A 288,358-nucleotide genomic window follows, 5' to 3' on the forward strand; every position below is an offset into this window, starting at 1 on the left:
AAACAGGCACGTTTTAATCTAGTTTTTTATTGTTAGAAAATTTCTAATTTTTTATCCTTATGTGTTGTCAAAGATAATGATAATAATTTCGTTAGATAATGAAATAGGTTATGTGCCCTAGCACAAACAAGGTTAATTCTTGAATATTTTTTTGGGTAAATTTGATTTGTTAAATACATAGTAACGACGATCTGGTTAGTGCTTTTAAAAGTTCATATTGTGCTGATTTAATTGATTATAGAGAGCTTTCGATTATCTGCAAAATAATATTATTATTGCGTCGAAAATGGATTGTCGATGCGGGGCAAGACCGGACACATAACTTTTTACTTGAAATTCCAAACGGATTCTTGAAATATACCTGAATATTGGTATCGGTATTTCTATTAGTTTTTTTATCACTTATTAAAATTAGATTTCCTACTATTTTCATTATGTGTAACGAAACAATCAAATAGTCTTCAATAAAAACTCCAAAATCAGTATCTGCAAAAAATTTTTGGTACAGTTAGGAATCAAGCTTTGAGACAATACCTATAGTTTCGGCAAGCAGGATTATGTCTCACGAAAGGTGCAAAGCAACAAACAATCGGTTTCTTCGCGCTCATCAAGGTATCTTGACATTTGGACATCTTATCACAAATTGCGAATTGTAGCTGAAGCTTGAAGCGCTTACAAATAGTTTAGAACCGGTCTCCCCTAACCTTTATTCTGTACGTAGCCGTTATCGAAACATTCACTATACAATTCAATGAACCCAGGTTTTCTTTGAATAATGCCGTTACTCTTTAAATCGCTGTATAACAAAAACTGTTATGGTGAAAAAAATGGTGTCCAATTCCAAGTCCAAGAAGTAGTTACAAAAAATCAATGCGTAACCCTAATATATATATCGAGAATATTCTGTAAAATTTTTGAATCGATTGGTCAAGATTTACTTGACTTATATGCCGCCAAGTCGTTATTTTGTTTTTCAATTTTTAAAACTGATCATTTTTTTGTACTTAAATATACATGTTAAAAAGTGCTTTATACAAAATTTGGATTACTCCATTTTTTGGATCCCAAAATGATTCCCCAAAAAAGTCCTTCTCTTTTTTTCTACAGTGTTGTAACCCCTTGAGAGCAATAATTTTACTCATAAGGATCTTTTTTTGGAAGTGATCGTCCTCAAGATTCTTAGACCTGAAATCGTTTAGCTAAGGTTTTTGTTAGATGGCGACCTGAGTTTTTTTTAATTTCATGTCTAAATATCTCAAGATACTACTGGCAACATCTAAAATCAAATTCTATTGCTCAAACGATTCTAACAGTTTTAGCTATAGCACAAATCAACATCGAATGTTGGTTTTAATGACTAGTTTAAAACAAAAATAATGCGAAAAACAAAAATAATATGTTTTCGTCAATCTTGATATTTTTCAATTTTATTTTTCAAAAAGTTTTCAAATTTTTAGCAGAACTAAACTCTTATTAGTGTGTATTCATTTTCTGTAACTTTTTCTTGAGAATTTTTGCACAAATAACAGTTTCTGAGTGGGTTGGAAAAATGGAAGGTCTTACGGTCTCATAAATTAATGTTCAATTTCATCCGGATCCGACTGTTGGTTCCGGAACTACAGAGTGTGAAGTGTATGAGGTGTAAAACCGCCATTTCGAACGACGATGCAAAATACGGAAAAAATCTGAATTTAACTCAAAACTTTTACAAATTATAATTTGTTTCAGTAGCTGGTCAAACGTACCATTATAAACTCTATCGATTTCTAGTTCTCGGATTTGAAAGTATCGAAAATAGTGATCAAAAACTATCTATGCCTTCAATTAGTCGGTCTAACTGTGAACCGGAGTTTTGAGCTCCACAAGGGTGAAGCCCACAAATATTCCGTTTACGACTACATTTTTAGACTCCAGCTGTCATTCAGTCTTCGGCGTGGAAATACACCTTCACTTGTGAGCTCCCGTTTTAGTGGCCTTTTTCGAGATGGGACTGGAAACCATACCACCATGGCCACTCGCAATAATTCGAACACCAAATGTCACATCCCTCCGGCTAAGCCAATCATACGGGGGCCCGAGTATTAGCTACAATTTGTTTATCAAATGTTTGGGGTTTGGCCTTTCATCATATGATTCATAGAATGCTCATCTTGCCACTCAGAAAAAATGCTGAAATTAAGGAGAAAAAAATCATCTTCGAAATTGGAAAGCTCAATGGTTATGCCGATCGCTCTTCGATAAAAAATAGGACTGTTGATAAAACTATCATTTACGGCATTAATTGATTAACCAATCCAGCAAAAAAAATTCAATTTCAATCCAGATGTTGCACATTCGCTCAAAAACAAACTGAAAAAGTTTGGCTTGAATTTGGTATTCAGTAGTCCTATCAATTAAAAAATGGACTAGGATCTATAGAAGATCATACAGATAATTTGAGAAAATCCGGAATATATCAAATCTCGTATTTTCATTGCGAGAGAAAAAATATTGGACAAACGAAGAGAACATTGTAAATTCGGTTTAAAAAGCACAAAACAGAAATAGCGAAAGCCTCTCAAGAATTTTAAAAGGGTTTACCATACCATTTTAAATCAAAGATAGCAAAACATGTATTTATCGATTATCATGAACTGTCTACAAATGACATGAAAAATTTAAGACAAACTTTAGTACATGGTAATTAGACGTAGCTGAAAGTTTAGAAATACATAAAAACAATTATGACAATTTATCTTTATTAAATCATACCATAAACAGTTACTAGCTGTCAGTAACTAAGTTACCTGAATTAATCTACTACTGTAAAAGAAACAGCACAGAAAATTTTCTTTGAACAGACTTCTAAACTGATACACTGAGGATGAATGCTAATAGCATTCGAAATATTAGTATCTGTCTGTCACTATTACGTTAGTATTATAACGAAATAGTTAAAATTCTTCAGAGTGGAATTTAAGGGAATTAAACACCGTTTAATTGGTTTATGTTTGTCCACCAACCCCCCGTATTCTCCGGACCTGGCCCCCAGCGACTATTATCTATTTCCAAATCTGAAAAGGGTTTCCCAGGGAAAGAAATTTTTGTCGAATGCTGGTGGTTCAAAAGGTGCGGAAGGTGCAAAAATTTAAAAGGAAAGTCAAGTTATTTGCACTTTTATACAAAAGTTATTCTATTGTTCATGGAACTTACAGTTGAAAAATCTTCCATGCACGGAACGACCGAAATTAGCTCTGCGCCTAATTCGTATTACGTATTAGTTAATTTAAACAACAAAATTTCCATAATAACTATAAAATTAGGTAAAATTGAGAATTTACTTTGCTGAAAAAACTTTTATTTTTAGAGAATGTGTTTAGTTGGCGAATATTCTGGACACAAACCAGCAATACTTCAATCCAACACGAAATTCTCACTGACAATTAATTTTGTTATTAAAATCAGAAAATTTGTTTCTATTTACCTATCACTATCATTGCTGAAGTACAGCGCAAAGAAAACAAAAATGAAATTGGTTTAATTAACAAGTTCATTAACCAAAAACTCATGAGAAGTGTTAAAGCAAAACAATCCATTAAAAAGCTTAAAAGGACAGTCTTATTGAAACTGCTTGCAAATTGTTTTGATGTTTTTCGCATGTGTTACGATATATCCATATATAAATCTTTAAACCGATATGTAAAAATGCCGTAAACTCTTAGTGGAAAGTGTATTTATTCAGAATTGGTGAGCATTTGAAGCGATTGTGAGTAATAATGTTTTTGCGTGGAACAGTTAAGTGAGTTTCGAATGTTTCACTCTTATTGTATATATCAAATAATGTTTTTGTATCTTCTAACCTTTTCGGGCTACGCCGTCCGGTTTACTTCTTGTATTCGGCTTTTGTTTTCCGAGGGCTCAAAGTTTTCAGTGAATGAGTCGATTTCGCGAAGTCGAATGAAGAAAACAGCGATTTAGAAGGAAAATTTTCAAAAAGAAGTTTATGTTTCGCTTATGTCTTTTTCTCCAATACAACACGTATTTATACCTGCTAATATAGAAAAGACAAACGCGACTGAATTTTTTTTCGGTAGTATTGTGCCATCTAGTAGCTAGTAGTCATTACGGCGTAAACGTTTTTTCGGTGACAGTGCGCCATATAGCTGCAAATTGCAGATGCCAATTCAACCATTTATGTTGGTTGAAAATAACGTTTTATTTCTCTAACTCAACTAAAAAAATAGTTGAATGGAAATGAAGTGTGCCTTAACTAAGAAATGACAGCACGTTTAATTGGTGAATTCAACTAAAAAATACCCATTTCAACAAATATTTTATTATTATTAAGGGAATGAGAATTAGAAAATCTAAATTAGCAAAAGTAAGACTTTTTTAGTTGTCTCAAAGAATGACTAACTAAAATCAGAAAATCAACTAATTTTTTCGTCAAAATGCTGATTTTGGTCTTTCCGTGTGGGGGGAAGGAGGTTAAAACCCCTAAACAATATGAATGTTATGAATAGTGCTGAAAAGACGAAACCTATAGGCTGTGAAGGCAATTTTTGGCAGATCACTTCTGATATATAGAACAAAATTAAAATTAAATTAACGGTGTATTACAAGTTACCTTAATAGCGATAATTTTTCATTGCGTTCATGACATTCAATCTTTTCTCTCAGGGAAAGTTAGAATGTAAAAGAAAATGGTAATTTCTATAAATTGTCTATAATCAAAAGTGTATGTACAAAGCGATCTGCCCCTTGCTGTGAACTGTTTTGCAAATAGTTTAACCTTTTAGTCATAATTTTAAATTTCGATATTCATTTTCTAAACAGTAATTGAATTTCTTTCAACAGACAAAACACATTGCCGTTTCAACCTTCCGAGCGAACGGACGTGATTTGGATTTACTGCGAAAGCATTGAAAACCAGTTATGTGTGTGTGATAAAGTGGTCGGACGTTCGAAACGATATTGTGTTATAGACAATAGTGCTTTTTCCTCTGAGAGGTTTTTTTCGCATTATATAATAGAACAGTGCCTTATTGTGAGCGGTGGATCGAAACGGTACCGTTAGCCGGTTATTGTTTCGCCGATCAAGGCCAAGTGTGCGGATTGTAAACAAGCGGCCATTGTGTGAGGATAATAAATAAGTGTGCTTTTTCCTCTCGGAGGTTTTTTGCACATCATCAAAGCGGCGATACGCCGACCGACGAAGACCAGCTTGGTGTCCCCCGTTGGATCTTAAGTTAAGTACCGTTACTTCGATTATTCGTTTTTGACCATTATATTTCCCCCCGAATTACTTGTTTCTGCGCGGAAGTAGTTCCGCGACATGTCTAATTTAAGTCCTGGCCCCCCCGCTCCCGATGTTCAAATGGAGACTTCCCTTGTCTGTAAAATGTCCCGCATAAAGAGCTATCCTGATGGGCTCGCACTACCGGCCGGGCCTTACGCGGTCTATTTCCGGACCAAATCAAGAGAAAAAAATTTAAATATTTTAAAAATATCGCGAGACCTGTTTTCGCGATATAATACTATAAAAAGTATTGATAGAATACGGCCAGACAAGCTCAGGGTCCTGTTTACCAGCTCTAAACAGGCTAATGAGCTTGTTCAAAAGGATCCCTTTACGCAGGAGTACCGCGTCTACGTACCCGCTCGCGAAGTAGAAATCGACGGTGTGGTCACCGATTCGAGTTTGACTTGCGAGGATATTCTTAAGTACGGGGCGGGTTGTTTTAAAGACCCCTCACTTAAGAATGTCAAGATACTGGATTGCAAGCGATTGCATTCAGTATCGATCGCAGGGGATGGAACAAAGTCTTATCCCCAATCAGACTCTTATCGTGTGACCTTCGCCGGCACTGCTTTGCCCAACTACATCCTCTTGGACCGGGTTCGTTTGCCTGTTCGTTTATTTGTACCCCGGATAATGAATTGTACCAATTGCAAACAACTGGGGCATACAGCTACCCATTGCAGCAATAAGCCACGTTGTGCTAACTGTGGGGAAGCTCATGCGGACGGCTCTTGCGGTAAGGATGCTGAAAAGTGTCTCTACTGTAAGGAGGGTCCACATGACCTCTCTGATTGTCCCGCTTACAAACTGCGAGGTGATCGAATGAAGCGTTCCCTAAAGGAGCACTCCAAGCGTTCCTTCGCAGAGATGCTTAAAAGTGCCACCCCTCCTAAACAGACAACGAATCCATATGCCTGCTTGTCGACTGACGAGAGCGATTCTGACGACCCTTTGGAAGGTCCATCTTCAGCGGTCCCTCATAGCTGTAGGAAAAGAATGAATAAATCTTCTCATAAGCTACCTAGCAAGGGTTCGAAGGTGTCTTCCGAAGGGCTTCGAAAAGTTACAGCTAACGGGAATCGGGAAAAATCACCGAAGCAAAAAGCTCCTGGTCTCGGAAAGCTCAATTCCGAGATGGAATTCCCACCACTTCCAGGGACTACAAAATCCCCAAGCGTCCCTAAAAATCCACCAGAGAACCAACTAGGTGCTGGACTTATCAAGTTTTCTGATGTTGTGGACTGGATTTTTACAACTTTCAATATTTCAGACCCTCTTAGAAGCATTTTAATTGCTTTCATGCCTACAGTAAAAACATATTTGAAGCAGTTGACTGCAAATTGGCCCCTTCTTTCAGCGATTGTATCTTTCGATGGCTAAATCATCCACCGAGGTCACGGATCTAATCACTGTTTTACAGTGGAATTGTAGAAGTATTATCCCAAAAATAGATTCATTTAAATTTCTAGTAAATAATCTGAAATGTGACGCATTTGCATTGTGCGAAACTTGGTTAACTTCTGAAATACCCTTAAACTCCCACGATTTTAACATTATTCGCCTGGATCGAGATGATCCCTACGGAGGAGTACTTTTAGGGATCAAAAAGTGCTATTCTTTTTATCGAATTAACCTCCCCTCGATACCAGGTATTGAAGTTGTCGCATGTCATGTTACAATCAAAGGTAAGGACCTTTGTATTGCTTCCATCTACATTCCCCCAAGAGCCTCAGTTGGGCATCGGCGACTCAGTGATATCATTGAGCTCCTTCCCGCACCGACGTTGGTTTTGGGAGACTTTAACTCACACGGTACGGGATGGGGCTGCCTTCACGATGATAACAGATCAGCTATGATCCATGATATCTGCGATAACTTCAATATGACAATATTGAATACGGGAGAAATGACACGGATTCCTGCACCACCAGCAAGACCAAGTGCGCTGGATTTATCCCTTTGCTCGACATCGCTACGGTTGGATTGCACGTGGGAGGTAATTCCTGATCCCCACGGTAGCGATCACCTACCGATCGTAATATCAATCACCAGCGGCTCAAAACCATCGAAGACAATCAATGTTTCGTACGACCTCACACGAAATATTGATTGGAATAGCTATGCGACCTCGATATCTGAGAAACTTGAAAGAACTCAACAACTTCCTCCGGAGGAAGAGTACACGTTTTTGGCTGGCTTGATTCTCGACACCGCGACTCAAGCTCAGACGAAACGTGTACCCGGCGCGAAAACTAACATCCGTCCTCCCAACCCGTGGTGGGACAAAGAGTGCACAAATTTAAACGCGGAGAGAGCCTCCGCGTATAAAATATTCAGAAAAAATGGAACACCTGATAATTACCGGAATTACGCGGCGTTAGACGTTAAAACTAAGAACTTGATTAGAGCCAAGAAACGCGGTTACTGGCGTCGGTTTATAGACGGCTTAACGAAAGAAACATCTATGAGCACTCTTTGGAACACAGCCCGACGAATGCGCAATCATAACACCACGAATGAAAGCGAGGAATATTCCAACCGCTGGATATTCGATTTCGCTAAAAAAGTATGCCCAGACTCTGTACCGGAACAGAAGATCACCCGCGCCGCGACACCAAACACAAACGAAACACCGTTTTCGATGGTAGAGCTCTCACTTGCACTCTTGTCATGTAACAATAAAGCCCCGGGATTAGACAGAATAAAATTCAACTTGTTGAAAAATCTGCCTGACCCCGCCAAAAGGCGCTTGTTGAGTTTATTCAATAAGTTCCTTGAAGGCAACATTGTTCCACATGACTGGAGACAAGTGAAAGTGATCGCCATTCAAAAACCAGGAAAATCAGCCACCGATCACAATTCGTATCGGCCGATTGCTATGCTTTCCTGTATCCGGAAATTGTTCGAAAAAATGATTCTCTTCCGTCTAGACAATTGGGTCGAAACTAATGGCTTACTTTCAGATACACAATTTGGTTTCCGCAGAGGCAAAGGAACGAACGATTGTTTGGCGTTGCTCTCAACCGAAATTCAAATGGCATTTGCTCGTAAGGAACAAATGGCGTCAGTTTTCCTAGACATCAAGGGGGCTTTTGACTCAGTTTCCATAAACATCCTATCTGAGAAGCTGCATCAGCATGGTCTTTCGCCAGTTTTGAACAACTTTTTACATAATCTATTGTCTGAGAAACACATGTATTTCGCGCATGGTGATTTGTCGACAATACGATTCAGTTACATGGGTCTTCCTCAGGGCTCATGCTTAAGCCCCCTTTTATACAATTTTTACGTAAACGACATCGATAAATGTATCAACACATCTTGCACGCTAAGACAACTTGCCGATGACAGCGTTGTGTCTATTATAGGACCCAAAGCTGCCGATCTGCAAGGGCCGTTACAAGATACTCTTGCCAACTTATCCACATGGGCTCTTCAAATGGGTATCGAGTTCTCTACGGAGAAAACTGAGCTGGTTGTATTTTCAAGGAAGCGAGAACCAGCACAACTACAGCTTCAACTAGGGGGTGAAAACATAGCTCAGGTCTTCACATTTAAATATCTCGGGGTCTGGTTCGACTCCAAAGGCACATGGGGATGTCACATTAGGTATATGAAACGAAAATACCAACAAAGAATCAACTTTCTTCGTACAATAACCGGATCGTGGTGGGGTGCCCATCCAGGAGACCTGATCAGGCTGTACCAAACAACGATATTGTCCGTGATGGAATACGGATGCTTTTGCTTCCGATCCGCGGCGAACACTCATTTCATCAAGCTGGAAAGAATTCAGTATCGTTGTTTGCGTATTGCCTTGGGTTGCATGCAATCGACTCATACGATGAGCCTCGAAGTGCTGGCGGGCGTTCTCCCATTGAAAAACCGGTTCTGGGATCTCTCATATCGTTTACTCATTCGATGCGACATTTTGAATCCTCTGGTGATTGAAAATTTCGAAAGGTTAGTTGAGCTCAATTCTCAAACCCGTTTTATGTCCTTGTATTTTGATTACATGGCTCAGAATATTAATCCTTCTTCGTTTGTTTCCAACCGTGCTCATTTCTTGGATACTTCTGATTCTACTGTGTTTTTCGATACTTCCATGAGAGAAGAGATTCGTGGAATTCCGGATCACGTGCGCCCTCAAGTGGCCCCAAATATTTTTTATAATAAATTTAGAACAGTCAACTGTGAAAAGGTGTTTTACACTGACGGATCAAACATCAACGAGTCCACAGGCTTCGGTATCTTCAATCAAAACATCACCGCTTCGTAAAAACTCAGTGATCCGGCTTCAGTTTACGTCGCAGAATTAGCTGCTATTCAGTACACCCTCGAGATCATTGAAACCTCGCCCAAAGACCATTACTTCATTGTCACGGACAGTCTAAGCTCAATAGAAGCTCTCCGGGCAATGAAGCCAGGAAAGTACCCCCCTTATTTTCTGGGGAAAATACGGGAACACTTGAGAACTTTATCTGAACGGTCTTATTCAATATCGTTAGTCTGGGTCCCTTCGCATTGTTCCATTCCGGGAAATGAAAAGGCAGACTCATTGGCTAAGGTGGGCGCATTAGAAGGTGATATTTATGAAAGACCAATCTGCTTCAATGAATTTTTCAGTATTTCTCGTCAGAAAACTCTCGAAAGTTGGCAAACTTCATGGACGAATGACGAACTGGGACGATGGCTACACTCCATTATTCCTAAGGTATCAACGAAACCGTGGTTCAAGGGGATGAACGTGAGTCGTGATTTCATTCGCGTTATGTCACGGCTCATGTCAAATCACTATACATTCAACGCACATCTCCGGCGTATCGGGATCGTGGAGAACGGGCTCTGCACCTGTGGCGACGGTTATCAGGACATCGAGCATGTCGTGTGGTCGTGCGTAGAGTATCGCGACGCCAGGTCGAAGCTACTGGAATCCCTCAGGGCCCGAGGTAGACCGCCTGAAGTTCCGGTTCGGGATGTGTTGGCGAGTCGGGATAGCTCATATATGCTTCTGATATACGAGTTTCTCAAACACATTAATATACAAGTGTAATCTGTTACATCTGGCTTAGAAAGTTCCTCCTATTTATCGACGTTGTTTCAACTGTGGCTAGGAATAATCTTCATCTGCAGGTTCGACACTAACTTCCGCCGATTATCCCGATTCCTCATCTGTCCACCATCTTCATCGGAACTAACAAGATCTTTGTGCTGTCACTAACCTTTTCGCTTCCCCGCTCCCCGTCTCTTCACCATCTCGATGTCAACTAATTAGATCTCTGTCGTTTTAGTCATTTCATTCCCATATCCCCTTTTTACTCCGTTTTCCGCAATATTTACTTCGCTATTTTTTTTTTTTTTTCATTTTCTTCTGTAACAACACCATCATCGCCCACGGAAACTTACCAACAGCATGCGGGCCACCCGCCGGGTATTCGTAACCTGGGGGTGTTTCCCGCGGACCCACACGGACCGAAGAATGCGGCCAACATGAACATTCACCAACGCCATATGGAAGACTCTCATGAAATATTCAATTCACCGGCCACTGCCGATCACCAGCTGAAGGCTGGATCTGCCAAAGTCAACCATTGCGACCCAAATATGACATTACTCAATGATACAACCCTAGTTTTAAGTTAGTCGTAAATTAGAATTAGTAGAAGCCCTTGGCATCTTAGAGCTTAAGCAGTGTGCCTTAAACATTATATTCTTGAATAAAAAAAAAAAAAAAAAAAAACAGACAAAACATTCCAAAATTCGACAAAATTTAGATTTTAAATAGTATGATAAGTGCAATACAGTAAGCAAAAGAACAAGTTATACTTATTACTTTTACTTCAATTGATAGCTATCAGTTGAGGCGAATTACGGTTTATTCATATACTAGATTGTTTTGTTTTGAAGCATTTCTTTATTTATTTTTCAAATCAAGAAATTGTAGTACATAATTCGAAAATGTTGGTAAAATTCTGGAACTAACATTAAGATTAATTTGTTTAGTTCCGCGTGCACATTTCACACATATTTAAATAAACAGGGATTTTTATAAAAACAAAATGTTCTCATCCGAATTAGTATCAGATTGCGATTCTAAACCGTATTTACAGCTTATTTTTTCGTGCAGTGTATATCGAGATATATTCCGTATATTTAGAGTTGTTCGGTTCAGTGTACTGATTGGGAAAAATATCATATGTGCATTAAAAAATTTGTAGTGTATTAGTAACCTTTTTTTGCCACCACACTTTACTGTGATGTCCCTCGTTAATCGCAAGAGTGATCCATATTGATATATAGTATATTTGGTTCCGGTCTCCCCTATGTTATTTATAGGAGTATGAATTAATTTTACATTGTTAAGTTTTTTTGCGGTGTTCCATTATAAGCTATTAATTATATGATTTTAGTGTTACCATAAATACTACTCTGGGATTTGCGGAAATAGTTAGTTTCTTCTTTTTCGAAATTCGGTTTAAATTCAACCCGTTCGAATCTAGCGAATTTTACCGGCCTAATAAATATCTATGCGCTCAAATATCTGACCAAAAAAAACCAACACACGTGAAATGAAACCTTTACGATCCGAACCGTATCGAACATGACACACCCACACTGAAAGTACAGTAACGTTGCTTCGCGGTGTTCTTATCAATAATAAACCACTACCCCACACCCCTTCTACAGGAATGGCAGTTCCAGCAGATAGCCAGCCGAATAACAGTAGGCACTGACAGGAGCTTTCGATGTATAGGTACTGTCGTATCACAGAACACCCATCACAGCAATCGCTGGAAAGATTCCTCCAGTGCAGTGACGTACTTTACTTCCTTGCGTTCACCATAACGTCACACACTCACATGGATAGCGCGCCTGGCAGCACGCCCGGTCGATGGAACTCCTTCAGCCCGGCATAAAATGGGAGGCAGAGCATGTAGCGTGGGGGTGGATGGGTGGAGGCGCATCGTCCTGGAGTCAACTTTCCGAATCGAATGCATGCGTGAAAATGGTTGACGATTTACCGGAGAATATTTATGGTGAAGATATAGAGAGAGCGTGCGAATGCGAATGAGAGAGCGACCATCAAGGATGTGCTTAGCCCTGCTAGCTGGAAAGGCGAAAACGGAAACTGTTGTTGTTGTATGCATGTACAACAAATTGGTGGGAGCGGAAAATCTAGCACTCTCCTCGACGCACGGCCAGGACTCTTGTGTAGGGAAATGCGAGAGCGAGAGCAGCATTGCTCCGTGGTCCGTAGTAGGAAAAGTGAAAAAATAGCATTAAAGATGAAAAGATTCATCTTGACAAGTTTTACGCCGTTTTAAAGTTGCAATTTTTGCTGGGAAAAGTTTTACTTTAATGATTGAAAAGTTTTGCAAAACAGAATGTGTTTTGGGGCGGACTGAAAATGGTTAAATTCGAACGGAAACCTGTGTCGGAAATGGTGCAAATATTGCGGTGAAAATTGATTCGTAGCTGAAGTTGGAATTTTTCCTCCCAAAAATCTAGGAGTGGGCTCCATCGTTTGTTGAATCGACGTCGCGGGGCTGGTATTCAGCCTCCCGTTATTCTTTTTTTCTTTTTCATTTGCGCTGCATGCGCTACCCGGAATGGTGATAAAAGTTAGACATTTTATTTGATTGCCATGTGAAAGTAAGTGAGAGTGAAATGATGAAACTCCGTGGCCGTGGGATACTCTGCACGGTTTGAGAAGATGAAAAACAAGCGCCATCACAGGCGTGGAAAATAGTAGTGGATGGATTAGTTTGTTGGTTAAGTTGTCGTCTAGTTAAACAAAAAAACCTGGGGGAATGCGCGATACTATGTCAAAAGTGTTGGACAGTGACACAGAATCGGAGATACCAGCCAGTGTGCATAGCAATAACAATAGCGAACCAAACACGGATAATGAGGAGAAACCGGAAGTGGACACCCTGTCGGCAATGGGATCGAAAGGTCCCACTACCAATGGGAATGCTAGTGACACGGATAGCACCGCCAGCACCCCGAGTAGTGCCCGGGTAGCAGTCAATGGAATTGACCCAAATGCGACAGTATCCAGTCTTCCAACAGCAATAGCAACGATACCAGCTCCTCCCCTCGTCCTCAACAGTGCCAGTTCACTTAACGGCACAGCCACCAATGCTTCAGCTGCTGCTGTTGCTGCTGCAACTCCTGCTAGATCACCATCGGCCTTATCCGGGTCCTCATCATCTGCGCCAACGATTGCCAACGAACGTGTGAAGAAGTACCGCCATCAGCATTTCAGTAAAAACATTTACATCGGTACGAAAAATGCGGAAAAATGGGACACTCTGAGGAATCTGCTGCAATTCAAGAACGACGTAGAATTTGTATCGTTCCTGCTTCGTCTGGCCGAGGTGGACGATCGGAAAAGGAAGAATCGAGCTTCGAATGGGTGAGTCAATCTCGGCACGATGAGTAATGAGATGATAGCACAGAAGGCATATTTGCGAAACGAATCGATAGAATCACAGCCCCGTGAAACCTTTCCTTTTTTTCCATCCGACTGGTCAGAGAGGCTTTAAACGACGTTCGAATGTGTGCGAGTGGGCGAGTGTCGTAGGACGTTCAAAACCCAGCGGAAAAATGCGCTCCGACATGCCAGGAATCGGAAGGCGGTGAAGCGAAATTGATGATTTGCCTTTTTTTCTCTGCACGATTCGTCTATGTGTTGTATGTGTTTGTCCCGACCAACCTTCCGCCCTTTTTATTTTCGACCATCCCCACCCACCGAGATGAAACTGTCCTTGTGGTCACGGGCTGTTGATATTCCGAGAGAAAACGTAAACAGACTTTAACGATGATTGGGAAACTTTATCGAGTTGTGTTGAATGCGAACCGCCTCGAAACGTGGCGGCTTGAATTTGTGTAGAAAAAGGCGTTGTAATGATGTTTCGTAATATTTGAATGTGTCACTTTCTGGTTTGTCTACAAAAAGAGGATGGGCTCCAAAGCTTTTATTCTTTTATTCTTTTTCTTTAAATTCCTTTCAGCTCAGCTGATGGACTAAGCAAACGAAATTTAATTTTTGTGAGTTCGCTTCGCTATTAGCCTATTATTTGCAGTACTTAAAGTTATTCGCATTGAGCTGCTTGATAAGCGAATCAGATAATTGTATGAATCTATAAAAAGTAGAGTCCACTTTAACATTCACTAGTTTTATTACACAATCAAATAACAAATGATTTTTTGATATAATATTCTTGCTTTTTTATATAAGGAGTGTATCGAAAAGTAGTTAGCAACATTGATTATTGAATAAAAAAGCGAAAAAAAAACATATTTTGACATCAGTTTTCGATATATTGTAGAAAAATTACATTTTTATGCATTTTACTGATTATATTGAAGAAAATCCTAGTTTCTGTGAAACGCTCGCACTTTGGACTTGAAATTCTTCATTAAATTCTGCACAGTTACTTTTGTGACTTTCCTGGTGGCAGCTGTCCAGTTTTTTTTTTGAACTCCTGCATGTTTTAGGACACTGTACCTTCCCTCCGAAAGTGCCGCTTGACAATTGCCCAATACCTTTCAATTGGCCGAAGATCCGGGCAGTTCGGTGGGTTGATGTCCTTTTCAACGAATTGTATATTATTTTTGACAACCACTGTAGAACGGAGTTGGCGTAGTGGGCTGAAGCCAAATCCGGCCAGGAGAGAGGAGAAGCCGTATGCTTTCTGTACAATGGCAGCATTCTCTTCTTCAAACATTTTTCCTCGTACACCTTGGCGTTAATTGTGCCCTTCGAGAAGATAATTGACAACCACAGGTACAAATTGCTTGCCAGATCAACACCTTCTGCCCAAACTTTTCCATCGCCACCGTGGTGTCAGCGTCCTCCAGATCCTGGTACACCGATTTCGTAAAATATTGCGGTCCGGGCAGCGCTCGAGAGTCTTCCTTGGCGTAGGTTTCGTCGTCGATCAGGATGCATCCGTCTTTATTCTGTAGAATCCGGTTATACTGTTTTCGCGCTCTTGTTTTGGCCTGAAGTTGCTGTACCAGGGACTTTTTCGGCACCTTCTGTTTCTTGGACGTTTTCAGGGAGTTCCGAACTTTGATCCGTTGAATCATCCTGATGCTGGTGTTGAACTGCTTGGCCAAATCCCGCGTCGAGTCGGTGGGTTTTTCCTGATGTATTCAACCACTTTTAAGTCCCGGCCCCTGCTGGGGACCCGTTTCCTACCGGATCTGGGCAAATCCTTCATGGGAAGGGTCTTAGCGAACTTCTCGATAATATTTTTGACACTGGTGTGGTGCTCTTTCACCCGTTTTGCAATTTCGTTGTACGTGACACCACTTTTTGCACACCAAGTGTGCAGAATTTTCTTTCGCGTTTCCGGATCAATTCGACTCATCATTGAAACGATAAACCGTATCGAAACCAATCGATTGCGCAGCTGTTATTGACATGTAAACAAATATGTCACCGCAAAACACGCTGCAAAAAATTAAGCCATTTCAGAGTAATAACTGTTTGAATGTTTCCAACTACTTATCGATACACTCCTTAATATTGCATGCTTTTTTTTGCTGTATACTTCTATAGAATTAGTAGATTTATGATACATTTTTCGGATATAAATATGTTTATCGCAGCATACAAACATCGACCAAACTTTACAAGGAGTCTAACTAAAATAATCAACATTTGAAATTACAGCCTGCACAATATTTTCCGTCTCTGTTGTCGTGTTTATTTCATTTCCTCATAACTTCCATATCGTCCTTAGTTCTTTATCTAGAAGCAACGTGTTTTGATCGGCAGGAGTTCCGGAAAGTTTGATAGATTCATGTGTTTCAAAACAAAAACCATAAACAGATTTGATCGTTTACCTCTTCATGATGGTTTTGGAGTAGTGGTATGAAGCCAATTCCGCCCCAAAACAAAGGTTTTTCATCGTGCTGTTTAATTAATGGCAGGTACCGTTTTTAATTCCTCAAATTCCATTCGGAAATATTTAGTCTTTATTATGATACGATGATATAGTTTAGTCAAAAATAGTTTTTTTCAGATTTCAGAGGCTCGCGCAATTCAATTCGCTTATGCATGAAATGTCAATGCTGTTCATAGTCGTCGAGCTACATACTGCTTATTTGTCTATGTCGATTTGTTTCAGAATTATTTTCAGTCATCCAAGAACTTCAGTGAAAACAGGTGTTAAGACCTGCACGAGCAATCCGCAGCTTATGTATAAATTTTCAATGCTGCTCATAGTCATGGAGCTACATATTGCTTACTTGTCTATTCTGATCTGTTTCAGAAATATGTTCAGTCATTCAAGGACTTCAGTTAATCACGAGTATGGAGGTGAAGATTAAGTGCGTTTGTGTATTTTGTTATTCTGGTAGATCTTATGGCCTGAACTGCAGGTAGTTTTTGGATGGTGTAGATCATTCACATTAAGCCTATTAATTGCAAGTGGTATCACGAGTACGAGTCGAGGACAATAAGTTCGTTAATGCAGTTTGTTATGCTGGTAGATCGACTAGTGCAAGACTAGTGCCCTATGCATTGAACCGCCAACCCGGGCATTGTAGGCAAGAGACCACCAATTTCGACGGCAGATCGGCGATTAATTCAGTCTGCGTTGCAGTTATGTGTCTGCGCCACATATATTGTCTGCAAGACATCCGAATAAGTAAATAATTTCGATGAAATGCCAAAATCTGTATAGTGAGAATTGTCTTATAAATAAGAACAGCGCTTTATATTGCCCGACTTTTCGACCAAAAGTTTAGGTCTTTATCAAAAGAATGATCGTATGCTTCCAAGGAATCATCTAGAAATAATCAACTGCACACGGTGCAAAATTAATCAGTACTGACGCTCATGCTGACCCATATAATGATATTTTAAACTATTTTCACTCATCACGTGACGCTAGCTGAATGAAAATACTTGCGTCGAACACGTTTACATGTGACAAGGCGGGACTAATGAGAGCAAATTATCCGGCCACAGTGCAATTACAAGCGGTGCGAATTGCATTAATACTGAAGAATGCTTGAAGAGTAGTTCTCTGAAATTGATTCTAGGGTAATAAAAGAACCGATTTTTTTAGTTTCTTCGATTTTTAACAAGGTCAAATACAGTTTTGTAAAGTGCGAAGCTTCAACCGCTGAATATCCTTGAAAATAATTGCTACAGATTGACCGATGAGCCACAATCGATACGGAATAGATTTGAGCGCGTTTTGCTCCAATGAGGGAGAATACTGGATGTAGGTTTCTGTCACTTGATATACATAACGGTTCTTAGTTACGTTCTATATCAGTTTCGTCGGCTCTATCAGTTTTTCTGAAAGGTTCAATTGATTATTCCTGAGTTTCAACAATTAGGAATATTATCGATTTAACTGTTAACTATCGTAGTTAATTCCTATCAAACATTTTACCGAAACAAATTATTTTCTAATAGTTTACTATGTCTGAGAATTTGGATCAATTCCGGTAATTTAACGTTCGCATAAGACCATGCGATTTCACAAATACTAATTGTCTGTCAGGACGAAAATACCAAGCTTCTTCAATACCTCCAAAATCTACCGAGATAATTACCGAGCACTCAGATGTTTGAAACTTAGGAAAGCCATGGTTCGGTAAATGATACGAGTGTTCTACCTCCAGCAGTGTCAACTAAGAAGAAAATATTTTCTTTGTTTTCGTAGTTAGCTCGTCATACACTCGACATAATTCCAAGTATGCCGAATTTTCCTGGGTAATGACAGAATATTAGATATTGAATTTTGTGACTATTTCGATGTAAATTCCAGTTAAATTTGTTGTGAAGTTTAAGGAATCATTCGTTTTCACATACTTCGGATTGTAAATTTAAGTGAATTGTGAATCCTTTCATGTGCATCTAACGAGAAGCAAATCTGAAATATTATTTTTACTGAACGATACGTAAAATTTATCAAACTTACAGTCATCTGTCAAAGAACTACTGAATATCGGTAAATCCTATTTAAAAACTACTCCTACATCTGCTGACATGATCTGTAAACTTTGAAATGTCATTTATTTTGCCAGACTCAATTAAAGATTTACCAATTTTCAAAAAATTTAATAAAAATAACGTCTTTTTTCGTCTCTTGTTTTACAGTTCATCATGTTTCCGAATATTTACTAATTATTTCGTCTCAAAACATGATCACTATTTCACATAACTACACCACTATTCAATGTTAGATGACTTCATAATTAATAATGTATACTTTTCATTTGTTTAATCAACGATTGAAAACTTCTAAAATTATCCGCTAAGCAATGAAAATCTTCAAAAATATGGCTTGTTTTCATCTCATTTCGTATCGCAAGGTTGCAAAGTTTTCTCATAGTGTTATAAAAAAAAAGATTTTTTTTCTTTAAATTACCATCGACAAGTATTTTTTGTATCCGTGATGTTAGTTTAATTATATTTCAATAAAACTGTTCCGGCTTCGAATGTTACTAGAAAGTTCATGTTAAATACTAATGGAATAACCATTCTGGCGAATCTAGTAGCACTGGTTTCATGCCGATGTATGTCAACATAACGCCTACAAGTGTGTTTGTTTCATTGGCGCTGCATCTGATATTTTCATTATTTTAACAGGACCTATCGAGATTAACCTTACAGTAAACTTTGAAATGTAAAACGAAAACGACCCAATAATTTTTAAAAGTCGAATTGATTCCAAACTGGTTTCAAAAAATACCGTGTCCCACAGTAGGCATTAGGTCCTTTTAAGATGAATTTTGACATTTTGAACCTGAGAGTGTAGTAGTGCTATATTTAATTTTTAATTGTTTTTATCGGCATAACTATTTCGGGAAGTGATCAATGACAAATTCAAATCAATTATTGCTACCACTTTGGTTTTAGGGAATGTTGTCGAATGTGTGACGTAACGCTTTTGTGAACCACCCGAATCAATCTGAATGGATTTGTGTCGAAAACATTTGATGTTAGAATGTCCACGAAGAAAGGCACTTTCGCATTTAATTTGTTATAAAGGGTGATTTTTCAAGTGGTATAGGATTTGATTTAAAAAAATTTGGAATCAATAGAATGATCAATATAATATTTGTAGATGATTTCACGCAAATGTTGACCGCGGCTCCGCTTTAAATGGCCCAGCCGCAAGGTCCAATTTTATTTGTTGACATATTTATTCAACCAGAAAAAAGCTTCGTCGCTAAACACAATTTTTCGATAAAAAAGTGGATCTTCCTCGAACTTTGCCAGCGCCCATTCCTGATTAAGTTATAGACCAAACGACGAGTCATGATTAAATTATAAACCAAAATGAACAAGTTTGACAATAACACAAGACGGGATTCACGCGTGATCTGTCAAAAACAGTGTTGCCAAAAAGATACCAGCAAAAAATCACCCTTTATATTGTAAGCAACGCCTCAGGGTGCATACATGTAGATCTTTCAATAACATGTTTTTTTTTATTTACTTAATTACAGAATAACCACTGAAGAATTACATCCGCCAGACAGTGAAACGCAACGCGATGCCCTGCCCGGTGTGCTGACCAACTCGAAACAAACCGGGAAATCTAGCACTAAGAAAACCAAGCGAGTACAATTTCAGGACAGTGTAAATATTATCAACAACAATACGACGAGCACTCTGCGAACCGCTGGCGGGGGTGGAATTTTCGACTTTCACGAAGATGAAGACAACAACGAAATGGAGTTCCGGCGCCGTCGACCTCGGTCTCAACAACCGATGCGATCACCCGCTCCGCCATGTGACGAAGATCATAGAGATGAGGAGGCAGCGGCAGACGGTGGTGACGAGGATGATGAACAGTATATAGTGCAGAACATAATCAAGAAGCTACCGGGAAGGGTTGGTCAAGCAAATGAGGTACAACAGGATTCTATCAGCAGTACGATGGGTTCCGTCTCCGAGGACTCGTTACACACTGAAACGGAAGTGTTGGACTACCGCATTGCCGAAAAGATCAAGACCGAAATGGAGGAAAAACAAAAACTGGAAAGGAAGTCATTCGGTGAGGAATTACCGTCTACCTCCAATTACTCGGAACATTCGGATCGTCCATCAGACGATGAGACGTTCGACAGCAAACTGGATATCAAAAAGATTGATATACGAAAGGCACCCTTCGATCCGAAACTGGGGACAAGTCGAAAGCTGAAACGAGAGACAGGATCGGTGGATCTTCGTATCGAATACGAAGAACAAGAATACGGACGCTTGACTCCGGACGAACGCAAACCTTTACTACCGCCGCCTAAGAAACCTAGGAAAGCACCGACAACGAAAAATAAAGCCTGTACCGGATGTGGAATAAAACACGGTACCGATCCGTGCCCGTTGGATACCCCATTGACCGTGATCAATAACAAAATCGAGCTTACAGAATGGTTAGAGCAGAATGAGGATCTAATCAAGAAGCATAAAATTGTGCTAAAACCTGAGAATCCGGAAGAAATGGATGACGAGAATGATGACAATTTTGACGATGAAGATGATGACGATGAAGGAGACGAAAACGAGGAGAATCAGCTTGACGAAAAGCTGGATATTCTACCGTCGTTCTCGGAAACATCACTTCCTCCAGAATTCGAGCTGCGTATAGCTCCTCTAGCGACTCTGATTAGTACGGCACCCGCTGGCAGTAGTAGCGCTAGTAGCCAACCGCCAACAATGGATCTCAATGAATCATCAGCATCGGGAGTAGCTCCGCAAGGTGATTTACAACCTGCGGCCACCATCACCAACACAATCAACCACGGACTTAGCATCTACACAAAAATATTCATTCCAAAGTATACCCAACTGGGACCGGTTATTGGACAAGTGGCGAAAGAAACGGAGATTCAGGATGACTGCACCATGCGCTACATTTACGAAACGTTCGACGGAACCAAATCTACCTACACAAACATGGAAAACAAGAACCAGTCCAATTGGTTACGATACTTGCGCCCGGCTAGGCATCGTGATCAGAAGAACTGCGTGCTGAAGGTTCGCGATTCGCAGATAGTGTTTGTAACCTGTGCGGATCTTGATGCGGGCAGTGAACTTCTTTATTGGAGTGATGATTCGAACTCCGCCTGGGGGAAAAAGAAGATGGAGAAAACTAGTAAGTTTTAAAAATTGGTTCCTATGGTAACCAAGCAACGTAAACGATTGTATTCCTTTTTAGATTGCGGTGGGTGTAATTTACGATTTGATCATCCGCTGTACTATCGAACGCATTGCTCCGTTTTCCACGATCCGTCATTTAGTTTGACGATCCGTAAGTACCACTGTAAAGTGTGTGGAATCGCCGTGCTCGGCAAGGAGAACATCATGAAACATGCTGAGAAAATGCACGACGGCAAGGGAGCGTATCAGTGTCAGTTCTGTCAAAAGGTAAGCTATTTGTTTTGTCTTATTCGGCACCGTCTAGGTGTAGCATAGGTATGCATAAAGTGTTTTGTAATCAAATAAGAACCGATATAGGCCAACAGAACGAATGGTCTGAACAAAAAGAAACCATAATTTGTATTTTGAGCCATGACTTCATCGTGTTTTAATTCTTCACGGTATATTTCCTCGTTAACCCTTTCACGACCATAAGTTGTGCAGGACGAAATATGTCAGTACAAGACAATATTTTTGCTATTGGGGGTGTAAATTAAGAGAAGAAAAACATAGCAGGGTCCATAAGTTTCGTATAATTTTATGGGAAATATTTTTCCCTATGATTCTTAGAAATGAATAAAAGAAGTGTTGGGTTTATTACATCGTAATTTACAATATTTTAATTAATTTACTTATCAGAATAGTAAAATCAATAGTTAGTTATGGCATTCTAAGAAACGATTTCATGTACTTGTGGACGTTGCACATAACACATTTATTATGTGTTTATTTTCTATACGTCATTTTGCACAAACTTTTTTAGTGCAATAAAGATTGATAGTTCTTTTTACTTATTCGTTCAGAAACACATTTGTCGCCTTGGAAATAAGTCTTCTTTAACATTCAGTAAAAACATCGCAAACATCGATTTAATAGTAATTGAAGAATCTATAACGATTTTTATAGAAGGGAAATATATTTTTCTTGAGCGTTAAGGGGTTTACCGTTCCGATAGTGATGAAGCTTTGGCTTGCTTGACCACAGCTACATACCAAATCAAATATTTGTGGGTGCCTTAGCCATTTCCATCGTCCTGAACAGTTCCTCTATGCCGTGCTGTTGCATCTTTTGTTCCGCTTCCAACCTTCCTGGATGTAGTTAAACATGTTTTGAAATATTTAAGAACGTTATAGATGTGCTTGCAGGAAAACCAAGCTTTTTTAAAGTTGTCTTACTGACAAATCCGGACACTATTGCTTTTCATACCCAGTAAATCCGAACATCGGACGCATCGTGCAAGAAAGCTTTTGATTGCGTTTCGAGCTTGCATAGTGTATCGGTAGAACAAAAGTGTGAAGATATACCAAAGCAGAGAGCGGATGTTCGATTACTCAGGTGATGAGATATATCGGGATTGGATTTCCAACCTCGAACATAGGGTCAGAGTTTTTCTGGCCCTAAGAGGCGAATGACCTAAAGGTTAAAGCCTCTATGATCGAAACAAAAGAATGTTTAACACTCTTTCACACCCTATCGGAAAGATGTCGGCTCGAAAATGCCTTGTTTGATATTCCTTCGCTCTGTTTCTCTAGCGATGCATAATGTAAACATAAAGCTTTTTTTATGTCGACGCGGTTGATGCAAATGGTGCAGAATTGTCCGATGACGGGACGATTGAAGCGCTACGATCGGCCCTATATCGTGCTCAATCGGTCCGATAATCGGACCGATGATCGGACTTATGCGGGTCTACAAATTTCACTGGGTACTCGCTCTTCTTTCGACGCCATCTTCGATCTAAAAGCTTGTAGTATCACCGAAAATTGATTCTACAAACAGACTAATATACAGGGTCCGCCATGCAACTTTTTTTAAACATGCAATAAATCACAATTTTTTTCATATTAAAGTACAATCCTTCCGGTTAATTGTGGAATATAATCTCGTTCAAATGGCTGCCTCGGCTGGCCTTGCAGTACGCCATACGGCCGGTCCAGTTTTTTTAGTACATTTTCGATTGTATGCAGCTTTATTTCAGCTATGGCTGCACGAATGTTGTCCTTCAAGGCTTAAAATGTCTCTGGCTTGTCCACATAACACTTATCTTTGACAGCCCCCCAAAAATAATAGTCTAACGGTATCAAATCACAGCTCCGAGGCGGCCAAACGACATCCGAATTTCGACTGATAATTCGATCTTCGAAGACTGTGCGCAGAAGATCGATCGTAGCGTTGGCTGTGTGGCACGGAGCGCCTTCTTGTTGGAACCAAATGGTGTCCAAGTCTTTCTCTTCAAGTAACGGGAAGAACCAATCGCTAATCATGGCGCGGTAGCGCTCGCCATTGACCGTGGCGGCGGCTTTTACCTCATTTTCGAAGAAAAATGGCCCAATGATGCCGCCAGACCATAATCCGCACCAAACCGTCACTCTCTGAGCATGCATCGGCTTCTCCATTATAACGTGCGGGTTTTCCGTCCCCTAGATGCGACAATTTTGCTTATTAACATACCCGCTGAGATGAAAATGTGCCTCATCCGAGAAGATGATTTTTTGGCAAAAATCGGCGTCTTCTTCAAGCTGATTTTCAAAGTAAAACTGCACTATTTTCACGCGTTCCTCAAGCGTATCAACAACCATTTTCGTTCAGCGGAAGGATAAAATTAAGTTTCTGTCATCAGTCGGTGTTGAACAATCGTTCGCACCGCACGCGTATAGCTCTTGGCTCCTGGAATTTTTTTCTGGCTACCTAGAGTTTCATTGATTCAAGGCTTCAGTCTTTTTCAAGACTACCTGAATCACTAACTAAGTGATACAAAGAGTGATATTAGAGTAACTAAGTGATACAAAGAGTGACTAAGAAATTAATCAGCCTTTTTTAAGGCTAGCTAGGAGTCTAATCGAAGACTAATTTAGCCTAGTTAATTTAATTTAAAATTTCAAAAATGCCTGCGTCCAACCGGAAAGGCAACAAGCCTAAGGCTAAAAATAATTCAATACGGAATAAATCACAATCCGTTATTCAACATTTTTCTAATAACATTCACGATATTATAGAATCTGAATGTAAAAATAAAAGACAACGGACGGATTTCCCTTCCGCTGATCCTATGCCGTCTAACAATATTTACGAGATTCTTCCTGAATCCGATTGTAGCGACATGGAAGAAAATTCTTCAAAAATTCCCAAAATGGACGCTTGTCGTTCTGGGAAGAAACATCAATCTATGCCACCAGTGACGGTGATGATTTCCGACTTCAAAGCATTCCGTACTGAGCTTTCTACTTTTCTCCCGAAAGTAAAAGTCTCATTTCAAATCGGACGAAGAGGAGAATGTCGAGTCTTGGTGGATGGATTGGAAGATTACGAACGTCTTATTAGATATTTGACCGAGAAACTTCATAAATTTTATTCATATGATATAAAATCAGACAGACCCTTCAAGGCTGTCTTGAAAGGATTATCAAATGATCAAAGTATTGATGAAATTAAAAATGAACTAAAAGAATTGCTTGGTTTTGCCCCTTCCCAAGTAATACTTATGAAAAAAAGAGCGAATGGTACTTCTAAACCACGCTCTGGAATTTCCCATGAACTTTACCTAATACACTTCAATCGAAGTGATGTAAACAATTTGAAAACTTTAGAAAAAGTACGTTTCATTTCCCACATTAAAATTAATTGGGAACATTATAAACGGCATAATCGTATTGCAAACTTAACGCAATGTCGTCGTTGCCAAGGCTTCGGTCATGGAACCAAAAATTGTCATATGGATATACGGTGTTTGAATTGTGGTAAATCGCATTCGAAAGACGTTTGTCCAGTGAATGAAACCACTGATAAATTTTCATGTTCAAATTGCAATGGAAATCATAAATCCAATTATTTGAAATGTCCTGTCAGGGAAAAAATTTTAAACGCTCGTTCGCTTAGACAACAAGTCAAATCAACGACCTTAAATTTACAGAACATACCTGAAAATCAAAAGGCCGTTACAAATGCCACGCCTAATTCTTCTAAGGCACCTATTTCTTCGAATTTAAAACAAAAAACAGGTACGCCTGCCAATTCGTCTTCTAACGAAAACAATTTATTGACAGGTAGATCGACCTCGTCATCATCTTCTTCTAATGTCAGTTATGCTGGTATATTAGGTAGAAAACTACCACCTATTTCTTCTAATGTAAATAATTCTAACGAAAACAATTTATTAATAGGTAGACCGGCCAAATCACCTTCTTCTAATGGCAGTCTACCTACCAATATTCCTTCAATGCCATTCGCTTCTTTAAAATTTAAAAGTCGATTTAGGCGATATAACTGAAAATAAAATGATCTACCTACAAGATCAACTTTTTCAAATGATCATCCAAATGAATTCGACTTCATCACTTTTTGAAGCATTTCAAATCGGATGGCAATTCGCAAATAATATTATAATGAATTGAAAATTTACCAGTGATGTTAAATAAATATTTGAATATTTTAAATTGGAATGCTCGATCTTTGAAATCGAGTGAAGATGAATTTTATAATTTTCTCGAAGTTCACAAAATCCATATTGCCATTGTGACAGAAACTTTTCTTAAACCAAATGTCAAATTGAAAAGTAATCCACATTATGTGGTTCATCGATTTGACAGGTTTACTGGAATGGGTGGTGGAGTTGCCATTTTTGTCCAACGGCAAATTAAACATCGAATTTTACCTTCTTTCAATACTAAAGTTATTGAAAGCTTGGGAATCGAAGTTGAAACCATTCATGGAATTTATTTCATCGCTGGAGCATATTTGCCATTCCAATGCACCGGCGAACAATTAAATTTCTTTAAAGGCGATTTGCAAAAATTTACAAGATATCGATCGAAATTTTTCGTAATAGGGGATTTAAATGCTAAGCATGTCCAGTGGAATTGTAGGCAAAATAACAGTAATGGTAAAATACTTCATAATCAACTCTCAGCTGGTTACTTCACAGTTCTTCATCCCAGTAATCCGACTTGTTTCTCTTCAGTAAAAACCCGTCTACAATTGATCTGGTTCTAACAGATCAAAGTCACATTTGTAGTGAACCGATTACACATGCTGACTTTGACTCAGATCATCTTCCAGTAACATTCAGACTATTTCAACTATCATAGAGCTAATTGGTTGGATTACAGATCTCACATTGAAAATCATGTGGATCATGAAACTATTTTAGAAAATTCTGCGGACATCGACACAGCAATTGATAATTTGAATTATTACATTATCTAAGCTAGAAATCTTTCAGTTCCCAAAGCTCAAACTAAATTGAATTCTCCTATCATCGATGACAATCTTCAACTGCTCATTCGGTTGAAGAATGTTCGTCGACGACAATATCAACGTTCTCGTGATCCTGCTATGAAAAACATAATTAAGGATTTACAAAAAGAAATTAAACATAGATTTACTCTTTTGCGAAATGAAAATTTCGCTAAAGAAGTTGAACAAATTAAACCATATTCTAAACCTTTCTGGAAACTTTCTAAGGTTCTTAAGAAACCTCAGAAACCAATTCCTGCTCTCAGGGAAGGAAATCAAATACTTCTTACAAATGGCGAAAAAGCTCAAAAACTTGCTCAGCAGTTCGAGAGTGTCCACAATTTTAATTTGAACGTTATGAGTCCTATTGAAAATGAAGTCTCACTGAAATATGATCATATTTCAACCCAAGTGTTATCACACGATGACATTATTGAGACGAATTTTGATGAAATTAAATCAATTATTAGGAAACTCAAAAACATGAAGGCTCCTGGTAATGATGGAATTTTTAATATTCTTATTTAAAATCTTCCCGATGTTGCCTTGAGACTCCTGGTTAAAATTTTCAACAAGTGTTTTTCATTAGCTTACTTCCCAAAAAGATGGAAAAACGCTAAAGTAATTCCTATCCTGAAACCTGATAAAAACCCAGCAGAAACATCAAGTTATCGCCCAATTAGCTTACTTTCTTCTATCAGTAAACTTTTTGAAAAAATTATCTTGTTGAAAATGATGACTCATATAAATGAGAATTCAATTTTTTTACCAGAGCAGTTTGGATTTCGTCATGAACATTCAACTACTCATCAACTTGTCAGAGTAACGAACATGATAAAATCAAATAAATCTTCTGGGTTATCCACTGGAGTTGCTCTTCTAGACATAGAAAAAGCATTCGACAGTGTTTGGCACAAAGGTTTAATAGCAAAAATGTCTGATTTCCAGTTTCCTATTTATTTGATCAAAATAATTCAAAATTATTTAACTGATCGTACTCTTCAGGTTAGCTATCAGAATTGTAAATCTGAATCTTGAACCCGCACGAGCCGGTGTTCCGCAGGGTTCGAGCGTAGCTCCAATCTTGTATAATATTTTCACTTCTGATCTTCCAAATCTACCCGTTGGTTGTCAGAAATCGCTATTCTGTGACGACACAAGTCTGTTAGCCACAGGTAGAAATCTAAGAGTGATCTGCAGTCGCCTACAAAGAAGTTTAAATATTTTCAGTGATTATCTGTCAAAATGGAAAATTAAACCAAATGCAGCAAAAACGCAATTAATTATCTTTCCTCATAAGCCAAGAGCTTCTTTTCTTAAACCAAACAATAATCACATTCTAAAATTGAATGGCTTGAAATTGACATGGTCTGATCAAGCTAAATACTTAGGTTTAACGTATGACAAAAAACTCACTTTCAAGGATCACATTGAAGGAAGCCCGGCAAAGTGTAATAAATATATAAAATGTTTATATCCTCTTATAAACAGAAATTCTAAGCTCTGTCTAAAAAACAAATTGTTAATTTATAAACAAATTTTCAGACCAGCCTTGCTTTATGCAGTACCAATTTGGTCAAGCTGTTGTTCCACCAGGAAGAAAACGCTTCAAAGGATTCAGAATAAAATTCTGAAAATGATTTTGAAGCGTCCTCCCTGGTTTAGCACAAATGAGTTACACAGACTCACAAATATAGAACCATTAGATGTAATGTCACATAATATTATAAGCAAATTCCGACAAAAATCGATGCAATCTTCAATTGAATCGATTCGCTCTCTGTATTAGTTAGTAAGTTAGTATATAAGTTCCTTTTCCCCATTACACAATACAAGTAGGTTTAGAATTTTCCCTACACAAAAATCTCAGAATTGCGGAAGCAAATAATGTCCTCATGGTAATAACCAAATCATATATATAATAGGGCTGAAAAGTCACCACTTGTGGCTGAACACCCAATTTGAATCTTAATAATATTCCACTCATATACTCATATTCCAATAAACAATAATTAAAAAAAAAAAAAAAAAGTTTCTGTCAACTCAGAAGTGACATTAAGGTTACCAATGTCGAAATAACTGCTAGTTAAAAAAAAGTTAGATGGCGGACCCTGTACAAACAGACAGAATATATCTGCCAGTCTGCGGAATATTTCACGCGTTGATGAAGTGTTTCCAGAGATATACGTATTTAGGGGTGTCCCGATTTTATCATGAACAAGCCTCACCGAACTCGTGGAAGCCATTTCGAAATCCAAGAAAGCGACTTTTATGCTATTAAAATTCTTTTAAAACTCTTACAAAACCTCCTTGATGCATAAAATAATTCAAGAATCAACTATAGAAGCTTCTGGAATCATGTGAACGAATAGAGGAACGAATCAGTACTACCCAATCAGGTGCCGTAGAATCATCGACTATACCTGGTATTTACAACTTATACCAACGGAATTTCAGTAGCGCATTCTTCGACGAAACCTTATCGTACGATGTTTCTTGCCGTTCTCCGATTGGCTCTCACCCCACCTTAACAGCATTTCTGAATATTAAAAAAAACATTTATTTTCCCAGTGTTCAAGAAAGGAAATAAAGTGAAAGCATCTAATAATCAGCGGGTCAATGGTTCAGACGCTTGTCTACAAACCAGTAGTCTAATGTTCGAATCCCGAGTTGGAAGGATTCTTAGTGTCAGTTGGGTCATAGCACTGGTCATGCAATAGCTTTGTATACTTACAAGTCGGCTGCAAAGTCGTTTGAAACAGAACGTCAAGTTCTACTTCGGAATGTAGTACCCTGACTTTACCTTTTATCGAATTATCTCGGGACAACCACACTGTGCGTCGTGACTAAGTTAAAATCGAAGACTTGACCAAAATGCCTTTCGCCGTCAACTCTGCAGTCCCTCAAGTTAATCATTTAGGACCATTCTCATTTTTATTCCACCTCAACGATCAAAACTTTTTTTTTTATTGAAATGACGCAAACTACGTTTCGTGAATAATTTTCAGAATTGCAACGGTGCATTTATACAAAAGATTGATTTATTGGTGACAAATATTTTCTATCACACAATTAAATAACGCGGAACAAATGAGAGTAAAAAATATAGCAACATACAGAATTTTTATGTCGATTATTTCATTTCGGATTTGTATATTTCAATGAAAGATACTATCGAAATGCAGTACGGGCCTCATTTCTGGCATTCAGAAGGGCCTAACTAGGAAATTCTCTACCGATATTAAACACGGTTTGGAGCATTTTTCTCGAACGCGAAGCCGGCTTTATTCGCACTCGTTTGGTGCAAATTTTACACTGCGAAAAGTTATTATTCTAGATTTGCACTAAATTGATGATTTTGATCTCCGATTTGCAAAGAAGCAAGCTTGGTATCCTTTTAGATAACATTTGGAGCTAATAGAAGGGGTTATTTTGCATAATATTGATCATCGTTGTCCACTTTTCGTTGTATTCTTCTCCAACCAGCAGCAGGATGACCCAATCAATCTTATTGTTTCTGCGTATGTCCTGCAATTGATTCAATGCTGAACTGAAATCTTGATACTGGAACTGAGCTCTGGACCTGAACCAACCGGAACGATGCACTTGTTTTACTTTCTGCTCAGTCTACTGCGCAGGTTACAATTAACGAAATATATCAAGTGTTAACTTTTCATACCTACCCAGGTACGAGAAAGACTAATATTTCAGAAATCTTTAATTTCGAATTATTTGTGACTATGTCATACAACTGAAAATGTTATCATAAATTGATGTTCACATTTCCGAAGGCATGTAGTAAAAATCATGTTGATACTTTAGATACAAGAGATATTCACGATAAAAAACTTATCACTCTCGCAGAGGGTAAATTTTGACAAGGCGCCCCATAGTAAAGTAAGTCATATTCACGACAAAACAACGCTATAACATAAAATCTTGACGTTTCATGTATTTCAAAGACATTTGAAATAAAAAAATGTTTTCCATTTCGATTTTAGAAATCTCAAAACTTTAACCGCACCCTTTACCCATATCCGATTTAGCAAAAAAAATTTCATAGGGTCTTTTTTTGAAACTTAAACTTACTGGCACTCAAAAACATATTTATACATAAACTACTTTTTTGAACATTACTCATTTTCACTAATACAAACATATTCACAAAACAATTACAAAAAACGTGTTTAGTCCACCTAGCAGTGAGATGATACCTATTTTTATCAATCCGCATGTGTTTTTTGCATGAATATTCTTCGGTGTTTAAGTTTTCATGACATTATTTTAATGACCCTCGTTTTAAGCGACAATTTGAGATTTTAATCACTCATTACTCTGTAATGTCGAAACTGCAAATCGGATCGAATTTGAATCTAGAAGTGTGATAATTGATTAAACATGCCATGATATGTAAGTTCCACTCTTGAGTTTACGGTAATTTAAGGTACTTCCAGAGCCGGTATTCAGGAACCAGTTCAACTTTGAAGCTTTTCGGGATTGTCATCTTCTATATCGGTTTGAATTTTAAAAATTCATCATCATGTAATTCGAGAACCGGAAGTCATAATTGGATAAAATAATTAATTTTTGTATATAAGTTTTTTTAATTAAAATTTTTGTTTCTGAAATTTGATTAGGCTTTTTTTGAGAAAACGATTGAGCTTTGAGAAACGATTTTATACTGAAACCGGAATTCTAAAAGCGGTATGGCCGAAGTCAGATAAATTCACCTGAGTAGCTGTACAGTTTACATTTGTTTCAAAATATTTGAAAATCAGTTAAGACATCTTTGAGAGATCATAGCACGAATTAAATTTTTAGGTGCCTTCTGATCGACAACTGAATACCACTAAAACTGAAAAAAGTTAATTTTTTTATCGACTATCCAAATCTGCTAACCCGATAAACCTGATTAAATTATGTGGAATAGACATTTTTATACAATCCCCGAAACCGGAAGTTGGATCTGACTGAAAAGCAAGATGTTTTATAGAACTTTGAAACTTTTCATTTGAATCTTAGATGATTCTTAGATTTCATTTGAATCTTAGATCGGTTCAGCCGTCTACGAGAAGAATGAGTTACACAATTTTGATTTCGTTTCACATATCATCCTGTAGTTCCGAAACCAGAGGTCGGAACCAAACATAATGCAGGAACTTTGTTTGGGAGCATACGAATTTTCGTATGAATCTGAATTTGTAGAAAAGAAATTTTCAGAGAAAATTGAGTGAAATTATTTGTCACACACGCATTTGCTGATCTCGACGAACTGATTCGAATGGTATATGGATGTTATGTTGTTCCAGCATTTATTGCTGTAAGTAGTTTAAAACAAAATAATTAAAAAAAATTCTGCCATCATCTGGTTTATATATGTCATATTCGAACGATTATGTTGCCAAAAACGAGCCGTGCCAAAATCGGTCCGAGGCTAAATGTCATGAAAAAGAATGCTGTGCACAATCCTTTTGGTTCTTAGAAACAATTGTATGTAACAGTATAAAAAATCGTGTTTTCCGTTGCTCCCAAGCATTTCTTTGTCATGCAGCGCTCAAAACTCCTACTGCTGGAATAGGGGGAAAAGTCGCTTACAGAAAAATTTCGATATCTCCGTTAAAAATGGACGGATTTTAACAATCTATGGCTTGTTGGATAGGTATTACCGTGCGGAATCTAAGTCTGAAAACATATTCTGCTTTCAAGGTCAATTGTGACAGATACTGTCAAAAAACTGAAAATTTTGACATAAAACTTTGTATAACTCAAAAAGTAAACATCCTATCTCAAAACCATTCAATAGCGTTTTGGGTGACGGGGAGACCTTTCATTTGCGACTAGTTTGATGAAAATCGGTCCAGCCATCTCTGAGATCTCGACCTCTTAGTTGACAACACACATACGGACACACACACATACACACACACAGACATTTGCTCAGTTCGTCGAGCTGAATCGATTGGTATATGTCATTCGGCCCTCCGGGCCTCGGAAAAATTTTCGAAAGTTTGAGCGAATTCTATACCTATTTTTTATATATATAAAAATAGGTAAAAAATGGAATAAATTTAGGAATCTGGCTGCACTTTACCGTGCTTTTGACAGCTTCATTACACTGATCAGCTTTGTCAGATCTACGGAAATCTCCGTAGATTTAAGGATTCGGTGAAATCCGAAAAATGATAATCAACCTTAAGGTCTGAGGACAGAGGATCACGTGATGAGTTTTAAATCGACCACGTGGCTCGCTCAATTCTCTTTGCGCATCGCATTTCTCTTGCACTCTCTCGTATATGAGCAAACTGTACCGGGTTGCCAGCATACATTTTATTATTTTGATGAGAAGTTTTATCACATTAATCTATCGTATGGGTTGGACATTACATGGATTCCAATGAACAATGAAAAAATATTCAACTTTCACAAAGATTGAATGTCTGTGTGTTTGGCAGCCTTGTCGAGCCAATTCTATTTCTCTCTCCTTTTTCAGAATCCTATCAGGAAACCAAAGCGAGAAAAAAATGGCGGATGCGTTGCAACTGACTTTGTTTCACAGAAAAATACAAGACTTTATTTTTATCGCGATAACATATATGTTTTTATGTACTAATCGCATCTAAACTAAATTATCTAGACTTTGTCACGGTAGATTTATGATACAAGCCTTCAAAGCCGAGATATTCGATGAACAAGTAGAGGTATTTCCGAGCGTTCCAATTTTCAGCAGTTCATTTCACAGAATATTCTCAACTAAATTTCGAAGACATTGTCAGGTTTTTCTATATTCTGCACCGTTTCCAAGAAAATTTAATTTGAAACGGGAAAATAGCAAAAAACCTACCACTTTACGGTACTGTCCTCAGCCCTTAACCGAACGACAGAAAACTGATGCGAAAAATAATGAAACGAAAACTGATGCTCACGCCTACTGCGGTTCCACCTCAGCAATGTCCGATTGAAAATTGTCGATAAAGTAGGCATTTATGAAATTTTCTGTTTTCAAAAGCTGCATGTCAGATCAGACGGTACTCGAAGACTTTGGGAAAATATTGACAAAAGTTGTTCATTTTAAAAAATTAATTGAATCGTTCTTAAACCCATTTCATCCAGTAGTCGTCATGCAAGATTTTGAAACGACTGGTACGGATACAATGTCATCGACCGCGTTTGTTTTACCACCATGTTTACTTGTCGACAACTTCGCACGATTTTTGTGAGAACACTGGATCACGTAATTACTAAACTCTCATTGATTCATGTCTGAACTATTAACATTAAATTAGTCGTTGGATTAGAACAAAGATCCTTTAAACTTGCCTGAATATCGCCCCCTCATCTCAATCTCATTCTTCCAGTTCTTCCTGCGTCTAAATTACTTGGAGATGCACCGAACGTACGGCTGCAGTATGAACCCGCAGCGAGCTCGGCCACTGTGTGATTTTTGCGGACGCAAATTCTGTCAGCCCCAGAAATTGAAGGTTCACATCAAACGGATGCACAGTGACATGGCGGAAGTGTTACGTGATTTCCAGTGCAAGCTGTGCTCTAAACTACTAGGTTCTCGAGCAGCACTTCAACGTCACTCCAAGGAGGTGCACAGCCGAAACTCCGCCGTGGTAAGCTGCCCTCGCTGTCAGAAGCTGTTCCAAAACAGGAGCAACCTGAAAATCCATATGTTAACCCATTCCGGTGTACGGCCTTTCAAGTGAGTACTTAATTGTAATACAGTTTCGGTGGAACATAGTAATAACTAAGTAACAACTTCGACTAGATGCGCGGAAGGTGAATGTACGGCAGCGTTTACGACCAAACAATGTCTGCAGTTCCACTACAAGAAGGTTCACGGATACACTCAGGAACAGATGCCGAAAATTGAGCGCAGTGTTGCGTACACATTTGATGCTTATTCTGGGGGTATGAATGATGGATTGGTTGGTAAGTAGCCTCTCCTCAGTCACTCATACGGGTATTCCTAAACATCGTTGACGTAGACTTCCTTTTAGATGGCATTCAACGCCGCCAGCGACGAAAGGTGGAACCAGGAGAAGAAGGACCCGCCCTGACTGGTGCTGAGAAACGAAAACGTCAAACCAAGGAACTCTCCGGAAACATCCTGAAAACGAAAAACATTCTGGAATCGTTCAACGAAATATGCAAAAACGACAGCAATCTTTCCTTACTATCCACGAAAATATCTTCCATTCTGAATGGGAACTTGAAGGATTTCACCAAAGTACCAGGAGGAGTTTCCGGTTTAGATAGTGATGTGAGAAAAGAAGAATTGGACGATGATTTGGATTCCAACGAATGTGCCGAACGGGATGAACGTTTAGAAGCAATCCAGCGACATCTGAATCAACCGATGCAGGACGACAAACACGACGAATTCAGTCAGCTGCAATCCCGTTTGTCCAACATATCAGGTCAAAACGATCCAAATGCGCTACACTATAAGCTAAATAACAGTGAAGAAGAAAAGCCCCTTACTGATGGCGACAGTTTCGGTGATCTGAATTCACTGTCAGCCAATTCAAAGTACAAAGAGTTCCTTAACGGTGGCAACACTGGTTTGGTTATTAGCAAAGGTAGTAAAAAATGGATCAGTGACAACGATCATCTGCAGGACGATAACAATTCGGAGAACATGTTGACTGCAGCAGCCAACCGAGATTTTCTCACGAAGTTGATAATGAACGGAAATGTTGGTCACCCGTCTTCGCAGAACACCGCACCGGATGACGACGAAGATGATGATGACAACTCAACGATACTGGATGTGGTCGATTCCAACAACCAGAATCAACAGAACTCGAATGTACATAATCATTTGCAACAGCAACATCAACAGCAACATCAGCATCAACAACAGCAGCAACAATATACGTCTAGTTTTGCGGGTCTAAACAGTTCACTGCCGGATTTGCCGACCTTCCAAGGCCATAGCTTTTCGACGCACTTCAATCATCAGTCACTATTGGGAAGTTTCTACAACAACAATAACGGAATGGCCGGTCGCAATGCCATCAACACTATTCCGACTTCGGCTAGTATGCTGGTAGAAGCCGCTCTCAATTCCGTCAGTAACATCATCAACGAAGCGGAAATGAATAGCAGCAACAACGAAAATCAAGATCTGCATATGGGCGATATAGACGGAACCAGTGGAGCGGGAGCTGAAAATAACCTAGCAACGGATTCGTTTGCCACAAACGAAGTCAATAACACAACGGATGAAATGAAAATGTTGAAACCACACAGCTTCCCACTGCAGATGAATTCAATGTCACAGTTTTCATCCCAATCCCCGGACGACGCAAGCCTCATCCAAGAACGTAACGAGATGGAGGTTACCCGACCTAAGTCACGCAACAAGCTTCCCGGTTATGGTGACAGTGAAATGCTTGGATATGACAGTCAACAACAGCAGCAATCGACGCCACACAAACACAATCCTAGCGTAGAATCGGTTCGTAGTGCGTTGTCCCCAGAGCAGAATGACTTCAACTACTCCAATTCGAACGGTGCTCAACGACAGCATCAACAGATTGCAACGGATTCGCCGGTACGATCAAACTCCCGCCAAATTTACGGAGAACACGATCTTATTTCACCGGCTTCTACGCCGTCTCTACCGCGGTATGATTTTGGTGCCGATAACAATAACTACGCTCGTAGACAGGAGAAAACGATAAGCTCGCTGGCTTTGGAGAACTTTGAGGCCAATCTGAAAGCGAACAGCCATCACATGCAGCACTTGTCTAGCGATGAGGACAGTAGTATCGTGATTGCTGAGAACCTCTCGGTCAATGCGAATAATACGGACACGAAGATTAAAATGAACAATCATCCATCAACTGCCGACTTCATGGCGTCAAATTCTGGCGGCCCCGTCAGCAAATATGATACCGGAAGAAACAGCTTGGGGTCCGAACTGTCGGCCGACCTGCGGCTCAAGTACAACACAGAATCCAATGTTGATCTTCCAGATTTCCGGTCCAACGGTAGCATGAATGAAACTTCCGACTTCCAAGGGCTGGATATGAGCTCCCGAGCAGGACTCGCATCTAGTTACTCCCACAGTAATTTCCAAGTTTCGTCGTCCGGAGCAAATTTGAATTTCAACCGTTATCACCATCACATCTACGACATCCTGAACGAACGAGAACAGCATCAACAGCAACAGCAGCAGCAACAGCAACAACAGCAACATCAGCATCAACAACAGGAATTCCATCTGCAACAGCAACAACAGCAGCAGCAACAACAAATGCAACACATGATTCAAGATCACATTGGTCCTGAAACCGACCCTGACCAGCCGGCTTCGGTTGATTTAAGTCGTACATCGAGCTATCTAGTCCCATCGCCTCCTTCTCCGGCTCTGCCCTATTCCCATCCTCACCCGGATATGATACGCATGGTTTCCTTGGATCTAAGTTCGAACAGTGGTGGCAACATGATAGTGGGAAACACTCCGCATCACGTCCGTCATCCGTCGTTCCTTTCGTCCCAAATTCAGCATTCCAACCGAGACTCCTTGCCCGATCACCATCGATTACTAGCTAGTGAGCAGCTGGCTGCCACGAACCATAGACTACTGGTAGATCCAACGGCCCATCTAATCTTCGAACAGAACAACCGACTGCTGGCGGAAACGCCAGGTCCTGCACCACCACCTCCCAGGCATGTTGTTTCACCGCAACGTGGCTTCGGAGCGTACCATCATCACCATCACCATCAGATGGGATCAGCACCGAGTTACCATCACCACTCGGTTAAACAGAACCTAACCTCTCCACCGTTGAATCAGCATGCGTCGGCTGCAGCCGCAAACTACCACCCTTTTCCCAGTTACTACTGAAACCGATGTATGATGATTTAAAAAGTACCAAGTAACGAGTACGCGTTACTGAGTACGATCGATCCGACAGGTCCCGATGTTTGGCAGCTTGCGAAACAGATTACAACTTGGCAGATAGGCGAGAATTTATTCTTTCAATCTTTCGAGGTACTCAAAGTACGCATACGAATCACACAAATTAAACTAGGATTACAAAAAAAGATAAACAAGATATTTAGTTACCAGAAACAAATAAGTAGCACAAACAAGGAAAACTAATGCTGATCTAGCTCAACAAGTATTATCTTAAAACACACAAAATACCCACCAGAAGAGGATATTGTAGAGAAAATAAAAGTACACAAAGTAGAGATACCAGTAGCCTCAAATGCGTTTACAACTCATAAAACGATCATTCTGTTAAATGTCATCGCTATTTATCGAGTTAATACAGACTAGAGTTCAGCTAAAACCAATCATCAATCATCAGACTTGTATTTTTAAGTAACTAAACTACACGATTCCATGGTTTTCTCATATAATTGTATTTGGTGGGCGTGATGATCAATTTTGAGCTCTACATTTGAACTATTCGTTGTATTTATATCATTAACAATCAAAACATCCCAAGCAGTAAGTGGCACAAGCATGTTTTACAAATTAAGAAGAACATTATAAATGTTTTTTGCATGATAACTTTAGTTTCGGGAATAATCAGCACGAACTCAGAAACCAACGCAAGACGGAAAACAAAAAATATATCGTAGTTTGTAATATTTATTCCAGATTAAGGTAACAGTGAACGTAGAAAGGAAACTATGATTATACAAGGACAAACCAAGATCGAAAAAAAAACGAAAACAAATGATGTGCCAAATCCAACAACAAAAAAACGTCACAGATACCACGAGAAAAAATAACACTTTTTTTGTTAGTTACTCTTATCTACCCAACTAGCAGTCTTGTCAGTCAGCTCGTTTTACTATAAATAGCTGTAGAATCGATATTTACAAAACCCAATTCCATGTATTTGTGTAATATTGGCAAATCTTGAGACGCAGTGTTCTATGTAAACAATGACACAAAACGAATGCAACGTGGACTATCCTGAAACTGATAGCTTAAGCAGAACCCAAGGAAAATGTTTCTTCCCTGAATAAAACGAATCACAAACAAAAACACACGTACATTATCTCACCCACTGAAAAGCACCAAACAGGCAAATTTCATGAAACAAACAACACAACCATAAAAACATCGCACGCGCATACAAAAGAACAATAAAAACAATGTCTGTTCATAGATGGGAAAAAAAGAACTTACCGACAAATGAAAAACGAAACATTGACAAAAAACGGACAAACATATTCAGCAGATACTTCGCAAATACTAATAGAAACAAGTCTATACTTTAATAATGGCACTGGAAAAAAACCACTAAATCAGGCAAGTGTATTATACGAAAAATTAATAAAGAAAATAAAACCAATCCTTTGGGGCACTCCGTTATCCGAAAGTTCTAGTAAGTATTTACGCTTTTTTGTATGCTTTGTTTTTCGTTTTCTCACTATTTGTAATGAATTTCATCATAGCAGAGACGATTAATGATTAATGGGAGAAAATGAGCCTCATGAGTGAGTTTTTGCCTCCCTTGAATGTTTGGTAGCGCTGGTTATGTATTCTTACTTTGAGGTCTCCAGGGCTACATGCTTTATTACCGAATAACAAACTCCGCTTGCTAGGATCCTAATTGACAGTTAATTTGCTAATGAACAATACACAGCGATACTTCAATTTCTAGAAAGAAAAGGCGAAACTATTTTTTCTCGTTATTTTAGATGGTTCTAGATCTTTTTACTACAAGAATTAGTAAATGAGACGATTTGTATTAGTCGCAGAAACTAGCCCATTTCACGAAAGATTCGCGAGGGCGCAGCTTCATAACTCACACAGGGAGCATAGCAGTAAACCAATCGAAAAAAACGAAATTCTTTTTATGTTGATTTTTTCAGTAGATATAGAGGGGAAGTGGGAAAAATTGCACACCTTTTAAAGATAAACCAATAGTTCATCGATTTATCAAAAAATGATCTGAGAATATACGATAATTTCTAAATATGAATTGAAACCAAACTCGAAACATTCATCGATGTTTTTCTCCATTTGCTGTTAATGTTAGATTCGCCCTTCTTTGAAAAATATCTGATATAGTAATATAATTCAGAACTTATTTCATGTACAAACTATTAACAAACATTTTGAAGATATTTTCAATATAAATCAAACCTTAATTAAAACATTTCAAAATGGCCTAAAAGCAATTGACCAATTCTCTTTGTTTACTTTTTCTTTCGATTATATCTGGGTTTTTATACAAATGTTCAATACATATCTATTACCTTAAAAAAGGAAATATTGGCTTTCATTCTACATGAATATTTCGCAAGTAAACGTGAAAATTCAGGAGTTATTAACAGCGGAGAGAGCAAACAAAGAGATACTCTCATTGGTTTATGTGACCTTATGGAGTGTTCACGTCGATATAATAGCGATTGTAACAACTCGTGGCTGCTATGTTCAAAATTAGTATAAATTTTCACCCAAATCAAAATAAAATTAATTACCCTTTTGTTATGATTGGTCTCAAGGCTGAAATATTAAAATTTACTAAGACTGTTTGTGAACACCTCTACTTCTTAATGAAATCGATTTTTTGCTAGGTTCCTAAGAGCAAGTTCAGCAGCTGCAAGATTCATATGGGTGGTCTATAATGTAATGGCGTTTTCGTTTTTAATTTGCACTACACCGGTGCAGTGCTACACTGAGGCATGAATAAACGAACAAAAATGACGAAAACATAAACAGTAACCATTGACTACAATACACGATTCCATTGCACAGAGCTACACCAAACTTTTGATGAGTGCTACACCAGTGGTATCGGTGCAGAAAAAGTGTAGCACTGGTGTAGTGCAATTGGTAAAAACGAACGGTTTCAGTGCAGCTTTCGCTACACCAGTGTAGTGCAATTTAAAAACGAAAACGACATAAATGAAACTGAGACAAACGTATCCCCAGCAATCCGTTTTAGTTTTATTTATTCGACCAGTTCTACTGTCAAATTTAAAACTGGTATACATTGCCGTTCTATTTTTTCTATATTTGAAACACAGATAAAACGCTGTTGGGGCTGCCTGTTTATTTTGTTATAATTTCTAGATTTAAATTATAAAACTGACATAAATTATGCATCTAGAACTAGAACACTCCTGAATATGCCCTAAGCCTTAGTCTTATGAAACTCTTAGGGCATATTCAGTAGTGTTCTAGTTCTAGATGCATAATTTATTTCAGTTACAAAATATAAATCTAATTTTATAACAAGATAAACTGGCAGCCCCAGCGGTGTTTGACTTGTGTTCAGAGATACCATTTATACAGATTTATCTGTATTACACAGATTTTTACATGCTCATACAGATTTAATACAGAATACACATTTTATACGGATTTCTTCAATTTAATACAGATTTATACAGATCTTACAAAAAGTAAGAAAGAAAAAAATTAACTTTTCTGTCTTAGCTATCTTTTAGTATTTGATTCCAGTGACGATATAAAAGTCTATCAATCAACGGACAAATCAATATGGAAATCTGTGAAATTTATATCATAATTTGAAACCAATTTGAACTGATATTCAATTTTTTTGCAATGACTTAGTGGAAACCTATATTGGAGAAGAAAATTAAAAGAAAAAAAACAGAAAAGATGATTTATTGGAAAAATATACACTCGGAGACAGTACTTTATTCAAGGAAGTAATGGCATCATGAAACTTTACTGTCAAACTGAGAGTTGTATGAACCGACTTGACGTTGCATATTGGGCGTTGAATTTCCATGTCAAATTATAAAGTCACCAATTTCTAACTAGATAAATAAATGGAATTACAATTCAATTGTTGTGGATAAAAAAATGAAACTTTCGTTGAATATTCTTGTGAGCGCGGATTGACTGACTGATGACTGATTGAATCTACCATCCTACAACCACAATCTATTGGAATAACATATCTAAGCATCATTTTGTTGTTAGAATTTCATTTTATTAGTGAATACAGACAGATTTTTTATACAAAGAATACAGATTTTCTATGAAAACATCTGGCATCTCCGCTCGTGTTTCGAATATACGAAAAATCCCAGTAAATTCGAACATCGGACGCATCGTGCACGAAAGCTTTTGATTGCGTTTCGAGCTTACATAGTGTATCGGTAGAACAAAAGAGTGAAGATATACCAAAGCAGAGAGCGGATATCCAATACTCAGGTGATGAGATATATCGGGGTTGGATTTCCAACCCCGAACATAGGGCCAGAGTCTTTCTGGCCCTAAGAGGCGAATGACCTTAAGGTTAAAGCCTCTATGATGGAATCAAAAGAATTTTAACACTCTTTCACACCCTATCGGGGAGACGTCGGCTCGAAAATGCCTTGTTTGATATTCCTTCGCTCTGTTTCTCTAGCGATACATAATGTAAACATAAAGCTTTTTTAGGTCGACGCGATTGATGCAAATGGTGCAGAATCGTCCGATGACGGGCCGATCGAAGCGCTACAATCGGCCCTATATCGTGCTCAATCGGTCCGATAATCGGCCCGATGATCGGGCCGATGCGGGTCGACAACATCCACCGGGATAGAACGACATCGTAGACCAGTTTTAAATTTGACAGAAGAACTGGTCGAATAAATAAAACTAGAACGGCTCGCTGTGGATACATTTGTTCTAGATGTGTACAAAACAGCTCACTTTGGTGAACAGCTCCGAACCGATCAGCTCACCAAAGTGAATCGATTTGATGAATCAGCCAATCAGCTCTTTTAGTTTAAACTGAAGGTTCATTTTGGGCGTCATTTTGCTTATGTACCGGTGTTCCCTTCGCCATAATGCAGTGAAGTAAGTAGCAAATGAGTGAGCTGCGGTTCTTTTGAAAAGAGCTGTGAGCTGTCAGCTCACTTCAATGATTCGATTCACTGGAACAGCTCAGGAGCGAATAGCCCATATCTAATTTGTTCCAGTTTCTGCTCTATTATGGATCTTCTATAGAACTTCTAGCTGCTGAATTTGCTCTTGGAGAGACGTATTAAAGTAAATTTATAAGCTTCATCTTATCTAAAGATTTAAATAAGCAACAACATGATTCCACTTGCAAATTTACTCGAAAGTTTTGTTCGCCATTGTTGCAAAACGCAAAAACTGTTTTCATCGTTATCGTTGAGCGGGAATTCGAAACGGAAACATCAGTTTATATGGTACATTTTCCTTAATATACTGATGTTTTTTTTCTTGAAGATTCATCTGTTTTTTCATACAATCAACACATTCCTTTGACAATCAATTTTTCACGTCGAAAATCAGGCCTACTTGGTTGAAATATTTTATGATATCGATCTAACTATTTCAAAAGGACCTAGAAGCAAATGACAGATTCTCTTTTCTTATTTTCTCTTTCGATAGTTTTCGTTTTTATACAAATGCTCGATACTTATCTAATACTAGCAGTAATATGAAAATGTCGAAAGCGGAACTTTTATATGTTGATGTGGCTTTATGAAATATTCACTTCGATTAATTCCACGTAGGTTGTTTTTCGATCAATTCAAATGTTTATAATATCTTCAAAATGTTTGTTAATAGTCATGAAAAAAAAACAACCTCAAACAGAAATTATGTTGGGAACTCAACATTAAAATCGGCAAATATCACAATTTTATTCTGATTGAAGGCAACAATTTTATACGAAGTTAACCCAATATAACCCGTTCTCCTGGTCTTGAATTAAACGATGTAATATCTATAAAATGTCGAAAATGTGCAGATGTGTTGACACACAAATAAAATGAACGTTAATTTTTATGCTGAAGTGTTAGCTAACACAATGGATTAGTTATGATTCTCAAATGGATTCTAAAACAAACACGATAACCGATTTCGGTTCAATTTTGCTAGGTTTCTGCTACTGCACAAATCTGGTTACAGTGCCAGCCGATGTTTGATTTTAACCGGTTTTCTGATAAGTTACCCAATCGAAATACAAGGTCAAAACACTTGCCACTATTTTGTCAACTGTTAATTGAAACAAACAACTCGTGATATCCCAAATGAGTTTATTTAGTAGACTTGGGTAGAAGTAGACCGATGAAACCAATTAAATTTTATTATCTGCTGGTACCGAAGTCTATCTGTTAGTGACTAGAGATGCATAGCTGGAAACCGATAACAATTAAGGAAGAGAAATATTTTCTGACGTCCTACACGATTTGAAATTGAAAACAATTTTTTTCATTTATAATGTTTGACACAATCCTTTGAAAACATTGCGATAATTTTTTTTATAGCCATTCTTTCAAATTGTGTTTGCCCGATTGCAATTTGGAAAATCAACATTAGCGACCCTTTTATACGCCTATTTGCTTATTTGCTTATTAGCTGCTTCGACATTCGCATGTATTTCGTAGCAATTTCTTGTGTTAATTTAAATGCTTTCCCAAGTAACAATTCGAATGCCTAATGGTTTTGATTGTAAGTTATAGGAGTTTTGTAATTGATTTTTCAATCACTACCTGTTTTATTACGACTATAATAAATATCTCTTTTGACAAGTAATATCATAGTTTTTAAAGCTTCTATAGAACTTTTTACTCAGACTAACAACTGGACTAAAAATAAAACAATGTGTACTAGAATAAAACCATGCAAACACTCTTAATATTGCTTTCAAACATTTTCTTTAAAACATTATTGTTAGTTAAATTCTTTCATAAATCTAGTTTTGTGTGTGTGTACGTGTTCATTGGATGACAGTTTCACTCAAAGCAAATTTGAGGGTTCTAAAGTACATTTATGACACATTTGTTGTGGACTGTTTGATTCATTGCTTCTTGGGTTAAGCGTAATTTGCATTAGAGAAAATTTCATGGCCCCCATTATGATGTCCTATACCGTAGCATTTATTGACATCAAATATACTTCGAAATGCAAAAACGAATAAAAATGATGGGCTCTAATGATTCTTTTTTAGAACGTATACACAAGTTATAATGCCACGAAATAGTTTTATACAAAAATGACGAAGAATCACAAAAAATAATATTCAAAAATCATGGAGATTTTCGCAAAAACTGCATTTATTTTAAGGCGATTAGTTATAATTCTTATTTTTATCCAAACATTCACGATAAAAATAAAAGCGCATGAATTTTTTACGTTCGGAAAAAACCTCAAACTTGTAAATAAAATCTAATATATTCTTACTAATTGCATTCAAAGCAGACATGACACACACATAGCCATGCAAAATATTATCAAAACGACAATTTATTCATAGCGGAATTCATTCCTTCCGAATAAATTAAATGTTGATCGTAAAGCTGGTTTCAAAATTTTCTTGAATTTGGAGTTTTAACGCAGGCTTATGCTAATTCTTCACTTTGCTTTATAAACCTTATGAAGAATGGTCCACTTGGCAGGAACATGCTCTTATAGAGGTTTTCAGTAGGCTTTCGTGGAGTTTAAAGTTTTAATGCAAGATTTATTATGTAGCATTGAAGACAGCTACAAGTATTTATTAATATTAAAATTGTTACTTGGGTTTTTTGCTATGGTTTGATTTTTTTGAATAATTATAATCGGTAGTAAAGCTTGATTCAGATAGAACAAAGACAATTGCCTGTATTTCTGTTATTTATTGTTGAATTCAAGATCTTTTTTATACAAATGTAGCGTTTTCTTCATACTTTTAAGAAAAAATAGGGATAACATTATTCGTCACGTTTCCTGTAACACGGCTCATTAGGCGGCGCACACCTTCTTCATCCATCGTTTTAGCTATCTTATTCCACCAGGTCGTCATCTGATTGATGTCTTTGACAACCTTGAGTCTCCTCTTCATGATTACCCAGTATTTCTTAATAAGGTGGAACTGGGGGCAGTCGGGTGGGTTAAGGTTTTTCGGAACACACTGCATACCATTCTTGAACGACTTTGCTGTAATGACAGCTTGCCAAATCTGACCAAAACATTACGGGATGGTCGTGGGATCGAATGAACGGCAAAATTCGTTTTCGTAGACACTCTTTTTGGCATAGTTCCGACGACGACACGACCTGCCACTCGTCTATTAAAACTGTATCGCAAATCTGACTACCCCCCAGTAACTCGAAATGTCAAAACAAAATATCTTGAAAATTTGTTAAAACTGGCAACTCGATTTGATAAATTATTGATTTCGAATAACAGAAACCTTGGATACTGTTGTTCAAAGGTATGTTTGTGTAGATAAACAAAAACTAACTCCGAGTCGATATACCAGTCGCGCATTTTACCACTGTACCTAAGAACAAGAATCGGCCCTTAAAAGTTAATTGAAGCGCTATGTTTTTGCGATACCGATAAGTTATATCATTTTATTTGCACCACCAGTAATTGTATTCACCGAAAATTTGATAGCATAGCAGTTACCAATCAACTACATCAGCATCTCACACCATCTCTATTAGAAAAATTCAATAATGAATTGAAACTATTGCATAGTTTTCATAAAATATTCGAATTATGCGACTAAGAATTTCTTCTAAGTAGATCGTATCAGCAGCATTACTATTTTTTAACGCCATTGAGACTGACATTTGTTTTATGACTTTTGCCAACCATAGAATAGTTTTAGTATGACATCTGGATAATTCTTGGAAAATTCTCTTGAGAAGACTTCAAACGCATCTCCAATAATGATCTTCATTCAATCAAGCTTTTTAGCATGATTTAGCAGAGAAATAACATAAATAAATGCATTTTTTGTTAATGATTCAATGTATAAAGGATCTTTGAAAATAGCTTAAATTTAATAATGGTGTTTCAAATCGACATCACAGAACGCAGCAATTTCATTATCGTTCTTTTCCCATTGATTTAAACTTCTGTGAGGGTTCTTATAGTGTTACGAAATAATGTTTTTGGTCTTAATTGAATACATAATAGACAAAATTAACATCCTGCTCCACGTTTTTTCGAGTTCTAGAGACAGTAATTTTACTTGATTATTAGCAAATACACATGATTGTAAATTCAGTTTCCTCTTGTGTTGCAACCGATTTTGAAATACATGACTGCACACAAGAGAATATATCGCTTTATTTCGAATTTGATCCTTTTTCGCTTGCATTTTCGTGGCTACTGACAATGGATCGGGATACTTTTCCTATTTGTTTGTTTATTCCTACAATTGCGGTTCCTTGACAAATAACGCATAGCAACGAGAACAGTGTTGCCTAAAAAGATTAATTTTATCATTATCAAGGGGTCGTTAAATTTGTGGTAACTGACGGAAAATCACTCACAGACACTTTCTACTCCGATTTTTCTTCGGAGTGTCTGGTCGTGTCGTCGGTTCCGATGTCATTGTCTTATTTGTAACGAAAACTTCCGTTTTTTGCCACAGCTGCAAATGCCCTGCCAAATCATAATTTTTTTAGCAAATTTGTCGGCAAAAACAAATTAAAATTTGGCTGGAACATTCCCCCGAGCCGTTGCCAAGTAAAATTTTTGACTTGGGATTTGCCCGAAGTCAGCCTTGACATCGTCCATCAGAAGACACCCGTCGAACTTGGTCAGCACCTGGTCATATAGTTTCCGAGCACGAATTTCAGCCACACTAGTCTGTTTTATGGCCCGATTTGGCTGTTTGCTAGCTCGATACGATTTGATTCCTTCCTGGAGTCGAGGTCTCCTCACGGTACTATGGCAGCACCGAACTTTCTGGCCAAATCACGATCCGACAGATTAGGATTCCTCTTAGTCGTCTTAAAAATCTTACCATGCAGTCGACAGTTCCACTCCGACGATTCGCTTGAGGCTTCCGAATCGTTGTCAATGTTTCCTTATACCGTTTGATAACGCGCCATACGGTATTTCTGGGCAATTTCAGCTGTTTAGCTAGCCTAGATGCAGACCACAATGGATTTTTCAAATAACTTTGCACAATTTTTTCCCTTCTTTCGGCTTCCATGTTGATTGTTTACAAAGTACAGTCGAATGTTAAAAACCATACGTGAAGCTGACAAAGTTCCCGACACGTGGGCGCCAAGAACTTCTGAATTCGTCCACCGGGAGCGCCACAATATGAGCAAAAGTTTGCTCCAATTCTAAATGAAACAAGCTTTATACTGTTAGTGCCGTTGCAATGATCAAAATATTTATTTCGGGCCGCGTAAAAGATGGTATGTCATTCGAAATCCATTTGAAATAATGGCATAACTCATTTTCGTGACAGATAGAACGTTGTGGAAGAAATTTTTTCATTCACAAGCAAAGGTTTTTTTTCATCGTTATTCGAAACTAAGCGGTGTTTATACCTGAAAATCGGTAGAAACGCCGCACAAAAACTATGGGAGAGAAATGCGTGATGTAACATGCGCCTATTCTTGATCGAAGAATGTTTTGTTTTTTATTTACAGAAAACATATATACAGGCTTCCATATGAACTATGCGTAAAATTTGCTCATGCAACGTGGCGAACACTTGCAGATCGACACTATTTGGGTGCAGCATTCACATCGCGGCATTCTTTAGGTATTACATTCACTTATGCCCCGTTTACACTTCTGCTGGCTGCCAGCATGCTGGTGTCAGTGTACTGCCCTCTTAGGAAAAAACGTTCAACTGTGGTCCAATGATCCAAAGTATTAGACCAACGAAGGACCACTGTTGAACGTTTTTTTCCTCAGAGGGCAGTACACTGACACCAGCATGCTGGCAGTCAGCAGAAGTGTAAACGGGGCATTAACGCTAAACGTTTGTTTTGCTAAAATGACAAGCTTATTTTTGTTTTATTCCGATCGGATTCGCGAGGAATTTATACGAAATGGAAATAAAGTTGTCTTTAAAAAAAGGAAAGAAATCGTGTGAGAAGTGTTCAAATTCTTGTAGTTGGAATATTTCTATAACAAGCAGGATGGTTTTGTTATCGTTCCAGAACGTCAGGAATCAGAACAAATTAGCTCAAATGGCACGTATATCTGTTATCTGTGATAAAACTATTTGTAATTAAAATCAATTATTTTTTTACATGAAAAGCAAGCATCTTTCAAATTGACAATTTTATTCAATACGACTTTGATTTCTCTTATACTTCGCAACACTACCCATAAACCAAGTATATAGTAACTTGTATGTTCCTTATCTTGTGGAGTTATCAAAATCAGCCAATTAGAAACTGGAACATTCTGACATAAAATTGAAACAAAATTAGCTCCCAGTTGTCAAGTCTTGTCCTAAGCGGCTTTTACAATCGTAGTGGAAAATTATTCGGATTAACGAAAATATTATCAATAAATCAAAACCACTCATCCATCCGACAATACTTTCTCTGCAAAGAGAACTGTTGAATATGTGCAACGAACACTTCTCTCATTCCCTTACAATATTTAAAACAATAAACACTAGATTTTTAGAGAACACACAAGACAATAAAATTGTCATGTGTAAGTGTCGTTTCAGTGGTGTAGGCACACCTCCCCTATACAACCGAAATGTCAAAAGGCCAGCATAACTACAGGTAACGGGCTAATGCATATGCCTACAGGCTAATCAAATTTCCCTTGATGTAGGCTAGTTGCTGATAAAATCTTTATCATGGTGACACCAAAGATAATGTCATATTTATTTTGCAGCAAGATGTACAACAAAAGACGTGATAAATTGTGGAGCTTCCAGTTGTCAGTCACTTTGCCACTGAAGCGCCATAAAAATATTCGAAAACGAACAACACAGAAGTGCGCAAAAAATGCCTCTAGAAATCGACCATGCCATCGCTCAGATGACGTGATGTGGTCGTCAGTCAGCCGGTAGATTTGAGCGAGTGAAGGTCATTGTAGCAATTGTTCGGTCGAAAAATTCTCAAAAAAAGTGCAAATATTACCATTCGGCAACGAAAGCGATAAGGCGCCGCCCCCCTGCAGAGCAATCAGTTTGTTAGATGTGGAAAATGATAGGCCGCAGCATGCGTAGCTAAACATTTGACGTAATTTCACGTCAGCCTGCTGTAATCAGTCTTCGCCTACTATATTGTAGCTGTTAAAAACGTGCTCGGTTCGGAACACTCGTGACAGTCAATGCGTCCGTCATTTGCGGATTAGTAATCTTCCGGAAGGCAACAACACCTCAAAAGCTGTCATATGTTGTTGGAGAAGCTGATAACAGGAATCCTACTTCGAAACAAATCACAGTCGGTACTAGGCATGAACGAATGCTAAATACGTTGCGTTGGCTGAGCTGTATTTCATTAACTTCTACTCGCTGTCATTGTGAAATCCTTATCGGAGTGTTTTTTTACGCTACCAGAGTTGAAGATTCACGCACAACAGAAAACAGCATTCGGCGTAGTTCCATCAACATGCACGGACAAAGTGAAGGAAGCGGTTTTAAAACGGGGGCCATCGATTTCACCGCTGGTTCCTTGGGTACGTATTTTGGTGTAATTCTGCCAATTAATTTTGCTTGATTTCATTTATTTTTGACTGACGACATTCAGATCCCAAAACGAATGTTAATTGAAATTTATCGTTAGTTTTTAGGCGCATTTCACGTACTGGTTTAATTCAGATCAAACTGACTTTTTTTTCCATCACAGAGAAAGTAAACTGAAACTAACTGCTTCTTGTGCTATTCTCTCCAAACTAGGCGGTGTTGCCCTGGTCTACGTGAGTCAACCGATGGACACGGTAAAGGTGAAAATGCAAACTTTTCCAAGCCTGTACAAGAATATGGTTGAGTGTACTGTGCGCACATTCCAACGGGACGGCGTGGTTCGGGGGCTCTACGCGGGGACTCTTCCAGCCATTATTGCAAACGTAGCGGAAAACTCAGTGCTTTTTGCAGCCTATGGAGCCTGTCAAAAATTGGTCGCTTTCGTCGAACGTAAGCCAACGGTAGGAGAACTGACCAGCCTGGACAATGCGACGGCCGGTTTTTTGGCAGCATTTTTCTCATCGTTCACTCTTTGTCCTACGGAACTGATCAAATGTAAACTGCAAGCCATGCGAGAGGTACAGCAAAATAATTTAAAACCGAACGAAGCACTTCCACGAATTTCACCGTATCAACTAACCAGGCAAATCCTTCGCACGGAAGGCATACCAGGAATGTTTCGGGGTCTGACGTCGACCTTTGCCCGAGAAATGCCCGGATATTTCTTTTTCTTCGGCGGATATGAAGCATCTCGGGAATTTTTAGCGAAACCAGGCCAATCAAAGGACGACATCGGTGTGTTTAAAACGATGGTAGCCGGTTCAGTCGGAGGAGTAGCGCTGTGGACAGCAATCTTTCCGGCCGATGTCATCAAAAGCCGAATACAGGTTCAAAGCTTAACGCTAAGCATGACTCAGGTTGGCATCGATATCTTCCGGAAAGAAGGTGCCCTAGCACTGTACAATGGACTGCAGCCGACAATCGTACGAACCATTCCGGCAACGGCAGTTCTTTTTGTTGTCTATGAATACAGCAAACGATTTATGGGGTCCCTGTTTCTTTAGACGTAGCCCCTTCCATGTGCCTTACAAGTACTTCACTTTTTTGTAATTATTGTATTTATAAGCTCCAAGAGTTAACTACGAAAACTAGAGAATATAATTTACTTACGAACGTCTAACCGGTATTTTTTTTCATCGTTGTATCACCGAATTGATCTTTCCGAAAAGATACTCCTCCTGTGCGTGTGACGAATTTATCGGCCATTCATGCCAAGGTATCTGTAAAGATTGATACCGAAATTTCATCGTCGAAAAAAAAACGCTTTTTCATTAATAAAACTTACCACAACCGTTTCAAACCCAATCAAGTTGAGTTGCTTCAACTTCACGGCGAACCCGCCCGTGATACGGTTGTGATCCCGAACGTAGCAATTCCATGACCCCGGAACGACTGCAATAAGCCTTAGGTGGGCATTATCCGCTTCGCTTCCCAACAGAAATTTCCGGGTCAAAATTTCTCCACAGTATTGCTGTGGACACCTCGCGCCCACATTCAAAAATTGTTTCTTTTGACTGTCCCACAGCATTACCACATCCGGACGTTGATAGTGCGGCAGCAGATGGATGATGTGAGAAAATTCGTGTTGTTTTCGGAACGTCTCCTGTATCTCCAGTAACATTCGGTCCGATTTGGTTAGCCGATACTCTTTACTAGGTACGTAGTCTTGCTTTAGTTTGGCGATAATTTTGAACGGTTTCTCCGGGAAGTAATGACCCCGATAACTGTCACACAAATTGATACGCAGATATGCGTCCAGTGCTATAACTTCTCTGCCTGCCGTGGTGATGTTGCGACCGTAGGTTAATGTCAGGAATCGCGGTTCAAATGCTGCCTTCAGTAACTCCTCACTGTAGATATCTTTCATCGAAAGAAAATTCAACAGTCCCAGATAACATTTTGGATAGGTTATTATCTCCTGTATTCGATTCGGTAGTTCATCTAAAATCGCTGCAAGCAGCTTTAGATCATCTTGTCCCGGAATCGTCATATTATAATGGGCAATAACGAACGCAATCCGTTCCATATCCTTCAGTCGTAGTTGTTTAATTTCTGCAAGGTAACGTTTGAAAATTATCTCCAGACTGGGCTGATGGCAGAGATGAACATCGGTTCCAAGCAATGCAAGATGGAGACAACCGAAAAGAGACAGCCGTGGTATTTCCGGAACCATCGCAGACAGCAGTCTTTCCATCGAGTGGACATTCGAAAGCCTTGACGAATACCGCAAAAGTTTCAGAATAGCCGTCAAACTAATGTCTCTCACTTCATGAGCATGCTGAATAGTTAGCTGGTATATCCGTTCGATCAGTTCCACGCTCCGAATTGGTGTTTCGGTTTTAAAAAATCCCATACAAAGCACCGCTACATCATCGATTTCGAATAGAAAAAAGTTCTGCTTTAAATTGATTTCAATATCAATCATATTCTCCACCGGTGTGCGAACCAAATTTATGTAAAACACTGTACGGACAAGTTGGTCTTTACTCAAATTCCGCAACCGGGAGCTAGTCTTCCAAACTGCCTTGTTAACGAATTTTCCGATCTTGGCCAGCCGCAACGGATACCACTGGTCTGCCATGTGAAGCAGCTCATCCGTTTTCCAGTTGGACACTCGATCGAGGCACGCTTTGTCCAGAGCTTTCCAAATGTCTAGAAAGTTTCTCGTATTAACGGTTGATGTCGGACCAAGTTCGTGTAACAGGCGAAGAGATTCTTTCAGTTCATCATCACTGAACTCTGGAATGCGACTAACCAACGCTTCGACAAATTTATCAAAACGACTATCAGAAATGCAAATATCGTCTCGTCGACAAATCTCTACCACCTGGCCGAATTGATTCAACAAAGCATGTCCATTCAGCCGATGCCAATCAGATGTTCTTTCGAAGTCTGTCTGCGAACCAATATCTACGACTGAAGGTTGCATTGTCTTGAAAACATTACCGGTTGCATGTTGCTGCAAAACTTCATGTGCAAAATCATTCTCACGGTCTGTGAATTTCTTCACGGTTAATCTGCAGGAACTGTGGAAACCGGTAGCAGCACCAAACACTCTAGTTTTAGCGAGAACACCGCTTTTGACGACATTCACGCCTTGTACACCGAAGGCGTGAAACCTAGGCGATACAAAACGCCTAACAAAATTGGACAACAGCATTCCGTATCACTCCTGCAGTCGTGAAACGCTATTGACTTGAGAAAATACTGTAATCAAACTCAGCTGTTCGAAACAAACACACACTCAAATAAAAATTCACGTTCGATTCACTTGAAAAATCACGTAGAATGGTTTCAAATGTCAAATTGAATATTTTACGTGACGAAAATGAATGTTATTAGGTTTTGCACGAACATGACATAACCTCACAAAAATGAAAAAAATGAATTAATTTTGACAGTTATTAGTGGTTTGTTTACAGTGGATAAGTTCATCGGAAGTTCATCGTTTGATTTCGAATTTTGCACGCTGCCTTACATGAAACGAAAGATCATCAAATTTAGCGATATGAATGCAGTTGAAAGCAAGCAAAATCACAAACTATCCGCATACGCACACGGATTGTCCCCCGCTGACAGAGCGAACGGAAACCTGCACTCACTCTGAGTGCTTCAATCCACTTCTCTCTCCTTTTTTTTTCATTTAACCTATTCATAAAGAAATTTCTGCTTGGTAGTGGAAACGCAAACAGAGCAATTTTTTTAGTCCCTTTTACCGAGGAACACGATTTCAACAAACACTTTTTGGTCATTTCCGAACTTTGAATCTTCATCTGAAAATCAAAACAAACCACTGATAGCTGTCAAAAGGTGAACTTGATTCATCGGCAGTTCATTGGTACTTCATTCGAGTGGTCATCGTGCAAAACCTAATACGAACATCCTCTAAAATGAATAGAGTCATCACATAAGATTTACGTGAATTGACCAAACGTCAAACAATCTACGTGAATTTTCAGTGTGAAAAACTCGATTTTGAAAATGGCGAGCAGTGGCCCTCGAAGTGTAAGTAGTGTAAATATTTGCGAGAAAAGTTATTTAATTGAAATTTTTTACTCCATCGACCGGACCATTCCAGTATGAAAGTTTCCATGTGTTCAACTGGACCGAGTGCCTGCGTGAGTCCGGAAGTTTACCCGCTCCTGCCGAATGCTTCAAACAGGCCGTCGGTATGAAGCTAGAGACACTGGAACCATGTAATGCGACTTCAACCTGCATCGATAGTGTTGTGGGAGTTCTTGAATCTCGACTTCAGCTTCGGTTGGATGGCAGTGACAACAAAAACGATTTCTGGAGGCTTGTCGATTTGAGATACCACGACGTTATTAGTTGCTTTTTAAGCCATTGGAATTATATGACAATTTTATGAAATAAATGTTTTATATTTCATGGCATTTTTCATTTCACAGATATATATATATATGAAAATCTGAAATCTTCCTTTTGACTGCAACCAATATATAAAATAGTAATTTCTGGTATCTAAATTTGATATGAACTGATAGATAAATGTGATATGAACAGTACATTACATTTTACCTATGGAACACGTAACTTTTACTGGATTATGCATTAAACAGCTTTTAAATGCCAGTCCATTAAAACCTACGTGAAAAGTAGGGTGGAAAATATTCACATAACTTTTCACGTAACTATAATATGATTATTATTTTGAGTGCATGCTTCCCCATGCGTGCGGCTTTTATTCGTGACCGCGGTGACCGCAGTTATGTCGTTTTCGCTTGATGCCAAACCTAACCCAGTTTCCACTCTAACTGCTGTCAAACCGTTTGTTTGAAACCAGTTATGAACCTAGTTTCAACGTTGTTGAACTGAAAATCGAGTCAGTTTCGAACCTGGTTTTTATATCAGGTTTGCTCAAACCCCCGGTGCTAAGTGCGAAATAAACACAGTTTCGTGAAAAGTGTTTGTTTGATGAAACTACCCTGGGTCAATTTCAGTTATCTCAAGCGAAAACGACATTAGTAAATAAACCCAATGAAAAAGGAATTTCAATTACCCGCAACCTCAACAATTTACGCTGGCACACGGAAAAAAATTAAACAACCTGACTGATAATCTAACGAAAAACTAATTCTGCATGAAATGTTCAAAACGACGAATGTAACATTTCAGCTGAACTGAATGAAGCGATGTTGAAAAATAATCGCACAATTTTAAATCCTTTTTAAAAATGAGTAATTGAAACAACTTCATCTCTTCACTAAATCGTCCAATTTGTATGCATGCAACGTATCATAGTGACTAATTCACAATTTTCAACTACAAAGATAACTTTTAGGCAAAAACGACAATTTTGTATTTGATCATACAATTTGTAATTTGATTCTGTACATAGAACAGTATGACAGGTCGTTTTTTCCTAGTTGACTTGACACATAAGTCGTTTTGCTTCTGTTAGTTACGTCGTTTTGCGAAAGTCACAGTGTTCTTTCGTCGTTTTGTTACTCGCACTTGTGTGAAACCCAGTTTTGCTCGAAAACATTAATAAGAGCTAGTTTTGCATGTCAAATGGAAAATAAAGACAGTCGACTCGTTTTTAGAGTGTTTGGATAATTTTCGCTTTTGTTTGACGAAGGATTCATAACGGTTTCTACGATTGGAAACAAATCAGTTTCTTTCCAAATTAATCAGCGTATTTTTCAACAAGCTTAATAGCAACTCGATCCCATTAAATATATCCAATTCTACAGCATGTTTCACTTTCATAATATCACACTAGATCTGCTTTTCCTTGGAAAACTATTTTGTCGTAAGTCCGCGCATACACTTTTGTTTATGCTTTGGTACATTGGTCAAAACATTGCCAATTGACGAAAATAGCATTAATGATTATTTTTTATTGATTTCGACCAGCCCGGTGGCAAGGATAGGGTGCTTCAGCAAGTGCTATCATAGCCAACATCTGGGGCATTTTTTGGGCAATCAGAGCGCTCAGAGTATGGTAAACAAACATTCGAGCATTTCAAATCGAGTAAAATCTTAATTTCCTTATCGTAGTTATGATATTCTGATCGATAATTTGCGGTAAAGAGTACTGAATAAACAAGTTGTTCGTAATATCCAATTTTTTGATAGCAATTTTCCTTCATTGTTTTGGTTTTTGCAGAATGATGCTGGCCACAGTGTCATGACGTCATAGCAGGAGGCTGATTTCGACATACGTCAAATTTGCTGACAGATTTTTTAGAGAATCTATAGTGAATCGAGAAACGGTATTCGGGTAGTGCGTGTATTAGGACATTCCTAACAAAATGCAATAAAAATCTCGGTTTGTTTACGTTTGTGACTTAGGTCGTAATGAACATTTTATACAGAACCTGACGCGTCATCTAAGTTTCATTAAAAGAACCTTTCTTAGGATGCCGATTGAATTTTACACGGCCTCTCATGGGGAACTCATATAATATCAATTATGTTGTACAACTTTAGGATCTGTTACAAGAACTGTTCATTTGAAAATGTACACACTTACAACTTAATTTTGATCTCGACGAAAAGAGATATTGAAAGCGAACGGCAAAGCGATATTTTACTGAAAACAATTTCGGCTAAGATAGCATTTTTCCAAAATTCTCGGTTCATTATTTCCGATTTCTCGGCAATTCAAAATGTTATACTTGATATTTGGTTTTGTAAATTACTGTGCTTACCAGCAATTGATCGTATTGCCGAAACAGCAAATTAATCTCGATAAACAACTTTTGGACAACCGAAAATCGGTGATTCGTCTAAGTAGTCATTCCTCTTCAGTGCAAAACTGAGTGATGTAAATAAGTGCATGTGTTCATATGTGGAATTAGTTGCAAATAAAAATTGAATCCGAACATAGCGATTGTTTCGTGATATTAGGAATAAATTTGTTCAACGTCCGACGATTATTCGTGACAAGAAATCCCCCAGAGCATTCTTACGGGATAAAGATCCTCGCAACGCTAATCTACTGCATGAAATTGATAAATATTTCTTTAAATATTCAATGTTTTATTGAGCTATTACTTTCGTTGTAGCTGGAATCTCATATTCTGCGGAAAATCGAATTGTGTTCTGTACTGTAAATAACATGGAAGTGCATCCATTCTACGGCGTATATGTTTGGCAATATTTTCTTCGCGGGACATTTGTTTCTTATTTTACATTTTCTATAGCCTATTAGTTCAACATCCAACATAATGTTGAAATAAATAAAACAATAATAACAAGGTTTAACTGGAACGTTTATCTTATATTTAAAATTTTATTTTAATTAATTGATTAATATCACATTCTTGAACATAATTTGTTTGGAAAAGTGACGAAGATCTCGGTAATTTATAGTTTTTTTAACCCCGAACTCTCGGTAAAAAGTTATTAAAGTTTCGTTGCTCCAAAATAAAGCATTGAATGTCGATGTATAGCACAGCGGAAGGTTGTTGTAAAATAATAAGTTACGTTTTGAATGCAAATTTAATGCACATGGCTATAAAGTCATTCAGTAAAAACCATTCAAGCGAAGAGGTTGTGTTTCGATTGTACTGGCTCGTGAGTTAACGGCTGCTACCGAGACAATTCTAAGCTTCAGGTAGTTAAACTGCCCATAGCAAACGCAATATTCGGGGCGTTTCCCGACTGGAAAGCTAGCAACGAAGGCCATCCCGTTCATACGCACAGAGGTGTAGAGACACAGAGGTGCGAGAGCATAGAAGTGACGAGTCACAGAGGTGCCATCGCATAAAGGTGCGAAGACGAAGGGGTGCAAAGGCACAGAGGTGCTAAAGCAACCCAGTGCTGATCTACCAGGTACCAGAATTTGTACGCTGCGTAGGATCAAAAGAGACGGCATATATCGCGAGGTGCTACACTGCAAGCATCGCATTTGATCGCCACCAAGAGCAAAAGCACTGTACCTGGGGTCAGGTACAGCAAGTGCAGTGGTGTTCACAACGACGGCAGAGCAACTGAGATAGCAGTAAACGACAGAAGACTGCCAATTGGAAACAGCAAAAGACTGCCAATTGGAAATCGTTGGAAGAGCTTCACGTCGTTCTTCACGATAAAGGAACAGAGACATCAGCTACAAGGTAGATTTAATTTAATTTATTTTTTATTTCTTATATCTGAAATTTTACTAAACATAAGTTTTTATTTTGGTATTATTAATTTACAAAAAAAATTTAATGTAATGGATGATCTCATGGAAGATCATCCGAATCCGATTCCGGATACTAGTAAAAGTTTAAATACTCCGAGGGCTAAACATTATCCACAGGGTACCACTGGGCCATGGATAGTCTATCTTCGAAAAAAAGAAAAGATTTTAAACTTGATGCAAATTACAAAGGATTTGACATCACATTTCTCTGAAGTTAAAGAAATCTGTAAGGTTAATAGAGATAAAATTCGAGTTGTAGTTAACGACTTGAAACAGGCAAACGATATTGTAACCTGTAAATTATTTGCTATTGAATATCGAGTTTACATTCCATCGAAGGAGGTAGAAATTGACGGTGTTGTGACTGAAGCAAGTCTGACAGCAGATGATTTACTTAAAAATGGAGTTGGCCGTTTTAAAAACTCCATGCTTGAGGGAGTTAAGATACTCGAGTGCAAACAATTGTACTCAGCATCTATTGTCGATGGAAAAAAGTCTTATCGTCCCTCAGATTCGTTTCGCGTAACATTTGCCGGATCTGCATTGCCTAGCCATGTCTATATCGATAAAATTCGTCTTCCTGTTCGGCTTTTCGTACCGCATGTTATGAATTGCACGAACTGTAAAAAATTCGGACATACAGCTACTTACTGTAGTAATAAGTCCAAATGTATCAAATGTCAAGGGCCTCATAAGGATAATCTTTGCGATAAAGATGTTGAAAAATGTGTTTATTGTGGGGAAAGCCCTCATGATGATCTTTCAGTGTGCGCTGCATTTAAGCTGCGTAAAGACAAAATGAAGCTTTCTTTAAAAGCACGGTCTAAGCGCACATATGCAGAAATGCTCAAAACGGTCATACATGTCTCCCCTTTGGAAACCGAAAACGGTTTTTCAAATCTTGCGGAGCCAGAGGAATCTGACTCTGACGGAAATAGTGAAGATACCTCGTTTGTCACTCCTCAAGGGTCTGTTAAGAGGAGATTAACAAACCACAAAATACCAAAAAAGACACCTAAAATTATACCTTCAAAAAAAGATCCCCGTGTTAAAGCTAAAAAGCCAAATTTAAAACCAAAAACTGTGCCTCCTGGTTTGTCAAATTCACAAACCAATCCAGGAACTAGCTTAAGAAAAGACAATAATCCAGTGGGCTCCATTTCACATTCACCAACAGGATTACTGAAATTTTCGGAAATTGTAGAATGGATTTTCGCTGCATTCAATATTTCTGAACCTCTAAAGACCATCATAACAGCATTCCTTCCAATAGCTAGAACTTTTTTGAAACAGTTATCAGCTCAATGGCCAGCTCTTACAGGTTTTGTATCATTTGATGGATAATTTATCATCCGCCGCAAATGATTCAATCACTGTTCTGCAGTGGAATTGTCGAAGCATCATGCCAAAACTTGATTCATTTAAAGTTTTGTTGCATAGTCAAAAATGTGATGTATTTGCTTTGTGCGAAACATGGCTTACATCAAACACAGCCTTAAATTTTAATGACTTTAACATTATACGTCTCGACAGAGACTCCCCGTATGGTGGAGTGCTTTTAGGAATTAAGAAATGTTATTCCTTTTATAGATTAAACATTCCTTCGACTTCTAGTATAGAAGTTGTTGCTTGTCAAATAAACATTAAAGGAAAGGACATTTGCATTGCTTCGGTATATATTCCTCCAAGAGCTCAAGTTGGACAACGACAGCTTAATGAAATTGTCGAAGCCCTTCCTGCTCCACGTTTGATTTTAGGAGATTTCAATTCGCACGGAATGATGTGGGGTTCCGTTTACAATGATAGCAGATCATCTCTAATATATAATATTTGCGACAATTTTAGCATGACGGTACTAAATATGGGTAGCATGACACGGATCCCAAGACCTCCTGCACGTCCAAGTGCATTAGATTTATCTCTTTGTTCGACTTCAATTCGACTAGATTGCACCTGGAAAGTATTTCCTGATTTACATGGTAGCGATCATTTACCAATCATCATCTCAATTAGCAGTAACAAAGGCATTGCTAATTCAGTTAATATTCCATATGATTTGACAAAAAATATTGACTGGATTAAATACCAAAGTAATATTTCAAGTGTCTTAACTTCAATGGAAGAGCTTCCCCCACTTGAAGAATATGACTTCCTCGTTTGTTCGATTCTGGAGGCCGCAGAACAAGCCCAAACCAAACGATTTCTTGGTCCATCGTCTAACAGAAGACCTCCAAATCCTTGGTGGGACAAAGAGTGCTCAGATGCTAAACACGCGAAACAAAATGCTTTCAAGACGTTTTTAAAACGAGGAGGAGGAACTCCTCAGAATTTTGAAAAATTCTTGGTTTTAGAAACCAAGTACAAGAACATACTTCGGGTTAAGAAATGCAGCTATTGGAGACATTTTGTGGAAGGTTTGTCAAGAGAAACCTCAATGAGCACTCTTTGGAATACGGCCAGACGAATGAGGAATCGTAACGTAGGAAATGAGAGTGAGGAGTACTCGAATCGATGGATATTTGATTTTGCGAGGAAAGTTTGTCCAGATTCCGTTCCTACGCATAGCATTGTTAGGGAGTCTTCTTCAAATGATGATTCCATTGATAGCCCCTTTTCAATGATGGAATTTTCCATAGCACTCATGTCTTGTAACAATAACGCTCCTGGATTGGACAGAATTAAATTCAACTTGGTGAAGAATCTGCCCGACCTCGCAAAAAGACGTTTGTTGGAATTGTTCAACAAGTTTCTTGAGCAAAATATTGTTCCACCTGACTGGAGACAAGTGAAAGTTATCGCCATTCAAAAGCCGGGGAAACCAGCTTCCAATCACAACTCATATAGACCCATTGCGATGTTGTCCTGCATCAGAAAATTGTTCGAAAAAATTATTCTACGACGTCTCGACACTTGGGTCGAGACGAACGGTTTGTTGTCAGATACTCAGTTTGGCTTCCGTAGAAATAAAGGGACGAATGATTGCCTTGCATTACTTTCGTCTGACATCCAAATTGCCTTCGCTCAAAAGCAACAAATGGCATCTGTATTTTTAGACATTAAAGGAGCATTTGATTCAGTTTCCATTGATGTTCTTTCAGACAAGCTCCACCAACATGGACTCCCAGCGGTTATAAATAATTATTTGCACAACCTTTTGTCAGAGAAACGCATGCATTTTTCACATGGCGATTTGGCAACAATCAGAATTAGCTACATGGGTCTCCCGCAAGGCTCATGCCTCAGTCCGCTCCTCTATAATTTTTACGTGAATGACATTGACAGCTGTCTAGTAACCCCATGTACACTAAGACAATTGGCAGATGATGGCGTGGTTTCAGTTACTGGATCCAAAGCTATTGATCTGCAAAAACCATTGCAAGATACCTTAGATAAATTGTCCGTTTGGGCTGTTCATCTTGGTATCGAATTCTCTGCGGAGAAAACAGAGCTGGTCGTCTTTTCAAAAAAGCATGATCCCGCGCAACTTCAGCTTCATATGATGGGAAGAATAATCGAACAGGTTTTGACTTTCAAATACCTCGGGGTGTGGTTTGATTCCAAATGCACGTGGGGAGGACACATTAGGTATCTGATAACGAAATGCCAACAAAGAGTAAATTTTCTTCGAACAATAACAGGGTCTTGGTGGGGTGCTCATCCGCAAGATCTAATAAAATTGTATCAGACAACGATACTTTCAGTGATGGAATATGGATGCGTTTGTTTTCGTTCCGCTGCAAATTCTCATATTATCAAACTTGAGCGAATTCAGTACCGTTGTTTGCGAATTGCTTTAGGCTGCATGCATTCGACACATACAATGAGTCTTGAAGTTCTGGCGGGAGTTCTTCCATTAAAAGATCGATTTTGGGAGCTTTCATCACGCCTGCTAATAAGATGTGATGTGCTGAATCCCATGGTAATTAATAATTTCGAACGACTAGTCGAGCTTCGTTCTCAAACAAAATTCATGACAGTATATTTTAACCATATGTCACAGGAAATCAACCCTTCAAGATATATTCCTATCCGTGTCAGCCTCCTAAATGTACCTGACTCAACTTTATTTTTCGACACATCCATGCAGCGCGAAGTGCGTGGAATCCCGGACCACCTACGCTCTATGGAAATCCCAAAAATATTTTCAAGTAAGTTCAGGCATATTAACTCTGAGAAAATGTTTTACACGGACGGATCGCGAATGGAAGAAGCGACAGGGTTTGGTATGTTCAACAATAATGTTTCGGCCTCATTCAAGCTTCAAGAACCTGCATCTGTTTATATAGCAGAGTTAGCAGCAGTTCATTATAGCTTGAATGTAATCGTCACATTATCTCCAAACCATTATTTCCTCTTCACAGATAGTCTGAGTGCAATTGAAGCCATTCGCTCAAACGCTGCTGGCAAAAATGAACCGTTTTTCTTGGGTAAAATAAAACAGTGTCTGAACGACATATTGAATAATAATTATCTAATCACAATAGTTTGGGTTCCGGCTCATTGCTCCATTCCAGGCAATGAAAGAGCCGATATTTTAGCCAAACGTGGTGCTATTGAGGGTGAAATTTATGAGAGACCGATTGCTTTCAACGAATTCTATAGCGCGTCTCGCCAAAGAACACTTGCCAGCTGGCAAGCTTCTTGGGATAGAGATGATCTGGGTCGGTGGATGCACTCAATTATTCCTTAAATATCGACAAAGGCATGGTTCAGGGGACTGGATGTGAGTAGAGATTTCATTCGTGTGATGTCCAGACTCATGTCCAATCACTACACGTTAGGTGCACATCTCCTTCGAATTGGACTTTCCGAGACTAATCATTGTGCTTGCGGCGAAGGTTACCGCGATATTGACCATGTTGTTTGGACATGCGTGGAGTTTCGTGATGTCAGATCTCAACTAATAAATTCCTTGCGTACCCAAGGTAGACTATCCAATGTCCCAGTTCGCGACATTCTTGCTTGTCGTGACCTTCCATACATGAAACTTCTTTATCATTTCATTAAATCCATTGGAGTTCCAATTTAAATTTTATTTTATGTTAAACTGTTTTCTCTTCCATGAGTTCAACCAATAGCCAACTATAGGATATTGAATATAAGTGGTGAACTGATACAAACAATCCTGAAATAGTTATAAGATCATGTACAAAATAAATGTATTTTATTTAATGTAATTTAAAATAGCAACTCGCTTGATAAAAACAGTGTTTAGATTAACTAATGAGTACCAACATACTAATATGATATTCGAAATGTATTAGGTTTAAACTACTATGTATTGTGGATGCCACGGCGAAGAAAAACTTATGTATATTGCCTATGAAATAAACGTATTTATGAAAAAAAAAAAAAAATGGCTATAAAGTATGTAGGATTAGAGGATTACGAATAAAATTGGTACGTTGATCGCTTTACTAATAGAATTTAAAACGATGCACCTACAATAAGGTATGGATAAGTTACTTCAAACATTCTGACACACAATTAAATATTACCTGTGTGTGTATGTGTGTGCATGTGCGTATGTGTGTATGTAACGTTTTTTTGCACTAACTTTTCTCGGAGATGGCTGAACCGATTTTCACAAACTTAGATTCAAATGAAAGGTCTTGTAGTCCCATACAAAATTCCTGAATATTCTCTGGATCCGAGACGGCAGACCCGGCATCCACCATGGCTGACTGCGGAAGCGAGACATCTGAAAACGACCAAAAGAGCCGCTCTAAAGAGGTATTCTAAACATGGAGGATTTTCCCTGCGTAATCACTACGTGCAGATAAATCAGTTGTACAAGAAAACCGTTAAGCGCTGCCATGCCAACTACTTGAACAACGTACAACGAAAACTGAAATCAAATCCAAGGTATTTCTGGAAACATGTGAATGAGCAAAGGAAAGAATTTGGGTTGCCCTCGTCAATGAGCTTTGGAGATCGTACTGGTTCGTGCACACAGGAAATCTGCCAGATGTTTGCGGAAAAGTTTTCTAGGGTTTTTTCAAATGAAATCCTGACTCAGCAGCAAATTGCTGCCGCAGCACTTAACGTTCCCCTGTCTAATAACTCATTGAACTGCATCAATATTGACGAAGACTCAATACGGACGGCAATTGTAGGAATGAAAGCCTCAAATTCTCCAGGCCCCGATGGAATACCGGCAGTTATTCTTAAAAAGTGCTCGCGTGGAGTAATCGCTCCCCTCTGCAAACTGTTTCGAATGTCTCTCACTACAGAAGTTTTCCCCAATTTATGGAAAGCTTCCTTTATGTTCCCAGTCCACAAGAAAGGCGATAAAAAGGATATAAACAACTACCGCGGTATCACTTCCCTTAGCGCTATACCAAAGCTGTTCGAAAAGGTTATACTGACACCAATTTTCAATCACTGCAAGCAATATATCGTCGATACTCAACACGGTTTCATGCCTAACCGCTCAACAACCACAAACTTACTATCGTTTTTGTCTTATGTGTTTGATGCAATGTCTAACGGTTTACAAACGGACGTTATCTACACAGATCTTTCCTCCGCTTTCGATATAATCAACCACGACATCACGGTTGCTAAGTTGGACAGACTTGGATTCAGTTCGAACATTCTTCGTTGGTTGCAGTCGTATCTTAGGAATCGTCGTTTAGCAGTTAAAATTGACGATCATACTTCCGGAGAGTTCCTCGCATCATCCGGAATACCACAGGGTAGTCATCTAGGACCGTTAATATTTTTACTGTACTTCAATGATGTCAATTTTGCCTTGGAAGGTCCTCGCTTATCGTTTGCTGATGATGTCAAGATCTATCACATCATCCGCAACTTAGAAGACGTAGCCTTTCTCCAGCGGCAATTGGTAATCTTCGCAGATTGGTGTAAAGTTAACCGTATGATTGTAAATCCAGACAAATGCTCGGCCATTACGTTCACGAGGAGAAAAATGCCATTGCATGTCGAATACTTTCTGGATGGGTCCTCGATTGGAAGATCTACTAGCGTTAAGGATCTTGGCGTCCATCTCGATGAGCAACTTACATTCAAGCATCACATCAGTTACATTGTAGCTAAAGCTTCCCGTAGCTTAGGATTCTTAATGAGAATAACTAAGCACTTCACAGACATACACTGTCTAAAATCGCTTTACTGCTCGCTTGTTCGTTCAACTCTCGAATATTGCTCGGCAGTTTGGAACCCATGCTACCTGAACGGTGCTCATAGAATTGAGGGAATACAGCGTAGATTCGTTCGCTTCGCTCTTCGTCGATTGCCGTGGACCGATCCTCATCAACTACCTAGTTATGAAAGTCGCGGGTTATTAATGGGTCTCGACACATTACAAGTGCGACGAGAATTATCACGCGCTTTGATAATAGCAGATATATTCAACGGTAGGATCGACTGTCCCGTTTTGCTCAACGAAATTAATATTAATGTGCGACCCAGAGCTCTCCGCAACAGTGCTTTTCTTCGACTTCCTATACGACGTACCAACTATGGCGCAAACGGTTCTATTATTGGTTTACAGAGATCGTTCAACCGCGTTTCATCTGGGTATGATTTTAATGTGTCACGAAGCAGAATACGTACAAATTTTCTGAATATTATTAGGAATTATCATTAGGACCAAATTGTGTCTGTTGATTGTAAATAAATAAATAAATCCGACTTCCGGTTCCGGAATTATGGGGTAAAATGTGCAAAAAATTGTGAAAAAGAGTGCACTAACTTTTCTCAGAGATGGCTGAACCGATTTTCACAAACTTAGATTAAAATTAAAGGTCCTAAGATCCCATAAAAAATTCCTGAATATTATTTGGATTCGACTTCCGGTTCGGGAATTATGGGGTAAAATGCACAAAAAAAAGAAAATATGTGTTCTAACTTTTCTCATAGATGGCGCGACCGGTTTTCACAAACTTATATTCAAATGAAAGGTCTTGAGTTCCCATACAAAATTCCTGAATATTATTTGGATCCGATTTCCGGTTCGGGAGTTATGGGGTTAAATGTGCAAAAAAAAGAAAATATGTGTTCTAACTTTTCTCATAGATGGTGATTTTCACAAACTTAAGTTCAAATGAAAGGTCCTGTGGTCGTAATTCCTGAATTTCATGCGGATCCGACTTCCGGATCCGGAAATATAGGGTAAAGTGGGTTAAAAATTGTATACCATCACTGAAAATGGGGAAAAACCTGAAAAAAGTTTCTAAATCGAACTCAAATCTTTTCCAATTGATAGTTTGTATCAGTAGACCACAGACAGACAGACGCCACGTTACCCTATCAAAAACATCCTGTCTGTCATCTAGACTGTGTTTATTTTTTTCATTTACCAACAGAGTTGCCATTCATACAGAATTACCTGTAATGTTTTGATTTGTATATGTCCATGCGAATTTCATGCAGGATACAGATTTAACACATATTGCCAAAACTATATACATAATTTTGCCTACTTCTCATCCTCCAACGCAATACAAAATCGAACCCGCTTTGTTACAATATTCACTTGCTTCTGGTCTGCCGCCACTTAATTTCGGGTGAAAATTACCAACACAATAAAAATAGTCTAGATGAACAACGTTGAGTCAAATAAATGGTTACCTACCAACATCGCGAAAAAGTTAAATATATTATCAACATAATCCGATAATTTGTTGTGACGATTTATTTTCAAATATTTTGATGAAATCAGGCATCCCTGCAAGCAGCTGATCGGTGTTGACAAACGAGGGAAAACCAACTAGTAAAAAAAACTTTTACATAACACAAGGGGTGTACAGATAGTAAATAGTTCGCGCAGTACAATATAGGTGGAACTAGTGCATCACGAAAAATTATTTTTATAAGAAATTACCCCTTACTGTCATGTCTGTTAGTCTGTGAGTAGACGGTCAGACAAACCAATTTCGGTTATTTTTTTTAAGAATCGAAGAAAATTATTTGAAGAATACCACAGTATTATATACGATAGTATGATTGATATGAGAGAGGCATCATTACACCACTAGGTGGATTGAAACAGGTTTTTTACAAAAATTTCACTTATTGTTTAAACAATATTTCAAAATTATACTTTTTACCAATAACAGTACAATATTAAACAACAAGAAATTCTTTCAATTTTTACAATATGGCGGCTCTGAAAACTACTGCTAAAGCTCATTTGATTTGTTGGTGAGTGACGTTAATTCATGGAAACCAATGATCGCAAAGCAAGAAGAAAAACATTTTCATATTCGAATATGAAAAAAATTGGCTACGGTTGAAACTAGAATGAAAAATTTCCACTAAGAAAAGACAAAATGGTGGTCAATTTTTCGTTTTTCGACCCGTTTTGCACAATTCGCGACTAATCGTTCTTGTGTGCGCACCTGATTTCTACCAACTTCTCGATCTCGTGTACCCTCGGGACTAATTCTATACCATTTCTAAGAGTATTTTCTAACAATTTGCGGAAAAAAACGTGTTTACGTTTTTTTTATAAATTGTTTGCAGGTCTTAATATGGGACGTTCAGCAGTGTAAAAATTGATAAAAATAGTTCTGAATCAGGTTAATCCAACTAAGTGTGTAATCACTTTCCAGTATAACAGAAAACCGTTTCTACAATGGGCAATCGAATCAAGTAATGAGCATTTTTCTTCCTACCATCCGACAAAGTCTATTTTTTTGCATGCATCTTTTTTCAGTTTTATCGTTGTTATCACGAAATACATAAGCTTTTTGAAGTATTATTTGTTTGATAGGATAGAAGTATCATTTCCGCAGTGTTGTGATAAGTGAATCTGCAGATCTTTGCTTATATATTTATAACGAATACATAACATGCCACTCTACGGGTTACAATACATTTTATTGTATCTTGACAAGATTTTTTTCATTTCCAACGATTCAATATATTGTTTCTACGATTCACAATTGAATTTATTGTACATGTGGTGTTTCAAACAATATACAAACTGTACATTTGATTGTTTTCCAAGAAAACATGAATGAGAGAATTTTATGATTTGAATTGTTACGATACTTAACAACCTATACATTCTATTGTAAAAAGCATGTTCACAATTAATTGAATAGTGTATTACAATACATTAAAATATTTTTCAATGATCAAAGCAAAATTGTTGAAGGTTTTGTAACAACAAATCGTATTGTGTTTCTACAATATTTTTATCCGGGGAGGAACTGCAGGCGAACCATCAAAAATACAGTTTAAGTGTTAACAAACTTTTATTTTTCATTCACTGTTAAGAAAACTTTTATTTTTCATTCACTCTCAACGAGTAGTGAATTCTTCTTCAAAGCGAATGTTGATATGAAGCTTCTTGACCGTCATCGAAAAAAAACCTGACAAATGTGAGAACGAACTTTGACATCCCTAGATTTTTGTAGTCGCAACAACTATTTCGCACTGGGTTAACATTAAACAAACAGCTGTCAGAAGAAGCTGTTGCTTCACCATTGTCAAACGCGCCGGCCAGGTAGCGTAGATTCCGATAGTTTGGTCATTTCGAAGCAGAAAAAAAAATCACTTTCCTTACAGAACACTATTCAAAGGTTACAAACATCAAATAACATGGATTCTGCCGGGGTGAGTATGAACGATATAGTATTCAATCATTTGCAATAAAGTATGTTTTTCCTTTTGCAGGCAAGAATCTTAGAAATTCTCAACCTACCGCCGATGATGCGCTGTCCTGAACTGGGCCTTCTCATCGACCGCGCAAGGTAATTATTGTTTACAATTTAACCGAAAACGATTAACGGTAATATGATTGCTTTTTAGTCTGAAAGAGCTTCAGGACATCTATCCTCTGTTGATCAACTCAATATTTGGCATTAACACTGGAACCGGTTGGGGTTTCCGAACAATGACACGAGATACTCACCCGCATGATTTTGATGTACTCTACAACTTCTTCATTCCCATCGGGGGCCCAATGTTTCGGCTGTGCTATCGTTTGCTAAACGACTCCCTGAAATATGAGCTTCCCATTTCATATCTTCCGGTAAATTCGCAATGGTTTCAATCCTGTACCTTATTTCATAAAAAAAAAATATCTGCGTTTTAGCCTAAAATGCAACAGATGCTAGAAAGTGGTCGTTATTCTGCGTTTTATAGTGATATTATCAATGTCGATCCTTTCAGAAGACAGATTGTATCACTTGCCTTGAGTAAGTTGGTGATGACTTAGTAGAAAGGATACGCTAATGAAATATTCTCGTTTATTCCCAAGATGCATTCGACTACTTTATGTTTTTCTTCGTGCTGCATGGCATAGTTTCTCCGCAACAACTTTGCCCAGCTGCCTTAACGCTCGGCAATGAGAAAGCCAAAACGCTGTACCTTATTCTGACTGCAGAATATCTGTGCACATTTTTACCAAGCCACCCGGATTCGATCGTGTTGCCTCAAATCGTATGTGGTAGCATAAAAGTATCTTCGCCTACCACTATTCCAGTGATGCAGTAAGTATCCCGACGGGTTTTGGCAACTGTTGATAGCGAATAACGCCTCACATTTTCACAGACCGACCAAATCACCAAAATACCTTCTGATGTCGGCGATTCATCATCATGCTCCTGCTACGGCTCCATCCCACCAGCGAACAGTGGCAAACAACAGCATAGAATCTTCCCGCGCGTACTGTTGGCGATCGGAAACCGTGCTTTACGTTTTCATAGACTGTTGGCTCCGGCTCGACGTAGATGATTCTCGTGAACTTCCTGGTAACGAGTTTATCCGGTGTGTTCGGATTCTCATTAAACAACTGCACGCCTTTGGCAATAGTTCAGAGCTAGACAACACCTCGATGGCTCTACTTCGGCAGTCAGCGCAGCCACTTATGAATGCCAGAATTTACGGATTCCTTAAATCATTGATTGCTCGTTGGCCCTTGGACAGCTCGTTTTCCGATGTGCTTGAGCTGTGGCTTAGCTACATTCAACCGTGGCGATATACTTTCAATCGAGATTTGAGTATCAACTCGGAGATACCCATTACACCCAGGCATGAGAGTTTCATCGTCGACAATTTGATTGTGTACACGCAAATATTCGTTCAATTGATTCCGCGTTTCGAGCGGATGGATTTGACTACGCTCAGGAATGTCTTGATGCTGTTCCGGTTGCTGAAAGTGTTTAGCCAATGCAATTTGATCGATTTGCTGAATCAAAATGAAATCGTAATGTCATCGAATAACAATGCCAATTCTACGTTCAACATTTCCGGCAACTCGAATCGAAGTGTGTGTAATATGAGCCCGAGTGGCGGCCTGAACCGGTCCAGCGGCGAATGGAAATCGTTCAATTCGAGCGGCGGTCGACCGGGCACACCGGGAAATCGTTCGACCGGCGAGGTAAACGAAGACAGTTATGTGTTCCTGTTTGGGGATCATTTTACCACAGAAATCGAGGAACTGTTGAAGAAGATTTACGTTTCGTCCCTAATCGCAAGGGAGAATTTACGGATTGTTCAGCAGGAGAAAAGTAACCGCTACCAGGGGATACTCAAGTATGTGCATAAAATCGTAGGATATTTCGATTACGATCCCGTTTATGCGGCTATGCTGAACGATCGACAGAAGATTCCGGAAATTTTGGATGTGGCACTGCATTCACTCGCAAGGATGTTTCAGGTAAGCGATACGTTTATTATTATAGAAAGAACTTGGTCCTTTTTTTTGCAATTTTGTTTACAAAAGAAGACTCACATGAAAAAACAGCACACGGTCGGTTCAAATACTTGAGTTTCGCATACTGTAAGACCTGACATCGCAAGTTAGACTCACACTCATCGATGCATCGCTTTCCACTGTTCCTTGGGATAGTGATACACTGGGGTCTTTTTTACGCGTTTTTTATCCTGTTTTTTAGATGACACCAGATCTCGACTTTTCATGCATTTCTAAGACATTTAGCATCAAACTTTTTTTTTCAATTTTGCGATTTTTTCTATGCGGATTTCTGAAGTAACGCGGTTTCAAATTAAGTCTCAGAGGTGATTTAAAAAAATTGTTTTGGGGATGTATCAGATCCGGATTTTTTTTAGATTGCAACAGATCTGGACGTTTCAAGCGGACGTTTAAATGATAGTACGGAAAAGTTTCGTCTTCGATTCGTCAGTGCCTAATTCAGGGTGGGCCATTTAAATTGGAAGCATTTATTTCTGGACCAAATATATGAAAACACCATTTTTATTTATTCTCATTTCGAATATAATTTATTTTGGTTCAAGGATATATGTTACAGCTATTTTATAAAAAATGATATCGCATAAATGGTTACCTTTGGCCTTGAGTACAAAATGTGCCCTTTTTCGGTATTTTCCATCATTTTGGTTAATGTATCGGTCGAAACAAATCAATTGTTAGTCAAGCTGTATGGCATGTTGCACTGTCCTATTGAAACCAGTAGCCATACAAATCACTTTTAACGAAAAATGGGCATCACAAAATCATTTATCATGGCTCGATAACAAATCACCATTACCAGTTTTTGTAATTCAATCATCGTCTTGGAAAAAATAGGGACCAATCACCTTATCCGCACAAACACCGCACTAAACTGTAACTTTTGAGTCGTATAGCGGTTGTTTCTCAATTAATTTAAGGTTTTCAGTGGCATAGAACCGACAATTTTGCTTATTAACGCATCCATTGAACGTGAAATATGATTCGTCTGGTTTTGACAATTGAGAAGTTATTTTGAATGTAAAGCGTGTTATTTTGAAGTGTACTGCTCTATGGTAAATTTGTCTAGCATATGCTTCTAACGCGGTATGTCATTAGTCGATCTGTCAATTCTGTCAAATGTTCTTGGGTTGCCCGATGCTTCCACTTTAAATGGCTCACACTGTAGTTTGAGTTGAACTTTAATGCCATTCAGCAGTTCAACATATACCTCTAAGGAGACGTAAAGTCTTTGCTACTTACAAAATCGATTTCTAATTTTTGCACCGTACTAAAAAGTGTACTGCAAGGAGCAGAAAAATTTACGTTCACTTAGAGGTTTATGTTGAACTGCTGAGTGACATAACAGTTCAACATAAACTGTTCTGTATTGACGAGTCGAAGACGAAATATAAAGTAAACACGTTTCAAGTCTCTGTATCAAGTACTTTCAACTGAGCAATTCCAGAAATGCTTAGCAGATCATCAGACTCGACCTTCTCCGATTTGGATGAAACTTTGCACATGGCTTCAGTATGGCAAACCATAAGTGTTGAACCGATGGAAAGGTCAATCCGACTCACGACTGATTTTTAATACGGAACGCCACATCCAAGGTACGGTGAAGAGTAAAAGAGGAAACGTTATACTCTGAAGGTGTTTTTCGAGGTGTGGCTTGAAAAAATCAACGATTTAATGAAATTCTTACCCTCAATCCCGTAGGGAATTTGATGGCGATTCTGGATTCCTGCGGGAAGAGTAAGATCCACATCACCTAATTTTGAATTAAATATATCAGTGTATTTTTTCACAAATTTCTAGCCGGTTAGTAAAACTGATTGATATTTGCATTTTCAGATTCCTCTCACCGAAGAACTATTCCGAGGAGAATCGATGCAGGTCGATGCCCCATCACTGGCGGAGCAAACAGCAACCAGCACCATCTGGGATGTCACGATGGATTCAACACACTCGTCCCAATCGTTCTCCATATCGCCACAGGTGATGAAACATCGCAAAAACTTACTGCGCTATACAGGCGATCCGGCATTGCTGCCCATAGGCGGAACCGAGTTTACCTTCTTGGTTCGATTCCTGCACCAGTTGTCGTGCAAGTTGAATCTGATGTTTGGCGGTGAAATGGACGAACTGTGGCATCGCAACGATATTTGGGGCAAACTGAGCCGCCAAGTGCTGAGCCCTCCGATGCTTACGCAAACATTCGATAAATCGCAAGGAGTGTGCGTGCTGAAACAGGATACGTTGGGCCCTAGAATATGCCTTCGCCTGCTGGCTTCCTACAAGTCCTCGCTGGTGATCCTGTGCTCTTTCCTGTTCGGTTATTTGGTATTCAATGCTCCGAGCTACGGGTTTATGTTGCTTGTGACAATCACGTTTATGTATTTGCTAATCAAATCACTTTTCGGTGACGTAAGATCGGTTCGAATAGACCCAAGGATATCGGATCGAACAGGTTAGTTGAAATTGTTTCTTATCTTTTAAAAATAGCATTTATTTGAATAATTTTTTATTAGAATAAAAATATTCAGAGAGAAATTTTGCTATGATCATGGAAACTTTAATATTCTTTCATTACACTGGGGGGATTACATTTGACTAAACTGCAGAAATGCGACTTAAATGGCGAAACTAATAACGTGATGACGACCTTTGATTGAGATTCATCTTCCACAGAGAGTCAATGGTAAAGTCTTTACTCCTTGCTTCTTGAGCGCAACCACAAACAAAACAGTGCTCCGAGACGAAACACCACCAGCAGGACAAACAGACAGACGATGTCGAAGGTTAGATCTTCTACTCTGAAGTTAAATGTTTCGAGAATGATTTGGCCTGAGGTTGGGCAAGTCACGTTCATGCGAGTGCACGCGATTTCCCCTTCCTGTACCATACTCCACTGATTGATCAGCAATGCTTCATTGGCATAACGGAACCACGAGAAATAGGACAAGTACTCGAAATAGATCGGAACTGAAGCTGAATTCAGGAAGAATCCACCAAAAATAAGAAACGGTATGATGACCGGAGGTCCTACAGAGAGGGCCATAGATATTGAAGAGCTGGCACAGGAAATTAAATAGCCTTAAAAAGAAACGAATACGTTAACATTATTATCATATATAGTGTCAAGTGTCTTACCGAAAGATGTCGCCACATTTGCAACCAACGTTACAATGAAGAGAGTCATAAAGTAGTGATCCACACCGGCTCTCAGTCCGATCATGGGATATGCTATCGATGTGAACACAAATGGAATTACTATGAACAGCGGGACCTCGGCAATGGTTTTCCCCAGGAAGTAGGTATCCACTCGGAACAAACGAGATCGTTTCTCTCGCAAGAATACCGGCAGTTCGGCAGAAAACACATTGATTACTGCAAACACATTTTGAAAGGTCATATTCGTTAAAAAGAGAAACAACGAGCCGTTAATGTTCATCACTCCGTCCTGATCCAGTTTCTGACCGAAGTAGATTGAACCGATCAGTGTTGCGACCATCTGTAAAATTGAAATGAATTCGACATAAGTCCCATCATTGTGCAAACTCAAAGCAGTGAAAAACTTACGGCAGTTTGAAGTAACCGAACTTTGACCAGCATGGGATCCTTGAGCACCGTCAGCCAGGAACGCCACAACACGTAGTAAAACTGAGTCCACCAGCCCGACCGATATCCGGATTTACTGGCACCGTTCACCGGTTGTAGCAGGCAGTGTTCGTCGACATTCTTTCCGGCACTGGCCACATCCATCACGTCCCGGGCCGCCGGACTGGTTGCATAACAATCGCAAATCTTCTTGATCGTATCGCGGCATTCCAGTTCCTTGTTCGGTGCGATCGCCAGCATTTGTACGTAGAAATCGGCCGGGTTGTAATTCGGCGGGCAGGGAATTCCAAGTCTGAAAGTTGATTTTTCAAAAAAAAAAGTTATCAACTGTTTGCACCAAATTGAACAAAATATGATTACCGGGTATCTTGAAAAAAATATTCAAATAATAGCTTCGCGATTGAACTCGCTGTTGGTTTGTGGCATTGGCAACCATACCATCTGTATTTCTGTATAAGAATTTCTAAATTGAAAGGGTGTCGTTTCTAGTATATTTTCTGCAAAAATTGCGCCATGGTCATCACCGTAAGTTATCTAATAATAAGTAAGGTGAGCCAGTAAAATTGCTAATGCACTGATGAGTCTAAGACGAGACGTAAAAAAGTAACTAAGTAATTTAATAACAATTCATAATTGAAACAAATTCTCGATCAGTTGAGAAACTCGTTTTTAAAACGTCACGATTATGCAACTCTGGAATAAAGAGTTATTCAATCAATAACGACACTAAAAGAATATCGCTTGTAACAAAAATAAACTAAATTTTGTTTACGTTTCGTCTTCGACTCATCAGTGCATAGCAATTCAAATTGAACTGCTTAATGGAAAACTCGGCAGTTCAATTTGAACCATGGCACTTCGGTGTTAAACAAGTGTTCTGCAAATAGCAGAAACTTTACGTCTGCTTAACGACTCAAATTGAACTGCCGAGTTTTACATTGAGCAGGTCGATTTGAACTGCTATACACTGATGAGTCGAAGACGAAACGTAAACAAAATACAAAACGATTATGTGCCCTAAGCATAAAATTAGGCTAACCATCGAATGAAAAATAAACTGTTCATTGTATAATAATTGTGAGACAGAAAAAGGTGGGTGAGTAATATCAGATATATAACCGGATCACGTGAATACGAATAAAAGAATCTAGAGCTGTATCCGTAATTAGTAATAAGTAAGGTAGAAGTCCTCGACCTGGATCAGTAATATGGTAAGTCTAGGTTTAGTTCTAGATTCAAATACAAGTTTAAGTCCATATTCATACACGGAATTGGCGCCAGACTCTGAATCCAGAATTCGCAATGAACTCTGGAAAGACAAATTTCAACTGAGTTTCAGTACTAGATTCTGGAACTAAATACCGAATCTGCATTCTGAAACCGGCACCTGGATATGAAATTAGGAGCTGGGTTCTGAGACTGAATTCTATAAGTGAAATTTGGAACTGAATTAAGTGAAATTTGGAACTGAATTATGGATCTAAATTCAGAACATAAATTTTAGAAATGAACCCTAGTCCTGGAATCTGGAATTGAATTTTAGAGCTGAATTCTGAAATAGAACCTGAGTTTTGGAGCTGTATTCTCTAGTTGAGTACCTAAATTCTGGAACAGAATCCTGGATTTTGAAACGCGGGAATGGTCCAACCCGATTTTCGATTAAGAAAAAGACAAATTTTGGAACTGAATTTTGAAACTGAATTCTTTAGATTAGGTTTTAGATTCGATTTTCACATTTAGGCACTAAGTTTGATAACTGTAGCTGAATGATGTGTAAGAATTCTGGAACTGAGCCCTGGATTCTGGATCGTCATTGTCCGAGCACTAGGAAGCCTATCTTGCCACGTGCTTCTCGTTTTTATGGTTATTGATTCCATAAATGATAGAAGTTTGAGTTATTTATGGTTATCTCATACTACTAATTGTTTTATCATTGAATTGCTGATCATATTTCCGATGGCATCAAAAAAAATGATGCGGTATCGTTAAGTACAATGAGAAATATTCGCGATCAAAAACTTATCACTCTTCCACAACATTAATCTCGGAAAGGAACGTAAAACGTAAAAAAACATACCTTGTCAAATGCTGATTGGCTCACTGAGATATCTCTAATGAACATTGGATCTATTAACGATTTATTTATTTTAGTTTGACGTAAAGCCGCCATGACTAAGTTCAGTTTTTGCAATGACTGAGCGGAAATATATATTGGAGAAGCCAAGTGAAAGGAAAAACTAACAGAAAAGATGAATTTTTGGAAAAAGATACGCTCAGAAACAGGACTCGAACCTGCGTTCTTATGCATTCCGTGCATACGCGCTACCATTTCGCCACTCTGATCTTGCTTTAGCCATACTAAAACTCACAGACATAGTAGCAACGTACATCGAACATGGTCTACATCCTGGCCGTCACCCGACCGATACCTTATATCCAAACATCTTATCTGTCCATCAAACACTAGTCCTCTCGCTTTATACCTATTTCTCCGATCAAGCATTGAGTAGGAGAGTGTATTTATAATCGCTTGTCACCTTCTTTAATGGTGCCGGTGGTATCGGTCGGGTGACGGCCAGGATGTAGACCATGTTCGATGTACGTTGCTACTATGTCTGTGAGTTTTAGTGTGGCTAAAGCAAGATCAGAGTGGCGAAATGGTAGCGCGTATGCACGGAATGCATAAGAACGCAGGTTCGAGTCCTGTCTCTGAGCGTATCTTTTTCCAAAAATTCATCTTTTCTGTTAGTTTTTCCTTTCACTTGGCTTCTCCAATATATATTTCCGCTCAGTCATTGCAAAAACTGATTGGATCTATTGAAAACCATAATGAAATTTTTATTTCATTGTTCAGTTCTCTCTAATTTTTCGATTTTCGAAACATTTTGCATTATTTCATTAATGCACTGATGCTAAATCGGACCAAAAAAAGTACTGAATTATGATGGAGTAGACGCCAGTACATGAATTTCCGAACGTAAACATCCGCTATCATCGTATCTGTTGTCACAAATGGATTTGAAAGCATTTCGCATTCACAAATTGCTTGTCAAACCATTTCTGATTTTTTCCGTAAAAATTTTGCGAAGAGTAAAGGCGTCAAATATAAAGCAATCAGGTAAATCGTGAAAAAAAAAGTAAATAAAAAGAAACTGTCATTTGCAGCTATGCCCTTTTGTCCCACGACAAAAATGATGTCCCCTTTCCTGGCGGGCGACGACTCATCATTCTCTTCTATAGGAGTTGAAGATTCGGGTAGCACGGTTTGCTTCGATGAGTTGCCCAAATCTGTCTTCCACTGGTTTCTAACTAATGTAAATGTACCTTACTAGAGTAAAGGTACCTTCTTTGGGAATACCCGAAAAAACAAAGCGGTTACATATTTGTAGATTCACACGCAAAATAAACTAAAATTCTACTTAGCATAGAATCACTATCATAAGGACTTTATCATACATTTCCTATGAAAACGAACGAAAGCTTAATTCGCAAAATTTTGCTGGGAGGGAAAATTTGTCACGCAAGACGCGCACGTCTGCTGCGATCGTTTTCCATTCACTAGAGTAACAACATCTTTATGTCGTTTTCGTCTGATGCCAAACCTAACCCAGTTTCCACTCTAACTGCTGTCAAACCGTTTGTTTGAAGCTAGTTTCGAACCTAGTTTCAACGTTGTTGAACTGAAAATCGGGTCAGTTTCGAACCTGGTTTTTTTATCAGGTTTACTCAAACCCCCGTTGCTAAGTGCGAAATCAACACAGTTTCGTGAAAAGTGTTTGTTTGATGAAACTACCCTGGGTCAGTTTCAGTTTTCTCCAACGAAAACGACATTAGAAAAAGTATCAATTCTATAGTCCCACGACAAAAGGGCCTAACTGCAAATGACAGTTTATCTTTGTTTACTTTTTTCCACGATTTATCGGATTGATTTTATATTTGAAGCCTCACTCTTCGCAAAACTTTAAAGTTAAAACCACAAGCTTTCGAGAAATTACAGTAATGACTCCGTAATATTCAAAATAGAAAGCAAACAAAGAGAGGCTCTCATTTACAGCTAGGCCCTTTTGTCTTTATGGAGGGGTCAACTTTTGTTCCAATTTTATGTAAGTATGGATCAGTTTCTGATTGGCTGATTTTGATGTTTCTACCCACACCCTTTTGAAAAGTTCACACGAGTAAAAGGCCGAGAAATGAGGTCAAGTATAGAGAAAATAACACTAAGCATTTCTATCCAAGCTTAACTTTTTTCTGGTTTCCAAAAGATCCGGTAATACGTCAACAATGGGTTCGATTTTGCGATCAACATGAAAGAGATATTTCGTGTTTTGTCATCAAAGCAGGAATGACAATTTGTGGTGTAAGTCAAACTGTAGGAATGTTAATTAAATATAATAACTAGATTTTTTAAAGTTATATTTTATAAACCAAAAAAAAGTCACAGGTTTTACCAAATACGATTTATCAGTATTTCCTATGTCTGAGACTTGCGAATAACGAATCTTCCTTTGAAAACCAAATTTATGATTTGTGGCTTATCGTTTGAAGGCAGGAGAGGATAAAAAAACAACACAAAAGAATTCAACAGCAGAAGTATGCTCAATGAATTGCTTTTAAAAGTTATCAATTAATAAACAAAAATGAATTCATTAAAACATTTTTCACGTTTATTTCAAATCAACGATAGAATAAAAAAGTATAAAAAATCTGTAAACATAGCAACACTGTAGCCGATACGTGAACAGGCAGTTGGTATTTATTTAACAGGGTGAAGAAGACTAGAATGATGATTCGAAAGGTAGAATAAGAAGCCAGTTGTCAGGTCTTGTCTTAGGAAGCTAGATTAAGCCTCATTTAGCGTATATTCTTGTTTTGTCTTTCTCATATAGACATCTGAACCGAGGACCGAGTGTCATATATCATTCGACTCAGCTCGTCGAGAAAATCGCTAAATGTCTGTGTGTAGTATGTAAAAGAAATGTGCACTTGATTTTCTCGGAGAGGGCTCTAACATGGTAATTAGTAGAACAATATTCGTTTTAAGAGCGTATTTCTATACATAACAAGGTAAAACGAAAAGTATGCTCTGAACTAGCCATATAAAACTTATTTTATGTACAACTTGTTAGTTATTAGCCATGTAAATTGATTAGGGAATCGACAGCAGACTTTTGAAACAGAAGGTGACTAATTACGTTCCTTGTAAGAATCTCATTAGCAGATGTCTAGCTGAGCACTCAAACACTTGAATTAGGCCACAGAGATAATAAAACAGCAACCTATTTTAAAAATATCTTTTCATGCATCAAGAAATACCTACTGTGAGAAAAATTCCGCCGCCTGGTAGGGCGATCCGAGGAACGCCACTCGTCCTTCCGCCATCAGTAGAATCTTGTCGAACATGCAGTACAGCTCGGAGGAAGGTTGGTGTATGGTCAATATTATCGTTTTGCCCTTCATCGCCATTCCCTTCAGCACCTGCAGTACGCTGTGGGCCATGAAGGAGTCTAAGCCGGAGGTAGGTTCGTCACAGAGTAGAAGATGAGGGTCTGTGAGAGATTCTGATGCGAAGGCCAATCGCTTCCGCTCTCCACCAGAGAGGCCTTTCATACGTCCGGGAGACCCAATAAGCGTATTTGCGCATTTTGTCAGCGATAGTTCCTGCAGCACTTCATCTACTCGGTTCAGTTTGACGCTCTTGGGAACATGTTTACCCATTCGCAACATCGCTTGGAATATAAGATGTTCCTTTGTGGTGAGAGCTGCGATGAACAGATCATCCTGCTGGACGTATGCGCATCGTGCCCGCAACTGCTCCGCATTCACCGGAATTCCGTTCAAAGCACGAAGTGATGTCGGAGACACTTTCACTCCTGGCGGGGATCTGAACGCCAACGCATTCAGTAAAGTCGTTTTACCCGCACCGGAACTTCCCAATACTGCCAGTAGCTCACCACTTTTCGCAACGCCGGTAACATTTTTCAGCAAATGTTTGCGAGGATTAAAGTCTTTTTTCTGTCGCGAAAAACACGAACACAGTCGACTGCACAGTGGTTCTTTCCTTGAATCACCCGGAGTCTCTCCGAAAACATCGATCTCTTTCCATGTGTACGTAAGCCGCTCATGCTGGGGTATCTGACCCTTGACTGCACCGTAGCTTTTAGGTTTCCACACCTGGATGAGAGTAGCCTTGTCACTAGTTTGTATAACGTCGTCTGCCTCCTGATAACTACTGGTACTGTAGCGCTGAAAGGATAGAAAAAAGTACCTGTTACTGATCTATTCACTTGAGAAAGTTCGAATATGGGAAAGGGGAATCTAACCCGTACGAATAAAAAAACTACTAGTTGGAGCACAGAATAAGCACGTTTAAAGGAATACTTGTTCATTCAGTTTACATATGAAGTAGCCGGAAAATCGTAATTCCACGACTCGAAGTATAAACGCCAGGTGCATTCGTAAGTGGGTCGCTGATTTTGAGAGCGTGAGCAAAAACGAGAAAAAAGGAAACAGTCATCAAAATAAATCATCTTTTCCAATCGAGAATAAAACACTACACTTAGGGTGCACACAGTATATAGATACATTATTTCTTTGATGGTAAGAAATTTATGAAATGTGACCACTATAGATCAAAATAACGTTAGATTTTAACAAATATTTGCGTTCTTTGCAGTACTTAAGCGGGAAAATAGGTGAAAAAGCGAATTCAAACTGACAAAAATATGTGTTAGATAAAAATCGTCCAGAAGCTGCGCTCGAACCTGCGGTCTTATTTCCATTATCCTGGGGTGGCATTATGTATCTCGATTCGACTGAAATTTTATCGAATCGACCACGTTTCGTATTATGGTTCTCGATTCGAAGTCGATCATCGAGCTTCGTTCGACTTCACTCGAAGAAGTATTAGATTATCGAGAAGTTTTGGCATTATGAAACCAAAACAATCGAGCTCGTAAACGACTGAACTCGATAAGAAATGGTCGAAAGCCTTATTACTATCGACTATGAGTTTTCGAATACGTTTCTTTTTTATTTAGGTAGTTATCGATAACATCTTAGATTTTCGTAAACATATTAGTATTGATAATCTTCATTTTAATGCATTGTTTTGTATATCGTTATATATATATATATATATATATATATATATATATATATATATATATATATATATATATATATATATATATATATATATATATATATATATATATATATATATATATATATATATATATATATATATATATATATATATATATATATATATATATATTGTGTGTTTGGCATATTAAGTACAAGTCGAACTGTTTAGAAAGCATATTAATTGAAAGCTGCGTGGTGTTTACTTAAAATAATAAAAGTAAGTCGAAACTAACCTATGCCCAGTAACTGTAGTTTGTAATAAAATTTCGGAATCCTGTGGACAGAAAACGTCGCTCAAACGGATTGTAGGAAAAAGCTTATTCGCTCGATAACAATGAGCAAATAATGTTTTTACCCATATATCTAACTCTAGTAAATTGAAAAGTATTTAGAATATGCCAAAAGCATCACAATCTCGTGCTATTAGCGTGTATTTGACTTTTCAATAGTACCTAAATGGATTATGAAGACTATAAAGAATGGGTTGCTCCTGGTATATTAGCTAAAGCAATATCTCCTAATAAATATGATAAAATACTACAAAGAAAGCTGCAAAACCTGAAAGCCTTTGATTAAAACTACACATATGGATGACGTAAATTGTATTAGACTTGAAACAATACATGAAAAATACAGAATTTTTTTTATTATAATTTCAAAAGTTCATCGATAAATTGTGTACAAGAACACGCTTGAAAAAATTCTTTACGTTTTCAAATGGAGTGGAAACGAATCTGCTTCTTGATTTAAATTTCAGAAATGTGTTCATGTTAATTTCGTGCGGCAACTTTAAACCGCAGTATTACAAGCAGTTTGCTTCTTTTCAGTACTTGAACTGAATAAATGTAATCGAAAATACCCAAACAATAATTCAGTTTAATTTTTTTCATGATTGCCATGTATATTTGTTTACCTATGTATGTTATGACCAGAGATGCCAGATATTTTAATAGAAAATCTGTATTGATTCGTATAAAATATCTGTATTTATCTGTATTCGCTAATAAAATAAAATTTCTACAATACAATTATGTTTAAAGGTGTTATTCTAATAGATTATGGTTATAGAGTGGTAGATTAAATTTCATATCTTATATTATATTCATCGACGAAATTTTATAGTTTTTTCCTATCAACAAAAATTGTACAGGGTGATTTTTTAAGAGCTTGAGAACTTTTTTAAACAATAAAACGCATAAAATTTGCAAAATCTCATCGGTTCTTTATTTTAAACGTTAGATTGGTACATGACATTTACTTTTTGAAGATAATTTCATTTAAATGTTGACCGCGGCTGCGTCTTAGGTGGTCCATTCGGAAAGTCCGCATTTTTATCGACAAATTTTGTTCAGCGATGAGGCTCATTTCTGGTTGAATGGCTACGTAAATAAGCAAAATTGCCGCATTTGGAGTGAAGAGCAACCAGAAGCCGTTCAAGAACTGCCCATGCATCCCGAAAAATGCACTGTTTGGTGTGGTTTGTACGCTGGTGGAATCATTGGACCGTATTTTTTCAAAGATGCTGTTGGACGCAACGTTACAGTGAATGGCGATCGCTATCGTTCGATGCTAACAAACTTTTTGTTGCCAAAAATGGAAGAACTGAACTTGGTTGACATGTGGTTTCAACAAGATGGCGCTACATGCCACACAGCTCGCGATTCTATGGCCATTTTGAGGGAAAACTTCGGAGAACAATTCATCTCAAGAAATGGACCGGTAAGTTGGCCACCAAGATCATGCGATTTGACGCCTTTAGACTATTTTTTGTGGGGCTACGTCAAGTCTAAAGTCTACAGAAATAAGCCAGTAACTATTCCAGCTTTGGAAGACAACATTTCCGAAGAAATTCGGGCTATTCCGGCCGAAATGCTCGAAAAAGCTGCCCAAAATTGGACTTTCCGAATGGACCACCTAAGACGCAGCCGCGGTCAACATTTAAATGAAATTATCTTCAAAAAGTAAATGTCATGTACCAATCTAACGTTTAAAATAAAGAACCGATGAGATTTTGCAAATTTTATGCGTTTTATTGTTTAAAAAAGTTCTCAAGCTCTTAAAAAATCACCTGTTATTATGGTGCCATAAACTTGTCTAATTTGAAAATGTTCACTTCATAAGTTAAGATGGATTTCCAAAATCCAATATGCAACGTCGAGTCAGGTAATACAACTGTCAGTCTGGCAATAATGTTTCATGATGCCAAGACTTGTCTAACTTTTAAGTCCAATTTAGTTACAAATTTTAATATAAATGGATTTCAGTTTTCTTCATTAAATATCTGCACAAAAAATATATATTTTAAAAAGTGATTTGTACGTTGATTCCTAAACGTTTATCTCGTCATTGCAATCAAATACTAATAGATAGCTCAAATACTAATAGATAGTTTAATTTTTTCCTTAATACTTTTGGTGAAATCTGTATAAATCTGTATTAAATTTAAGCAATCTGTAATAAATCTGTACTCTGTGTTAAATCTGTATGCGCATGTAAAAATCTGTATAATACAGATAAATCTGAATAAATGGCATCTCTGATTATGACAGTTCGAGCAGCGTCAGTCGAAATCTAGTACCACATTGTTAGGATCTCGATCACGAGGTCGAAAGCGATACGTAATGCCTCAGTTCAGTCGAATCGACTTCAAAAATAATCGTTTCGAGCAACTCGATTCGAGATGCATAATGTCAGCCCTGGTCTGTAGTGGACACAGTTTTAGTTTCCAAATCTGTTTAATAATGTTTGATAATTGCGTCGCGTGAACTTTCAAGTGTAGATAATTACTTGAAAAAAGGACTGCTTAAGAGACTATTTATAAACTTGTAAATTACTTGAACCGAATCGTCACTTTTCATCCAAACTGTTGAATACTTGGACAAGCTCCAAAGTTGAGTGAGTTGATCAAATATGGATCATTGGAGAAGGCACCCATTCTAAGATTTGTGAGATGTATTGCAGTGAAAGGAGTGGCATTTCAAGTTTGAAAACGAAGAAGCGGTTAACTTGACTCTTTAAACTACCGCACATTTACTCAGTTTAATACCACCTTCAAGTCGTTTTCCGAATTAAGTTAATATCGTCTAGTTCCAAAACCTAACGAACTGGTAGGGCCGCATCAGACGCATCAGGTAAACATAGGTAATTATCACGATTTGTACTAGTCAATGGGTCCATTAACTTAGGGTAATAACAAAGATAAACTCAAGATGGAATACTCTATGATTTTTCATATACCATTCAAATAGGACCTCTCGATGAAATCGGTTCACCATCAGTTGCAGTACATTTCTTTTTCAAAACAAAACAACAAGCGTCGAATCGCTATATGCGTCGTAACTAAGATGTTTGTTTATGTAGAATTAATCTTAAATTGCAAATTGATAGAAATCGTGGTATTTTTCTACATATCGAGTGGATTTTGAAACAGGAAAACAAAAATCAATAAGAATTATTGCTAAGAATCTGTTCAATTTGCAATATTCTTATCTTACGAAGCATTAAAACGAATGAACTTTTTTGCGGCATCCCTTTGACTCAGTGAATCCTTGTTGTTGAAGGCACGAGAAAGTGAACGAAGTCCTTTTGCGTCCATAATTTTGGCTGGTCCGGGTCACTACCTTCCTTACGAGCAGTTGTTCGGCATTTTAGGATTTGTAAACTGTCGAAGCCGCAACATTTTTGCTTTTAAAATGTTGTACCGTATACTATTTGCCGAGATTTCTGTGCAGTTCGTAGAACTGTGCAATGCGCTCGTGAAATACTTCTTGTTTCGACGGCATTTTGAGCAAAACTGAGCAAGCATGAACAAAACAGAAAATACTAGCAGAAAGAGAAGAAAAAGAGCTAACACATACACACTCCTAGTTCACGATTACTGATCCGATATTTTTCGATGGATCGTAATAATAACAAAGATAAACTCAAGATGGAGTAGTCTGCGATTTCTTATGTATCATTAGAATAGGACCCCTCGATGAGCTCGGTTCACTGTCGATTACAGTCTTTTGAAGCAAAACAACAAGCGTATGATCGCTAGATGCGTCGTAACTATGACAATGATTGTTTATGTTTGAAAAAATATCAAGTTACGGTATGAACGATATCAAGCAATTTTGCATCATATCTTGTGATTCTTACAATAAGAGAGTAAAAATTACTTATAAACATTACCTAGACTTTATTTAGTTTGTTATTTCCTCATTTCATGAAGCATTAGAGCAAATTCAGCAGCTGCAAGATTCATATGGGTGGTCTATAATGTAAATGAAACTGAAACAAACGTATCCCCAGCAATCCGTTTTATGTCGTTTTCGTTTTTAAATTGCACTACACCGGTGTAGCGAAAGCTGCACCTAAACCGTTCGTTTTTACCAATTGCACTACACCAGTGCTACACTTTTTCTGCACCGATACCACTGGTGTAGCACTCATCAAAAGTTTGGTGTAGCTCTGTGCAATGGAATCGTTAATTGTAGTCAATGGTTACTGTTTATGTTTTCGTCATTTTTGTTCGTTTATTCATGCCTCAGTGTAGCACTGCACCGGTGTAGTGCAAATTAAAAACGAAAACGCCATTAGTTTTATTTATTCGACCAGTTCTACTGTCAAATTTAAAACTGGTATACATTGCCGTTCTATTTTTTCTATATTTGAAACACAGATAAAACGCTGCTGAGGCTGCCAGTTTATTTTGTTATAATTTTTAGATTTAAATTTTAAAACTGACATAAATTATGCATCTAGAACTACAACACTCCTGAATATGCCCTTAAAGTCAGTTGAGGCAGGAAATCATCATGTGCTGAATGTAAATATCTGTTTGATTCTTCCTTAACTTCTATGGCATTTTGTCGGAACTAGTCGGGGCTTATTAATGGAAGGTCAATAAAATTACATTATTACTGATTCATTTTTGATAATGAATCGTATTCATTTTTGATAATAATACGAAGCAAAACGCACTCTCTAAATGCCCACCAAATAAATAAATCCAAATTTCTATACTTCTTTGTTTTCACACGTAAATTTTTTGGATTAGATTCTACCAATGTATTGGCATGTTTGCTTCTCATGTACTTGTACATATGTGAACAAGGTCTAAAATAGACCACGTAATCTCAGATATCTGTACAATACTTTTACTCATTCATTTCTCTTGCAGTGACCTTCTCATTATCTGAAATATGGCAAAAAAGCCACTATAGTATCGTGCTGGAAGAAATAAACACAATCTCCAAAAACATGTTGAAAAATCATGTAGAAAACAGTTCATTGTGAAGATTGCGTTCGAAGCAGCAATAAACCAGGCCCAAGATCAAAGTCTCGATTAAGCAGACATTTACCTACCAAATCCAATATTTTCACACGGACAATTATATATAGATTTCTCGAGGGTTAAATCCTTTGCAAATGAGAAAATTGCTGTAGAAGAAACTTTCGAGCCTATGAATTCGTTGTTATGACGAATATTGTCTACAAATAGGTTCTGTGATACGGACAAAATACAGTTCAACGTAATTCTTTGTGTTTTTCTTATGTATATATAATATAAACACATCTCTTCAACCCCTCGGGGATGTTTTTCTGCGGCCCATCACATCAGTCAACCTTGCGTGGCCTGCCAAACCTCGGCAGAAAACGGGGAAACCATCAATCGAGGGCCATCCGCCGGCGGATTCACCGGGAATGTTTCCCGTAGTCCCGACTCATCCAAACCGAACGGCCAAAACGGGCCGACCGACCTAGGACAGGGTCGGGCACCAGCCATCGTTTCATCGATTCCGTCGGTTTCCCGGGGCCCAGTGAACACAGTTCAGCAGCATCCGATCCACTCATGCGGACCTCTCATCCCACCAAAAGTATCGTGCAATGATTCCCCGTTCCAATAAGAATTCAACCAGCAAAGCTCCAGAAAAAAAACTGTGAAATATGTTCGTTCTACCACATTCTTCCGTACTACCACAAACAAATACACAGACTAGACAGTAACAAAGTTTTTCTGGTGCACTTCACGGTCCTCCGTTAAATTGGGAACATTGATGTCAAACTTGCAGCCTTTCTGAGCTCCTACCACCATATTGGCAATAGAAATGTCAAAGTTGTCTCCTGTCTATTCGGTTGCTATAGAAAAGTAACGAATGTGTTTTTGTTTAGATAAAAAAAACCTCTTGAATGCAACTCCGCGTTTCCCTGCCAAATAATATTAATATTGAAGCCATAGCTGGATCAATCACATCTAGTACGCCGGCCAGTTGGGGAAATGGATTTACTAATCAGAATCCTCATTTCGTTTCTCGATGTCTACTCTTACGAAATGATACACCGGTACTCGATATTAATGTTTGAACGTTTTTAGATTCAAATTTATCAAATCGAAAACAAGTAATTACATTTGAATTCCCTTGTTTTATACACGGCTTATATCAAAAGCGAACGTACGATCTTTTCAAGTTGCATTTGAGAATTGCATATTTATACCATAAATCCATACCATTGCAGGTTTATACCATTAATCCAATATGATGAGGTCTTGATAATTTAGTTTCGATACGATTAGTACATGAACACATATAAGTTGTTGCGATAAAAATTAAGTCTTATGTTTTTTTGTGACGCAAAATTTAGCTTCAATTCGTTCGTCATTTCATTCGTTTTAGTTTCCTGGTAGAGTTCAGAAAAAGAAGAGAGAAATAAAATCGAATAAACAAGGTTGCCAAACACACATATGCAAAGGTAATTAAGGGAGTCACGTGATCGATTCTAAATTTATAATCGACCCACTGTCTTCAAGCCTTGAAGTTAGATATTTGGTCGCTCATGTGGCTCGTTTTTAAATCGAGAGCTATTAGCTTGAAGATCCGTAATAGGCAACATTCTCTTCTTCAGTCACGTTAAAAACATTGAAATCATCTCTATAATTAGGTTTTACACGAACATTACATAACCTCACCAAATTCACTGAAAGAATTCTAGTTGACAGCCGACGGTGGTTTGTTAAAAAAGAACAAAATAAACTAACTTTGACAACTATCAGTGGTTTATTTATGTGTTCATTCTATTTGAATACGTGTTAATAGATATGTAAACAAACCACTGATAGCAGTCAAAAGATGAACTTGATTCAATACAAGGACAGAGTGGATCTATGGAAAGTGACATCTCATCCTTGTTAGCAGAAACTCACTAAATTTCATCCGAAATTATGATAATTTATTATGCTTTATATTACATTTGACTGACACAGACAGAAAATCTTTGCTCCAAACTGACAGTAGTCATCTCATTCTCTACATCCACTCTTATCAATGGGGTCACATTTGGATGGTACATGTACAGTTCTACATCACTCTTTCTGTTCTATTTACCAATTGCAAACTCCGATGATCAATTAATTGTTACAAATTTGTGTGGTACATCTAATGTACATCCCGTTTCCCTTGAATCGGATCTGTGCAATTAGCTTCAACGTCATCTCGCATGCAAATTGACATCAACCGCGAATGATTCAATACAGAAATAAATGTTCCAAATGTGGTCTGCAAGTATGCACATTGCGCTTACATACCTGGCATACCAACCATAGGGTGGCTCAAAATCTTTTCCCGAATCTATTCTAGCCACCACATTAGACTGAGTATTTTACTTTTTAGACCACCTTAATGAACACTTATAACTTATGCTTCGGTGTAAATAAAGCATGCCGATGTGAATTGAAACTGGTGACGATAATGTCAATTTGATACCCTCTTATTTACCCCGTGTGTATGACTTTTAATTTACTCCAGCGTGTAGCACTTTGGTCTCATTTTACACGTGTTCCTTGTCATATTCTTCTGTGCGACGACTGACTTGATTGAAAGTATTTATTTGCACATCATTGCAACTATATGCCGTTCAACCGCGCCAGTACGTTTTAAATTACCTTACGAGAAAACAGAATGCCCCGGCTATGTACAATGTTTCCACCGAGGAGGGAAACCCGGATAAATGGACACCGGCCGGACCGGGTTTGCACTGGTGACATCAATGTAACTTGACAGACCAAATGGGGTATTGAAATTGTGAGGCGGTAGTTTTTTTTAGCATTATTTCATATTACTTCTACTAATTTATTATTATAATATTGTTGATTTCCCTCCGGTTTTGACCTAATTGTGGTCGTTCCCAGCGGACAGTCTAATTAGATTTTAACTGTGAATTTCTGGGGACAACTCACTGCAATGACTCAATTACAAAGTTTTGCAGAAATTTCTTATTAAAACTACTTCTGTTACAATGCACGATTATGATGAACAGAGTAGGCCTGCTCTCAGTCCTTAGTGGTTTTCTCCCGAAATCAACATGTGCATAATTGGGCGTCTATAGAAACTGATAATCGTTGCCATAGTTTTTAATATGTAAACGAACAACATTTTTGCATCTAACCTAAACTTAATAGTAGTTTTCAAAAAGAAAAATGAAACTTCCCCTAATTAAGGGAACTATCATTTTTCTTTTCTAAAACGGTTTAGTTTCTTTTCACCAACCGCTTTCTTTAAATTTGTTTTTTTTTTCAGCATTATTACTCGAATCAGAATGATTGTGCCTAAAAGTAATGTTTGGAAATCAAATCACACAGTTCCATGTATGTACTCCAAAGCTGCACGACTGTTAAATAGTGATAAATAACAGCTTTCAGTTTACCTTCCAAAGAATCCAAACTGCTCGATCTGCCAAACCAGAACCATTTCAAAGCACCCTAATTTCTTGGTAACCTGGGTTCCAGTTAATCTGTCTAAGAAATGGCAGAACTAGAAGAGAAGTTGTAGCTTAACCTAATCCCATGTTGAACAAGACAGGTAAATGAGCCCAACGGAAGAATGTGCACAGAAGCTTGTACATCGACTTTAAATGCACCAGAATTGCACAAGACTAAACGTAGACTTTCACTGCAACCACAGAAATTACCGTGTTCGAGTGCTTACAAAAAAAGCGCCCAGTCTAATACATCTCATGCCAAGGATTAACCAAACGATAGCACTGTAAGGTTGTAATGTTTAACGATGCCGCCTATAAAATCCAAGAAAATACATTTGTATAAATATGATACCATCAAAAATATCACTTATCGGCTTATGCTGTGCTACGTTCACTAATGACCTGAAAACTATCGGAACGCAAAGAAAGCGGATCTCGCGCTCAGTACCACCCTCGCGTACGGTAGACTGGCACTGCGGGCAAAGGAAAATCCGGAAGATATGTCCCGCGCGCGCGACATGAAAACCGACGCGTATTCCTGCAATAACCGTGACGGTGACAAAGACGTCAATAAGACTCGCCTCCGTCAGGTTTTGTGTGCATAGGACTTTGAAGTGCCCGGTAATCCGATCCTTCATTATCGGTGTGTCCGGCCTCTTCTCCGGCTCCGCGGGATCATTATACTCCAGAACTCCGGTGTTCCTTGCACACATACACAACGCACAACCTAACAGGCCGCGGGTTGCAACCAATGTCGTAACAGTTCCGCTTGCGCGGGTGGCACTGATTCGAAACGGATGGAATTAGTTTCACTGGAATTGGTCGATTTTGAAAACTCATTTATTGAAACTGAGAAGTCCTACATTTGCAGCGTCATCGCTGGTAGGTCAGTACTTCGAAGCACACATTTTCCATGATAAGCGGAAGAAAAACGATTCGATGAGGCCATTCAATCCAGAAGCATAATTACATATCAGCTATAATGTCAGTCTGATAAGAATGCATGCTTCTTTCAATTCTCATTCACATTCACTTCACTCATATGTAACTTCACTTTTTTTTTCATAAAATATATTTATTAAGGCACAATGCGTTAGCTCTATGATGCCAAAGGCATTTTGTAATAATAAGGATTATGTAGGTGCTGGCCTCTCATGTTTTACTGGTGACGTTGCTACTCAATGGTAGTGGCCGTATGCTTGTCCGTATGGGTGCACGGAAGACACCTCCGAATCAAAGACCCGGCCGGTGGCCCGCGTGCTAGTTATCGACAGGAGTGGTCCTCCGTTCTTGGAATCAGCCAGGTGACGTGAAAATGTATCAAAAATTGCTGCATCTTTCAGTGGGTCCGCGGTTGTAACTTCACTTGATTTTACCTATTACCAGTATCACGCCTAGTGAAATGATCACTGTAGTCATTTTTTCAACAAAATGTTTATGGCGTGATGTTCATAATGGCATCAAGTTCATCCAAGTAATTACTTTTGCCTCTGAAGCGACTTCCTTAGTAAGGACCTAAATTCACTTCACTCGATTTTCACCATGAAGTGATATCGGTAATAAGAGCCATTAGGTTGTGTAGTTGCGTTCAGAAATGCGCAAAAATATGTGTTTTAAGCACCAAGTTCCGTTTATTTATCCAAATGGCTATCAAGTTTCGGGCACCGTTTTATTTTTCCCATCCTAATTGGGTAACATTGGGGTGTGTATCTTGTTGCATTATTGCTCCTGTTATTTATTCACATTCGTTGAAACGGCACTGTCGAAAAACAACTCAGCAACCTGTTTGTGGAACACTTTTCGAGGCTAAATTGAAAAAAAAAAACTATTTAAAGTCGTATCGTGAGTGGATAAGCCCATGATGAAAACATAAACAGTAACCATTGACTACAATAAACGATGTCGTAGGACGGAGCTACACTGAACTTTCGATGAGTGCAAATAAGTGTAGCACTAGTGTAGCGCAATTGGCAAAACCGAACGGTTTCAAGACAACCAAAAATTCGTTCCTGAATACGGCTTCTTTCCTATTTTTATAAAACTGAAACGTTGAGTGATCTTCCTTCAATGTGGTATAATTTTTATACACCAAAACCTCCAATAGTTCGTAAAAAAAGTTTACGTTATTTGGAATTTGGTTCGTAAAAAGTGTTTACGTTATTTGCAAAAAAATGTTTTTTTTACAATGAATGTGGAAACCCCCAATCATATAGCCATTTTCGGAAAGGATTTGATAAGTAGATGTCGGCAGAACTAAAAAAAAGTCATTTTCATTGGCTCAAAATATACGAAAATTACGAAAAATAAATGTCACTCTCAGCTACCCTTGCAAATTATGAGAACGAGATCCATGTCTAGTCAACGACATAAGCGGAACTGTAGTTCTTTCTTTCATTTGCCCTTTCAGTCATTTTCGGTTTTAAATGAAAATCTCATAGTTTGTAGTGTCGATGTTCAACCGAAGCTTTGAGAATCGATAATGACAGAAAACGATTCATAATGGCCTTTATTACCGTTCACACTTCCACTTTCACATTCACCTTACTTACATGTCACTTCACTTGGTTTTCCTTATTACCAGTATCACGCACAGTGAAGTAATCATTGTAGTGAAAAAAAACATTATTCCAACAAAATTTTGGTTATGTGATGTTCGTAATAACCACAAACTCATCTAAGTAATTACTTTTTCTTCTCAATCGACTTTCGTGATAATGACTTCCATTCACTTTACTTAATTTTCACCGTGTAGTGACACCGGTAATAAGGGCCTGGTAATAGGTAAAATCAAGTGGAGTGACATGTAAGTGAAGTGAAAGTAGAAGTGGAAGTGAGAACGGTAATAAGGACCAATATATCGATGAAAGAATGAGAATTGAAATTAATTGATTCTTCCTGCAGCCGTTAGTTTGGTTTCGTCTTGTTATAGAGGAATGAGTGATTGAATAGTGATACTCTCTTTTTTCGCAATGAGAGATGAAAATGCTTCGTCTCTCTTCGTTTGTTTTGGATGCGGTCATTTACGAATGAGACAGCAAAAAACGAATGCGATGTTGTTGGATTGGACCGACGACACGACCTGCCACTCGTCTATTAAAACTGTATCGCAAATCTGACTACCCCTCAGTAACTCGAAATGTCAAAACAAAATACCTTGAAAATTTGTTAAAACTGGCAACTCGATTTGATAAATTATTGATTTCGAATAACAGAAACCTTGGATACTGTTGTTCAAAGGTATGTTTGTGTAGATAAACAAAAACTAACTCCGAGTCGATATACCAGTCGCGCATTTTACCACTGTACCTAAGAACAAGAATCGGCCCTTAAAAGTTAATTGAAGCGCTATGTTTTTGCGATACCGATAAGTTATATCATTTTATTTGCACCACCAGTAATTGTATTCACCGAAAATTTGATAGCATAGCAGTTACCAATCAACTACATCAGCATCTCACACCATCTCTATTAGAAAAATTCAATAATGAATTGAAACTATTGCATAGTTTTCATAAAATATTCGAATTATGCGACTAAGAATTTCTTCTAAGTAGATCGTATCATCAGCATTACTATTTTTTAACGCCATTGAGACTGACATTTGACATGACTTTTGCCAACCATAGAATAGTTTTAGTATGACATCTGGATAATTCTTGGAAAATTCTCTTGAGAAGACTTCAAACGCATCTCCAATAATGATCCTCATTCAATCAAGCTTTTTAGCATGATTTAGCAGAGAAATAACATAAATAAATGCATTTTTTTGTTACTGATTCAATGTATAAAGGATCTTTGAAAATAGCTTAAATTTAATAATGGTGTTTCAAATCGACATCACAGAACGCAGCAATTTCATTATCGTTCTTTTCCCATTGATTTAAACTTCTGTGAGGGTTCTTATAGTGTTACGAAATAATGTTTTTGGTCTTAATTGAATACACAATAGACAAAATTAACATCCTGCTCCACGTTTTTTCGAGTTCTAGAGACAGTAATTTTACTTGATTATTAGCAAATACACATGATTGTAAATTCAGTTTCCTCTTGTGTTGCAACCGATTTTGAAATACATGACTGCACACAAGAGAATATATCGCTTTATTTCGAATTTGATCCTTTTTCGCTTGCATTTTCGTGGCTACTGACAATGGATCGGGATACTTTTCCTATTTGTTTGTTTATTTCTACAATTGCGGTTCCTTGACAAATAACGCATAGCAACGAGAACAGTGTTGCCTAAAAAGATTAATTTTATCATTATCAAGGGGTCGTTAAATTTGTGGTAACTGACGGAAAATCACTCACAGACACTTTCTACTCCGATTTTTCTTCGGAGTGTCTGGTCGTGTCGTCGATTGGACTCTTTCATCGAGAATGCGTGACAATTTTAAGCTCTGGATGTCCGGAATGTGGTGATGGTGGTGATGAATTCTACGATGGCGACTTCCGGATTATTGATATTGCTTAAACACCAATACAATTTGGGTATTTTCAGAACGAATTTGATGAATAGATGCTGAAAATCTGGAAGCGATAACAGATATGACGTGATGAGAGTAACAATACTTTTTTTTGGATTTTATCACGTACGCTAAAAAAATGTGATTTGTGTAACACTCAAAATAAAAATATTTTAAGAAAATTTGACACACATTGACTTGAAGCAAAAGATTTATGTTTGTGGTCGCTTTTGAATATTACATTATGACTTTCAGTTGTTCAATGAAATATTGAAATCATACAACATGACTATAACAATATAAAATTGTAATTCAAGGCACTCGAATAAGCTTTTCCGACGTCTACTTGTTATGGTTATTTCGAAATTATTCAACAATATCGACCAGTGGTCGCCACCTAGAGTAAAAAAAAAACGATTGCAAGAATCGTTTCCTGAAATACATCTATTTTTCAAAAGGCATATAAAGACTGTCCCAGAAAGTATGGACGCACTTTGATTTCGCTGTAAATAATTCACAAGTGTTAGATATTCAAATTTTATTCGATATACTGGCCCTTATTACCGTTCTCACATCCACTTTCACATTCACTTCAGTTACATGTCACTTCACTTGATTTTACCTATTACCAGTATCACGCATAGTGAAGTGATCGCTGTGGTGGAAAAAACTAATTTTTTCAAGAAAAATTTGGTAGCGTGATGTTCATAATGACATCAAGTTCATCCAAGTAATTACTTTTGTCTGTGAAGCGACTTCCGTAATAAGGACCTAAATTCACTTCTTTTGATTTCCACCGTGAAGTGATACCCGTAATAAGGGTCACAGTCACTTCACTTGGCTTTCACCGTGTAGTGACACCGGTAATAAGGGCCACTGATAATATTAGACTACAACAACAGAATATTATTCTCAACATTTGCTACTTAGCCATTGTAGACTAGCTGGCGCAAGGCAAGAAGGTCTTGCGAACGTTCCTCATTAAATTCCGTACAGACTTCTTGGAGACAAATTTTGACACTTTTTTCCAATCTTTTTCGAACTGTTGAATGGTTTCGGCTGCCGAGACATGTTTCCTAAGATGTGCCTTCGTTAATGCCCAAAATTCCTCAATTGGTCGAAGTTGTGGGCAATTTGGTGGATTCATGTCTTTTGGGCACGAAAGTGACATTTTTGGTAGTATACCATTCTACCGTTGATTTGGAGTAGTGGCGAGAAGCAAGATCTTGCCAGAAGACAACAGGATCCTTGTGGCTTCGAATCATGGGTAGAAGTCGTTTTTGTAAAAATTCCTTGATGTATATTTCGCTGTTCATTGAAGCAGTGGTGATGAAGGGTTTCGAAATCTTACCGCAGCTACAAATTGCTTGCCAGGCCATAGCTTTCTCACCAAATTTTTCGACTTCAATCGATGTCTCGGACTGGTTTAACACTTGCCTTTCTCGCACTGTATAATATTGTGCTCCCGGCAAGGATTTGTAATCGAGTTTCACGTAGGTTTCGTCGTCCATGGTTATGCAGTTCAAATTTCCAGCAAGAATCGTATTGTACAGCTTTCGAACCCTCGGCCTGATCGATGCTTCTTGTTTCGGACTACGTTTTGGTTGTTTCTGTTGCTTATAGGTTCGAAGATTCAAACGTTCTTTAGCACGAAGAACATTTGACTTTGAAGTGCCCACTTTTTCTCGAACGCCTTCAGTATACGTTTATCCAACTGAGGGTTAGCAGGACCTTTTATTCGACCCGTTTTCGGTTTATCCTCAAAGGTGTGATCCTCACCGAACTTCCTGATTGCATTTCGCACGGCTTTTTCACTTACTCCTTCGATTTTTGCTATCTTTCTCAGTCCGCGTTCTGTGCACCATTTGTACACAATTTTCCGACGTTGTTCTGCTGAAAGTCCACGCATTTCGAAACAAATTAATGAAAACGAATAAACAACTGCACAAGTGGTTAGAGAAGAGTGTAAACAACAGGACGCAGCCATAAAAATTGACAGATTCTGAACCATTGCGAAATGGTAGCGGTTTTTGGTTGCGTCCATACTTTCTGGAACAGTCTTTAATCATATCGTAATGGTACATCGAGGAACCTAAACTTATAATATTGATTTTTGAAACTTGCCTAAACATGACTTCTCGGTATCTAGTTATCAAATATAGTCCGAAAATACCCATATTATAATAGCATTCCAGGATAATAAATAAACCGAAGGTCGCCATCTTGGATTTTAGAACCACCTCAAACATCGTTTCCCGACATCCACTCATCAAACCCGTTCCAAAAATCCATATTATTAAGGTTCTCAAAAAATATCAATAAACAGGAATCGCCATCTTGGATTTACAAAATACCTCAAACATCATTTTCCGGCATGCACTCTTTAAACCCGTTTCAAAAATACTCATATTATAGTAGTTTCCAAGGAATGTAAATGAGCTGGAAATCTGTTTTCATTGTATTATCTGTTACGAAGTATGTTCGTAAAAATAGTTTACGTTATTTGGAACTTACCCGGTTACCAATAAGCACATACTGATGCCGCATTATGACAGCAAATAATCTCTAAATGGCATTTCAATTGCACTTGAAACTGAATTTAGGCCGACTTTGGCAAAATATACGGCTATTCATAGATAATGCTTATTTATGGCTGGTGTGCATTTTGAAAGCTGAATTCTGATTGATTTACAACAGATGAGCTTTCAGATTGCAGATATAGAGCTATAAGCATTTTTGGTGCTCATAAAAGGCCATACTAATGCCATTATTAGTGCTTACTGGTTACCTGGGTAGTTCGTAAGAAGAATTAGGTCTTGGGATTTGGTTCGTAAAAAGAGTGCCACATTACAAAGTTGACAATTTTTCTTAGAAAAAAAACAACAGAATTGCGAGAGCAAATATATTCTAATGGTAACAACCAAATAATGCAAAGAATACAGCTAAAATTAATTAATTAGCATTTGTGAATAAATACCAAAATTTAATCTTAAGAGTACCAATCTTACCAGCCGCTACCTAATTTTGGGTCAAAACCTACACCCAAAATCAACTAAAGTGTATCTCCCCAATTTTAGGTAACGTGTTATAACCTCAATATTTAGGTAAATGTAAGTTTACCAAAAGTGTTATGCCATGGCAAAGCACGCATTTTCTTACGATCTAGTCAAAGTTTGAATATATGACGACCTAATTTTGAGTAGCTTATAGAAGAGCTCGACAATGAGTGATTTCTCCTCAAAAAATAGGTAATCTTGATTTCCAGTTTATATTCCAATGAACAGTTGTGAAACAGCATCTACCATGATATGAAAAAGTGTAATAGATTCAATTGAACAAAGTTAACAGTTCAATATAAAGGGTGATTTTTTAAGAGCTTGAGAACTTTTTTAAACAATAAAACGCATAAAATTTGCAAAATCTCATCGGTTCTTTATTTTAAACGTTAGATTGGTACATGACATTTACTTTTTGAAGATAATTTCATTTAAATGTTGACAGCGGCTGCGTCTTAGGTGGTCCATTCGGAAAATCCGCTTTTTTATCGACAAATTTTGTTCAGCGATGAGGCTCATTTCTGGTTGAATGGCTACGTAAATAAGCAAAATTGCCGCATTTGGAGTGAAGAGCAACCAGAAGCCGTTCAAGAACTGCCCATGCATCCCGAAAAATGCACTGTTTGGTGTGGTTTGTACGCTGGTGGAATCATTGGACCGTATTTTTTCAAAGATGCTGTTGGACGCAACGTTACAGTGAATGGCGATCGCTATCGTTCGATGCTAACAAACTTTTTGTTGCCAAAAATGGAAGAACTGAACTTGGTTGACATGTGGTTTCAACAAGATGGCGCTACATGCCACACAGCTCGCGATTCTATGGCCATTTTGAGGGAAAACTTCGGAGAACAATTCATCTCAAGAAATGGACCGGTAAGTTGGCCACCAAGATCATGCGATTTGACGCCTTTAGACTATTTTTTGTGGGGCTACGTCAAGTCTAAAGTCTACAGAAATAAGCCAGTAACTATTCCAGCTTTGGAAGACAACATTTCCGAAGAAATTCGGGCTATTCCGGCCGAAATGCTCGAAAAAGTTGCCCAAAATTGGACTTTCCGAATGGACCACCTAAGACGCAGCCGCGGTCAACATTTAAATGAAATTATCTTCAAAAAGTAAATGTCATGTACCAATCTAACGTTTAAAATAAAGAACCGATGAGATTTTGCAAATTTTATGCGTTTTATTGTTTAAAAAAGTTCTCAAGCTCTTAAAAAATCACCCTTTACATACAGTTTCTTGCTCATCGCATACACATTAGGAAAATTGTAAATTTACGCCTTCTTAGTCGGAAAAAATGTGCATAAAAAATTGAGTATTTTTACGTTAAGTTCAACGCATGACTTCGATAGTTCTAAATACTGAACAATATAATTTTACATGTTATTCACATGTAAAATTAATTTTTTGTTGTTGTATCGGCTTCTAGATTTGCTGCAGAAAATAATAATGTCTGTAGTGTCGAACTCGTAAACATTATATATGAAAATCTAGGTATTCGTCGAGCATTTTGTATCCTATTGATTCCATCAATTCAGCAACTCACTATAAATGGTCTGATTGGTTCAAATGGATTAAAAAATTCAGAGACCCAGATTTAAACAAAAGTTTTACGTTAATTGATATACCTACCCTTGTCGTGTTGTAATTTTTGTTGTCACCATCAGCATACTGGTCGTCTGTGTTGATTGTCATGATGTTCCAGTAGTGCTCTCAGTTTTCCTATTTGCGAAGCCCAAGTCTGTAAATAGAGATGCGTAATTTATCAAAATTTAAGTATTGTATTTGAGTAAAACAATTATTTTTTTCTTGAATGCGTTTTACACGTGTGAAAAGTTTTTGACCGCGAATATCACAATCAGAATTTCTCATCAGAGAAAAACACGTTCGAATTACCAGTGATACCTATTTTCAGTCGCAGAAGCTTCGAATTTGAAGAAAAATAACTCGAACTTGTTTAACAATGTACGGACTCAATTCTCCCGATACATTCAACCGATCATCTCCAAACTATCAAGAAATCAAATAAAAAATATTCTTAAACGTTTCCCATGCTTGTTTTATTCAATTTTAATACCCTATCCAAATACACGAACCTTCCTCTTTACACTGCTCATAAGGTGTGTGAACCAACCTTTTTTGCAAGGAAATACATTTTTTCCTCCTTCCTTCAGTACTTTTAAATTGGCCGCAGTTCCAGGGTACTGAAGTCTTTCAGCGCTAATTTGACCTCATTCTACCACTTCAGAACATGTTTCGAGTAATGACACGAGACTAAATCCGGCCAGCAAAGCGTAGGACCATTGTGTGACCTTAGATGTGGGAGTAGACGCCTTTGGAGGCATTCCTTTATCGTAAAAAAAATTATGATATTTGATGTCATTCTGTGCAGCTCTATACCCAGGTAATTTTTTGCTCTCGGCATCCCCGACTGTTAACGTGCACAGACACAGTATTTAAACATAGCCCTTTCCAACCGGAGTTCAATTTTTCACGTTCAAAATTGAATCGTTCTCATTGTTCGCAAAGTACAGCTTGAATGAAAAGTCCTACGGTCTATGAGATTGTTGTTGCATTCCTTCCGGATCTGATTACCGAAATTATAGGGTGAAAAGTGTTTGAATTCTCATATCATCATTTGAACTACTGAATGCAAAAGTCGGATAAATGTTTTTGAATTTGTCGGATAAGTGTTTTTGAATGCGAAAACCAGATGAAAACAATAAGAGCAAAACTGGGACACAGATTTTGCAATGGAAGAATAGCTTAGAAACATCTTTTTAGCAAGAGCCGGACAAGAAAAAAATTTGACCTATGCATTTTTTTTGGCAGAATAAAAACATTTGTTTCGGAAGAACCGATTAGGTTTGTGTTCAATTTTGATGTGGAACACATCTTTATTTTCTATATAGGAGTGCAAATCAGAAACTCAAGGAAAAATACACGTAGAAATGTGATCAGGTTTTAAACACTTACAGCTCAGTATATTTTGTATCAATTATTAATATTATTTTGTTATTTGATTGGAAATATTTAGATACGATTTGAATGTATCAAGCCACGTATTTTCAATTATAAATGATTGAAATTTTGATTAGTAGCGAGCAGTGTCCTATTTTGTCTGCTAAAAATCTCTGGCATATCGGATTTCCCTGACATAAAAGACGGTTTTGAAGGAGTAAGCGATTTATCAAAGGGAAAGCATCGGTCTGATTGGTAAATCGATGCGAAGGCGAAGCTGTTGGAAGCACGCGGATCTATAAATAGAAGTGAAATTATAGCTAAGGTTTTAGTCCTACAAGTAGCATGCTGGAGGTAGGTTTTTGTTAGACAGCAAGACAAAGAGTGCCATAAAACGATTTGAGGGTTTAATTGGTATGCTCTGTTCTTGTGTAATGCAAGCTCGGATGAAATTCCATGTTATGTCGTTTCGCCTGAGAAATTGACAACTACCCAGGGTAAATTTTGAGTGCTTAGGATTAATTTCTAATTTATATAAGTTGAACTCGATTGATAATGAGAATAAGTTTATCGCTTCAACCGAAATCGCAGAATGGTAGAGAAACTCAACGCTATAAAAATAACTGCTTGCATACAAAACTTGAACAAGCTTGGCGAAGAGAAGCTTAAATATTAAAATCGTATCGCAAGTATGTACTGCATACATTTGGGATATTGGTGTGTTTTCGTCGGCTATAAAACAAACAATGTTCGGTGTTGGTTCCTAATCAAGATCAATCTAAGGCTGTGAACCATTTCGTGGTTAATTTTAACTTTTGGTTGAAATCTGACACTCGAGTGGTTATTTTGATGTTGTCAAAAATAACCCTGCTCGAAAGCATGTTTATTTTTGACAGATCGATGGTTATTTTCCGACACTGAAAAAAATCTTGTAAAGAAAATTCTAATATTAATTCTTTAGTCGAAATTATTTCCAGTGCAAAATAAACCCAAATAACTTTCCATCCGTCAAACTTTGAACTGGGCCGCAGTTTTAGCGGAACTCGATGGAACTTTTGTTTTTAGGCCTTTTCAAAGTTAGTGTTAGTTATTGAATTATGACAACCTCCTTAAAACTAGTTTTCTAATCATAACTTGTTTCAAGTTTTTTTTAATTCTTACTTTGTTTGGAATAGTTGTAGAAAATATAAAACCCCATAATTTTGTAGAAGGTAATGCCTAGGTTTATTCTTTTCTGGAAAAGTTAAACATCATTTTACCTATTTTTACCTAGGAAGCCTTGTACTGAAGCGAAATATGCAACTTAATGCAGCAAACTTTTACAATACTTATAGGAAAATATATTCCTAATCTAATTTATTTTCCAATGAGAATATTCTGAGTACTATTGATTCATTTTCACTATGGCCATGCTGAAATCATGAATGGTTAAGAAGTGTAGGGCGTCACGCGTCTGCTATTTCTGTAACTCACTTTTGCAGTGAGCGTAGAGATGGCAATTGGATCCTGAGCTATTCCAGTGAATCGAATCTTTAAAGTGAGCTGATAGCTCACAGCTCTTTTTAAAAGAACCGCAGCTCACCAGTTCACCGCACTGGTAAACAGGGATACCAGGTTCAGTGATAAATCTGTGTATCGCAGATTTTCAACCTTTTGCACAGATTTAAAAAATGGGACAGATTTTCACAGATTTCTGAAAATGGTCACAGATTTACACAAATTCTGAAATCGATCACAGATTTTTAAAATTGATCACAGTTTAGCATCAAAAATTACAGAGCGGTAGAAAATAGTGAGACCTTTTTTTTTTTGGTTACCAAAATTATTCCGATCAACTATTATGAAAATGGGGAAACGTGCACAGATTTTTCACAGACAAGTTTTTGGCTTGATCACAGATTTTTGAAAAAATGACCTGGCATCCCTGCTGGTAAGGTGGAAACAAGCTACGAGCTGAACGGATATTCGGCTCTTGAAGAGAGAGTTATTAGGTTTTTTATCGTGACGACACAAATGAACAAGTATTCATCCTTGACAGTTCAGTGGTACTGTTTACAAACAAGCTTAAACAAAAATCGAAGAGCACATCTAAAACAATCATCTTTACACTTTGCAACTAGTCTTTTTTATTTAATAAATATCAAAAACGAAACGTATTCAATCGTGAACAAATGTTTTAAAACTTTATTTAGGTGATACGGACCGTAAATGGTCTGATCCAATTTGTCAATAAACAAACAAAAGAAATTTCAACAGTACTGCTGGACTGTCAAAAAGTGTTCATCCGATTGAGGTTAGCAGTGACGGTAAAAAACCTAATAAATGAGAAGAAATGTGTGCATGAGCTCGCGTCAGTTCTTCAAAATGTGCATCTATCTTTCTTTAACAGATTGAATAAGCCATTGTAAATAAGAAATCTTACTTCTCACTCAGTAGGCTAAGGTACATTCAGGGATGCCACTTTTGCAGATATTCTCAAATGTGACATAATAATAATTCGCAGACCAGTTAGTTCGCAAAGCATTGTTCTTTGTGTATAAATGATTTCGATCATGCGTATGAAAGAAAAACGGAGTAAGAAAAACGGCGCTCAAAACAAACCTTCAGTTCAATCTAAATGAGTTGATGAGCTGATACATTGAATCGATTCCCTTTAGTGAGCTGATCGGTTCGGAGCTGCTCACCGGTATGAGCTGTTTCGCACATCTCTAAGTGAGCGTTGCACGATCAACATATCGTCTTAAAAAACGTGTTGCTTTGCAATAACTCAATTTAAAGGTTTGTTTGGAAAACATTTTTCCATTTTTTTAATGTGTTGAACTTTTGATAATATTTCGGATTTTCAATACAGGGTCCGGCACTCGAAGTGTAACCAATTAAAAAGGCCATAAATTCAGTTTGGAAAATTACTTTTACTTAATTCAAAGTACAAAATGTGTAAAAATAATACAAAATTCTGAATCAATTCACTTTTGCTCGATATGACCACCTTTTGCCTTGACTTGATGACTTGAGAGAGCGAAGCAGTTGCTTCGTTTAGCCGAAAGCGGTCAATTTCCGAACATTGTATTTTCTGACGAAAAAATTTTTCCAATTGAGCAATTCGTAAACTCTCAAAACGATAGGGTTTACTTGACTGACCGTTCATACGAGAATTTGAGTCATCGATTGGCCACCAGGAGGCAGCACCCGCAATAGATAATGGTTTGGGCCGCTGTAACCGCAGATGGGCGCTCTCCAATCGTTTTCATCGAGCCTGGCGTCAAGGTAAATGCGACATATTATCGGGAAAGTATTCTGGAGGTTGCTTTGAAGCCGTGGGCAGACAAACATTTCGGTGGCAGACCATGGACGTTTCAGCAGGACTCGGCACCGTCTCACAAAGCTCGAGTGAACCAAGAATGGCTGAAAAACAACGTTCCGAACTTCATCACGTCCACACAATGGCTCTCGAATTCACCAGATGCGAATCCAATGAATTATTCTCTTTGGGCCATTTTGGAGAGCAAAGTCCGAACTGAAAGATACACCAGTCTCGAGGCGCTGAAAAAAGTTATTGTCCGCGAGTGGGCCAAAATACCTGCAAGTCACATTCGGCCAAACGAAGCAACTCCTTCGCTCTCTCAAGTCATCAAGTCAAGGCAAAAGGTGGTCATATCGAGCAAAAGTGAATTGATTCTAAATTTTGTATTATTTTTACACATTTTGTACTTTGAATTAAGTAAAAGTAATTTTCCAAACTGAATTTATGGCCTTTTTAATTGGTTACACTTCGAGTGCCGGACCCTGTATTTAAAACTAATTTTGAAAAAGCCTAAAAATTTGCATCGAGTTCCACTTAGATTTTTTCTAATATTGTTAATTGTCAAAAAGTAAACAAAACAAAAATTACAACAATTTGCTTAAGTTGCGCGTGCAAGCATGAGCTTAGGTAATAGAGGTAGATTCTAAGTAGATAAATTTAAAAAACTGTTTTTACAATAAAACGAATATATCTCAAAAAATAAATTTTTTACATTATTTATATCTTTAGCAAAAATACTTCAAATGTTTTTTTCTACAAAATGAGATAGAAAACAAAAACTTTTATGTGAAAAAAAAATTATTGTTATTCGAAATTGGTACTACTTCCTTAACAAAAATTAAGGTGCCACTTTCAAAAGAAGCGTAATATAATCTTGTAAAACTTCTTCAAAGACACGTTAGGTCTTAAAAATCAGAGAAAGTCAGTACAGACTTTTGACCGTCTTTTTCCAGTTTTGGGCCACTGTGAGTGGGTACGAACTAGAGATGGTCGGGTATAGAAATTCTTATACCCGAACCCGACCCGTACCCGAGTGATCAGCAAAAAATTTACCCGTACCCGATCAAAAATTTAAAAAATTACCCGTACCCGATCCGTACCCGATCAATAATTTAAAAAAATTACCCGTACCCGACCCGTACCCGAAAAAAAATAAAAAATTTTACCCGTACCCGATTAAAAATTACCTGTACCCGTACCCGACCCGAATGAGTAGTAAAAATTTTACCAATATTCAGTATGGAAAAATAAAAGTGTTTTAGATATCGAGCCGTATCAGGCTCTAGTTGGTAAGTAAAATACATTAAAATGCTTGTTTACATTTAAAAATATAAATACACTGTGAAGCATGAAGACAGGGTCCGCCATGTAACTTTTTTTTAAACATGCAATAAATCACAAACGGTTCATTCGATTTCAAAATTTATTTTTTTCATATTAAAGTACAATCCTTCCGGTTAATTGTGGAATATAATTTCATTCAAATGGCTGCCTCGGCTGGCCGTCACTCTCTGAGGATGCATGAAAATGCGCCTCATCCGAGAAGATGATTTTTTTTGCACACATTCCGCAACATTACCATGATTTTGAAAGTAAAACTGCACTATTTTCACGCGGTCCTCAAGCGTATACACAACCACTTTCGTTCAGCGGAAGGATACAACTAAGTTTCTGTCAAATCAGAAGTGACATTTAGGTTACCAATGTCGAAATAACCGCTAGTTCAACAATAAATGTTAGATGGCGGAACCTGTAGATTTCCAATGTCTTTGGTACTTTATACTCATTTACAAATGTCAACAAAAGGGAGTAATATCTACTCAAATTTTTCGTAATACCCGTTGTATTCAATTTTGGGTAGGTATGGTTTTTACGAAACAGTGTGATTTTTGATTCGATTCTTTAGAGCCACAAGTAAGCGTGCTCATTATCTTGACACACAAATAAAAATTCACATTCAAATCACTTGAAAAATCACGTAAAATCGTTCCAAATGTCTAATTGAATATTATATCAAAGACAAATAATAAAGACATGTTTGTGCTTACAAATAATAAAAAAAATCTGGTCAGTTCCCGGTACCTTCTGAAATGACCGCACTCACCGCTTGGTGGAGCGCGAGATTAATTGCATTGTTATCATTTCGACCAAAGTGTGCCATGAAATCTCAATATATACAAATGAGCTAACGTATCGAAAGGGTTCTCACGGTTTGACATTTGCATTATGAATGCGATGATGGGAACTCAGCAGTGCAACCAATTTATCACCATTGGTGCCAGTTTCACGGAGGACCGTAGATGTGCGCCAAAAAAAGATCGTGACTGTCATGTCTGGAAATTCGTTTGTGATTATACGTGACGAAAATGAATGTTATGCGAGCATCCCCTAAAATGAATATCATCAGTTCGTTTACGTGTATTGACAAAACATCAAACATGTACGTGTATTCCCGGTGTGAAAAAATCAATTTTGAAAATGGTGAACAGTGAGTCCTTCAAGTGTAAGTAGTTTGAACATTCGCAGGATTTTTTTTTTGGTTACAATTTTTTACTACAAAGCAAAATGAATTATGATTTTGACTTAAATTTATCTGTCAACTGTGCCCGTTTTGAATGCCTCACAAACCCACACCCACTATGTTAACGGTAGCTGGTGGTTTTTACAGCAATTGAACTTCTTTGCCACCTCCGGTGGAACCCTCAACGAGTAAACACGGTGAAAATTTGAGTATTTCGCGAGAAAAGATTTTCACCCGTACTTTTGCGACTCCACGTTGTCACGTATCGAGATTTTCACTTGTAGTTCAGTGAAAAGAAACGAAAAATAGCTGGCAATATAGCCCAACTTGAACTGAAACTGAATTTATGGCCTTTTTAATTGGTTACACTTCGAGTGCCGGACCCTGTATTTAAAACTAATTTTGAAAAAGCCTAAAAATTTGCATCGAGTTCCACTTAGATTTTTTCTAATATTGTTAATTGTCAAAAAGTAAACAAAACAAAAATTACAACAATTTGCTTAAGTTGCGCGTGCAAGCATGAGCTTAGGTAATAGAGGTAGATTCTAAGTAGATAAATTTAAAAAACTGTTTTTACAATAAAACGAATATATCTCAAAAAATAAATTTTTTACATTATTTATATCTTTAGCAAAAATACTTCAAATGTTTTTTTCTACAAAATGAGATAGAAAACAAAAACTTTTATGTGAAAAAAAAATTATTGTTATTCGAAATTGGTACTACTTCCTTAACAAAAATTAAGGTGCCACTTTCAAAAGAAGCGTAATATAATCTTGTAAAACTTCTTCAAAGACACGTTAGGTCTTAAAAATCAGAGAAAGTCAGTACAGACTTTTGACCGTCTTTTTCCAGTTTTGGGCCACTGTGAGTGGGTACGAACTAGAGATGGTCGGGTATAGAAATTCTTATACCCGAACCCGACCCGTACCCGAGTGATCAGCAAAAAATTTACCCGTACCCGATCAAAAATTTAAAAAATTACCCGTACCCGATCCGTACCCGATCAATAATTTAAAAAAATTACCCGTACCCGACCCGTACCCGAAAAAAAATAAAAAATTTTACCCGTACCCGATTAAAAATTACCTGTACCCGTACCCGACCCGAATGAGTAGTAAAAATTTTACCAATATTCAGTATGGAAAAATAAAAGTGTTTTAGATATCGAGCCGTATCAGGCTCTAGTTGGTAAGTAAAATACATTAAAATGCTTGTTTACATTTAAAAATATAAATACACTGTGAAGCATGAAGACAGGGTCCGCCATGTAACTTTTTTTTAAACATGCAATAAATCACAAACGGTTCATTCGATTTCAAAATTTATTTTTTTCATATTAAAGTACAATCCTTCCGGTTAATTGTGGAATATAATTTCATTCAAATGGCTGCCTCGGCTGGCCGTCACTCTCTGAGGATGCATGAAAATGCGCCTCATCCGAGAAGATGATTTTTTTTGCACACATTCCGCAACATTACCATGATTTTGAAAGTAAAACTGCACTATTTTCACGCGGTCCTCAAGCGTATACACAACCACTTTCGTTCAGCGGAAGGATACAACTAAGTTTCTGTCAAATCAGAAGTGACATTTAGGTTACCAATGTCGAAATAACCGCTAGTTCAACAATAAATGTTAGATGGCGGAACCTGTAGATTTCCAATGTCTTTGGTACTTTATACTCATTTACAAATGTCAACAAAAGGGAGTAATATCTACTCAAATTTTTCGTAATACCCGTTGTATTCAATTTTGGGTAGGTATGGTTTTTACGAAACAGTGTGATTTTTGATTCGATTCTTTAGAGCCACAAGTAAGCGTGCTCATTATCTTGACACACAAATAAAAATTCACATTCAAATCACTTGAAAAATCACGTAAAATCGTTCCAAATGTCTAATTGAATATTATATCAAAGACAAATAATAAAGACATGTTTGTGCTTACAAATAATAAAAAAAATCTGGTCAGTTCCCGGTACCTTCTGAAATGACCGCACTCACCGCTTGGTGGAGCGCGAGATTAATTGCATTGTTATCATTTCGACCAAAGTGTGCCATGAAATCTCAATATATACAAATGAGCTAACGTATCGAAAGGGTTCTCACGGTTTGACATTTGCATTATGAATGCGATGATGGGAACTCAGCAGTGCAACCAATTTATCACCATTGGTGCCAGTTTCACGGAGGACCGTAGATGTGCGCCAAAAAAAGATCGTGACTGTCATGTCTGGAAATTCGTTTGTGATTATACGTGACGAAAATGAATGTTATGCGAGCATCCCCTAAAATGAATATCATCAGTTCGTTTACGTGTATTGACAAAACATCAAACATGTACGTGTATTCCCGGTGTGAAAAAATCAATTTTGAAAATGGTGAACAGTGAGTCCTTCAAGTGTAAGTAGTTTGAACATTCGCAGGATTTTTTTTTTGGTTACAATTTTTTACTACAAAGCAAAATGAATTATGATTTTGACTTAAATTTATCTGTCAACTGTGCCCGTTTTGAATGCCTCACAAACCCACACCCACTATGTTAACGGTAGCTGGTGGTTTTTACAGCAATTGAACTTCTTTGCCACCTCCGGTGGAACCCTCAACGAGTAAACACGGTGAAAATTTGAGTATTTCGCGAGAAAAGATTTTCACCCGTACTTTTGCGACTCCACGTTGTCACGTATCGAGATTTTCACTTGTAGTTCAGTGAAAAGAAACGAAAAATAGCTGGCAATATAGCCCAACTTGCTGTGCCATCAATCGGAGTCATTTCAAGTGAGGTGACACCACCCAGAAGTGAAGAATAAGAAGAACTTCTATGCAGATTTTCTGAAATAAATGTTCATGTTTTTATGGTAAAAATCCTAATGATTTATATGAAAATTTTGAAAATCTCCAACCATTATTTAAAATAACAGTTTTCTGGTATCTGAACGTGATATGAGTACTACACTACATTTTATATATAAATCAAAATTTTTTTACTGGATTGTGCATCAAACAGCTTTAAAATGGCAGTCCATTAAAACCTACGTGAAAAGTAGATTCCGACCGCAACATCTTAGAGCTAAGGCAGTGTGTCTTATTAAATATGTTATAAACAAAGTAGGGCGGGAAATATTCAATTATTTAATTAAATTTAACTACTCGACACAAAATAACCACTCATGTGTCAGATTTTAACCAAAAGCTAAAATTAATCGCGAAATGGTTCACAGCCTAAGCAAACTCTCGTGCAATTGCGAATTCAAAAGTGTGACGATTGATTGAACTGTTTGATTGTAGATCATTAGAAATTTTGGTTGCCTTGTTCCACATCAATGGCACGAACAAAACCCTATGGGGCTGATCCTTGTAGTTTTTGTATTCAAAATTTTGTTGTCCGGCTCTTGCTAAAATGCTCTCAACGTTTTTATCCGGTTTTTGCATTCAAAAATACTTAAACGGGTCTTCTAAACTAAGATGCACTTATCCGAGTTTTGCTTTCAGCCGACAATGCGACAATGGAAAAAACGGAAAATTTTGAACGATTTAGAGAGCCGCCTTGAGCTAGTTTTAATTTTAATCGCTATCTAACGAGATTAAAAAAAACATCCGAACACAACTATGAAATGAAAACTGCGAAAAAGTTACCTCAGAAGCAGGATTCGAACCCATAGCTTTCTCGTAACCGGCAAAATCGTTTTGCCAATTAAACTACACTCTGTGAAGTGTGAAGTGCGTTTAAAATTTACTAACTTATTTTGAGCGACGATGCAAAAAACGGATAATATTTGACTCAAAACTAATTCCAAATTGAAAAAGTTATGCTAGTGCACGTCCAAGTATACTCATTTCCATTTTATTAAATTTTCAATAAAAAGTTTTATGACAATTTCTTTGTTATATTCATGAATATATAAGTAGTATCAGAAGAATATCATAACAGCACTAGGAGGATTAAAACAATTTCTTTCCGAAAAAAAACAATACTCGAATATCAATTTTTTCTTTAGAAAATCCTTCATTTACAAACTACCTATAGCAATTGAGAATCTCCTCTGTGGAATTAATCGAATTATTATTTTTTGTGATATCCCCGTCACCGTATTACCGCTTTGCGTACTAGAAAAATGCACTCCAACTCGTTTAACATGGAAGATATTCAATGGTTCGGTTCTTTTGAGAACCTATCCATTGAAATGCTAAAATCTGTGTTATTGTAATTCGAATCGTGTGTTTTGGATCCGCGGTTGTGTGTTGGACTATGTTTGAACGAAAGTAAACAAATATGATTTTTCCAATTAAATTTTAATTTTCGAACAATCTCGGTAGAGCGCAGTAACGGGTGTTTTTTGAGGGTTTATATTTTCAATATGGATTACTCTATTCTCTTGACAGTGTAAAGTAATGTCTCTACGCAGTATTGTTTGGCAAATCATCATGAATAGGTTAACTACAGAACAACGCTTCCAAATCGTGGAATTTTATTTTCAAAATCAGTATTCAATTAAACCTGTTTATAGCGCAAAATTATTTTCAGTGATGAGGTGCATTTTTGGTTGAAAGGATACGTAAACAAGCAAAATTGCCGTAGTTGAAGCAATGAGAAACCACACACCGTTCAAGAATTACCAAGTGTTTGTTTCGGTCCATGGGCTGATGGAATCATCGATCTTTATTTGTTTAAAAATGAGGAAGGACGACGCGTTACTATGAATGGAAATCGTTATAGAACCATGATCAATGAATTTTTGTAGCCATGAAACCGCGCTTACGAAGTCAATCTATGGATCTAAATAATAATTACTGGTTTGGAATGTGGAAGATGTGGAAACCGTCCGGTTCAGCCCGGGTGTCCTAGTGTCATGAAACAAAATCTCGCCAAAATAGTAGTTTTTCAGTGTGCCTTTCACTGGGCGATACTTTTTTGCAAATGTTCATGCATTGAAAAACAGTATTTAATCTATTTTAAAATTGCAGGAACAAATGACGAATGACAACACCTGTACTGTACTGTACTGTACCTACTCTTTCTGGTTGTTCGTATGAGACCAACATTTGGTCATCCATAAAACGACGAAAGATTACAACAGGTTATAAAAACCATTCAATATATGCTGAACTCGCTATCATGAACAAAACCGCCTCGATTTTGCGCTTCGTATTCCTGACAATCACATGGCTCTGGAGCACGGGAATAAATTGCACAATGAAACCGCCTGTTAACTTTTTGACCTCTCGATTCGTAAAGATTGATCACATTTTGATGTTTCATGGTTTTTGTGCATTATATACCAGCAAGGATTACGAAATCAGAAAGTTTCAATACAAATTGAGAATGGGGTACTTCCAAAAAGGCTTTCGTTTGAAGGTTTCGCGTCATATTGTATGTGTTCATTCCTTTCGTGACCGTCGTATCGATCGGATGGTAGTTTGCATTAGAGCAGCTGTGCGTTAATCCATTCTAATCCGTTTCAAGGTCATTTAATATCAGATCTTTTGTTCGTGAGCTTGTGCAGTAGATCAATACAGTATAAACAATAAATACCGTTAGACAGTGCCGGGTGCTATTGTGTTAAAACAATAAGAACAGTGAACCGACGTTTAGTGTGGTGCCGTGAACCGGTGCTGTGTGCATATTTATTCTCGGAGGTCGTTGTAACTAACGCTTGGCCTCAGCGGCCGAGTTGCTACGGATCATTAGCTAAGTATAATATTTTTTCCCTTCGTGTCCCTTTATCGTCTTATATTTTGACTCCCCCTATAATTTGCGCGGAACCTCAACCGCGCTATGGCAAGTCCATTAAATTCTCCCCTGCCCCCCGAAGATAAAATGGAAACAGATTTTAAATCTGCCCCAAATAGTAAGACTCACCGGGTTAAACAGTATCCCGAAGAGCCTTCACCCTCGGCCGGCCTTTATGTGGTTTATTTTCGGACCAAAGAGAAGAATAAACCGCTTAATATTTTGAAAATATCTAAAGACTTGGAGTCGAAATATACAACATTGAAATTTATTTCAAAAATTCGTCCCGATAAGCTCAGGGTCTCGTTGACCAGTCTGAAACATGCTAATGAGATCGCTCGAAACGATCACTTTACGCGGGACTACCGCGTTTATATACCAGCTCGCGAAGTCGAGATAGACGGAGTGATCACGGATCCAAGTCTGACATGCGAGGACATTCTCAAACATGGGGTCGGATGTTTTAAAGATCCCTTGCTTAAGAATGTCAAGATACTGGACTGCAAACGTTTGCATTCAGTATCGATCGCCGCGGATGGGACAAAGTCTTATCCCCGCTCGGACTCGTATCGGGTGACCTTCTCCGGCTCGGCTTTGCCGAAATTCGTTCTCCTGGCCAGGGTTCGTCTACCTGTACGACTTTTCGTACCACGGGTAATGAATTGCACTAGTTGTCAACAACTAGGACACACAGCTTCCCATTGTGGAAATCGGCCCCGCTGCTCGAAGTGTGGAGAGAGTCATGCGGATGGCGTTTGCGACAGAGACATTGAAAAGTGTCTTTACTGTGGGGCGGCCCCGCATGACCTCACAGCATGTTCTGCGTATAAATTGCGTGGAGATCATTTGAAACGATCTCTCAAGCAACGATCAAACCGCTCGTTCGCAGAAATGCTGAAAATCGCCACACCACCTGAACAGAACCCCTACACCTGTTTGTCTGCGGACGATTGCGACTCTGACGATCCTCAAGAAGGTACATCTTCAACTGTCCCTCGTAGTTTTAGGAAGAGGAAAAATATATCATCTCCTAAACTCCCTAGAAAGGGTTCGAAGATATCTCTTGAAGGCCCTCCAAAAGTAACAGCAGAAGGAAGTGTTGGTAAAAAAAACGAAAAGAAGAAGCCAAAAGCTCCTAGTTCCGGAGACTTGAAATCGGAGAAAGAATATCCAACACTTCCGGGGACACCCAAAACCCCGAAAGTCCCCAAGGAACCAGAAAACACATCAAGTGCTGGACTTGTAAAATTCAGTGACATTGTGGACTTTATATTTTCCGTCTTCAACATTTCTGACCCCCTAAAAGGTATTTTGATGACTTTCCTGCCAAAAGTTAAAATGTTTTTGATGCAGCTGACTGCAAAATGGCCCCTCCTCTCAGCAATCGTTTCCTTCGATGGCTAATTTTTCGAACGAGGTCAAGGATTCGATCACTGTTTTACAGTGGAACTGTAGAAGTATCATCCCGAAAATAGATCCTTTTAAATACTTAGTAAATAATCTGAAATGTGACGCATTTGCATTGTGCGAAACTTGGTTAACTTCTGATGTATCACTAAACTTCCACGATTTTAACATTATTCGCCTGGATCGAGATAATCCCTACGGAGGAGTACTTTTGGGGATCAAAAAGTGCTATTCCTTCTTTCGAATTAACCTCCCCTCGATATCAGGTATTGAAGTTGCCGCATGTCATGTCACAATTAAAGGCAAGGACCTTTGTATTGCTTCCATCTATATTCCCCCTAGAGCCTCAGTTGGGTACCACTGGCTCAGCAGTATCATGCAACTTCTTCCCGCACCGACGTTAGTTTTAGGAGACTTTAACTCTCACGGTACGGGATGGGGTTGTCTTCATGATGATAACAGATCAGCTATGATCCATGATATTTGCGACAACTTCAATATGACAATCTTGAATACGGGAGAAATGACACGAATTCCCGCACCACCAGCAAGACCAAGTGCGCTGGACTTATCCCTCTGCTCGACATCGCTACGGTTGGATTGCACGTGGAAGGTAATCCCTGATCCCCACGGTAGCGATCATCTGCCTATCGTAATTTCAATCGCCAGCGGATTAAGACCATCGGAAACAATCAATGTTTTGTATGACCTCACACGAAATATTGATTGGAAATGCTACGCAATATCGATATCTGAGAAACTAGAAACAACACAAGAACTTCCTCCGGAGGAAGAGTATACGTTTATGGCTGGCTTGATTCTCGACACTGCGATTCAAGCTCAGACGAAACGTATACCCGGCGCGAATACTAACATTCGTCCTCCCAACCCGTGGTGGGACAAAGAGTGCTCATCACTGAACGCGGAAAGATCTTTAGCATTCAAAAAGTTCAGAAAATATGGAACACCTGATAATTATAGAAATTACGCAGCGCTAGATAAGCAAATGAAGAACTTAGTTAAAGCAAAGAAACTAGGTTACTGGCGACGGTTTGTTGACGGATTAACAAAAGAAACATCGATGAGCACTCTTTGGAACACAGCCCGACGAATGCGCAACCAAAACACAACGAACGAAAGCGAGGAATATTCTAACCGCTGGATATTCGATTTCGCTAAAAAAGTATGTCCTGATTCTATTCCGGAACAGAAGATATCCCGCGCCGCGACTTCGAATACAAACGAAACACCGTTTTCGATGGTAGAGTTCTCACTTGCGCTCTTGTCGTGTAACAATAAGGCCCCGGGGTTAGACAGAATTAAATTCAACTTGTTGAAAAAGCTTCCTGACTCTGCCAAAAGGCGCTTGCTGAATTTGTTTAACAAGTTCCTCGAGGGTAATATTGTTCCACACGACTGGAGACAAGTGAGAGTTATCGCCATTCAAAAACCTGGGAAACCAGCCTCCGATCACAATTCGTATCGGCCGATTGCTATGCTTTCCTGTATCCGGAAGTTGTTCGAAAAAATGATTCTCTTCCGTCTAGACAATTGGGTCGAGACTAATGGTTTACTTTCAGATACACAATTCGGCTTCCGCAGGGATAAAGGAACGAACGATTGTCTTGCGTTGCTCTCAACCGAAATTCAAATGGCATTTGCTCGTAAAGAACAAATGGCATCAGTATTCCTAGATATCAAGGGGGCTTTTAATTCAGTTTCTATAAATATCCTATCTAAGAAGCTGCACCAGCATGGTCTTTCGCCGGTTTTGAATACCTTTTTACATAATCTATTGTCCGAGAAACACATGTATTTTGCACATGGTGATTTGTCGACAATACGATTCAGTTACATGGGTCTTCCTCAGGGCTCATGCTTAAGCCCCCTTTTATATAACTTTTACGTAAACAACATTGATGAATGTATCAACACATCTTGCACGCTAAGACAACTTGCCGACGACAGCGTTGTGTCCATTATAGGACCCAAAGCTGCCGATCTCCAAGGACCATTACAAGATACCCTCGACAACTTGTCGACATGGGCTCTTCAAATGGGTATCGAGTTCTCTACGGAGAAAACTGAGCTGGTCGTATTTTCAAGAAAGCGAGAACCAGCACAACTACAGCTTCAACTAGGGGGTGGAACCATAGCTCAGGTCTTCACATTTAAATATCTCGGGGTCTGGTTCGACTCCAAAGGCACCTGGGGATGTCACATTAGATATCTGAAACAAAAATGCCAGCAGAGAATCAATTTTCTTCGCACAATAACCGGAACTTGGTGGGGTGCAAACCCAGGAGACCTGATCAGGCTGTACCAAACAACGATATTGTCCGTAATGGAATATGGATGCTTCTGCTTCCGATCTGCCGCGAACACCCATTTCATTAAACTGGAAAGAATTCAGTATCGTTGTTTGCGTATTGCCTTAGGTTGCATGCAGTCGACTCATACGATGAGTCTCGAAGTGCTCGCGGGCGTCTTACCGTTGAAAACCCGATTCTGGGATCTCTCATATCGATTGCTAATCCGATGCGATATCTTAAATCCGATGGTGATTGAAAACTTCGAAAGGCTTGTCGAGCTCAATTCTCAGACCCGTTTTATGTCCTTGTATTTTGATTACATGGCTCAGAATATTAATCCTTCTTCGTTTGTTTCCAACCGTGCTCATTTCTTGGATACTACAAATTCTACTGCGTTTTTCGACACATCCATGAGAGAAGAAATTCGTGGAATTCCGGACCACGTGCGCCCTCAAGTGGCCCCAAATATTTTTTATAATAAATTTAGAACAGTCAACTGTGAAAAGATGTTTTACACTGACGGATCAAACATCAACAGGTCCACAGGCTTCGGAATCTTCAATCAGAACATCACCGCTTCGTACAAACTCAGTGATCCGGCTTCAGTCTACGTCGCAGAATTAGCTGCTATTCAGTACACCCTCGAGATCATTGAAACCTTGCCCAAAGACCATTACTTCATTGTCACGGACAGTCTAAGCTCAATAGAAGCTCTCCGGGCAATGAAGTCAGGAAAGTATCCCCCATATTTCCTGGGGAAAATACGGGAACATTTGAGAACTTCATCTGAACGGTCTTATTTAATATCGTTAGTCTGGGTCCCTTCGCATTGTTCCATTCCGGGCAATGAAAAGGCAGACTCATTGGCTAAGGTGGGCGCATTAGAAGGTGATATTTATGAAAGACCAATCTGCTTCAATGAATTTTTCAGTATCTCTCGTCAGAAAACTCTCGAAAGTTGGCAAACTTCATGGAGCAATGGCGAACTGGGACGATGGCTGCATTCCATTATCCCTAGGGTATCGACGAAACCTTGGTTCAGGGGGATGAACGTGAGTCGTGACTTCATTCGTGTGATGTCTCGGCTCATGTCAAACCATTACACCTTCAACGCGCACCTCCGGCGTATTGGAGTCGTGGAGAGCGGTCTCTGCGCTTGTGGTGACGGTTATCAGGACATCGAGCATGTCGTATGGACGTGTACGGAGTATCGTGACGCCAGGTCTTTATTAAAGGACTCCCTAAGGGCCCGAGGTAGACCACCTGAAGTTCCGGTCCGAGATGTGTTGGCTAGTCGGGATATCTCTTATATGCTTCTTATATACCAGTACCTCAAACACATTAATATCCAAGTGTAATCTGTTATACCTCGCTCAGAAAGTATAATCTCCACCTACAGGTTCGACACTAACATCCGCCCGATTCTCTCGATCACCGTCCCTGTCCACCATCTTCATTGGAACTAACAAGATCTTTTTTTGTCACTAACTTTTCGTTCCCCCTTCCCCCGTCTCTTCACCATCTCGATGGCAACTAATTAGATCTCTGTAGTTTTCAGACATTTTGTTTCCATACCCCCTATTTACCTCGGTTTCCACAATATTTACTTTTTTTATTTTTTCATCTCTTCGTAACATCACCATCACCGCCTACGGTCCTACGCTCCAGTCGATGACCAGCATGCGGGCCACCCGCCGGGCCTTCGTAGCCTGGGGGTGTTTCCCGCGGACCCACACGAACTGAAAGGAAGCGGCCATAGATAGCACCAACTGGAAGTCATGCAATATTCAATTCACCGACCACTGCCGAACGCCAGCTAAAAGCTTTTTCCAAAAATTCTAGACGACATAATCTAATGATACTATTCTAGTTTTAAGTTAGTCGTTAATTAAGATTAGGAAATACCCTTGGCATCTTAGAGCTTAAGCAGTGTGCCTGAAAATATATATTATACTATTGAAAAAAAAAAAAATATTGTATGTGTTGAAAACCATCGGAGTAACAATCACCAAACAGTTGCGCCGCCAAATGGTTGTAAAATAGAGCATAGCATGATCTAACAAATAGCCTATTGCATCCCATATTTCAGGTACTTCGGGTACTTTTTGATGTCTTTTTTTATTCCAAGCGTGATACAATTAATTGCTTCCTGCGGACGTATCATGTAGCAGGGTGGTGGTGGTCTGACCTTTAACTCCAATCAGAGCTAGAATCCCGACGCAATACGTTCAAATCCGTCGATTAGTTCTATCGTTATCAGTTTGTTCGAAGATGTGTAATATAATTCGGTGCATTAGAAGCCAAACCCGACGAAGTAACGTGATGGGGTTGCGTTCTATTTGAATAAACACGTTTGACGATAACGTTTGTTTGTATGTGTTCAATTAGTTCAAGTTTCATTCTACGCATTCAAAATTCTATTCAATTCATTCAAAATGCTTTGTGATAACCCGAAATAATTTAAAGGTATTCTAAAAATAGCACTGCAAATTTTCTGCGTATCACCCAATAATTGCACGCCGTTTCAAAATTAAAGCAAAATCGACATCTCTATTATTTTTCTTTCTTTTACATGATCTGAACTGGATCGGTTCCAAGAGTGGGTGCCGAGGTTCATCTAGTTCACTTGCCCTATGGTTACATTATCAGCAATGCTGTGCTTGTTTCTGTTATCATCTTCTTGGAGGCTGGTGATCGCTTTCCACGATTTGTTTAGGTCAATCTACGACTCATAAAACTTTGGTGATTGTAGCGAACACATTATTTTAAAGATTACTCAGCTTACAGCGGTTTGCAAGGACCTTGTAGTCAATAGTTTCGTTTCGGATCTAAGAACTAATATCAAATAATTCTGTGAATAGCAATCAGGCAAACAAATTATTACAGAGACGGAAACAACTATAGCTGCAGGTAGAAAACCTGGTGCTAATTGCAAACGCAGCAAAGGCAAAAATGCAGAAGTACATTTTTTGCTGCTTAGAAAAATTATGCTTCTTTTATGTACATCAAAAAAAAATATAGCACTAACTTACGGCATTCGAAAAACAAACAAAGTTGCATACATTTAAAAATGATCTTATTGTCCAAGTTCAATTTAATCACTACTTCTATTCATTGTGTTCTCCATTTGGCCTTCTTCTCCGATTACCATTGCCCGACGAAAGCATAATTGCCAACAGCCAGCGAAAAATGTCCACAACACAAAAGAATAGTTTCAGGGCATGGGTAACGTAATCTTCGCTTCCTTGTCGAATATCCTCCACAATCAGTTGGGTGTCGAACAGCACGAATCCACACATAACCGCTAGTCCGGCATACAAACTCCACTTGTGAATTAACCACGACCGAAAGAACACGTTCGCCAGTCCAACAATGATTAGTCCTGTCATCGCACTGGACAAGATTCCGCCCAGTACGAGATGGCTTCCGCGCTGAGCACTCAGGGCGGCTATGCTTAGCCAGGTGAAGCTAAGTGTGGTTCCTAGCAGTGCAGTGATCACGAAAGCCGGATTCACGACCATCGCCTGTTCGATAAGCAGTCCCAGCAGATGGCCCGATAGAGCACCCACAATCAACAGCAATCCAAACCGGAAGTGAACATTACTGGACCGATTTGGAATTAGAGCCAGTGTCACGATCGCAATCAATTGAAGCAAAATGGACAGCAATCCTGCCTCCCAAAATCCTGTCAGGTGTACAATTGAACCGGCAGTTGCAGCGGCACAGGTCAGTGCCATACAGGTGTACACTTTAAACAAATGTGAACGTACGCCGGCATCCAAATTTTGACATAACTTCTCCTGGAATATTTGCCGCGACCGTGACAATAGAGACATTTTCAAAAGCTACCGAAATGAGTGCTGTATCAATGACTACTGCGATGAAGGTAGATATCCATTAAATGATTTTTTGAAATTCCTTGTTTTGTTCTAGAAACGACTTGTGAAAATTAAAAGAAATTCTACACTATGGTGTTATGTGAGTAAGTTTCTATGAACGTGATGCAAGCATTTCATATTCCGGTGCCACTGAAAATGACGAGTTCGAAAAATTCTGATCCCGATCCACTTTTTTCTCATATCTACAGACAATCTTTATTTAAATTTAACTCATACCAACCGCCATTGCGCTCTCCCCTTCCTGGTTTACAGAATACATTACTAGACAAAAAAAATTGCAAATATGTTTAATATGTAGCTCGACCACAAACCGGTAATTTGGTAAGTAGTTTGCAGTTGCAGACTATAAGCGTAAATCAAATAAATTTAGATTTTCCACTGTTCTGACACTGACAGCGCTTCAAGTTAGAAACGGGTACTTTTCTCCATTATCCACTTGATTATGTGAAATGCGCAGGCAACTTTATATACGCATTTTAGGAGCATTTACGCATCCATTCTACACCAGACGGCGCTTTTGGTGTCACGCGCTGCTAAATTCCTTTGCTGTTATACACTGGGGAATCTAGAGGTATTTTATTTATGCTTAAAGCTAAACATTTTATCTCAAACAAATCAATGGTCGCAAAACTGTAAAAGGCAAGAATATCAGAAGAAAAGTACGCTAACTTTTAAAACAACTCACATACTGGCTACGCAGAACCGATGCCAATATCGGAATGATAGGTCCTTTGTGAAAAATGTACTTGGTCCGGCCAGTGGTCAAATGCGTTTCAATCTTGTTTCAATGCGTTCAATGTCAATTATTCTAAAAAATGAATTGGTATAGGTATCTGCAAGGCCACAATAACCTTTTTTGGCATCAATATGGATTAACGTTGCATGAGTCCATTTTTCTCAATTTGCATTATGGAAAAGTGAAAAAAAAAATTTGTGTGAATATTTTTTTCTTTGATAAACGAACCACAGCAATTATGCTTCGTGGCTTAGGGTGAAGCCAGAGAGAAAGCAGCAAGCGACGCGATGCGAAACTTGACAGATCGCACGAAGTCGCGTGACGGAGCTCCGTTCTCTCAAGTTCAAAAGAAAAATGACATGTATGTCAGAGTGAACTCGATGCGTTGCGAAGCGACTACTGACCGATCGCATCGCACTCACTCTGACATAGGGTAACAGAGGTATTTTGGCCCGCTTTAGGATCGATTTTATTGTGGCCCACTTTGTAAAAATATCCACCAAATGTTGTAATATCTTTGAAAAATCCTTCCGCAATAGGTAGTTTTATGTGATTAGCTTCAAACTGATGCAACATGGGTTACCTAAGATCGATTGAATCCATATAGTTTGTTAGGTGGGCCAAAATATATGAAGTGACCAAAATACCTCTGTTACCCTACATGTCATTTATCTGCTGAACTTGAGTGGGCGGAGCTCTGCCGCGCAACTCCGTGCGATCTGAGTCTAGATGTCTTTTCATGTTGTCTCGAATGCAAGAGAAGTTTAATCGGTAAAACATTTCCCCGAATATACACTAGCTATGCAGTAGCTTGTACACGATTTGCGTTACATAGTTGTATTTGCATGTCATTTTTTCAATCTGTTTTTCTCTTTTTTTATTTATTTATTTTTTTAGGAGTAAGTGAAAAGCCCACTGGAGCCGAGATTCTGTTATTCTCCTTCTTCAACAGGCATAAAACCGTCTTATCTTCTGTATCAACAGATTACATACATCCAAATGATACATAACAATCATCTTCTCTAATCATTATCCTAATCTAAAACTTTAACGCTAACGCTAGTCATGTATATTTATAACGCTATTAAAATAGTAAAATTCATAAAGTTAGCAGTTAAAAAATCCCATAAGTAGGTTTTTGACAGTATTGCGAGATAAATGAAGATCGAACTCGTTAGAACAACTGTTGAAAAAGCGGCATATACTGGAGACTGGTTCATTGAAATCGTAATTAGTTCTAGCGCGAGGAACTCGGAGAAAAGGATTGAATCGTAAATTACGACGATGGATGTCAACATTCAGCAGTTGTAGGAGATCTGTGTTAGATGCTGATCAAATTTAAAAACTACCTCAAAGCGAATCTACGTCTTAAAACTAATACAAATCATAATAATCTATGTTAGGGCAAAATGTGTCCCGGGTTGGCGGTTCAATGCATAGGGCACTAGTCTTACAAACCAGTTGTCGTATGTTCGAGCCCCGACCTGGAAGGATTCGTAGTGTCAGTAGGATCTTAGCACCAGCCATGCAATGGTTCTGTACACCCTGAATCGGCTGCGAAGTCTGTTGAAACAGAAGGTCAAATTCCACTACATCATATCATCATTTTTGGTAGGATTTGTCGTTTTTTTATCATGTTTTTTGCAAAAAATTGGTAAACACAAACAAAAAATTAGCCCCTTTCAAAAGACAGTCTGGATCAAATTCGGATCAAATTTGTGTTCAGAAAGCTTCATTCAAATCAGAGAGGGTGTTGAAGAAATTTCGGTTGATTTTCCGAATTGACGTATGAGCTAGTGATAGTTTCTCTTTGTTTACTTTCTCTACGATTATTGTGACGTGGTTTGTTTGTATTTCAAAATTCTGTTTGAAAGTCGAGGGTTTCAGGTATCATTTTATACAAAGTGTTGAGTGAGGAACGTCGAAACCGCTTGGTAAATACTAAAAGAGAAAGTAAACTAAGAGAAACTGTCACTTGCTCTTACGACCTTTTGAAAAATCAACCGAGAAATCCGAATACGATTTGGTGCGAAATTCGTCTATTCGAATACTACACTAAGAAAAAACAAAACAATTTTCAAAATTTAAACTCGATTTGCAAAAAACAATTTCGAATTCAATTAATTTTTTCCCAAGTTTACAAAAACATTTTTGTATCAATCACTAATACTCTCTGCTAATATTGGACAGCTAGCAATTGGGTTTTTCGGTGTAATTTCTCATAAATTTATGTCGTTTTCGCTTGATAAAACCGAAACTGACCCAGGGTAGTTTCATCAAACAAACACTTTTCGCGAAGCTGTGTTGATTTCGCACTTAGCAACGGGGGTTTGAGCAAACCTGATATAAACACCAGGTTCGAAACTGATTCGATTTTCAGTTCAACAACGTTAAAACTAGGTTTGAAACTAGCTTCAAAGAAACGGTTTGACAGCAGTTAGGGTGGAAACTGGATTAGGTTTGGTATCAAGCGAAAACGACATTAGTAACTTAGGAATTTCGGATGATAATGACTTTCAGTTTAGTTTAGTTTTCGCAAAAAAGACACTGAATGAAAAATTCAGTTGGGACTAGAAACAGTTTTTGGTAGAAAAACTTTATTTCCTTAAAAGTACTCATCTTGCAAAGTATCAACGGTTGGTAGGGAACATAATCACCTATATTTGAAAATTTTATCAAAATCAAAAATAAGATTTTTCTGTAAATCGACTTTAAGTTTTTACATTAAATTTTTTTCAGGGTAAGACTGGATAAGATTTTTTTTTTCAGTGTTTTAACTCAAAAATTTGACTGATTTTGTAAAAATCACTAGTACAACACTTTTTTATAAAATGTGTTGTTTTGTCATTAACTTATGATCAAAAAAGAACCGGAATTTTATTAAAAAACGCAAAATTTCAACTTTTAATAAATTTCTTTATTATCGCCTTCAAAGTACTTTCCTCCTGTGGCAATACATGCATGCCAACGCTTGATCCAATTTTCCATACAAGTTTTATAGGCCGCCGAAGGTATGGCCTTTAGTTTACGCAGCGAATTCTCTTTTATGGTCTCTATGGTCTCAAAACGCGTTCCCCGCAATGGCAATTAGAGTCTGGGGAAGAGGAAAAAGTCACACGGGGCCAAATCTGGAGAGTACGGTGCTTGGTTGATGATATTGGTTGAGTTTTTGGCCAAAAACTGCGACACAACCAACGCTGTGTGAGCCGGCGCATTATCGTGAAATTCAGCTTTTTTGGCACCAGCCGAGAAGCGACGCGTTTCAAACCCAAAACATCAGTTAAAATGTGTTCGGCTGATCCATAAGAGATGCCCAACAACACAGCAATCTCTCTAATCGGTACAGAACGATTTTGCAACACGATTTGCTTTGCCGATTCAATGTTTTCTTCAGTAACAGATGTTGTTGGGCGGCCAGGGATCTCATCATTATCCAAGCTTGTACGACAACCTTTGAAACGTTTATACCACTCGTATGCCTGTGTTTTTCCTAGACACTTTCGGAACACTTAAATCCATTTGCAACACAAAATTTGATGCACGCACGTTGTTCTAAATTTTCATCCATTATAAAAATCGCCACACGAAAATTTTTCAACTTCTTTGTATAGACGCCAAACAAAAACTAATCGTACGATACGCGTCATTCGACAGAATGTGTATAAAAGTGTTGCCAAAGCTGAGAGAATAAAAGTTTACCGATTGGACAAGCGCGGAAATTTTAAAATGAAAATTCCGGTTCTTTTTTGATCATAAGGTATAACTGTTTGAAAAAAAAAAACAAGTTTGGCACTTTTAAAAAGACAGTCTAGATCGATATTAGAAATACAAAGTATGCAAAGTGGCTTTTCGTGAAAAAGTCTACATGTCCAGAAAGTTTTCATTCAAATCTAAAAGAGTGTAGCCAACGGCAAATGCGATCTAACGATTTTATGCTGTAAATATTCATTTAGTGCTACTATCGAACAAGTATACTAATATTTCAGTACCGATATATTGCTTAAGTTTTTTTTTCTGGAAAATTAGAACCTGACAAAAACGTAACATGAATGAGAGAAAAAAGTTTCTAAGTAGGAATAATTTCCTCGAAGTACAGCTTTTCATTTATCAAGCAACGACGAAGGATTTACACTCATTGTGCCTTAGAATGTGATGGATTTGAGAAACAACAGCTTTATGGAACAAATTATTAGCTCCACCAAATTTGTGAATTTATCAAATCAAATTTTCATTTCCCTCGTTTATCCGGATAATTCTACTCCAAGAACCGCTCGTTGAAAATCGAATATAATTTAAAATCGAATAACCAAATATTTCGACTAGCACGTATGTATGAGAATTTTCCGAACAAATCACAATTTTTTACTGCACTCAAATATGGCAGTACGACTCGGACTTATGTTACCATAATAGACCACATCGTTTTGATCCCTATTGGATACTTGTGTAGGCCACTTTGGAACTCTCTACCGACTCCGGTCCATTGCCGGGCACTTCTTTTGTTATCTGACATGTACGAGCTTTGTTAAAAAATTATCGAGGGTTACGTATGTTCGATTTTTAATCTTCTGATGGCGTTATATTGGTATTCATAACCCTCACTTATGTTGCAGGTTCCGACCGTTTTGAATGTCCAGTCAGTTTTTAAAAGCTATTGTGCATAGACGTATCGAAGTTTGTCTTCGATTTTGGTCGAACACAAATGGATAGGATGGCTGCTTCCATTGGGATGATTGAGCTTCGGTTTCTATATCATAATCAAAAACCCATGGTTTGTCACCAGTCACCACTCTGGAGCAATTTTTGGTCGTCACGGGCAGAATCATAGACCGTATCATGCCCAAACTACTGATAATAATCGAATGGTTTCTGAACCAATCGAAATATTTAGATCCCAAGCAACTTTCGTGATTCGTCAATTGGCCAATACTAATTTCTTTATTTTATCAATTGTTAACGTGCTTTGGCGTCCGGAACGCTCTTCGTCGCTCACATCTTCTCGGCCCTCTGAGAACATTTTGTGTCACTCAAAACAAAATTATCGGAACTGTAAACATAAGTGAGGGTCGTGAGGGCCAACATAACGCCACCAAAAGATCAAAAATCTAAAAAGACCGCGAAAATTGAAAGCTCACTATACTTTTTTTTAACAATCCTCGTATTGTGAATTTAGATTCCGACAATTGACGAAAAAAGTTCACCCGATTTTCCATCAGCACGGCCAAAAAAGTTTTGCAAATGCGCTCGCGTTCGCGGTTTTGGTCCGGAGTCACACTCAGTGGGAATATGTTTTTTTTTTGTCAATCTGTCGTCGAAAAATGCCAACCGCGAAAGTTCCTTGAAATCAATATTTCACGGTTTAATCTGTTTTAACCGTTTATCATCTCAAAAATTTATGTTGGATAAGAGAACGGAGATCTTTTCATACTAAACATTATGCCAAACACGTGAACAAAATACGTCATGATGATGATATGGTTTCTTACTGCACATCGAGTCCAAATGTAATCGATTTCCGGTCGCTTATTTCATACTAGAAATATTCCTCTGTTTCCCATGAATGAACTACGATTGCATAAGAAATGTGTTTTGTTGCTTTTTCATCTTAGTCTTGGCAAAATATTTACCATTTATACTGGGGTAAATAATAACAAATATAATTCCACTCGATCGTTTTTATCAGTGAAGTTTTATAGAGTAGAGCTGGCATTTTTTTCCCTATTAAACGTCAGCTTCGCAAACAAGCCAAGATTAAGCCCTACAATCTCACGATAGAATGTCGGTGCATATGCCGTCCACTTTGCACTCGGTTATCTCAACACGTGACTGCAGTATGCGTTCAAAATCTCGGGAACTTGTTTGATAAGTGTGTATCATCACGAATTAACACACTTACATAAATTTGATTACCTTGTAGGTTTATTTGTGGATTCTCCCAAAAAGCGATCCGTTTGTACTGATTCTAGCTACTTTTGATGGCGTTTCACTGGTAATCCGTTCATTATCCTCGAAGCTAATCACAGTTTGCTGACACTTCCGTTATCTACAACCAAATTGTTACGGCACTACTTCCTAATACAATATACAGCAACTATTAGAAATCACCGATTGTTTTTTCACAAAATTAACAGATACTGATAATGCACAAACACAAAACAAAACTAAATGATTTTACTGAAGGGGCTTGGGTATTAACTTCGTATGTTATTATTATTCCGACACAGCCCAACAGTTCGGGAAAGTAGGAGACTAAAATGAAAATTGCACTTTTGTTCTTCGGTTTCGAATTACCACCAATCGGCTTCATATATGACTGTAGGTACTGGACTTGTGTACAGTGGTGTATTTTTGTTTTTTTTTTCTTTTCTTTCCAACCGCAGAATCGAACGCAATCACTCTCTAACCGTCACCAAACTGAATGGTGGTGGTACCCCAGGATATGTACAAAAGCAGTAGAGGAACTCTTGGTTTTATTGCTTTATTGCTAACATCAGACCTTAAACGTAACTGGAATCTGCCGCAGACAACTGACTTACTACCGGCCGAGCTGACGATCGAAACGCAACTGAAAATGCAGGCGGTCTCCTCACTTTGTGAAGTCACCGGTATCAGTCAGCTCACGAATCCTTAGGTATAACCGGCAACAGACCGATGGCTTCGGACGACGGCCGAGGATCGTTATAGTACCGCTCGGGCAAGAGCATGAAGCTTTTCTACAATTGCTCATGCTCAGAAGAGCACTGAGGAGCAGCGGCCATATCGATGTAAGTAGTAGTGGTACAACTCTACGCGGGCATTGATAAGCTTTCTTTACTAGCACGTTTATAATGTACCGAAACCGTCGGTGACTTCGTACAGGAGTCGATTAATTTAAGTCGTTTTTAACTTAATGTCGAACCAGACCCTGTCAGCTTGGAGCGATCTCAATCTTCAGTTCTGCAACGCCATCGCACGGCGTCTCATTCAACATGTCATGTCAATTGTATGGGTGCGCAGTGCTGCTATTTTGGCGCGCACGAATTTGACATTTCTCTCCCCTACTTCTATGTACGTGATTCGATGCGGACTCGCCTGAGGGCGCCATGGTCGCAAAAAAGGATGTTGCCAAAGATTTGTTCGGGAAATGTGAGAGCTGGATATCTTGTTAATATGATGTCTTTGACAGCATTTAGAGTGGAAACTGGGTTAGGTTTGGCATCAAACGAAAACGACATAAGAATTTGTCTCGCAAACACGTCGTTCAGAATTTTACTTACAGAACTCAACTCAAAATGTTATTCAGACAATTTTCAAATTTGCATGCCTACCTAGATTGAATCATGCTCCGTTTCTTCCCTCTTAGAAAAAAACACTCAACGGTGGGCCTTCGTTGGTCCAATACGTTGGATCGTTGGTCCAATCAATCGTTCAACGGGAGGCCAACACGGGACCTTCGTTTATCGATTTTGAAACAGACCGTTGAACCGAATTCCTTTTTTTTTGTTCAACAAACCCGGCAGACAGACGTCCATCGTTGAGCAGTTTTTAATATGAGGAGTTGGAGCCCCATTGCACAGTGGGGAAAAAACGATCAAAAACGCGATTTTGCTAAATAATTTTATAAAAACATAAGCAAATATTTTTAAAGTTAGTATTTCTTATGCAAATTTTTCCGTAGAATCGATTTATGATAGTTAGAAGATCCGCAAAATTCACTATCATGCCCGTTTTGCTCTAATTCCTCTTTTTTCTGACTTTACTTCGAAAACTAACTGTGAAACTCAGGAAAAAATTCAATTCGACCAATCGGAAGGTATTCCTGATATGCTCATAAGTTATATAAATGGATTGATTTTAATAAGATTGACCACAAATAACTATATTCTGTTTTACCCTCAGTCATCTTCTTCCATGAATTTTCAGAAAAAAAAGTTCTACTGATCGGTGTTTGGACCAATTATGGTTAAACACGACAGTTATATGTTTCGCATATAACCTCAAATAACAATTAACAGATAACATAGTCTCCATGATCGCATGCGTCGTGCTACATCGATTTACCCCAATTTTCCCACAAATATAATTTTATGTTGAATTCAGTAAAACGGATTAAACAGGCTAGTACTATCATTCACATTGTATTTAATTGGATCACAGATGTTTTGCACGTAATATGAACCAATATTGATAGATCGTATTTGATTTGCGTTTGGATTGCAGATCATATTTCAACTGAGTATTATAACTAGAAAAAAAATGGGGTAAAACGGTACAATGAGTTTTCTGCTTTCAATAAAACTATATGCAATCGATTTGTTAGACTTTTTTACATCGGAAACACTCTATTCGCTCTTCTGCAAGTTCTCCGGTTTTATGTTATATAGTTAAGCTTGAACACAATGCAGTATAAAAATGGGAACTTAGGGTAAAATGAACATGATAGCGTTTCGTGCGGTCCTTCTAAATACCCTGAATCGAATTTACTGACCATTTTACACCAAAAAAGTGCTTTGTGGTCAGCTGTATCATGCCTCCAAAAAAAATCGTCGCGTTTTTGGTCCATTTTTCCCCACTGTGCATTGGACTAGTTTTACTGAAGAATTTCCAAAGTTTTTTGCACTTATTTTTTTAACTAACACTACATACCTGCTCAATATTTCTACTTCACGTAGAACAACAACAAATTTTCTTTCTATATGAAGGTTACATCTAATTTTCACACTATTTTGCAAGAGAATAAACAACAAACCGATCCAGCCAACTGAACGAATACTTCATGCAATATGTCTTTCAAAAACCGCTCAACGACCAACAAAATAAAGACTGTCCCAGAAAGTATGGACGCAACAAAAAACCGTTGCCATTTCGCAATGGTTCAGAATCTGACAATTTTTATGGCTGCGTCCTGTTGTTTACACTCTTCTCTAACCACTAACCTTGTGTTGTTTATTCGTTTTCATTAGTTTGTTTCGAAATGCGTGGACTTTCAGCAGAACAACGTCGGACTGTCACTGAGAAAGATAGCAAAAATGGAAGGAGTAAGTGAAAAAACCGTGCGAAATGCAATCAGGAAGTTCGGTGAGGATAATACCATTGAGGATAAACTGAAAACGGGTCGAAAAAAAAAAGTTCCTGTTAACCCTCAGTTGGATAAACGTATACTGAAGGCGTTCGAGCAAAAGAAGAAGGTTTCAGTTCGGGATGTGGCCAAAAAAGTGGGCACTTCGAAGTCAAATGTTCTTCGTGGTAAAGAACGTTTGAATCTTCGAACCTATAAGGATCAGAAACAACCAAAATTTAGTCCGAAACAAGAAGCATCGATCAGGCATAGGGTTCGAAAGCTGTACAATGCGATTCTTGCTGGAAATTTCAACTGCATAATCATGGACGACGGAACCTACGTGAAACTCGATTACAAAACCTTGCCTGGACCACAATATTATACGGTGCGAGAAGGGCAAGTATTAAACCAGTCCGAGACATCGATTGAAGTCGAAAAATTTGGTAAGAAAGCTATGGTCTGGCAAGCAATTTGTAGCTGCGGTAAGATTTCGAAACCCTTCATCACCACTGCTTCAATGAACAGCGAAATATACATCAAGGAATGTTTACAAAAACGACTTCTACCCATGATTCGAAGCCACAAGTATCCTGTTGTCTTCTGGCCAGATCTTGCTTCTTGCCACTACTCGAAATCAACGGTAGAATGGTATACTACCAAAAATGTCACTTTCGTACCGAAGGCACATCTTAGGAAACATGTATCGGCAGCCGAAACCATTCAATAGTTCGAAATCAAAGTGCGTCCATACTTTCTGGGACAGTCTTTAGAACCGCCTGCTGAGTTCTGTTGTACAGGGTCCGCCATGTAACTTTTTTTTAAACATGCAATAGAACAAAAACGGTTCATCCGATTTCCCTGGGCTTTGGATGATGAGCTACAGGGTGCGTACCCCCGCTTGGCGGATGGGGGTGGGAGTCAATTTACACGCGTATTGACAAAGTCGGACCATACCGAGATCGATCGATCGTTCGTTTATAAATGTAAAAGATGAAAATTATTATGTTGTCTGGATCGATCACGGAGTGGACAGGACTAATAGTGCTTGAAATTGACAATAGGTCATTAGGTGGTTTCGAGCATTCTTATGCCTGGAATTGGTCACCAATTTGAATTATCTGGATCCAGTTGGGATTAATGTTAATATGTCATATTCGTCCTGAACTTGGTAAATTTAATTAAAAAAGGAGGACTAATGTTATCAGGAATAGGAGTAAATTGATATCTTATGAACCGTTTAGGAACTTTCAAACCTTTCCGATCCGGCTCGGTATCGGTAATGTTTACAAATTGCAATGACGGCGAAACTGATAAATCAGGTGTGAATACACTCTCAAATCGGGAAAGGTTTGAATGTACTTAGATTTCTCCAACTTGGACACAGATGTCACCTTCTAACTAAGAGTGTGAGATGTGTGTTTCTGGAGGGGAACGGTTCACGTGGACCATTTCATACAATTACACCTAGTATTTCTTCACGAAATACATGTAGTAGTTTTTGTTTCCTGGATGCGTGCTCAACACTAGAAGGCCCAAAACTTAGTATAGACCTAAATTGATCAAAAGCAATCAAAAGCAGTAAAAAGAAAGAAAGTCACTGACAGACTAACTAAAAGCTAGTGCAGAGTACCTTAGTGCTTATAACGTTAAATTAAGAGTTAAATAAAGATCACAGAATTCTAAGCAATCCTTCCATTGTTTACATATTGTAACATTCTTGGGCAATCTAGTGTTAAATGCGCACCCTTACATTATATAATTTAACGAAATCACTCACATCTGATTTTTTTTTATTGATAAAAAAAAAACTAAATCGAATGAGACTATTCAAGTAAAGGATTGTCATCGAAGATGCAAGGCCAAGAAGATGTGAGGAACCATAGAATGTCCCAGGATAGCGTTGCAGGATGAATGTTCTATGTTATAACCTAACTTTTGGTAAGATGTGTGATGCTGGAAGAAAAAGGTGAGTGCAATACTATTGTTACAGTCACTTTTACTATTATTATTATTATTATTATTATTATTATTAATATTATTATTGTCCCTCCGTGGTTGATGGGCTTGACGGTATTGCAAACATCATCAGATACGATTAATTATTGTTACAATTTAATGTAGATATGTGTTATAACTTGTAGTTTATTTATTGAGTTTATTGAGTGAGTCATGAAACGATTTGAATAAGATGTTGATTGCATTACGCTCCAACATCCGGGGTTGGAGAGGCCGGTAGGGCTTAACTGAGCTCTTTTTGTGTTTTATTTTCATACTACCGGTTCCTATAACCAGTGTTATAGAAGTGGAAGTTAAGTGGAGTGAACGTATCCCAATTGGGTTTCACACGATGACAACGGGTGAACGGTGAATCGAGTCCATGTTTGACGTTTATTGGTGGTTTGTGTACAATGGATTACTGTGGTGTGAGATATAGGGTGATTTTTTAAGAGCTTGAGAACTTTTTTAAACAATAAAACGCATAAAATTTGCAAAATCTCATCGGTTCTTTATTTTAAACGTTAGATTGGTACATGACATTTACTTTTTGAAGATAATTTCATTTAAATGTTGACCGCGGCTGCGTCTTAGGTGGTCCATTCGGAAAGTCCAATTTTGGGCAACTTTTTCGAGCATTTCGGCCGGAATAGCCCGAATTTCTTCGGAAATGTTGTCTTCCAAAGCTGGAATAGTTACTGGCTTATTTCTGTAGACTTTAGACTTGACGTAGCCCCACAAAAAATAGTCTAAAGGCGTCAAATCGCATGATCTTGGTGGCCAACTTACCGGTCCATTTCTTGAGATGAATTGTTCTCCGAAGTTTTCCCTCAAAATGGCCATAGAATCGCGAGCTGTGTGGCATGTAGCGCCATCTTGTTGAAACCACATGTCAACCAAGTTCAGTTCTTCCATTTTTGGCAACAAAAAGTTTGTTAGCATCGAACGATAGCGATCGCCATTCACTGTAACGTTGCGTCCAACAGCATCTTTGAAAAAATACGGTCCAATGATTCCACCAGCGTACAAACCACACCAAACAGTGCATTTTTCGGGATGCATGGGCAGTTCTTGAACGGCTTCTGGTTGCTCTTCACTCCAAATGCGGCAATTTTGCTTATTTACGTAGTCATTCAACCAGAAATGAGCCTCATCGCTGAACAAAATTTGTCGATAAAAAAGCGGATTTTCCGAATGGACCACCTAAGACGCAGCCGCGGTCAACATTTAAATGAAATTATCTTCAAAAAGTAAATGTCATGTACCAATCTAACGTTTAAAATAAAGAACCGATGAGATTTTGCAAATTTTATGCGTTTTATTGTTTAAAAAAGTTCTCAAGCTCTTAAAAAATCACCCTGTAGAATGTTGTGGAATGGAACGGAATAATAATGACTTAACCAATGGGTAAACCACTGATAGCTGTCAAACGATGTTCATCCGGTTTGTATTGTGAGGATGTATCGTTTGGGACCTGATGGGTGAGATGATGTGTGAGTGAAGTGTAAGAGTAGGTGCATGCAAGAATGGTAATAAAGGCCACCGTTTCAGCTCAGGACTGACGATCGATCATTGGAAGAGATAGAAATTGGGTAACGGTACCTCCATTCATCTCAAATCCATTAGTCATTTCATATACGAGAACCATTAGTTATAGTGAGCTCAGTTATCTCTGTTTGATAGATTAATTTCAGAAGTAACATGAAATTTGGAGCATTTTGCTTCGCTAAAACAGCAGTATTGAACCACTTCCGAACTACTGCTATGCGTTGTTGCTTCTTAGAGACGATACAAAGACTTTGTATTTATCACAAATCAATTATTAAAAGTCGAGTGATCGCTAGAATAGCATGGTGACTCTACTAATGAGATGACTATTGGCACACTAGTTTTAGTTAGGATCTATCAGAGTAGAAATAGTAACTCAATGTTGTAATGCTTGCGTGTGGGATGCATGTGGGTATGTGTGCATGTGTGTATGTGTGTGACTGTGTGTGTATGTATGTGTTTTTGTGTGTATATACAATATACATTTTACCGTGCCTTTGAGTGCGTTGTACCAAATTGGTAGTGATGCATTTCGATTGTGGGTCAGGAATCAGGAATCAGAACAAATTGGCTCAAATGGCACGTTCCCCTTTGGAGATTTGTGCCTTGCCACTGTCAAGGATCAACTGAAGACAACTGAATGTGAACATGCTGTAGCGGTACTTGTGGGACCCAAGGGTCAATATAATTTAAATAAAAATGCATGTTCTCAGTTTTTTTCCCGTCAAACCATCATGGCCGGCCGTACAAAGATGTCATCAAAAAAAACACTAATCATTTTTTGTCTTTTTTTTTTTTTTTTTTTCGGAAATGGATGACTGAGCATAACCAAGAAGTTCGGAATAAAGAATAGGATACTCAAGAAAAGCAGGAACAAATGTGATGGGTGTGGAGCTGAAGGGTTGGAAAATAATTTAATTAACACTCTTAGGAAGTCTTAGATACAAAATGGAACATCGGTAAGAGTGGAAAGACCATTGCATACAGCTAACTTTTACATTTCAGGGAATAGAGTAACATCAGCAAAGGTACGGAATGGAAATGAAATGGAAGGACAACAAAAGACACCTACGAAACACAATTGAATGGAACACTGGAATTAAGGTAAAACAGAATATGAACTATGACCAAAGGTATGAAAACCAACATGAATAAATAATAGAAACTGTTGGGTAATAGTATAATTTCCTCATATTGAAAGAGGCGTTTATATGGCGCGCATGCGCTAATTCGGCCTGATACAAATTAACGGGGAGGGCAATACATTTTGGACAGGGCTGTAAAAAGCTGATTGGAACCCTTTCCCCACCAAAATGTAATATAATATAAGGAAAATATAAGGAAATAGAACAAAAACGGTTCATCCGATTTCAAAATTTATTTTTTCATATTAAAGTACAATCCTTCCAGTTTTTTGCCACGTAAGATCAGTTTCAGCGAGATTCACATTTGCAAAAAAATAGTACTGAACTTTTCTGCATGGCGTTTTATGATCGATGATTTTTTTTTATTGATCGGAAATCACTCTTGAATAATTTCAGTCGTGTTTTTCGAAATGTTGATTTGAGTCGAATGGTTTTCTAACAAAGGCTGTATGTAGTCTCATATCTTTTCCGAACGTTTCAAAAGTCGTCTATCTCCGAATTCAAATCACTTCCACTTTAATGATTTATTACAGGCTGTGTGTAAAGACGTACGGTCGTCTAGTTTAGTTTGATTATTTATCAAAATTTGAACGAAAGCAATTTAATATGATCAGTATCTAACGGAAAAACAGATTGAAAACTGACATATGAACACAATGATGTAATGAAATCCGCGAAAATGTTACCACAGAGACGGGACTCGAACCCGTAGCTAACTCCTAACCGAGGAAATTGTTTTATCAATTAAACTACCATGCATATGAAAACATATGAAGAGAAAGTCCAATTTTCCAATCTGTTTCCCCGTTAGATACTGATCATATTAAAACTAGCTCAAGACGGCTCTACGTCCTAACAAAGACTGCAACAAATCGTCTTGTCTAAATTGTCTAAAAAAAAACTTGGATTAGGTAATGTCAGAGACTGGCGAGATTGACGTAGGACTGAATTAGACCTGTGTATAAATATTAAGTGACTCAATAGTAAGCGAGATCCTGCCGTTGATATTTTGAACTTTCTGATTTTTTTTGTCATTTTTGGGGTCCTGGAAAGAACCGCCAAATATTGTGACGTCCTGAAAACGACCATTTGGTTTCGAAAGTTTGCGTTTGTACTATAGATACTTCGTAAATCAACCGATACCCTAAATCATTGTTCTAAATAAGTTCTTTACGTTACTCGAAACACACAGGAATGGTCTACTAGATGTATCTTATGATAAAAAAAGAACCGACGCATATCGTACGATTAGTTTTTGTTTGGCGTCTATACAAAGAAGTTGAAAAATTTTCGTGTGGCGATTTTTATAATGGATGAAAATTTAGAACAACGTGCGTGCATCAAATTTTGTGTTGCAAATGGATTTAAGTGTTCCGAAAGTGTCTAGGAAAAACACAGGCATACGAGTGGTATAAACGTTTCAAAGGTGGTCGTACAAGCTTGGATAATGATGAGATCCCTGGCCGCCCAACAACATCTGTTACTGAAGAAAACATTGAATCGGCGAAGCAAATCGTGTTGCAAAATCGTTCTGTACCGATTAGAGAGATTGCTGTGTTGTGGGGCATCTCTTATGGATCAGCCGAACACATTTTAACTGATGTTTTGGTTTGAAACGCGTCGCTTCTCGGCTGGTGCCAAAAAAGCTGAATGCGGCGGCTCACACAGCGTTGGTTGTGTCTCTGTTTTTGGCCAAAAACTCAACCAATATCATCAACCAAGCACCGTACTCTCCAGATATGGCCCCGTGTGACTTTTTCCTCTTCCCCAGACTCAAATTGCCATTGCGGGGAACGCGTTTTGAGACCATAGAGACCATAAAAGAGAATTCGCTGCGTAATTAATTTAGATTTAGATTTAGAGAGTAATTTGAAGGCGATAATAAAGATTGGGTTTTTTAATAAAATTCCGGTTCTTTTTTGATCATAAGGTATGTGAGCTGAGCTGAGCTGAGCTGAGCTGAAGTAGATCGCCCGTAGTTGCACTTCGTGATTGACCGAATGAGTGGAAATGTACAATGAACCAAGAAAATGAAGCTTGGGAGAAGCAAATCATTTTCACTGTACATACCCACTCACTCCTAACTTTTTATTGAATGATCAATAACGACGCTGGCTACGACCAAAGGCTGTGCTACTGAGGGAAAGGAAGGAATGTTAGTCCGATACTCGTTGTTTCTAGAGACCGCGGGTACCACTGTATCTCCACGAGCATCACGTGATAGGGGATTTGTTAGTAGAGAGGGAAAAAGATCCGGATATGTTTTGGTAAACAATATGATCTCAACAAAACCTGATTTTCGATACTCAGGAGCAATATAATATGCAAGAAAAATACAAAATATCTCCAAGGAACGATCTCACCAGTATCCCCTTTCTCCTGCTCGCTCTGCTGCCAGCAACGCGAGAGGAAACACGACCGCTGAAAGAATAAAATAAAAACACTCGCGAATGGGTCCGCTGCAGACCAACCCTAGACCCTCAGTCCGAATGACATGATCTACTTGTAAACTTTCACACATTCCACAGAAATCCGTCAACACCGACAATGACATGCAGACGGCGCTTCGATCGGTTAACAGGTTAACATCATTGAATTTTGGGGCGGCAAACTCACAGTATCCGCCGCTTGAGCATTTTCAGTTTTTGCGAATCAACACTATTCAATAAATAACACTTTCACCACTAAAAACGCACTTTCCACACCTGCACTATCACTCAAAAAAACTATTTCAACAAAATTCTTAACAATACGTATCAAACAACACATTTAAATTATACTTTTTTTGAGAGTAGCACCAGGACACCGCATCACACTCCCAGTGATGCCAATTCTCCCCCCTTTTTTGATCATAAGGTATGTGACAGAAAAAGTACATCAGAGAACCTAATCCAGAGGATGTGCTCAGTGAAGAGAACTGGACAGCAGTGTCAACCGCGACCTGTGCGTAGAGTATCGTGACGCCAGGTCGAAGCTACTGGAATCCCTTAGGGCCCGAGGTAGACCGCCTGGGGTTCCGGTTCGGGATGTGTTGGCGAGTCGGGATAGTTCATACATGCTTCTCATATACCAATTCCTTAAACACATTCATATACAAGTGTAATCTATTATATCTTGCAGAGAAAGTTCCTCCCATTTCTCGACGATATTTTAACTATGGCTAAGAATAATCTCCAACTGCAGGTTCGACACTAACATCCGCCCGATTCTATCGACCCCTCGTCCTGTCCACCATCTTCGTTGGAACTAACTAGATGGGGGTGTTTTCCGCGGACCCATAAGGACCAAAGGATGCGGCCAGCATAAATATTTACCAACGTCATCTGGAAGACTCGCGCTATATTCAGTTCATCGACCACTGCGGATTGCCAGCTGTAGGCTGGATTCTCGAGAATCGACAATTTCAACACCAATATTACAGTTTTATGTTAGTCGTTAACTAAAATTAGAAAAAGCCGGTATCTTAGAGCTTAAGCAGTGTGCCTGAAAAATTATATTATATTATTAAATAAACAAAACCGCGACCTGCCAGATCGCGGGCATCTTGCAGCGAAATCGGAGCACAGAACAACAGTCGGTGTAGTCTAAATCCATCGCCGACGTAGCCCCGGGTATGGATCGTCGAGGCGCCAGCGAACCGGAAGTCATTCTCCAACCGGAATCGCCATGGGCTGAAAAGTTCCGGACCTAACAAAGAAAACACGATTTTGTTGGTTCAAAATTAACTTTATTCTTCGAGAATAACGCAATCATTCCAGCGCTGCTCTAACATTTCAATACAATTTTTGTAGAACGATTTATCTTCTACCTCACAATAGGCCTCAGTTTCAGCGATAACCTCTTCATTCGTGCGAATTTTCTTGCCGGCGAGCATTTTTTTCAGGTCTGCGAACAGGCAGTAGTCGCTGTGGGTCAAATCTGGTGAATGCGGTGGTTGTGGGAGCAATTCGAAATTTAATTCATGTAGTTTTGCCATTGTTTTGATTGACTTGTGACACGATGCATTGTCTTGATGAAACAAAAAAATTTTTCTTTGCCATATGCGGTCGTTTCATGGCAATTTCAACCTTCAAACGCTTCAATAACGCTTTTATATTCACTGTTAATGGTATTTCCTTTTTGAAGATAGTCGATAAATATTACACCACGCATATCCCAAAATACCGAGGCCATAACCATTCCAGCCGATTGTTGTGTTTTCGGGCGCTTTGGACGAGGTTCACCAGTTGCTGTCCACTCAGATGACGATCTTTTTGATTCCGGAGTGAAGTTATGTTTTATCCATTGTCACTAATCGACGCAAAAATTCCGATTTGTTACGTTTAAACATGGCCAAACACTGCTCAAAATCATCAACACGTTCCCGTTTTTGGTCACCAGTAAGCAAACGCGGCATCTACTTTAAACAGAACTTTCTCATTGTTCTTTTGATATCTTAACGATGTCAGCTAACTCACGTTTCGATCATTCAAAATGATTTTGTGGATTTCTGGTGTTATCACCTCATTTGAACGTTCACTGCGTTCTGCAGCATCGGTGTCTTTAGGACCACGTTTGAAGTTAGCAAACCAACGTTTTATTGTTGTTTCTGATGGAGCGGAGTCTCCATCCAAAAACGCGACTATTTTTTTGGAGGCATGATACAGTTGACCACAAAGCACTTTTTTGGTGTAGAATGGTCAGTAAAATCGATTTCATGTATTTGGAAGGACCGCATGAAACGCTATCATGTTCATTTTACCCCAAGTTCCATTTTTATACTGCATTGTATTCAAGCTTAACTATATAACATGAAACCGAAGAACTTGCAAAAGAGCGAATAGATGTAAAAAAGTCTAACAAATCGATTGCATATAGTTTTATTAACAGCAGAAAACTCGTTGCACCGTTTTACTCCATTTCTTTTCTAGTTATAATATTCAGTTGAAATATGATCTACAATCCAAAAGCAGATCCAATACGATCTATCAATATTGGTTCATAATACGTGCAAAACATCTGTGATCCAATTAAACACAATGGGAATGGCAGTACTAGCCTGTTTAACCCGTTTTACCCCAATTTATATCAAAAGTCGTATTTCTGGTTAAACTGTCTCTCGCATACCGAAAGCAGGCTGATTGCGGTTGATGAAAATCGATTGATATTACGAAGAAAGATCTGAAAATAGGATTACAAATGAATTCAATATGGAGAAAAATATTAATACTCAGTTAATGGATAAATTGGGGTAAAACGGTATAGCAAGATTCGTGCGGTCATTGAATTCATTTGTAATCCTATTTTCAGGTCTTTCTTCGTAACATCAATCGACCGCAATCAGCCTGCTTTTGGTATGTGAAAGAAAGTTTAACCAGAAATACGACTTATGAATTAAATTGGGGTAAAACGGGTTAAACAGGCTAGTACTGTCATTCCCATTGTGTTTAATTGGATCACAGATGTTTTGCACGTAATATGAACCAATATTGGTAGGTCATGTAAACGATGTAGCACGAAGCATGCGATCATGAACACTATCTGTAAATTATTATTCGAGGTTATATGTGAAACATAGAACTATCTTGTTTAACCAAAATTGGTCCAAACACCGATCAGCAGAACTTTTTTTTCTGTAAATTCATGAAAGAAGATGACTGGGGGTAAAACCGAATACAGTTGTTTGCGGTCAATCTTATTAAAAACAATCCATTTATCTAACTTATGAGCATGTCAGGAATACCTTCCGATTGGTTGAATTGAATTTTTTCCTGAGTTTCACAGTTAGTTTTCAACGTAAAGTCAGAAAAAAGAGGAATTGGAGTAAAACGGGCATGATAGTAAATTTTGCGGATCTTCTAACTATCATAAATCGATTCTAGAGAAAAATTTGCATAAGAAATACTAACTTTGAAAATATTTGCTTATGTTTTTATAAAATTATTGAGCAAAATCGCGTTTTTGATCGTTTTTTCCCCCACTGTGCATTGCTTCGCTCGAATGGTATGTTTTCCCGTCAAGAAGCAGTGTAAAATTAAAACACGAAATTGTCTTTGATCCATTGTTCTGAAAATAACTGGAAAAAAACACAATGGACCTTATTACCGTTCTCACTTCCACTTTCACGTTCACTTCACTTACATGTCACTTCACTTGATTTTCCCTATTACCAGTATCACGCATAGTGAAGTGATCACTGTGGTGGAAAAAAACTAATTTTTTCAACAAAATTTTGAAGGCGTGATGTTCATAATGACATCAAGTTCATCCAAGTAATTACTTTTGTCTGTGAAGCGAATTCCGTGATAAGGACCTACATTCACTTCACTTGATATCCACCGTGAAGTGATACCCATAATAAGGGTCACAATCACTACACTTGGTTTTCACCGTGTAGTGATACCGGTAATAAGGGCCAATAACTCACAAACTGATGAAAGAATATCATGAAATTTCAACAGCTGTCTTTTAAACATTAGTATTAACTGATAAAGATGACTGACATAAAACTAAACGTCTATGTGTCAGACCCGGGACTTTTCAACCCATGTGTTAAGGCTCTACACACTTAAATTGGATTACCGACCTCAGCTGTTCAAATCTCGGTAGGTGATTTTTTCGGTAAAATTCACGTTTTATCACTGCGGTACCTTGAGGTACTGCTGTCAACAAATGTTCATTTGTGCTGATATATCAGTAGAATGGAAATATTCGGTATTTCGGCTGTTCAAAACTCGTTTAAAGAGGCAAGAATTACCGAACGAGATTAAGTGTGTATGACGACAATTTGACAAAAAACTGCGAAAGTGACGAAATAAATACGTAAATTCTTCAGTCGATTGTAGTCAATAAAAAAAACAAAAGCTCATTTGTAAGACAATTTATTTGAATCCTCCACTACAGCTTCAATTATTTCTTTTCAGAATATGGTGCCTTCGCAAGTCATTTGCGTAAACATCGACTGTCCCTACTTATTCACTACGTTTACTGCTAATATAGAGGCTAGAGATAATGTTTACCTTCTACTTCGAATTATCTAGTGTTTCAACGTATGCTTTCATGTGTTTTTTTATCAAGTTAGTATAAATCATTTGCTAGTGTAATTGCGTTTCGCTACCATTTCAGTTAAGGTGATCAATCCTAGGTACATAATTTACAATTAAATTAATTTAATCCTTCCTTTTATCAGTCCTTGCATTGCTGTTGTTAGTCATTTATTTATCATTTAGCTAATTTCAGTATTCGCGTGGTGATTTACTTTTCACTAAGCTCCTGGTGTCCAGGAGCCAAGTTGGTATTTGCTAATGCATGATGTTTATCTCTCTCATTGATTAGTTTAAATAATGTACTAACTAGACCGAAAAATTCAAAATCCTAATACAAACTACGCTTAATTATCAGCCATGCGTTAGTCACTGTACAGAAAACGGGAACGGTTTATGCACACATCAGAATACAGTGCTAGTTTTGTTCTACTAAACTAAAATATACAGGCTTTTCGTACGGATAACAAGTGTTACACAGTTGCTAAACGATAAAAAAAAATTAATGCTAAAATAATTCGGTAGCTCTGCTTCCTTTATTCGCAACCAGGCGATGTATATCGAGGCTAATGAGATATGAGCAACAAAATGCGAGATTTTGCTAGGAAAACCAAAACGGGGGGGTAACGAGAGTGGTCAGCAGTTCGTCCCCGGCTCTATGCGCCGCAACCAAATTAAACTTCAGTCGTATTCACCGTACTTATCGCATTCACCGGTGTAGTTAGGCAATTCCGCGCTACGCAGGACTCGACAGACAGACTCGACTGCATTTCAATGCCACCCGTTCTCTTCGGGTTTCTTCTTACATGGTGAGATTGTAACGCAACTGTCACTGTTTGTTGTTCTTGGAAAAATTATGAGATGCCCAATTTAGTGACGTTTTCCACGAGTTGGCCAGTGCCTCGCTGAACTTTGACCGGAAGTGTTCGCGCGCTTCCTCTTCGGGTCGATCCAGTACCTTCAGAAAACAAATTATCGAATTATAACATGTGCCGAATGATGCCTTAAAGTGTGCTTACCAAAGTTTCCCGCAAGTAGTTGAGATCCTTCTCCGATGATAACTCTGGTAAACCAGTTGAGATCATCATTGCGAACAGCGACAGTATGAGGCACCCATGCTTCCGTAGAATTAGAAATGCCTGCATGAAGGCCAAAAACAAAAAATTAAATCCTTTGTTTTCAAGTTTTATAAAAATAAATCAACCGTCTTACCTCTTCACAAAGATGCTGAAATTGTCGAAATTCCTGCGCTTCCCGATCAGTTCGGCCTTTATTAATGACGTACACAAAGTCATGTGTCAGCACAAATGGTACCCGTTCTCGGCGGAATCCAAATTTCTCCTTGAAATGACCCAGAATATGTCCGAAGTCTATGTGAAACAGTTGGCCGGTCTTTTTGACCATGATATTATCCGAATGTCGATCAGCCACCCCTAGGACGTACGTAGCGACACAGTATCCGGCACAGCTCAGCGTGAATTCTTGTACTGCCTTTGCGAGCATTTCATCCGTAGTGTTATGTTCCTTCAGCCAGGCCAGTAGAGATCCTTTCTTGAACGGGGAAGTCGCTGAGAACATACCTTTCTCCTTCTGAATGTTGGCAATGGTTTCGGCGTTCAGAACTACCTCGATAATTCCCAACAGTCGGTCGGTGCTGATGCAGCTGTACGGGTTCATGCGGAAATCATACCCGTTGGTTTTCCAAATTCGATCCATGATTCGTAACATTTGCAGTGTTAACATATCTTGCCTCAAGTCGTCTCCATTCTTGAAAATCATATTTATATCATCTCCATTTATGTCGGAATTTTTGTATACGATCCACAACGGTCGCATTTTCGAATCCATCACTTTACATTTCTCCGCTCGCACACTTTTACATCGAAAGCTCGGATTCAGTGGACTGATCACATCGGACAATGCTTCATCGACCGGACGATCCTGCAGATATCCCGTCAACAATGCCTTGCCTTTTTCCTTGTTTCCCTTTTTTACCAGCTCGGAACCGAGCTGCAACTTCTGCAACATTTGCATCTGCTTGTCCAGAATCGCCACGTGTTCGTGGCTACCCTTCAAGTATGCTTCGAGGATCAACCCGAACCGTACCTGCACGGAGGGAACTTGAATTTCCGAGCGCAGATGCCAGAAGAAAAAGTGCCCAATGTGCTGATTATTCAGTGCTCGCTGAAGCAGAAATTCAACCAGATCGCAGTACAGGTAGGATTCGTGCTTCATCGCTTGCACCAATTGCAGCAGATACAGCAGCAGCTCACTGTCCTGGATCTTACGCAGGCACTTGACGGCATACCGCCGCACGTACTGATCGGCATACGCGTAATCCAGCAGCTCGAGGGCACGTTCCAGCGGCAGTAGGGGCCATTCCTGCAGCAGGGAGGTTATTTCTGCTACCTATAAATGAAAAATCAAGTTTTAATATGGTGAAATAAAATCGGAGGGTTTATAAAAATGAAATACAATAATTAAATCTTAGAAGCATATATCACAAAACAGAAATCACTGCGTAACCAACTGAAATTCGATAGAACAGAAAGAAGAAAAAACAAAACAAAACAGTCCTCACTGGACTGAACATGTAGCAAGAATGACTGGAGAGAAAATGGCCCACGTCAAGGTAGGTCATATTGGATCTGCTTCGGGATTATAAATCTGAATTCAACATAAAATTATATTTGTGGGAAAATTGGGGTAAAACGATGTAGCACGAAGCATGCGATTATGAACACTATCTGTAAATTATTATTTGAGGTTATGGTAGCGCTTCGCCGTGGTCAGGTCGAAGCAAGACAACTCACTGCTTCCTCTTGCTTTGTCGCCGAAATTTCACCCTAAATAGCAAATTTCTCCAATACTAACCCGATTCACGAAAAATCAAAAACATACGATTGTAGGTAAATGATTTTACTATGCATTTGGCGAAAATTATCAGTTAGAAAGCTTTTCTTTCGCGAGATTTCGTGCGAGTTTTGTTAAAATTTGGTTTTCTTTTTTCCTTTTCTCGCTATAAACAACTCGCATATGTAGGGATGTGCTACGTTTTCAACAAAGCGTCAAAGCTAGTAGCGATGAAAATCATTACTGATTTCTGGTTCTACTGAAACATGAATAGTAATTATTTTACAAAGTAGTAACACTTACTTACATTTTCTACTCATCTATATTCAACGTTTACGCAGAAAGAACGGACAACGAAAACAAAAGAAATGTTGTTAGCGTCTACCGCATGTAGCATTTTGCACACCCCAGTGCATGCGTTGACATTGTGTGCGTGCGAAAGAATAAGGAAAAACTCATTTATTTTTATAACTCGCACGAAATCTTTCGATAAAAATGTTTATCAGGCACAATTTATATACGAATCGATAGAAAAATTAATTATCTAGAATCGTATGTTCTTGGAATTCCCGTTTTCTTCCCCGTTTTCTCACAATTATGGGTAAAGTGCGTGAAACCCCGGGATAGGCAGCGAACTCCCGTGACCACGGCGAAGCGCTACCTTATATGTGAAACATAGAACTATCTTGTTTAACCAAATTGGTCCAAACACCGATCAGTAGAACTTTTTTTTCTTTAAATTCATGGAAGAAGATGACTGGGGGTAAAACAGAATACAGTTGTTTGCGGTCAATCTTATTAAAAACAATCCATTTATCTAACTTATGAGCATGTCAGGAATACCTTCCGATTGGTTGAATTGATTTTTTTTCCTGAGTTTCACAGTTAGTTTTTAAAGTAAAGTCAGAAAATAGCGGAATTGGAGTAAAACGGGCATGATAGTGAATTTTGCGGATCCTCTAACTATCATAAATCGATTCTAGAGAAAACTTTGCATAAGAAATACTAACTTTGAAAATATTTGCTTATGTTTTTTATAAAATTATTGAGCAAAATCGCGTTTTTGATCGTTTTTTTCCCACTGTGCATTGCTTCGCTCGAATGGTATGTTTTCCCATCAAAAAGCACACAGTCCTCACTGGACTGAACATGTAGCAAGAATGACTGGAGAGGAAATGGCCCACGTCAAGAATGCCTGAAAAGGGGATGGGAATATCTAGCACTCGCAAGGTGTGCGTAGACGAGGATTCGTGTGCAGCGAGAGCATAGATCGAGGCTCCGGAGACGAAAAATGCGCCATTGACGTAATGTAAGTAAGAGTAAGTTTAAGAATTTCAGAAATTTCGGAGGTATTGATATTTTTGAAAAGTCTGCGAATTTAAAAAACTTTTATTTCTAAAATCAATAACATTTTAAATAATTTTGAATTGAAACTGAATAGAATTTGGAAGTTTGAAAATCAGCGTAGAAAAAATCATCGTAACTTCGAAAATCTGCGTAAAAAATCACGTAACTTCGAAAATCCGTATAAAAAACCACGTAAGTTCGGAAATCAGCGTAACTTTGAAAACCAGTGTTATTTCGGAAATCAGTAGAAAAAAAAACCGTACCTTTGGAATGCCGCATAAAAAACGTGTAACTTCAGAACTTCGTATAAAAAACTGCGTAACTTTGAAAATCCGTGTAAAAAAATGCGTAGCATTGGAAATCCGCGTTAGTTCAGAAATCAGTGCAGAGAAAAACGTCGTAACTTCGGTAATCCACATAACTTTGGAAATCCGCGTTTAAAAATTCTTAACTTCGGAAATCCGCGTGAAAAAACGCGTAAGTTTGGAAATTAGCATAGAAAAATACATGCGTAAATTTCGTGTAGAAAAAAATGCGTAACTTCCTAAATCTGCGTAAAAAACGCGTAACTTTGAAAATCCGTGGAAAAAATCGCGAAAGTTGGGAAATCAGCGTAGAAAAAAACATCGTTACTTCGGAATAAAAACCGTAACTCTGAAAATCCGCAAACGCGTAACTCTGAAAATCCGCATAAAAAATCGTGTAACGTCGGAAATCCGCAAAAAAAATCGCGTATGTTCGGAGATCCGCGTTAAAAAACTGCATAACTTTGGAAATCTGCGTAAAAAAATCGCGTATCTTCGAAAATCCAAGTAAAACACCAATAAAATCCGACTAAATTATCGAAAATCCGATAGTTTCGGAAATCTATTTTTAAAAAATCGCGTAACTTCGAAAATCCGAGTAAAAAATGCGTAACTTCGAAAATCTGCGTAAAAAATGAGTAACTTTGAAAATCCGCGGAAAAAAATCGCGATGGTTGGGAAATCAGCGTAGAAAAAAACAACGTTACTGCGGAAATCCGCGTAACTTCGGAATAAAAACCATCGGAAATCCACATAAAAAAAACCACGCAGCTTCGGAAATCCGCATAAAAAATCGCGTATGTTTGGAAATGTATTAAAAAAACCGCGTAACTTCGAAAATCCGAGTACAAAACCGCATAACTTTTGAAATCCGCGTAAAAAATGCGTCACTTCAGAAATCCGTAAAAAAAACTGCGTAACTTAAATACACGTAGAAAAATTGCCTAACTTTGGAAATCTGCGTGAAAAATGAGTAACCTTGAAAATCCGCGAAAAAAATGGCGTAAGTTCGGAAATCAGCGTAGGAAAACACATCGTTACTTCGGAAATTCTTGAAAAAGAAAAGGACATCCGTGTGAATAAAGCGCATAACTTCGTAAATCTGCATAAATAATCGCGTAACTTCGGAAATTCGAATTTTTTTACGCGCATAACTTTGGAAATCTGCGTAAAAAATGATTAACGTCTGTCTACGTTTACGAAGAAACACGTAACTTCGGAAATCCGTAAAAAAACCGCACAAGATCGGAAATCAGCGTAAAAGTAAAAAACCGCAAAACTTTAGAAATCCGCGTAAAAAATGAGAAACTTCAGAAATCCTTAAAAAACTGCGTAACTTCGGAAATCCGCGTAAATTCTGAAATTCATGAAAAAAACAACGTTACTTCGGAAATCCGTGTTAACAACGGAAATCCGTGTAAAAATGGGGTATGTTCGGAAATTCGCGTAAAAATCTGCATAATTTTGGAAATTTTCATAAAAAATGCGTAGCTTCGGAAATCCACGCAAAACACGCGTAACTTCGTAAATCCACAAAAAAAACATTGTAACGTCGGAAATTCGAGTAAAATATGCGTAAGTTCGGAACTCTGCATAGACAAACACATCGTTACATCGGAATAAAACCCGCATAACACCGGAAATCGGCATAAAAAAAGACCTCACTTTATTGATAATTTGATTCTATTCGATCATGAGAATGACTTTCCAAAAAGGAACATAAAACTTTGTTTCGAAAAAATATTTTAAAATATTTTTTTTAATATCTTAAAATAAATTTTTTTGTCGCTTTTTAACCAAATCATACTATAAACGTATTTGAATAATACTTGGACGTTCCACAGAAAATACAACAATTTGAAATTTATTGTGCAAAATTATTTTAAAAAATCATTCAAATAATTTTGTAAAATTTGATTTTGACAAGAATACGTCATTTTTTACTATGGGGCACCAATTCAAAATTCACTCTCTGGAAAAGTGATACGTTTTTATCGGCAATGTCTCTGTATGTGGTTGTATCTAACGTATCAACATAATTTTTGCTACATGCAATCGGAAATGTGATTGCCTATTTATGTTACAATTTTCAGTTGTATGACATAACCTAAAATAATTAAAAAATAAAGTTTTCTGACATTTTTGGTACCAAAGAGATGATACATGACGGGTATACTGCCGTTCCAAGTTCAACTGTCCCGGTATACATAGGAAATCCCATAGGATATGGGACAATTATGCATAGAACGACAGTGTATGACTTTCTCATACGCGCGACGACTGAGGTAGTAAGCGATATTTCGTTTCTTCGTTACCTAGTGGGTAGTTCTAAATGGTTAACACTTGATATATTTCGTTCATTTTAGTCTGCGCTTAGTGATTTAGTTAATCGGTTCTTTTCAGAACCTCCATAATTTTTCTCAAAGAGAATTACTACGATGCTTAGTCCATTGGTATAAGTAAATCGAAATTTTGCATATTGCCCTTATGTGCCTTCGCTTCCACTCCAATATCGACCATCGTCGACAACATAAAAGGTTGTTTTCTTAACCACCGCCTATTATGAAGAATTATTTCAAAAATTTCCTATACTATCGTTGTGTGTTATCAAATTTTATATTGGACTTATTATTATATGTCTTTTATTTAGTCCCAATTTTAGCCTGTATTTTTCGTTCGCCGATGTCGATATTGAATTTTAGTAATGTCTCTGACATAAGCCACCCGCATTTTGTTGTCATGTTCTGTTGGAAAAATCGGGAAAAATATCAATTCGATGAAACATCGTAGAATCTAAACCCATTGATAAAATTTGAAAGGCTACACTTCATAGGATTTGAATAATTCCGAAATAAATACAAAAGGAACGAAAACTCAAATTAGCTAAAGGGCGATGTCACGCCTCAGTAAACTAAAAATGTTCAGGCTCTAATGAAAATGCTTTTGCAAACGCAAGCCGTACAATTCGGATAAAATTTCTCCCCATGAATTCGAAAAACTTCCTAGTGGAAAACATTTCCTGACGATTTCAAAGCTATCAAGCTAATGTAACAACCTTGAATATTGATGATAATCAATAAATAAGAGAGTTAAAAAAACTAATTGATTTCTAATCTACAGGAATAATTAACGTATTTGGATTACTACCAACGTGTCTCGCTTACCTCATTCCTGTTGTTCCATTCGACGCAGTACAGCAAACAGGGCAATCCTTCCGGTTCCAGGGTCATGCATTCTCTTCGTTTCGTCCAGATGGCATTACGGTCCTGCTCATGCATATCGTTCAGCCGTTCATTGTTGTGTAGATAATGCGTCAAAATCTCCTTAATCGGGCGGGTTTCCTCCGCGCTGTCCCGATTCAGATGTCTATTGATTCGCCTCATCTTCATTGCATGATCCACCAGTTGATCCTCGGATGGATAAACAATAATCTTATTCTCTTGGCTGTAGTTGTGAAAGCTGAGGATAATGGACGAACACTGATCCCGGTAGGGATTCGGTTCGATTGTACCAAGCGGGCGTAGCACATCCTCCGATTGTAAATCCACGGCGTAAGCCCAGGTGTACAACGTAACTGCACCTGCCTTAAGCTGATTCTTGTAATCGTACAACATGGTGTTGACCCACGCGATAGGATTCATAAAACCGTCCTCGGTTCGCCGTGCCCTCACTCCGACGCCCTTCGCCGTCCGTACGTTTTCATAAATCACCATACACAATCTGGCCATTCTAGGAACATTCTTTACGTCGATATCAAAAACGATATTCTGATCCAGGAAGGCACGTTTGTCTTTGTTCACCGAAACCAGTTTCGTTTTCACCGACTTGCAAAGCGATTTTCCCCCGTGAAACAAACCGAGCTGAATTCCCACCTCAGCGTCGCAATTCACGTTCGCTATGTTGTAAACTGTACACTGGAACTGTGCTTCGATGTCCCAGCTGGTGATGTGCTTCATTTTTCGCAGAGTCTGCGATGACGGTTTGCTACCGGTACTGTTTGACCTTTGGTTAAGGTCTTCTACGATTGCGTAGACGTTTTCCTTGAACACTTCTACGCTGCGCAGTAACTTCGGAACAAACGTAGGTGTTTCTTCGCGTGACAGCGAATCCTGCACGTACTGAAAGTTGATGATCGGATGATCACCGAACATGTACTCTTCACGGCCACAAACTTTCAGGATAAAATCAGAACTGTTCTCATTCCGTGTGTTGACCGAAATTTGCTTCTTTTCCAGAATTCGTTTCAACACTTCGTCCGGTGTTGCTTTGCAAGGAATTTTAACCGTAACCTGCAACAGAAATATTCGGTTTTACTTTCAATAGTGGTCTAATAGTTTGGGAACAAAATAAACACTCACCTGCATATCCGCGCTCTTTGCTACTACACATATGTCTCCGTTAGTTATTCGCTTCTTCACCAGCTCGGGAATGTGGGCACTGTTGACTAGTTTCGGAGGATACTGGTACATGATCCGTTCCATCAGGCCCATCACGGACCGCTTGTTAGCGATTTCCTCGCCGAGGTAGCTCATCTTGGTGCGAAAGTCATTCACCTCCGGATTTTTCTCCGACACCTTCTGTCCGAGCAGTTTGGTGATGTTCTGAATCAGATTATTGTTCGTGGAGACCTGCTTCTGCTTCTCCACGAAGCGGAACATACAGAACACCGGTGCCACATCGATAAGTCGTTTACTTTCGTCGCTCAACTCGTAACTGTTGTTGTTGGCACTGCTCATGGTACTGAAAAAGTACATCGACTTATCGCCCAGGTGGCAGTACAGTGGGTAACGTTCCGCTTCTTCCCAGACATCCTGGAAGAACACGATGAAAGAGAGGAAAACATAGAAGTTATTAGATGCTAAGATTTTAAGTACTTTTTTAATTGTAAGCTTCTTCAGAGAGAAGTTCAAAATAACAAGAACAATGATAGAATTCAGAGGAAGATTTCCCAATGCTCATTTCGAAGGCGTCTAAATCATGTTAGATCGATCTATTTCTAGATGTCCCGATGGGACGCATAAGACGCAGTTGAAATCATACTCGCTAAAAAACAAATGTCATCGACCTACATAGGTCCGGTTCGATCTACGCAAGAGCTGAAAAAGGTCACTACTTCACTTTTACAGAGTACAATCCATGCTGAGGTCGACGTATCGAAAGGCAAGTAAACAACACCGCGGCTAGCACACTATCGTGTACATACTAGAGTAGGTATATATATTAGTATAGTACTCTAGCAGCCAAACAAACAACACCATTAAAAGCGGCTTTGGCTTTATTTTTATCCACCCCGGGTGGATGGACTGATGGATAGCCTATTTCGAACTTTACGTTGCCTACTCATTCATATACTGGGGGCTAATATTTATTTACTTCATCGTCGCCATAGTGACGTAGCCTGCATTGAAAACAACCGTACTGGATTCGTTTGCTGGACTGTTGTTAGTTTGAAGGCACATTCAATCGTGATTTCAGACATTTAGAGTTTGATCATTTTCAGGGCGATGCAATATGAGAAGAGTTTTGTACTCTTGTACGACTAGACTCATTTGATGCCGTTTGCTACGCACGACTCTAGTCGCCATCAAGTTTGCGAGGAAGGTTGAATAATTACTATTTCAAATCTCTGCCTGGGATTGTGAGTAATCACCATCATTGAAAACCTAGATATTTAGAGGTTTAACCCGTAAACAGTCTAGTATTAGATTCTATGATTACAGCTAACCTCAATCTTTCTAACGGTTCACACTGTACCGATATTATTGCAATGGTAAAACCATTTTGGGAAAAATGTTGAACAAAGAGAAATTCAGTCATTGTAAGCCATGGTACTAAAACTACAAAACTACTAGGTGGTGTGTTTATTTTCCACTGAAACAACAAACAAAGATAACAGCAGTGATGTCAAATTTACATAATGTCAAACAGAGATGTCAAGTGTAATTTCTTCCCTTCGCACTGCAGGGTGGCAAGTGAATTAGCGATTTCAGTTTCCCGGTTTTTTCCCGGTTTTCCCGGTGCGCGAGACTAAAAATTCCCGGTTTTTTAAACATGTCCAAAAAACATCGATAGTTGAGAAACAAGTATTTTTCGGGATTAAAACTCTCATCCACAGTTTGTCCAAACATTCATCTTCTGAACTAACAGTACCACCCAGTCCAATGTATTCCATCTTTATTTTGTCTTCTACTTCGCCAGTAACTTCGATGTAGCTATAGGATTAAAACAAGAAACATATCTCTCCAACGGTGATGAAAATTATCAGTCTTGCATTTCATGAAGGAATGAAGCATCAAAATTCTTGAAATTTTCTTGAAAAATCAAGCGTAACTTTCACATTATATTCGACGTTTATTGGTGGTGTTTTGTAGTTTTCCAGAAATATCATCAGTTATTTGAAAGCATTAGGATGAAAAATTAAATTTAATGTCTTACAATTAAAATTAATATACTTATTTTTCGAACTATTCAATCGTTTTCAAGACTACCACTGAAAGGCTATCTGGAAAATCAGTCCTTCTTAAAACTTATGCAAGTTAGGAGTGAATTTCTAGTGTATTCCAATACTTTTTTAACCTGATATAGTATAGGATTAAAAATTAAAAATGAATTAACTAAAGCACAACACTCCTCCCGCAAACCCGATTCCTTCTAACAACCAGTAACGTCGAGACTAAATTTACGGGTTGTGCACTGCTTATATGGTATGATATCAGAACCGTTTCGACATTGCAACTGAGACAGCAATTTGTTTTCAACTGCCATAAGCATAAGCCAATGAATGTGCCATAAGCATAAGTCAATGAATTCTGAATGTGTGCATACAAGTTCTCACAGAGTTGACAGTTTGACAAGTTGTGCAGTGCACGAGGTGCACATGATGACTATTGCTAACAACATATACGATATCTTTTTAGAGATGGGTTTTGGCGAGAGAACAAAATCCTTCTAGAATTCTTAAAATGTACGCTTGCCTCTAGTGACTGAGATGATCTAATTTTGATTCTCTTACCATCGACACTGAACAGGCTCTTCCGAACTCTGAAAAACCAGTTTCAGCTCTCAAAGAAATAAATCAAATACTCCTTGCGAACGGTAGATAAAATGAAAGTCGACAGCTTTGTCGATTTTATGAATCCTATTGAAATCAATTACTAAACAAGTATTGTCACAATCATTAGCTGACAACTAAAAACACGGCTCCCAAGAATTCTTAAAACAATTATTAAACGTTTTACCTGATGTTACTTTTACCATTATGCATACTTATTCTGAAATTTGAAGACAAACACTAGAAAAGGTCCTAATTACAAATGACAGTTCCTCTTTCTTTACTCTTTCTTTCGATTATTACGGTCCTATAGGCAGTCCTTCTATTTAAAACTTTGCATAGAATAACGACTGAAACTATCAATTTTCGATTTACTTAAAAAAAAAATGTTGGAAAATACAGGAATACGCCGTAATAATTGAAAGAGAAAATAAACAAAGAGAAACTGTCAGTTGCACTTGGAATCTTTTCTAATATTTGTCGAGATTGAATAGAAATCCAGCAGAAGCATCCAAATTATTCTTATTTTTCATTATGAGCATTCATTGTGCTGTTACTGATGGCAACAAAGAAAGCTCTTATTGATTTAAAATTGCTGAGGTGTTGGCTCCATTTCCAATGGATTGTGCACCATTGAACCTGTGAGGGACAATAAGAAATTTCAAAACTTGTACTGAACTCCTAGTTCAATCACAAAGTGGCCTTCATCTTTTCATTTGTTGTATCAGGAAAACCATGATGCTGAAAATCGTTACTAAGATTAGGACTAGTAAATTTTTTCCCGGATTTGCACTAAAATTTCCGACTTTTTCCCGGTTTTTCCCGGTAAAACCAAATTCCCGACTTTTTCCCGGTTTTCCCGATTTTCCCGGTCACTTGCCACCCTGGCACTGGCAACATCAAGCATCAAGCGAGAGCTTTTCGCTTTTAGACATACACACCACTGTTCTGTACAGTGTTCACGCATCATGAGAGCGCGTGTTTATTTTCTTCTACCTCTAGCACCGGATCACACCAAAGTGCTAGATATTTTCACCGAATTGTACGCCGAACTACAAAACTTGCACGCTGGTGTATCACTGTAGTCAAATGCCATCACTGATGTGAAGAAAATCTTCAACAGGACGAGAAAACTATAGAACGTGCCTAAAACTTCGTTCTTGATACAAAAACAGCGTGTTTCAGTAATTCTCTAGAAAGTAACCGATTGCGGATAACATTCCAGAAGAATTAGGCTAAGGAGTGTATCGAAAATAAGCTATCCACAAATCTGTCTTTCAAATTATAATAAAAAACGATATGTGATTTAAACTAAAAACTAATCCTTTATTGTACAAGGTTAAACTTGAGCATAATTAAAACCGGATGAAATTTTTGAATTTTCGATCTTGTGATCGAATGCTCTTCATCATTTGTTATTTGTGGTTGACGAAAGCGAGATTTATACGTCATAAAAAATAAATGAATAACTTGTACGTTGTTGCGAGTTCCATTTGAAAGTAAGTAGCTGGGAAGGTTATGCGGGTCTCCCAAGGCAGCCGACGGAAGGCGCAGCTTCAATGCGTTGTACTCCGTAATGGTAACAAGGTGACCACACAACAGTGTATGTTATTGAATGATTTCGTCATTCGAAAGATGAAACCGAATTGTTTGGATGACTCAGAAACAACGATATATGATTTATGATTGCAAAAAGTTAATTTGCTATCAAGGATCACTCTATTTAACTCGGTCCCAAGCAGCGGATAGTTGAAAATTGCAACTGAACGTTTTTTTACAAAACTTTGGAGCATTTAGTATCATCCGGTTGACCTGAGACCAATTTCCGAAAATATCTAGAGGTTATTGGAGAAATTTAACGCTTTGGTTATCAATTTTTAAAAACAGTTTGAAGTCGTCTGCATACGAAAGCTTCAAGCACTTCAGGAAGATGTCGTTGATGTAAAGGAAGAACAGAAGCGGTCCCAGGCGACTACCTTGTGACACACCAGAGGTAATGGAGCAATTCCAGGAATGAATAGACGAAAAAGTGACAAAATCAGAATCCACCTTCTCCGATTTGGATGAAACTTTGCACATGGCTTCAGTATGGCAAACCATAAGTTTTGAACCGATGGAGAGGTCAATCCGAATCACGACTGATTTTTAAAAAGGGCGTATGTATTTTTGCATTTCACACAAATTGCCTTTTTCAAATCGTTGTAACTCGGAAACCGTTAATTGTACAAAAATGGCGTTCAGGAAGAAGTTGTAGGGAATCGATTGGGCACTCTAAAAAAAATATAAGCTGAAAAATTTTTTTGATTTTTTTTCTCAATAATTACACAATAATCCGAAAAAGTTAAATAAAAAAAAGCATGGTTTTAATTTTTTTTTTTGATAATTTTTATTTTAAAGATGTTATTAAAACCGACAGATTGATGGCTATCCAATCCGTGCCTTTTTAAAACTGAACAAGTTACAGCTAAAACAGTTTACGGGACTCGTTGTAATTCGGAAACCGTTCATCGTACAAGAATGGCGTCCAGGAAGAAGTTGTAGGGAATCAATAGGGCACTCTAAAAATAAATATACACTGAAAAAAAAATGATTTTTTCTCAATAATTTCAAAACGAACCAAAAAAATTAAATTTAAAAAAAATCAGGGTTTCGATTTTTTTTTATAATTTTTATTTTAAAGCTCTTATTAAAACCTACACATTGATGGCTATCCCATCCGTGCCTTTTGAAAAATGAAGAAGTTACAGCTAAAACAATTTACAGATATATTCGAAATTTCAAGTTCTCGTTGAAAGATAATCATTTAAACAGTAGAATATTATTCTACAGGTTAAAGGCAATAAATTTGTTCATGATATCATTTCTTCTAAAAGTAGCTGTTCTTGAGATACTTGGATATTTAATTATAACACCACTTTTTATATGTCCTACAATATGTCTACAATTATTACACGTACATGAATAATTCTTAATTATATTTAAGATTTTAGGTTTTTGAAAATTGTGTGAGTACTAGGTGCATCGTCATTCAAATACAGTCTTGTGACGATCTTGGTTTCTCTGAAATCGGAACGAAAGAATGGTGCCTGGAATCATTTTGCTATCCTTATAAACAGTGATGTCCGAGCTCAGCACACGAGCTGCTCTATACCTGCAGTGTGTGCCTATTAAACTCGTGTGCTGTGCTTTTCAAACCAGACTCATGAGCGCGTGCTATTTGTGTAGTCCACCTACTGACAGGAGACAATACAAGAGCGGGCACTGTGTGCTTAAAAATTATATTATATGTATTATTAAACAAAACAACGCACACTCAACTCAGTTCTTCGAAGCATACGACTCTCGATCTAATAGCAACAAGGCACACGTGCGTGTGCTTCAGACTTCGTGTGCGTATTTTTGAAAAGGTACAGCACCCGGACTGTATGAGAGCTGGCTCATGTGCTGGGTCATCACTGCTTATAAACACTACTCCACTCGGTCACACAAAAAGGCATGGTCGTGAATGCATCTCGACGTCTCTGCTCTGCCCATTCATATAATTGTTTTGTAGTTGTGATTGGGTGTTCATGTAGTTTAGCCAAGCTTTCACGTCGTACCATTCGCTTCAAATTACTCCCAAGTGCATCACATGGTCCTTTACCATGAGAAGTTGCAAAAAAATGCCACTCAGCATCAATGTTATACATTCCTTATTTTCCTTATAGTTTCCTTATATTACATTTTGGTGGGGAAAGGGTTCCAATCAGCTTTTTACAGCCCTGTCCAAAATGTATTGCCCTCCCCGTTAATTTGTATCAGGCCGAATTAGCGCATGCGCGCCATATAAACGCCTCTTTCAATATGAGGAAATTATATTATTACCCAACAGTTTCTATTATTTATTCATGTTGGTTTTCTTACCTTTGGTCATAGTTTATATTCTGTTTTACCTTAATTCCAGTGTTCTATTCAATTGTGTTTCGTAAGTGTCTTTTGTTGTCCTTCTATTTTATTTCCATTCCGTACTTTTGCTGATGTTATTTTATTCCCTGAAATGTAAAAGTTAGTTGTATGCAATGGTCTTTTTATTCTTACCGATGTTCCATTTTGTATCTAAGATTTCCTAAGAGTGTTAATTAAAAGTTTCCAATTTTTCAGCTCCACATTTATCACATTTGTTCTTGCTTTTCTTGAGTATCTTATTCTTTATTCCGAATTTCTTGGTTATGCTCAGTCATCCATTTCCGAAAAAAAGAGAGACAAAAAAGGATTAGTGTTTTTTTAATGACATCTTTGTACGGCCGGTCATGATGGTTTGACGGGAAAAAAAAACTGAGAACATGCATTTTTATTTAAATTATATTGACCCTTGGGTCCCATAAGTATTGCTACAGCATGTTCACATTTAGTTGTCTTCAGTTGATTCTGACAGTGGCAAGGCACAAATCTCCAAATATCAAGGGGAACGTGCCATTTGAGCCAATTTGTTCTGATTCCTGATTCCTGACCCACAATCGAAATGCATCACTACCAATTTGGTACAACGCACTCAAAGGCACGGTAAAATGTATATTGTATATACACACAAAAACACATACATACACACACAGTCACACACATACACACATGCATACATACCCACATGTATTCCACACGCAAGCATTACAACACTGAGTTACTATTTCTACTCTGATTGATCCTAACTAAAACTAGTGTGCCAATAGTCATCTCATTAGTAGAGTCACCATGTTATTTTAGCGATCACTCGACTTTTAATAATTGATTTGTGATAAATACAAAGTCTTTGCATCGTCTCTAAGAAACAATAACGCATAGCAGTAGTTCGGAAGTGGTTCAATACTGCTGTTTTAGCGAAGCAAAATGCTCCAAATTTCATGTTACTTCTGAAATTAATCTATCAAACAGAGATAACAGAGCTCACTATAACTAATGGTTCTCGTATATGAAATGACTAATGGATTTGAGATGAATGGAGGTACCGTTACCCAATTTCTATCTCTTCTAATGATCGATCGTTAGTCCTGAGCTGAAACGGTGGCCTTTATTACCATTCTTGCATGCACTTACTCTTACATTTCACTCACACATCATCTCACCCATCAGGTCCCAAACGATACATCCTCACAATACAAACTGGATGAACATCGTTTGACAGCTATCAGTGGTTTGCCCATTGGTTAAGTCATTATTATTCCGTTCTATTTTACAATATTCTATCTCATACCACAGTAATCATTGTACACAAACCACCAATAAACGTCAAATATGGACTCGATTCACCGTTCACCTGTTGTCATCGTGTGAAACCCAATTGGGATACGTTCACTCCACTTAACTTCTACTTCTATAACACTGTTTATAGGAACCGGTAGTATGAAAATAAAACATAAAAAGAGCTCAGTTAAGCCCTACCGGCCTCTCCAACCCCGGATGTTGGAGCGTATTGCAATCAACATCCTATTCAAATCGTTTCATGCCTCACTCAATAAACTCAATAATTAAACTAAAAGTTATAACACATATTTATATTAAATTGTAACAATAATTAATCGTATCTGATGATGTTTGCAATACCGTCAAGCCCATCAACCACGGAGGGCCACTCAGCATCAATGTTATACATTGCTTTAAATTTACAGAGACTTGCAAATTTTTTTCTGTTTTTGTACTGCGTGGCAGCTCCGTCAGACATAAATAAAACCTTAAATTTTATTAAGAATTATTCATGTACATGTAATAATTGTAGATAAAGCAAGCAAATAAACAATTCATGGAAATAAAAAAAATGGTGTTATAATTAAATATCCAAGTATCTCAAGAACAGCTAGGATATCATGAAAAAATCTATTGCCTTTAACCTGTAGAATAATATTCTACTGTTTAAATGATTATTTTTCAACGAGAACTTGAAATTTCGAATATAACTGTAAATTGTTTTAGCTGTAACTTCATTTTTCAAAAGGCACGGATGAGATAGCTATTAATCTGTAAGTTTTAATAAGAGCTTTAAAATAAAAATTATCGAAAAAAATCGAAACCCTGATTTTTTTTAATTTGATTTTTTTGGTTAATTTTGAAATTATTTATTTTCAGTGTACATGTACCTTCTTCATTTTTCAAAAAGCACGGATGGGATAGCCATCAATCTGTAGGTTTTAATGAAAGCTTTAAAATAAAAATTAAAAAAAAAAATCATTTTGATTTTTTTTAATTTAATGTTTTTGGTTCATTTTGAAATTATTGAAAAAAAAATCAAAAATTTTTTTCAATGTATATTTTTTTAGAGTGCCCAATCGATTCCCTACAACTTCTTTCTGCACGCCATTTTTGTACAATTAACGGTTTCCGAGTTACAACGATTTGAAAAAGGCAATTTTCGTGATATGCAAAAATACATATGCCCTTTTTAAAAATCAGTCGTGAGTCGGATTGACCTCTCCATCGATTCGAAACTTATGGTTTGCCATACTGAAGCCATGTGCAAACTTTGATCCAAATCGGAGAAGGTCGAGTCTGATGATCTGCTAAGCATTTCTGGAATTGATCAATGGTAAACCAACTAGATATAGCGTCACCAATTTTCACCGACATTTTGCATTCAATGAGAGAGGATTTCATCCAGTCGAGAGATCTACCAATGCGGTTGAGTTTTGCTAGAGCGATATCATGATAGATCTAGTCAAAGTCAGCTAACAAATCGGTTTAGAAAGAGTAGATTTGATGGCCCTTTTTTATCTCAGAAATGAGATTTGTGTTTGTCGAACGAAACGAGATTTGTGTTTGTCGAACGCTTGAGAACGAATCTATGTTGGTCGGTAGATATGTACTGTGATCTGCAACGGTAAATAAAATTTATGACAATCAATTCAAACAACTTTGAAGATGCAATTAATTACACAATACCACGACAGTTAGAGATTATATGTTTATTACATTTTATGTGTACGGGGAATAATAACAATAACTATTGAAAACGTTAGCCAACGGAGCTGCGATGCTGACAGCACATTTTTGGGCACAATTGATGGTATACCGTCAGGGCCAGGACTAGGAGAGCATTTAAGACACTGAAACTGGTCGATAACATCATCAATCGATATAGCGGTTGGAGAGCCGATAGAAGGAAAGCATTGGAATCAGCGTTGGAATCGATGTCGAGTTTATCGTCGCATAGAACGCTGCTCACGGAAAAGGGACTGGGGTCCACTAGGAGATTGATAGTACCTATCATCTTTCTCCGGACAGTACCAGCCTAGATGCCGTTTGGAATCCGACGGAAAAAATGAGCCAAGAATAGATCCACTGGGTTCCTGCTTCCATGTCGTAAAAGACGACAATTGCAGGAGTTCCTTTTTCCATTCCTTTATTTTACTAAATTATCTCTTCAATCAACTTATCAATTTGCGACTACCTTTGGATAGAAGTTTTATTTGATATGTTTTCTTCTTCTATGTTATTGCTTGTCTTACAAGATCATAAATTGAATGATAAAAATCAGCGGTTGCGCAAATTCGTTAATATTGCAAAGCTAATAACGGAGAGAACATATATCGGTATATTGAATAAATAGTAAAAAATACTTGTTTGTTTGATGAATTAAAAATTTTCTCTCGGTAGCCGGCTGCCCAGATCAACCAATATAACCAATTAATAATTTTAGTAAATAATTGTATAAACATGTCTAGAAAATGACACTAAAATGAATCAACTATAATCACGTTGATAATACAATAAACTTAGAATAATTGTATAAAAATCACAAACAAAATTTTTCAAACTTAAACTCCGAAACTGAATGCTAATTCTGGACTCTGAATGTTTGGAACTGATTCCTTAACTAGATTTGAAACTAAATTTAGTGCCATAATTTGAGTTCAGAATTCGTATCCAGAATTCTGATTCTGGAACAAAACTTCAGAATTCCGAAACAAAATTCATGATATGAATTCTAGAGCTGGATTTTGGAACTGACTTCTGAACCAGAATTTAAATCGTGATTGATTGAGTTCAGGAACTTGGGTTCTGAAAAAAAAAATCAACAAACAACCATAATTGACTCTTATAATGGTCAGATAGCCATCAACAATGTTCGTAACTATAACAAAAATTAAATACTACTTACAAATTTTCAGTAGCAAGCAAGCAGTATCAACTAATGAAAAATTTTACCAAATTCTCTCAAATATAAACTTGAAGAGTAAAACAGTGCCGCCCTAGAAAACGTACGACATCCCGCGAAAGGCAATAACGAACAAAACAACGTAACATTTAATTTAATTGTTTTTCTCAGAACCGTACCGACGGTACCGAAGTTTTGCGAACTTATTTGTTGTCCGCCTTCGCAAACTGTACAAACGAAATAAATTCAGCCGAACGTTTCCTCCGCGATGTGCGCAATGACATATTTTCTCTGATATTTCTCCTTGCTGAGCTCCATTGCTGTCTGTCTCCATTGGAAACAGCGCGCCAACGATGTTTGCCAAAAGATTTAGCTTGGCGTAGATGATGTAAATGCATAAAAACAAAGGCACATGACCGCCACCGCTACAAACGTGAAGCTCTCTGCCACCGCAGGCAACCTCTGAGGTGCTTGACTCATTCATGGCAGCGATGGTAGTGATGATGATGATGATGACGATGATGAAGATGATACTGGCGGTGCGCGGTGGTGACAGTGTAGGACGATGGCAGTGAAGAGTTAGTAAACCTCCCACTTGAACTCGCTCTGACGTCTGACACGCTCGCCACAGCAGCCTATAGCGATCTTCGGCGACGACAACCAAGCGACTCATTCATTCCATTAGCACATGAAGTGAAAAAGCAGACGAACGATGTCGCGTAAATGTAAGTGCCGTTGAGGTTGTTTTGATCGTTTGTGCGCACGCACTGCAACCGTCCGCCATCGGAAATACCTAACAACATATGTGTGGAATGTTGTTTTGTTGGATTTCCAAGTAAATTTCGATGCCATCATACTACACTCGTACATCCTATATACGGCGATGTGGCGGACACTGCAGTGCTGTGAGAAAATGGAATGCGTCAGCCCAACGAGCTGACTCATGGTTGAGAAGAGAAAAATAAATAACAATTTCGTTCGAATTTAGGTCGAGCTGCGGATTTCAAAGAAGTTTAGTTTCAATCCGTGCTATGATAACTAAAACTTATATCACAAGTTCAGAACACTTTTGACGCTGAAGTATAGACGAACTAAAAATAGCAGAACGAAAAGTAGGTAAACGATTTTCTGTTCTAGACAGGTTGTCACTATTCACTATCAAACCCACTATTGAGGGGAAAATTAGTGGGTAGTTTAATGCTGCACACGTTGCTAGAACTGATGGATTTCAGTTCGTTTCAAAACGTGCAAAAACTAAAAACATTCACTGATCGATTTTTCCCATACATGTTGAACTATTCTAGGTCATCGTAAAAACGTAAACACCTCGTACAGCTTACTGTACATGAAACGATGATCAAAATCTAGTCAAATTGGAAGGTCATAGTCAATTATAGACATTCGCAGTGCATGTCACAAACAAAAACTCACCGTTTTTAGATCCTGTAGTGTGGCATAGATTGAATACTTCAATATAATAAGAACTCCATTTGGCAGAAAGAATGTCACCTCCGTCACTTCGTCCGGATTGGACCAGAAGTCGAAATTGAACGCTACACCCATCGCATTGATTTCACACTGCACCACTACTAAACATCGATTTCTCTGCCGCCAGAGCACTCCGGTTCACTCCGATTTACCGAAATTTCGAAATTTGGTTCGTACCTCGCAGCAATTGCATAGGTGGCACTTTGTAGCGCAAAACAAACTCACTCTTCGGCTCAACGTTGCGATGACAACTGGCGCTATATTTTTCTTCGACAATGCAAAGCTCTTTTTCGCTTCCTTTTCTTCTTCTTCTTCTTCTTTCGCTCACTGTTCAACTAACTGCTCCGATCGGTATTATTTACACACCCGTATCAAAAACAGCTTGTTTACCAAATCGTGCAACAAAACAACACCTCTCTAACCACCCCGCGCACGCGCTTAAGCGTACCGGTATTTTTCGGTTTTCAAAGGCTCGAGAGATGGGGAGAGAGAGAGAGATATATAGGCAGAGGGCAGAGCAAAAAACGGCTGCTGTTTTGCAACGGTATCTTCTTTTACTAATAACCGTTCTGCTTCTCCAACAATTATCTCACACACTCCTGCCTGTGTCTGTTGCTGCTTTTGTCGGCGCGAGAACTTTGATAGTCGTCCTTGTTAACGCTGACTGTAGTGCTGTGTAGTGCTAACGGGTTTAATTGTTATGAGGGATTCGTTGTTGTCCAGTCTGGCGCAGGAAATAACTGTAAATAGGAAAAGAAAAAACAAATCTAAGATGGCGGTGACAATTGATTTCATATATTTATGAAAACAATGTATTTGAATTTTGGCAAGGATTAAATTTTCGGTTGATTTTTCTTATAGCCATATGAACAAGTGACAGTTTCTCTTTGTTTACTTTCTCTTCTATTAATTACTAAACGGCTTCAACTTTTACCACTCAGCTCTTCGTATCAAATTATAATCGAAACCTTCCACTTTCGATCGGTATTGTAAAATTCCTGAAGATTTGTATAATAACCTCACAATTATCCAAAGAGAAAGTAAACAAAGAGAAACTGTCACTTGCTAATATGAACGTGTCTGCTAATATGAAATGTCACTTGCTAATGTGAAATGTCACTTGCTAATATGAACGTAAAACAATCAAAATGAAAAAAATATCTATTGGATAAGAACTAAAATTAACAGAAAATATGTGGTAATGGTTATCGACTGTGAGAGGTTATTTGAGAACGAGCTTTGGATTAACAAGTCTTAAAAAAAACATAAATAGCCGAAATCGAGTGTGTTGTTTTCACTAGATTGATAAGCCGAAACTCTCAATCAAATAACTGGAAACTATAGTTTCAATGTTGTGTCAATAACCAGCGTCATCTGTTACTAAGTGAAGTCATCGAGGAAAACACTAGTTTTTTTTCTGCAACAACACTCACTACTAGTGACATCCGTTGGTTCCGTTTTCGTAGTCAAAATGCAATCTACCGTTTTGTTATTTGAAGATTCTTTCATTAACTATTAATGATACGTTCACAAATGCATCTCTCGACCGGTAAAAATACAACCACTGTAGTAAAAAGTATCACCTAACTTACACTATGACTCCAGCAGGCATAAAACCTCCTCATCTTTTGTACCAAAAAGCAAAGCCTTGGTATTATATTCGTTTTATGAAATTTTACCTTCCGTTTCAAAAGATTTCGAAACCGATTTATAGCGTACAAAATCATTGCATGGCTTCCTTCGAACACCAATAATCCTTTCAGATTGGGGCTCGAACATAAGTCAACTAGCTTTTAACACCAGTGCCTTTATATATGTTGTAGATTCCGGAACGGGCGTATTCGGCGTCCACAAGCTCCGCACGATGTCCATTTCCGACGTGGCGGAATGTCGTTATTTAAACGCGCACGCTTCTGTACGGAGTTGCTTCACTGTTTCTGCCATCACGGTTAGAGTGCGACTGATAGAGCTGTCAAAATTTGTCTCATGGGTTACTATGATTGATGCTGCATTGGTAGTTTCGTCAGTTCGTGTGATGGTAAACCCAGTAAAAATCGGCAGTTTTTGTCCATTTGTTTAAAATGCAAAAGTTATGAGCTTGCATCGGTCTTGGTAGCTCTAAAGACTCAGAACATCTCTCCGTGGAAGCTGACTATGTGCAAAAAGAACAAATGTTGAATAGCTTCTAGACGTGCATATTGAAATGTAGCACAATATAGTGCTTTTGGCTGATGTACATTTTTAAAAGTGTTGGTTAAGAGTAACCGTCTCGCGTGAATGGGAATGTCATTTTTTTCTCTACATTTCGTCTTCGACTCGTCAGTGAAAAGCAGTTCAAATTGGGGTGTCAAATGAGAAGATCTGATGACTGACACTCAAGTGTATTTCATTTCCACTGCTTTTCATTGCCGAGTCGCAGACGAATCATAAAGAAAAAAAAATGATGGAAATATATTTTCTCAGCGCATTTTGGTTAATATTAACCTAACTCCCAAAATAACCATTTACGATCATTCGATTTGCTCTTTCTTGTCGTCGAGCTAAGTAAACTGGTTTAAAAAGAAATGTTTTATTCGAACTCCGACAACTTTGTTTCATCATTTCGAACGGTCCTAGTAGTTTATCGCCCTGGTACGTTTTCATGTTAGAATTAGTAGTATGATCACCTTATTATCAAACCCAATTTTGCAGTGATACTCATAGTAGAATTGTAGCACACATCAGACAATTATTCTAAACGCTAAAAGTCGGCTTTCGAAACAGAATGTCACTCTCGACACAGAATTATTACGGCAAATTCCTGTATTTTTTCAACAATATTCATAAGTGCAGATCAAAAGTTGATGGTTTCAGTCATTATTCTATGTAAAGTGTTAGAGAGAGGAATTGCTGATAGAGCCGTAGATCCAGAACCCAGTGTCAGAATTAAATAACCGAATCGAATTTTGGAACTTTTTCGCAGAAATCAGGTGCAGAATATTTGTTGAAAATCGAAGTTCATATTTCAGTTTCAATTCAACTGTATAATTCCGGCCCAGAAGAATTCAGATTCTGTTCTGCAGCTATAAATCCCATGCCAACTCAGAATGTTCTAATAAACTTTTCAGTAAAAATAAAACACATTGTGTGAGAAACCGTCGTGGGCAGAATTTGACAACTTCTCGTAACTTTACTTTTGCCGGTTCGGACAGTAAATGGCAAATGACCTTTGCCTTTACTTTCTGACATATCAGAGACTCGGATAACTCGTATCGCTAAGATGCCTAAGTTCGACTCCTCTGGTAGAAGGTAAAAGTTTAGATACGAGAAGCCTTCTGCTTACCTCAATGACCCTTGTCACGTCTCACTTTTCCGCACTGTATTCTTCACATCCTCGCTCTTCCTTGAGTACTATGGCTCTATGATTTCATATTCTTTCTCCTCTTATAATCTCCAGTTAGTTTGATATCGTTAAAAAAACCGAAAGAGTAAAAATAAATTTATATCTACTTGGGACATCTCTTCGAGTCATGATCACGTAAGAATTTTCCCCGTATAACTGCCCAAAATCCGTATTTACGTATTTATCCCACGAGAGATGCCAAACAATCTGCTAAAGCCTTTTGAGGTCAATACAGGAGGAATCATTCACTCGAGGAGGACCGATGAACCACTCTGACTATAGCTCCTTACCACATTCGGTGAGTGAAGATAGAATATCCTTCAATTTTAGCTCCCCATACACAGATTCAACTCAATATGGAGAACCAAAAGCCCGAATACGTAGTTGCGTCAATGCGGGACAGTTACACATCAGATGCTATGAAGTACGAAATCGTACTTACACAAATCACAAAAATAATACTCAGTACGCTAAATAGTAGCCTTGTGTTTACAATGTCCAGTCAGAGTTCTGGCATGAATTCTGCAATGACGCTTGGAAAAATGCAATACATTTAGACATTTTCAGATCCCAATCTAGTAAAAATGCTGTTGTTTGAGCGCAAGTTTGCAAGTTGCCAAGTATGGATGCAATCCTAGAACGAATTCTGTGCTTTATCCAACTAGTTGACAGTGATAAAGCTAGATCTTTCATTCGTGGTACCAGCTCTAGCCAACTCGTTTGAGATAGTTGATGACTGACAATTTCCAGCATCCGACTCTGAAACGGCGGGTTAAACCCCGGCTGAAAATTCAACAGTTACATCATCCCGCATTTGAAATTCAGATACTTGAGTGAATTACATAGCCATCTCAACATGCCTTACCAAAAGCTTTTTGCTTTGCAAAATCAACAAACGACCCGTAATCGTCAGTGTTCAAGGGAGATAAGAAAGATTATGTAGAATATCACACTTCGCTTGGCAGCGTGAGGAACTAAAACTGTAAACAACTAGGTATTATATGAGAGCAAATAAATAGAAAAACATCTTGACTTGCGAACTCCCGTTTTAGTGGCCTTTTACGACATGGAACAGGAAATTGGTGGATCAATTCTTGGTTGGAACAATTCCGCCGGATGCCACAGGGCTTACCTTTTTGGTGGACCTATATCACCGGGACAGGTGGGCCGTAAGTGTCATTCTTAGCCAATTTAGAACTGCTACCGACCCTACACGACTATCTAGGCTGCTCAGAAAGAGAAGTTGACATTGAAGATCAAGACGGCCGAGCAGCCGGTGGCCGGAAACGTTTGGGGACATTTACCACAGGAAAATTTCTCAAACAATCTGCTGACAAAACACAAACTGAGTCCAGAAGTTCAGATATATAAGTACATCGACGAAAAGTATTGAACATCTCTTTTGTCGTTATTAGGATCACCACAAAATTAGGGTACAAAATTCGGTCCCAACTTTAACTTCCTGTTTTTACAGGCTCCGATGTCGATTCATAAGTATACAGGACATTTACATAGACACTAAGAATCTTTCTAGTTCGAGGCTCGACTGACTTAAGAGATCAAAGCCTCAAACTCCAAACTATCAACCATTTGCAACAAAAAAAACGAGTAAACAAAGACCCTTTATTTAAGATAGCCAAACACAATCAAAATTTAGTTACACTCAAAAACAAACACTCTGGCAATTATTTCGAAATTCTAATTCCGAAGCAACATCCAAAAGAACACTAGACTGGTGCATGTTTTTTGTTTTTTGTTCAAAGCAAATTGCCGACTCACTTGCTGCCAACTAATTTGGTTAGATGGTTGTATTGTTTTATATTGCATGGATGAATGGGTGGATGGATACTGAACTGCTTCAGTAAATATAAAATATATTATGTGTTAATAGACTTTCGCTATTTCGAACTTTGCCACGCATTGAGTCGTGAAATTGCAGCGCCGTCACTCGCTCGAACAAGTCACGCACTATAAATAAAATTTTCGGTTTATCATATGTTTTCCTTGAAAACTTTCGAGTTCAAGGCGGTAATGTTTGGGTAATGAATTCTACGAAGGAAATGATGTCTTCCATCGATTCTGGGAACGATAAACGATCATCGTTCAATTCCACCCTTTGCCGGACGTTTTTCTTCTTCGTTCTTTACCGTTGCATCCATCGTTGGGTCTTGAACGTTAGTTAGTTAGGGCGAATACCGAAAAATTACCTGTTCTGATTGCAATCACGTCACGATCAGTTGATCTGAACGGTACGAGCAACCGTCATTTCTCTGTTTCGAATGTTTCAACAATGAATTCAGTTTCACACGGTGCTACCCACGAGATAACTATTTTCAACAAAAACAAAAATTTCTCAACTGAGATAGACTTAAAATTATGGTGCGTGCGTTTGGTAGTCAAACAAATTTATGAATGAACGAATCTGTTTGCTTCTGTACGAAGGACCCAGACGGATTTTTGTCACAATCAGCAAAAACAACCCGTAGCGTTGTGAGGTCTTATCAACAGCTGATAATCGGCGGTTTTTTTTTCTAACACAGCGTGTGTCGAACAGCAGAACTACATTCCAGAGAGGGAAAGTACCTATTCGTTGGCATTTGTTCACTTCCAGGAAAAAATGATGAGGTAAACATTTTTATGTCCAACGTCAACGTCCGTGATGGCGCCAAGCGCGTGATTGGTTAAGTAATGTGCGCGCATCCGTCAAATGAAGAATCCATAGTCAAGATAAGCGGATGGCAGAATTGGGAGCTGAAATTAAATTGAAAAACAATCATTCAACCGGGTCACATCCAGTCCAGATGTGCGGAGTATAATCATATAAATTGTAGCTTACCACAGGTATTCCGATTCGAGTTTCCTTAATCTAGAGGTCCTGGAAGATTAACCACATTGTATGTGTCTATCTATGCCCGTGAGGTTATCAACAGGTAATGAGGAGAATACAAGACTTGCTGAGCACCACAATCTATCATTTCAATTGCTCAAAAAGACCGTTGTTTTGCGATGCTCATAAAGATGTAGCGACGATTAATACAATGTAGGGGGTTGTTCAGTGGATTATACTGTTCAGCTGTACTTCTCTTTTTACACTTCCCACGAATCTAGGTACAAAATTCTTGTCAGTTGACTTTTCGTTGCTCATGGCAACTTAGATTAGAGATGGACACAACAGTTCATTTCAAAGAACCAGTCGGAACTAGATAGTTCTACCGAAATGACTGTTCATTCGTTCATCAGAAAAATTATATGCTTTTAAGAAAAACATCCGAGAGCAAATGATTATATTTCGTTTTGTAAAAAATTCCTTAATAATGACAACAAAACATTTTGTAAAAAATTCCTTAATAATGTCATTTGTTTTGCAAGAATACTACCGCCATTGTTGTTGTGCAGATAGCTCAATTATTTTTGTCTTTTTCGAGTGTTTTTGATCGTTCTGTTTTCGCTTTTTGCTCATATTCGATACACGGACTTGCCGTTTTTGATCTAGTTTTGGAGTGCAGTGCTTAGAAAGTGTTATTGAGCAGTTTCACCGCCGTTAGAAATTCAGTTATCGAGTAGTATTATTGATCATAGATAACGCATCAATAAGATATCTCGTTTTGCGCGTCATATTTACCGTTCGTAGCGCCAACTGTGTTTCAATGTCGGCTGGCTCAAATTCGAGTGCTATGGCTGATGCATGCGATCGTTGTGCGAAAACCGTCAAACCTGACGAGGATTTTATCTTTTGCTGAGGGTTTTGCCATCATGTTGTCCATATGAAATGTGGCAAATTAAATAAGCCTTTCTTGAAGGTACTAGCCGATAGTCCCAATTTGCTTTGGATGTGCGATGAATGCTGTAAATTAATGAAGCTAGTTCGTTTTCGGGAAACGATATCATCACTAGGATGCGCAATTTCAGCTGTCTCCGAAAAAATGGAATCGGTCTGTGCTGAGCTGAAAGCCGAAATCACGAAAAACAGTCAGCAAATATCGCGCCTTACTCGAAAAGTTTCCGTTTCGACTCCGAGGCGTAATAGTGATAGCGATGTAAAAATCAACGACGTTTCTCGTCCTGCTGCAAAGCGTCGTCGCGAAGAAGGATCGGAATCAACTTATTCACTTATTTGCGGGCGGAAACCAGTTGAAAATTGCAGCATTTCTACGGTTCCAACGTCTTCCTCTCTGGTATGGATATATTTGTCACGGTTTCATCCCAGCGTCACCAAGCAAATGGTCGAACAACTAACAAGAGACGGTCTTCAGTGCAACGAAGAGGTTAAGGTTGTCCCATTGGTGAAAAAAGGAATTGACGTCAATAGTATGAATTTCATTTCCTTCAAAGTCGGGGTACTACCCCAATATCGCGACGCTGCACTCGATCCCGATACGTGGCCTCAAGGTGTCCTTTTCCGCGAGTTTGAGGACAATCGCAACAAAAATATTTGGTGCCCACCGATCGATGTTCCACCACCAACACCCGAAGAGCCTACCATTCCAGAATCGTCTCCCGGTACTTCGTCGCAGGCTTTATTGAATACACCCGACTTATGATCATGTGATGATGTGAGAAAGCTGGGACGCGCTGAAGTTGGTGCTATGGAAGCTCTCGTAACCCCCATCACAGTCGAGCCACTGCCGCCAGCGTTCTCCAGCCGTCCCGGTCCTGTGTGTGGGTGTGCTACGAGAGTCTTCCAAACGCCTTCTCAAGGCAAGTATTGTTTTGTATCGTCGCCTTCTAGTGTTCACCCGCTTCGCACTTCCAGAAGTCAGCATCCTGAATTCATTCAACAGCCGTCTTGCTCTAGCGCAGAGCACAACGCATCGATTTATGCCACACCGGGAAACACCAAAATTCGCATTCTGGAAGCTCCTGATACGTCCCCCACAGTAGAGCTTCCGCAGTCTGCGTTCATCAGTCGTCCCGATTCTGTGCGCGGTGGCGTGGAAGGAGTCTTCCAAACAACAACAAACGGCAATCATACATCCAATTTGCACATCTACTACCAAAATGTAGGCGGCATAAGCACGTGTATTGACGATTATCACTCATTTCAATTGATTTTCACCGTAAAGTGATACCGATAATAAGGTCCAAAAAATCCACCTTATTTGTTTTTCACCATGTAGTGATACCGGTGTCCCAATTATTGCGAACGGACATTTTCGCCCCAGCTTCCTCTACACATATATTTACTCTTAAAATTTCCAGGGAATGAAAAATTTCTAATAAGTTTTCAAAATTTGTTTAATTCAACTTCAACTCCAATCCCGAATGCCTGCACCTTCCTTTACACACAACCTATCAACTTTTGTACAATTTCCCAAGGCGTCTGTTGCTTTTAGCCAAAATTTCGTCAACTCCAGTTCTGTTTTAATAGTTTAGGAATGTTTGCGAATTTTTCAGCTTCGGTGAATTTGATGGGATCATATTTTCTGGCACAAAATTAACTCCGTTGGTTTAGTGCCACTTCGACGAAATTCTAGCATGATGGCAGGATGCTAAATCAGACCAAAACTAAGTTGATCCGTTGCGCTTCTTCGTGAATGGTAAGGGACACTGCAAGAGGCACTTTTACGTGTAAACCGCACCGTTCATTGTTCCGGAAATGATGAAGGGAGAACTTATTTCACCACAACCGCAAATCGTCTGCCGGATCAGAAACAAAACTGCAAATTTCTATCATTTATTTTGCACATCTTCAGAACATCGAACTTAGACTTGGCAAAAAAAATATCTATGTGAAGAAGTTGTCGAAATTCAGTCTTGACGTAAGTTTCGCCAGCCATCACAATGCTACACGATTTGGTAAGCAACTTCTTTCAAATTTTTGCAGAAGTATTTTGCTTTTCTTTTCGATTTATAACTTTTTGCACCTTGCAAACATGTATCCCAGTCGCTTCATGGATCGGATGATACATTGGGTTCTTTAGCGAATTGAACTGTTGCACCGCTTTCCTGGCTATTTTACTGACCATTGAACTATTCTACAACGAAATCCAAGAGAGAGCTACATTTAACATGCAATTAAACTACTATGTGTGCTAGTTAAACAACTTAATAACTTAAGTTAATAAATTTATTATTGTAAAATCAATAGACACGTTCTAATGATAATTTCTAATATTAGGTAAAAATTTGACTTACATTGTTTTGCGTGGAAGGTTGAAGTCAAATCCAGATGATACACAATTGAACGATTTTTGCAAGTCTATAACGACACCGTTAATTCCATAGTTGGTGCGACGTAGAGGTAGTCAATGGAAGGTGTTGTTACGGAGAGCACGAGGACGAACATTAATATTAACCTCACGGAGCAAAGTCGGACAGTCAATCCTATCATTCAAAATACCAGCTATCGTCAAAGCACGCGAAAGCTCTCGTCGTACTTGTAGTGTGTCAAGACCAATCAGCAATCCGTGACTTCCATAGCTCGGCGGTTGATGAGGATTATTCCAAGGTAATCGACGAAGAAAAAAACGAACGAATCTACATTGTATGAATTCTGTTCTATGATCTCCATTGAGGTAAAGAGAGTTCCAGACTACTGAGTAATATTCCAGAGTAGAACGAACGAGTGAACAGTATAGAGACTTTAGGCAATAAATATCAGTGATGTTCTTAGCCATTCTAAACAGGAATTCCAAGCAGCGAGAAGCTTTCGCAACAATGTAGTTAATGTGCTGTTTAAACGATAACTACTCATCGAGATCTTTGACCAAGATCTTTGACGCATGTCGATCTAGTAATCATGAATCCTTCAAGATAATCGCCCTTATTCTGAATAACGTCGTATCGGTTTTTCCATCGTATTTCATTTGTATTCCCCATAACGCTAGCAAAATCAAAGGTAGCTATGATTCGATCGAACCACATTCGATCGAAAAATCAATACGTCGTTATTCAGAATAAGGGCGAATATTCGATTTTGAATGGTATTTTTTTTCCTTGTGAACGTAATGATTGAGCACTTTTCCACTATCACATGATTGGTTTTACCCAAATACGCAAAGATTGTCAATTGCCGTTCAAGGAATGCCGCATCTTCTGAGCTGCGGATGTTGTGATAGATCTTAGGGTCATCAGCGAAAGAAACTCGTCGTCTGTCCAGACAAAGATTTACATCATTGAAGTAAAGTAAGAAAATCAAAGGGCCAAGAGGACTCCCCTGTGGAATTCCAGACGTTGCAACAAATTCTTCAGAAACACAATCGTCAATGTTGATAGTAAGACATCGATTGTTGAGACATGATTGTATGCATTGAATGACATTTGCATCAAAGCCGAGTCGATCTAATTTTGAAACTGTGATTGATTTTATCGAAAGCGGAAGAGAGATCTGTATAGATAACGTCCGTCTGCAACCTGTCTGACATAGCGTTTTACGTAAGATGTTAAAGATCTAGGAGTTCTCCTTGATAGCAAATTAACTGTTTGTAATTATAAATCATAACACATGGATCAATAAGTCCCGAGACTAACAATGGAAACAACATTTTTTTTGCAAAAATTTTTTTTATTCATCAACATAATCACCTTTTAGGGTGATACAATGGTTCCAACGTTTTTCCAATTTTTCAATACCATGTTAATAAAAAAATTTATCTTTCGCTTCAAAATAAGCTTCTGTTTCAGCGACGACCTCCTCATTTGAGCCAAATCTTTTTCCCTGGAGCATTTTTTTAAGATCAGCAAAGAGCCAGTAGTCACTGGGGGCTGAATCTGGTGAGTATGGGGGTGGGGAAGCAGATCAAAGCCCAATTCGTTCAATTTCGCCATTGTTTTCATCGACATGTGGCAGGGTGTTTTTGTTCCATCGAAAGCAATCGCGGCACCCACTTGGAAAAAACCTTTTTCATGCTCAATTTTTCATGAAGAATAGTAAATACACTTCCATATGATATCTGTGTCATCTCAGCAATCTCACGGAGCTTCACTTTACGATCTTTCATTATAATTTTTGTCACTTCACTCACATTTTCCGGTGTAATGGCTTCCACAGGTCTACTCGAGCGTTCCGCGTCATTTGTGTCGGTACGACCACGTTTAAACTCGGCGAACCACCGACAAATCGTTGCTTTTGATGGACAAGAGTCCGGATAACATTTTTCAATCCATTGTTTCGCTTGCACGGTGTTTTTACCTATTAAAAAACAATGTTTTATCAAAACACGAAACTCGGTTTTTTTCCATTTTTTAAACAAACTACAAAACGACTTTACTCCAACCTCGATAACTCAGCTGCTTCTGGTCGGATCGACTTAAAATTTTGACCCGTTTTAAGCAAAAGTTAGTACTCTAGAAAGACGTGGTTACTGGTTCACTACGAGCACCATCTCTGCTTTAGTCTCGGGACTTATTGATCCATGTGTTATATCGTTGTTTCTGAAGCATCCAAACAATTCGGTTTCATCTTTCGAATGACGAAATCATTCAATAACATACACTGTTGTGTGCAGCATAAATTCGTCTGCTTCGCCTTCCGTTAGCTGTCTTGGAGGGACCCGCATAACCTTCCCAGATACGAGCATAGATGTTATCTAACCGAACTCGAGTTATTTAGTGATCGATGCAATGTTTCGAAAGCAATAATTGTTTCCGATTAATTTCTGGGAAAATCGACTGCTCCAATCTACTCGGATACTCGGATACTCTCTAGAACAACTCATTCCCCGTCCCTCAGTTTGATAGAACGAATTTCGCGATGAATGGTCCTATATCAAGCATGACCAGTATATAATCGTTGTTAAACATTATTTATTATTATTATTATGTCGTTTATATAACCCCGGCTAAGTGGCAAGTCTATTGCCGATTTCTACTTTCCGGTTTTTCCCAGTTTTATCTCGGCTTTTCTCGTTTTTCGAAAATAAATGTCCCTCTTTATAGAATAGGCCTAAATTGCCTCTGTTTAGTTTTTTTTTAATATTCCTTAAATTCAAGCTTCAAACAGATATCCAAATGTCCAAAAAAGAAATGTATAAATAGGAAATATTCATTATCACTTGTGCATATATGACAAGCAAAAAGCCTTTTTTAGTCATCTAGGAGCTTTGGTTACACGTAACCAGTTTCTTGCGAGAGCACTTGGCTGTTTTCATTATTTTTTGCTATGCATAAGGTTGAAAATAAACTAATAAGGAACGACTCTCCTCCGGTAAAATCGAATCCAGCTAAGATATCTCTCAGAATTAAATTTGAGTGACACAGAAAAAAATGTCGGAATTCCTGAAAAGGACGCTGGTCGCTCTGGAAAACCAACAACAATCTAAGCCTGCAATTTCAAAGTATTTCGTACTGTGCTTCCTTCGTTTCTTCAGGAGGTTAAAACGAAAATTTCAGTTCGATGGAAAAATTATAAACGGCACGGCATTGTGAACCTAACACGATACTGTTATTACCTGGGTTTCGGTCATGGTACAACAAATGTTCATATGGAAATACGCTGTTTAAATTGTGTTAATTCGTTTGCAAAAACGTCTGTTTCAATGAACGAAAACCTCAGAAGAATTTTTATACTCTGATTGTGACAGAAACCACAAATTCAATTATTGACTATGTCATGCCAGAGAAAAAAATTTAGATTCCCATCCCTAATGTTCTTGTTTGAAATTTGAAAATTTCGAAATTTGCAACAGAGATCTAGGATCTAGATTATAGACCTAGATGTGGATCGGAATTATGAAACTGAATTCTGGAACTAGAGCTAAAATTGAGGTCCAGGCTAGACTTCAGTTTCAGAATTCAGTTCTGAAATACATTCCAGAATTGGTTCAGAATTTAGTTCCAGAGGCTGGATCCAAAAGCAGAATTCAGCTCCAGAATCTAGTTTCAAAATTGAGTTCCATAATTCAGGTCCAAAATTGAGTTCTTGCATTCGGCACTAGCATACAGTTCCATAATTCCAGGTCCAGAATTCAGATTCTTTGGCATCAAGGAATCTGAGCTGTTATATTTTCACTTTAAACTAAAATGATATACGTGTTGTACGCTAGCAAGCAGGACTACAAGAGAGCTCATATCGTTTATTCAGATGGTATATATTTACAAATAGATTTATTTACAATGTTGGTAGTAGATTTTGTTGACAATCACACAGTAAATGTTTCGTCGGAGTACGTTCTTAGAATTATAGCCCTGTAATTTATTTCTAATCATTTTCAGAATACAACATGAACCGTCCCCTTTTATTCGTATTCACGTCATCCGGTTACATCTCTTGCATTTCATTGGGGAAAGGGGGTGGGTTTTTAAATGCTGAACATCTCTACAGAAATTTATTATTTAAATGATTACATTATCGAAGTGTATCAGTTCCAAAATCTCAAACTAAATTTAATTTTTCCTATCATCGATCAGCAGTCTTCAATATCAACATTCTTGTTATCCTTCTATGGAATCCACTTACGTTGAAAAGTAAATTAAACATAGATTCACTGAACAAATCAAACTAAATTTTAAACCTTCCTAAGAGTCAAGTCCTCAGGAAAAAAGGAAATTAGATCCCTGATCCCAACTTTTTCAATTTTTATGAGAGAAATCAGTATCTCACACCATTATGAGCACGACGCAAGTATTGTCTGGAGATGACAATACTGAAACAAATTATTATAAAATTAGAGCTTAAAACATTAACATGCTCCTAAGAATTTTTAATTATATAAAATTTTCTCGGTTACCTTGAGAGGTTGTTAGTAACAGTTTGTATATTTATTCTCTCTCTTTCTCTCTCTCTCTCTCTCTCTCTCTCTGTATATAAATCAAGCAGAAGTATCAAAATTATCCTTAATTTTCATTATGAGCCTTCATTGTGCTGCTCTTGATAACTTAGCTCAGATCAAGGCCGCTTTTAGATAGGGGCAGCGGGGGCATGTGCACCCGAGCTCACGGCTAGTTAGAAACACACAAACAAGTGTTGACCCCAAAACAAGTTTTCTGATTAATTTAAAACGGTAAACTGTTACTCATATTTGGGTAGTAATATTATTCCCGGTTTTGCATAAATTGCATGCCAAATTCCCGACAGTTTAACGGTTTTCCCGGTCACTTTCCACCCACATTTGGTTTTAATTTTTCTTATCCGTCCTCAGAATGAGTTTCAAGTCTATTATGTTAGATTGTAGGTGTATTTTGAATTAAATCAAAATTAATTAATGTATCATTTGGATATGAATAATCTGTTGATACAAAACATAAGGAGGTTTTATGCCTGCTGGAGAGAAAGAGAGTTAGTATCAAATCCAGTGGGCTTTTCCCAGCTCTATATAAAGCTTGCTTCATTTAGAATTGGAACAAACTTCTGTTCATATTGTGGCGCTCCTGGTGGACGGATATGGAAGTTCTTGGCGCCCACGTGTCGGGAATTTTGTCAGCTTCATGTATGATTTTTGACATTCCGTAAATCGACTGTACTTTGTAAACAATCAACATGGAAGCCGAAAGAAGGGAGAAAATTTTGCACGGTTATTTGGAAAATCCATTGTGGTCTGCATCTAGGCTAGCTAAACAGCTGAAATTGCCCAGAAATACCGTATGGCGCGTTTTCAAACGGTATAATGAAACATTGACGACGATTCGGAAGCCTCAAGCTAATCGTCGGAGTGGAACTGTCGACCGGTAACTGCGTGGTAAGATTTTGAAGACGATTAAGAGGAATCCTAATCTGTCGGACCGTTATTTGGCCAGAAAATTCGGTGCTGCCCATAGTAGCGTGAGAAGAACTCGACTCCGGGAAGAAATCAAGTGCTGACCAGCAGAGATGGCATTTCACCAGAGTGATACACGCTGCAGTCAGATTCTTGTCCACACCGAGGATGCAAAAAACGAAGCACCGCACAAAGAGGAAAGCGCACTTCTTCTCAGTGTCGAATAGACAGCATTTGAGTGTGTGCTTGTGGTTAAAGCAGCTGGCGCGAGTGAAACACATTCTCTTCGCATGAATCGCTCACACGCACTCTCGTCTAAATACACCCAAGTGACCACTGGAGCGTGATGGTGAGCGAACACTTCTGTGAACTTCAATTAATAGAGAGTAGATCTGGCCTTGCTATGAAAAATTTGCAAGGAAAACCGAAAATTTAACGATAAATTGTTTTATTTTGCTGATTTTGCGTGCCCCGCGCTTCATCTACGCAAACCATACACCAGAGTGCTCACCGGCGTGTACACCTCTGTGAAAGTATCTGCATCCACCTCAGAGAATTTATTAGCTAATGCTCTAGCACTTTGGTGCGATTCAGTGGAAGAGGTAAAAGGAAATAAACAAACGCACTTATGATGCGTGCACACTTTATACAACAGTGGTGTATAAATGTGAAAGAGAAGAGCTCTCGTTGAAGTTGTCAGTGCGAGGTGAGAAATTTTGCTTGCTCTTCGTCACACAGAGGAGATAGACATCTCTGCTGACCAGGTGCTGACCAAGTTCGACGGGTGTCTTCTGATGGACGATGGAACCTATGTCAAGGCTGACTTCAGGCAAATCCCAAGTCAAAAATTTTACTTGACAACGGCTCGGGGGGAAATTTAAAATTTAAATTTGTTTTTGCCGACAAATTTGCAAGAAAATTTATGATTTGGCAGGGCATTTGCAGCTGTGACAACAATAAACAAAACGGAACTATACCAAAAAAAGTGTCTCCAAAAACGAATTTTGCCGTTCATTCGATCCCACGACCATCCAGTAATATTTTGGCCAGATTTGGCAAACTGTCATTACCGCAATGTCGTTCAAGAATGGTATGCAGAGAAAGGGGTCCAGTTTGTTCCGAAAAACCTTAACCCACACAACTGCCCTCAGTTCCGCCCTATTGAGAAATACTGGGCAATCGTGAAGAGGATACTTAAGGCAAATGGGAAAGGTTGTCAAAGACATCAATCAGATGACGACCTGGTGGAATAAGATAGCTAAAACGATGGACGAAAAAGATGTGCGCCGCTCAATGATCCGTGTTCCAGGAAAAATTCGAGAATTCCTTCGAAACTGTGACGAATAATTTTATCCGTATTTTTTCTTAAAAGTATGAAGAAAACGCTATATTTGTATAAAAAAAGATGTTGAATTTAATAATAAATAACTGAAATACAGGCAATTGTCTTTGCTCCCATTCTGTCTGAAGCAAGCTTTAAATAAATAAATAATATTTAAATACTGACACTGCTGTTGTTTCGAATCGCACTGTATGGGAAACTACGGAGCCATATAAAACTGGGAATCTCGAACGCATATCGAACGGTCGCGAAATCACGTGATTCCCGAAGCCATGGAGAACCACAACCATAAGGCGACAATATCGTAAAAATATACAAGTCAGCGGTTGATCAAATGATGTGATGAAAAATTCCACATCATCATGAAGCACGAATTCCAGTCATCCCATCCCAACAACGCCAGATAGTACTCCCCAATGCGTCAATGGTAGCGACACTGTATGGCGTTATCGTCTGTTCAAACAAAGAAACAAATTTCGTCATCTGATGAAAGTATTTATTGGTTGTTCCAATTGAAAAACTACGACGAATTTGATTTTCGAGAAAGCAACTAAGCAGCTGCATATATATTTACTGAGCTGTTTAGCCGAGGAGCTGCTGCATTCAATAAAGAACTAATGCGCCATCCAGTCGCAGAACTAGAGAATAGTGACAGTTTTTTTCTCAGTTCAAGCCACCACACCATTCCATGCAGGAGAAATTTATAAAACGTAGAAAAAAGCGGCATCCTAGCTTGAACCTACCCCCCATTCCCCCCGCCCAGTATTTGCTATATCCGTGTTTTATTTGCGGCACGTGTACCATAAGGCTATCTCTGACGCAAATAAACGCGAGACGCAGTGATGGATTCCACCTGGCAAACATTCTCCAATGTGTACTTCTAATCGGTCAGGCCCGAAACCGACTTCAACCATGAACCGCGCTACAGCTCTGTTTGACACAACTTCGTACGTACTTGAGCAGAAATTCAGCTTTGCCAGATAAACAAATTACGTCACATCACGTAAACAGAGAACAAACAACTTATCCGACGGGCAAAACTGTTGCATGGGTTCAGCAGTAATACCTGTCGTGACTGGCGAAAAAAAACACAGGCAATATTTGCTATCATTTACGTGTGCCATATTGGTACGTAAGAAAGGGAAAATCCGAACAACGTTCGACAACCGTCGGTGGGGGTTAAATTTCTTCGTTTTGACACTGATTTATAGTTACCGATGGACAAGCTGTTTTTGTGTGAGGTGAACACTTAGTTGTTGGCAGATTTGTGCCGTTGCCAAATTAGGCGCTATACTGCGTATTTTCTTATGCTCCCATTATTAGATGAAAGTTTCGCACGTCAGGAAAATATGCTTTGATTCGATTGCAACAAATGGCCAGCTGGCGTCAAATGATGATACACAAAACCCCAATAAAGTCTATAACTCACACGAAACGTTTCTTTTCTGAGACCCGTTTTTGATACAACCACTTTTCTGTTCTCGACTGTTTAGCTATGTGCGATTTCATGCGTACACTGGAAGATCATCGACACTTCGATTGCACCATACGAGAAGCAACACAGAACCTGGAGATGATCTCTATTTATGTAGGTGTGCAGCAGTCTCCCGAGCATCACCAAATGGTTGATTTAGTATGTGAATTATTTTCAACCATTCTTGAGGACATTGTACCAAGTAGTTGTTTTCATAAGAATAATTTTTTTTTCTCTTTCAAAATAAACTCGTATCCCGTCCAATGTTTGCTACGATTACACTAACACTATAGTTTCCAATGTGCGCAATATTTCACAATTTTTTCTGTTACTCGCAATCTCATCGTTTGCGTCATTCGAAAGTTGCTATGTCACGTAGCATAGAGTAAATTCCTTTTGACTTTAGTTACATCCTGATAACGATCAATACTAAATACAACAGTAAGTTTATTTACTAACGAAGAACCTGGTGGAATGATGCTAGCCGTTTATCGCAAAAAAGAAAAAAGTGATTGCCATATTATTCATTCCAGCGCCATTCTCGTTCATTCTATACACTCTTCCGTACCTTTACATTCTGCTTCGAAAAGAGCACTGACCCGACGGTAGTGTGATTCTTCGTACGCTTCATATTTCGCGCGCAAGATATAACTGGAATCATGCTTATTCAGAGCGTCCTCTACTCGAGCAGGTTTTCCTAACCATATTTTATGTTGTCAAAAATATCTTCAACCCGTCAATATTGACTATACAAACAGCATCATATATTGAACCAGTTGTCTCATCCGCATCGTAAATATGTTGAATTATAAATCGATTTATCGTCAATACTGTTACTCGACCAGGTTCCGTTTTTTCCCCCTTGCGGGTCCCACTACCCTTCACCTTAACCGTTCACTCAACAATCAGCAGCACCCCCGGAGCTTGAACTTCGCCATGCTCCATACTTGTTGTTGTTGTTGTCGTTTATTAGCGGCTTTAACCACGATTGGGTCGTTCACCGCACATGCTCCATACTGTTCGGATTGTCCAACACACACTTTACGTGTTATTATGACGGAATCAGACGTACAAAAGACCAATCTTGTTTCAGCCAGACTTTTGTTACGGCTGCTGCTTGAAATTCCAGCAAAGTACAGAAAGTACGGCTGCGCTTCCAGCGCACACACCCGACTGCAATACCAGACTCCGCAATGGCATTCTTCTTTTTATTTCATATTTTTTTCATTCCCCGTTCGATCGCCCGTGCCGTGACCCGCAGAACAAGCCCGTAGTTTGCTTGCGATGCACATCATTTCTAATAAAAATAAAAACGATTTTTCTTTTTCAAAAACAATATCACCTCGAAATGCGGTTATCTTAACAACAGTTTCAGCTTATCACTAGACTTTTTTTTCTATGCTAGTGGCTGCTACGGCAAAATGGTGCACTTTCCGTGGCGTAGACCTCACACTCTTTCGTCTTCGTTATCCTCTTCATTGTACAAACTAGGCGAACGGAATTTTTGCTTACCAGAATGATTTCCCGTCGATATTTTTATTCATCTGCAGTTCCGACACGGTTAGCCTCACAGTGACACACAATTTGAACACATCAGGCATCGATCAGACGTATTTTTTCACAAAATAATCGCGCGTGAAAAATTTACCATTCGACTTTATTCAACAGAAAAATATACTTGGTTGGATTGAAGCAAACACCAACACACGGGAGAGTATACACGAGAAACGCGCTCCCAACAAATTCCTTGCATAAGATGATAGAGTAAAATCGGTAAAATTGCGTTTAGCTGTGTGGGTTACCAACAACCCGGTGTCAAAGATATGTTGCGAGATTTTACAACCGACACGGTGATTGGCGGCTTTTTTTTCTCTGAAAATATTACACTCATGCAAAAAATATAGGGAATTTCATTATTATTCGTATGGTTTTTAGCCAAACAAATATCGAATGCAAATCACTATGCAGCCTTATGAGGTTATAAAAATTGCAATTTCAATAAAAAACTATGAAACTTATTATTAATTTTTTAGGACCATTGTGCAATTTTTTTAAGATAAACATAACTTCTTCCCTTGCTTCTCTCATTTATTGTCGATTCCATAAGACGTTCGTATTAATATTATAATAGAAGCATTATTAAAATAACAAAACAGCTAATAGTTTTTTTTAATTTGATGTATATTCATTTCAAACTAGAATATGATTGTTACAAACCAATTTCTCCCTTCAACAAAAACAATGATCTCTGTTTGATTTGAATCAAAATTTTGGTCCAACCAAACCAAAAACTTAATTGTTCCGACTGAGTTTATTGTTGACTCGTTGACTCAATCCTGTTATACCTAAACATCAATTCAATTTATCTATGATATTATTTGTGTAATGCTACAATTAAGTTTACTGTTTAAATGAACCGCGTTAGTTTTATTTCATATAAACCAGAACAATTTTTTCTCGCGCGTATAAAGTTTATATTATAAACCTCAGCATTATTATCTCCCGCGGAAGAAGTTTGTACGCGTTTCATACGTAAAATTTGATCTGCTTCTTTCATTTCCTAAGGAGTTTCCAACAATACAAGCGACGACACGACCAGGCACTCCGAAGAAAAATCGAAATAAAATGTGTTCGCGAGTGATTTACCACCAGCTACCATAGATGTAGTGACCCCTTGTTAATTATTGAAAATGCTATTTCCAGCAACACTTTTTTGGTTGCTACAAACTCGTTACCAAGGAACCTATTTAGCAACACAAACAAAAACAAACTATTCTTCCATTAGATAAGAAACGTTTTCGCTAACAATTCGACCAGTACACTCTTGTCAGTGGTAAAAGTAATCGACGAATCGGTTCGGCGTGATTCATGATTCTGAAGCTGTCAAACTGGCCTTAACAAGTTGTTTTTTGTCTTCTGTGTCAATTATCAAGCCGTTTCCCCGTTTACACTTAATGATACCCGGAATTTCGTACCGGAAAATTATTATCATTAACCCTGAATTCAATCAAAAAGTTCGAAAAAAATCGTAATAATTTTCGCTAAATAATTGAAAGTGGAAGTAAATAAAAGAACAAACACTTGCTATTAAGACCTAATGAAAAATTCATTGAGAAGTGTACATTTTATTTTAGTTTCACTATAATCTGACTAAATCTAGCCAAATAAATATATTTATATGTTAAAATATTACATTAGAATGAATAAATTTAGAATTCAAATTAACAAACAATAAAAAAGAACAAGATGAGACCAGTGGTTTCATTCATACCGAAATATATGATCTACAATGGAGATAAAAAAAGTTAGGCTCCTTCACAAAATGATGATTTCAAGCTAATACCTGTGAATATGCAGTTTTGGTTAGTTTTTCCTGATTCAATGTTTTCTGCCGTCCGATCTACTTGTGCCATGCACATCTCGTCTAACAACTGATACATGCTGTAAATCTGCTTTTTCAGGGTGCACTAGGTCAAGCTATTTCAAGCAGCAATGATCACGTTGAGCAGTACGTCCGAGTTAGGTAGTAACCAATAGTCCGTCTGTCCTCCGGTTCGCAGACATCACATTTTGTTTTCGTTTCGAGATTATTTATATGTTGCAATTAAACAACATACGTAGCCATGGACAACTGTTATTAAAAATCAACAGTTTTCGACCTCTGTTGGCAGTTTCAATATATTTTCAAGCAAATTTGTTTTGACATTACCAGTTACTGAGGGGTAGATAAATTTGCGATACAGTTTTGATAGACGAGTGGCAGGTCGTGTCGTCGATACAAGTGTATGTATTGATGATAAAGTATATTTTAAAAATTTGCATAACATTACATACGCGCAACAACTGGAGCTAGTGCTAACAACGGAAGAGCAGCTTGGCGCGGCGACTCTTGAAGACGGCTAGAGGAACATAAGGTCCGCCGTGAACAGAGATGTCTATCTCCTCTGTGTGACGAAGAGCAAGCAAAATTTCTCCCCTCGCACTGACAACTTCAACGAGAGCTCTTCTCTTTCACATTTATACACCACTGTTGTGTAAGTGTGCACGCATCATGAGTGCGTTTGTTTATTTCCTTTTACCTCTTCCACTGAATCGCACCAAAGTGCTAGAGCATTAGCTAATAAATTCTCTGAGGTGGATGCAGATACTTTCACAGAGGTGTACACGCCGGTGAGCACTCTGCTGTATGGTTTTCGTAGATGAAGCGTGGATACGCAAAATCAGCAAAATAAAACAATTTATCGTAAAATTTTCGGTTTTCCTTGCAAATTTTTCATAGCAAGGCCAGATCTACTCTCTATTGATTGAAGTTCACAGAAGTGTTCGCTCGCCATCACGCGCCAGTGGTCACTTGGGTGTATTTAGACGAGAGCGCGTGTGAGCGATTCATGCGAAGAGAATGTGTTTCACTCGCGCCAGCTGCTTTAACCACAAGCACACACTCAAATGCTGTCTATTCGACACTGAGAAGAAGTGCGCTTTCCTCTTTGTGCGGTGCTTCGTTTTTTGCATCCTCGGTGTGGCAAAAATCTGACTCTAGCGTGTATAACTCTGGCTTTTTTATTTCGACGCAAACGTGCAAGTAGGCACTCTTTTTTAAATAGTAATCATTTTTTAACATACCGTCGCGTAAACATGGAGAAGTGCGGAATTAGTAATTGTACTGTCTACGACAATCGCTATCTCTGGAAGTGTCACGGAAAGTGCAATCGAAAATTTCATGCAGCCTGCGTGGGAACACAGAGAAACCACGAAGAATTATTAAGGACCTTCATGGTACCTCTCTGTATTGACTGTCAGCAGGAATTTGCCGAAGAACTGCAAATGAAAAAACTTATTCATCAACAGCAGGAATTGAACCAAACAGTCCGTGCCCAAATTGAAGCAAACCATGCTTTATTCGCACAAATAAAAAGCATGAAAGTATCACATGACGCTCTCGACAGCATGGAATCTCTTTTGCTGAAGCTAGAAACGGACATAAAAAATGTAAACATTAATACATGCAACGCGGCCAGTAAAGTCATAAATCGCATTTCATCACTTTTGAATGAACGCGACGAAACTTTTTTAGCTGACATAAAAACCGCCAACAAGCAACTGTCCACTAAGACAGAAGTAAACCTTGAAAAAGTGTTTACTTTTTTCGAAAACAAAATTGACGGCGTGCAAACAAATATTAATGAAATAAAAAGTATCGACCCACCATGCAGCTTATCATCGAAAGAATTTTTGGACGACATCAAAGCACTGTGCAATGAAGCAATAATGAAGAAAGAGCAAGTCCCTCAAGCTCATCCATGTATTGCTGAAGAAATGGGAATCAGTGCCCAGTATGCTAAACCTTCGGAAGAAAAAGCTGACTCGAAAGTCACGTCAGGCTGGCGCTTCATCGGCAGCAAAAAAATATGGAAATGCGACTGGAGCGAGTATGACAAAAACAGCGCACTCGACGACTGCAAGAAAAACAAGCAGAAAAAGCAAACCTCAGACGAAAACATCGGAAGCGGAAACAGCAAAATAATAAAAATTACAGTATACGCAGTAAAAACAACAACTACACCAACAACAGCAAACACGACAACAACAACAACAACAACAACAGCAGCAACAACAACAACAGCAGCAGCAGCAGCAACAACAACAACAACAACAACAACAACAACAACAACAACGACAATAATGTGCACTACAACAGCAACTTGAACACTAATAGTCAAGGATGGCTTTTATCATATCATAGAACGTTCAATCTTCACTCTTCACACGATTGAATCAGTGCCATCAAAGAGGAATGGAAAACATCGCAACAACAAACACCCGGCATGGCTTATTTAACATAGAATAGACACCAGTGCGAGAGTGAATTTCTCTCGATGACATTTCTGAGAATCAAAGGTTAGCACGCTGCTGTGGGGATCTTCTCTGAAGCAACAAACGGTCGCTTATTCTCGTTTCGCGATCCGATTCTGTATGGGCAGTGGATAATTTCGATAGAATCATTTTACTATTGCCGCTTATTCTAACTATGTGCATATAACCTTTGTATAAATTGTGTCTATGAAAATGTATGTGAATGCTCCACACAAGGGTTTTGAAATATTGCAACCTAGTATGAGAAACATCAAGATGAACCATCGATTCGATTTTCTGCGATAATTGTCAACTTGCGATTCTCTCTTGGGAAATTCCACACAGCAACGATCATTAGGTTTTGCACGAACGTGACATAACCTCACAAAAATGAACAGAATCAACTTTTTTTGACAGTCGAGGTGTACTTGTTTACAGTTTAAAAGTTCATCAGAAGTTCATCGTTGGAATGTAAAAATTGCAAGTCGCCTCACACTCAACAGATTCATACATAAATCGCTCCTTGATGCTGGAAACACATACAGCGCAATCTTTTTAGTTATTTTCACTGTGGAATTCGATTTTAACAGGCACTTTTCCGTCATTTTTCAATTTTTAACTTGCAAAGCAAATACACCTCAACTGTCAAAAAAGAACTTGATTCATCGGCAGTTCATTTGTGTCGTCATCGTGCAAAACCTAATTATCAGACTGTATATTTTTTCATGGGCCGTGAAATACTCAGAGTATGAAGTGGAGCGAAGAAATGTAGAAAAATTCTCCCGCGGTTCATGCATTGAATGACTCGAGTTTTTATAGCATCTTCTAACGGATTGAAAATGTTGTATACAATATAGATAGCAATATAGCAGCTTCTGTCAAATTTTCGGCAATCACCAACACTGCTAATAGTAACAATACCTGCCACAACAATAACAATAATGTGTCATTACAATATACCTTACCCTTGGACAAAGACTTACTAGCAGCTGCACGGGTTCAATTCTCCGGGAATCCAGGTGCAGATATTGCCTCAAAATTCATAAATTTTCAAAAAGGTGAAACAATCAACCCTTACAAAGGAACAAGAAGTATTCAAAACAACACTACTCCGGTCTTAGGAAGTAATGACATCGAAGCTGCACCATCCACTAACTATATGAACACATCTTCAATATCACAGAACATGAATACGTCTGCAATATCACAGGACATGAATACAGACAGCCAATTCGAAATTGATCCAATGCGTCCTCCAATTGTACGTCTTACTTCACAATCTGCAAATGGCGACGAACGCTTCTTAAAAGCAAGGCTTCGTGACCCGAAAATAATGCACGTCGTCCGTCTGTATTTGTCATACATGAAAAATCAACAACCTACAGTATGCATCGAGGGTATGACACCAACTAGTATATATATATATATATATAATGGGGACGGGTATAGCGTGATGGGTAAGTCGATGCCTTTCACGCCGCCCGCCTGGGTTCGATTCCCAACCCCGCACGCACATAGGGTCAGGAAGTTTTTCTGGCCCGAAGAGGCGAATGACATTAATGTTAAAGCCTCTATAATTGAAACAAAAAAAAAAAAAAACTAGTATAAAAATGCTATTAGCATCAGAAGGCCTTCCAACAACACCTGACCACCTCCTACGAATCTTCATCGAAGTGCATCAGGAATATGGAATGAAACCTAAGGAAGCGCTGGCCGACCTGGACTCTTATGGGAAATTTTTGACAAGTGAACGTACCCGCCGACTCCAACTAATCCGGGAAGCCGAACACAATTTTACAAGGCCGAATTTTCGGAAATAACGACGCCCTTTGACGAAGGAATAGAAACAGGAATTAGTAATGTAAATATTCCAGAATTCTCAAAAAACTTCTTCGCTTCACAGACAAAATGTGACTGAAATTTTGGTCTATTGCCAAAATTTCAACCGCATGAAAAGTCCGGCCAAAATGAAAGAAATTCACCAAAATTTAATAACCTCCTCTTTCGACGTAATCCTTGGAACTGAAAGCAGCTGGGATGAAAGTGTAAGATGCGAAGAAGTATTTGGAAATAATTTTAACGTATTTCGGCACGACCGAAATTTATCTCTCTGTCAGAAAAAATCTGGAGGTGGAGTCCTTATAGCCATTAACTCTTGCTTTACTTCTGAAGAAATTATTACTCCTAAATATAAAGAATTTTAGCATGTATGGGCCAAAGTCTCAATATTGGGAGAAGAACATATTTACTGCTCTGTCTACTTCGCACCCGAAAATGCGAACAAATTATCTTTTGAATTATTCTTTCAATCTTTAGACACAATTATTTCGAATATGGAACCTGAAGTAAAGCTTCATATTTTTGGCGACTTCAATCAACGTAATGCGGACTTCATTTCTGACATTGAAAATGAATCAATCTTACTTCCAGTCGTAGGAGAAAACGAAACATTGCACTACTTTTTCGACAAAATTTCTAATTTTGGCCTACATCAAGTAAACTCCGTAAAAAATCAACAAAACGCATATTTAGACCTTCTTTTCACAAATTGCACAGAAGACTTTTGTGTGAATGCATCAAACCTGCGATAATGGAAAAATGAAGCATTTCACACCGCAATTGAATATTCATTATTTACACACAATGCATCCCTTCCCTACGACTTGGAACATGAGGAAGTGCCGGAATACAATAAAATTGACTTTGAAGAAGTCAAGTGTAGACTAAGTATAATAAATTGGCGGAACATACTGAGTACAGAAGGAAATGTCGACGTCGAAGTAAACAAATTCTATCACATTATAAACAAAATATTAGCCGAAACTTTGCCCATGAAAAGAAGAAGAAAAAATCATAACAGCAAGTTACCTGTATGGTTCAATTCACAACTAAAACATTTGAAAAATAGGAAACAAAAAGCACACAAAACTTGCAAACAAGAAAAAAGTGACGCTCATCTTCAAAATTACTTAAATCTATGCAATCAACTTAAAATAGCCATTAACACAGCACATGAAGAATATAACCGCAAAATTGAAAACGAAATAAAGACTTGCCCTAAGAACTTTTTTAACTACACAAAAACTAAACTAAAAAGCAACAATTTTCCATCTCAAATGCACCTCGACGAACATGTAGGGAAAAATACTACAGAAATCTGCAATCACTTTGCAAATTTTTTCCAAGAAGTATATACATCTTATTCAGAAACTGACCGTGACCGTGAATACTTCTCTTTCATACCTGCATTTTCTAGCTCCATCTCTGTAAACTATCTATCAGAACATGACATTTCGACAGCATTGAAAAACTTAGACGCCTCAAAAGGGCCTGGACCTGACAGTATACCACCAATATTTTTAAAAAATCTTGCTGAAGAACTTACACTACCACTACAACTACTTTTTAACCTATCACTTAATAAATGTACTTTTCCTAAAGCATGGAAATCTTCCTTTCTTGTACCAATATTTAAATCTGGTGCAAAATCTAACATTCGGAACTACCGTGGAATAGCCATTATCTCATGCATTCCAAAATTATTTGAAAAAATTGTAAATGAAAAACTTTTTCATCAACTTAAAAATGTAATAACAAACAAACAACATGGCTTTTTTAAAGGCCGCTCAACTACAACAAATCTCTTAGAATTTATGACATTCACTCTGAATGCAATGGACGCCGGAAACTACGTAGAAACTCTTTACACTGACTTGACCAGGCGAGCTGCTCAAACATGGAGGAGAGGCACTGGCTAGAGCGCTGCACTGGATGATTTCTGGGATTTGGGAGGAGGAGATTCTACCGCAGGAATGGATGGATGGGGTGGTATGTCCCGTCTACAGAAAAGGGCGATAAGCTAGATTGTTGCAACTACCGCGCAATCACATTGCTGAACGCCGCCTACAAGGTACTCTCCCAAATCCTTTGCCGTCGTCTATCACCAATAGCTAAGAAATTCGTTGGGCCGTACCAAGCGGGATTTACTGGAGCCCGCGCCACTACGGATCACATATTCGCGATAAGACAAGTACTCCAGAAGTGTCGTGAATACAACGTACCCACGCATCACCTATTTATTGACTTCAAAGCGACATACGACACAATCGATCGAGAACAGCTATGGCAGATAATACACGAATACGGTTTCCCGGATAAACTGGTCAAAGCAACGATGGATAGAGTGATGTATTACGTCCGAGTATCTGGGACGCTTTCGAGTGCCTTCGAATCTCAGAGAGGGCTAAGTCAAGGTGATGGACTTTCTTGTATCTTGTTCAATATTGCCCTGGAAGGTGTTATTCGAAGAGCGAGGATCGACACGAATGGCACGATCTTCCGAAAGTCCGCACAACTTTTTGGCTTCGCTGACGATATTGATATTGTGACATGTAACCTTGAGAAGAAACCTACATCGGACTGAAGGCTGAAGCTAGGCGTATCGGACTAGCCATAAATGCGTCAAAAACAAAATACATGAGAAGATGAGGCTCTAGAGAAAAAACACTACGCCTCCCACTACGAATATTGATAGACGGTGACGATATCGAGGTGGTTGACGAGTTCGTGTATTTGGGCTCACTGGTTACCGCCGATAATGACACCAGCAGAGAAATTCATAGACTAATTTTGGCAGGGAATCGTGCGTACTTTGGACTCAAAAAACCCTTCGATCGAGAAAAGTACGCCACCGCACGAAATTGACCATCTACAAAACGCTCATTAGACCGGTTGTTCTCTATGGCCACGAGACCTGGACTATGTTGGCAGAGGACCAACGCGCCCTCAGTGTTTTCGAAAGAAAGGATCGCAGCGAGCAAGGTGGACCGATCAAGTGGAGGGTGATCTCAGAAGCATCCGAGCCTTGAGTGGCTGGCGACGAGCAGCCATGGACCGAGTTATGTGGAGACGTATGCTTGATACAGCAAAGGACATCCCAGGCCTATAACTGTTAGGTAAGGTAAGGTATAACATTACATAACACATTTTCTTTACAAAAAATATTTGATGTGGGTTCTCTGTTTTGGCCGGACTGATGGAGCATCGAATCGTTTGGATGCTATAAAAATTTAAAAAAACGTGGCTTTACAGCGGTATGTGAATAATTCGATCGTGTAGCAACGGGAATGACGAAACGATCAAATGTCTTAAAAAGTTTCAAAATTAAAAATAAATGTTTTCTAGAAATGTTTAAACCAGTATAAATCGAAATAAAAGTAGTATAAAATATAACCGACGACACGACCTGCCACTCGTCTATCAAAACTGTATCGTAAATTTAACTACCCCTCAGTAACTGGAAATGTCAAATCGGAAACGCTAGTGAATTTTTTTAAACTGGCAGCACAAGTTGAGATATTTATTGATTTTGAATAACAGTCACTATAACCTTGGTTACTGCATATCGAAGGCAAGATGAATGTAAATAAAATAAATTTCAGATCGGCTATTATATTACGGAACATTTTAATGGATATACCTGACTCGAGCGGAATGTAAAAATTGAGGAGTATGAGCTGTCTTTTATAAAGCCAAGTTCAAAATTCAGGTCTTGACTTGAAACCGTTGTGTGAGAAGGAAGACATGGAAATGACCGACAACGAGCTGAGCGAGGCTAGTGCTCTGCGGTACCTGCATAACGTACGGTAAAATGATTTCTTTGTGGAATTCCACTAGTAATCCTCGAATAGTGGCCAACAAGGTGAAATACTGTTTCCACTGCTGCGCAATCAACCGACACAAAACAATTTTGACACCGGCATATTACACCGAATCCTACTGCCCAGCAAAGCTAACAGTTGAAGCGACGACACGACCAGACACTCCGAAGAAAAATCAGCAATAAAACTGTTCGCTAACGATTCACCGTCAGTTACCACAAATCTAGCGACCCCTTGTAAATGATAAAAATAATCTTCTCGAGCAACACTGTTTAAGTTGCTATGGACTAGTTACCAAGGAACCCCAAAACAAATAAACATGTTTTGAATGCGGTGGAATAGTTCTATTAGTGTTAAAGTCGTCGGTTAAACTTTGTCCAAATTAACTCGATTTTCGGAATTTAATCGAAACTATGGATGAAACCAACGAACGAGGACAATGATCTGCTTCCAGCGATTCATCCGTACACTTCAACTACTAGCTTCTCTGGGCAATAGGATTCGGTGTAATATGCCGGTGTCAAAATTGTTGGTTGATTGCGCAGCAGTGGAAACAGTATTTCACCTTGTTGGCCACTATTCGAGAATTACTAGTGGAATTCCACAAAATCATTTTACCGTACGTTATGCAGGTACCGCAGAGCACTAGCCTCGCTCAGCTCGTTGTCGGTCATTTCCATGTCTTCCTTCTCACACAACGGTTTCAAGTCAAGACCATAATTTTGATCTTGGCTTTATAAAAGGCATAACTCATACTCCTCAATTTTTACATTCCGCTCGAGTTAGGTAAATCCATTAAAATGTTCCGTAATATAATAACCGATCTGAAATTTATTTTGTTTACATTCATCTTGCCTTCGATATGCAGTAACCAAGGTTATGGTGACTGTTATTCAAAATCAATAAATATATCAACTTGTGCTGCCAGTTTGAAAAAATTCACTAGCGTTTTCGATTTGACATTTCCAGTTACTGAGGGGTAGTTAAATTTACGATACAGTTTTGATAGACGAGTGGCAGGTCGTGTCGTCGGTTGAAGTGTACGGATAAATCGCTGAAAGCAGATCATTGTCCTCGTTTGTTGGTTTCATCCATAGTTTCGATTAAATTCCGAAAATCGAGTTCATTTAAATGCATTTCTGCTTAATTTGGACAAAATTTAGCACTAATAGAACTATTCCACCGCTTTCAAAACATGTTTATTTGTTTTGGGGTTCCTTGGTAACTAGTACATAGCAACTTAAACAGTGTTGCTCGAGAAGATTATTTTTAACATTTACAAGGGGTCGCTAGATTTGTGGTAACTGGCGGTGAATCGTTAGCGAACGGTTTTAATGCTGATTTTTCTTCGGAGTGCCTGGTCGTGTCGTCGATATAACCTTGTAAATTAGTTTGAACGAAATCATTTTATTTTTAAAAACAAACAAAAATGTATGATTTCAACAAACAAAAGCGTTAGTTGAAATAGCTAAATTTAAGGTCAGTGTTGATGATTGCCGAAAATTTCACAGAAGCTGCTATATTGCTATCTATATTGTATACAACATTTTCAATCCGGTAGAAGATGCTACAAGAACTCGAGTCTCTCAATGCATGAACCGCGAGAGAATTTTTCTATATTCCTTCGCTCCACTTCATACTCTGAGTATTTCTCGGCCCTTAAAAAAATTACAGTCTGATAATGATCGTTGCTGTGTGGAATTTCCCAAGAGAGAATCGCAAGTTGACAATTATCGCAGAAAATCGAGTCGATGATTCAACTTGATGATTCTCATACTAGGTTGCAATATTTCAAAACCCTTGTGTGGAGCATTCACATACATTTTCATAGACACAACTTATACAAAGATTATATGTACATAGTTAGAATAAGCGGCAATAGTAAAATGATTCTATCGCAATTATCAACTGCCTGTATAGAATCGGATCGCGAAACGAGAATAAGCGACCGTTAGTTGCTTCAGAGAAGATCCCCACAGCGGCGTGCCAACCTTTGATTCTCAGAAATGTCATCAAGAGAAATTCGCTCTCGCACTGGTGTCGTTTCTATGTTAAATGAGCCATGCCGTTTTTTGTTGTTGTTGCGATGATTTCCAACTCTCTTTGGTGGCACTGATTCAATCGTTGAAGAGTTGCCAGCGAACGTTCTTTGATACGATGAAAGCCACCCTTGTTTAAGGTAATTTATTCGAACTAAAAAGTTTGTGAATTTGAAGCGCAACAATTCTTAACTTTATCTTAGGTTCGTTCATTCATAGCAAATTTTTCAAATTGAATTCACTGTGAAACTGTTTGTCAAGAAATTGACAGGAACGCACAAGTGAAATATTTGTTGCTTTTATCAAAATGTCGTTTGAAACAAACTAACACACTGCGTTAAATTGATTACCATGTTTTGTAGTTTCAAGCGGCAATATTTTCTATATCAAACCAGATTTTCTCTTGTCACTATTTTAACAAAAAAAATCGTTGCGTGAAACCCAAATTTGGTTATATTTACAATTTTTTTCTCTGCGTGTACCCCATTTTGATGCATCATATGATTTGCCTAATGATTTTCACTACTCATTTTGCCTGAGTGTATGGTAATAGTTACTATTTGGAATTTCATTTGGCATAATTGTTGTTTGTTGTTTTATTTTGATTCGTTTTAAAGTTCTTAGCTCTGAGGCCGTCGTCCAGGTACCATGCGCTGCTGGTTAGGAAATTTTGAAAAATTTGCCAGTGTTTTTGTGATCTTTCACAATTATCTGGAAGAATAATTCGATGGTATGAATTTTTTTTCAAATAAACATTATGATGGCTACATGGATCATATTCGGACACATTTTTGGAAAACCTTTTCATGCTTTTCATAGAAAATTAACGAATTTCAAAAAATTCAACGAAATCGGTTATATGAAATTCGTTGATTTCTCAACCAGTCTTTGTACTTGGGACAGAATAGCTTTCAGGATATTAATTCTACAGATCAGTACAACTGGTGCGATATTTTTTTCTTTACTACCGATTTTTAGCAGATGGAAGAGTAGTAATGCTGACCGGTCCAGAGTTCTGTTACTAAGCTGAAAGATCGATCACCCGCCTAAAATGAAATACTTAAAGGTCACTACAGATACAAAGTAAAGTCTTCAGTACATTTCTCTATACAATTCAATTTTGTTTCTCAATCTGCCCTCTGCACAACGACGATTACTTCAATTAAAAAGATGTACCCAACAAACTAATAGTTCTTTTTAAATATTCGCTCAATAACAGCGAAAAAAATTACTTTTGCGTTGTGCAAATTGTCCGTTTTCCTAAGATTGTTGATTGCCCTTTACATGTAATAAAATGTATTCGTTTGTTTCAATATTTAACATGAAATAACTAGTTTTCTGTTGGTATCATTACACCAAAACGATTCAAAATTTTTGGAAAAACGCGACTATATATTAAATTGGGAATGTATATTTACTCAACATGAGTCATGTTAGTTACAACATAAAGTTTATACCAATATTTACACCCATGTTGAATAGTTTCATTTTTTACATGATCTTTGTTCCAATCAAGCACTTGGATATTTCTGGGTCAGTATCATATTCATATTCACATTTCATCATATCCGCTACCAGTTCCAGGAATGCCACCTTCGATGTACATCCAGATTTAGTTTTGGCCTTGCTGGTGTCCCCAAATAGAAAACCAACTTCGGTCGGACGGAGTACTTCGGATTAATCCCTGTAACATTAACCACATCACTTCCACGTTTATTTACATTTTACATTTCTTTACAAATAGTAACCATGGTAGCTGTTATTGAAAATCAATAATTTAATAACTTGCCAATTTAAATATTTAAACAGTGATTTCATTTTGACATTACGAATTACTGGGGGGTAATTAAATTTACGATACAGTTTTGATATACGAGTGGCAGGTCGTGTCGTCGGTTATACCTTGAAAGTTTAGCCGACGACACGACCAGGCACTTCGAAGGAAAATCCGAATAAAAAAAAAGGCGGGTGGGTAATGTCAGAGACATAACTGGATGTCGTGAATACGAAAACAAATGACATGTTCCTTAACACTTCCGAATATCAAATAGTTGATCAATTGTATGAATTATGCAAGCATTCCCCTTTTCCACATTTTTCGCAAAAACAAAGAAGGCTTCACTTGATCTCGATTACTGTGAATTTCACACAGCGAAAAGTGCAAGAATCTAACCAAACTGTTCTACATTTGCACTAAACTGAGGATATTTTCTTTCGATTTGCGAACAACACATCCTAATAGTTCTTCAGAAAACTTTTAGAGCCATTAGAACGGCTGATTTTTTATAATGCTTTCCAACGATGCTTATTCATCCATCGAAATGACTGGCAGCTGTGACGTAATCACTCTTATCGGAAGCGAAACTAGCTTTGCAAACGGCACAAAATACATCTGCTCGCATTGGCGATAGAATCCAAACTGATTAGATTTTTGTTAGGAGCTTTCTTTTACGTGATTTCGTTTGTAGCATTTTCACTAATGGGCGGTCCTAACGGCTATAAAAATAGTCGCATACAGAATATTAATGTCGATTATTTTATTTCGCATTTGCAAATTTATTGAAAAAAAAAACTATCAATATGCTGTAGGGATTCATTTCCAGCATTCAGAAGGGACAAATTGCGTAATTCTCTACGATATTAAACTCGGAACATTTTTCGCAAAAAAAAGCTTCACTTGATCTCGATTACTGTGAATTTCACACAGCGAAAAGTGCACAAATCTAACCAAATTGTTCTTGATTTGCACTAAACTGAGGATAATTACCTGCGGTTTGCGAAAAACAAATCCTAATAGTTCTTTAGGAAAATTTTAGAGCCATTAGAACGGCTGATTTTTTATAATGCTCTCCAACGTTGCTTTTTCATCCATCGAAATGACTGGCAGCTGTGACGTAATCGCTCTTGTCGAAAGCGAAACTAGCTGTGCAGACGACACAAAACACATCTGCTCGCAGTGGCGATAGAATCCAAACTGATTCAATTTTTGTTAAGAGTTTCCTTTATGTGATTTCGTTTGTAGCTTTTTCACTAATGGGCGGTCCTAACGGCTATAAAAATAGCCGCATACAGAATTTTTATGTCGATTATTTCATTTCGGATTTGCATAATTTATTGAAAAAAAACTATCAATATGCTGTAGGGATTCATTTCCAGCATTCAGAAGGGTCAAATTGCGTAATTCTCTACGATATTAAACTCGGAACATTTTTCGCAAAAAAAGGCTTCACTTGATCTCGATTACTGTGAATTTCACACAGCGAAAAGTGCACAAATCTAACCAAATTGTTCTTGATTTGCACTAAACTGAGGATAATTACCTGCGATTTGCGAAAAACAAATCCTAATAGTTCTTTAGAAAAATTTTAGAGCCATTAGAACGGCTGATTTTTTATAATGCTCTCCAACGTTGCTTTTTCATCCATCGAAATGACTGGCAGCTGTGACGTAATCGCTCTTGTCGAAAGCGAAACTGGCTGTGCAGACGACACAAAACACATCTGCTCGCAGTGGCGATAGAATCCAAACTGATTCAATTTTTGTTAAGAGATTTCCTTTTATTTGATTTCGTTTGTAGCTTTTTCACTAATGGGCGGTCCTAACGGCTATAAAAATAGCCGCATACAGAATTTTTATGTCGATTATTTCATTTCGGATTTGCAAAATTTTTTGAAAAAAACTATCAATATGCTGTAGGGATTAATTTCCAGCATTCAGAAGGGTCAAATTGCGGAATTCTCTACGATATTAAACTCGGAACATTTTTCTCAAAAAAAGGCTTCACTTGATCTCGATTACTGTGAATTTCACACAGCGAAAAGTGCACAAATCTAACCAAATTGTTCTTGATTTGCACTAAACTGAGGATAATTACCTGCGATTTGCGAAAAACAAATCCTAATAGTTCTTTAGAAAAATTTTAGAGCCATTAGAACGGCTGATTTTTTATAATGCTCTCCAACGTTGCTTTTTCATCCATCGAAATGACTGGCAGCTGTGACGTAATCGCTCTTGTCGAAAGCGAAACTAGCTGTGCAGACGACACAAAACACATCTGCTCGCAGTGGCGATAGAATCCAAACTGATTCAATTTTTGTTAAGAGATTTCCTTTTATGTGATTTCGTTTGTAGCTTTTTCACTAATGGGCGGTCCTAACGGCTATAAAAATAGCCGCATATAGAATTTCAATGTCGATTATTTCATTTCGGATTTGCATAATTTATTGAAAGAGACTATCAATATGCTGTAGGGATTCGTTTCTAGCATTCAGAAGGACCAAATTGAGGAACTCACTACGATATTCACCACTTTTGGAAACATTTTTCTTGAACGATTTGTTGTACAGCAGCAGCTATTTTCTTCTCTTCCTCAGAACGCGTTCTGATTGGCTGGTGTTGACATGGGTCAAATGAGATAGGTTTTTCAATAGTGTACTATTGAAATACTTCAATGCTCTTGCTATACACGTTTAAGTTGAAAAATTTCGATTCTATTGGTAGTTAGATTATATAAATCCTTCCACAGATCACTGAGCTATGAGCTTTCAAAATACGAGAAAGGCAAACGCGCCATATGAATTATCCTCTTTGATACTCGTTTATACCAAACATTTCAGAAAAGTTTAATTTTGAACTATTTGAGATTATGTCACACAACTGAAAATTTTATCATAAAATTGTGATCATATTTCCGATGGCATGTAGCAAAAATTATGTTGATTCGTTAGATACAACAAGAGATATTCACGATCAAAAACTTATCACTCTCTCAGAGGGTAAATTTTGAAAAGGCACCCCATAGTAAAGTAAGTCGTATTCACGACAAAAGTGTTCGTGAGCGATTTACCGCCAGTTACCACAAATTTAGCGACCCCTTGATGGTGATGAAAATAATGTTCTTGAGCAACACTGCTACGAACTAGTAACCAAGGAGCCCCATAATAAATAAACAAACCACTTGAAAAAGTTTTGGAACAGTTTAATTGAAATTTTTTGTAATCAGTGCCAAAATTAAAAACTCTGAATAATTCTGGAGAAATCAAGATCGAGGCAGCGCAATGGAACTGGTACCCCTAAAAAATGATATTAAACGCTTTCACAATACGCTAACTACAAAGAATAAAATTGGGCTAACTGAACATTTTTATTTGTCCCGAATTACAGAATTATCTTGCACCAGAGCCAGGTTTAATAGTTGATCATGTACCAGAAAGAATTAGAAATTTGTAAGTTAATGTTACAACGTTCCTTTTGTATTTGCGCCAACCGGAACTGGGTGGACAATATGCAAATCTGACGTTAGATGTAGTGCTGCGATAGACAGGCGTCATGCTATATCATCTTCAAGGGCTATCCAGGAGCTCAACCTGTATCGTAGTCATGAAACTCATTCATGATGAGTATCAAATTATTTCATAAAAATTTATTTTTACAGGTTCAGAAACTCAGATTCCCGTGCTTCTCAAGTGTCTCAGGTTCATCAAATTTTACACCTTCGCAATAAAGGAGTTCCTCGAATGTCCAATATATGACGGCGTAATGTTTTACATGTACGTTGATTAGCAATTAGGGTTTGGAGGAAATTCAGAAGTAAACAAATTTGAATTATGTTTATAAGTCTATTTGTACCTGCATATGAAGTGCGATTCTGGAATAGAATAGAAATAAACCTCAAATATCTTTGTATCTTTGTATCTTTGATTTATTGTAATCGATTCACTTGCATCTCGTAGAATAGTGCTGATATATCGGATCGACTCAGCTTTATCATTCGTTATTCGATACTAAATTTTGATAGTGAGATTGATAAAAGGATTCGCACTAACGGTTCAATGACTTTTGCAGTTTACTACCATTTTAAAACTCATTCACATAGCGGACAGCCGTCATTGATCTGATCTGAAAATTATCCAATACAAAAGATTTTGGGCACATACGACAACCTGATTGCGTCGGTCCTACAAGAAATTTTTCGCATGTTCGAGCCCCAGCTGAACTAATCGATCCACTGCTTTTACGCGTGGTGATGCTGCAGAACTTGTAATTTGCCGCGAAATGAGATTTTCCACTCGAGGTTGTTTATTTTATTTACATTCTTCAAGTCTTCAATATGCAGTAACCAAGGTTTTGGTAATTGTTATTCAAAATCAATAATTCATCAACCTGTGTTGCCAGTTTCAATAGTTTTTCAAGAGATTTCATTTTGACGTTAGCAGTTACTGAGGGGTAGTTAAATTTGCGATACAGTTTCGATAGACGAGTGGCAGGTCGTGTCGTCGACGAAACCGTCGTGAAACTCGATTACAAATCCTTGCCGGGACCACAATACTGTACGGGGCGAGAAGGGCAAATGTTAAACCAGTCCGAGACATCGATTGAAGTTGAAAAATTTGATAAGTAAACTATGGTCTGGCAAGCAATTTGTAGCTGCGGTAAGATTTCGAAACCCTTCATCACCACTGCTTCAATGAACAGCGAAATATACATCAAGGAATGCTTTCACAAACGACTGCTACCCATGATTCGAAGCCACAAGGATCCTGTTGTCTTCTAGCTAGATCTTGCTTCTTGCCACTACTCGAAATCAACGGTAGAATCGACGACACGACCAGACACTCCGAATAAAAATCGGAATAAAAAGTGTTCGTGAGCGATTTACCACCAGTTACCATAAATATAGCGACCCCTTGAAAATGACAAAAACTAACTATTCGTGCAACACTGTTTCAGTTGCTATGAACTAGTTACCAAGGAGAACCAGAATAAATAAATAAACAGTTTGAAATAGTTATGGAATAATTCCACATTTCATTATTTAAAATATTTTACAATTTTTCATTATTTGTATTTTTCATTATTAGGAAGTGCATTCGACGTTCGAATGGAACGCAATCACTAGACGGAGTGTGTGCTATTGTTAATAACGCTGCTAGTTGCTTGGAACAAGACTTCATAAATGCTTTGAAATCACCTCCGAAATCTGGTTACCGGTTACATAGATCTAGCCCAATCGGCACTTCAAAGTTCAGTCCAGTAAGGGCAATTACAAACTAGTGACGTTGAACAGGCACGTTCAAAATTTTTGACAACCTTAAACAATGCTGATATGTTCACCAAGTTTATAGAAACACTGTGGTCACCTGGAGTTATCAAAAAGTCTACATTCAAGCGGCTTGGTGGACTAGTTTAAAACCAGGAAGCACGAGCAAAACTTTGAACGAGGAATGTAATTCTGAGAACATTTTGAAAGTGATAAATGCTTAGTTAGATGAATATATTCCCTCTGAAGATAACACACAAGAAGTTTTTATTGCCTCAAACAACCGAAATCAAATTTTTGTTTTGTTTGTTTTATTCGTTATGAGACAAGTACTCCAGAAGTATCGAGAATACAACGCGCCATTGACTTCAAAGCGAAATACGACACAATCGCTATGGCAGATTATGCACGAATGCGGATTTCCGTATAATTTGACGTGATTGGTCGAAGCAACGATGGATAGAATAATGTACTACGTCCAAGTATCTCGAGTCGTTTCAAGTCTCAGAGAGGGCTACGGCAAGGTTTTGGATTCTTTTGTCTCTTGTTCAATATTGCTTCGAAGAGCGCGGATCAACACGATCTTCCGAAAGTACGTACAGCTCTTTGGCTTCGCTGACGATGTTGATATTGTGACACGTAACTTTGAGAAGATTATAGAAAGAAACATCGAGCTGATAGCCGAAGCTAGTGGTATCTGACTGGCTATAAAAAGATACAAATTAAAAAAAAATGGCTTAAAATTCTCTGAAAGAATAAATTTAATACCTGCCAGCGGCCAACTACACTCAGTGGTTTCGTTTCAAGTGAGAATCTCTTGTTTTTGTTTACATTTCTTTTGTGGTTACCAAGGCTACTGGTAACTGTTTTTCAAAATCAATAATTTACCAACTTGTGTTGCCAGTTCCAAAATTTTTTCAAGTAAATCCGTTTTGACATTACCAGTTACTGAGGGGTAGTTAAATTTGCGATACAGTTTTGATAGTCGAGTGGCAGGTCGTGTCGTCGGTTTAGCGAAAAGTGAGGCGTCAAATATAAAATCAGTGCGGTAAATCGTTAAAGAATGTTGTTTTTTTTTGTAGTGGGATTGCCGAATTACAAATATTACACACTAAGAAAAACTCGCAAAGCTCTCCCATACTATGTTTTTGCACATCAGATTCATCAGATAGCGAAAGGATTCCATCACCTTCAGTTCCTCTTATTCCGACCTATAGACCATCACCATCGAAGAGTTCAGATCAGTAGCATCCAATTTCGGTCGGGATGATGAGGCTTTTCAAGAGTAAATCTTGTCTTCTCCGAGAGCCAGATGCATCAAATTTGCTTGTTAATGTAGCTGCCGGGATTTAATTTTTAATTTAATTTAAAGTTTTTTATGCCCGGTTCTAACCTTCCTATGGTCTTTCGCCGGGTAGAGCTACCGGGATGGGAATGGGTCTCATCAGTCCATATGATTGTTCGGAGAAATTCCGGATCCGTCGTTGTTAAATTTTTGCAATTTTATGGTGAATTTTAATAATTTCAATGCATTATTAAAGCGTGTATCGTTCCATTTTCATGATTTGCGTATTTTTCACTTGTCAAATATAAAAAGAATACAGTTTCAGAAGAAACATCTGCCGAAAAAATCGACTATTCAAAATAACAAAAATTTTGGAAAACCCTGTATACTGTGAAAATGATAATTTAGATCGGTGTCGATCACAAATACAACTTCACAGTCGTTTGTTTCCAACCTGGTTAAGCATTAATTTTACATATACTGGTGATTCATGCAACCCAGCTCACAGTTTTATGCATCATGCTCATCTCCCTTAGCTCATTTGCTGTTGACAGCACAAACTCACCAGGAAATCGTGAATCGAGATACACACATTGTAATTCGTCATTGCATTTAGTACAATTAATTAGTAGCCCGTAGCTGGAATTGGTGAAAGTTTTTTGCTTGCATTTTAACTTTATTTTTGTTAATTTTCCATGCGTTGTTGACAAAATATATAGGAATATTGGAGACATTACAATGATAAATTCACAGTAGCGGAACTAACGACTCTTGCTGCTTCCTGGACCGTGACATACAATATTTTCTGCAAAATCCTACCAATTTCAGCTTCAGTCAATTGTTTTCATGATTCGGGCTAAATAATTTTTGTTTGCTGCAAATTACGCCTTCGACTATCACAACATGACGTGCAAAATTGATTTCAGTGAGTGTCTGAAGGATTCGCCCAAGTTCAGGTATGTAAGCAAGTACACTGTTCTCACAGAAAGATGACTAATCGAAGTGGGTGGGTTTAGGAGTAAACAATATTCCATTATGCTTACACGGCAAAATACCAGTCTCACAGGATTGGAGACAAAATACGATTTATGTAGCGCAATGACTTTTGATTGAATGGATAGTTTCTTTTAACATATTTAAACAAACAATAGATTTTACAATTATTGTTGGTTGTATAATACTTGTATTGTATTTCCTAGACTACGTCTGGAGCAGGAGGAAGCCGACATCGATCACTTAGAGCAAAAACTGGAAAAGATCATAAAAATGTGCAGTCTCGCAGTGGACAGCGGGAAAGAGTACATCCGTAATCAGAGTGCTTTCGCCACTTCGCTTTGGGATTTACAGAAACACTTTCAGGACGATAAATCATCTACCAACGCGTTAGCGAAGCTTATTCATTGTCTGCAAGAAATGAACAAATTTCACACGACCTTGCTGGATCAGGCAAACCGAACCGTGCTGAAGAATTTGACTAGTTTCCTGAAGAAAGACGTTAAGGAAGTTAAGGACTACAAGCAGATATTTACCAAAGTTTCGGAAAATCTCGATGTTGCTGTCTACAAGAACTCACAGGTGAATAAGAATCGCACGGTCGACATTGTCGAAGCGGAAAACCTGCTCTCTGCGACTAAATCTTGCTTCAATCATGCCTCTCTCGACTACGTTAATTATATTACGATGCTGCAGAATCGAAAGCGACACGAGATTTTATCAACTCTGTTGAGTTACATTCAAGCGTGCAGCACGTATTTCCACCAGGGATCGGATCTGTGTGAAGATTTTGGTAGTTTTTTCAAAACTCTCGATGAGGAGATCAGTACAATGCGCGGGGAGTACAATCTGCTCGATAAGCAAATGCAAAATCGACACACATGCGTTAGTGAACTACTGGAGGATAAGGAGAAAAATTCGTCAGGTATGGTTTCGGTGCCTCTTAGTGCTTCTTCAGCCAGTGAATTATCCGATCAACGGATCTCGCAGCCTTTCACCAGTCGACCTTTGAATCACATGGAAGGGTATTTGTTCAAGCGAACTTCGAATGCATTTAAAACGTGGAATCGCCGGTGGTTCTGCATGAGAGACAATCAGCTGTTCTATCGAAAACGCACCGGCGAAGAATTGCCAACAGTCATGGAGGAGGATTTGCGGTTGTGTACTGTCAGACTATTATCGGATTCGGATCGACGGTTTTGCTTCGAAGTGATATCTCCGACTAAGTATGCTTACCTGCACAAATGAATAGGCTGTAGGATCCGTGATTAGTAATTTTTTCCGATTGTTTTTTTTTGTCTAGATCGCATATTCTGCAGGCAGATTCTGAGGCGATGTTACAAGCTTGGTTCAAAGCACTGCAGAAAGGAATCGATTCGGCTATTCAGTACCACAGCCCGTACAGTAGCGATATGCGAGGAATCCAAAGTCAATCTCCCACGAACGAAACGTGTCCCGGCAGTCCAGGCGGAGACGGATTTTCCGGAGGAAAAAGCGACCAAAAGAAAGGTGCCAAACGAATGTACGTATTATTCTTTTTATCAAAGCTTTTTACCGGGCTCTAGGGTCGCATTGTGCAAATTAGAGCGGATATTTTGCTATGTCGTTTAATTTTTTAAAATTCGGAATGCGTTTGACCTTAGTATGGCGCGACTTTCAAACTTTGCTCTGTTGGAGAGTGGGTAGAATATGATCTTGAATATCTCCCGTTAAACTGAGCGGAACGCGATTGTTGGAATGAAGGCTTCAATCTATTCTGCTCCTGATGTTTGGAGTGATCACTTTCTCAGTTATTTCGAACAAAAGCAACTGTCCCGTAAAGCACGACTGTTTCACACAGTCTATCCTATTTTCCGACATTCTTGCTACACGCACAGCCCAATCTACTGTCAGCAAGTTTGTCTACCTGTTACTGCTTATGTTGCATGCGCCTGTGTCATTTCTCCACTTTACCGCTTGGTGGAGCGCGAGATTAATTGCATTGTTATCATTTGAACCAAAGTGTGCCATAAAATCTCAATATATACAAATGAGCTACCAAATCGAAACGGTTCTCACGGTTTGACATTTGCATTAGGAATGTATGATGGGAACTCAGCAGTGCAACCAATTTATCACCATTGGTGCCAGTTTCACGGAGGACCGTAGATGTGCGCCAAAAAAAGATCGTGACTGTCATGTCTGGAAATTCGTTTGTGGTGAGACCCTATTTTTTGCTCACTGAAAATGAAGCCCGGTCAAAATTGCGTTCCAAAAATCCAGATAAATTTTGGAGTCAGAGACAGATTTTTTAAAAAATAACAAGGCAACTCTGATCATAGACCTCATACCTACCCAAAATTCCAACTCCGCGACACCTATTGAAGAGAATTATGAGTCGTTGTCCTTCCGGAAAGTAGGTGAAGTATCAACAGATCTTTATCCTTTTCTGTAAACAATGGGTATGTGGGTGGCCGGCAAGGGTGGCTATCGTGCTGTTCGGATGTTCAGTTTGGGTTAGGAGGGGATATCAATTCCCAAAACTGTTTGCTAAGCAGCTCTTATTTGTCAATCGGCAGGAAACATGATGATATCAGTATGCAATCCGCCAAGACCATCGTCACAATGCAACGCAACAATATTCTTTTACACGCTTTCGTTCAAACTAATTGCACGGGGAGTCGGGGCATTCTTCAAGCCTTTGTGATAATCCAGAAAAAAAACTAGACATTTAGATTTGGGCATTGTACTTATGAAGCCGTTGGTTCCGGAATCTGAAGTATCAACAAACACTCCCGAGTTGATCATCGAGTCCCTTTCTGCGAGTTCGTCCCCGGATGCAGAGTCTCAACGTTCCAGCTGATTCGAGAGATTTTACAATTGAAGAAATTGGAAAGTAACTGAAAAGCGCTCTCGGATTTTAAAATTCTCTATTCAGTCAACGATATGATTTTCTCAGAATTGTGAAAAATGTAACTGTGTTTCTGTATAGTCATCTAAAACTGTAACGAGGTTCATATATAAATATTGTCTTCGCTTAATCGTGGAAGATCGTTGGTTCCCTGTCAATAACTAAAATTGGCACGATACAACCTTGAAAAGGCGAATTCAAATGTCGGATGGTAATTTATAAAGACTCCAGATCTGTTAATTGGTTTATAAAGAAGTATATAATCTCTGGAACAATCAGTCAGAAGTTGTGTCATGTTTCACGAATAAATAAACTATTCCAGCTATGTTTCATCAGTGTGAAACAATAAAAAAGAACACACTGAAGTTCGTAAGCTCTTACCGAACTACTCCTATAACTACTTCCACGTGAAACCGTCTGGGATTAGCAACCTTAAAAATTGCCTGAAAAACTGCTCCAAAGACTGCCTAAAAACAACTTAGCAACCTTAGGGAATATCGGGTAAGCAACCTCTATGAGAATTTTAGTCGTAGACTGAAGAAGAAAGATCTCTTCGTCGGCCGTGAAACCTGGACCGTACGTGCGGCGGCGAAAAATGAACCACGATGATCTCAGTATTGGAAAGGTGACTAAAGCCGGATAGATGCAGAGGGCAGAACACAAGAATGACGGACAACAACCCTGCAATGCTGTTGTTCGACACAGAAGCAGTTGGTACAAGAAGGTATAAGAAATTATGAACGGGGAACAAGTTTATCGATCTCCACAATCTCTAGCAGAAATGATAGTAGGTCGACAAATGAAGACTGCACTCAATTGTCTTCGATGTACAAAATTTAAGTTCATATGTTAATAATCAATTGCAAATCCTCAATCATCATCAGTTTTAACAGTTGGTGCGCTAAGTTAAACAATGAGGGTAGCTACACCACCTTATTAGACTTCAACACAAATAAGTTCTGGGTAAAATGATTATGCTGTGGTCTGATAGGCCTTATCAAGTCCTTTAAACCATTCACACGGTGAGAAGACTGTATCCAATACTGAAAAAAGCGGAAGAGGCTACGGCTGCTGACAACGAATAGATAAAGTCTATTCATTCTGTTACAAGGTCTTATTCAAACTTGCCTTTAACATAATTGACCACGACATCACGATTGTTAAATTGGAAAGACTTGAATTTTATTCGAACTTTCTTCGATGATTACAATCGTACCTTATGGATCATCGTTTAGCAGTGAAAATCGGCGATCACGTTTATCGCATCGTTCGGAATTCCGCAGGGTAGCCATCTCGGGCCGTTTATATTTTTGCTGAACTTCAACGTCGTCAACTTTACTCAATCGTTTGCCGATGACTTAAAAATCTACTATTACATTCGAAGCCCAGAAGAAGCAGGTTTTCTACAGTGACAGTGGTGTAAAGTAAACCATAATTGAATCCTGACTAATGCTCGACCATTATGTTCTCGAAGAAAAAAGAGTCATTTCATTTTGATTTCTTCCTGGAAGGATCCTCGATGGTCAGAACGACGTGTGTTGAAGACCTTGGTGTATTTCTCGATGAGCAACTCGATGACGTTTTCAAAGCTTCTCCCGACTTAGGATTTGTAATGAGGATCGCTAAACATTTTACAGACATGTACTATTTAAAATCTTTGTATTGCTCACTTGTTCGTTCATCCCTGGAGTACTGTTCTGTCGTTTGGAATCCTCGTGCTCTTCGCAACAATACATTTCTTCGACTTCCTTTACGACGAACTAACTATAATGCTATTATTGGCTTGCAGAGAAATTTTTTGTATATTACTAGAAATTATCATTAGGACAACATTGTGTCTGTTGATTATACCTGAACAAAATAAAATAAAAAAGAGAAAGGCAAAAAGGGTACCAAATCTTAAAAACTGATATTCAAACAAATAAATAAATAAATAGTTTTGAACCGGAATCGAATTCACATCGATTTCTTAAAAAACCTATTGAACCTATTTTCACAAATTTAGACTTTAATTCGACTTCCGGTCCCGGAATTATAGGGTGATGAGTGTAAGGATGCAAAATACGAGCGAAACTCTCAAAGTGGTTTCAAAATAAATCAGATTTGAAGATTGTTTGAAATTAAAACCGAAGACTTTCTGTAACCACGCGAGTAAGGTAATCGCACTCAAAACTCGTTACTTTTATTTATTTGTTTTTTTATTTATGTGGAACAGAAAAAAAGCTCGCTGGAGTTGAGAATTAGTTAAACCTCTGTCTCCAACAGGCAAAAAACCTCTTCATCTTTTATACCAACAGATAGTTTACATCCAAATGATACACATTTAATTTATACTAAACTAAACTTTACAAAGACTATAAACTAACTTAGAAACTACCATTGATTCTAAAACTAACATGACAAGTGACTAAGGAACAATTGTTTGATTACATTTCGAGATGAATGGAAATCGAAGGTATTAGACAATCACGCAGATTACGGCAATGAATGTCGAAATTAATTAACTGTAAGAGTTCGGGACAATCATTACGTGATTGTAACAAATCGACTATGAAAACTGCTTTTGAGACATTCCTACGAACATATAATAGATCCAAGCCTATAAATTTTTCAGCGATCTTGGTAGCTAGTTAGTTTGGCAGGGTCATTCCATGGCAGATTGCGTAGAACAAATCGAACAAGTTTCCGTTGGTTAGCTGCGACGCGCTCATCGTCGATTAAATAACGTTCTTGTTTACGCAAAAAAATCCTAACAACTTGGAAACTTTGGAAATTACACAATCGATGTGGTTTTTGAAGTTTAACTCGGCATCAATAATAATACCCAAGTCCTTTGCTAACGATTCGCGTTTCTGCACCTTTCCGCAATGTTGTACTCGTATTTTATGAACGGGTGTTCGCGAGAGAAAGAAATAACAGCGCATTTTGAGGCGTTCAATGCCATCCTGTTAGTCAGACACCAATTGACGAATGAATCAAGCTGTGATTGAAAAATATCGTGTCTTCTTGATATTGAGCCTAGTATAGGCTTGAAATCATCAGCAAAAGACCATTTACAGCATTTCAGTAAAAAATTGAGATCGTTAAGGTATGGTAAAAATATAAATGATCCCAAATGACTGCCCTGAGGTACTCCAGAGTTAAAGGTGTCGTCGAACAGTCTCCAATTTTTACCGACATTTTGCGACCAGTTAAATATGAATGGAGCCAGTTCATAAAAGATTCATTGAAACCAAACCTATCGAGCTTGGTAACTGTTATTTGTTGATTTCTGCTCGACTGTTACAAAATTGGATACTTTCGATTTACTCAATTTAGTTGCACAATGCCATCCATTTTATTACTAAGCTCCGTTTCTCGTTCGACAGTAAAGTCGTATACTCTAAAACCAATAATTTATTTTTCAGCAATTGGACTCAGATTCTTCGGATCCCGGGCAACTCTAGGTGTTGTGACTGTGGCAATGCGGATCCAAAGTGGGCATCCATAAATCTAGGCATCACACTGTGCATCGCGTGCTCCGGAGTGCACCGTAGTCTAGGAGTGCACTACAGCAAGGTGCGTTCGCTAACGTTGGACATGTGGGAACCGGAGATACTTCGAGTTATGATTGAACTTGGGAACGATGTTATCAACCGGGTTTACGAAGCAAATACCGCCAAAGTTAACCGTTTTGACCGTGCCACCGATAACTGTGAGATATCGGTCCGCGAGGCTTGGATCAAGGCCAAATATATCGATCGAACGTTTGTCCTTCCGCTGGACAGTAGTGGTGGCTTGGGTTTGGATCCCACACCGACCAGTACCTCCTCATCGACGCTATCGTTCAAAAGTTTGGACAATGACAATTCAAGATATCCGGAAAAGTGGAGCATCAAAAAGTTGAGACGAAGAAGCTACCGCAAATTGCTACGAACGAAGAAGGAAGATGTGGACGGTGAAGCTTCCTTCAACAGTGCACTGACGGACACAGATCCTGATGCGGATGAGAAGGATGTAAATCTTAACATTCCAAAGAAGTTTTCCGATATTTTGCTGATTGGTGAAAGCATTATCGAAAATAATCACAACTTGACGGACGAAAATCTGCTATTGCTTAACTCAGACCAAGAATCAACCAGTGGCGAAGAGGATAATGCCATCATGGAATGTGAAGAATTTGAAAAACTGAATCCAAATTTTCTTCTGTTCAAAGCCGCCTGCGGCCATAACTTACCAGTGATGTGTCAAGCATTGGCTTTGGGTGCGGATAAAAATTGGTGTAATCCAGATGAGTTGGATAGAACTGCTTTGCATGCTGCAATTCTCTCTGGTTCCGTGATGTCTTGTGAATTTCTACTCCTCAATGGTTGCAATATTAATGCAACCGACCGCAACGGATACACTGCTCTACACTTAGCTACGGAACACAGCTCCACAGCCCAAGCATATCTGCTACTGAAGCATAAGGCAAAGTATGATATTAAGAGCGTCGATGGTAAACTACCGATTGACATAGCAGTGGAGAAAACGGATGCTGACATCGTAACACTACTAAGGTTAGCACAGTTGAACGACGAGATCGGTCCCGGTGAAGACGGGGACAACTATTCCGGTGGAGACTCAACCTATGCGGCTGTGATGAATGATTTCTCGCACTTGACTAGTATTCAACCGCAACGGTTGCAACGAAATCGGCCAAACGCTACACCCGGAGGGACACCCGCCGATGCAAGTATCAGCTCGATCGCTTCATCATCGACTAGCAGTACCGTCACGGTCATTCCAGCCAAGTCTACTGCTGTCACCGATCTGGATGCCGATGACGAAGGGAAATAGGTTGTGTATAAGCGAGGATCTTCTTTAAATGTGTATATGAGCTTCCGAAATAGCGCGTAGGACTGAAACGTAGGGCCTAAAAAATTTACAAAAAATCTGTACTTATAGCTTTTATTTATATCGATCAAGTGATATCTAATGAGAAGTACTATGAATTTAATTTTAACAGAAACGTTTGCCACTTCCTCAACTTTTAGCAGTATTCGCAGTCTCCAAGAGATATCCGTAGTTTTGCGTTTAATCTACCATAGCATGTTTCGTTTTTTTTTACCAACAATTCCTCACCCCATCATTCCACTATATTGCCGAATAATGAGCAAACCCAATTTTTTAGTATTCGAGAACCACCTTTGAACTTTGTGAGCCTTAAGCCAAACTTGCGCGATGTAATGTCGATAGTTTAATGGTTGATGTTAGCATATCTATTAATATATGAAACAAAAGAAAACTAAAGTGTATTGATAGCGTATATTGAATCGTTGAACATGGTTCTGTTAAGTTTCACATCCTGTTGAGCAACCCATTTCTATACGAAAATAAAAAAAAAATGCGAATCTCTTTTTAAATAATGATCGAAATATTAAACATTTTAATGAACTGTATTTGTTCGTATTTATGCTTATGTCGTAGTTGAACTAGTTTTAATAAAAGCAGTGATGTAGGGTGCCTAATACTATTGAAAATCAAAGAAGACAATGAAGCGGTATTCTGTGTGTATAACCAAATTTCAGAAATGCTATCCATATCTGGAACTACCGCTCAGTAAACTTCATCACTGACTCGGATACAAACGTTACAATACACTGATTATACTATACATACAACTGTTTACAAAATTATCTTATTTAACACTAAAAATATAGTTACTATATACAGGAAATTAAACGCTGTTTTTTTTGTACCATGCATAGTTTTAGTATTTCTGTTTCAACAGAAAGCGACGCCAATTCCTAATGAATAGAATCATGGCTAGTATTGAGATCCTACAGGCACTAGAAATCGTTCTTGGTCGAGATTCGAACATACAACAAATCATTTACTTACTATCTCGTATGCAGAATATGGCCGAACGTGTACAAGATTTTCAGGGTAAGGTTTATTCTAGTATCGACGACTTCTTCAAGCTTCCCGAACGAGCAACTCGTAGGTCGTCCTCTTTCGGTATTCTTGCAACTTATTCATGAGTTTGAGTTTGCTGGAATCTTTTTGGCAACATTGTTTTTGACAGATAACGCGTGAATCGTGTTTTGTGTTATTGTCAAATTTGTTCAGTTTGGTCTATAATATAATCATGAATCGTCGATTGGTCTATAATTTAATCATGATTGGGCGCTGGTAAAGTTGGAGGAAGATCCACTTTTTCATCGAAAAATTGTGTTCAGCGACGAAGCTCATTTCTTCATTTCTCAAGCAAAATTTCTGCATCTTGAGTGAATACCAGCCAGATGCATTGCAAGAGCTACCGACATGTTGGAGAGATTGTGCCAAAATTGTACCTTGCACATGGACCATTCAAAGCGAAGCCGTGGCCAACATTTGCATGAAATCATCTTCAAACAATAAAGATTTCATCAAATTTCTAAAATTTTCTGAGAGATTAAATCATATACCTCTTTAAAAATCACCCTTTAGTTCCTGTGACCTTCAACAGAAGAATTTTGTGTCCCAAGATTTTGTATCAAGTGTATTTTTCTTAAGTTTTGCAGAGACTGATGAAAATGAGTAAGAAAGAGTATGATTTTATAGATTTCATTACAATTCGAACGTTACAAAAAAAATCTAAATTTCGAAAATCGCGACTAAAATCGAATATATCTGATATGAGCAGAAGATTTTGGGGAATGAATTTTAATAGCCGTTAAATTCATCGATGAACAAAAACTGAACCTTTATCACTAATAGTACTGTTGTTGTACCGTTGAATTCCACTATGTTATATCACGTCATTACACTCTCACAAAGTCACTATTTTCACAGTCACTATTTTTCCGAAAGTGTATAAAACGTTATAATACAGATACGTATTTCGGAATGCTATTTGCATCCTTCTTCAGTGTATCGGTTTTATACATATACACTGAAGAAGGATGCAAATAGCATTCCGAAATACGTATCTGTATTATAACGTTTTATACACTTTCGGAAAAATAGTGACTGTGAAAATAGTGACTTTGTGAGAGTGTAATGACGTGATATAACATAGTGGAATTCAACGGTACAACAACAGTACTATTAGTGACAACATTCTACTAACAGCTCAAACAGAAATTTAGTGAACCTTTATGAAAATAAAATGTTCAGTGCGCCACTTTACCAAAATTGAAAATTTTTCTCTTGCATTTTGATGCTCTGTTGATAATAAGATTTATAGTAGTGATGTATTTGAAATTCATTTACCAATACCGTCTTTTCTTTTTTTGTTTCGATTATGGTTTTAACTTTCAGTTCATTCGCCTCTTCGGGTCAGAAAAACTTTCTGACCCTATGTGCGGGGTTGGGAATCGCACCCAGGCGGGTTACGTGAAAAGCATCGACTTACCCATTACGATTTCCCCGTTCCCCAATACCGTGGTGGTGGAGTAATATTATCAATAAAGGCAGCAAATTTTGTGATTAATAATAGTCATAATGATAATAAAAACATTAAAATCTAACCACAAAACATGTTATGCAGCTGATTAAAAAATATTACCAAATATAGCTTGAATATCAAACGCAGAAGTAACAGGAGCGCAGGTTATTCAAACGCTGCAACTACTGTGTGTTTGAGTAATGCAAAATGCTGCACTCCAGCTATGGCCCTTATTACCGTTCTCACTTCAACTTTCACATTCACTTCACTTACATGTCACTTCGCTTGATTTTTCCTATTACCAGTATCACGCATAGTGAAGTGATCACTGTAGTGGAAAAAACTAATTTTTTCGACAAAATGTTGGGTGCGTGATGTTCATAATGACATCAAGTTCATCCAAGTAATTACTTTTGTCTCTGAAGCGGCTTCCGTAATAAGGACCTAAATTCACTTCACTCGATTTTCACAGTGAAGTGATACCGAAATAAGGGCCACAATCACTTCAATTGGTTTTCACCGTGTAGTGAAACCGGTAATAAGGGCCTATTTCTATAAATCACATTCACGCTTTTCGATTTTCTCTTTAGCGATATTTCTGTGGGTGAAAATTCATCATCAAGTTTCGCTAACACGAAAATATCATTTTTGAACTTCGAGTTTCAAAGTTTTGTGGATGTTTGTTTCATTAATGAAAATCTTAGAAGTGATTTTTCAGTCTGAGACTGAGTTTTATTTAGAAAATATGTTGAGCTGTTTTTTTCACGAGTGATAGTGAAATGATTTTTTTCTGATTATGATTTTCCCAACACTGAGTGTAGAAACCAATCTGGTTTAAAAAAAAAAGATTTTTTTTTTCATTTTTACTTGCATGATATTATACAGTAAAAATATGACGTTGTGAGCAAATACCACCTTAATAATTCTTTTTTTTACAAGCAACAGTATTATTCAAATTTTTATCAGTCGTATCAGTATCAGTTTATTCACAAATTCAATTATGATAGTTGATAATAGTTGTGACGTGAGATACCCGCCAACCGTCTACAAAGCTTTACATTCAATTTTTATGTATAAATTACAAAAGTCGGTTTAAAAATTCACAATGCGGAATGCAATGCGGAGCAGCTAGATGTTTGGCCAAAACTTTGGCTTGCTTTGTTTCGACAGCAGCCTGCATATCACTGACAATTTTTCACAATTTGTCGAAAAAAATGGGGTGCCGGTAATCGAACACCTTGGGGTGCCGGTAACCGAAATCGGTAGACATTTTGAAAATGACAAAACAAAGCTTTGGTTGCGAAAATATTGCTAGCATCCCGTATTAAATCAAGAAATAGATCGATTTCACCTCATAAATATTCAATCCACTCACCTTTCCGATTGATGCTCTTCAATTTATGATTCTATTTAAACAGTCAGAAAAAAATTTTGTGTTGATTTTCACGCAATTAAATTTTGTTTTGAACACAGTAAAAAGTACAAGCGTTTGTTTGCTTCGGTATTCGGCAAAAAAAGAATGTGCTGCTATTACACACACACATGACAATGACGCTATCTGCTTTCTGGCAAAAGTTAAGGTGGGGTGCCGGCAACCGAACACCTTGCCCTACACTTGAATCTTGTATTTGGAATGTTGTATCCAACACTGTGCACATTATTGTTCTTGGCAGTGAAACTAGGTGTCGTTGTTCGAACTGTATAAATATCGAATTGTTAGCTAGTTAGATTGCATTAAAACCACCAGAAATTCAATGTCAATTAATGTAGGTCGAATATTGGAAAATCTTATTGATCACAGTTCATTATAATACTGTTTGAAACACTATATTTACTGAGGTAAGACATCATCGGTCTGATTCAGTTAGTAAAAAAATCCATTTCAAGTAAGTTCCATTAATATCCTTGTCAAACAGGTCAATTATTTGAAATTCAACAGGCCTTGTGAAAATATTTCAAGTACCGCGAGTTCAAACATAATCTGTTGATTGAGCCTTATTGGTATATGATATAGCCAATCGATATTAGTTATGACAGAGTTCAATGTAAAGAGTTGATAAGCATGTATCAATGCAAATCGGAATCGAAAAAAATTAAATATGAAACATTTAGAATGGTTTTATTCACAAAAACAAAACAACGTTCGGAAAACAACAATTGAATGGAGACAAATTCTACCACTGCAGCTGCCTACCGTCGTACTGCAAAAAAGATCCGTTATGCTGTTCACTCAATGTCATAACCGTTTGCACTATCTTCGTGCAACTTTGTTCTACGGATAGAGGGGCCTTCGAGCCACCCATGTCCGTTCGTACCCAACCAGGATGCAGCACAACGGCCATGATGTTGTTGGGTTTCAAGTCGATGCTCATTGATTTGGTGGCAGCATTCAGTGCCGACTTAGAGGTTCGGTAGGCGTACAATCCCCCGTCCGAGTTGGCCTCAATCGAACCGAGTATCGAGCTCATGTTAATGATACATGCCCTTTGCGGTCCAATCGGTGCCGAAGCGTTGAACTCAGCCGCTTTCTTCAATTGAGGAACCAGTGCCTGAAATCAGATAAATTGTTTTAAGTGCTTCCGCAGAGATAACGCCGGCAGCTCACTTTGGTTAGCATTATAGGGGCGACGGTATTGGTTACGAATGTTTCCACCAGATCATCGCTTTTAACGAACCCAAGCCGTGTTGATTTAGGCGATATACCTGCATTGTTAAACAACACGTTCAGACCGTTATCTTGGACAATTGATTCCACTTGTCTAGCAAAATCTTCGTACTTGTCTATATCCTTCAAATCTGCGAAGTAAAAAGCAACTTTAGTGATTAGCTAGAACGATGTGGGAAACATCCATATGCTTACCGATTTGAAGAATATGTAAGTTAGCGTGCTCCTGTGCCAATGAGTTGAGTTCCTATAGTGAAATAATAATTTAAATAATTTATATTAGTTGTTCCCGAATGCCAATTCTGTGTTGTACTAATAGTGACCGGAAGTGGCGTAGCAGAAAAACAAACGAACTAATCGTTGATGATAAAACACCTAACAATTATGCAGTAGGTTAGTACTTTGTTGATGAAATGCTTTTTTTTGACTTTTTGCGCAAACCGTTAGGCAAATGGTTATAAAATTCGTGCAAGCTAGAATGCGGAAGGAAAAAGGTTTGTTAATATTCGATAAGAACTTTGCCAATAGACACAGGTCGACTAACTAAGCCAAAGAATAATCTCGGATGCCGTAAAATGTACGAAAAGGTAAATAAAACTAGTGTCATTCGTTGAAACTGCAAAATCCACTAAAATTTACAATTGCCTTAAAATCGAACGTTTTTTTTTAAATTGTGAATTGAATGGCTGAAGTTTGGAATATCTAAGCCAGGAAAGAATCTGTTGTAGCGGTATAAAATTATATAAACCTTTAGTTTGCAATATTCTTGACAATTTAAAACATTGAAATCAATACCCAATAAGAAACATATTGGAAACAACAGACGTATGAGAATAGCAAAAGTGAAACTTACGAAAAAGTTTCCTTCAATCAGGGATGCCAAGTGTAAAAATATAAAATTTATTCTCGTTGTTTTCTACTTATTTGACGAATGGTGCAATCTAATAATTCTGGCAAAAGATCTGGTTTGTTAGAATATCTGTCGAAATTAGACAAATCTGTCAAATGCCAGATATATCTGGAACACTGGCAACTCTGCCTTCAACGGCTGAATTCAAACAAACAAGTTTTATCCCGACAAAAAAATGGCAATTGTACTTCTTTGTGCATTGTTATTGGTTATTGTTTTTTTTCTGTTGTAAATTCGGTCAAAATTATTTCAAAACAATTTTTGTTTTATTTGACGCATGAGTAACTTGTTTGTAAAATATGCTTGTGACGTTTGCATGATGGGAAATCTGTCTATGATTGTAGTCATAGATTTGTCACCAGTTTTCTCACATTAGGTAAACAGTTCTACAGATTACTATAACTTTGCTTTATTTGATGTTTTTTTTATTTTGGAAATTACACTTACCGCTCTATACTATAGAATCATTTTGAAACGCATTGTCATTTTCAAAACAACGGATCCAGAGCAATTTCGTGTTTTAATTTAACATTACACCTTGAGTTAAAAAAATATTCTACAAGCTCAGTAAAGGGCTATCAAGACTCTGTTCCATAAAAACAACCATTCGTTATTGGTTTGCTTTGTCGTACAGACACCAATGATGGTGAAGGTTCTGGCCGGCCAATTGAGGAAGTTACTCCAGAAAACAGCAAAAAAGTTCACAAATTCTTTATATATAATCGTGAATTGAAATTGCGTAAGAAATCTGAAACCGTAAAGACACCAAAAGACGGTGTGTTTACAATTATACATGAACATTTGACCATGAGAAAGCTTTTTTCAAAATGGGTGCCGCGTTTACTCACAGTCTATCAAAAATAACATCGGGTTGACGATTCAGAGCAGTGTTTGGCCTTGTTTACAAGTAATAAACTAGATTTTTTGCATCGATATGTGACATTGGATGAAAGATGGATCCTTCGTCTCACTCCTAAATCAAAACGATCATCATCTAAATGAACTGAACCCGTTGAGCCACGTCCAAAGCGTCCAAAGGTACAACAGTCAGCTGGGAACGTTATGGCATCAGTATTTTGAAATGAACATAGTATAATCTTCATCGACTATATTGTGAACGGGAAATAATCAATAGCAAATACTACATAGCGTCGTTAGACTGTTTGAAAGCAACAATATCATCCACCGTATAATCCAGAGCTGGACCCCAGTGCTACTGGCTATCCGCTGATCTTAAATAAAAAGGTCATCGGCAAGAAAAAGAAAAAGTGTTTTTTCTACCAGCGTTTTCGTTTTCAACGGTAGAACTACACCGATGTAGAGTTAAACAGGATGCCTACACCTAAATTGGAGCGAGTATAGTCGTTGCTACACTACCAATCGAGTGATGTGCTATGCCAATTGACCTTTATGTTAAATACTATTTATGCCAAATGACATGTATGCCTAAACATTGTATGCCTACATAATCGTCGAGACGCTTAAAGAATTGCCCATTAGTAAACCAGTATGGGAATTACTTTGAAATGCTTTGAACTACTTTCCTTGAATTTGTCGGGAATGAACCTTTACAAAACCCATAAATGTGTAGAAGTTTTCCTGTACAGAACCTTGCCAGATTAAAATAGATCGGGAATGATGTGAATCATCCCGAAAATCGGTAACGTAAATCCAGAATCTTCTTACCCGTGACGTAGTGCCCCCAATATGTTGCGCAACATTAGAGACGATTTCGATGCGATACTACTGAACCTAACAAATGTTGCCATATCAATGGAGCACGTGTTACGTATTGGTGAGTTCCGTGAGTTCATGTTGTACAGATATAAAACCAACGGTATTTATTACCAGTCATTCGGTTAGTGCAAATCAAGCTATTCGCAGTCTGTATTTAGACGTCACCGGCATTGTGTAGTTCTTAGTGTGGCAGGCGAACAACGACGCATCCGCTAACCTGCTAAATCTGAAATCGTGGTTAAATTCGTAAACAACTGTGTGTTTGATTTGTAGTATCAACAATTTTTTGGCAGAATCGTTAGAGTGAACGCGTTTTTTTTCCTATCAATATCCATTTGGCAAGGAAGTCGTACAAATTAAAATAAAGATTAAAACATGGCGCCCATTAATGGTAAGTGTTTAGTTATCTCTTCGCCCTTAGTTCTGTCAGAAGCGCACATGGAAGTGATTTTCTGTGCAAATAGTTTTAATTGTGCTTCACATACTTCAATCGACAAAGTATACTCACTAATTCACAGAAGGCAACCGGAAATATCGATTCGTATGGAATCCGGATTTCATTGAATTATTCTTACCTCGGCTTGCTGAATATTACGGCAGGTTGCTATTATGTGCCGCGGCGAGGAAGGATGTTTTAGGAAGCTTCTTACTAGTCCAAGGCCAAGTCCTCGATTACAGCCGGTGATCAGAATCGAATTCATTCCTCTAATTGCACTGGATCAGAAGACCGTGTAGAGCACTGACTCACTTGACAGCAGGAAAACTATGCGAAACACTTTACTCGACAGAAGGGGTGTCTTCAATGACGTAACTCGCGTGGTTGAAGTAGCATTTGTATCTAGGTAACGAGAGGAAACAATAAGTTCCAAGCAAAGTACTATTTTTGATTAGATATTCGCTAATGTATCACTTCTGATGTGATTGACAGTCTGTTCAAGATTGTAACCAACTCGAAGTGGTTTGAGTTCGTGTGCGATAGTCTCATTGTGTATGTAGCTCACACATTGAAGTGTTGAGCTAGTGTGCCTTGGTTTATAGATAGCTAGATCATTAAAATGTAAACTGTATTGTCATGGTTTCTAATCTACAATAATATGCAAACCCATTTTTGCTTTTATCATATCACTGTTTGAAGCCAGTTTTGAACCATCTTCAACGCCAGTCAACTGAAAATCGTGTTAGTTTGAAACCTGGGTGGTAAGTGCGAACCCAACTTAGTTTCGCAAAAACTGTTTGTTTGATGAAACTATCCTTGATCAGTTTCAGTTTTCTCAACCGAAAACGACATTAGGTTCAAATAAAAATATATCTAAATTCCCCAGTGTAATAGTAATATAATTTAGTAGCCAGTAGTGACACCAAAAGTGCCGTCTAGTGAAAAATGGGTGCGTAAATACTCCAAAAATGTATGCATAAAGTTGCCTGCGTATTTAACACAACCTCAGTAGCTAATGAAAAAACCTGTTTTAATCCACCTAGTGGTGTAATGGTGCCTTTCTCATTTACATTCCACGTGAAATCGATGCATGATTCATATTGGACATTTTGAACAACTGAATAAGACGGTTTGAAATTTTGGACACCCACCTTGTAGTTCCGGAACTGAAAATCTGATCCGGATAAAGTTATGTATGGAATCATTAGAACTTTCATTTGAACCTAACCAAGCCATCGCTGAAAAAAGTGAATTCCTTTCATTTTAGAGTTTGCGACCACTATTTCTGGTGCTTCCGAAACCAGAAGCCGGGACTAAAATGTATTCTATTCTGTAAGCCCGGAAATGGTAGTCAGATCCAGATAAAATTCAGTTTTTATTGAACCATAAGACCATTCATTTGGATCTAAGTTTGTAAAATGTTCCACTCCATCTCTAAGAAAAGTGAGTAAGTAATTTGAAATAGGAATTTTTACACTAATCACCCTGTAATTCCGGACCCGGAAGTTATATCAAAATGAAGTGAAGTGGAACCGGAAGTGAGATCCAAACAAAATTCAGGAATTTTATATGGATCCGCAAGATCTTTTGTTTGATTCTAAGTTCGTGAAAACCGGTTCAGCCATCTCCGAGAAAATTTAGTGCAAAAAAAAACGTTACATACACATACACAGACATTTTGCACACTCGACGAACTGAGGCGAATGGTATATTAAACTCATTGCATAACCTTTCAACATGATAAAGGCTAAATTTCTGTTTGAGCTGTTAGTAGAATGTTCTCACTAATAGTACTGTTGTTGTACCGTTGAATTCCACTATGTTATATCACGTCATTACACTCTCACAAAGTCACTATTTTTCCGAAAGTGTATCAAACGTTATAATACAGATACGTATTTCGGAATGCTATTTGCATCCTTCTTCAGTGTATCGGTTTTATACACCGATACACTGAAGAAGGATGCAAATAGCATTCCGAAATACGTATCTGTATTATAACGTTTGATACACTTTCGGAAAAATAGTGACTTTGTGAGAGTGTAATGACGTGATATAACATAGTGGAATTCAACGGTACAACAACAGTACTATTAATGATAAAGGCAAAAAGTACACCAGTTTCTCACTAAAAGCCCTGTCAGTGTCTCCGTACAGTGGGAAATCTAGATTTATTTGATTTATGCTATTGTATAAATCGAAATAAAGCTCAAAAACTTTTCCGATCTGTATATCCTATTAGTTACTGGCTAAAAATAAAGCAACTATTTTCGGCTCCGGATGTACCAGAAAAAAGGTAAAAATGAGATAGAGTTGAATAGGATTTCTTGAAAACGGTTAATCAGAATTCCACTAGCTGAAGCTGATCTGGTTAGCCTATGTTTGTGCTTAGGCACATAACCGTCTTTGACTCGTCAGTGCAAAGCAAACTTAAGCAGTTCAACTTGAAACCCCTAAGCAGACGTAAAGTTAATGCTATTTGCAAAACACTTTGTATTTGGCACCGAAGTGCCACGTCTTCACTAACGTGCCGAACGAAAACGTTGTTTTCGGCTTATACTGGCTTGTTTGTGGCACATAACTATTATTAATTTTCTTCACATTTCGTCTTAGGCTCGTCAGTGCAGAGCAGTCCAAATTGAACTACTTAGTGCTTAGCGGTTCAAGTTGAAGAACTGCATAGCGGTTCAAGTTCAAAAAAAAATAAAAAAAGAGAAATAATAATTGAAACTGTTTCACTTTGTAGGTCTTGCTAGTTAATAGCGATAGAAACACACCACGGGTCTATCGAAGAAATCTTTTTCTGTATTTTTAAACAATTGCTAATTTCCTTAGATTGTAAATTGTTAAGTCCGTTGATTTTGTTTACGGATAGTGGTTTAATGATGCCTTACTCATATTTCTTATATTTTCATACATATCACTAAGCGATTCTGTCACAAAATTTTATTTCAAAGTGGAATAAAAATTAGAAAGATTTTTCGGAGAAAAGACTAACATAACATTTCAATTTATAAACAATTATGTCAAATTAAAACTTTTGGCCGCTACCTAATTTTGGTCAAAACCTACCCAAAATCAACTAAAGTGCATCTCCCCAATTTTAGGTAACGAGTAATGACTTCAAAATTTAGGTAAATGTAAGTTTAGTAAAAGTGTTATGCCATAACAAAGCACGCTACCCATTTTTTACGATCAAATCAAAGTTTGAGTAGATATCGACCTAATTTTGGGTAGTTTATAGAAGAGCTCGACAATGAGTGATTTCTCCTCAAAAAATAGGTAAACATGATTTTCAGTGCAGCCGAAGTCGGTTCGTTTAGCAAGTAACTAACATAACCTACAAATTGAAATACGCTTGAGACAAATTTAGAAGAATTTTTCTTCTTTTGAATCGTTCTAAATGACAGTGTGTAATTTTAAACACACTTTACGTGTAAGCATGTTGAAATTGGATCATCCATATCTGAGAAAACTGAGTGGTAGCAAGAAAATGCATTTTGTCGGTTTCGTCATTTATTCAATTATTTCTCAGAAACCAGAAGAAGCCGAAAGCCGTTTCGTTGAATGCCATTTCACCAAAAGAGTCATTTCGCCGAAAGGGTAATTTTGCCGAATTCGTCATTGGTCTCAATATCGTAATTGGAATTACGATAATAAAATAAGACAAATAAAAAATAATTATGTTTACTCCCGTTTTGTTGACCTGCAATCGTACTTCTGATATGATCCAGAGACTTGAAAATTTTTTTTAGGTTTTTTCATGATCCTCAGAACGGAATTCCCAAAATAACTTGTTGACTTTATTAGTGTAGCATCAGGCAATTGTTTGCGGAATTTTTCGATGACTGAGTGCAGATAGAAAAATATCTAATGCGGCTTCGCCACATCGTTTTGTTCGTATGCTATCCGACCTCGCTACCGCTTGTTCGGACCTAACTGAAGTAAAAAGTACGATTTTTAATGTCACAGACATTACTGGAGGACGTGAATACGAATAAAACTGACATATTTCTTTCTCACTTCCGGATAGAGATAATCATTCGTATTAGATTGCGTATATTTTGTCACTTTCTTTACTACAGTACGACTAATTGACGGCAAACATATTCTACCATACAATTAAATAACACGGAACAAATACAGTTTTGTAGATTTAGATCAAAAACCCAGGTCATAAATTTAGTTCTAGAAGTAAGGAACTGAAGTTATTTCTAGAATTTTCCAAATTGCGTTATAGAACTAAATTCTGAACTTGAATTCCAAGTCTTAATATCGAAACTGAACCCAGTTCCAGCATCTAAATCATGTCCACAATTTAGTTCCAACATGTAGGCTCTGAATTCTTGAAATGAATTCTGAGACTGAATTGATGAATTAAATTCTGAAATTTAAATCAGGAATTTTTGAATTCTGTTATTAAATGATTCGGTGTTCAGAATCCCTGAATTTGAAACCTTTTTCAAAATCCTAAAATTGGATTCAGTTCTAGAGTCATAGTTTTAGTTTTATTTTTTTAGTCTGTGATCTGGAACGAAATTTTGAAATTGAAGTATGAAACTAAATTCGGAACTTAAAACTACAAGGATCAGCCCCATGGGGTTGTTCAAGCCATTGATGTGGAACAAGGCAACCAAAATTTCTAATGATCGACATTTTCAATTAATCGTCACACTTTTGAATCCGCAAATGCACGAGAATCTGCGAACCCAGAATATAGATAGTCGACGAAATTACATTAATAGCCCAAATGTATGCAATTATATGTGTGTACATGATTGCGATACGAATATCGATATTTAAGCTTCTCTTCGCCAAGCTTGTATTCAAGTTTTGTATGCAAGCAGTTTTTTTATAGCGGTTCTCTATCTTTCTGCGATTTTGATTGAAGTGAAACTTTTTCTCATTATCAATCGAGTTCATCTTATATAAATTAGAAATTAATCTTATGCACTCAAAAGCGATGCTTTCCCTTTGATATATCGCTTACTTCTTCAAAACCATCGACTATGGCAGGGTATGCCGGAGATTTTTTGCAGACAAAATAGAACACTGCTAGCTATTAATCATTATTTCAATGATATACAATTAAAAATACATGGCTATGAACATTCAAATCAATACGTAGAAATATTTCCAATCAAATGGTAACATAATATTAATAATTGATTCAAAATTGACTGCGCTATAATTGTTCAAAACCTGACCACATTTTTCTGGAGTTTCTAATATATAGAAAACAAAAATGTGTTCCACATGAAAATTAACTTCAGAATTCAGGTGGACCAGAATATAGGTTCTGAGATTAGTTCTTGAATTTAACTAAAAATTCAGTTCTCTACTACTGCTGGTTTACTGTTAGCCACGACGTCTGAATGCGAAGAAGAGCACCACCTGAGTATTTGAAGTTTTTGCCACCTCATTATTACTGACGGTGTTGAAGAACCTCAGTACGATATCCAGTTCTGTCTAACGTACTAGAAAAAATGAATAATTTTCGGTCAAGATTTAACTATTACACTCGGCCAGTAGAACATCGCAACTGATATGTGCCTGACTACCTCAAAATCGTCGTCCTGGTGCGAAAAAGGCAAGCAAACGAAATGAGTTTTCCTCGTTGTTTCCAAAAGTTTGAGAAAAAATAGATTTTGAGTTATTTATGGTTTTTTTACACTGTTGAAAATTTTATCACAAATTCCTGATTATATTACTGATAGCATGGAGAAAAAATTATGTTGTTGCGTTAAGTATAACAAGAGATATCCACGATCATAAACTTATCACTCTCCCAGAGGGTAAATTTTGAAAAGGCGCCCCATAGTAAAGTAAGTCGTATTCACGACAAAAAAACAGCTTTGAGTAGACCGGGCAAAGAGGACTGTTACAGGTTTGTATGCAAGAGGCCGCCGCTTCCGATGGCGGGTCGGCAGCCAACTCAGCTCGGCGGCTTTGTGCCATCTTGGCTTCGGTTATGTGGCATGCGGAGATTTAAAGCAAAAAAATATTTTTGACCCTAAAAAAATGACCCTTTCGGCGAAATGGCTTTTTCGGCGAAATAACCCTTTCGGTGAAATGACTTTCGGCAAAACGGCATTCGGCGAAACGGCTTTCGGCGGAATGACCCGCTCCCGTAACTTTCAAACCTCTTAACTTCTTCGAGAAAATTGAGCGGTTCAAAAAATCTTATATATCACTATGGGTCTCCGAGGCTCCGTTCGAAATGTTTTTCTAACATTTTATTTACATGAAAGAGCATTGAATATTCTCGTTTATTGCAGAGGCTTGCGGGGAACACTTTCTCACGCGAACCGCTTAACTATATTCAAAACAATGAAATAATTATTGAAGAAAAATGTATTGTGGTAAATGCGAACGGTTCGAGTCTTAACAATTGATTGCAAGCAATCGAAATTTTTTAGAAGAAAAAGGATTTCGTTCAAGTTTACGAGTTTTTATATACGAACAATCAAAAAAACGAAAATCGATTATAAAGTTTTTGAGAATATGATACGTTCGCCGCATCGGTATTTTCCAAAACACGCTATTCCGAGAAAATTACGTTTAAAGTTTCTCTCACCAAGTGCTTAGGGATGTACCGAACTGCGAACGAAATTTGAAATCAAGTGCTCCGATCCGAAATTCTCACAGAACATGTAATAAAAAAAATCTGGGTTTTCTATGCCCCAACTTTGTATATATTTGCCAATGAGCTATGAACAGGGTGGTACAGACCACGTAGTTTACCTGAGTTAGTAGCCAAAATTTTCTAACCAATTTGGTTGACAGCACATTCAAAATAAACAAGCTTTGATTCAATGACAACTAGATCGAATGGTATGACGATAGCAAACATGAGGTTTTGTGGTTACGCTTGTCTTATTAAAGCAAAGCTCATTTCACTTACACAAAACTTTATGTTTTAGTTCCTATCTCATTTGCTTATTAGGACCTTTTTGAATTGCTGCTAGATATCGATAGCTTATAAATAATTCACCTTATTTTAAAAATCGATTTTCAGAATGATTACGAAGCATTTCGCTGTGAGCGAGTTAGAAAATGTGATACTCACCTACACAAATCATTCGTTATTCCTACGTAGTAATTTGCAATTGCAAGTCATGCTTCGTTTTAAGTTTCAGTCGGAAAGCCACGTGCTTGTCTAACAATGAATCAAACCAGCACATACTGTGAATAAAGTGAAGTGAATGTACTGATTTTCCCTTGAAAACAATTCGCATACCTTCCAGATCATTAAATAGTTTATTAGTTATTCCAAAGCAAATATGTCACAAATTCCGTAGCTCAAATAGTAATCCCAGAGGAACTCAGTTGTTCGTTCAATTTTGCGGTGAGTGTTTTGTTGTGGTCACTAACATGTGCACAACAACACTCACCATGGAAGCCGTTCGTAGGCAGATTTGCAATGCATATCTAGACTATTTAATGTATGGTTCCTGTTGGGTCCTATATAAATATCATTTATATTCATCAGAAAATGCATTAGTCCCATGGGAAATGCCTACATATAACACTATTTTACTAATATGTTTATTTGAGAAATCAGATCAGATAGAGTGACCATTCCAATACACATACGCCACAGCCACAGTGCTTCACACATTAATCGAACAGCACTATTCACACCACAGTACTCCGTGGAATAGGTAACAGTTCGATTGTGTTTTCTTTTGAGATGCCATAACTGGCAGCCGTAACGATTCAGTGTTAAATACTATTGTTTCGTTAGTTTGTTCCACACTGGCTATGTGTCTTTAAGTGCTTAGTGTTGTAAAAACTAGAATCGAAAGCCTGGCACAACGTTGTGAAATAATCTCGCCAGCGAATCACACTTCGAAAAAGTGATAACACAAGAAAAAGTAAACGGCATCAGAAATGTCACTGCTTGTGACACGACGTATTGGAAGCCTTATAAATGTGCGTTTCTCGAGGTACCTCAGCACACACACCATGCTGCTATCGAGTAAGTGACATTACCGGTGGAGTTGTTTCGTGTTGCATCTAGTCAATGCTACTGTTGCATTGAAAATGTTTTCAAAATTTCGCATGTTTTTCTGTAACAGTAGTTGTTGTAGCATATATATATTACTTTTTAGGTGATGTTCTCGACTAATAGTTCGTTCCATTTTGTCAAAAGTTTTAATTCATTTTCAAATTTTGTGGTTACGGCTTAATTTTTGTTGGCTAATCTCTGATATAAATTGAGTGGTTCTGATTTTATAAGTGCAGAAGATGTCGGAAGTAATTGAAAATATAAATATCCGAACAGTAAGCTTGCAATCTGGTGATCTTTACTACTCAAGCTCAACGTCTTAAATGGACAATAACAACAGCAGTATTTATCGACTTTTCATCAATTTCATTCAATGTGATTTTTTTTCTTCACACTAAATGGACAAAATCCCAACTATTGACAGTGTATTTCAAGACCCATTTGGTAGTTGGAATTAGAGCTTGAGCAACCACCCCTGATTTCTACTCTGTTACTGATCATTTTTGGATCATTGGAAGTGGCATAGATGATTGAATTTGGGATGGGCGTAACATCCTTCACTCAGTAACTCCTGGTAATCCCAAAAATAATTGACCAGCGACGGCATAATCTAAAAGTAGGTAGGTCGATTGAGAAAGGTGGGAAACGTTAAACTTACATTTTCTAGAGGCCGCATATTTTACAAACCACATAAGTGAAAATCAGCATGTGTCAGAAGAAAGTGTACGAGAGATATCCAGCACATTGACAAGAATGATTCGCTCTAGTAAGTGCTATGTCGGGGTTCGGTGGGCGATTATTTCCCTCAAAATAAGGTAAACAAACAATCGAGAACTATAAATCGAGTAAAGTAAAGCAATCGCCTTTATCGTAATGAAGACGTTCTGATCGATAATTTATGGGGATTGATCTTTGCAGAAGGATGCTTACCACACAGTAACATAGCTTCCCAGCAGGGAACTGGAGATATCTTCACGATAACTTCACTTTCTGTGCATAGTTTCCAGCGTAGTCGATGGATGGGCACCACCTAATTTTTGGAATTTTTTACACAACCGCTTGAAATCGTTCGCTGATTTTGCCGCGAGTTGAAATTTCTTGATCTCCAACACAATCTCAATCAAGTTGGAATCTGTAAATTTAGGAGTCAATCCATTGCAGTGGTTCAAAATCAAAATTTCATGCCCTTCATCAATTTATTGCTTTTATCTTCCGCAATGTTTTAGAGCTATTCCCTCCGCGATGTAGTTTTTTAGGGCTGCGAATCACTATCATGAACAACTTTGTTCTATCGATAATTGTTTCTAGCAAAAAGTGTTTTTTTTGTTTATTTTTTCAAATTCAATATAATAATTTATTATTCTAAATTTATTACAATATAATGGTCATGTTGTCGTTTTCTTAAAATTGTGTGCTATTTTCTTTTTGAACTATAATTTTCGAAATACAGTCCTAGAACTGGAACTGGACTGGAACAAACGTATCCCCAGCAAGCCGTTCTAGTTTTATTTATTCGACCAGTTCTTCTGTCAAATTTAAAACTGGTCTACGATGCCGTTATATTTTTTGTATATTTGAAACACGAGTAAAACATTGCTGGGACTGCCAGTATTTTTTGTTATAAAATTCGGATGTAAATTTGGTAACTGACATAAATTATGCATCTAGAACTAGAACACTACTGAATATGCCCTAACATGCTTTTGTATAGAAAACTTGAACTCGATCGAGCTACAGAACGCAAAATTTCGTATTCGATCCAAACAAATACAGAATAGAGATAATTACTTCGAGTTTTTTTACCTTTATTAGAAAGGCAGAATTGCTGAAAAAACCGACTATTGAAGGGAGCCTCGGAGTCCCATAGTGTTATATACCATTCGACTCAGTTCAACGAGATCGAAAAATGTCTGTGTGTTTTTTACCGCTCTTATACATATAATGGTACCAATATTTTGTGATCACCTCTAATTTCGTAGAGCGCTAGTGCTCAAAAGTTTAAGCAAAAAAATTGTTTTGATGCCAAAGGTCTTAGAATTGCATGAAACGTCGATATTTAGTGTCATCTCGGAAAAAAATTTTGTTTTTGAAAAAAATCAACTTTCTGGAACTTATAAGTGCAGCTGAAACACATCAAATACATTGTGAATGTTTATGGTGATAATGCCCTAACTGATAAATAATATTTGGAATGTTCTCGACGTTTCAAGAATGGAAATTTCAGCGTTAAAGACAGGCTTCGCACTGGACAACCAAAAAAAATCGAAGACAAACGACGAGGATCCGATTCATCTGCAAGAGAAACTTGCAGAATCATTGGAAGCGACTGAAAAAGTAGTTTCCATATTATTAAAATCCGTGGGAATGATTCAAAACCAAGACAGTTGGGTGCCTTATGAACTTAAACCGAGAGACATTGGAAGGCGATTTTTTATTTGCGAGAAGCTGATTCAAAGGCAATAAATAAAGGGTTTTTAAAATTAAATTGTTACTGGGACTGAAAAATAACCTCAAAAACAAAAGAATCTACGGTCAATTGTTGTCATTGACCCTTAACATCAACACTAAGGCCGAATATTCATGATCCGAGGGTCATGTTGCGTATCTGGTAGGGTCAAAGTGTGTTGTGTACTATGAGCTGCTACAACCAGACGATAGCATATTGATTCTTTTGAGCCGTGCATTACGAAAAGAACAGCCGGAATACAGGCAAATATATGATAAAGTTTTTCTCGTGCATGACAACGCTCGGACTCTTGTCGCTTCATTTGCAGAAATCAAAAATTTGCTTCAAACTTCACCCTCAAAAGACGAAACATTTTTTCGAGGTGGGAAAAAATAATAACTAGCGATGGACGATACGATAATTTGTACTCCCAATATTATGTGTTCGAAGGGGATTCGCGATATAAAAAGGTTGGGAATCACTATTATAGAAATTATCAATGTAGTTGTTACTGGAAAAGGATAGTTATTCTCTACGACAATATTGTAGAAAACTTAATTTCTAGTAAACTTGCTGAAGAAACTGAATCACCGGATGTATCCATTAATTTGGTATGCAGAGGTTTTACTAAAAGGAATCCCCAGTGAACTACTACAAAGCCGGGGTTAAAAAATATGAATAATAATTTTACGAAAGGTTTCCGAAAATCAGTTCTTTGATTTGAACTTTTTATCACATTTTTTAGAGAAAAGATTTGTTCTACAAAGTGATAGATTTCAAAAGAATTTGTAAAATATATATTGAAATATGATTATTTTTATATGAAAAACTACAAGGATCAGCCCCATGGGGTTGTTCAAGCCATTGATGTGGAACTAGGCAACCAAAATTTCTAATGATCTACAATCAAAAATCAATCGTCACACTTTTGAATCCGCAATTGCACGAGAGTCTGCTTAGATTGATCTTGATTAGGACCCAGCACCGAACGTTGTTTGTCTTGATTTGTATTTGTTTTATAGCCGACGAAATTACGCCAATATCCCAAATGTATGCAGTTATATTTTTGTACATACTTGCGATACGGATTTCGATATTCAAGCTCTTCTTCGCCAAGCTTGTGTTCAAGTTTTGTAGTTTCTCTACCATTCTGCGATATCGGTTGAAGCGATAAACTTTTTCTCATTATCAATCGAGTTTATCTTACATAAATCCTAAGCACTCAAAATTTACCCTGAGGTAGCTGTCAATTTCTCAGGCGAAAACGACATAACATGGAATTTTATCCAAGCACAAAATCAGAACATGCCAATTAAAGCTTCTGATCGTTTTATGGCACTTTTTGTCTTGCTGTCTAGCAACAACCTACCTCTAGCACCCAAGTAGCAATCCGCAACTAGTTCTGATACGACAAAGTCCAAACTATGTTGCAACAAGAGCACGAATATGTTTTACTGGTTAAAACATGGTGACAGCAATGTTTCATCATAACATAACTAGTTACGAAATAGTTATTTAGGTTTCCAATAATAACATCTTTGTGTCATATTGAATTAAATATAATTTATAAGCTATCGTTACTTAATCCAAACATATCTTTAATCACAACAATGCTTCTAGATACTAGTTGAAAATAAGTTTATTTGACTTCAATAGTAGCAACCCGTAACTAGTTTTGATATCACTTAACCCAACTGTGTTGCAACAAGAGCACGAACATGTTTTTATGTTATACTGATTAAAACAAGGTGACTGCAGTGTTTCTTTAAAACGTAAACATTGAACTAACTATCATTTGTAAGTTATCGTTACTTGATTCTAACATATCTTTAATCACAGCTATGCTTTTAGGTACTAGTTGAAAAAAGGTTTATTTTCCGTTGCGAAACCATTATAAATACATAAGCGTATATGTAAATCGTTACTGTGAATTGATGTAGTAATAACTTAGATACTATAAGATTATAACATATAATTTCTTCATTGATTCAGATAGTTATCGGTAGGTTTTCCCAACGTTATGATAACGAAAATGCAAACAAAACAACCTTTGTTGGCTTGAATATGGTGAACACAATATGGAGTCTCAAGAAGTGTATGAAACATAAATAAAACCAGGATATTACTTGTTTTAAAACTACTTTTTGCCGAAAATAGTGAAAGGCAGTCGAGCTTGTTGCAGTTTGTTCTATGCACTGTCATAAACACGAAGAAAATAATATAGGGATTGAACATCGATTGTGATAATATCATAGTTCTCATGATATATGAATTTAAAATGATGAGAAATCACTCTACTTGGAATAATTTTGAGCATTATGAACATAGTGTTATTTTGCTGTTTATTTTTTATATCTTTATAAACAGATTTTGATTGAAGGCGCATAAAAAACAGTTAAGTAAAATTTAATTCCGCTCGACAGTTTCAAAATCGTTGTGAAATTTGTACCTTGTATCAAGTTTGTGATTTAAAGTACTCTTCTGCTTTTTTATTGATGATAGAAAAGTGTTCTGTATTCATTCAATGTTTATAATTTCGATTGTGACTAATTTTCAACTAGTTTACTTGAAAACAAGTTATTTTCAAGTTATGAAAAGATAAGTTCTTTCAGTATGGCATTACAATGTAACGACAACTTATTTTTAACCGACATAGAAACTAGTAGAAACTGCGCTTTTTGAGTCATGCAAGTGGTTAGATGTTAGTAACAATCACTCAAATATCTGGTTGCAAACTAGTCACAAACAAGCTAGCGTAACAAAAATTGTTACTTGGGCATGCTCCGCGTAGGACTGAAACGTTAGCTATAATTTCACTTCTATTTATAGATTCGCGTACTTCCAACAGCTTCGCATTTGCATCGATTGACCAGAGCGATGCTTTCCATTTGATGCTTCGCTTACTCCTTCAAAACCGTCGTCTTTGGTAGGAAAAACCGGTATTCCGGAGATTTTTAGCAGACAAAATAGGACACTTCTCGCTGCTAATCAAAATTTCAATTATTTATAATTGAAAATACGTGACTTGGTACATTCAAATTGAAACTTGGAAATATTCCCAATCAACTGATGAAATAATATTAATAATTGATACGAAATAGATTGAGCTGTAAATGTTTAAAACCTGACCACATTTCTACGTGTATTTTTCCTTGAATTTCTGATTTGCACCTCTATCTAGAAAATAGAGATGTGTTCCACATCGAAAGGTCGTATTTTGTAATTAATTATTTCCGAAGGTAGCATAAAGTTGCAGTTAAAATAGCTCTTGTTTGAAAAGACTTTTGATTGCCATCTGAACCTCGAAGGAACGGTTTGTATTCACGAATTTCAAATACAATTAAAAATAGTCAAATTTTTAATTTGATTAATTTGGGTTCGGTTTGTGAAAGTATACTGACCTAAACCTTCAAGAAACTACTTGAAAATATAAACTTGGATTTGTTTTACTACGCTTGTGCACTTTAGTTCCACTTATCTAATGACCTTTTCGTCATTATTCTGCCTCTTAGCAATCATCTACGGGTGTTGAATACTAATCAATTGTTCGGAGATTGAATAAGCTAGTACTAATAAATGAGCTCGACAGTTGCATCCGGTGTACAAATACTCACATTCCAACGCCTGTTGATATACTTTGCCAATGTATGTTTGCCCGACGAAGGAACTTACCACAGCATAGGTACCTTGTTTAATTTAAAAGAATGCACAGTCAATCGTTCCAATGTTATTCCAAATCGTACTCACTTGTCTCTACCTTCTGTTTTCTATCCATTATTTTTCAGAAGAAAACTTCGACTATGACCTGGTGGTCATCGGAGGTGGCTCTGGGGGTTTGGCCTGTGCCAAGGAAGCCGTACAGTTTGGCGCAAAGGTAGCGGTGCTGGATTTTGTGAAACCATCGCCACGCGGTACGAAGTGGGGTCTTGGCGGAACGTGCGTGAATGTCGGTTGCATTCCGAAGAAGCTGATGCATCAAGCGTCTCTCCTTGGCGAGGCTATACATGTAAGTTTGCGGTGTCGTCTTCCGTGTCATCAGTCTCAAATTAACTTGTTTACATTTACAGGATTCTCAAGCGTACGGATGGAAGTTTGCACAGCCGGAATCGGTCAAACATGATTGGGCTACGTTGACGGAGTCGGTGCAGAATCACATAAAGTCAGTGAACTGGGTTACGCGAGTGGATTTGCGTGATAAAAAAGTCGAGTACATCAATGGTTTCGGTTACTTCAAGGATGCACACAACATTGTGGCTGTGTTGAAGAATCAAACTGAACGAACACTGAGCGCAAAATACGTAGTCATTGCCACTGGAGGACGTCCACGATATCCCAACATCGAAGGTGCAGTGGAACACGGAATCACCAGTGACGATATTTTCAGTTTGCCAAATGAACCGGGAAAGACGCTGATTGTCGGTGCCGGATACATTGGATTAGAGTGCGCAGGTTTTCTGCATGGATTCGGTTATGATGCCACCGTGATGGTGCGCTCGATTTTGCTGCGTGGTTTCGATCAACAGATGGCTACCATGGTCGGTGATGCCATGGTAGAGAAAGGGATCAAGTTTTTGCATAAAACCCAACCGCAGTCCGTAGAGAAACAAGCAGACGGCCGTTTGTTGGTGAAGTACGTTTCCGACGATGGCCAGGAGGGTTCCGATGTCTACGATACCGTTTTGTTTGCGATTGGCCGAACCGCTTGCACTCTGGATCTGAAACTGGATCAAGCTGGGGTGGTAACCGCCGAAGGAGGGAAGTCCGATAAGTTGGATGTAGACACTTTAGAGCAAACCAATGTGAAAAACATCTTCGCCGTTGGTGATGTTCTTTACAAAAGGCCAGAATTGACACCGGTGGCCATCCATGCCGGACGACTGCTCGCACGTCGGTTGTTCAATAACCAAACCGACGTTATGGATTACGCCGACGTAGCCACAACGGTATTTTCCCCTCTGGAATACGGCTGCGTTGGAATGAGTGAGGAAGCAGCCGAAGAAAAGTTCGGCAAGGATAAAGTGGAAGTTTATCACGCGTACTACAAACCGACCGAATTTTTCGTTCCACAACGTAGTGTCCGGTACTGTTACTTGAAGGCTATAGCGCTTCTCGAAGGGGACCAAAAGGTACTAGGTTTACATTTTCTTGGACCGGTTGCCGGCGAAGTGATTCAAGGTTTCGCTGCGGCCGTTAAGTCTGGACTCACGATGAAAATCCTCAAGAACACTGTCGGCATTCATCCAACGGTGGCGGAAGAATTCACCCGATTGTTGATTACCAAGAGCTCCGGACTGGATCCTACACCGGCTACGTGCTGTAGCTAAGCTCCCTCAATACCCACATTCGACTGATTGGATGTTCGTTAAACTGTATTATGCTGGAAGCCGAATGTATCTCAATGTAATTGAGTTAGTTTTTCTTCATACTGTTTAAATTCATAGAATAAAACAACAACAAAAAATCAAGCTGATAGACACCATCGAATTTTTGAACGCTTATATTTAAGTTGATCTTAACATCACCGATTGGCACACAGAAGGAATGCTCATAGATAAGAACAATGAGTCGAGATTCAACGATCTTTCGAACGTAACTAAATCTAATTATCTTGAGTACATTGTCCAAAAGGCACATCTATCTGCATTGCGTGACATTGATAATAAAACACTCATTGTGAACACGTAGTTTGTTTCTTTCTCTTGACATCATATTTAAAAGCCGAACTTTTCCGTTGTCATCTATTGAATAAGTATAAACGATAACGAAAAGTAAAATGGCACGCACAAAAAGACCTTATTAAGCTGTGAATTGAAATCAATACTAAATTTTCTCGGAGATGGCTGGACCGATATCAAAAAACTTGAAAGCTACTCTTGCGTTGAGATTCAAGTTCGAAGATTGATTATCATTTCCGGTTCCGGAGATATAGTGACGCAACTGACAAACCGCTCTTTTTTTAGCTTCACTCATTTTTTTTCGGAGATTACTGACCGATTTAAACAATTCTAAACTCACTAATTGTACCTCGAACTGTTTTTGGGATGTAAATGAGAGAACTAATAGGCACTTGGTCCTCCGGCCGATTTTTCAAGTGATTGCATAACCTTTTTATATGAGAAAGGTAAAAATATTTCATTCTGATTATTAATTATAGATACAATGACTTCGTTTTAATCCAAGCTGGTTTATTTACGTCTCATGCACTATTTCGATTGAACAAATTAAACGAGCGAAATCCTTCGCTCGTGTTACTTATTTATACCATAAAGGGTTATACTTTTGAACATGCAACATAAAATATGCCTTGTGATTGGAATTTGAATATTCCTTTATCATAATAATTACGGTTGCAAAAATGTGACGCATCCGAAAATCTGCAGCGCATCAGCATGTGTCGGTTTTCGTTTTCTTCACCACGCGTATGAAATCGAACGCAGCATGCTGTGTGGTCGGTTCGTAGAGGCGATGTTGTGTTTTCTTCTTCCGTACCGACGCATAAACGTAAGAGCAAATTCAGCAGCTGCGAGATTCATATGGGTGGACTATAATATAACTGAAACTGAAACAAACGTATCCCCAGCAAGCCGTTCTAGTTTTATTTATTCGACCAGTTCTTCTGTCAAATTTAAAACTGGTCAACGATGCCGTTCTATTTTTTGTATATTTGAAACACGAGTAAAACACTGCTGGGGCTGCCAGTTTTTCTTGTTATAAAATCCAGATTTAAATTTTGTAACTGACATATATTATGAATCTAGAACTAAAACACTCCTGAATATGCCCTAATGGTGCACTTTACATGAAGGTTTTAAAATTTTGACAGTCATAAGCCTGTAATTTCGGAAGTCGAATTCGGATCGGGATGAAATTCAGGAATTCTGTATGGGGAATCATAAGATCTTTCATTTGAATTTATTTTACGAAAAAAAAATCAAGCCATCGCTGAGAAAAGTGAGTTCGATTTTCTAGTTTGTAAACAACATTCCCGGATCTTCCGAAACCAGAAGCCAGGAACTGGTATAGCCGAACTCGTTTTGTTTGGCCGTCAACTGGAAAGGCACATCGATCGGAATTTATTTGAGCCCAGTTTTGAAATATATTTTTGTGTTTTGCATCAGCGCGCTCTGTATAACTGTTTTAAATTTTCAACACTCTTCATTCTGTAGTTCCGGAACCGGAAGTCGGCTGCTGATAAAATTCGGGTGTTTTCTAGGCAACCAAAATTTCTAATGATCTACAATCAAAAATCAATCGTCACACTTTTGAATCCGCAATTGCACGAGAGTCTGCTTAGATTGATCTTGATTAGGACCCAGCACCGAACGTTGTTTGTCTTGATTTGTATTTGTTTTATAGCCGACGAAATTACGCCAATATCCCAAATGTATGCAGTTATATTTTTGTACATACTTGCGATACGGATTTCGATATTCAAGCTCTTCTTCGCCAAGCTTGTGTTCAAGTTTTGTAGTTTCTCTACCATTCTGCGATATCGGTTGAAGCGATAAACTTTTTCTCATTATCAATCGAGTTTATCTTACATAAATCCTAAGCACTCAAAATTTACCCTGAGGTAGCTGTCAATTTCTCAGGCGAAAACGACATAACATGGAATTTTATCCAAGCACAAAATCAGAACATGCCAATTAAAGCTTCTGATCGTTTTATGGCACTTTTTGTCTTGCTGTCTAGCAACAACCTACCTCTAGCACCCAAGTAGCAATCCGCAACTAGTTCTGATACGACAAAGTCCAAACTATGTTGCAACAAGAGCACGAATATGTTTTACTGGTTAAAACATGGTGACAGCAATGTTTCATCATAACATAACTAGTTACGAAATAGTTATTTAGGTTTCCAATAATAACATCTTTGTGTCATATTGAATTAAATATAATTTATAAGCTATCGTTACTTAATCCAAACATATCTTTAATCACAACAATGCTTCTAGATACTAGTTGAAAATAAGTTTATTTGACTTCAATAGTAGCAACCCGTAACTAGTTTTGATATCACTTAACCCAACTGTGTTGCAACAAGAGCACGAACATGTTTTTATGTTATACTGATTAAAACAAGGTGACTGCAGTGTTTCTTTAAAACGTAAACATTGAACTAACTATCATTTGTAAGTTATCGTTACTTGATTCTAACATATCTTTAATCACAGCTATGCTTTTAGGTACTAGTTGAAAAAAGGTTTATTTTCCGTTGCGAAACCATTATAAATACATAAGCGTATATGTAAATCGTTACTGTGAATTGATGTAGTAATAACTTAGATACTATAAGATTATAACATATAATTTCTTCATTGATTCAGATAGTTATCGGTAGGTTTTCCCAACGTTATGATAACGAAAATGCAAACAAAACAACCTTTGTTGGCTTGAATATGGTGAACACAATATGGAGTCTCAAGAAGTGTATGAAACATAAATAAAACCAGGATATTACTTGTTTTAAAACTACTTTTTGCCGAAAATAGTGAAAGGCAGTCGAGCTTGTTGCAGTTTGTTCTATGCACTGTCATAAACACGAAGAAAATAATATAGGGATTGAACATCGATTGTGATAATATCATAGTTCTCATGATATATGAATTTAAAATGATGAGAAATCACTCTACTTGGAATAATTTTGAGCATTATGAACATAGTGTTATTTTGCTGTTTATTTTTTATATCTTTATAAACAGATTTTGATTGAAGGCGCATAAAAAACAGTTAAGTAAAATTTAATTCCGCTCGACAGTTTCAAAATCGTTGTGAAATTTGTACCTTGTATCAAGTTTGTGATTTAAAGTACTCTTCTGCTTTTTTATTGATGATAGAAAAGTGTTCTGTATTCATTCAATGTTTATAATTTCGATTGTGACTAATTTTCAACTAGTTTACTTGAAAACAAGTTATTTTCAAGTTATGAAAAGATAAGTTCTTTCAGTATGGCATTACAATGTAACGACAACTTATTTTTAACCGACATAGAAACTAGTAGAAACTGCGCTTTTTGAGTCATGCAAGTGGTTAGATGTTAGTAACAATCACTCAAATATCTGGTTGCAAACTAGTCACAAACAAGCTAGCGTAACAAAAATTGTTACTTGGGCATGCTCCGCGTAGGACTGAAACGTTAGCTATAATTTCACTTCTATTTATAGATTCGCGTACTTCCAACAGCTTCGCATTTGCATCGATTGACCAGAGCGATGCTTTCCATTTGATGCTTCGCTTACTCCTTCAAAACCGTCGTCTTTGGTAGGAAAAACCGGTATTCCGGAGATTTTTAGCAGACAAAATAGGACACTTCTCGCTGCTAATCAAAATTTCAATTATTTATAATTGAAAATACGTGACTTGGTACATTCAAATTGAAACTTGGAAATATTCCCAATCAACTGATGAAATAATATTAATAATTGATACGAAATAGATTGAGCTGTAAATGTTTAAAACCTGACCACATTTCTACGTGTATTTTTCCTTGAATTTCTGATTTGCACCTCTATCTAGAAAATAGAGATGTGTTCCACATCGAAAGGTCGTATTTTGTAATTAATTATTTCCGAAGGTAGCATAAAGTTGCAGTTAAAATAGCTCTTGTTTGAAAAGACTTTTGATTGCCATCTGAACCTCGAAGGAACGGTTTGTATTCACGAATTTCAAATACAATTAAAAATAGTCAAATTTTTAATTTGATTAATTTGGGTTCGGTTTGTGAAAGTATACTGACCTAAACCTTCAAGAAACTACTTGAAAATATAAACTTGGATTTGTTTTACTACGCTTGTGCACTTTAGTTCCACTTATCTAATGACCTTTTCGTCATTATTCTGCCTCTTAGCAATCATCTACGGGTGTTGAATACTAATCAATTGTTCGGAGATTGAATAAGCTAGTACTAATAAATGAGCTCGACAGTTGCATCCGGTGTACAAATACTCACATTCCAACGCCTGTTGATATACTTTGCCAATGTATGTTTGCCCGACGAAGGAACTTACCACAGCATAGGTACCTTGTTTAATTTAAAAGAATGCACAGTCAATCGTTCCAATGTTATTCCAAATCGTACTCACTTGTCTCTACCTTCTGTTTTCTATCCATTATTTTTCAGAAGAAAACTTCGACTATGACCTGGTGGTCATCGGAGGTGGCTCTGGGGGTTTGGCCTGTGCCAAGGAAGCCGTACAGTTTGGCGCAAAGGTAGCGGTGCTGGATTTTGTGAAACCATCGCCACGCGGTACGAAGTGGGGTCTTGGCGGAACGTGCGTGAATGTCGGTTGCATTCCGAAGAAGCTGATGCATCAAGCGTCTCTCCTTGGCGAGGCTATACATGTAAGTTTGCGGTGTCGTCTTCCGTGTCATCAGTCTCAAATTAACTTGTTTACATTTACAGGATTCTCAAGCGTACGGATGGAAGTTTGCACAGCCGGAATCGGTCAAACATGATTGGGCTACGTTGACGGAGTCGGTGCAGAATCACATAAAGTCAGTGAACTGGGTTACGCGAGTGGATTTGCGTGATAAAAAAGTCGAGTACATCAATGGTTTCGGTTACTTCAAGGATGCACACAACATTGTGGCTGTGTTGAAGAATCAAACTGAACGAACACTGAGCGCAAAATACGTAGTCATTGCCACTGGAGGACGTCCACGATATCCCAACATCGAAGGTGCAGTGGAACACGGAATCACCAGTGACGATATTTTCAGTTTGCCAAATGAACCGGGAAAGACGCTGATTGTCGGTGCCGGATACATTGGATTAGAGTGCGCAGGTTTTCTGCATGGATTCGGTTATGATGCCACCGTGATGGTGCGCTCGATTTTGCTGCGTGGTTTCGATCAACAGATGGCTACCATGGTCGGTGATGCCATGGTAGAGAAAGGGATCAAGTTTTTGCATAAAACCCAACCGCAGTCCGTAGAGAAACAAGCAGACGGCCGTTTGTTGGTGAAGTACGTTTCCGACGATGGCCAGGAGGGTTCCGATGTCTACGATACCGTTTTGTTTGCGATTGGCCGAACCGCTTGCACTCTGGATCTGAAACTGGATCAAGCTGGGGTGGTAACCGCCGAAGGAGGGAAGTCCGATAAGTTGGATGTAGACACTTTAGAGCAAACCAATGTGAAAAACATCTTCGCCGTTGGTGATGTTCTTTACAAAAGGCCAGAATTGACACCGGTGGCCATCCATGCCGGACGACTGCTCGCACGTCGGTTGTTCAATAACCAAACCGACGTTATGGATTACGCCGACGTAGCCACAACGGTATTTTCCCCTCTGGAATACGGCTGCGTTGGAATGAGTGAGGAAGCAGCCGAAGAAAAGTTCGGCAAGGATAAAGTGGAAGTTTATCACGCGTACTACAAACCGACCGAATTTTTCGTTCCACAACGTAGTGTCCGGTACTGTTACTTGAAGGCTGTAGCGCTTCTCGAAGGGGACCAAAAGGTACTAGGTTTACATTTTCTTGGACCGGTTGCCGGCGAAGTGATTCAAGGTTTCGCTGCGGCCGTTAAGTCTGGACTCACGATGAAAATCCTCAAGAACACTGTCGGCATTCATCCAACGGTGGCGGAAGAATTCACCCGATTGTTGATTACCAAGAGCTCCGGACTGGATCCTACACCGGCTACGTGCTGTAGCTAAGCTCCCTCAATACCCACATTCGACTGATTGGATGTTCGTTAAACTGTATTATGCTGGAAGCCGAATGTATCTCAATGTAATTGAGTTAGTTTTTCTTCATACTGTTTAAATTCATAGAATAAAACAACAACAAAAAATCAAGCTGATAGACACCATCGAATTTTTGAACGCTTATATTTAAGTTGATCTTAACATCACCGATTGGCACACAGAAGGAATGCTCATAGATAAGAACAATGAGTCGAGATTCAACGATCTTTCGAACGTAACTAAATCTAATTATCTTGAGTACATTGTCCAAAAGGCACATCTATCTGCATTGCGTGACATTGATAATAAAACACTCATTGTGAACACGTAGTTTGTTTCTTTCTCTTGACATCATATTTAAAAGCCGAACTTTTCCGTTGTCATCTATTGAATAAGTATAAACGATAACGAAAAGTAAAATGGCACGCACAAAAAGACCTTATTAAGCTGTGAATTGAAATCAATACTAAATTTTCTCGGAGATGGCTGGACCGATATCAAAAAACTTGAAAGCTACTCTTGCGTTGAGATTCAAGTTCGAAGATTGATTATCATTTCCGGTTCCGGAGATATAGTGACGCAACTGACAAACCGCTCTTTTTTTAGCTTCACTCATTTTTTTTCGGAGATTACTGACCGATTTAAACAATTCTAAACTCACTAATTGTACCTCGAACTGTTTTTGGGATGTAAATGAGAGAACTAATAGGCACTTGGTCCTCCGGCCGATTTTTCAAGTGATTGCATAACCTTTTTATATGAGAAAGGTAAAAATATTTCATTCTGATTATTAATTATAGATACAATGACTTCGTTTTAATCCAAGCTGGTTTATTTACGTCTCATGCACTATTTCGATTGAACAAATTAAACGAGCGAAATCCTTCGCTCGTGTTACTTATTTATACCATAAAGGGTTATACTTTTGAACATGCAACATAAAATATGCCTTGTGATTGGAATTTGAATATTCCTTTATCATAATAATTACGGTTGCAAAAATGTGACGCATCCGAAAATCTGCAGCGCATCAGCATGTGTCGGTTTTCGTTTTCTTCACCACGCGTATGAAATCGAACGCAGCATGCTGTGTGGTCGGTTCGTAGAGGCGATGTTGTGTTTTCTTCTTCCGTACCGACGCATAAACGTAAGAGCAAATTCAGCAGCTGCGAGATTCATATGGGTGGACTATAATATAACTGAAACTGAAACAAACGTATCCCCAGCAAGCCGTTCTAGTTTTATTTATTCGACCAGTTCTTCTGTCAAATTTAAAACTGGTCAACGATGCCGTTCTATTTTTTGTATATTTGAAACACGAGTAAAACACTGCTGGGGCTGCCAGTTTTTCTTGTTATAAAATCCAGATTTAAATTTTGTAACTGACATATATTATGAATCTAGAACTAAAACACTCCTGAATATGCCCTAATGGTGCACTTTACATGAAGGTTTTAAAATTTTGACAGTCATAAGCCTGTAATTTCGGAAGTCGAATTCGGATCGGGATGAAATTCAGGAATTCTGTATGGGGAATCATAAGATCTTTCATTTGAATTTATTTTACGAAAAAAAAATCAAGCCATCGCTGAGAAAAGTGAGTTCGATTTTCTAGTTTGTAAACAACATTCCCGGATCTTCCGAAACCAGAAGCCAGGAACTGGTATAGCCGAACTCGTTTTGTTTGGCCGTCAACTGGAAAGGCACATCGATCGGAATTTATTTGAGCCCAGTTTTGAAATATATTTTTGTGTTTTGCATCAGCGCGCTCTGTATAACTGTTTTAAATTTTCAACACTCTTCATTCTGTAGTTCCGGAACCGGAAGTCGGCTGCTGATAAAATTCGGGTGTTTTGTATGAAACCATGAGACCTTTCATTTGAGAAAAGTGAGGAAGTAATTTGAAATTGAAATTTTTACACTTATTACCATGTAATTCCGGAACCGGAAGTCGGATTCGATTAAAATTCAAAAACTTTGTGTGAGACTACGTAGATTGTTACTTATGTGTTAAACCTTTGCAACACTAAGTGTCGCCCGGTGGATTTGACGTTTCCATAATAAAATTTACCCTTTTTCACCATGACCATCTTCAGATCATATTGTCATTTGAGCGCTATTTGTTTTGTTTGCAGTGAGTTGAAAGTTTTACCTCAGCAAGAAAAAAAGAATTGAATCATAAACATTTTCTTGCTATGATTTATTACAATTTTCGTCGCGGATTATCAAAACAATAGTGCTTCAAACAACTTAGTTTGACTTTTGGCAGTGTAGAACCATCCTATGCGACTGTGAAAAAACTGGTATAACGAATTCAATCGTGGTCGTAGTTCGCTTGCCAATGAATTCAAAGAAGGTCGTCCAAAATCAGTTGTTTTTCCAGAAAACAGCCATGCTGTGAAAAATCTGATAATGGAAGATCGCCACGTGACGTACCGTGAAATGGAGGCAGCCTTTGGCATTAGTGTTAAAAAATCTTATTTGCATTAACATTTAGTCGTGGAAAAATTTGTTCACGTTGTATCCCACATAATTTGGCAATAGCTCAAAATAAAATACTCGTGTCGATTGGGGCAAAAAAATTCAATCGTGGTGCTTCAAATTTGGTGTCTATGATATGAGCCCGAAATCAAACAGTAGTCGACTGTATGAGTGTTCCAAGAAGAACCAAATCCAACAAAAGTTGTTCGCGCTCAAAGCACTTAAAAAAAATAGTGGCTAAGTATTTGAATAAAAAAATTTCCAACTGTTTAAAAATTATTTTTAATTTGAATCAATGTCAAAACATATTCAATTCAAATACATCTAGTGTACTGAAACAGAAATAAGAATAAAATTCTGTATTCCTATAAGAATAAAATATTGTTTTCAATTTAAATTGAGAAAACTATGACATTTTATTGTAAATCTAAATATAATATGCATTACCGCATCAAATTTTAGTTTATTTTGGTTAACATTTTAATTAAAACATAATTATATTTATTTCAAACAAATATTTCAAGTTCATTCAGACAAAATGATTAGTGAAAATCAAAAATAAATCATGATGCATAAAAAATTATCATTTCAAACGATTAATATGAAAAATATACCTCTTTTATAATGCTCATGACTACGCAATATACATCTCATTTATCACTACTATAGTTTTCATACGAACAACTTCTAACTTTTTATTGGAATTGAGAAGTGAATCAGAAGAGCTGTTTGATGATGAGTGCGGTGTTGGGGATCGAACCCAGGTGGACTGCGTGGAAGACATCGACTAACTCATCACGATACACCCGCTCCCCATTATTTTTTTTAGTTATTTATGGTTATCTCTTCTTCTCTTTCTCTGTCTTCCACCATGCATTCCTCGATCACTATTTAGATCTACATGCCGATTCTGAACCCGTCTCTGCCTTCCACCATCTTTTGGCCACTAATTAGATCTACATGTCGATTCTAACACCGTTGTTAGCCCACGCTCGTTTATCACCTTCTCCACTAACTCTTGTATTCCATTCCCACTTTTTTCTTCTCTCTCACCTTTTAAACAAGAGTACTATTACTGCCATGTAATGCTTGGTGTCATCAACTAGTTATAGGGTTATAGATTTAGTTTTAATTGTTAGGGCATATTCAGGAGTGTTCTAGTTCTAGATGCATAATTTATGTCAGTTTTAAAATTTAAATCTAGAAATTATAACAAAATAAACTGGCAGCCCTAGCAGCGTTTTATCTGTGTTTCATATATAGAAAAAATAGAACGGCAATGTATACCAGTTTTAAATTTGACAGTAGAACTGGTCGAGATACGTTTGTTTCAGTTTCATTTACATTATAGACCACCCATATGAATCTTGCAGCTGCTGAATTTGCTCTTAGTGTTAAGTCCAAATGTATCTGTTGGATCATTGCAATATGTTGATACATATGATGATAAGGTTTTATACCTGCTGGAGAGAGGGATTACCTTATTTTATCTCCACTGTTCGTTTAGAGAAGATACTGCCAGAAAGAGCTGTCAAATCGGTAGGAAAATTTCTAATTACTTAAGGCCATCGTCCAAGTACCATGCGCGCGGGTGGTTTTAGGAAATTTTCGATGGAAATTTCGAAAAATTTGACAAAACCAAAAACATACAGACCTTTGAAATACTTTTATCTATCTACAAGGTGAAAATGACTGGAAAATTCGGAGGATTTTACGAGTCTTATCAAAAATAGCGCTGAAAAAATGAGCTTTTTTTTGTAATTTTTCACAATTATTTGAAAAAATAATTCGATGGAATGAAATTTTTTTTTTTCAAAAAAAACCTCATGCTGGCAACAAGGATCACATTCGGACACATTTTTGGAAAACCTTTTCACGCTTTTCATGGAAAATCAACAAATTTTATATAACCGATTTCGTGGAATGAAAAGCGTGAAAAGGTTTTCCAAAAATGTGTCCGAATATAATCTGTGTATCCATAATAAAGTTTATTTGAAAAAAAAGTTTATGTCATCGCTTTATTTTTCCAGATAATTGTGAAAGATCACAAAAACACTCATTTTTAAGAGCTATTTTTGATAAGACTCGGAAAATCCTCCGAATTTTCCGGCCATTTTCACCCTGTATATAGATAAATGTATTTCAAAGGTCTGTATGTTTTTGGTTTTGGCAAATTTTTCGACATTTCCATCGAAAATTTCCTAAAACCACCCGCGCGCATGGTACTTGGACGATGGCCTTAACCTTTAAACGATTTCTTATAAAAACGGGCAAATTCATTTAAAAATCGTATTGGTGTTTAAAAAAAATTTTTATTCTGAGGTGGAAATGTTGATCTTAATTTTTGGTACGAAAACTAACGTTTATTTAGAATTGAGCATTATACTTGGTTCAATATCATTTTTCAAATATCTGGAAATAACAAATAAAATATTCAAAATAAATGGTATTCGCTTGCTAAACATTCTTGTACTCGAGAAATCAACATTACACTGGTTTTTGTTAAAAAAAAAATGTTGGTACGAAAAAAACTAACCTTACGCAATTTCACACATTTATGAAGATTTTCCATGTTTGATCACAGTTCCAACTAGAACAAGTAGTCACTTTGAAATTGATTTTCTTCTACTCCGAGTATTATTTTTATTGTTGATATATATTTGTACTATTGAATAAACAAAAAAATCGTTTCAAATAACTACTGCCTATATGAGAATTTTCGGAAGAACACTTCTTTTCTTGGTTCCATTTTTCATTGGTAGATGTCGCTACTGGTAATTCAGTTTTGCGACAATGTGTCAATTTCCTATGACATAGAAAAATAAGTTATCTTTGGTGAAACCCGAAATATTCGCAATAAACAACTTGTCACATTCTCCCACATGGTTGATTTTGAAAAAGAAATTAGAATGAAATGTCGTGCAACAATTTGTATACGGGTGACATAACGCAAAAACATGAGTGACTATCGATAATACGCACATTTTGCACTGTCCCTGCACATCAGAACACTCAATTTTGTATGAATATGTGTGTACATATTTATCATGTTACCGGCATGAGTGTTGACGAAGAAAACGAATGTTATTTTTGTGATGAAATCAAACAGTTGTTTCTAATTGAGAGTAACAATAGATGCGACACGTCTTCTGTCTGTAGTAGCAATAATAACACCAATTTTTGGAGGTGGGTGGAGGAATGTTTCGGTGACAGGCTAGGTAAGTAAACTAAAGTAATATGAAGTTTAGCTAGTACGATATTTTTATGCTACACTTCACAGTTTATCATGACCAACCGCTGTCATACGAATACTGTCGATCGGTAACACCGGCTTTTCATGAATTCCTAAGATGTTGCCCAACCGCCGTCTATTCGGAACAAATGCTTTCGTGGACCGGTCGCTTAGATCTGCTCTCGTTAGCTGTTGGCATCGCAACGCAAGACACACTGCGCAGTTCGCTTATTCTAACATCGATTGTTGAATACTCGCTTGGCAATGTGTTTCAAACCAAGACCGGAACTGCACCTCCTCACTTGCTTCGCGATTTACTTATGGCCGATGCTTTGACCAGTGTATTAGGAGAAAATGCAGTGTATCTGCTGCGATTACTGCTAGGAACACCAAACGGAATCAACCTCCGCAATCTAGTTTGGCATGGCTTTGCTAGCCGAACCGATGTCAGTCCACTGTACATCAATTTTCTGTTGTTTATGCTGAGTTCCATTGGTGACCGGTTGGAAAAGATGAACTTTGTAGTCAGACACCGAAGATGTGCAGAACAGTGGGGAGAACTTGTTGAATCAATCAAACTTGATCATTTTTATGAGGTATTATTCGAAGGAATACTACACGACATCAGTGCGTTGCCAGAAGTGCTGAAATCAAATTGGTTACAAGCTATCCATCTCTACAGAAAAGGCGAGTTTTATCAATGTGTTTGTATAGCACTACCCCAATTGGAGATGTACCTACGAAAACTCTATGGGACATTGTACGATATCGATTATCGAGCAAAACTTAATGAGTATTACATTATAATGGATACGATATTCGAAGAATTTGATTCAATGAATGCTCGCAATAAAATACATCGTCATTTCTCGACACCACTGTTAGAACTGGTTTACGATTTATTCTCAGCGCTTGAAGGTCCGCGAATACGGGATAAACTAAGCCATGGTGAACTCAAGCTATCACAAGTCGATGAAACACTAGCCAACAGAGTGCTATGCTTGTCTAATTTAATACTAATCAATGATAAAAACTTCCAGTATGTGAGCATTTTTCATCCTAATGCAAAACTTAAACTTAGACTGAAGGAATGTGAAATTGCACTGGACATGATTGCCTTAATAGAACTACCAGTTGAATCTATGATTGAAACCGAAATTAGCCCTTTTCTGCCATCCGTTGGGATCCCTAGCCGGATACACATCTTTCATCGTGAGGCAAAGGAAGCTGAACTGGTCGGATTATTGACACGGATAAGCTCAGTTCAGAAAATGGCAGTGGATAATTTGTATGAGTCGTTAACCTCTCGATTGGATGCATTGGTCAGACGAGAACTGCGTTCAAGAGCAAGGAACACATTAGATAATATGGTTAGGATGTTCCCAACTGTTTGGCAAGGGTTGACGTTGGTTTTGCGAATAGTAAAGTGGATTTTCCATTGCCTTATGGAGTTGACCGAGCTACCAACTACCACGAAGGTAACACGGTAAGTACGTCCGTACCCTTGAACCGGATGTCTTGCTCGTATGAAAGGATTTCTCAAAATTCTATTTTATCCTTTCAAAGGAACTGGATGTTTGGTGATTTTCCTCATTATATGTATCTTATATCTGCCGTTTTTCCTCCATTCTGCAGATTTCTAAAGTTTGTTCTAAAATATACGGAAAATGCAGCTAAAAATCTAAACTCGAAGAGCAACGCGTGGCAGCCCTTGTATGAAGCGACTAAGCGCGAGCTGTACGATAAAACTAGACAGAACCTACCGATACTGCTGTGTTGATATATATATGTATACGTGACTCATGTAACATTTACTGAACTTGTCGAATTAGTGAAAAGTGTGACTGTGGAAATAAATAATTTACATTTTGTATATTTTTCGAGAGGTCAACGATAAAGATAGACGCAGTAACAGTGGATAACTGTCAAGCCAACTGTCATACTAGAAACTGTATCCCAATCTTCAGTGCTGTGTTACTCTCACTCCACTCGAAACATATAGAACACCTAATCCTATCTCTAAGACTTTATGCATCTTCGTAGCCACGTTTGTACAAATCAATTTTTTTCTTCACATTCAGATGATGCTCGGGTACCAAAACAAAAGTACTAACTTACGCATAATAGAGTTGGGATCAGTGAATCATGTTCCAGACCACATGACGTCAAAGGTTCGAATCCATAGATGAAAATTCCGTATCTAATCACTCTTCAGCCGCTTCGGTACACTATCCGAGCCTTGTGAGTTCGAGTCCTCGGAGAAGGGCATATTCGACACGAACTCTGTCGCACCCTGAGAATCGCTTACAAGTGAGAAACCTATAACAAAAAAAAACGTTTATTTACGTGCACAAAAGCTTTGCCAAACGAATACCTACAGGTATTAGAATCTTCAGTGGTCAGCGCGAAATTCGAGTTCGAATTCGAATCCGTTCCTGGTTTTCTGCTGTTCTCCTTGTTTTCGCTACTGTTGCTATTACTATTACTATTGACCGTGGCTGCATTGCTGACCGATGTATTTAGTCCATTTACACCACCACTGCTCACCCCCGTTGCACCTTTCAGCAAACCAGCGCCCTTTTTGTTTTCCTTGCTGGAAATTGGGACCCACTTGAAGATTTTCATCGAGGTTTCACCGATCGTGACCCACTTCTTCTCCCAACGACGAACACGGTCCATCGAGAGCATAAATTTTTTGACATCATCTTTCTTACTGGCACGCGTTTCGGCTCGTACACTGCGGGACATGTTCGGAAATGGTTTATCCTTTGACGACACACCAACCATAACACAATGCAGTACCCCCAATCGAAAGTAAGACGGAGAAAAATCGATGAATAGAAAAAAAAATCAGCTAAGCACTATTAAATTTTAAGTTAAAATTACAAAAATTGTGCACCGGACGAGAAATTAGCGTTTTGTGTTCCCGAAGAAACAGTTGAACCAGTTTTAGTTTGTTTTTATTGCCGTTTTCTCACTGCACCCGACCGAAAAATATATGCTACACGAAAATGGATTCCTTGAAGCGTCTGTCACTGCTCTGTCCTTCTTCACATACAGAATCCACCTCCATGTTGTTATGTTTTTCGTTAGTATTAGTAAATGATGGCAGATTCAAATCAGGTGGGTATACACCTTTGAAGCTGAAATGATTAGAGTAAAAATAGTAAAGTACAATTTCTAATTGTTAACAAATTTCGCGTTTTTGTGTCATCCATTTTGAAATGGAATTTCGGACGATTCGAATCTCTTTGAGAATTTTTCATGATAGTAAACGAAACAGAAAGACATTCAAAAACTAGTGTTTAATTTTGAGGGAACTTTATTGTATACTTTTTATTTTTACCTGAGCTCTCTTCAAAATGATGGATAATGGTAAGCTAATTTAAATACTATGCGATACACGTAAAATAGGTAATTATATGTAGAATTTGATTTGGAATTCAGCATGGTTTCCAAATGGATTTCGAATCAGATGCAACAACCGATTTCTACTAGCATCGGTTGTTGCATCTAATCCGGAATCCATTTGGAAATTGTATTGAACTCCGAATCCAGTTCCAGCCAAGTAAGAGCTGATGGCATTTAATTGTAACGGCACCAGTAGCCATCACATATACGAAAACCATTCGTCAGAGTGAGTCTACTGTCTCTGTTCGATAGATTGACCTTAATATTTCAATGCCAAGTCATTTTTAAAGCATGAACTTCTGGAACAAAACCCAATAAAAAAAAAGTTCAGCAACGCCATTGCACGGTATCACATTCAACAATTCATGTCAATTGCATGGGTGCGCAGTGCTGCTATTTTGGCGCGCACGAATTTGACGTTTCTCTCCCCTTCTCTATGTACGAGATTCGATGCGAACTCGCCTGAGGGCGCCATGTTCGCAAAAAGGGATGTTGCCAATGATTTGTTCGGGATATGTGAGAGCTGGATATCTTGTTAATATGATGTCTTTGGTATAAGAGATATTCACATTGTAAATTTTGAAAAGGCGCATAGTAAAGTAGAATTAAATAAACGAAGGATATTATTCTGAAATGAAGAGGAACGATTTCCACCACACCATCTGTAAAAGCTGCTGTATGATTTTTTCGTGGGTTTTGTTCCAGAAGTTCATTTTCTCCCCTACTTCTATGTATAAGATTCGATGCGGGCTTGCCTGGGGGCGACATGCTCGCAAAAAAGGATGTTGCCAATGATTTGTTCGGGAAATGTGAGAGCTGGATATCTTGTTAATATGATGTCTTTGGTTATGGTGATTGTTTTGACATATCCCATGTATTTAGAAATATTTTTGATGAATTTTTCCATTTACTTGAGTTTGAACAAATGCAGATGGGAAAACCTTGCAAATATGGTTAAAAAAAGATTATTCACGTGTAGTCATCAAACATATGATTTAAAATTGTCCTATACACTTGAAAATCTCGGATGAAATTTGATATTTTCAGTTCACATACAGATTTGATTTAGATGATAAAACATGAGAAAATGGACGAATAAAACAACTTTTGATCGTAATTTATCAATTAATCTCAAAATCCAAGCATAAAAACAAAGAATATCCCAGATATGAAAACAGTACCAAACCTTACTTCTTCGAATTTGATATTTCATCTTACGATTTCATTTTAACGTTCAATCAAACATTCCGTGGAAAGAGAAATTTATGATCGATTTTTTACCGAATTTTCACACCTTTTTGTATGTTAGTATTTGATTCATAAGAAAAAAACCCGTAATTTTTTTCGAATCTGAAAATTATCACAATTGCTTAGTTCAAAGCTCGCCGCGATCGCAGAAGAGTTGATTGGGTTCTTCAATATTTGAAACACGAATAAAACACCGCTGGGGCTGACAGTTTTTTTTGTTATAAAGTCCAGATTTAAATTTTATAACTGACATAAATTATGCATGTAGAACTAGAACAGTACTGAATATGCCCTTATGATGCCAAATTCCATATGAATTTCGTATGAATGTCTTTTTGTTTCACATGGAGATATCAATTGCATCACGATCCATATAAATACTCCGCATACAAGTTCGTTTTTGAGAAAGATATGTTACATTCACACGCTTGTGAGGAATTATGGCAACCGTCAGAAGACTGGCTGCATTCCGGCTGCTGTCAAAGCTGTCCAGGCGAAATTATGTCATTATCTCGCCGTAAGTGGTTTGTTTATTTCTCTCTTCCTGTTTTTTTATTCGACTTCATTTGATATTTGTCAATCCCGCATGTACATACAAAAAACGAATTTTAAGACGAGGTAAATGAGATTGAAATATGGGTATGTTTGGAAGTGAGAAAGCAATGTTATTGGCAATAACATTTTTCAAAATTAGTATATTTGAATATTTTATAACTTATTGCCTTTCATATGTACTTTTCATTGAAAAAATAAAACCAAGGCGCTAAAAATGTAGAACCGATTCAAAACGGTTCTACCAATCTTGTATGGCAAGAATCCGACAGAAACAGAACCGTTAATAACCGCTAGGCGAAATTCTCTGCCGGAAACGGTAGTTGCATTGTTGCCAGACTTTTGCCGAAATACTAGCAGAATTCCGGCAAAAATGGCTGCCACACATAGCTAGCCGTCTGGGGGGAAATCTGCTCGCCGCGCACAAGTGGGCAATGGAAAACGTATCTTACACTCTTAAATTTTATTGCTGAGTCTCGGTGAAAAAATTGTCGAGATTTTCACGGCAACCGTTTCGGCAAAATGCATAATTACTGGGAATCGTCGTAATCCTAAATTTGGTAACTGTCAATTATTGCCGAGCTTTACTGAAGTAATTTTGCTGTAGCTCATTTGAAGCGATCGGGATTGAAAAAAATTCCAAAATCCAGTGTAAATTCCAAATTTCTATACGTTCATACACACCAATTAATTTTTATGAATGCCGGTAAAAATTTTACTGACTTTTAAACAGCAATCAGTTTTATATGCTGAATGTTCGGTAGAGTTGCACTGAAGTTCCTGTCATAATCATCTTTTATTACCGACGCTCAGTGAAGTTTACAAAAATCCGTAAATAAATGAACGTCGTGAACTATTACTGTTCTTCGGTAAATTTGACTGTATCCCGTGAAATTAAGGAAGCATATAGATTAAAAAATAACAAAATATTTTCGTCCAACAAGTGATTGATTTATTATTACTATTCAACAATGACTTATAATAATATAACTACGACTCATATTGCTATCGTTGATGGTAGCATAAACTACGTGATCACCTGCTATTTTATAGAGCTGAAATATTAAGCTTAGAATATAAATTAAGAATATAGGTAATGATAAACTTGCTTACCATCAGGAAATTATAGAAAATTTAGCGTTTCGCGTGCAATTTTCTCGATGCAGGAGACTAAGTTTTCACTTTATCACTTCCGAAAATGAATCAATTTGACAGATATGATTCTCACCGAAAGAAATCAGTAATGTTTACAAAAGTTCTTTGTTATAATTAATAGATTCATTGAAAATTGGCAAATCTTTTACTGAATTGGGAAAAACAAATCATGTCAGTAAAATGAAAGCGACTGTCCTATAATATTTGTATATAATTTAACGAAATCCGGTTGTTTATTGACAGATAACTGTGAATTGGATCGATTTTACAGTTCATCTAGAGAAAATAATGTTTTTTTTTGTTTTAATCGTAAAAATAATTACTGAACATCGAAAGGGAAATTTGGTGTGTACGCTATACTACTGCCACCTACTCGATTTTTCGTCGCAACCTTTCAAAACGTAGTAGGCAACACGAAATTTTACTGATTGTTCAATAATCCACATGTTCTTTCCCGAAATTCGTTAAACTAATATTCACATATTTCGGCAAAGCGCACTCATAATATATTGTTGAACTTATCATTAAACAGGAAATATACCGAAATCAGCAAATCCGTTTGGCGAGATTTCGAACAGTGTGTTAGCTTTTACCAAAGACATCATATTAACAAGGTATCCAGTGCTCACATTTCACGAAGAAATCATAAATGCATGTTCAGAAGTGTTCTAGTTCTAGATGTATAATTTATGACAGTTTTAACATTTAAATCTAGAATTTATAACAAAATAAACTACCAGCCCCAGCAGCGTTTTATCTGTTTCAAATTTAGAAAAAATAGAACGGCAGCGTATACCAGTTTTAAATTATACAGTAGAACTGTTCGAATAAATAAAACTCAAACAGCTTGCTGGGTTTGTTTCTGTTTCAGTTATGTTAGAGATCACCCATATGAATCTTGCAGCTTCCACATTTAATCTCGTACATACAAGTAGGCAGACCCTGTCAGCTTGGAGCGAAATCAATCTTCAGTCCAGCAACGCCATCGCACGGCATCACATTGAACAATTGTATTGGAGCGCAGTGCTGCTATTTTGGCGCGCACGAATTTGACATTTCTCTCCCCTACTTCTATGTACGAGATTCGAAGCGGACTCGTCTGAGGGCACCATGCTTGCAAAAAAGGATGTTGCCAACGACTTGTTCGGGAAATGTGAGAGCTGGATATCTTGTTAATATGATGTCTTTGAAGTAGGTGAGAGAAATATACACGGAACCGCAAAACAACCTAATTTTAAGTACATTTCATCCAATTTGGAGATTCCGTTCAATAACATAATTTTAGGTAAAGTGGCTTTAGGTAGTTCCCGTAAGGCACGTTCAAAAATACTTAAAGATACGTAATATTTACTCTCGTTGAGTCGTATTGACTCAATTTCAGGTTGGTACGGTTTACTTAATTCTCGCATATCGAACGAAACTCTCGCGGTTGGGTGGTTTTGCTCTTTGTATTTTAACAACTTTTTTTTTGTTTCAATTATAGAGGTTTTAACATTGTCATTCGCCTCTTCGGGCCAGAAAAACTTTCTGACCCTATGTGCGAGGTTGGGAATCGAACCCAGGCGGGCTGCGTGAAAGGCATCGACTTACTCATCACGCTATACCCGTCCCCTTTAACAACTATTGAAATAGCGAATGAAAGAAAAGATTCAAAATTAAGTAAAATGAAGTCAAACATTAAGTAGTTTTTATTTAGAATTGCGCGTCAAAATAGCAGTACTGCACACTGATACAATTGACATGATAGGCAATCTCCTAACCGGGGAAATTGTTTTACCATTTACTACCGTGCATATGAAAACACATGAAGATATAGCCCAATTGATTAGAGGAAACCAAGCGTGATTCGCTTTACTTGGCCACCACAGCATTCAATTATAGTTCACATCGAACAGTAAATCAAAACACACACCACATCACATGTCTATCTTCATTTCTACTTTGCCATCCGAAGCTGATTTGACATTTTGTTTTTGTCTCCTTTTGCTGCCTATGGGGTTTGGATTTTAATTGGTAAAACAATTTTTCCGATTAGGAGTTAACTACGGGTTTGAGTCCCGTTTCTGCAGTAACATTTTCATGGTTTTAATTACATAGTTACATTCGCATGTCATTTTTCCAATCTGTTTTCCCCGTTTGATAGTGATCAAACTTAATTGTAGCTCAAGACGGCTCTACGTCTTAACAAGTTTGGTAGTTCATCTTTGTTTTATTCCGATCGAATTCGCGTGTGATTTATACGACATGGAAATAAAACTGTCTTTTCCACTTAAGGAAATCGTGTGAGAAATGTTCAAATTGTTGTAGTTGGAATATTTCTATAACAGGCAGGATAATTTTGTTATCGTTCCGGAACGTAGTGAAACGTTTTGAAAGATCGCGGCGAATAGTCAGCCCGGAGGCAACAATAAAGCGCTCTAGCCAGTGCTATCGTAGTCAACATCTCGGGAGTTTGGGGCATTCAAAGCTAGAAACTCAGTATCACAATTTGGCACCGCACATTTCATTTTGTTTCATCTAATCTCACAGATATTGAGCAAACTTCTATTTATGTTTCCATACTTCTTCGTTGTTTCCGTCTTTTCGGAAAAGATGATGGTCACAAGAAAATGGCGGCCCAACGTATAACAAATTTGAAAGGTTTAATAATGCGTCTACGCTGCTTCGTTTTTGATGACCTGCTGTCCGACATTCAGACTTAACTAAGGGATAGCCCCTAGCTTTGGGTAATCCGGGCAAACGTCCGCAACTACTTAGAGGTTGGTTTTTGCAATGACAGTGAAAACAAATGCAGTTTGATTTTCCGTAACAATTTACTTCTGGTAGGAAAGAGCAGACTATCAACACAACCTTCATAGGGTCTGTCGCTGACGATATGCAGCCAGCGACTGGCACCAGTAGAGAAGGTGACAAGCGATTATAAATACACTCTCCTATTCAGTGCTTGATCGGAAAATAGGTATAGAGCGGGAAGACTAGTGTTTGATGAACAGAGAGAATGTTTGGATGTATGTTACCGGTCGGGTGACGGCCAAGAATGGTAGCGCGAATGCATAAGAACGCAGGTTCGAGTTCTGTCTCTGAGCGTATCTTTTTCCAAAAAATCATCTTTTCTGTCAATTTTTTCATTCATTTGGCTTCTCCAATATATGTTTCCACTCAGTCACGTTGGCAAAAACTGTACATAGTTATGACGACTTTACGCCAAACCAACTAAAAAAAATAAATCGTACGTAGAGGTGATTCCTGCGGGTAGGCTTGGGCTAAGAATAAATTTCGATTCCAAAATAATACCGAATAAGTTTTGTTTTTGGTGGGTAAGATTATCTTTCCACATCATATTTGAAATGAGACATTGGATGCAAACTGGAGTATTAGTTAGAACGGAAAATGTTAATTATATATATATATATATATATATATATATATATATATATATATATATATATATATATATATATATATATATATATATATATATATATATATATATATATATATATATATATATATATATATATATATATATATATATATATATATATATATATATATATATATATATAAAGGGTGATTTTTTAAGAGCTTGAGAACTTTTTTAAACAATAAAACGCATAAAATTTGCAAAATCTCATCGGTTCTTTATTTTAAACGTTAGATTGGTACATGACATTTACTTTTTGAAGATAATTTCATTTAAATGTTGACCGCGGCTGCGTCTTAGGTGGTCCATTCGGAAAATCCGCTTTTTTATCGACAAATTTTGTTCAGCGATGAGGCTCATTTCTGGTTGAATGGCTACGTAAATAAGCAAAATTGCCGCATTTGGAGTGAAGAGCAACCAGAAGCCGTTCAAGAACTGCCCATGCATCCCGAAAAATGCACTGTTTGGTGTGGTTTGTACGCTGGTGGAATCATTGGACCGTATTTTTTCAAAGATGCTGTTGGACGCAACGTTACAGTGAATGGCGATCGCTATCGTTCGATGCTAACAAACTTTTTGTTGCCAAAAATGGAAGAACTGAACTTGGTAGACATGTGGTTTCAACAAGATGGCGCTACATGCCACACAGCTCGCGATTCTATGGCCATTTTGAGGGAAAACTTCGGAGAACAATTCATCTCAAGAAATGGACCGGTAAGTTGGCCACCAAGATCATGCGATTTGACGCCTTTAGACTATTTTTTGTGGGGCTACGTCAAGTCTAAAGTCTACAGAAATAAGCCAGTAACTATTCCAGCTTTGGAAGACAACATTTCCGAAGAAATTCGGGCTATTCCGGCCGAAATGCTCGAAAAAGTTGCCCAAAATTGGACTTTCCGAATGGACCACCTAAGACGCAGCCGCGGTCAACATTTAAATGAAATTATCTTCAAAAAGTAAATGTCATGTACCAATCTAACGTTTAAAATAAAGAACCGATGAGATTTTGCAAATTTTATGCGTTTTATTGTTTAAAAAAGTTCTCAAGCTCTTAAAAAATCACCCTTTATATATATATATATATATATATATATATATATATATATATATATATATATATATATATATATATATATATATATATATATATATATATATATATATATATATATATATATATAAAACTGAAGAACATAAACTAAATATGCGTCGTTTGACTACCATTTGCAAGTGATCGGAAGTCTTTATGTGATGACTGAATCAATTTGATGCTAACATTGCATTAAGGCGGGGTATTGTTTTTTATTCGTTAAGTTTATTCGGATATTCTTATTGTAGATGTCAAGCATAAAATTAATAAATATATACAACGGTGGTACTCAATTTATACTGCTCGGTAAAACTGTTGTATTAAATATTCATAAGTTACACGTAAATTTGATTACAAATCCAGCAATTTTTTATCGTTGAATTGTTTCAACATGGGCTTTACGATCGACTGAAACATTTTTCCACTGTACTGAATTTTTCTTACTTTTTCTGCTAGCTCTTCATTGGCAAAAGCCTCGAAGGATAATTCGACAGCATCTGTTTTTTCCATCATGACAATTGGAAGGATGGAAACAATCGACACCAAGGAAAAGAATTCCATTCTTCTAATTTCATGCTGCACGTCAGCCATAGTCGGGATGCGCGAGTATCCGATCGTTTTCAATGTCTCACTCAAGGATTGATAGTAGATTCCAATAAGCTCGTCAGTTCGATTGCGTGTTTCCAAGTTAGGGCAGTTGGCAATGGCATAATTAAGGTCAACGCCAGGGCTCGAATAGAAACAAATTTGGTAGTCTACAAAAACAACATCTTCCACTTTTCCCGATTGTGGGTTGTATTTGAACAGCATGTTATTACACCACAGATCACCATGGTTTAACACTTTGAAGCCATCCGTGAACTTCTGCGTTAGACAGGCTTCAATCTTCGCAACATAAACCGGCAATAGTTTCTTCAGTTTCACCAATATACTCGAATCGAAATTATCCCAACTGCTTTCTGCGACCTCAATGAGGGTGGCCAATCCTTTTTCGAAAATTATATTTATACAATCACTTTTCTGTTCAACTGCCGGGTTGAACATATTGAAATGGAAGTACTTATTCATCACTCCCATGTTGCGTTCGGCGTATGCCATCGATGCAGCGTGATATTTGCCAATTTTGTGCATTATCAGGGCACAGTGATCAAAGTCGAGTCCAGCATGACGATTTGCCATAACGTAGTTCAGTGATTTCAGATCTTGAAAAACTAGCATACACTCTGGGACACGTGTCGCGTAGAAGCATCTAAGGATATGTGAACAAAAACCAAACGGTTTAGCCTAATAATCAGGCACAAATTGACAGACAATCACTCACTTGGCAGCAAAGAATTCATTGTTAGCGATTTTCGATAGCTGTGGAACAACGTCAAGGAACATTTTTGCCTCTTTCTCGTAAACGTTCATCTCCTTAATCACTGATCCACGGCTTCCGGTGTCAGGTAAGCATTTTACTACTAAGGATACCTGCTCTGATTTCTTAGCATTTGGAGAGGTTCTGAAACCGATTGTAAATCACAGTAAGAATTAGAACCACGAAGTTCACATGTCAGAAGCCAATTACCGAAACTTAATTTGAATACGAAATACATCACTCATGTAGTTGTCACCGCTCGAGGTTGCCGGAGATATTTCAAATTTTTCTACCACCAGGTTATCATTTTGGTACTCACTGACCAGTGACTTCTTAATCAACTCCTCATTCAAATAGTCTGGAATGATAAGCTGACTTGCGGCCGACATGATATTTTTTTAGAATATTAGCCGTTGCACCGCCAGAAAGATGAACCGTTTGGTCGCTTGAGCAGTAGCCAACTGATTCGAAATAAGTATCTCACCTTTATCAGAGATAGTTTGTTGGCAACGATGATGCTTCGGAAATGTGATTGTTTTACGGGACACGCTCCTACCCGCTTATCAATTGTGTACATTGATATATCAAACATTCAATGGCCAAGGTACGCTATGGACAGCTTCCCACTGAAGTGCATGGTCGCGGCATTTGTTTATTAATACTGACATTTTTATTTATTGGCATTTTGTAAGTGCTGCGACTCTTTACTTGGGTCGCTTGTTTCCTAGGAGCAAGAATCGTTAGAATTTCATGTGTAATTGACACGTGATGTTTGTCACAATCTGCATATTCATTTAATCTACATTAATTTTACTAAAACCTCGGAACTTCGAGATTCCCGATATGATCAGAGACATTGTGATGGAAATAATATCCAGTATAAAGATATTTCCACTTTGTTCTTTTTTCCATAAATATATTCATTTCTTAAGGCAATTTGCATAAGTTTTTCTTCGCCGTAGCATCACTTTTACATATAAATCTTATCCTAATATAATACTAATATAGTCACAACGATTTGAGCTTAATAAAACATATTCCTCTTAGTATTTAAATATCATATTATTTGAACCAAAAGATTAACTGCTATAAATTATAAAATAAGCTGAAATTTTTATACATTTTGTTGTTGATTTCATAACCTATTTCGAGTTTGTTTTTATCAGCACATCATTTTAATTAAAATTTTGCAATTGGATGAACTAATGGACGCAGTAGGAGTCCGAACGAAGACTCAAAAGGGTCAATTAAAAAAATAAACGTCCACATTGTTCTTATAGTACCAGTATTGATTTCGGATTCCACTTGCTTAACGAATGAAATATCGATAGATGAATTAGTTCCACTTGGTTTACTTCCAGGTACCACTTTTCTAATGGAAAGAATGCAGTCGAGCGTTGTAACTGTATTAAGAGATTACCCGAAAGATTGATACTCCTCATAGATCTTAAATTCAGCTTCTATCGAAAACACTTGAAATCAAAACATTTATTCCGAAACGTTGGCAGTTACTCCGTTATTAATCAGAACCAATTGAGCTTGGAAAATTAAATTTTCTGAAACAACTTCCTTGGGAATAGAACATAGTTTCACATTATGTAAACTGCATTGATCCCTGCATGCTGATCAATACCGACGCCGGCCACGTCCGAATGCAGATTTACTTGGGAAAGAAGGATTGTCAGTTCAATGCATGTTTCTATCAGGTGTACAACTTTGTTTCCGCCGTTTTCCGATAGGTGGCTGTACCGGCTGAGGCTGCTCAAAATACATAGATGATAATTTGTTTATTTGTTGCTATATAATCCATCTGACAATAGGAGTCTTAATAAATAAAGTAAACTAAACTAAAAATCATTCAACTTAGGCTAAATTATCATGAAACACAACACGAAAAAGGTCAAGTAGCTTACGATAAAACAAATTGAACGACAAATTAAAATCAAAAAACTCAGCGAACTCGTTGAATTGTCGACATATGGATCTAAATGGCTCATGCTGTCCGTATACAGTATACTGTGTTTCAAGGAGCAAGAAATTACGCTGTCGAAGAGATCTTTCTGGAGCATACATATTCAGACGTTCGAGTAATGCGGGACAGTCAACAGCACCAAGAAGCAATTTCGCTGCGAATGTAGCTTGAGCATATGTCCTTCTTAATTCCAGGGGTTCAATGCTTAAGAGACGGCAACGATCCTCATATGACGGTAGCTGTATGGGGTCGTTCCAGGGTAGAAGTCTCAATGCGTATCTCACAAATTTGCGTTGCGCTGCTTCAATCCTCAATATCCAATTTGAATGATATGGACACCAGACAATCGCGTTCGACTCAAGCACTGACCGTACCAGCGAGCAGTATAATGATCGTATGCACAAAGGATCGCGAAACTCGGAGGAAATTTTAAATATGAATCCCAATGCCTTTAAAGTGAGTGTGTACAGTGCATAACCATAACCATGGTTATGGTTTGTATTTGGTGGGATCAGCTCGGTGTGATTTACTACGAGCTCTTAAAACCGGGTGAAACCATCACAGGAGATCGCTACCGAACGCAACTGATGCGCCTTAGTCACGCGCTAAAAGAAAAGCGGCCACAATATCAAGAGCGACATGACAAAGTCGCAAAAGTGGTCAAAAATACCTGGAAACGCTGAAATGGGAAGTCTTGCCCCACCCGCCGTATTCCCCAGATGTCACCCCTTCTGACTTCCACCTATTCCGTTCGATGGCACACGGCCTGGCAGATCAACATTTTCAATCCTTCGAAGAGTTGGAAAAATGGATTACTTCATGGATAGCGTAAAAAAAACTCCTTTTTCGAGCCGGGATCCGAAAATTGCCGGAAAGATGGGACAAAGTTGTCGCTAGCGACGGCCATGCTTTGAATAATACATCCGTAAGCACTTTTTCGCAATAAAGCTTTTAATTTTGAAAAAAAAAACGACGGAGTCAAAGTTGTACACCTGATACTAGAAACCGGGGAATCTTCTGCCTTCCCGAGTAAAGTCTAACATCAAAATGAGAACGAATTGAAATCTGATTATGATAGAAACATCAGATTGAAATCCTAATATGATATCGACTCATCAAACTTTCAATTAAAGGCAAAAGTTTTGTGAAACTCAAAAAAAGAAAATATTAAAATCAACAACTTAGTGAATCCATTGAATTGGTTTATAAGACCAGTGCCCTATGCATTGAACCGCCAACCCGGGACAAGGCAAAAAATAATTTTGTATCACTTGTCCACTTGCTGCCAACACAAATCGTTTGAGGGTAATTTCTACTGGACTCGACGGATTGTGAAGTGCAGTGGAAGGCGCAATTACCGAACGTAAATATGTTGAAAATTCGGTAAAAAATTACCGAATTCTGCGAAATTTTCTAAGTGTGTACACATTGCTTTAACGTGAGATGACACACCACTACTGAAAAAATGAAATAAACTCTCGCAAATGGGTTTGCTGCAGACCAATTTTAGATTTTCAGCTTGAATCACACGATTGGCTTGCAAAAGCATAACTCAAAACAATCCAGCGCTTTCTATGTTTTACTTTATGAATCAAGAACACGATGTGGTTTTCCAAAATTACATACAATGCAATATTTCCTCAAATAATCTTTCGGAATGGATAAAAACTTTCGTATTCGTAAAACTTTTATGTGAAAAGTACCCTTCAACTTCTTTAATACTGAACTATATTTAGATATTGATGCAAACTGAGGTTATGTAATCAATCAAATCATAATCAAAATGTACACGACTGCTTTGTGAAATAAATGGCCAGACCTATTATTTCAGTACAGATGCAACAAGAAAAATCAATATTATTAATCTGTTGGCCATCCCGCATGCGGAAAAATAAGATTTATTCTCAAACGAAACATTTAAATAAGTTGATTGAAATTCTAATTAGAAGAAATCAATGTTTTTCATCCCTGTTCTAAAAAACTTATTCACCGATTTTTTAAATTTCAACCGCAAATAAATGAAAATTCACTGGAGAATATATATTCATATGTATTTTGACAGCTTCATTCGAAAACATCAACGTTTGCACTACGGCGCTATCTACTTGTCGAACTGTCGTTAGAAGGCTAATTGACTCGTAAATTTTCACACAATGGTATGCAGATGGCACTTCGTTCAGTTGATTTCGTTTAATTTTGGGCCGTAAATTCGCATCGATTGACGTCGTTTCATTTTGGGCAGTACATTTACTTTTTTCGTCGCTTGAACATTGTTTATTAGCAGCTCTTACACGAGACAATATTATTGTCAATACAAGGAGTATTGACAATACTTTTGATCGTGTAATGGAAACTTCATTGGATTGACGAAAATATTGTCAAAAAATCAAAACTGCTCATCAATCCGACAATACTTTTTCTCCAGAGAGGAAACTGTCAAATATGTACAATGGACTCTTCTCTCAATGTTTCAATGTTCAGTTGCAATATTTGAAGCTTCAAACGCTTAATTATTTCGAAAAATGCGGACTCAAGTTACCAAGTCAATTGGATTGACGGTACTGACAATACTTTGGATTGACAATAATATTGTCACGTGTAAGGGCTGCTATTGGCGTGAATCAGCAATGTCTAATAAATAACACTTTTCAATAATCAACTACGACAGCTGCACTATCACTCAAAATAACTGTGTCGATCAATTACTTTACTAAAATTTGCCTGATACACATTGAAATAAGACTGTTTTAAGGGCAACATCCAGACACCGCATCGCACTCTCAATGATGCCAACCTATTATGTTTTCCGAGATTCATTAAGTAGATTTACTGATATTTCGACAAAGCACATCTTCTTGCCGAGATTTGGCAAAATTTGGCTAGATATCCGTCATTTACGTTTTACATTTTACATAACTGGCACTACGCAGTTATTTTCTGACAAAATATTTCGGAAAAATTTCCGGTGGTCATTAGAAAAAAATAGAATTAGTCATGAATTAGCTGAAGACTCAGTAATTAGTAAATCTCACTTAGTTGCTTTTTCCGAACATTGCAGTAATGGTTATGTCGAACAGACAGTAAACATTTTGCTGACAATTTCGGTAATAACTGACGTTTGTCAAATTTGAGATTGACGAGACTCTGCAATTTTATTTTTTGCCGAGATGACTACCGAGTACTCGGCGGAACAAATCTCGGCAATCGTTTTGCCGAGATTCAGCGAAAAAAATAAGTGTGTACATCGTATTTGACATGACATTTGCTCGTTTGAAACAAAGCTTCCAAACGAACAGCTGGCGTCACTCTGGTCATAGGCACTCTACCATCGTCTTGTAATTCCGCAACCGGAAGTAGGATCCGCCTTTCGTTGGATGCTAATTTTGTAGAAATGTGTCAATCCATCGCTGAGAAAAGTAAGTTCCGTTTTTGAGTTTGTGAATAGCATTCCCCGGTAACTGGTATAACCGAAGTGGGTTCGTTTGACCGTCAAGTGACGAGGTCTATAGATTTGAGCCCAGTCTTGAAATAAAGTTTCGTGTTTTGAATCGCCGCTCTGTATAACTGTATTTTCAACACTCTTCATCCTGTAATTCCCGAAAGTCGAATTCGGATGAAATTCAGGAGTTTTGTATGAGACCTAAGTTTGTGAAAATCGATCCAGCCATCAATGAGGAAAGTAATTAAAATTTATCAAATTGAATAGGGGAGACCGGGGCTAGACAATACTTCGGGTTGAACCGGGTGTTTTTTTTGTCGTGAATACGACTTACTTTACTATGGGGTGCCTTTTCAAAATTAGCCATATGGAAGAATGGGCAGAACTTAATCGTGAATATCTCGACTTGTATTAATGGTAGCAACATAATTCTTTCAGCATTTCATCAAAAATATGATCAGGAATTTAGGATAATATTTTGAACAGTGTGAGATAACCACAAACAATTCAAAAATTAAGTTTTCTCAAAATTTGAAAACAATGCGGAAAACTCTTTACTTGCGCTTGGGTTTTTCGCGCAAGGACGACGATTTTGAGGTAGTCAGGCACATATCTTCAACTGAATGCGTATAAAAGGGGAACCGTGGTGAAAATCGATCATTTCTGCGTGGTTAAAACCTCAAACGCTCAGGTCGCAACTCTTATTTGCTTTTCGGTAGTCGTAACGGGGAAGTTCAAGTTTCAGATTTTAGTTCCGCAATATAGATTTTCGGAACTGAAATTGCAGTTCAAGAATTGAAACTGGATTCTGAGTCTGTTATTGGTTCTAAATTTAGTTCTTGAACTCAGGGTCCATAGAATACTCCTAAAGAATTAAGCGGAAATTTACTTTACTGTACTATATACAACCCATTCTGGTATTCATGGCGAAAAATTGTCTTCAAGTTCCAGAGCTTAGTTCCGGAATATGGGTTTAGAATTCAGAGTCTGCGTGCTGAACTAACTCAACTCGTCACTCTCCATCACGAACGCTTTCATAAAAAGTTATTTCCAGAGCCACTATTATTTTATTATAAAGAACTATACTGCTTATTTCATATTTAATTGCGTTTCAGAATGTTTAATGTAACTAATCTGTAATTTGGTCTAAGCGCATCGTTTAAATTTCTAGTGATGAAACAGGGGAAAGTTGCACAATTCAAACAATCGATCAACTACCAATTCGAATTCGGAAGCATAAATAAAGCGTGTCATATTCGTATTCACGACATCCAGTTATGTCTCTGACATTACACACCCGTACTTTTTTCCTACGGAACTAAACAATAATATAATATTTGTTTAATGATATAAACTTATTGGAATGAAACTCTCGATTAGTAAAAATATACTTAGTTGCTAATTTAGACAATATCAGCACAAACTGAGAATCATTGTATTCTGAGATGATTCTGACTTTCACTAGCTTAGCTTTCGATAATAATACACTGAAAAAAATTGACTTGGACAAGGAAAGGGCTTTTTTCAAATAACTTTTTTTTCTTAAAAGTGTTCAACTTGAATTTTGGACGGAAGTTTGGGAACATGATTCTTTAAATTAGAACTAAATTTCATCCAAATCAAAAATGGTGTTTTGACGAGAACACGTCTTACTTTACCATTGGGGCACTTTTTCAAAATTCACTCTGTACAAGAATGGGCAAAACTTAATCGTGAATCGTTGTTGTATTTAACGCAACAAAATATTTTCCTCCATGTCATGGGAAATGTGATCAGTAATTCATGATAAAATTTTCAATGCTATGAGATAATCACAAAGAACTAAAATTTGAAGTATTCTAAAATGTTTGGTATAAACGAACATTAAGGTGAAATTCAGTGCAAAATTTCAACCGCATAAATTGAACGAATCATCGGACAAAGCGTATCATGCAAAACCGACATACACACTTAAAACCGATTTTCGAGCTCGGCATTTTGAAATGCCGAAGTAGATCGGCAACACGACGATTTGCTGATTGTTCAGTAATCCACATGCTCTTTTTCAGAATTCGTTAAAGTAATACGCGGATATCTCAGTAAAGCGCGTACTTTTGCCGAAGTTTGGCATAATATTATTCTGTACTTGTCAGTAAACATCAAATATACCGGAATCAGCAAATCTGTTTGCCGAGATTTCGAACAGTGAGATAGTTTTTACTGAAACTCGTTGAGACACTTGTCATCTAATGTCTCTTTTTCGATTTTGCAAAGCACCACGTCGCCATTGCTCGTGGAATTGGAAAACCTTGGAAAAAGGAAAACAGATTGTTTATACTTCATTACAAGATAAGTGAAATAAGAAAACTATCGGCTTCGCAAATTTAATTATTAATATCTACTTATTTTCAGGTAGGTGCGTTGAGGAGCACTACAAAAAATTGACTTTAGGCGTGATGTTTTCTTTTTTGTATGCTAGAATCAAATGAACCTAATAAAACACCATCTTTCTCCAACGTTTGATTTTGTGAGTTATTTTACATACAATAATAACGAAAAATCCATTCCACGTTCGGTTACTGATGACTCGGTAATTCATGATTCAATCCTGATCGCTTTTGCCGAACTAACAATAGAATTTCTGCTGACAATTTCGGCAATAATTGACATTTCAGGATTGCCGAAATTCTCAGTAGTTATACATTTTGCCGAGACGATTACCGAGCACTCGGTTGTGCAAATCTCGGCATGAATAATTTTTAACACACGACTTTATAACCAAAAATTTTCCAAGTAGTTATATACATATTTCCGTAAGAATGGAAATTGATCCGCATGTTCTTAGTTTCAGCCGGTCAATGTTATTGTGATATTAATTCCAAACTTAAATTTAGAAATCCTCGATGACCACAAGCGTTTTTTTTTAATTTATGAATAATTTGAATATTGGGTTTTCAATGTCATCGTAATCAGTAATATTAGGTGACATCACAAATCAACTCGTGGTGAATAAAGTTCATTCTTGACAGTTGACGGTGGTTTGTTTACGTTTTCATTAACACGTATCCAAAGTTGAATGAATATGTAAACAAACTATCTTTAGATGTCAAATGATGTTGATTCAGCGAATTTTGTGAGATTATGTCATATTCGTGTAAAACCTAATACAACCCTATAATTTTTGCACTCGTGTGTTCCGCCTAACGGGTGGCAACTAAAATTTTGGAATTTCTTTCTCAAGCTGACAAAAAAAGACAAACATACTTGGAGAAGATATGATTTATTTAAATTAAAGATACAACAATGAACAGAAAAAAAATTATTGAACATTTGAAAACGGTCCGTAATCGAATGATTCTACTAATCAATTGTTAGCAATTCGTGGCTCTCCAGTTATTTTTGTACACCAAGGAGCTCAAAACCCCGAAGAAATCTTCGATTGGGCGACACTGAGGTAGACTTATCGGGTTGTGGTTTTTGGGTACAAATGGGATAGAATGGGTATTCAGGAACGATTGTGTTTTTTTGGCGTAATGCGATGACGCTTTATCCGGCCAAAACACGTATTGCCTATCAGCATGATGTTTTTGAAAAAACTGGATCAAAACTTTCTACAAACATTCGTTCTGGTACACATCTTGATTGATTGCCAAACCATGGCTTAGAAATGCCTTTCTCGGAAATGACAATGTACAGCATCACTTTCTGTTCAAACTTATGTTTAAACTAATATTTTATGTTCGGATATTCAGTAGAACTATCCGTTGAATAGTATCGATCGTTTGCGGGAATCTGCATCTTCGAAAGAGGGAAATAACTTTCGTCGTCCAAAACAAAACTTTTTCCGGAAAAATTTTTAACCAACCAGCGGCATTGGGAATTCAGCGTTGAAATCTGTGCGTCAGTATATCCCGGGGCTCGTGTCTTCTTTCGGTACTTTATTCCGAGTCTTTTCAATGTTTTGCAGATGTACTGGTGAGAACAGTTGAACTTTTTTGCGGCATCCTTTTGACTCAGTGAATCCTTGTTGTTGAAGGCACGAGAAAGAGAACGAAGTCCTTTTGTGTCCATAATTTTGGCTGGTCTTCCACTACCTTCCTTACGAGCAGTTGTTGGGCATCTTAGGATATTGTAAACTGTCGAAGCCGCAACATTTTTGCTTTTAAAATGCTGTACCGTATACTATTTGCCGAGATATCTGTGCAGTTCGTAGAACTGTACAATGCGCTCGTGAAATACTTCTTGTTTCGACGGGATTTTGAGCAAAACTGAGCAAGCATGAACAAAACAGAAAATACTAGCAGAAAGAGGAGAAAGAGAGCTAACACATACACACTCTTAGTTCTTTATGAGCTCGTTTGTTGTTGAGCATACAGGCCTCGAAAAAAATCCAAAATTTTAGTTGCCACCCGTTAATACCGTAACAATTTTGCAAGTGGAGCATTGAAAGTTTGCAAAATTCACACAATCAACTAGAACGTACGAATAAAGATACTTTAAAGAGCTGAAAAGGCATGACAGTTATATTCGTATTCAGGTCATCCAGTTATGCCGAATTATTAGAACTGTCGTCGTTAAAATATTAAATATTATGAAACTTTTTTCGATAATTATTTTCATATTCCGACAGTTTGACAATAAAAGAACGAACAATTTTGTCCAATAATAAATCACATTTTCTGAATACTTTTCACAGGTGGATTGAGAAGAAAAATTCCATGTCGCAAAAGGCGACAAACAGAGATCCATTATTATTACTGGTAATCTACAAACATTTCATATAAATTTGCATTGATTTTATTCCCTGTCTATAATGAAAATGACAGAATAATTATAAATAGAGATATTTTGCTTGGATGTTATAAATTCTTATCAGATTGATCAAAGATGTGTAATTTGTGTTTCGTGCTGTAAGTCGATAACTCAGAACTTGCACTAGAATCTGTGAGAGATTTGAAATCATGTTTGTCTCATATTTGCAAGTGATTAGCAAATAGCAAATACCCGGCGAGCGGTTTAGAAAATGAGTTATCAAAGCTTATAGCAACAGACAAGAGTAAACAATGACATTTTTCTCTCTCGAACACACTGAGAGAAAAAAATGCATTTCGGTTTCAAACTATAACTTATCATAACCGTATACACTAATTCATCTGAACTCCCCCCTTAATCTCATACCTTTGAACTGAGCTATCTCTGTTCGAAGTATTGGCTTAAGGTAAGAGGTATAAAGTTGTTCAATCATTTCAAACCTACTTCTTATAGTTGAAGCGTGGATTTGGCATATATTTCGATTAACAACAATAAATATCTGGGTTCGATGCTAGGTACCGTTTTGTTATTTTAGGCATGCGGGATTTATCTGCGTGTACATTCGAGATATCCGGTAACAGCGGTAATGATCTTAGCTTTTATCGTTATCATTAGGTTAAAATGGGCTTTCAGTAGTCCAGTATGTAATTACAGTATGATAATTTCAATGAGTCTAGCTCATTAGAAGACAACATTGGCACTATGCCGGGTACTATGTAAGTTCCTAACAAACCGAAACAATAGAACAGTTATCGTTCACCAACCAACATGAGTAGCACTAACCTAAACGGTTTAATACCACAGTATCTCAATGAAACTTTTATTCGTACATCGCTTGAAAACGGTCTTGATCAGCCAAATTTGGCACGAATTGAAATTCTCAAATTTCTCGTTCGAAGTGCTACAACGGCAGGCGACAACTATCTGAGTGATGTTTTCAGAGTATGGGTTCGATATAATCGGCTACCGAACGGTCCGACGGAAGATGTCTCCTTAATAGTGAAATGTATGCCCGATGTTGGGTATCGTGGTAACATCAACGAACAGTTGAATGTTTTTGAAAAGGAGGTTAATATGTTTCGAAATATTATTCCCGAATTAACTGATCTGATCAGGGGTGAGATGTTAGCAGCCAGGTATGTAACAGCTAACCAACCGGTTTTTTGTGCACTTTGAGTACATTACGGAAGTAATTCTAGGATATTCTACGCCACTGCCGATCCCGTTCAAATGATCGTCTTTCAAGATCTAAACGCCCTTGGTTTTAAAATGGCAGATCGATCAGCTGGTGGACTGGACTTCGATCATTGTGCGATGATAATGCGTAAAATCGCAAGATTTCACGCATCCTCGATGTTGCTGACCGCCAGCAGTGTTACAAAGTTGAAGGAGGTGGAGAAACAATTCGAATACGGGTTTTTGAATCCCCACGTGCCGGAGAAAAGCAATACACTCCTAAACATATTTGCTCACGGGTTGGAAACATTGATTGGTTGCGCCGAAAAATGGAAGAATTTTGATCAGGACATATTGGCGAAACTGAAAAATTTGAAATCATTCTACAAGGACCGTATTGTGAAGTGTTTAAATCAGCAATTTTCCAACGGCTACAAAGTGATCAATCATGGTGACTTGTGGATCAATAATATACTGTTCCAGTATGACTCTAGCGGCAAACCGAAGGACGCCGTATTTGTTGACTATCAACTGAGTTGTTACACAAGTCCGGGAATTGATTTAAATTACTCGCTAGTGAATTGCCCAACGTGTGATGTTCGTGAGTATCAACGTGACAATTTAATTATGGAATATCACAAAAGTCTGGAATCAACGTTGAAGGGGCGATATGAGAAAATTCCAACGCTGGCAGACGTTCAGAACGAGATCAAACGAATGGGATTCTTCAGTAAGTCTAACTCATGTTATTAAATTGTGGTCTACTGAATTGGCATCTTTCAGGTGTTATGGCTGCAATATTAATCCTGCCCTTGGTGACAATGGAGAAGAATACTGAGGGTCTTGATGTGAGCATCGAAGCACTGGTTGACAAAGAAAATGCCGAGAAACTACGAACATTTCAGTACAATGGACTACGCTATCGGGAATCCATAACGAAACTGCTGGACCGTTTCAACAGGGAAGGATTACTTGACTGATTCGCACGAGACACCGCAGATTTATGGCAGTGGTAAAAATGGCGTTATCTCCATTGGTCATATAAATGAAGTAAACGTAGTATGCCCTTGTATGTTAAAATGGAAAACTGTTCAGGCACGCACCTCTATTTGTTCCCTGCACTGGTTACCAAAAATCGCTAGACTTCTATTATGCAATAAATGATCAATTCCGTCGTGGAATATGTTTAGACACACAGGCTAAAAAGAGCGTAAATAAAATTATGAAATGTGAATAATGGTCGATTTTATTATTGGACCTCTTTGTTTTCTTTTTTCCTGGGGATATGAGTTTTCTCAACATTAAATAGCAAAGGTTGCAGACTAGTTGACACACAAATCGCTCCTTCGTTTTCCTCGTCTTAAGAGTCGTTTCTTTTCAATGGTCACATGTACTTATGGCCGATGTTGATCGGTGCCAGACTTACCATGGAGAGCCGTTCAAAAGAATTGATCAGCTAGTTTATCTTGGCTTCTAGCGGTTCACTGAAAAAAAAATCCCATCTGAAGACAAAAAAAAATAGAAAAGGAATAGATTTTTACGGACACAGAGATCTGACCAGATCGTGGTGTTGATGAAAGTGTAAATACACCGAACTATATAGCTTTTGTAGCTGGATTCCTTTCATTTTCCTTACGTCGCGATGCGATTGGTGTGTTTAAAAAAAGACGTGAGGGTAATGTCAGAGGCATAGCTGGATGACGTGAATACAAATAAAACTGAAATACTTTTCCACACATCCGAATATCGATAATCGCAGGTACTAGTTGATTGACTGTGTGGAATTTAGTAAATTTCCAATACTTGCATAATTGTAACGATACAGTTATAAAGCGAAGCATAAACTAACGAGGTTGTGTATGGGACAAGACCAATAAAATCAAAAATGCAATGTTCAAATTCATCCATGAACTGAAAAATCCACAACAAATCATAAAAAAGTCATTTAGGATTTAAATTTAAGTTTGGAACTAATATGGTAGTATAATTGTATAAACTTATTTGTCAAACCCGTCTCTAAAATACGAATTGTATAGAATACCTTGAATCTTTTATGTAGATTGAATTTGGTATTAGCTAAAATTTGTAGAAAATTTCATTGAGTTGCTAAGTCCATTGCGTTGGTAAGCAAAATTTCTTAGACGTGAACTTACGTCAAATCCACGTAAGTGCTTACAACTTCTTCAATTTTAAAAACTTCTGTAAATAATCGATTTTTTTATATGTTTGGTAAATATAAAATATATCAACTATTTCACTCTTCGAAATTTTAGCTGAAAGTAAATTTACTCGGTTGGTACACGAACAACTCTAAGATTTAAAAATTTCTGTGAAAATACAAAATTTCTTGAGATTTCAATAAATATGATAGAATTTCCTGTTAAAAATTTTAATTGAAGTAATATTCAATCGATTAGTAATCGACAATGCCTAAAAGTTCGATATGAATTTCATACTAAGTGTCGAACAGGTGTAATTTTATTTTAATTTTAAAATTTCTGTGAAATATCTAATTTTTGGATTTTCTTCAGTAGATTTGAAACTATTTTTTCCCGTACATTATAGCTTATTCCTTATATTACATTTTGGTGGGGAAAGGGTTCCAATCAGCTTTTTACAGCCCTGTCCAAAATGTATTGCCCTCCCCGTTAATTTGTATCAGGCCGAATTAGCGCATGCGCGCCATATAAACGCCTCTTTCAATATGAGGAAATTATATTATTACCCAACAGTTTCTATTATTTATTCATGTTGGTTGTCTTACCTCTGATCATAGTTTGTATTCTGTTTTACCTTAATTCCAGTGTTCTATTCAGCTGTGATTCGTGTCTTTTGTTGTCATTTTTCACTCCGTACTTTTGCTGGCATGTTATGTTGCTTCCTTAAATGTAAAAGTTAGTTGTTTGCAATGGTGTTTATATTCTTACCAATATTCCTTTCTAATTCTTTCAGCATTTTCGTATTTCTTTTTTTTTTTTTCAAAGTTATATTTATTAAGGCATAATCCATTGAGGTTTACGATGCCATGGGCTTGTCTATGTGGGTCCTCAGGAAACACTCTCGATCCGGCGGGTTGTCCTCATCGATGGTAGTGGTTCTTCGTGGCGGTGGTGTTGAAATATGACGTGGAAACGTTTCAAAAGTTGCCGCATCCTTCTGTGGGTCCGCGGGAAACACCCCCAGGCTACGAAGGCCCGGCGGGTGGCCCGCATGTTGGTCATCGAATGGAGCGGCTCTTCGTTGGTGAAGATGGTGGTGTTGCCGAGGAGAATAAAAAAAAACACAGAGAAGTAAATGTTGTGGAAAACGGATTGAAAAAAGGGGGTATGGAAACGAAAAGACTAAGAACGACAGAGATCTAATTAGTTGACATCGAGATGGTGAAGAGACATGGGAAGGGGAAGCGAAAAATTAGTGACAGCAGAAAGATCTTGTTAGTTTCGATGAAGATGGTGGACAGTCGGGGGATGGGGAAAACCGGGCGGATGTTAGTAACGAACCTGTAGGTGAAGTTTGAAGTTGAAGTAGCGTCAAGGAAAAGGAGCAAATTAATGAGTAATATAACAGATTACACTTGTACGTTAATGTGTTTAAGGTACTTATAAATGAGGAGCATATAAAGACTATCCCGACTCGCCAATACATCTCGGATCGGAACCTCAGGTGGTCTACCTCGGGCCCTGAGGGATTTCTTAAGCTCAGACCTGGCGTCACGATACTCTACGCACGACCACACGACATGCTCGATGTCTTGATAATCCTCGCCACAGGTGCAGAGACCGTTCTCCGTGAGCCCAATACGCCGGAGATGTGCGTTGAACGTGTAGTGGTTTGACATGAGCCGAGACATCACAAGAATGAAATCGCGACTAACGTTCATCCCCTTGAACCAAGGTTTCGTCGATACCCTAGGGATAATGGAATGTAGCCATCGTCCCAGTTCGCCATTGCTCCATGAAGCTTGCCAACTTTCAAGAGTTTTCTGACGAGAGATACTGAAAAATTCATTGAAGCAAATTGGTCTTTCATAAATATCACCTTCTAATGCGCCCATCTTAGCCAATGAGTCTGCCTTTTCATTGCCTGGAATGGAACAATGTGAAGGGACCCAGACTAACGATATTAAATAAGACCGTCCAGATAAAGCTCTCAAGTGTTCCCGTATTTTCCCCAGGAAATATGGGGGATACTTTCCTGGCTGCATTGCCCGGAGAGCTTCTATTGAACTTAGACTGTCCGTGACAATGAAGTAATGGTCTTTGGGCAACGTTTCAATGATCTCGAGGGTGTACTGAATAGCAGCTAATTCTGCGACGTAAACTGAAGCTGGATCATTGAGTTTGTACGAAGCGGTGATGTTTTGATTGAAGATACCAAAGCCTGTGGAACTGTTGATGTTTGAACCGTCAGTGTAAAACATCTTTTCACAGTTGACTGCTCTGAATTTATTATAAAAAATATTAGGGGCCATTTGAGGGCGTACATGATCCGGAATTCCACGAATCTCTTTTCTCATGGATGTGTCGAAAAACACAGTAGAATCAGAAGTATCCAGGAAATGAGCACGGTTGGGAATAAACGAAGAAGGGTTAAAATCCTGGGCCATGTAATCAAAATACAAGGACATAAAACGGGTTTGAGAATTGAGCTCGACAAGCCTTTCGAAGATTTCAATCACCATCGGATTCAAGATTTCGCATCGGATTAGCAAACGATATGAGAGTTCCCAGAATCGGTTTTTCAACGGTAAGACGCCCGCGAGCACTTCGAGACTCATCGTATGAGTCGATTGCATGCAACCTAAGGCAATACGCAAACAACGATACTGAATTCTTTCCAGTTTAATGAAATGGGTGTTCGCGGCGGATCGAAAGCAGAAGCATCCATATTCCATTACGGACAATATCGTTGTTTGGTACAGTCTGATCAGGTCTCCTGGGTGGGCACCCCACCAAGTTCCGGTTATTGTACGAAGAAAATTGATTCTCTGCTGACATTTTCGTTTCAGATACCTAATGTGACATCCCCAGGTGCCTTTGGAGTCGAACCAGACCCCGAGATATTTAAATGTGAAGACCTGAGCTATGGTTTCACCCCTTAGTTGAAGCTGTAATTGTGCTGGTTCTCGCTTCCTCGAAAATACAACCAGCTCAGTTTTCTCCGTAGAGAACTCGATACCCATTTGAAGAGCCCATGATGACAAGTTGTCTAGAGTATCTTGTAATGGTCCTTGGAGATCGGCAGCTTTGGGTCCTATAATAGACACAACGCTATCGTCGGCAAGTTGTCTTAGCGTGCAAGTTGTATTGATACATTCATCAATGTTGTTTACGTAAAAATTGTATAAAAGGGGGCTTAAACATGAGCCTTGGGGAAGACCCATGTAACTGAATCGTATTGTTGACAAATCACCATGCGTGAAATACATGTGTTTCTTAGACAATAGATTATACAAAAAGTTATTCAAAATTGGTGAAAGACCATGCTGATGCAACTTCTCAGATAGGATATTTATAGAAACTGAGTCAAAAGCCCCCTTAATGTCTAGGAAAACTGATGCCATTTGTTCTTTACGAGCAAATGCCATTTGAATTTCTGTTGAGAGCAACGCAAGACAATCGTTCGTTCCTTTGCCCCTGCGGAAACCAAATTGTGTATCTGAAAGTAAACCATTAGTTTCGACCCAATTGTCTAGACGAAACAGAATCATTTTTTCGAACAATTTCCGGATACAGGAAAGCATAGCAATCGGCCGATACGAATTGTGATCGGAGGCTGGTTTCCCTGGTTTTTGAATGGCGATAACTCTGACTTGTCTCCAGTCGTGTGGGACAATATTACCCGTGAGGAACTTGTTGAATAAATTCAGCAAGCGCCTTTTGGCAGTGTCAGGCAGATTTTTTAACAAGTTGAATTTGATTCTGTCTAACCCTGGAGCTTTATTGTTACATGACAAGAGTGCAAGTGAAAACTCCACCATCAAAAACGGTGTTTCGTTCCTGTTTGCTGACGCGACGCGGGTGATCTTCTGTTCCGGAACAGAGTCGGGACATACCTTTTTAGCAAAATCGAATATCCAGCGGTTAGAATATTCCTCGCTTTCGTTTGTGTTGTTTTGGTTACGCATTCGTCGGGCCGTATTCCAAAGAGTAGTCATTGATGTTTCTCTCGATAAATCATTTAGAAATCGACGCCAATAACCGTGTTTCTTGGCTTTAATAAGGCTTTTCATTTTAAAGTCTAATGACGCGTATTTTCGATAGTTATCTGGTGTTCCATTTTTTCTAAATATTATGAAGGCTGAAGTTTTTTCAGCTTTTAGTTCTGAGCACTCTTTGTCCCACCACGGATTGGGAGGACGGATGGTATTTTTCACGCCGGGTACTCTCTTCGTCTGAGCTTGAATCGCAGTATCGACAATCAAGCCAGCCAGAAATGTATACTCTTCCTCCAGAGGAAGCTCTCGCGTTGTTTCTAGTTTCTCAGATATCGAGTTTGCGTAACTTTTCCAATCAATATTTCGTGTGAGGTCATACGAAACATTGACTGTCTCCAATGGTCTCGAACTGCTGCTGATTGAAATTACGATCGGCAAATGATCGCTACCGTGAGGATCAGGGATTACCTTCCACGTGCAATCCAATCGTAACGATGTCGAACAAATAGAAAGATCATCATTGCCGTTTCAACCTTCCGAGCGAACGGACGTGATTTGGATTTACTGCGAAAGCATTGAAAACCAGTTGTGTGTGTGTGATAAAGTGGTCGGACGATATTGTGTGATAGACAATAGTGCTTTTTCCTCTGAGAGGTTTTTTTTTCGCATTATATAATAGAACAGTGCCTTATTGCGAGCGGTCGATCGAAACGGTACCGTTAGCCGATTATTGTTTCGCCGATCAAGGCCAAGTGTGAGGATTATAAACAAGCGGCCATTGTGTGAGGATTATAAATAAGTGTGCCTTTTCCTCTCGGAGGTTTTTTGCACACCATCAAAGCGGCGATACGCCGATCGACGAAGTCCAGCTTGGTGTCCCCCGTTGGATCTTAGTTAAGTACCTTTACGTCGTTTATTTTTATTTCTTTATTTGACCATTATATTTCCCCCCGAATCATTTGTTTTTGCGCGGAAGTAGTTCCGCTATGCCTATTTTAAATCCTGCCCCCCCGCTCCCGATGTTCAAATGGAGACTTCCCTTGTCAGTAAAAAGTCCCGCATAAAGAGCTATCCTGATGGGCTCGCACTACCGGCCGGGCCTTACGCGGTCTATTTCCGGACCAAATCAAAGGAAAAAAAACTGAATATTTTAAAAATATCGCGGGACCTGAATTCGCGATATAATACCATAAAAAGTATAGATAGAATACGGCCAGACAAGCTCAGGGTCCTGTTTACCAGCTCAAAACAGGCTAATGAGCTTGTTCAAAAGGATCCTTTTACGCTGGAGTACCGCGTCTACGTGCCAGCTCGTGAAGTCGAAATCGACGGTGTGGTCACCGATTCGAGTTTGACTTGCGAGGATATTCTTAAGTACGGGGCGGGTTGTTTTAAAGACCCCTCACTTAAGAATGTCAAGATACTGGATTGCAAGCGATTGCATTCAGTATCGATCGCCGGGGATGGAACAAAGTCTTATCCCCAATCAGACTCTTATCGTGTGACCTTCGCCGGCTCGGCATTGCCCAACTACATCCTCTTGGACCGGGTTCGTTTGCCTGTTCGTTTATTTGTACCCCGGATAATGAATTGTACCAATTGCAAACAACTGGGGCATACAGCTACTCATTGCAGCAATAAGCCACGTTGTGCTAACTGTGGGGAAGCTCATGCGGACGGCTCTTGCGGTAAGGATGCTGAAAAGTGTCTCTACTGTAAGGAGGGTCCGCATGACCTCTCTGACTGTCCCGCTTACAAACTGCGAGGAGATCGGATGAAGCGTTCCCTGAAGGAACACTCCAAGCGTTCCTTTGCCGAGATGGTTAAGAGTGCCACCCCTCCTAAACAGGCAACGAATCCATATGCCTGCTTGTCAACTGACGAGAGCGATTCTGACGACCCTTTGGAAGGTCCATCTTCAGCGGTCCCTCATAGCTGTAGGAAAAGAATGAATAAATCTTCTCATAAGCTACCTAGTAAGGGTTCGAAGGTGTCTTCCGAAGGGCTTCGAAAAGTTACAGCTAACGGGAATCGGGAAAAATCACCGAAGCAAAAAGCTCCTGGTCTCGGAAAACTCAATTCCGAGATGGAATTCCCACCGCTTCCAGGGACTAAAAAATCCCCAAGCGTCCCTGAAAATTCACCAGAGAACCAACTAGGTGCTGGACTTATAAAGTTCTCTGATGTTGTGGACTGGATTTTTACAACTTTCAATATTTCAGACCCTCTTAGAAGCATTTTAATTGCTTTCATGCCAACAGTAAAAACATATTTGAAGCAGTTGACTGCAAATTGGCCCCTTCTTTCAGCGATTGTATCTTTCGATGGCTAAATCATCCACCGAGGTCACGGATCTAATCACTGTTTTACAGTGGAATTGCAGAAGTATTATCCCAAAAATAAATTCATTTAAATTTCTAGTAAACAATCTGAAATGTGACGCATTTGCATTGTGCGAAACTTGGCTAACTTCTGAAATACCCTTAAACTTTCACGATTTTAACATTATTCGTCTGGATCGAGATAATCCCTATGGAGGAGTACTTTTGGGGATCAAAAAGTGCTATTCTTTCTATCGCATTAACCTCCCCTCGATACCAGGTATTGAAGTTGTCGCATGTCATGTTACAATCAAAGGTAAGGACCTTTGCATTGCTTCCATCTACATTCCCCCAAGAGCCTCGGTTGGGCATCGGTGGCTCAGTGATATCGTAGAGCTCCTTCCTGCACCGACGTTGGTTTTAGGAGACTTTAACTCACACGGTACGGGATGGGGCTGTCTTCACGATGATAACAGATCAACTATGATCCATGATATCTGCGACAACTTCAATATGACAATCTTGAATACGGGAGAAATGACACGGATTCCTGCACCACCAGCAAGACCAAGTGCGCTGGATTTATCCCTTTGCTCGACATCGCTACGGTTGGATTGCACGTGGGAGGTAATTCCTGATCCCCACGGTAGCGATCATCTACCGATCGTAATATCAATCACCAGCGGCTCAAAACCATCGAAGACAATCAATGTTTCGTATGACCTCACACGAAATATTGATTGGAATAGCTATGCGACCTCGATATCTGAGAAACTTGAAAGAACTCAACAACTTCCTCCGGAGGAAGAGTACACGTTTTTGGCTGGCTTGATTCTCGACACCGCGACTCAAGCTCAGACGAAACGTGTACCCGGCGCGAAAACTAACATCCGTCCTCCCAACCCGTGGTGGGACAAAGAGTGCACAAATTTAAACGCGGAGAGAGCCTCCGCGTACAAAATATTCAGAAAAAATGGAACACCTGATAATTACCGGAATTACGCGGCGTTAGACGTTAAAATTAAAAACTTGATTAGAGCTAAGAAACGCGGTTACTGGCGTCGGTTTATAGACGGCTTAACGAAAGAAACATCTATGAGTACTCTTTGGAACACAGCCCGACGAATGCGCAATCATAACACCACGAATGAAAGCGAGGAATATTCCAACCGCTGGATATTCGATTTCGCTAAAAAAGTATGCCCAGACTCTGTTCCGGAACAGAAGATCACCCGCGCCGCGACACCAAATACAAACGAAACACCGTTTTCGATGGTAGAGCTCTCACTTGCACTCTTGTCATGTAACAATAAAGCCCCGGGATTAGACAGAATAAAATTCAACTTGTTGAAAAATCTGCCAGACCCCGCCAAAAGGCGCTTGTTGAGTTTATTCAATAAGTTCCTTGAGGACAACATTGTTCCACATGACTGGAGACAAGTGAAAGTGATCGCCATTCAAAAACCAGGAAAATCAGCCTCCGATCACAATTCGTATCGGCCGATTGCTATGCTTTCCTGTATCCGGAAATTGTTCGAAAAAATGATTCTCTTTCGTCTAGACAATTGGGTCGAAACTAATGGCTTACTTTCAGATACACAATTTGGTTTCCGCAGGGGTAAAGGAACGAGCGATTGTCTTGCGTTGCTCTCAACAGAAATTCAAATGGCATTTGCTCGTAAAGAACAAATGGCGTCAGTTTTCCTTGACATTAAGGGGGCTTTTGACTCAGTTTCTATAAATATCCTATCTGAGAAGCTGCATCAGCATGGTCTTTCGCCAGTTTTGAACAACTTTTTACATAATCTATTGTCTGAGAAACACATGTATTTCGCGCATGGTGATTTGTCGACAATACGATTCAGTTACATGGGTCTTCCTCAGGGCTCATGCTTAAGCCCCCTTCTATACAATTTTTACGTAAACGACATCGATAAATGTATCAACACATCTTGCACGCTAAGACAACTTGCCGACGACAGCGTTGTGTCTATTATAGGACCCAAAGCTGGCGATCTGCAAGGGCCGTTACAAGATACTCTTGTCAACTTATCCACATGGGCTCTTCAAATGGGTATCGAATTCTCTACGGAGAAAACTGAGCTGGTTGTATTTTCGAGAAAGCGAGAACCAGCACAATTACAGCTTCAACTAGGGGGTGAAACCATAGCTCAGGTCTTCACATTTAAATATCTCGGGGTCTGGTTCGACTCCAAAGGCACCTGGGGATGTCACATTAGGTATCTGAAAAGAAAATGCCAACAAAGAATCAACTTTCTTCGTACAATAACCGGGTCGTGGTGGGGTGCCCATCCAGGAGACCTGATCAGGCTGTACCAAACAACGATATTGTCCGTGATGGAATACGGATGCTTTGGCTTCCGATCCGCGGCGAACACTCATTTCATCATGCTGGAAAGAATTCAGTATCGTTGTTTGCGTATTGCCTTGGGTTGCATGCAATCGACTCATACGATGAGCCTCGAAGTGCTGGCGGGTGTTCTCCCATTGAAAAACCGGTTCTGGGATCTCTCATATCGTTTGCTCATTCGATGCGACATTTTGAATCCTCTGGTGATTGAAAATTTCGAAAGGTTAGTTGAGCTTAATTCTCAAACCCGTTTTATGTCCTTGTATTTTGATTACATGGCTCAGAATATTAATCCTTCTTTGTTTGTTTCCAACCGTGCTCATTTCTTGGATACTTCTGATTCTACTGTGTTTTTCGACACATCCATGAGAGAAGAAATTCGTGGAATTCCGGCTCACGTGCGCCCTCAAGTGGCCCCAAATATTTTTTATAATAAATTTAGAACAGTCAACTGTGAAAAGGTGTTTTACACTGACGGATCAAACATCAACGAGTCCACAGGCTTCGGCATCTTCAATCAAAACATCACCGCTTCTTACAAACTCAGTGATCCGGCTTCAGTTTACGTCGCAGAATTAGCTGCTATTCAGTACACCCTCGAGATCATTGAAACGTTGCCCAAAGACCATTACTTCATTGTCACGGACAGTCTAAGCTCAATAGAAGCTCTCCGAGCAATGAAGCCAGGAAAGTATCCCCCTTATTTCCTGGGGAAAATACGGGAACATTTGAGTACTTTATCTGAACGGTCTTATTTAATATCGTTAGTCTGGGTCCCTTCGCATTGTTCCATTCCGGGCAATGAAAAGGCAGACTCATTGGCTAAAGTGGGCGCATTAGAAGGTGATATTTATGAAAGACCAATCTGCTTCAATGAATTTTTCAGTATCTCTCGTCAGAAAACTCTCGAAAGTTGGCAAACTTCATGGAGCAATGACGAACTGGGACGATGGCTACACTCCATTATCCCTAAGGTATCAACGAAACCGTGGTTCAAGGGGATGAACGTGAGTCGTGATTTCATTCGCGTTATGTCACGACTCATGTCAAATCACTATACATTCAACGCACATCTCCGGCGTATCGGGATCGTGGAGAACGGGCTCTGCACCTGTGGCGACGGTTATCAGGACATCGAGCATGTCGTGTGGTCGTGCGTAGAGTATCGCGACGCCAGGTCGAAGCTACTGGAATCCCTCAGGGCCCGAGGTAGACCGCCTGAGGTTCCGGTTCGGGATGTGTTGGCGAGTCGGGATAGTTCATATATGCTTCTCATATACCAGTTTCTCAAACACATTAATATACAAGTGTAATCTGTTACATCTGGCTTAGAAAGTTCCTCCTATTTATCGACGTTGTTTCAACTGTGGCTAAGAATTATTTCTCAACTGCAGGTTCGACACTAACTTCCGCCGATTATCCCGATTCCTCATCTGTCCACCATCTTCATCGGAACTAACAAGATCTTTTTGCTGTCACTAACCTTCGCTTCCCCCCTCCCCGTCTCTTCACCATCTCGATGTCAACTAATTAGATCTCTGTCGTTTTAGTCATTTCATTCCCATATCCCCTTTTTACTCCGTTTTCCGCAATATTTACTTCGCTATATTTTTTTTTTCATTTTCTTCTGTAACAACACCATCATCGCCCACGGAAACTTATCAACAGCATGCGGGCCACCCGCCGGGTATTCGTAACCTGGGGGTGTTTCCCGCGGACCCACACGGACCGAAGAATGCGGCCAACATGAATATTCACCAACGCCATATGGAAGACTCTCATGAAATATTCAATTCACCGGCCGATCACCACATGAAGGCTGGATCTGCCAAAGTCAACCACTGCGACCCAAATATGACATTACTTAATGATACAACCCTAGTTTTAAGTTAGTCGTAAATTTTAAATTAGTAAAAGCCCTTGGCATCTTAGAGCTTAAGCAGTGTGCCTTAAACATTATATTCTTGAATAAAAAAAAAAAAAATAGAAAGATCCAATGCACTTGGTCTCGCTGGTGGTGCCGGAACCCGTGTCATTTCTCCCGTATTTAAAATTGCCATATTGAAGTTATCACATAGGTCGTAGATTATAGTTGATCTGTTATCATCATGAAGACAGCCCCATCCCGTACCATGCGAGTTGAAGTCTCCTGAAACCAACGTTGGTGCTGGAAGGAGTGCCATTAGATCGCAAAGCCGTCGGTGCCCAATCGAGGCCCTTGGAGTAATGTAGGCGGAAGCAATGCAAAGGTCCTTGCCTTTCATTGTGACTTGACATGCGACAACTTCAATACCTGGTATCGAGGGGAGGTTTATTTGATAGAAGGAATAGCACTTTTTGATCCCTAAAAGTACCCCTCCGTAAGGGGTTTCTCGATTCCAGCGGATAATGTTAAAATCGTGGAAGTTGAGGGGTATTTCAGAAGTTAACCATGTTTCGCACAAAGCAAATGCGTCACATTGCAAATTGTTTATTAGAATTTTGAAAGAATCTATTTTGGGAATGATACTTCTGCAATTCCACTGTAAAACAGTGATCAAATCCATGACCTCGTTCTGTAAATTAGCTATCGAAGGATACAATCGCTGAGAGGAGGGGCCATTTTGCAGTCAACTGCTTCAAAAATGTTTTAACTATTGGTATAAAAGTCATCAAAAGATTTTTCAAGGCGTCGGAAAAATTGAATGTTTTGCAAATCCAGTCCACAATATCAGAGAATTTTATAAAACCAGCATTTGGTAGATTCTCTGGTTGGTATTTGGGGACGTTTGTGGGTTTTGATGTCCCAGGAAGTGCTGGAAATTCCTTTTTAGATCTAAGTTTATCCAGATCAGGAGCTGTTTGCTTTGGTTTTTTCAGTTTACCAGCACTTCCCATTGATGTTACTTTTGGAGGGCCCTCAGAAGATATTTTCGTACCCTTACTAGGGAGCTTGTGAGAGGAAATATTTCTCCTCTTTCTAAAGCTCTGAGGGACAGCCGAAGATGGACTTTCGAGGGGATCGTCAGATTCATACTCGTCAGTTGACAAGCAAGTGTAGATGTTTTCTGTTAGTTTAGGTGGTTTAGCATTCTTGAGCATCTCGGCGAAAGAACGCTTGGAGCGTGCTTGGAGAGATTGTTTCAATTTATCCCCTTGCAATTTGTACGCGGGGCATATCGAGAGGTCATGCGGGTCCTCTTTACAGTAAAAACATTTTTCAATGTTCTTTCCGCAAGAGCCATCCGCATGTGCCTCTCCACAGTTAGCACAACGAGGTTTATTGCCACAACGAGAGGCTGTATGTCCCAATTGTTTACAATTGGTACAGTTCATGACCCGCGGTACAAACAGACGAACAGGCAGACGTACCCGGTCCAAGAGAATGAAATTGGGTAAAGCCGAACCGGAGAAGGTCACTCGATAAGAGTCTGATTGGGGATAAGACTTTGTTCCGTCCCCAGCGACAAACACTGAATGTCATTCAGTAATAGCCGTTCAACCGAGAAGGTTGTGTATAGAAGCGTACAGTTTAATAACGCTGGTTGGTTTACACGCGTTAAATACGACAACGGTTGAACTACAGGTAGAAACCTGTTGGCAGCAGCCGTTAAAACGTATAGTCGTGCTGCATAAGAGAGCCCTAGTGCTGGGCCAAGCTGGTGAAGGAAACAACAAAGGGCGTTTCCCAAACTCTACCCAGGCCGCAATATACAGCCACAAGTGCTGAGCAGGAGAGTGCAAAGGCACATCGAAGAGGAAGAGTGCAAAGGCACATAGAAGCAGGAGAGTGCAAAGGCACACCGGTGCGAAGGCACTTCGGTGCAGAAGCATATCGGTGCGGAGCACTAGGAAGAAGGAGACAAGACAACTCGGTCTTTCCACTGCCATACAACACGCAGGTATACACCGGTGACCTGCGCTGGTTACAGCTGGCGAAGACGAAAGCAAACCGGAATTCGAGTGGTGCTGGATGTCAGGTAGCAGTAGCATCACATCATATTCTATCGCTACAGTGAGCTTCAGCATTGTATCAACGTCCAGATACATCCAACAAGAACATCTAGAGCAACGAGGATCTACACGGCAGTGCAACGGAGATAGACAACAATTTCAAGGTAGAAGTTTTTTCTTTTCCTTTTGATTGAGTACTGTGTAGTGTTGGTTTCAAATTTTATTTTAAAGTTTAGTTAAAAATTTTAATGTAATGGATGAATCCATGGACGTAAATCCTAGCATGAATCCGATACCCCCACGAACGAAAAAATATCAGGAGAGCTCTTCTGGGCCTTGGATAGTCTTTTTTAGACGTATATCAAAGCCATTAAACATTTTTCAAATTAATAAAGGTTTGACATCACGATACTCTTCAATCAAAGAGATCATAAAAGTAAATAACGATAAAATTCGTGTTGTGGTAAATAATTTGAAACACGCGAATGATATTGTCTCTTCGGAACATTTCAATAAAGAGTATAAAGTTTACATACCCTCCAAAGATGTCGAAATTGACGGTGTTGTTACCGAAGCGAGTCTTTCGGTAGATGATTTACTCAAGCATGGTGTTGGTCGTTTCAAGAACTCTATGCTTGAGGGTGTGAAAATACTGGAGTGCAAACAACTGTACTCAGTAGTTCATGAAGAGGAAAAAAAAGTTTATCGCCCATCAGACTCGTTTCGAGTGACATTTGCCGGGTCTGCGTTGCCGTCCCATGTCTATGTCGATAAAATTCGCCTCCCTGTTCGGCTTTTTGTTCCAAATGTAATGAATTGTACGAACTGCAAAAAATTCGGCCACACAGCTACTTACTGTAGTAATAAACCAAAATGTATTAAGTGTGAAGGGCCTCATAAAGATAACGATTGCAACAAGGAAATTGAAAAATGTATTTATTGTGGGAATAGTCCTCATGATGATATTTCAGTATGCACTGCATTTAAAGTGCACAAAGACAAAATTAAGCTTTCTTCAAAAGCACGGTCTAAGCGCACATATGCAGAAATACTTAAAACGGTCATTGATGTCCCCCCTTTGGAAACCGAAAACGGGTTTTCAAATCTAGAGGAACCAGAGGACTCTGACTCTGACGAAAATAGTGAAGGTAATTCGTTTATCACTACCCAAGGGTCAGTTAAGAGAAAGAAGTCTTCCTCCAAATTACCAAAAAAGACACCTAAAATTTCATCTTCAAAAAAAGATCCCCGTGTTAAACAAAAAAAGTCAAAACCAAAGACTGTGCCTCCTGGTTTGTCAAATTCACAAACCAATCCAGGATCTAGTACAGAAAAAGATAATAATCCAGTGGGCTCCATTTCACAGCCACCAACAGGATTACTGAAGTTTTCGGAAATTGTTGAATGGATTTTCTCAGCATTCAATATATCTGAACCCTTAAAGACCCTCATAATGGCATTCCTTCCAATAGCTAGAACCTTTTTGAAGCAGTTATCAGCTCAATGGCCAATTGTCTCAGATTTTGTATCTTTTGATGGATAATTTATCACCCGCCGCAAATGATACAATCACTGTCCTGCAGTGGAATTGTCGAAGCATCATGCCAAAACTTGATTCATTTAAAATATTATTGCATAGTCAAAAATGTGATGTATTTGCTTTATGCGAAACATGGCTTACTTCAAACATAGCTTTAAATTTTAATGATTTTAACATTATACGTCTCGATAGAGACTCTCCGTATGGTGGAGTGCTTTTGGGAATTAAGAAATGCTATTCCTTTTATAGATTAAACATCCCTTCAACTTCTAGTATAGAAGTTGTTGCTTGCCAAATAAACATTAAAGGCAAAGATATTTGCATAGCTTCGGTTTATATTCCTCCAAAAGCACAAGTTGGACAGCAACAGCTTAATGAAATGGTTGAAGCCCTTCCTGCACCACGATTGATTCTGGGGGATTTAAATTCGCACGGTATTATGTGGGGTTCCGTTTACAATGATAGCAGATCATCTTTAATACAAAACATTTGTGACAATTTTAGCATGACGGTATTAAATATGGGTAGCATGACACGGATCCCAAGACCTCCGGCACGCCCAAGTGCATTAGATCTATCTCTTTGCTCAACATCAATTCGACTAGATTGCACCTGGAAAATACTGCCTGATTTACACGGTAGCGATCATTTACCAATCATCATCTCAATTAGCAGTAGCAATTGCATTGCTACTTCCGCTAGTATTCCATATGATTTGACAAAAAATATCGACTGGATTAAATACCAAAGTAGTATCTCTAGTATTTTGAATTCAATGGAAGAGCTCCCTCCACTTGAAGAATATGACTTCCTCATTTGTTAGATTCTGGAGGCAGCAGAACAATCCCAAACTAAACGCTTTCCTGGGCCAACGACTAACAGAAGGCCTCCCAACCCCTGGTGGGACAAAGAGTGCTCAGAGGCTAAACTCGCAAAACAAAATGCTTGCAAGACGTTTCTAAAACGGGGAGGAGGAACTCCTCAGAATTTTGAAAAACTTATGGTTTTAGAAACCAAGTACAAGAGCATACTTCGAGCCAAAAAATGTAGCTATTGGAGACATTTTGTCGAAGGTTT

The 288,358-nt window shown here is 38.1% G+C and overlaps 15 protein-coding genes across 28 annotated transcripts; 8 read left to right on the forward strand and 7 right to left on the reverse strand.

Annotated features, from left to right (window-relative positions):
• Window positions 1-12,516: 12,516 nt before the first annotated feature.
• LOC131425694 (uncharacterized) lies at window positions 12,517-39,022 on the forward strand. 4 transcript variants are annotated; one of them, XM_058587766.1, is made up of 6 exons: window positions 12,517-13,700; window positions 19,769-21,417; window positions 21,481-21,689; window positions 34,049-34,398; window positions 34,465-34,628; window positions 34,685-39,022. In XM_058587766.1, exons 1-6 carry the CDS (start codon window positions 13,093-13,095, stop codon window positions 37,552-37,554), a joined length of 5,850 nt encoding a protein of 1,949 aa, XP_058443749.1. In that variant the 5' UTR covers window positions 12,517-13,092; the 3' UTR covers window positions 37,555-39,022. The 4 variants fall into 4 exon arrangements, with proteins under 4 accessions (XP_058443749.1, XP_058443750.1, XP_058443751.1 ...); XM_058587767.1 differs by having other exon boundaries at window positions 34,697-39,022; XM_058587768.1 differs by having other exon boundaries at window positions 34,465-34,607.
• A 10,213-nt stretch (window positions 39,023-49,235) lies between these two features.
• Window positions 49,236-51,242, forward strand: LOC131425697 (mitochondrial ornithine transporter 1). Its single transcript, XM_058587771.1, has 2 exons — window positions 49,236-50,055; window positions 50,276-51,242. Exons 1-2 carry the CDS (start codon window positions 49,842-49,844, stop codon window positions 51,124-51,126), a joined length of 1,065 nt encoding a protein of 354 aa, XP_058443754.1. The 5' UTR covers window positions 49,236-49,841; the 3' UTR covers window positions 51,127-51,242.
• LOC131425695 (uncharacterized) lies at window positions 51,120-53,351 on the reverse strand. The gene is made up of 2 exons (XM_058587770.1): window positions 51,408-53,351; window positions 51,120-51,342 (listed from the first exon to the last, which is right to left on the reverse strand). The coding sequence occupies exons 1-2, from the start codon at window positions 53,280-53,282 to the stop codon at window positions 51,256-51,258; spliced, it is 1,962 nt and encodes a 653-aa protein (XP_058443753.1). The 5' UTR covers window positions 53,283-53,351; the 3' UTR covers window positions 51,120-51,255.
• Window positions 53,352-68,716: 15,365 nt separating this feature from the next.
• LOC131425698 (sphingomyelin phosphodiesterase 4) lies at window positions 68,717-73,517 on the forward strand. Its single transcript, XM_058587772.1, has 7 exons — window positions 68,717-68,861; window positions 68,922-68,998; window positions 69,057-69,279; window positions 69,343-69,445; window positions 69,508-69,739; window positions 69,801-70,908; window positions 72,799-73,517. Exons 1-7 carry the CDS (start codon window positions 68,847-68,849, stop codon window positions 73,417-73,419), a joined length of 2,379 nt encoding a protein of 792 aa, XP_058443755.1. The 5' UTR covers window positions 68,717-68,846; the 3' UTR covers window positions 73,420-73,517.
• Window positions 73,473-127,422, reverse strand: LOC131425699 (protein white). 4 transcript variants are annotated; one of them, XM_058587775.1, is made up of 7 exons: window positions 126,739-127,422; window positions 99,602-99,710; window positions 80,961-81,032; window positions 79,883-80,808; window positions 74,527-74,857; window positions 74,098-74,458; window positions 73,473-74,040 (listed from the first exon to the last, which is right to left on the reverse strand). In XM_058587775.1, exons 2-7 carry the CDS (start codon window positions 99,662-99,664, stop codon window positions 73,655-73,657), a joined length of 2,139 nt encoding a protein of 712 aa, XP_058443758.1. In that variant the 5' UTR covers window positions 99,665-99,710; window positions 126,739-127,422; the 3' UTR covers window positions 73,473-73,654. The 4 variants fall into 4 exon arrangements, with proteins under 4 accessions (XP_058443758.1, XP_058443756.1, XP_058443760.1 ...); XM_058587773.1 differs by having other exon boundaries at window positions 126,753-127,421; XM_058587777.1 differs by lacking the exon at window positions 80,961-81,032 and having other exon boundaries at window positions 73,474-74,040; window positions 126,739-127,420.
• LOC131428080 (bax inhibitor 1-like) lies at window positions 119,315-120,043 on the reverse strand. The gene has a single exon (XM_058591742.1). It carries the CDS (start codon window positions 120,041-120,043, stop codon window positions 119,315-119,317), a length of 729 nt encoding a protein of 242 aa, XP_058447725.1.
• A 13,992-nt stretch (window positions 127,423-141,414) lies between the features above and the next one.
• Window positions 141,415-182,257, reverse strand: LOC131425701 (phosphatidylinositol 4,5-bisphosphate 3-kinase catalytic subunit beta isoform). Of its 4 annotated transcripts, none has more exons than XM_058587778.1 (7): window positions 182,102-182,257; window positions 162,702-163,498; window positions 150,456-150,908; window positions 149,262-150,386; window positions 142,805-144,001; window positions 142,612-142,731; window positions 141,415-142,550 (listed from the first exon to the last, which is right to left on the reverse strand). In XM_058587778.1, exons 2-7 carry the CDS (start codon window positions 162,831-162,833, stop codon window positions 142,422-142,424), a joined length of 3,156 nt encoding a protein of 1,051 aa, XP_058443761.1. In that variant the 5' UTR covers window positions 162,834-163,498; window positions 182,102-182,257; the 3' UTR covers window positions 141,415-142,421. The 4 variants fall into 4 exon arrangements, with proteins under 4 accessions (XP_058443761.1, XP_058443763.1, XP_058443762.1 ...); XM_058587780.1 differs by lacking the exon at window positions 182,102-182,257 and adding an exon at window positions 181,158-181,710; XM_058587779.1 differs by lacking the exon at window positions 182,102-182,257 and adding an exon at window positions 172,276-173,359.
• Window positions 182,258-203,024: 20,767 nt separating this feature from the next.
• LOC131425702 (arf-GAP with coiled-coil, ANK repeat and PH domain-containing protein 2) lies at window positions 203,025-212,039 on the forward strand. The gene is made up of 4 exons (XM_058587782.1): window positions 203,025-203,421; window positions 203,665-204,684; window positions 204,762-204,980; window positions 209,756-212,039. Exons 1-4 carry the CDS (start codon window positions 203,369-203,371, stop codon window positions 211,164-211,166), a joined length of 2,703 nt encoding a protein of 900 aa, XP_058443765.1. The 5' UTR covers window positions 203,025-203,368; the 3' UTR covers window positions 211,167-212,039.
• A 3,797-nt stretch (window positions 212,040-215,836) lies between these two features.
• On the reverse strand, window positions 215,837-227,022 carry LOC131425706 (C-signal). The gene is made up of 6 exons (XM_058587789.1): window positions 226,727-227,022; window positions 226,556-226,671; window positions 219,626-219,888; window positions 216,599-216,650; window positions 216,344-216,534; window positions 215,837-216,287 (listed from the first exon to the last, which is right to left on the reverse strand). Exons 3-6 carry the CDS (start codon window positions 219,749-219,751, stop codon window positions 215,913-215,915), a joined length of 744 nt encoding a protein of 247 aa, XP_058443772.1. The 5' UTR covers window positions 219,752-219,888; window positions 226,556-226,671; window positions 226,727-227,022; the 3' UTR covers window positions 215,837-215,912.
• LOC131425703 (thioredoxin reductase 1, mitochondrial) lies at window positions 219,163-235,627 on the forward strand. 4 transcript variants are annotated; one of them, XM_058587785.1, is made up of 3 exons: window positions 219,163-219,441; window positions 233,729-233,949; window positions 234,011-235,627. In XM_058587785.1, the coding sequence occupies exons 1-3, from the start codon at window positions 219,426-219,428 to the stop codon at window positions 235,265-235,267; spliced, it is 1,494 nt and encodes a 497-aa protein (XP_058443768.1). In that variant the 5' UTR covers window positions 219,163-219,425; the 3' UTR covers window positions 235,268-235,627. The 4 variants fall into 4 exon arrangements, with proteins under 4 accessions (XP_058443768.1, XP_058443769.1, XP_058443767.1 ...); XM_058587786.1 differs by lacking the exon at window positions 219,163-219,441 and adding an exon at window positions 220,139-220,247; XM_058587784.1 differs by lacking the exon at window positions 219,163-219,441 and adding an exon at window positions 227,148-227,467.
• Window positions 235,628-239,810: 4,183 nt separating this feature from the next.
• LOC131425705 (thioredoxin reductase 1, mitochondrial-like) lies at window positions 239,811-241,961 on the forward strand. Its single transcript, XM_058587787.1, has 3 exons — window positions 239,811-239,959; window positions 240,063-240,283; window positions 240,345-241,961. The coding sequence occupies exons 1-3, from the start codon at window positions 239,854-239,856 to the stop codon at window positions 241,599-241,601; spliced, it is 1,584 nt and encodes a 527-aa protein (XP_058443770.1). The 5' UTR covers window positions 239,811-239,853; the 3' UTR covers window positions 241,602-241,961.
• Window positions 241,962-246,633: 4,672 nt separating this feature from the next.
• On the forward strand, window positions 246,634-249,124 carry LOC131425707 (endoplasmic reticulum membrane-associated RNA degradation protein-like). The gene is made up of 3 exons (XM_058587790.1): window positions 246,634-247,330; window positions 247,393-248,830; window positions 248,980-249,124. The coding sequence occupies exons 1-3, from the start codon at window positions 247,135-247,137 to the stop codon at window positions 249,122-249,124; spliced, it is 1,779 nt and encodes a 592-aa protein (XP_058443773.1). The 5' UTR covers window positions 246,634-247,134.
• On the reverse strand, window positions 248,921-250,412 carry LOC131425708 (B-cell CLL/lymphoma 7 protein family member B-B). Of its 2 annotated transcripts, XM_058587792.1 has the most exons (3): window positions 250,231-250,412; window positions 249,723-250,110; window positions 248,921-249,663 (listed from the first exon to the last, which is right to left on the reverse strand). In XM_058587792.1, the coding sequence occupies exons 2-3, from the start codon at window positions 250,090-250,092 to the stop codon at window positions 249,545-249,547; spliced, it is 489 nt and encodes a 162-aa protein (XP_058443775.1). In that variant the 5' UTR covers window positions 250,093-250,110; window positions 250,231-250,412; the 3' UTR covers window positions 248,921-249,544. The 2 variants fall into 2 exon arrangements, with proteins under 2 accessions (XP_058443775.1, XP_058443774.1); XM_058587791.1 differs by having other exon boundaries at window positions 249,723-250,412.
• Window positions 250,413-258,517: 8,105 nt separating this feature from the next.
• On the reverse strand, window positions 258,518-260,052 carry LOC131425709 (uncharacterized). Its single transcript, XM_058587793.1, has 3 exons — window positions 259,792-260,052; window positions 259,546-259,725; window positions 258,518-259,473 (listed from the first exon to the last, which is right to left on the reverse strand). Exons 1-3 carry the CDS (start codon window positions 259,968-259,970, stop codon window positions 258,576-258,578), a joined length of 1,257 nt encoding a protein of 418 aa, XP_058443776.1. The 5' UTR covers window positions 259,971-260,052; the 3' UTR covers window positions 258,518-258,575.
• Window positions 260,053-270,449: 10,397 nt separating this feature from the next.
• LOC131425710 (uncharacterized) lies at window positions 270,450-272,196 on the forward strand. The gene is made up of 3 exons (XM_058587794.1): window positions 270,450-270,919; window positions 270,983-271,689; window positions 271,743-272,196. Exons 1-3 carry the CDS (start codon window positions 270,552-270,554, stop codon window positions 271,937-271,939), a joined length of 1,272 nt encoding a protein of 423 aa, XP_058443777.1. The 5' UTR covers window positions 270,450-270,551; the 3' UTR covers window positions 271,940-272,196.
• The last annotated feature ends 16,162 nt before the right edge of the window (window positions 272,197-288,358 follow it).

The sequence above is a fragment of the Malaya genurostris genome, chromosome 1, assembly GCF_030247185.1.
Source record: "Malaya genurostris strain Urasoe2022 chromosome 1, Malgen_1.1, whole genome shotgun sequence".
In the NCBI taxonomy this organism is placed as follows: domain Eukaryota; kingdom Metazoa; phylum Arthropoda; class Insecta; order Diptera; family Culicidae; genus Malaya; species Malaya genurostris.

Coding starts and splice junctions, on each gene's coding strand:
- LOC131425694 (XM_058587766.1), top strand. CDS start 13,093: ATGCGCGATACTATGTCAAAAGTGTTGGACAGTGACACAGAATCGGAG. Junction 21,418..21,480: donor AAAGAAGATGGAGAAAACTA/GTAAGTTTTAAA, acceptor ATTCCTTTTTAG/ATTGCGGTGGGTGTAATTTA. Junction 34,399..34,464: donor TCCGGTGTACGGCCTTTCAA/GTGAGTACTTAA, acceptor AACTTCGACTAG/ATGCGCGGAAGGTGAATGTA.
- LOC131425697 (XM_058587771.1), top strand. CDS start 49,842: ATGCTAAATACGTTGCGTTGGCTGAGCTGTATTTCATTAACTTCTACT. Junction 50,056..50,275: donor TTTCACCGCTGGTTCCTTGG/GTACGTATTTTG, acceptor TCTCCAAACTAG/GCGGTGTTGCCCTGGTCTAC.
- LOC131425695 (XM_058587770.1), bottom strand. CDS start 53,282: ATGCTGTTGTCCAATTTTGTTAGGCGTTTTGTATCGCCTAGGTTTCAC. Junction 51,343..51,407: donor TTGGGTTTGAAACGGTTGTG/GTAAGTTTTATT, acceptor CAATCTTTACAG/ATACCTTGGCATGAATGGCC.
- LOC131425698 (XM_058587772.1), top strand. Junction 68,999..69,056: donor CTTCTCATCGACCGCGCAAG/GTAATTATTGTT, acceptor ATTGCTTTTTAG/TCTGAAAGAGCTTCAGGACA. Junction 69,446..69,507: donor GATTGTATCACTTGCCTTGA/GTAAGTTGGTGA, acceptor TTTATTCCCAAG/ATGCATTCGACTACTTTATG.
- LOC131425699 (XM_058587775.1), bottom strand. CDS start 99,664: ATGACAATCAACACAGACGACCAGTATGCTGATGGTGACAACAAAAAT. Junction 74,858..79,882: donor GCGGCGGAATTTTTCTCACA/GTAGGTATTTCT, acceptor ATCAACTTTCAG/ACTTGGAATTCCCTGCCCGC. Junction 74,041..74,097: donor AAATGTGGCGACATCTTTCG/GTAAGACACTTG, acceptor TTTCTTTTTAAG/GCTATTTAATTTCCTGTGCC.
- LOC131428080 (XM_058591742.1), bottom strand. CDS start 120,043: ATGTCTCTATTGTCACGGTCGCGGCAAATATTCCAGGAGAAGTTATGT.
- LOC131425701 (XM_058587778.1), bottom strand. CDS start 162,833: ATGGGTGTAGCGTTCAATTTCGACTTCTGGTCCAATCCGGACGAAGTG. Junction 150,909..162,701: donor CACTACAGGATCTAAAAACG/GTGAGTTTTTGT, acceptor GTGTTCTTCCAG/GATGTCTGGGAAGAAGCGGA. Junction 150,387..150,455: donor CAAAGAGCGCGGATATGCAG/GTGAGTGTTTAT, acceptor TTTCTGTTGCAG/GTTACGGTTAAAATTCCTTG.
- LOC131425702 (XM_058587782.1), top strand. CDS start 203,369: ATGACGTGCAAAATTGATTTCAGTGAGTGTCTGAAGGATTCGCCCAAG. Junction 203,422..203,664: donor AAGGATTCGCCCAAGTTCAG/GTATGTAAGCAA, acceptor TGTATTTCCTAG/ACTACGTCTGGAGCAGGAGG. Junction 204,685..204,761: donor GAAGTGATATCTCCGACTAA/GTATGCTTACCT, acceptor TTTTTTGTCTAG/ATCGCATATTCTGCAGGCAG.
- LOC131425706 (XM_058587789.1), bottom strand. CDS start 219,751: ATGAATTCGATTCTGATCACCGGCTGTAATCGAGGACTTGGCCTTGGA. Junction 216,651..219,625: donor GTAATATTCAGCAAGCCGAG/GTAAGAATAATT, acceptor ATTTCACTATAG/GAACTCAACTCATTGGCACA. Junction 216,288..216,343: donor CCCCTATAATGCTAACCAAA/GTGAGCTGCCGG, acceptor ATCTGATTTCAG/GCACTGGTTCCTCAATTGAA.
- LOC131425703 (XM_058587783.1), top strand. CDS start 233,520: ATGAGCTCGACAGTTGCATCCGGTGTACAAATACTCACATTCCAACGC. Junction 233,626..233,728: donor AGGAACTTACCACAGCATAG/GTACCTTGTTTA, acceptor ATTATTTTTCAG/AAGAAAACTTCGACTATGAC. Junction 233,950..234,010: donor TCCTTGGCGAGGCTATACAT/GTAAGTTTGCGG, acceptor TTACATTTACAG/GATTCTCAAGCGTACGGATG.
- LOC131425705 (XM_058587787.1), top strand. CDS start 239,854: ATGAGCTCGACAGTTGCATCCGGTGTACAAATACTCACATTCCAACGC. Junction 239,960..240,062: donor AGGAACTTACCACAGCATAG/GTACCTTGTTTA, acceptor ATTATTTTTCAG/AAGAAAACTTCGACTATGAC. Junction 240,284..240,344: donor TCCTTGGCGAGGCTATACAT/GTAAGTTTGCGG, acceptor TTACATTTACAG/GATTCTCAAGCGTACGGATG.
- LOC131425707 (XM_058587790.1), top strand. CDS start 247,135: ATGAATATGTGTGTACATATTTATCATGTTACCGGCATGAGTGTTGAC. Junction 247,331..247,392: donor ATGTTTCGGTGACAGGCTAG/GTAAGTAAACTA, acceptor TACACTTCACAG/TTTATCATGACCAACCGCTG. Junction 248,831..248,979: donor ACTACCACGAAGGTAACACG/GTAAGTACGTCC, acceptor TCCATTCTGCAG/ATTTCTAAAGTTTGTTCTAA.
- LOC131425708 (XM_058587791.1), bottom strand. CDS start 250,131: ATGGTTGGTGTGTCGTCAAAGGATAAACCATTTCCGAACATGTCCCGC. Junction 249,664..249,722: donor CACTGAAGATTCTAATACCT/GTAGGTATTCGT, acceptor TTTTTGTTATAG/GTTTCTCACTTGTAAGCGAT.
- LOC131425709 (XM_058587793.1), bottom strand. CDS start 259,970: ATGTCGGCCGCAAGTCAGCTTATCATTCCAGACTATTTGAATGAGGAG. Junction 259,726..259,791: donor CGTATTCAAATTAAGTTTCG/GTAATTGGCTTC, acceptor AATCGGTTTCAG/AACCTCTCCAAATGCTAAGA. Junction 259,474..259,545: donor AATGAATTCTTTGCTGCCAA/GTGAGTGATTGT, acceptor ACATATCCTTAG/ATGCTTCTACGCGACACGTG.
- LOC131425710 (XM_058587794.1), top strand. CDS start 270,552: ATGAGTAGCACTAACCTAAACGGTTTAATACCACAGTATCTCAATGAA. Junction 270,920..270,982: donor GGTGAGATGTTAGCAGCCAG/GTATGTAACAGC, acceptor AAGTAATTCTAG/GATATTCTACGCCACTGCCG. Junction 271,690..271,742: donor CAAACGAATGGGATTCTTCA/GTAAGTCTAACT, acceptor GGCATCTTTCAG/GTGTTATGGCTGCAATATTA.